This window comes from Dasypus novemcinctus, chromosome X (assembly GCF_030445035.2).
Source record: "Dasypus novemcinctus isolate mDasNov1 chromosome X, mDasNov1.1.hap2, whole genome shotgun sequence".
Classification (NCBI taxonomy): domain Eukaryota; kingdom Metazoa; phylum Chordata; class Mammalia; order Cingulata; family Dasypodidae; genus Dasypus; species Dasypus novemcinctus.
Window position 1 is genome coordinate 126,771,965 of NC_080704.1, and position 288,358 is coordinate 127,060,322.

Consider the following 288,358-nt stretch of genomic DNA (forward strand, 5'->3'; position numbering starts at 1 on the left):
AGCTCAGTTTCCCCTGATATGCACTGGGGAAAAGGCTAACCCCATCCCTCATAACCCTACATGTTCAAGGGCACAACACTTCCCCACAGGTGACACAAAGAAACCACGTAGAGACGGGAGTAAAGGGAAATGGAAACCTTCCCTAACTGCATATCAGAGGGAGATAAAATCCCTATAGAACAAAGAAACATCTGCTCCTGCAGCATTCCAAGGAACCATAACTCCCTAACCCACTATCTTCTAGTCACTATCAGGGAAAGTTTTCACCTCTAGGGCTGCCCGTTGGTCCCTGCACCTCAGTCAGACTGTCAACCCCCTCCCACCAACTATCATTTCCCTGCCTAGGCAAGTTTTGTATAAATTCAAATCCCCCCTTCCAGGAGTGGGCTGAAGTTTCTTGTCAAACCCCCACCGTGCTGGGGCTGATGTCTGTTCTTCAGACCCCCTCTGTTGGGAGAGCTTCCCAATAAATTCTTTCTCTTCTGTGGTCAATCAGTCTCCATGTCCCAGTGAACGTCATTTTTCTCCAACAGATAGAATAAAATATAAACTCCTCAGCACAACAAACATATGTAGCAGGTATGAATTTTAACAGGCTTCATTCTCCAGTCTATAAAGTGTAAGCTTACTGTTTTATAACACAGATGAATGTCTGTTATGAGGCCACATTCCACAAGAAAGTAGGAAACTCAATTTAGCCAATTTCAACTAAATTCAGTTGCTTATAGGTTTGCTCAACCATTTTAGGTTTAAACACAATCGATTCAGGGTTTCCCTTATCTGCATACTCCCACCCCTTCTTTTCAGGATTATGTAAGACAAGGAGGCTTATATAGATTCATGAGAAGGGGCAAGGTACATGATCCATTGCCATCCTCTGTCATATCCTGGCATCTACTGGGCTATATAATCCTAATCAAGTTCTCAACTGCCATCTCACCTCTAGACTAGCATCTGCTGACTTAGACACCTTTACATCTGGTCTTGGGTCATGTGGTCAATGCCTCTTTCCATCCTGGACTCCTCCTGACATGATTAACAGGCCCTTCTAGGTCTATAGACTCTCAGGAAAACCTTTAACTGCTTCCCACCACAAGTCCTATTTTATTAATAGAATGTTTGCAATGCATTTTTAACCATTTGCTCAGTATCTGTCTTCCCAACCAAGAGAACAGGGGTAAGGGAAAAACCCATGTCTTTTTGATTCACCATAATATCCTCAAAACTTAACACTGTGCCTTGCACAGCATAGGGGCTCAAAAATCGTTGCTGAATGAATAAGAGTTGTTTCAAAACCTGCTCACCCTGACCATTCTTGCTTCATCTATACAGTAATACACACAAAAATACAGACAATTGAAGTACAGATTGCAATGGATGTTTATAATAAAGAACACTAACTTAATCTGAGTATATCAGAGGAGGTATCTCTGAAGAAATAATGTTTAAGTCCTGTGAATGTGACATAATGTGCCAGTTCTCATCCCATCACCCTTCCAAAGAGATGCACAAGTATGTTAATAATAGGAAAACACAGGAACTCTATAGCAGTGATTTCAAAATGTATTTCACAAGTCCTAAGATTCCTTAGAGAGTGTTTTGAGGCAGCTATAGGAAATGAAAGGGGCTTCAGGAGGGCAGGAGTCTAGGTTCCTTTGGTAATCACAATAGTGGCAGGCAGAATAATGGCCCCCCAAAGTTTTCCACATCCTAATCCCCAGAACCTGTAAGTATGTTACTTTACATAACAAAAGGGATTTTAAAAATGTGATTAAGGTTAAGGATATAGAGATGAGGCATTTATCCTTCATTATCTAGATGGGCCCAATCTAATCACATGGGTCCTTAAAAGCAGAGAACCATTCCCAGCTGTGGTCAGAAAGAGATATATGATAACAGAGGGATCAGAGAAGCAATGCTGCTAGTGTAGAAAATGGAGGAAGGGAGCAGGAGGAATATAGGCAGTTTTTATAAGCTAGAAAAGGCAAGCATTCCGCCTGTCAACATCTTAATTTTAGCCCCCTAAGACCCATTTCAGAATTTCAGACTTCTAACTTCCAGACCTCAAAGATAAGAAATTTTAGTTCTTTTAAGCCACTATGTTTGTGATAATTTGTTATGGCAGCCATAGAAAACTAATACTATGCCCCTAATAAACCTCCACTGACCCAATCTCACTGCTCAAATAGAAAAGTTCATTTTAGGTCAGGGTAGCAAGATGATCTACCCTCAATCCCTCAAGCATGCCTCAGTACCTTTCCTCTTTTCCTCTTTCTGTGGCTTCTATCTAGATCATTTCTTCTCTGGTCCTTCTTATTTTCCCAGTATTCTTCTATTTATCCTTCAAGAACAAGCTTAGATGCCACCTTTTCTCTGTCTCTGATACCCCTGCCCTACTCTACTCCAGGCAGAATTAACTACTCCTTTTTTTACTGAACTTACTATAAATCTCACCTAAGTCTTTTTTTAAAAAGTGTCTAGCAAAGTGTTTTGCACACAGTAAACACTTCTTCTGACCACTTTTTCTAAATGAGCCTCTGCCTACTATATTTTCAATCAAACCCTCATGTTTATTAAATAATTAAATAAACACATAAATATCACAACATAAATTCTGTATTTATTGTCTCTCTTCACCATACAGCCAAGTTATACGAGGACAAGATGGTCATGCTTTGCTGGATACCTGTCTGTCATGTTTTGCTGGGTACCTACAACATCTAACGAAGGGTTTGCCATGGTGTGTCATACAATATTTGAGAACTGCTTGAATGGATGTTACTTTAAGTTAATTATTAGTAGTATTTGGGAGAATGGGTTCTATTGGCAAAGGTGACCCTAAGCATGGTTGTTGAGAATTGCAGAAAGAGATCTGCAACAAAGGGGCCCAGAAATTATATCCAGCCACTCTCTCTTGGACAGGTAGTACCCAGCCCACCACTGGTAATGGGAATATTCAGGCCTCCTTTCACTGAAGTGACAGCTCACACCCAAAAGAGTGAAAAAATTGTGTCCTGGTACACAGCTCTGAAAGGTGCCAACTCCAGTGAAACAACCCATCATTGTGTATCAGAGGTGTTTACTTGAGAAAAATTACTATGTTTCTGTGCATCAAAAATGACCAAATGAATTTTGTCCCTATTGATATCAGTGAATTTGTTTTTCCAAACTCATCAGAGAAGATGTTTTTCAATTTCAATGATAAACTCAATATACTGTACAAACACCCAACTGCATATTGGGTGACTTCCATTAAGTATGTTGGTCTGGTAACTAATGAGCTGCCACAAATAAAGTGTTCATATCTACTAACTAGGAAATCATCTTTAAAGCTGTTTCATAATGTTTCAGACATAAGGGGAGGAAGTGTTTTAGATAGACAACTATTCTGAGTTTGTTTGTTTTCCCCCAACTGTGAGACTTAGGGAAATATTTGAGAAGAGAATTTGGGGTAGCAAGAAGGATTTAGATAGATGGAAAGTTTTCTCAAATTCCTGAAATTAGGCAGTCACCACCTTAATCCAGTGGTTAATCTTTTTTTTAAAGATTTATTTATTTATTTCTCCCCCTCCCCATTGTCTATGCTCTGTATCCATTCACTGTGTGTTCTTCTGTGTCCACTTGTATTCTCATCAGGCACACTGGAGATCTGTGTCTTTGTTGTGTAATCTTGCTGCGTCAGCTCTCCATGTGTGTGGCACTATACCTGGGCAGGCTGTCGTTTCATGCGGGGTGGCTCTCCTTGTGCAGGGGCCACTCCTTGCAGAGGAGGCACTCCTTGCAAGGGCGGGCACCCTTATATGGGGGCATCCCTGCGTGGGCCAGCACTTTTTGTGCACAGCAGCACTGCACATGGGTCAGCTCACCACACGAGCCAGGAGGCCCTGGGTATCGAACCCTTGGACCTCCTATACGGTAGGCAGATGCTCTATCTGTTGAGCTACATCCACTTCCTCCAGTGGTTAATCTTAACATCATTAATGATGGCATAATTACTCCTTTCATGCATCATGAGTACCCAAAACCATCTATGATGTAATCTTGTCAAAAATGTTTGCTTTTCATGGCCCACTGGGTGGACTGAGGAAAAGTGTAAACTATAATGTAAACCATTATCCACATGGTACAGCAGTGCTCAAAAATGTATTCACCAAATGCAATGAATGTTCCATGATTGTTGATCTGGGAGGAGTGGGGTAAAGGGGGTGGAGGGCATATGGGGACCTCATATTTTTTAATGTAACATTAAAAATAAATAAACAAGGACCAAAAAAATGTTTGTTTTCAAACTAAGGAAGCCTTTACATCCAGTTTTCAGTTTACAGGAAATAAATGGGATAGAGAAACCAGCATCTCAAAGAAGCCTAGAAAACAACTAGCTTAGTCTCTTGAGCAGTTCAAGTCTTGGAAAACAGGAACAGTTCTAGATTAAAAGACACTTATCAGGGAAGGGGACTTGGCCCAGTGGTTAGGGCGTCCATCTACCACATGGGAGGTCCGAGGTTCAAAACCCAGGCCTCCTTGACCTGTGTGGAGCTGGCCCACATGCAGTGCTGATGCGCGCAAGGAGTGCCGTGCCACGCAGGGGTGTCCCTGAATAGGGGAGCCCCACACGCAAGGAGTGCACCCGGTAAGGAGAGCCACCCAGAGAGAAAGGAAGTTCAGCCTGTCCAAGGATGACACCGCACACAGAGAGCTGACACAACAAGATGACTCAACAAAAAGAAACACAGATTCCCGTGCCGCTGACAACAGAAGCGGACAAGGAAGAACACGCAGCAAATAGACACAGAGAACAGACAACTGGGGTGGGGGGAGGGAGAAATAAAATAAAATAAATAAATCTTTAAGAAAAAAGACACCACGTCATAACAATCAGATTTAACATACGGTTCTGGATGGAATCCTGGCTTGGACAAACTGACAGTAAGGAATAGTTTGGGGATTGTTGAAGGAATATAAATATACATTGGATATTAAATAATATTAGAGAATTGGTCTTTTAGGTGTGCTGATGTTAGATTCTGAAGGAAAAAATATTATTTTTTTACAGATGCATATCAAAATGTTTAGGGTTAGAGTTGCAAAGTGTCTGTAATGTATTTCATCATAAAACAAAATTCTGAAATTATACAGTGTGATTTATTGCCTATTTTACCTGGGCTTAAGGGCAATCAAAATTGTACAAAATGACCAGATGTTTATAATAAGCAAGGGATCATGGCTTAAACTTTGCTATGCAAACAACCCTTAGTATATCCTAAAATGCATTGAATGAAGTAAGGGCAGGATAATGGTTTTGAAGTAGTTTGCAAGAGACATTCCATCATATATATTTCTACATAATAAAAACAGAACATTCTGATTACATAACAATAGTTTAACTAGACCAATAGTGTATTTAATTATACTGAGAATCAATAGAATTTAAGGTGCAGATTATTAAAACTCAGAGTCCATGAACGTCCTTTTAAAGAAAGGCACTTACGAAAACAAGAATTAAGATTAATAGCCAATGCTACTAAAGTACAAAGGTCCAATCAGAAATAAGCCTATAAGACTCTCTAGAGGCTGAATGGGATAATAGCTAAGGTTGTAGACTCTGGCGCTGGCCAGTCTCAGCTTGAATCCTAGTTCTACCACTTAAAAGCTCTGTGCTCAGGACAGGTTGTTAACCATTTGCTACCTTGGTTTCTTCATCTATAAAATAACAAGAGTACTTGCTCTATAGGGTTTTTGTGTGGATTAAGTTAGATATCCATATCAAATGTTTAGGCACAGTGCCTGATAGATAGCACTCAATAAAGGGGAGCTTTTTTTTTCTTACTTCTAATTCAATGGCTTTAATTACCGGTCCATTGATAGGTTTTGAGGAGTCCATTATCCTTGTGAAAATGAATGTAAAATTTTGTGAACTCTCATTTTCTAGAAAGAAGATTCTACATGGTTTATGTCAGATTCTATATAACAGAAGCCTTTGGTTTTCTGAAAATCTTATCAAAATTTTAAAGTCTCTTGAAAATAACTTTCAAGCACCACAGTTTTAATCTGATCCTGTTTCTGCAGTGCTGCTGCTGAAATCTTCTACAAGCAAATCCCTACAGAGTCTGAAAATTTGTCAGAGGGAAGACATGTCTATAATCAAGGATTAATCCTATCAACCATGATTAACACTGCCATACTTCAACCTATCAGTTCTGATGCTGTCATGATTCTGCATGTCACTACACATCCCTAACAGGCTTGCAGGCTCTTTCAAATCTCCTTTTGGGAAAAGCTATAAGAATCTGACACATAGGTCTCACCCATTTTAAAGATGTTAAATTTCTTACCTCAGTTAGAGCTTTTCATCCTTGATGTAATTTTACTTTATATTTACAATCACCTAGTTTCTTATAATTGCATGTGAATACAGGTATAAGAACCTGGTGACTGGATGGTATGTCTTTACAGCACCTGAACAAATCATTTTTAAAAAGTCCATCCCTGGACTTGCAGAGGCTGTGACCTCAGACAAGACAAGTCATTGATGCATTCAATGGGTACTTATTGTATTCCTGTCAAATTATAAAATTACAAATCATTGTAAAATGTGCAGGGCATGCATATTTAAGATACTCTTTCTGCCATCAGGGAGCTTAACATCTAGAAAGGAGAGAGATAAGTAAACAGGGAATTTCAGTACAGTATAATAAAGGAAAATTGCAATAGTGGTAATTGCAGGATAGTGTGGAAATACACAGAAGGGAATGAGAGGCAGCTTTTTAAAAGAGGGAACAATTAAGCCAGAAGTTATCTAGGTGCATATGTGTACAGAGGAGTTTCAGACCAAGGGAGTAGTATGTGCAAAGGCTCAGAGTAAGAAAGAACACAATACATTAATGGAACTGCAAGTAGTTCCGTGGCTGGCCCATGGAGGTCAAGAGAGGAATTGTAAGAACTGTTGCTAAAGATAGGGGAAATCAGATCACAAAGGACCTTGGAGTACATACTAAGGTGTTTAGACTATCCATAGGTCATGAAGAACCATTAAAGATTTATTAACATGAAAGGAATTGGGTTTTAGAAAGATAAAACTGACTGCAATATAGAGACTAGATTGAATGGAGGCAAGACTGAAGATAGGAGACCCATTTGCTGCCTATTGCAATGATGATCTTGGTAAGAGATGATGGCGGTCCAAACTATAATAAACTCTCTTATATTGTAAGGGATGCTGTGATACCACATGAAACCCCTCAGGAACAAGGTACTCATTCCCCTACCTGCCAGGAGTATTAATGGCTCACAGCTGAATCACTCTCCAGAAATTTCCCTGAGCTAAAGGGAACTGCTTTGGTCAATATTAATGCCCCTTCCTTCTCCCTAGGTAGCCTGCATCCAGTGAATACCAGTGCAGGCATTCAAAGTCCTGTTCCCATTATCTCAATTCAAGACATCTCTGAAGGACCACCTAAGCTCCAGAGCTACCTATGAGATGAGCTAAGGCCTTTGTTATGACTGTATCACAGTTCAAATTCTCCTCTGCCTGATCCCGTTTCACTCACTTTTTTACAAGTTTTGTTCCTGAGGGTTCTCCGCAATAATGGGCCATGATGTGGACCATTGACCATGAGGTGCAGAGGTGCCCAAAGATGTACTTACCAAATGCAATGGATGTGTCATGATGATGGGAACGAGTGTTGCTGGGGGGGGGGGAGAGGTGGGTTGGGGGGGTTGAATGGGACCTCATATATATATTTTTAATGTAATATTACTACAAAGTCAATAAAAAAAATTTTAAAAAAATTTCCTGCATGCAAATCTCTCTGTCTGTTTTCCCAGGGAACCAGATCTAAGATGAAACCTCAGTAGTTCTCATCTGTAAAAATGAGAGGGTGGATGGATACTTCCTAAAAATATTTCCTGCATGTTCTACTATTCCATGGCCTTTGTGATACTTGATAATTCTTGCAGCTGGCTCAAAACATCAGAATATAGATATGACAGGCCCTTGATTTTAACAACCCCAGTAGGACTCTTACAGTAATTATAATTGTTTCACATATAGACCACCCACAAATCATGTACCCAGTTGGAGTTGACATTGTCTACTTTTATAGATATAGAATGCCTTATGGTTCCCATGCCAAAGCTTTCTTCTTATAAAAACACTGCTCCTCCCTTTGAATCACTATGAAACAGTGCTGCTATCTTTTGTTGATACCAGAACTAAAATCAGTTAGGTCCAGCACTTTTCTGAATGCCCTGCAAAGCCAAAAGTATGATTAATGTACCAAGTTGGATATTGTTGCTATGTCTCTATCCTCCCTGCTCAAAGTTCCCCAGCAAAATAAAAAGTTTTTAAAAGATTTATTTATTTATTTATTTCTCTCCCCTCCCCCCATCCTGGTTGTCTGTTCTCTGTGTCTATTTGCTGCGTCGTTGTCTTTGTCCGCTTCTGTTGTTGTCAGCGGCACGGGAATCTGTGTCTCTTTTTGTTGAGTCATCTTGTTGTGTCAGCTCTCTGTGTGAGCGGCACCATTCCTGGGCAGGCTGCACTTTCTTTCGCGCTGGGCGGCTCTCCCTACGGGGCGCACTCCTTGCGTGTGGGGCTCCCCTATGCGAGGGACACCCCTGCGTGGCACAGCACTCCTTGCATGCATCAGCATTCCACATGGGCCAGCTCCACACGGGTCAAGGAGGCCCAGGGTTTGAACTGCGGACCTCCCATGTGATAGACGGACACCCTAACCACTGGGCCAAGTCCACTGCTAGCAAAATAAAATTGAAATGCAGAATTATTTTGTGAGCTATTATAGCTGTACCTCAGTGCTCTCCATGGTGATCTATTCCTTGACTCCAAATCTAACCATCTCAGGGTAACAGTTTCATAAACACATTTTTTTTTTTAATTTAGCAGATTTTTATTGTCTTTTTTTTAAAAGAAACATAGACCACACAAAATGTTACATTAAAAAATGTAAGAGGTTCTCATATACCCCACTCTCCACCCCCACACTCCTCACGCATCAACAACCTCTTTCATCAGTGTGGCACATTTATTGCATTTGGTGAATACATTTTGGAGCACTGCTGCATTGTATGGACTATAGTTTTCACTGTAGTTTACATTCTCCCCCAGTCCATTCAGTGGGTTATGGCAGGATATATAATATCCAACACCTGTCCCTGCAATACAGCTACAATGTATAGCTCCTATCTGATTATTGCAATGTACTTCTAAAATCTAGACCTGGAGTTTTTAACCTAGAGATCTGTGAAATTCTAAATGTGTGTGCAACTTTTGTGGAATGTTTCCATAGCTGTTATTGGCATATGTAATCTATGTATCTAGTAGGTCCAAGCACCCTGATATGTTAAGAACCATTGTTCTACACCAATCCCTTTGCTTCATACTTGACTAACTTGAGTTCCAGAAAAGTTAAATGACTTATTTAAGGGCAGCTAACTTATTAATAACTCAACTGGCAATAGACCTCAGGTTGTCTAGTCCAGCGAGCTTAATGCCACAACAGATTTTGAAAGTATTGAAACCAAGGCATCATTCCCAGAACATCATAGCTTTCTTCCTACTAGACCTATACTTTCCCAGTGTCCAAAATATGTTTCCTTATAGAAAACCAAAGCCAACTGCTAGGCTCAATAACTTTTATAATACCTCTTATTTATCTAACATTTTATAGTCTTCACAGAACTTACACACATTTGATTTGAACTGCACAACCCACTCTAGGTAAGAAAAAATAATAGTAGTTAAGAAAATAAGCTATGGGACTGGGCTTCCTGCATTGGAATCTCATTTTTGCTGCTACTAGCTGAGTGATCCTGAGCAAATGACCTAGCTCTTTGTGCCTCAGCTGCTTCATCTGTAAAATGAGATTGATGATTGTACCTACATTATGGATTCATTGTGAAAAATAATGAGTAAATACATAAAAAATCAGGTAGAGCAGGGCCTGCCACATAATATGCACTTAAAAATATTAGCTATTTCCACTATCCCTGTTTTACCATTATCAATGAGCAGATTGAAGAACAGTAATGCTATGTGGTTCCTTAAAGGAACTCTATAAAAAATGGATCTAGGACTCAAATAATGAGATTTTTAATCCCAAGTAAAAAATTTTCAATGTAGAACATCTCAAACACTAAGTACAAATATAGCAACCACAAAGCAATAGGCCTTCAAAAGATTAAAACAGCTATTAATTTATTTATATCCAATAACAAGCTAAACAGCACCATTGGTTATCCAAGTATCAACTTCCAAATCTGTTCTGATAATCACTTTATTATTTCCTGTTCTTTTTTTTAAAGATCTATTTATTTATTTATTTCTCTCCCCCCCCCCACCCCGGTTGTCTGTTCTCTGTCCGTTCGCTGCGTCCTCTTTGTCCGCTTCTGTTGTTGTCAGTGGCACAGGAATCTGTGTTTCCTTTGGTTTGTGTCATCTTGTTGTGTCAGCTCTCTGTGTGTATGGCACCATTCCTGGACAGGCTGCACTTTCTATTGCACTGGGCAGCTCTCCTTATGGAGTGCACCCCTTGCGCGTGGGACTCCCCTACGCGGGGTACACCCCTATGTGACAGGGCACTTCTTGTGTGCATCAGCACTGTGCATGGGCCAGCTCCACATGGGTCAAGGAGGCCCAGGGTTTGAACTGCAGACCTCCCATGTGGTAGATGGACGCCCTAACCACTGGGCCAAGTCCACCACTTATTTCCTGTTCTTAAATGCATAGAAAAGAAAATCAAATCACTTCATTAAATGTGGTATATCTAAATTTCTTTTTAAGCCACATGAGGCATACTTCTCAAAAATGATTTTTGACCTAAGAAGACATGTTGGGCATGGTCAATTATTTAGTACTTTTTAGTGAAAGTAATGCAATATTTAAACCCCTGGCCAATAAGAAGGTATAGGACTTCAGAAATGATTTTCATAAGCTCAGAAAAGCCCTACTCATATTTCTAAATGATCATTAAGCCCTGTATTCATGGTGTGCTCAAAATGAACAAGGCCCAGACAATAGCCAGCCAAGAGCTGGACTGCTCATCAATTGGCTAAAAGGACAAAGGTGGAGGAGGGGCAAGATGGAGTCTGAGTGAGTGCACCTTATAATCTCTCCTGCAAAAAAAGTGGCTGAGTAGGTTCAGAGTCCTGCATAAGTGGGCTGTTTCAGGGGCTTGCAGGGACAGAGGTGTCTGGACATTGATTTGGTGAGACAGTGACAGAAGAGGATCTTGCAAGAGATAGAATTTTGGGTTTCTTACACGGAGGTCAGAAGTTATGGGCAGGACCCTTCCCACTAGGGCTGGCAGTCATGGCAATCCCAGAAAACTGTTGGTGGTGCTGCGGCATTCACAAACCCTGTGTTTACCGGATGCATGATTCCCAGGCCCGTATCCCCTAAACCCCTGTAGCCCACGCTCCACAGACTTACATACCTTGAGTCTGCAATATCCCTGACTACCCATTCCCAAATCCAGCATGTCCAGAGATCTGTCTGAAGTCCATGATTACCCTGCCCTCTGTTAATTTTTTTTTTTTTGAGCTTGGAGGAGCATACCAGGTGGCTTGGGGAGAGCCTGGGAAGAAAGGAGAGGCAAATGTGCTAAGAAAGCCCAAATTACCTAAATGCCCTGGGATAGGAAACTTGGTCTGGGTAAAGGTGGAGTCAGAAAAACAATTAGCCCTCCCGTAGCACACCTAAGGGGGAGGGACTGTAGGATGTGCTATCCAAGCTTCCAAAGCATATTTGGGGTTTCCGGTGAGGAGTAGGTGCTCTCTCGCTGGAAATAAAATGTCGTTGTCTTCTGTGTTGAGTTGGTTCACAAAAGACCCACTTGAATCTCCTACTGGACACCTCATGCAGCTTTCCTGCTGCCCTGGGAGAGAGGGAAGGGAGGAAAGGAGAAATGGGGAACATCAGATCCCTAAGTGTTTTATATAGCTGCAAAGAGGATTCCTAGCCTGAAACTTTGGTGTTTATTTTTGTTGTTGTTGTAGTAATTGCTGCGTTGTCTCCTGGTTTTTATTTCTACTTTGTCCCCCCAAGGCCCTTTTTCTTTTCTTTCTTTCTTTTTCTCTTTTTTTTTCTTCCTTGCTTCCCCCCATTTTTGTCCCCCACCTTTTTTTCTCTTTTTCTTCCTTTCTCTTCCTTTTTATTTTATTCATGCAGGCAGCACTTTACATTAGCTGTGTTTCCTCATCCGTCATTTCCTCTTTTCTGTGTGTATCGATTATGGCCACCAACACTATTCCCATTCCTCTACATCTTTCTATCCTCCATCATCTATTGTTTGTCTTACATTCCGCCTACCTTTGATTGGCCTCCAAATTGTCTGAATTTTTATTTCTAATATCCTTGTTCTGTTTTCTGTCTTTTATTCACTCTTTATATTATTTTCTTTCTTTTGTCTTTCCCTCTCTCATGAAATCATTGGCCTTTTAATTCAAACTATATTACTCCCCATATTCAGTGTACTATCTCATTATAGGTACTCTATTTAATGTTATAACTGTACACAGCTTACACAAGTCTAATATCCATTCTCCTAGATCTCACATGGTTCCTCTGTTAACATTTATTTTCAATACTACTTTATACATTTTCTTTTCTTATTCATTATGCTTTCCCTGGCCCTAGTATTATCCTTCCAATTGAATTTAGCCAGCAAAAAGAAAATAGAATAAGAAGAACAAAGTGACAAAGAAAAGGCATAACACTTGCACAAAAACAACAACTAATTAAATCCCAAGACTAGACAAAGAAGCTAAGGAACTAATTAAATCCGTCAAGATAAAATGATGGCCAGACAGGAACAAAAAACTACAAACCAAATCAATAATCAGGAAAATATCACCCAATACAATGAACAAACTAAAAATCCAAGAAGAGGAACAGAACATCGAACAAGTAATTAAAGCTCTCAAAACATATATTAGTGACCAATTTAATGAAGTAAAGGAAGAGAGTAAGAATATGAAGAAAACACTTGGAGAGAATACAGAAGAAATTGCAATCATAAGAAAAAAGATAACGGATATGATGGTGATGACCAGGACAATTCAAGAAATCAAAAATACACTCTCTGCAAATAACAGCAGATTAGAAGAGGCAGAGGAGAGAATTAGTGATGTGAGGGACATTACATCTGAAATCAAACAGATATAGAACTGACTGAAAAAATATAGAAAAAATAAAGCTGGGACTTAGGGACTTGAATGACAATGAAAAACACAGAAACATACATTATAGGCATCACAGAAGGGGAAGAGAAGGCAAAGGGGACAAAAGGGCTGTTGGAGGAAATAATGGCTGAATATTTCCCAGATCTACTGAGGGAGATGGATGTACATGTCCAGGAACCACAATGCACCCCAAACAGCATAAATCCCAATAGGCCTACCACAAGACATACACTTGTCAAATTATCCAATGCTCAAGAAAAAGAGAAAATACTAAAAGCAGCAAGAGAAAAGAGAACCATCCCATACAAAGGAAGATCCATAAGATTAAGTGTTGATTTCTTATCTGAAACCATGGAGGCAAGAAGGCAGTGGTATAACAGTCAAGGTACTAAAAAAAAAAATTTCCAACCAAGAATACTCTATCCAGCTAAGGTAGCATTCAAAAATGATAGAGAGTTCAAAATATTCACAGATAAACAGAAACAAAGGGAGTATGCCACAAAGTACCCTGCCTTTCAAGAAATACTAAAGGGAGTTCTGCAGGAAGAAAGAGAAAACAAGAAAGACAGAGTTGGAAGAGAGTGTAAGAGCAACTAAAAAGACAAAAAGAGAAGGAAAAAACAAGCAAAATATGACAAACACAAGTTCAAAGAAAATATAGCTAACATAAATAATTCCCTGAAACTAATAACACTGAATGTCAATGTATTAAACTCACCTGTCAAAAAATTCAGACTGGAAGATTGGATAAGGAAATATGACCCATCTATATGCTATCTACAAGAGACACATCTTACACCCTGTGATTCAAGGAGGTTGAAAGTGAATGGCTGAAATACATTCTTACAATCAAACAATAACCAAAAAATGGTAGGAGTTACTATATTAATATCAGAAAATATAAACTTTAAATGAAAAATATTTGGGAGAGACAAAGATGAACACTATATATTAGTAAAAGGGATAAACTCTCAAGAACAATGAACAATCATAAACATTTATGCTCCTAACAAGGGTGCTTCGAAATACCTGAGGCAAGCACCGGAAAAACCAAGTGAAGGAATGGATGCCTCCACAATTATAGTGGAGGGCTTTAAAATACCACTATCAACTTTGGAAAGAACATCTCAAAAGAGAATCAATAAAGAAACTAAAACTTTGCACAATATATTACAGGAGCTGGACCTAATAGGCATATAAAGAACATTACACCCAAATACAGCAGGATATACATTTTTCTCAAGTGCACATGGATCATTCTCCAAGATAGAGCATATGCTAGGCTACAAATAAAGTCTCAAATAATTCAGAAAGATCTCAATCATACAAAATAATTTATGTGACCACAGTGGAGTGAAGTTGGAAATCTGCAAAAGGGAGAGACCCAGATTTCACACCAAGTTATAGAAATTAAACAGCACAGTCTTAGGAAAACAATGGGTCAAGGAGGAAATCTCAAAAGAAGTTAAAAACTGCCTTGAAACTAACGAAAATGATGACAGAAAATATCCAAACTTATGGGATGCAGCAAAAGCAGCACTGAGAGGGAAATTTACAACCATAAATTCACACATCAAAAAAGATAAAAGAGCCAGAATTGAAGACTAAACTGCACACTTGGAGGAATTAGTAAAAAAACAACAACAAAGTAACCCCACAGGAAGAAGGAAGAAAGAAATAACAAAGATAAGAAAACTAAATGAAATAGAAAATAAGAAAGCACTTGAAAAGATAAACCAAACCAAGAGCTGGTTCCTTTGGAAGATCAATAAAATTGACAAACCCTTAGCTAGACTAGCAAAGAAAAAAAGAGAGAAGATGCACATACACACAGTAAGAAATGAGAAAGGAGATATCACCACTGACCCCACAGAAATAAAGATTAACGTAAGAGAATATTTTGAAAAACTATAATCCAACAAGAAGGACAATTTAGAGGAAATGGACAAATTCCTAGAAACACGTAAGCAGCCTACACTGATGAAAGAAGAAATTGATGATCTCAACAAACCCATCACAAGTAAAGAGAGAGAATCGGTCACTAAAAACCTCCCAAGTAAGAAGAGCCCTGATCCAGATGGGTTCATAGATGAAATCTACAAACATTCCACAAACAACTAACGCCAATCTTGCTGAAACTCTTCCAAAAAATTGAAACATAAGGAACATTGCCTAACTCCTTCTATGATGCCAACATTACCCTAGTACCAAAGCCAAACAAAGACACCACAAGAAAGGAAAACTACAGAGCAATCTCTCAAATGTCCCTAGACATGAAAATCCTCACCAAAATACTTGCTAAACATATTCACCAAAACATTAAATGAAATATACACCATGACCAAGTGGGATTCATTCTGGATATGCAAAGATGGTTCAACATAAAATCAATCAATGTAATACACCATATAAACAGAATGAAGGAAAAAAAATCACATGATTACATGTATAGATGCAGAAAACCATTTAACAAAATACAGCACCCTTTCTTGATAAAAACGCTGCAAAAATTTGAATACAAGGAAATTTTCTGAACAAGGTAAAGGGTATATATGAAAAACCCAAAACCAACATCATTTAGAATGGTGAAATCCTAAAATTTTTCCCTCTAAGATCAGGAACAAGACAAGGATGCCCACTATCATATCACCCTTTCTATTTAACATTGCCTTAGAAGTACTTCCTTGAGCAATAAGGCAAGAACCAGATATAAAAGACATGCAAATTGGAAAAGAAGAAGCCAAAATTTCATTATTTGCCTATGACATGATCCTATACATAGAAACTCCTGCGAAGTCTCCAAGAAAGCATCTAGAATTCATAAATGAGTTCAGTAAAGTTGCAGGTTACAAGATCAATGTGGAAAAATCAGTAGCATTTCTTTACACAAATAATGAGCAATTTCAGGAGTAAATCAACAAATATCATTTACAATAGTAAATTAAAAAATCAAATATTTATGAATAAATTTAAACTAAAGATGTAAAATCTTATACATAGAGACCTACACAGCACTGTTCAAGGAAATCAAAGAAGACCTAAATAAAAGAAAGAATATTCCCTCTTCATGGATAGGAAGCCTAAATATTATTAAGATGTCTATCCTACCAAAACTGATGTACAGATTCAATGAAATCCCAATAAAAATCAAACCATCATTCTTTAATGAACTAGAGAAAGTAACTATGAAATTTATTTGCAAAGTAAAGAGCCCTCGAATAGCCAAAGACATATTGAAAAAGAAAAATGAAATTGGAGGAATCATACTACCTGACTTCAAAACATACTACAAAGCTACAGTAGTGAAAACAGCATGGTATTGGCAGAAGGATAGACACAATAAGCAATTGAACCAAATTGAGTGTCCTGATATAGATCCTCATATACACAGTCATATAATGTTTGATAAGGCCACCAAACCCTCTCAACTGGGTGAGAATGGCCTCTTCAAAAAATGGTACCTGGAGAACTGGATATCCATATATAAAAGAATAAAAGGGGATTATGAAATCACACCTTATACAAAAATCAACTCAAGATGGATCAAAGACCAAAATATAAGAGCCAAGAACATAAAACTTTGGAAAGCAATGTAGGGAACCATCTACAGGATCTTGTAATAAGAAATGAGTTCATGAATTTCACACCCAAAGCATGAGCAGGAAAATAATAAATAGATAAAGGAGACCTCCTCAAAATTAAAGCCTTCTGCACCTCAAAGGAGTTTGCCAAGGAAGTGAAAAGAGAGCCTACACAATGGGAGAAAATATTTGGTAACCATATATCTGATAGGAGACTTATATTCTGCATATATAAAGAACTCCTACATCATGAAAATAAAAAGACAAAAAAACCATTTAAAAAATGGGAAAAAGAGTTAAACAGACAAATCTCCAAAGAAGAAATACAAATGGCTAAAAAGCACATGAAAAAAATGCTCCAAATCTCTAACTATTAGGGAAATGCAATTCAAAACCACAATGAGATACCATCTTACTCCCTTAATATTGGCAGCTATGGAAAAAATAGAAGACTACAATTGCTGGATAGCATGTGGAGGGATGGGAACACTCATAGACTGCTGGTGGGAATGCAGAAGTATCCAGCCATTGTGGAGGACAATTTGGTGGTTTCTCAAAAAACTAGCTATAGATCTATCACATGACCCAGCCATTCCACTGCTGGGTGTATACCCTGTAGAACTGAAAACAAGGACACAAACCGATATATGTACATCAATGTTCATAGCAGTATTGTTCACTATTGCCAAAAGTTGGAATCAACCCAAATGCCCATCAACAGATGAATGGATAAATAAAATGTGGTATATACATACAATGAAATACTACTCAGCTTTAAGAATGAATACACTACAAACACACATGATAACATGGATGAATCTTGAGAACCTTATGTTGAGTGAAGAAACCCAGGCATTGAAGGACAAATACTACATGACCTCTATGATATGAATTAGGTAAACCAAGCTGCCTCAGAGAGCTAGAGACTGGATGATAGGCTTAAAGAATTTGGGGTTAGAGGAAAGTTGTGAGCTGACAACTACCTGGGTGAAATCTATGATAAGCTGGAGGTAATTATTTGTACAAGGAAGGGATAAAATGGGGACATAGGGTTACCTTTGGGTGGGGCTTTCTGGGTTTGAGGGGAGCCAGGGATGGGAGGCTGGGCAATATGGCCCAAGAATTTGGGGGGACTGTGGGAGAACATATCAACATAGGAGTTTGTCAGGTATATGCGTGAGAGTATAATGTTGAGAAAACATTTTCAATAATATAGTAAGGAAGATTACCTGTTTAAGATGCTTAAAGGAGAGAATTTGACACAGGACAGGCTTCTAGGGAGTGTGTGAGTGTTCGTTTTGTAATAGTGGTTTATATCATTGGATGGAGTCCCGTACAATGAGAGTCAAGTTATACCAACATCCTGGGGAGGACTATGTTCTCAAATAGAGGGAACTGTATCTCTCGAGAGAAATGGTGGCTCCCAATGCATTAGGGCAGTCAAGCACGTCAAGCCCTCTACATTGTTGCAAGTATTACTGAACATGGCCCTTCAAGCAATGAAGATTGATTGTCACAGTGGGCTCTGAGGGGAGGGGCAAAGAGGTTTTGAATAGGTGGAATCAGTGTAAATGTGGGGCAATGGAAGTGTCCCTCAAGATTATGCAATGATGGATATAGGACATGTTAAATTACACGAAAAATGTATAGGGGCCTATAGGCTAAAATGTAAATCATAATGTAAAACATAAGATAACTAAATATTTAGAACATTGTATAGTCTAAAATATAAACCATAATGTAAACCCAAAGGTAACCTTGCTTGAAAGCTATTGTCTTAAAATCTGTACATCAGTTGAAGTAAATATAGTATGAACATGTAAAAAGATTATTGCTGTTGTAGGGACACAGTGTCTTATGTTGGATATGTGGGAGTACCGTATATTGTATATATGAATTACTGTGCTCTAAAACTTTTGTGATGACAAGCTTAATAATTAGAAAAAGAAAAAGAAAAAGAAAGGACATAGACACTGAGGAAGAGTAGGAAGAGGTTGCCCTGCCAATGTGCATACAGGGCAACACTTACTGCAGTGATGGAAGGCAACATATCAAAAACAAAGCTTTATCATTTTTTAATTTTTTGATACCCCAAATTACTTTTACTTTAATGTTTCTAAATTAGTATATATTCTATATCTTACCTTTAAACCCATCACTATATTCTATTTTACTATTAATGGAACCTGACAATATATTTGGCTTCATTTTTGAAGAAGTTTTGGATCAGAGAGGTTCAACAATGGCAGGGGAGAAACACTGGTGTGAGATGTTATTGACAGGGGACACATGGTTGGGAAGGAGTTCACAGGGCATATATACATGGGACATAAAAATGTATGGATATTTTCGTAGTGATTGCAGTTAAAAATGACAACTGAGGGAGTGTGGAGTTCCTAGCCAGGGGAGCTCTAACAAATTCCCAATGGAACAGCAACAATCCCCCAAGTGCAACGGCAAGACCAAAAACGAAGAATGGTCCAACAATGAGCCCTTGATATTAATGACTATACTTGTGAGCTTGTGTGCCTGAAATAAGAACTAGGCTTAGAGCTACAAGGTGCCTAAGCGTTACCTCCTGAGAGCCTCCGTGTTGCTCAAATGTGGCCAGTCTTGAAGCCAAACTCAGCATGTAAATGCATTGCTTCCCTTCCAGCATGGGACATCACACCCAGGGATGAACCTCCCTGATGCTGAGGGGTTAGTACCAAATACCAGTTGATGATGTAACTAGAAAACGCCCTTGAATAAAAGGGTCAACTCAGACCAGCAGAATATCTCAGCCTACATGTAATATCAGGAGTTAAAAATGCATTTTGACCGTGAATGAAAGGAGGAAATGGAAAGTACAAATGAGTTTATATTGCTATGAGTTTCCCAAAAAGAACTGGGAGGTCATCAGAGGGTTTGCCCTTACACACCCCTCAGCAGAGTCCCAGAGATGGCTAGAGTAGATACAACCCCAGGTATTAGTTCTTCTGAGGGCTACAGAGCCCCACAAGTCCTAATGGTCATGGCAGATGGAGTTCAGTGTCATGTGAGTTGGTCCTACTTTGGAGTTTGTGTTCCTGAGTCTGATGGAGTTGGACTCAGATATGATCTTTGTATACAAGACTCTCCTGTTATTTTTACCAGGCCTGTGGTTGGTACTGGGGTTTAGTGTATACTCAGGAGACCTGAATCTCTGGACTGTCCATGTGATAGCCAGACCCTGAGCCTCAACAGACTTGCAACTCCTACCCTCTGGTTTATTGGACTTGCCCCAGCCAGCTAACAGGGAGGTGAAGAAGTCCAACTGCCACACCAGGGAGCCAAGAGTGCCTACAACTGAAAGCAGAATTGCATCCATCATCCATGTGGACTCTAAGCCCCCACTTGATATAGATATGGAGTGGACATAAACATTCCAGGGTCCACAGGATGGAGGAATAGAGTATGGATTAGAGTGGATTTACTGATATTCTATTTTGGAACTATTGTGATTAGTAATCAAAGAAAATGTAGCATTGATGTGGAGGAAGTGGCCATGGTAGCTGCTGAGGGTAGGGAGTGGGAAGAAGAGATATGATGTGGGTGTGTTTTCAGGACTTGGATTTGTCTTGGGTGGTACTACAAGGACAGATACTGGACATCTTATGTCCTCTCATGGCCCACTGGGTGGACTGGGGAGAGTATAAACTACAATGTGGACCATTGACCATGTGGTGCAGCAGTGCTCAGAGATGTATTCACCAAGTGCAATGTATGTCCCACGATCATGGAGGAGGTTGTTGTTATGGGAGTGAGGTGAGGGGTGTGGGGGGTATATGGGGACCTCATATTTTTTTAATGTAACACTAAAAATAAATAATTACCAAAAAATTACAAAAAAAAGAACAAAGGCAACCTCATTCTCCTCTCTTTCAATTTTGAAGTGCCCCTTCAACTGCACTACCTAGGAACAACGAAATGGAATTGGGCTGAAGGAACCCTTATGTGAGAATCTCAATTACTGCAAAACTCATTATAAATGTCTCTACCCAACTCCTTCTATTCTTTCCAGGCTGTGTTGACTGGACTGTGAGAAAAGTATCCTTTTGGTAAGAGCATCTCTGGGGTTAGTGGGCCATGTTTTTTGGCGATAGATTATGTAGGCAAATTATAACTTACAAAACTAGGAGAAGACTGCAGCCCTTTTCTTGAAGAAAGTCATCCAATTTCTTGCCTTGCAATTTTCCATTTGTAATTTTTTGTTTATTTATTTTAATTTCTAGAAAAATAAAACACACACTCATTAGAAGCCTGCCCCAGGTGAACCCTGTGCCAGATGCCCCCCATCAAATACCTTAAACAGGTAACCCTTCCTTATTATATTTTCTAAATAGTTTTCTCAACATTACAATTTCAACCACATACCTGACAATCTCCCATGTTCACCTGCTCACCCCAAACCCTCCCCCTTATTCCATGGACCATCTGACATATCCTCCCAACCCTAGCACCGCTTTAGCTGGCAAAGCCCCACCCAATAGCATCCTTATGCCCCCATCTTGTCCCTACACTGCACAGCTACTTACCCACACTTTATCATAGATTTTGTCTGTGTAGGCATCAACTCACAGCCTTCTTCTACCCCCTCTTTCCTGTTAGCCTATTGTCCAGTCTCTAGCTCTCTGAGACAGTTATATTTGCTTAATTCAGATCAGAGAGATCATGTAGAATTTGTCCTTCAATGCCTGACTTGCTTCATTCAACTTAAGGTCCTCAAGATTCATCCATGTTATCCAGTGTGTTAGTACTGTATTCCTTATTACAGCTAAGTAGTATTCCATTGTATGTATATACCACATTTTGTTTATCCCTTTAGCGTTTGATGGGCATTTGTGTTGATCCCAACTTTTGGCAATAGTGAATAATGCTGCTGTGAACATTGTTGTGCATAGATCAGTTCATGTCCTTGTTTTCAGTTCTTCTGGGTATATACCCAGCAGTGGAATTACTGGGTTTTATGGCAAATCTATAGCTAGTTTTTTGAGAAACCACCAAACTGTCCTCCAGAATGGCTGGATCCTTCTACATTCACACCAGTAGTGTATGAGGGTTCCCATTCCTCTGCATCCTCTCCAACACTTGTAGTCCTCTGTTTTTTTTTTAATAGCCACCAGTCTAATGGGCATAAGATTGCATCTCATTGCAATTTGGATTTGCATTTCCCTAATAACTAGTGATGTTAAACATCTTTTCATGTGCTTTTCAGCCATTTGTGGTTTGTTTTTTTTTTTGGAGAGGTTTCTGTTCAAATCTCTTCCCTATTTTTTGAATGGGTTGTTTTTATTTTTGAGGTATAGGATTTCTTTACATATGTTGGATAATAGGCTCCTATCAGGGGCCTGAGGACTCTGTATTAGCCAAAGGGGTGCTGATGCAAAATACCAGAAATTGGTTGGTTTTTATAAAGGGTATTTATTTGGGGTCTCTGCTTACAGATATCAGGCGATAAAACATAAGTTACTTCTCTCACCAAAGTCTATTTTCACGTGATGGAGCAAGATGGTGGCCAATGGTTGCAAGGGTTCAGGCTTCCTGGGTTCCTCTGGGCTCAGCTCCTCTGTTTTCTCCATAAAATCAGCTGTAGACTATCAAGCAAACACCCCGGTCTCTCTCACTGGGGCTCCAAGTTAAGACCAGCATCAAACTCCAACATTGAGAACCCTCAACTCTGTCTTTGTCATGATTTTTATCTGCGAGTCCTCACCCACTAAGGGGCAGGTACTCAATGCCCTACTTAATCAAGTAAACCTTTGAATCCAATATAATCTCATATGCCTGGAGAAAAAGACCAGTATACAAACATAAACCAATATTTATTTTTGGAATTCATCAATAATATCAAATTGCTAGAGCCTCCATAAGGCCACCTACTTTTAGTTCCAACAAAATGAAGCCCCATTTTAACTGATAAGAAAAATGGCATTACGTGAATGCAAAACTTTTTTTCATGTTAACTTTCTTGCCCTGTTAAACTATCCTTTCTTCCAGTGCAATGGAAACCTGTGATTTCTGTTAGTTGTTCTCAGTAATGCCTGTGTGCTTTCTTTATTTTTTTGTTTCATATTTTTTCTTTATTTTTAAATATTACATTAAAAAATTATGAGGTCCCCATATACCCCTCACCCCCCTCACCCCACTTCTTCCCCCATAACAACTATCTCCTCCATCATAATGATCATTCATTGCATTTCGTGAATATATCTCTGAGCACCGCTGCACCTCATGGCCAATGGTCCACATCATAGCCCACACTCTCCCACATTCCAACCAGTGGGCCATGGGAGGACATACAATATCTGGTATCTGTTCCTACAGCACCACCCAGGAAAACTCCAAGTCCCAAAATGCCCCCACATCTCATCTCTTCCTCCCACACCCTACACCCCAGCAGCCATCATGGCCTCTTTCTCCACACCAATTCCACATTTCCTTCTATTACTAATCACAATAGTTCATGAATAGAATATCAGTAAGTCCACTCTAATCCATACTCTATTCCTCCATCCTGTGTACCTTAGAATGGTTGTGTCCACTCCACATCTATATCAAGAGGGGGCTTAGATTCCACATGGATGCTGGATGCAATTCTCCTGGTTTCAGTTGTAGGCACACTTGGCTCCCTGGTGTGGTGGTTGACCTTCTTCACCTCCCTGTTAGCTGAATGGGGTGAGTCCAATAAACCAGAGTGTAGGAGTTGCAAGTCTCCTGAGGCTCAGGGCCTAGATATCACATGGTCAGTCCAGCATCAACTACAGCTCTGGTAAAAGTAACAGGAGAGGCTTGTGAACAAAGATCACATCTGAGTCCAGCTCCATCACACAAAAACACAAACTCCAAAGTAGGGCCAACTGAAATGGCACTGAGCTCCATCTGTAATGACCATAGAACCTGTGGGTCTCCGTAGCCCTCAGAAGAACCAATACCTGAGGTTGTATCTACTTTATCTGTCTCGGGGACCCTGCTTAGTTGTGAATAAGGGTAACCCCTCTGATAACCTCCCGGCTCTTTTTGGAGATTCATAGCCACATAAACTCATTTGTCCTTTCCATTTCCCCCATTTATTCAGGTAAAAAGCATTTTTAACTCCTGGTATTATGTGTAGATTGAGATATTCTGCTGGTCCGAGTTGACCCTTTTATTCAAGGTCATTTTCTAGTTACATCATTAGATGGTACTTGGTAGTAATCCCTCAGCACCAGGGAGGCTCATCCCCAGGAGTCATGTCCCATGCTAGGGGGAAGGCAAAGCACTTACATGCTGAGTTTGGCTTCAAGACTGGCTACATTTGAGCAACACGGAGGCTCTCAGGAGGTAACTCTTAGGCACCCTGCAGCTCTAGGCCTTTTTCTTATTTCAGGTGCACAGGCTCACAAGCATAGTCATTAGTATCAAGGGCTCATTGTTGGACCTTCCTTCTTTTTGGTCTTGCCATTGCACTTGGGGGATTGTTGCTGTTCCTTTAGGGACTGTGATAGAGCTCCCCTGTCTAGAAACTCAGCACTCCCTCAGTTGTTGTTTTTAATTGTATCCACTATTAAAATATCCAAACATTTTTATGTACCCTTGCTATATGCCCTGGAGAAATCCATGCCAACCATGTGTCCCCTGTCAATAACATCCCACTCCAGTATTCCTCCCCTGCCATTGTTGAAACTCTCTGTAATCCAAAACTTCTTCTAAAGTGAAGCCCAATATATTGCCAGGTTCCATTATTAGTAAAATGTTCAATAGAGATGAGTTTAAAGGTTAGATATAGAATACATATTAATTTAGTAAAATTAAGGTAAAAATAAATTGGGGTATCAAAATTTTTATAAATGAAAAAGCTTTGTTTTTTTTGTTTTGCCTTCCATCACTACAATAAGTTTTGCCTTGTATGCAAATTGGCAAGGCATCTACTTCCGTCTTTTCTTTTTTTTTTTTTTTAAAGATTTATTTATTTATTTAATTCCTTCCCCCCCCCCCCCCCCCCGTTTGTCTGTTCTTGGTGTCTGTTTGCTGCGTCTTGTTTCTTTGTCCGCTTCTGTTGTCGTCAGCGGCACGGGAAGTGTGGGCGGCGCCATTCCTGGGCAGGCTGCTCTTTCTTTTCGCGCTGGGCGGCTCTCCTCACGGGCGCACTCCTTGCGCGTGGGGCTCCCCCACGCGGGGGACACCCTTGGGTGGCAAGGCACTCCTTGCACGCATCAGCACTGCGCATGGCCAGCTCCACACGGGTCAAGGAGGCCGGGGTTTGAACCGCCGACCTCCCATATGGTAGACGGACGCCCTAACCACTGGACCAAAGTCCGTTTCCCTACTTCCGTCTTTTCCTCGGTGTCTACATCCTATCTTTTTCTTTTTTTTCCCTAAGTATCAAGCTTACTCTTTACAAAAGTTTTAAATCACAGTAATTCATATATATAATATACAGTACTCCCACATATCCAACAGAAAACCCTTTTCCCTTCCACAGCAATTATCTTTTTACATATTCATATTATATTTACTGAAACTGATGTACAGATATTGAAACTACAGTTTTCAAACAAGATAACATTTGTATTTACATTGTGGTTTATATTTTAGACTATACAATTTTCTAAATTTTTAGTTATTTTATGTTTTACATTATGATTTACATTTTAGCCTATCAGCCCCTATAAATTTTTGGTATAATTTAATGTATCTTATATCCATCCTAGAGTAATCTTGTGGAACACTTCTATTGCCCACAAGTTACATTGGTTACATCTATTCAATACCTCTTTCCCTCTCCCCTTAGGGCCCACAGTGACAGTCATTCTTCATTGCTTGAGGGCCATGTTCAGAGATACTTGGCAATAGTGTTGAGGGCTTGACATGCTGAACTGCCCTAATGCCCTGGGAGCCACCGTTACTCTCAAGAGATACAATTCCATCTATTTGAGAACATCAGTCCTCCCCAAGATGTGAGTATACCTTCACTCTCATAATCCAATGATATAACCCACTATGGCAAAATGAGCATTCACATACTCCCTACGAGCCTGTCCTGCATCAGATTATCCCGTTTAAGCATCTTAATCAGGTAACCTTCCTTATTATATTTTTGAAAAAGTTTTCTCAGTATTATACTCTCAAACAAATACCTGACAATATCCTATGTTTGTATGTTACCCACCCTCCCCCTAATTTCTTGGGCAATATTACCCATCCTCCCATCCCTAGCCCCCTCAAGTCCACAAAGCCCCCCACAAAGGTAACCATATTCCCCCATTTTATCCTTTCCTTGTAAAAATACTTATCTCCAGCTTATCATAGATTTCACATAGTTGTCAGTTTACATCCTTCCTGTACCCCACAATATCCTTTAAGCCTATCACCCATTCTCTAGCTCTCTGAGGAAGCTTGGTTTACTTATTTCGTATCATTGAGGTGATGTAGTATTTGTCTTTCAATGCCTGGGTTTCTTCACTCAATATAAGGTTCTCAAGATTCATCCATGTTACCATGTGTGTTGTAGTGTATCCGTTCTTAAAGCTGAGTAGATTTTCATTGTATGTATTGACCACATTTTAGTTATCCATTCATCTGTTGTTGGGCATTTGGGTTGATTCCAACTTTGGCAACAGTGAACAATGCTGCTATGAACATTGGTGTGCATATATCTGTTTGTGTCCTTGTTTTCAGTTCTACAGGGTATATACCCAGCAGTGGAATGGCTGGATCATATTGCAAATCTATAGCTAGTTTTTTGAGAAACCGCCAAACTGTCCTCCAGAATGGCTGGATCCTTCTTCATTCCACCAGCAGTGGATGAGGGTTCCCATTTCTCCACATCCTCTCCAGCATTTGTAGCCTTCTGTTTTTTTCATAGCTGCCAATCTTATCGGTGTAAGATGATATCTCATTGTAGTTTTGATCTGCTTTTCCCTGATAGCTAGAGATTTGGAGCATTTTTTCATATGCTTTTTAGCCATTTGTATTTCTTCTTTGGAGAAGTGTCTGTTTAAATCTTTTTCCCATTTTTCAAATGGGTTGATTGTCTTTTCATTTTCAAGATATAGTAGCTCTTTATATATGCAGGTTATAAGTCTCCTAGCAGATATATGGTTACCAAATGTTTTCTTCCATTGTGTAGGCTCTCTTTTCACTTCCTTCACAAAATCCCTTGATGTGCAGAATGCTTTAATTTTGAGGAGGTCCCATTTATTTATTTGTTCTTTTGCTGCTCGTGCTTTTGGTGTGAAGTTCATGAAACATTTCCTATTACAAGTTCTTGTAGATGCTTCCCTACACTGCTTTCCAAAGTCTTTATGGTCTTGGATCTTATATTTAGGTCTTTGATTCATCTTGAGTTGATTTTTATATAAGGTGTGAGATGGTAATCCACTTTCATTCATTTACATATGGATATCCAGTTCTCCAGGCACCGTTTGTTGAATAGGTCATTCTCTGCCAGTTGAGAGGGTTTGGTGGCTTTACCAAACATTATATGGCTATATATATGAGGATCTATATCAGAATTCTCAACTCATTTCCATTGGTTTGTGTGTCTCTCCTTGTGCCAATACCATGCTGTTCTCACTACTGTAGCTTTGTAGTATGTTTTGAAGTCAGGTAGTGTGATTCCTCCAATTTAGTTTTTCTCTTTCAATATGTCTTTGGCTAATTGGGGCCTCGTTCCTTTCCAAATAAATTTCATAGCTAGTTTTTCTAGTTCCTTAAAGAATGCTGTGCTGATTTTTATTGGGATTGCTTTGAATGTGTAGATCGGTTTTGGGAGGATAGACATCTTAATTATATTGAGTTTTCCTATCCATGAACAGGGAATATCCTTTCATTTATTTAGGTCTTCATTGATTTCCTGGAACAGTGTTGTGTAGTTCTCTGTGTATAAGGTTTTTACATCTTTAGTTAAATTTATTCCTAAATATTTGATTTTTTTATTTACTATTGTGAATGGTATTTGTTTCTTGATTTCCTCCTGTGCTTGCTCATTATTGGTGTACAGAAATACTATTCATTTTTGCGCATTGATCTTATAACCTGCAACTTTACTAAACTCATTTATGAGTTCTAGAAGCTTTGTTGTAGACCTCTCAGGTTTTTCTATGTATAGGATCACATCATCTGCAAATAATGAAATTTTGACTTCTTCCTTTCCAATTTGAATGCCTTTTATATCTGGTTCTTGCCTCAGTGCTTGAGGAATTACTTCTAAGGCAATGTTAAATAGAAGAGGTGATAGTGGGAATCCTTGTCTTCTTCCTGATCTTAGAGGGAAAGATTTTAGGATTTCACCATTGTAAATGATGTTGGCAGTAGGTTGTTCATATATACTCTTTATCATGTTCAGAGAATTTCCTTGTATTCCAATCTTTTGCAGTGTTATTATCAAGAAAGTGTTCTGTATTTCATCAAATGCTTTTTCTGCATCTATAGATATAATCATGTGATTTTTTCCCTTCAATCTGTTTATATGGTGTATTACATTGATTGATTGTCTTATGTTGAACCATCCTTGCATACTCCGAATGAATCCCACTTGGTCATGGTGTGTAATTCGTTCAATGTGTTGTTGAATATGGTTAGCAAGTATATTGTTGAGGATTTTTGCATCTAGGTTCATTAGAGAAATTGGTGTGTTATTTTCCTTTCTTGTGGTGTCTTTGTTTGGCTTTGGTACAAGGGTAATGTAGGCATCATAGCATGAGATAGGTAATGTCCCTTCTATTTCGATTTATTGGAAGAGTTTCAGCAAGATTGGCATTAGTTCTATCCAGAATGTTTTGTAGAATTCACCTGTGAAGCCGTCTGGATCAGGGCTCTTCTTAGTTGGGAGGTTTTTAATGACTGATTCTATCTCTTTACTTGTGATTGGTTTGTTGAGATCATCGATTTCTACTTTCATCAATATAGGCTCCTTATGTGTTTCTAGGAATTTGCCCATTTCCTCTGAATTGTCATTTTTGTTGGAATATAGTTTTTCAAAGCATCCTTTTATGACAGTTTTTATTTCTGTCCAGTCACTGGTGCTATCTCCCTTCTTATTTCTTATTTTGTGTATTTGCCTCTTCTCTCTTTTTTTCTTAGTCTAGCTAAGGGTTTGTAAATTTTATTGATCTTCTCAAAGAACCAGCTCTTGGTTTTGTTTAACTTTCCAAGTTCTTTCTTATTTTCTATTTCATTTAGTCCTGCTCTTATCTTTGTTTTTTCTTTCTTTCTTGTTCCTGTTGGGTTACTTTTTTGATTTTTTACTAATTCTTCTAAATGTGCAGTTAGTTCTTCAATTTTTGCTCTTTCTTCTTTTTTGATGCATGAAATTATGGCTCTAAATTTCCCTCTCAGTACTGCTTTTGCTGCATCCTATAAGTTTTAGTATGTTGTGTTATCATTTTCATTAGTTTCAAGGCAGTTATTAATTTCTTTTCAGATCTCCTCTTTGACGCTCTGTTTTTCTAAGAGTGTGCTGTTTAATTTCCGTATCTTGGTGTGAAATCTGGGTCTCTGACCCTTGCAGATTACCAGGTTCACTCTACTGTGATCAGAGATATTATTTTGCATGATATTGATCTTTCTGAATTCATCGAGCCTTTCTTTGTGGCCTAGCATGTGGTCTATCTTGGAGAATGATCCATGTGCCCTTGAGAAAAATGTATATCCTGCTGTATTCTGGTGTAATGATCTGTATATGTCTATTAGATCCAGCTCCTCTAATATACTGTTCAAATTTTTTGTTTCTTTATTGATTGTCTTTTGAGATATTCTGTCCAGAGTTGATAGTGGTGTATTAAAATCTCCCACTATAATTGTAGAGGCATCTATTCTTTCAGTTATTTTTTCCAATGTTTTCCTAATGTATTTGGAGGGGTGATTGTTAGGAGCAAAAATATTTATGATTGTTTGTTCTTCTTGAAAGATTATCCCTTTCACTAATATGTAGTATCCATCTTTGTCTCTCACAATCGTTTTGTATTTAAAGTCTATTTTGTCTGATATTAATATGCTACTCTTGCCTTTTTTTTTTTTGTTATTCTTTGCTTGTAAGATTGTTTTCCAGCCATTCATTTTCAACCTCCTTGAATTCCTGGGTCTAAGATGTGTTTCTTGTAGACAGAATATAGATTGGCCATCTTTTCTTATCCAATCTTCCAGTCTGAATCTTTTGACAGGTGAATTTAATCCATTGACATTCATTGTTATTACTTTCAAGAAATTATTTATGTTAGCCATATTTTGTTTGGACATGTGTTTGTCATATTTTGTATGTTTTTTCCATCTCTTTTTTTCTTTTTTGTTGCTCTTACACTCTCCTCCATCTCTGCCTCTCCTGTTTTTTTCTTTCATCCCACAGAACTCCCTTTAGTATTTCTTGAAGGACAGTTTTCTTGTTGACATACTCTTTTAATTTCTGTTTATCTGTGAATATTTTTAAATCTCCAACATTTTTTAATGCTAGCTTAGTTGGGTAGAGTTCTTGGTTGAAATTTTTTTCTTTTAGTACCTTGACTATATCATACCACTGCCTTCTTGCTTTTATGGTTTCAGATGAGAAATCAGCACTTAATCTTATGGAGCCTCCATTGTATGTGATGGTTCTCTTTTCTCTTGCTGCCTTTAGAATTTTCTCTTTGTCTTGAGCATTGGATAATTTGACAAGTATATATCTTCGGGTGGACCTGTTGGGATTTATGATGTTTCGGGTGTGTTGTGCTTCCTGGACATGTACATCCATCTCTCTCAGTAGATTTGAGAAAGTTTTCAGCCATTATTTCCTCCAACACTCTTTCTGTCCCCTTTCCCTTCTCTTCTCCTTCTGGGATGCCTATAATACATATGTTTGTGCATTTTGCATTGTCATTCAGGTCCCTGAGTCCTAGCTCGATTTTTTCTATCTTTTTATCGATCAGTTCTACTCTCTGTTTGATTTCAGATGTACTGTCTTCCACATCACTAATTCTCTCCTCTGGCTCTTCTAATCTGATGCTATTTGCTGAGAGTGTATTTTTGATTTCTTGAACTGTGGTGTTCATCCCCATCATATCTGTTATCTTTTTTTGTATGTCTGCAATTTCCTCTTCAAGTGTTTTCTTCATATTGTTAAACTCTTCCTTTACTTCATTAAGTTGGTCTCTAATATATGTTTTGACATCTTAATTACTTGTACAATGTTCTGCTCCCCTTCCTGGTTTTTAGTTTGTTCATTGGATTCGGCCATGTTTTCCTGATTATTGGTTTGGATTGTTGTTTTTTGTTGCTGTCTGGTCATCGTTTTATCTTGACAGTTTAATCAGTTCCTTAGCATTTTTTTTTATTCTTGGGGATTAATTAGTTGTTGTTCATGCATAAGTGTTTTGTCTTCTCTTTGTCACTTTGTTCTTCTTAATCTATTTTCTTCTTGCTGGCTATGTTCACTTTGAAGGAAAATATTAGGGCCAGTAAAAGCAAAATGAGTAAGAAAAGAAAATGTATAAAGTAGTATTGGTAATAAATGTTAACAGAGCAACAATGTGAGATCTAGGAGAATGGATATTAGACTCATGTAAGTTGTGTAGAGTTATAACAGTATGTAGAGTCCCTACAATGAGACAGTCAACTGAATACGGGGAGGAATATAGTATCAATTAAAAGGCCAGTGTTTTTGAAAGAGGAAAAGAGAAAAGAAAGATAATATTATTGAGTGGATAAAACATTAAACAGAACAAAGGTATTTTAGAAATAAAAAGTCAAACAATTTGTGGGCCAAAGAAAGGGCAGTGTAATGTAATTGAAACAGTAGGTGATGAAGGATAGAAAGATGTAGGGGAAAGGGGATAGTGTAAGTGGCCAAAATCAATACACATAGAAAAGAGGAAATGGAGGATGAGGAAACACAGCAAGTGTGAAGTGCTCCCTGCAGCACCTATTATATAATGAAAATAAAATAAGAAGTAAAAGAGAGAAATGAAAGAAAAGAACGAAAAAGAGAAGAGAAAGGGAGCAAGAAAAGGGGGGTAACAAGCAAGAAAAAGAGAAAAAAGGACTAAATAAATGAAAAAGGACCTTGGGGGATAAAATGAGAGAAAAGACGAGGAGACAATGCAATATTAACAACCAAGACAGAAAAAAAAAAAAAAAAAGAACCAACGTTTCAAGCTAGGAATCCTCTTTGCAGTTAAATAATATACTTAGGGATCTGATCTTCTCCCTTTCTCCTTTCCTCACTTCTCTCTTTCCCAGGGCAGCAGGAAAGCTGCCTGAGAGATCTGATAGGAGATTCAAGTAGGTCCTTATTGAACCAACTCGACACAGAAGACTATGACTCTTTATTTCCAGTGTTAGACCACCTACACCTCACCAGAAATCCCAAATATGCTACTGGAAGCTTGGATAGCATCTCCTACAGTCCCTCCCCATTAGGTGTGCTAGGAGAGGTCTAATTGATCTTCTGACTCCACCTTCTCCCAGACCAAGTTTCCTATCCCAGAACGTTTAGGTAAATTGGGTTTTCTCAGCAGATTTGCCTCTCCTTTCTTCCCAGACTCTCCCCAGGTCAGCTGGTACACTCCTCCAAATTCAAGGAGAGAGAGTGAGAGAAAAAAAGAAAACAACACAAATGCCAAGGGCTAGGGGATGCGAAGTCTGTGATATTGCAGCCTCAAGGTGTGTGAGTCTCTGTAGCATGGGCCACCAGGGTTTAGACCTGAGAACCATGCATCCGGTTATCATAGGGCCTAGGAGCACTGCAGCACAACAAAGCCTTCAGAGATCTCCGTGGCAGGGCTGCCAGTCCTAGGAGGTGGGGTCCTGCCCACAGTTTCTGACCTCCATGTCAGAAACCAAAAATTTCACCTCTTCCAAGAATCTCTTCTGTCACTGTCTCACCAAATCGACATCCAGACACTTCCTGCCCTGCAAGCCCCTGAAACTGCCTGCTCAGGGTTTGGGAACACCCCAGCACAGAAAAGATCCCAGGGATCACTGTGTCGGGCTGCCAGCCCTAGGGGGAGGGGCTCCACCCACAACTCTGACCTCTGTGTCAGAAACCCAAAATTCCACCTCTTGCAAGAATCTCCTCCATCGCTGTCTCACCAATTCAACACCCAGACACCTCCCACCCTGCAAGCCCCTGAAACAGCCCGCTCAGGGCTTGGGAACTCCCCAGCATAGCAAAGCCTTTAGGAATCGCCGAGGCCAGGCTGCCAGCCCCATGGGGAAGGGTCCCACCCACAACCTCTGACCTCCATGCAAGAAACCCAAAATTCTACCTCTTACAAGAATCTCCTTTGTCACCATCCCACCAAATCAACGTCCTGACACCTCCTGCCCTGCAAACACCCAAAACAGCCCAGTCCAGCAGGACTCCAACCCTACTCAGCTGCTTCTTTGCAGGAGAGATTATGAGATGCACTCACTCAGTGGCCATCTTGCCCCGCCTCCTATGTGCTTTCTTTAATACAGCATTCAATGTGGGGTTATTTGGTAGAAAATAGAGTTCCAACTCTCCTTCTGTTATTTAATTTCAAAGCAACACAGACCAACATGTTTATCATAAAGCTGAAAAAGAGGTTGTACTACTGGTATCCAGAACAGGTGGATGCAGAAGCTAGGGCCAGATCCTAGACATAAAATTGTTCTCAGATCCATGGTTGGGCTCATAGCCTTCCCAAAACTCTACAAACCATCGGTTGTGTTAACCTCACATCCTACTTGCACAGGCAGCTGCAGCCCACACTCCAACACCAGTCCAGTGTCAAAGCAAAAGATTAGGAGGCAGAAGACCTTAGCCCCAGTTCTACTGCAATTTACCTGTGTGACCTTAGGCAAATTACTTTTCTCCAGGACTGTTTTCTCTTCTATATTATGAGAGGGATAGGAAAAAAAGATATTTTTCCAGTTATGTGCTAAAAGAAATAAAGAGTACTGAGCCAGTAATTTAGCATCTAATTTGTCATAATCTTGATTCCACTATCAGCTTTAGACCCCCAGATGCCACATCAACTGTCTGTATCTTGTTTCTCTATACACAAGTCCTTCCCTAGAACTCCAGTTCTCACAACGACTTAATATCTGATGTTCTGATTCCCAGTCTCCATGATGGGAACCTCAGTTTTATGCTGAATATTCCAACTACCTTCCATATACCTTTTCCATACCAGTTGCTTTCTCTCTCAACTTCCATTGACTGCAAGCTAAATAGCAGCTTGGTTGGACATTCTTGGTCCTAGATTTATTTTGTTTGGTCTTTGGTAGGTTGGTTTTAGCTAATAATACTTGTGCAACTGCTCACCTTCCACCAACAGAACTTTATTCAGAACTCCCTCAAAGACTTGCTTCCACATTGATATTCCCCAACTTTGTATATCAGTCTCAATTCATGGCTGCAGTTTTCCCCATCACATCATTACCTATGCTCCCATTTCTATATGTTTTTCATGTTTTCCTAAGCCCTGTTTGGAAACTCACCTTTTGCTTCTGGGGTAGTTTCCCTAAGGCACAAAATACTTCCCTTTTAGGTAGGCCCAGGGGACTGGGTTTGAATTTCCCTTACTAGGTGGGGAATGAGGAAGACCAACAATCATGAGAGTGAATACAGTACTAATTTGAACCCATAAACAGTAATGTAGTGGTATGCACCAGAGTGGAGTACTGGCCGGTGTATATTGTGATTGCTCTGATTGGTTGATGTCCACTCCATGCAGATAGTTAAACACCGTGAATATCATCTATATATAGGTTTATTTTTTCATCTGGAGGCTTCTCGTTTTTCTCCTTGTAGTCTAAGATTTTCCTCTCCTGATCCATGTGAGATAGTGGATGTGTTCACTCATTTATCTTCTTCTCCTTGAACAATTGGATGGTTCCATAAGGCTCTTTAGATTTAGTGCCCCACCATCCCTTTTTAAGGTATGAACATGTCTCTAGGATTTCATGTATGATATTCAGAATTCTAAAGATGTCCCCCCAAGATTCCCATCCCCTTGTTATTCAATCAAACACTAATCTAGGTTCTTCTGTGAAGGGACTTTGAGGATGTAATTAAAGCTACAAATCTTAATATAGGGAGGCTATCCTCAATTATACAGATGGGCCCCATGTAATCACATGAGCCTTTAAAAGCAAAGAAACTTTGCTAATTGAAGTCAGAAGAGGCAGAACAGATGAGGTAAAAGTAAACATCTGGGGTAATCGAAGCTTGAAAAGGACTCAGCCAACCATTGCTGGTTTGAAGGGGGCCACGAGCTTGGCAATGAAGGCAACCTGTAGAAGCTGAGGCTGCCCCACCAGCAGTCAGCAAGCAAAGACCCAAGAATCTCAGTCTTACAGCTCTACAGAACAGAATTCAGTCAACAACCTAAATGATCCCAGAGGGTCCTCCCTTAGAGCCTCAGTACCCAAACTTCTGACATGAAGAACTGTGAGATAATAAACTAGTATTGTCTTAAACAACTAAATTTGTGGAATTTGCTATCAGCAAATAGAAAACTAATAGGCCCAGGAAAATATTACTGAATTACAATATTTTCTCTTTATCTGTCATAATAGTTCAGTATTTAAAGCTTCTAGTAGACTTCTCTCTCAATAAAAGTCTATACCTGAACATCTTTTGTGATTTAAAAAAAATTTTTGGGTCCTGCCTCTCCAGCCCACCCCTCCCATCATTTAATACCTACTTCCTCCATATTGAAGTCAGCCTTATCCAAAAAAAAAAAAAAAACCTCAGCTCTCTCCTATACCCAGATCTAAGCAGGGGACCATCTCCAGGCATGTTCTATTGAAAAAGTCTTATTGCAAAGCTTCATGTACAATATTTCAAGATTGCAATTTTTAAAAATCAGTGGAGTCCCCGGCCATGGTCTAATATTTCATGTTACTATCTCTTACCTATCTATGTTTTTCTCTCTTATCCATCCTCACTCTTAGGTGACTTTGCAAACATCACTCTGCTATATCTCTCCTCTGAGCCCTGCATCCCCCTAAACATAGACTAAGGAGTTATAATTCATCATAGAGTAGCATTCGAAATCTGGTGCAAACTATGCCCATCACAGCTTTTTGTAAAACTTTTGAACTATGCTTTCACAACCACAGGCATATCCACTGTCATTCTCATCTCTTTGTAAGTTAATTTGCATAACATTTACTGTTGTTTTTTAAAATGATAGTCTCTTTTGAGAGACCCTTGGGAAGAAATTGAGGCAAGAAAGTTAGGAGCAGCCCATTTTCATGTGTTGTCATATTTAGGTTCAATTTTCATCTCATTTATCTTCTTATTTTCTTGGTAAAGAATCTAAATTCTTTATATATGCAATCCTGCTTAAGGTAGGATTGAATAGATAGGAATTGTAGGTTGATTGGACACACACTTGTCAATTAGCATTTCAAACAGGTATCGAAAAGGCTGAGAAAGATTTATTTTCCTTTTACATTTAGTAGTGTCAATCAAAAGGCTTCAGAGACTGTAGGAAGCCATTTTTCCTTGGAAAGCTAGAGAGAAAGATACAAGAATGAATTGGATTGGGATTTGGGGGTGAATTTTTTATTGTAAACTATACTGTTTCCAGTGCAGGTGCTATAAATTTCTACAACAACCAGTATAGGGGATTCTAAAATATTTTCCATTTCTCTTATAGACATGCATTAAAAAACCCTTACCTCATAAACGTACAACATCCTTAGATATAGACACAGATGGATTAAGAGGTCTACTTCCAAGAAACCAGATAATACTGATAATGTCGATATTTTCATCATTTTGGCTATATAGTGTTAACTAGAGGAAAAACATAGGAACTATGGAGGACTTGCTGACAGCTTAATCCCCATGCCAAAAGCTTGCATTGGCCTACAAGTCGTGAAATAACCTTGGAAAATTCAGCCTGAACCTCTCTCACATACTTAGCATACTTAGTTGCAGCCTCAACATCAAAAAATAATCTTACAGCTGAGTAGTATTCCATTGTATGTATATACCACATTTTGTTTATCCATTCATCTATTGGGCATTTGGGTTGATTCCAACTATTGGTACTAGTGAATAATGCCGCTATGAACATTGGTGTGCATATATCAGTTTGTGTCCTTGTTTTCAAAATGTACTCATCAAATGCAATGAATGTACCACACTAATGAAAGATGTTGTTGACGTGGGAGGAGTGGGGGATGTGGGGAGCGGGGTATATGGGAACCTCTTATATTTTTTATTGTAACATTTTGTTTGATTTATGTATCTTTAAAAAAAGATAATAATAAAAAAATAAAACCTTTAAAAATAATAATAATAACCTTGGCCTTGCTGAGGCTCCTTAAACATTTTCTTGTCCTCCAACTCAAGGTATCTCCTAGCCTCACTAATCCCCTATTTCTTTTGATATTCCTATTCTTGGAACATATCATGTCATACTGACACTCCTGGACCTCAAAGTACCCTCAAGACACACAAGTGGTACCTTCTTTTTAGACAGCAGGCATGAAAAATTGTTTCAGTCCCTCAATACCATATGACCACTTGTGTATCATTTTATTCATAAGGAGAAGTGAGAAATCAACATGAGTTGACTATTTATGATTTTGTATATAAATAGTAAACAAACTGTATCACATACTTAGGCCCATTAGACATCTGAAGGCAGCCAAACAATATCAGTCAAGCCCTCAAATAGTCATCACTGTTTGCCTGTAGCAACTCCCTGACTTTCAATCTTTGTGCATGGTAGCAATGAAACCAACTCTGTAAGTGCTTAAATTTGCAACTCTTGACCATTTAAAGTGACCCTGAAAAGTCATAGATATCTTCACTTCATATATGTCTGGCTTTGTGCCAGATTTTATCAAAATACACCCAGATCCAGGAAGATACCTGAGACAGGATAAAGGGATAGAATTAGAGGCCGGGTGGCCCTTAGAATGCAGCTTGAGGAAAACAAGTCAAATGCCTACTCACAAAGAAGCCCCTTTCTTGCTTCCATTAATTTAAACTCTTCTGGTGTGTTTGGCTGCAAGTCCCAACTCTATCACAATAATAGAGACAGGAAGCAGAGTAGGGGAGACAGGAAAAAGAGAAGGGAGAGACAGAGTCCAGAAGTATTTGTGTGTGACGATCAGATTTTTCCAAAAGATAGTTTAAAAACGGGGCATCATTATCCCAAAGGCTGCAGCACAGGATTAGAAGCAAGAAAGTTTTCACACAAATACGAACCATAACAACAAATTGGAATGTGACTTCAGGTAAGTCAGTGATATTTTCACTGTGCCACAAGCTTCCTAGTTCCTATCTTCCACTGAGCTTGCCTGCCTATCCCCAGCAACCTCTCACGCTTGTAACACATCTTGTTCAGAAGGTCTTATTTGAGAAACTTTCACCTTGGTCGTGGGTGATGCCTGAAATATTATCACAAAAGAATAGCTTCAGACTGAAATGCACTGCTGACTACATCCTATTGCTAGGACTCACACTGCTCCATGGCTTGATGGATATTAAAGAAATGACAGTCACTCCAGCAGTTCTGCTTAATAGACTATTCCCTCTAATCTCTGTCTTATTAATTCAGAAAAATAAGGTTGCCCAATGTTTCACAGAATCTAAGATGGAGAAAGGGCTAAGGTTTTAAAAATTGCAGGGAAGACAAATATAAGGAAAATTGCTAAAAGGTAAAAAATAATACCCAAATATTTGTTTACCAACTTGGCTGTTTTCAAGACACCAAACTTACTCGAGGAACAAAATAAAAACCCAGAAAACCTAGTAATGCTTTATGCTGGTAAAAGTGATGCCAGTACTACCTTAAAAAATCAAATAGCAACTAATTTTTCCTCTGCTCTTTATCTCCATGCCATATATGGGAATGGCTATAAAGCAAAATTTTATCTGCTTGTTTTCTAACCTGTTCAGATGCCTTCACAGTCTTTCCTTCATTCCCCAGAGGCTGATGGAACACCCCAATACCCGCACATGTTTTAAATCCTGGGACCAATTCCCTACTAAAAGATTGTTTTTCCAATCATGCAAATCACCTGAAGCACTTTTTAAAAATTCAGAGTTCCATGTTAGATTTGATATCAGATTCTGATATAGAATGTTTAACAAATATCCCAGATAATTATTTTAATTAGACAAGTTGGGAAACCCTTCTAAATACTTGCTGCTCAAAATGTGAAGTAACCTAGGAATTTGTTAGAAATGCAGGTCCTTGTCCAACCCTGTGGAACGAGAATCTGTCTTTTCAAAGATCCCTAATGATCCTTTGCACATAAGCATTTAAGAAGCATTATTTTAAGTGATTGACTCATTTGACATCCTAACTGTACCTATTATTGTCCCTTTATCATAAAATAGCTTAAGAGATAATCCTTCCAATTCACTTATTCATTCAACAATATTTGGGCATCTACTAGGCACCCAAGCAGTGTGCTAGGCACAAGGATTTGTATTTTGTATAGGAGAATATCTTAAACTAGGAATCCCTCTTTAATAATGGGATATTAGGCACTATGACAAGGTAATGAGGAGGAAGTTTTAAGGGAAAAGTGGGGTGACAGTGTGTTCAAATCATAACATGTAACTGGCCACCTATCTTATCCTTGCACAACCCTGATTTAAACTATGCAATGCCATCTCTGATCACACTAAATTCTACCCCTACCATCGCAGCTCACCCACTGCTCCAGTTCTCCAAGAGTTCAGAGGAGGCTGGTTCTGAGCACAGGTGGATGTAAAGAGTTAATGAAGGGAAACGGACTTTGGCCCAGTGGTTAGGGCGTCCGTCTACCATATGGGAGGTCCGCGGTTCAAACCCCGGGCCTCCTCGACCTGTGTGGAGCTGGCCAAGCGCAGTGCTGATGCGCGCAAGGAGTGCCGTGCCACGCAAGGGTGTCCCCCGCGTGGGGGAGCCCCCACGCGCAAGGAGTGCGCCCGTGAGGAAAGCCGCCCAGCGTGAAAAGAAAATGCAGCCTGCCCAGGAATGGCGCCGCCCACACTTCCTGTGCCGCTGACGACAACAGAAGCGGACAAAGAAACAAAAGCAGACAAAGAAACAAGACGCAACAAATAGACACCAAGAACAGACAACCAGGGGAGGGGGGAAATTAAATAAATAAATAAATCTTTAAAAAAAAAAAAAAAAAAAAAAAAAGAGTTAATGAAGATCCTCACATGTGCTCAAAGTACTCCCTTGGAGAAACAAACAATCCTCCTGCAGCCTGTGTTCCAGCAGAGCAAGTAAACTACGTGATAGTAAGCAGGGAACTCCTCTGGATAGGGAAGGGGTGTTCAACCCCTAAAAGAGAACCAGAATTGAGGCCACACAGCTGTGGCATCATGACTTTGCTCCACCTGGTGTCTATAAATAAATCGGATATTGGTTACTGGCTATTTTGAGACAGGTACAGCTCAAAGTTGCAGAAGTAATTTTTTTCCCTTTTTACATCACAGAAGACTAGGGATCTGAAAATCCAACTCACTGGAGGGGGTATCAGGACAAATATGCAAGCGGTCCTACCGAGGAAATAATTCCTGTTAAAATAGGCGACAAAGAACTTAATACAAATACACTGATGGAAAATCACAGTCAAATATCAGATATTGCTATGTGATATCAAGTGGCATAACAAGAAAAAATATAAAGACTTTATTTATCCTGGATTTAAATATTTGTAGCCAAATTGGTATCTTATAGTTGATAAAAACCAAGTTATCCTGTGAGGTTCCATGAATAAATTATGAGAAGTCTGTGTGCGGGGTGGTACATCAAATTTATTTTAATACAGAATGGTATAGAATCAAGTCCTTAGAAGTCCTCCAATTTAAGTTATATTAAGGCTTAGAGAGGCTACTATAGAAAAATCTCCCTATTTATTTCACCTTTTTTACATGTACACAAAATTTCAGAGTGTGGTTTTATTACATGGATATGTTTTATCATAGATTAAATCAATCATCTGAATGTTGGTGGCTATAATCCTTTTCATTTCATCTCATATTCTCGTGAATATATTGTAATAGAAACCTGAAAACCTAATGGTTACCAAATGGATTCATGCTGTTCTACCTTTCACTGCCATTTACATCTGTTGTTCAGGAAATTTCCATTTTAAATGCAATATTTAAGAAATAAGCACTGTGAGATGTTTGCCATGACTTTGTATGTTTGAGTATGCAGTGCTAACAATCTGGAGGCTTTCTCATTCTTCCAGGATATGAGGGATACAAATCATGTGTGCTGCCATCAGTTGGTCAGGCTGGCTAGGTTATGGCCTAATGATCCAAGCAGAAAGGATACCATTACATTGCGCTCCAGGTTGAAGAATGGCAAATGTAGCAAATTGAGAAAGGGCAACTTCTTGCCAGCCTCTGGTCCTAGCCACGCTAATTCCTGGGAAGCCAGTTGTCATTCTACCCTACAGCTGGGAAATTATAAGAGGCTATCTAATCCAGACAGGTTTGGTCTGTATCTGGAAGATAATTTATCTCTGTAAAAATATGTCTGCCCTGTGTTATCCTGACTGTTCCCTGGACAATGACTTCTGTTCCCACTTTGACTTCTATGTTCTTAATCTTCAATCATTCAGAATCATTTATAACCACGACATTTACTTTCCAAGTCCTAGTTTCAAACCCCACAGCATCAAATAACACTTTGCGAAATTCAGGGGGACAGCTAACTATTGGGGAAGACAACTAAAGAGTACATCAGTGTATGTCTGCACATGTTACACACTCATACACGAACACAGTTAAGCTTTTAAAAATAAATAAATCTCTATGGAAAACAATTTTAAATTTTTCTAATTATTACCTACAGCAAGATTTTTAAAATTTTCTTAATTAGAGAAGTTGTAGGTTTACAGGAAAAAAAGATTTAAAATTACGGCATTCCCATCTAACCCCCCAATTATTAACACTTTGTCTTACTGTGGAACCTTTGTTAAAATTTATGAAAGAATAATAAAATTGTACTATTAGCTATAGGCCATTGTTACAATACACTATTGGGTGTATTTTTCCCATATTCCACCTTATTATTAACATATTGCATTAGTGTAATACATTTGTTATAATTCATGAAAATACATTTACATACTTGTACTATTAACTATAGTCCATTGTTTTCAATAGTGTTCACCATAATACACAGTTCTATGTTATATCTTTTAACTTGTATCCTAGTAACATATATATGACCTAAAATTTCCCCTGTTTTTTAAAGATTTATTTTCTTTATTTCTCTCCCCTTGCCTTCGTTGTCTGCTCTCTGTGTCCATTTGCTGTGTGTTCTGTGGCAGTTGCTTTCATTATTTGGCGGCAGTGGGAAACTGCGTCTCTTTTTTGTCACATCATCTTGGCTGCATCAGCTTGCCGTGTGTGTGGCACCATTCCTGGGCAGGCTGCACTTTTCTCGTGCTGGGCAGCTCTCCTTATGGGCTAATTATACTCACAATATTGTCCTTTAGCAAGAATTAACACTAATTAATATTCGCTAGCTCTTGATTAAGCAACAGCCACTGTTGTTTTAGTCTAATAATTTTTGTACATATTCATATCATGCCTAAGTAAACAATGACTTTCTAAATCACCCTAAATATTTCTTTAGAGTCAGAAATTCACAGAGAGAGAGAGCAAACACACTCCTGAAAACAGTTCTAGGATTTTAGACTTTGGACCAGGTTATTAAAAATGCTTTTGCAAATAGTTTTCATTCAATCTTTGATACCTCATTAGCAGGTCAAACGTGTAATTGCCAGTTTACACCTCTTCTTAACAAAATCCTATTTTCCTTTCCAAGTTTTCAGTCTCTAAATTCTCCTTCCTTGTTAGCAGGAACAAAAACAAGGAGGATGGGGGTGAAGATTATGGCTATACCCTACACATGTTCACAGCATGCTTTCCTTGACTTTCAGTTGACATTAGCACAGAATTTGTTTCCTTAGAAACTTCTACAACAGATTTCAAGCCTCTTCCAAATCCATTTAATTTTTTAAGGGGCCATGTCCTTTTTCCTCTGAATGATTTAAAAAATATTTAAACAGTGTATAATGTGGCTTTTAAACAGCAGGAAAACTATAATTGGCTTTTCCAGAGATACATTTAGAGATGTTTACAATAACAAGACATACATTAAAAGATGTATTTATGTGTGTATATAAGCATACACAAAATGTACACATATGGAAAAAATCATAACCTAACCATTCTTCATGATTCTTATATTAGACTCAAGATGGAAATTATCTCATAAATAGAGAAATACTATAAAATGCTTATTTGCATGGGGTCACAAGTAGGGCTGCGGTAAAACCATTCCTAGCAGTCAAATCCACAGGTATTTACTTGATATCTACACAGTATGTGAATCTATTGTCTGACTTCTCTACAAAAACCCTTTCCTAAAATTTCTCTCCTTCCATGATTTTTTTATAACACAACACTGTCCTCCTTTCCCTATTTCTTGGAGTACATATTTATATGTGTGTATGTGTATCTCCTTCCACCGTTTGTGCTGTCTTTTTAAACCCAATCAAGACCAAATCTTAGACCAATGTTTTTCTTTATACTCTCTACCTCAATGACAGCAGCTTAATGTCATGGTTTCAACCATCAATATATTGCATGTAATTCCCTAACTTTTACATCCAGTCCTGACCTTTCCCTAGAGCTTTAATCCCACATATCCAGCTGAAAATCTCAGCCAGCACTTCCTTCAGTCACCTCTTACTCAATATAGCTAAAATCCAATTCATATCTTTTCCCATAAATTAGCACATCTTCTGTCCTCCACACTTGTCTATCAGCATCATCATCAATCCCCTAGGCTCAAAACATAGGAACATTGTTTTACTGAATTCTTCTCTTCTACTCTCACAAGCTATCAGTTATGAAGTACTCAGAAATTATTCATTCATTCAACAAATATTTATTACATGCCTAATATTTGCAAGTGACTGTTAGATAACAGAAAAGTATTTTGGTTGTTTCTAGATGTTTATCATTTTACAAACAATGTCAAAATCTTCAGTTTCCAACAATGTAGTAGAATAAGAACCACAGAAAAGTCCTTGCTGTAAAATAATTAGGAATAAGAGATTTTAAAAATCAGCCTTTTAAATGCTTAACTAAAAGTAACGGAAATTTCCAGAGATGGAAAATTAAAATGGACCTAAAAACCAGAGCAGTAAGTATATGACCTGATATTATAGCAGGCTTGGGGTATCTGTTGGTTTCCTTTAACTAGGTTCTTCAATTTTAATATTCACACATGTACAGAAGACAAGGTCACGATCCATATAAAGTAAGAATTTGGAAATGAGTCCTTAGGATAAACCTTGAACCCTTAAAAGACTACACTATCTTTAAAAGTGTAGACAAGAAAAAAAAACTGTATATAGGCACAGAAAGACTGACAATAGTAATACATGAAGAAAAATAAGAATTTTTATTAACATAAGAATAGATGGGTCCTTCCTCAGCCTGATAAAAAAAAATGTCAACCAAAAACAGACGGTAAACATCACACTTAATGGGAAAACGTTACAAGCATTAATTTTAAAGTTAGAAACAAGACATGCATGGCTTCTATCTATGCTTCTGTTCAGTATTGTACAGGAAGAGCCTACTAGTGCGGGAAGACAAGAAAATGAAAGTGCCAAAAGTTTTGGAGAAGAAGTAGTAAAAGTATTTATATTTACATATAATATGGCTGTCAAAATAAAAAATACCATAGAAACTACATTTAAACTATTACAGTTAATGAGCATTCATGACAGGATGATTATAAAGTTGGTATGGAAAGGCAATATAACTAGAATAGCTAAAGAAATGTTTCAAAAGAAGAACAATGTTGAAGGCTTCATATACCTGGTTTTAGAACTTACAATGTTTTTTCAGTAATCAAGAAATAATTACTTTTAAAAAGTAAAGAAATACAAATTAATGGAAAAGAATCAAGATTACAAAAAGAGCACTGTACTGAGGAAACTGAAACAAAATGATGAATTTGGACCCTTATCTTACACCATGCACAAAAGTTAACTCACAGTATATCACAAACCTAAATATAAATCCTAAAACTATAAAATTATTTTTTTAAAAGCATGACATTGGGTTAGGCATTGATTTCTTAGATACAACACCAAGTGATAAAAGAAAATAATGCATGCAAAAACATGGATGAAACTTAAAGACATCATTTTGAATGGAAAAAGAATTTGAAACAAGTAGAATAAGCAAAATCATAAAGTCAGAGTCTAGAATATAGGTTCCCAAAGAATGGGGTGGGAATAGCGAATGAGAAGCTAAGTCTTAAAATGTAGAGTTCTCTGGAAATGGTGTTTATGTGTGATGAATCTGGACTCAGATGGGCTCTCCCTTCATGAGACTCTCATACTAATCTGCTGGAGGTGCAGTTAACGTTGGGGTTTAAGATATAGTTAGGGGATTTGAATCTCTGGACTGATAATGTGATAGCCAGGTCCTGAGCCTCAACAGACTCCAGCACCTACAATCTGATTTATTGGACTTACCACACTCAGCTAAGATGGAGTTGAAGAAGGACAATCACCACACCATGGAGCCTAGAGTGATTACAACTGAAAATGGGAGGATGGCAACCAGCATCCATGTGGAATCTGAGCCTCCTCTTGACATAGAGGTGCAATGGACACAACCAATCCAATGTCCACATAGAAGAGGTGGCATTGGATTGGGGAAAGTGGACATGGTGGACGATGGGTATGGGGAAGGGCAGGAAGAGATGAGAGGTGGGGGCGTATTTGGGACGTGGAGCTGCCCTGGATGGCGCCTCAGGGGTGATCACCGGACATCGTGGATCCTCACAGGGCCCACTGGATGGAATGGAGGAGAGTATGGGCCATGATTTGGACCATTGTCTATGAGGTGCAGAGGTGCCCAAAGATGTACTTACCAAACCCAATGGATGTGTCATGATGATGGGAACGAGTGTTGTTGGGGGGGGAGAGGGGGGTGGGGGGGTGGGGTTGAATGGGACCTCACATATATATTTTTAATGTAATATTATTACAAAGTCAATAAAAATAAAAATAAAAAAATAAAAAATAAAAAAAATGTAGAGTTCTTATTTGTTATGATGGAAATGTTTTGTTAATGGATGGGTATGATGGTAGCACAACATTGTGAACATAACTAACAACACTGAAATATATATCTGAATATGATTAAAAGGGGAAATGTTAGATTGTATATACAATAACAGTATCGGGTTTTTTTAATCCATAGAAGTATACTACACAGTGAGCCCTAAGTTAAACCATGGACTTTAATTGGTAGTACAATTATAAAAATGTGTTATCACAAATTGTAGCAAATGTTCTACACCAAAGGAAGTGGTACAGTGGCATATGGGAATCCTGTATTTGATGCATGATTGTTCTGTAAACCCACAACTTCTCTAATAAAGAAAAAAATAACAGTAAAAAAGAAAATAATAGATAAATTGGACTTCATTAAAAATAATAATTTAGGGTTTCAAAAGATACCATCAAGAAAATGTCACTGTACATACAAGAAATCAGATCTTACAGTGATGAAAGACATAAAGCCAAAACTTTTTAATTTAAGTTTTTAATTTTTTAATTATTTCAATTTTTAAAAATTTTTGTGTTTTACTTGTTATTTTTAAAACTATTATTTTTATTTCATTTTATTATTAATTTTATTTGGTTACTTTGTTGGCTTCATTTTTGAAGAAGTTTTGGATCACAGAAGGGTTACAACTGTGGAAGGGGAGGATCGTTGGCGTGGGGTGTCAGTGATGGGGAATACATAGGAGGAGGTTCACCTGAGGCATACCTATAAGGCATATGAATGTGTTCAAGTGCTTATGAGGCATTGTCACAGTGGGTGGAGATCCATACAATAACCAACAAAAATATCAAATTCCCAACCTGGGGAGTTCTACCATATTCTCTAATGGTACCCCAAGAATCTCCTGAGTACAAGTGCAGAGACTAGTGAGGGAGGATGGACCATTGATGGACTCTTGATATTGATGACTGTACTTATGAAACTTTTCTTTTGAAGTTGAAACTTAGCCTAGTATTATAGGTTGCCTAAGAGTTACCTTCTGAGAGCCTCCTTGTTGCTCAAATATGGCCTCTCTCTAAGCCAAACTCAACATATAAATGAATTACTTTTCCTTCAGCATGGGGCATGACACCCAGTGATGAGCCTTCCTGGAATCAAGTCTGTTAGTCAGTCAAAGGGATGCTGATGTAAAATATCAGAAATCTGTTGTCTTTTATAAAGGATATTTATCTGGTACAGAAGCTTACAGTTACAAGGCCATAAAGCCTAAGCTCCTTCCTCACCAATGTTGTTGCCATATGTTGGAGCAAGATGACTGCTGGTCTCTGTGAGGGTTCAGCCTTCCTCTTCCTTCTAAGGCTCTGTTACCCCAACTCCTTCCGATATCATCTATAGGTTGGCATAAGGCTTTGTCTCTTTCCCCAGGGCTCAATTCTTTCTGGGCTCAGCTGCTCTGGTCTCTCCACAAGGTGAGCTGTAGACTATCAGGCTCTCTCTCCTCCCAAGGCCTCTGTTGTCTCTTTCCTCTGTGTTCTTCTCCTGTATGTTTACTTCTCAGTGCTCCAGCATCAAAACTCCACTCTCTCCTCTGCCCTGTCATTTTCCCTGTGAGTCCCCACCCACCAAGAGACTGGGGACTCAACATCCTACTGACATGGCCCAACCAAAGCCCTAATTATAATTTAATCAAGTAAACATGAATCCTCTGAAGCTAATATAATCTAATACACACAGAGGAACACACCAGTTCACAAACATAATCAAGTATCTATTTTTAGATTTCATGGACAATACCAAACTGCTCCACCAAGCGATTATTATCAAACACAAACAAGCAATGAAACTGGGAAAAGATCTTGACCAAAAGGGGGAAAGGGTAAAGACAAATAAGTCTATATGCCTAAGAGACTTCAAAGTGAGTCAGGAGGTCATTCCAAAGGTTATGTTTATGCACATCTCAGCAGGATCTCATTGATTGCTACAGTAAATATTGCCTCAAATATTGGGGCTCTGGAGATACTCAGACACAATAGGCAGGGCAGATAGCTCAGGAATTTGGTGCCCTAGCAGTTGGCTCTACCTTGGAATTTATGCTCCCCAGTGTGACAGAGTTGGACTCAGTTGTGGATTTCTTACATGGCTCTTTTGCTCTTTCTATTTGGCTCTGTAGCGGTACTAGTGTTGATAGGTTTATGTCCAAGAGAATTAAATCATTGGGTTTTCCATGTGCCAGTTGGACCCTGAATCTCAACAGAGTTGCGACACATACTCTCCAGTTCATTCCACTCACCTAGGGCAATGGACAAGGAAATGAAGATGGGCAACGACCATCCCAAGGAGCAGAGAGTATAGTAGTCATCACTGTCCCTGAATCCTCAGGATTGAGGAATGAATGATGGACAGAACAGACTTATATTATTCTACTATAGAATTATTGTGATTCTAGCAATAGAAGAACTTTTATCATTGATGTGGAGGCAGTGGTCACTGAAGGTTCTGAGGGGAGGGAGAAAGAAAGGTGTAATAAGGGGGCATTTTTGGGACATTGGAATTGTCCTGAATGATGTTGCAATGACAGATACAAGCCATTATATATCTTGTCAAAAGTTACAAAATTGTGTGGGAGAGAGATTAAACTATAATGTAAACTATAATCCACACTTAGTGGCAGTGCTCCAATATGTGTTCATCAATTGTAACAAATATTCCACACTAAGGAAGGATGCTGTTAATGTGGGAAAGGGTGGGAGGAGTAGGGAGTTGGGCATATGGAAATACCCTACATTTTTTCTGTAACATTTAAGTAACTTAAGTATCTTTTTAGAAAAATTTAAAAAGCATATTTTTTTTTTAAAAAAAGTGGTTTTGTCAACAAACTGGGAAAAATATTTGCAAGCCATTGCGGCGGCTTGCTCGGTCAGTAGAGGTGGGGTCTGGCTGCAGACGAGGGGTCGGTCCAGCTTTGGATGAGGGGTCGGTCCCGCTTGGGACGAGGGGTCGGTCCCGCTTGGGACGAGGGGTCGGTCCCACTTGGGACGAGGGGTCGGTCCGGCAGCAGACGAGGGGTCGGTCTCACAGGGGTTGCGCGGTTCGGCTGACGGGGTCGCCCAGCAAAGCCGGTGACGAAGGGGTCGCCCGGAGAAGCAGGCGACGAACTGGGGACAAGGGAGGCCAGGCCCTTGTCGGGGGCTCTCAGGACTGGAGGGCGCACGGCAGAAAAACTACCGCGGAGACAAGGTAAACACGCAAGTCCACTTTATTGAGGGAGAGGCAACAGTTTTATAGGGGCTGGGGAAGGCTGATTGGTCAAAGCCACGCCCTGTTCTGATTGGTTGCGGGCGAAAGGTCAGTGGGCGGTACTGGACGGGGGGAGGGTGGTGGTTAGGGATTGGCTGTCGCTGTTGCTGGGGGAAGGGGCAGGGTTTAGGGATTGGTGGCTGCTGTTGCTGGGGTGGAGGGCAGACTTGAGTTTCCCGCCCACGCCTGGCTGTTGCTGCTGTCGGGGGAGGGGAAAAGGGCAGACTGGATTTTTCCTCCCACGCCTGGCTGTTGCTGCTGTCGGGGGGAGGGAAAAGGGCAGACTGGAATTTTCCACCCTGCGCCTGCGCAGGGAGAAAGAAGAAGAAGGGTGCCGCCCCACAGGCATCGTGTGGCGCCATCCGGGAGGAGGGGCGGAAGCATGGCTGCGGAGAAGGGGAGACCCGAGGGCACTCTGCGCCCATGCCGAGCTTCCTTCAGGGGTGGCGGTGGGCCCGACCAACCACCCTATTATGGGGGCAGTGGAATTAGGTCTACCGCGGCCGCTCCCCCGCCGGGCCAGCAAACCACACTTCAGCCCGAGGGGTGACCGCAAGCCATGTATCTGGTAAAAGATTTGTGTACAGAATATAAACACCTCTTATCCCTCAAGAATAAGAAGACAAATAATCCAACTAAATATGAGTGAAGGTTTTGAATAGACATTTCTCCAGAGATGATATACAAATGGCCAATAAACACATGAACAGATTCTCAACTTCATTAGTCACTATGGAAATGCAAGTCAAAATCACCATGAGACACCAAATCACACCCACCATATAACTAATATAAAAAAGCCAGACAATAACAAGTGTGGACAAGGATGTGCAGAAATTGGAACCTCCATACACTGTTGGTGTTGAATGTAAAATGGCACAGCCACTTGGGAAAATAGTTGAGCAGTTCCTCAGAAAGTTAGGTAAAGAGTTGCCATATGACCCAATCATTCATTCCACTTCTATGTATGTCCATGCTGTTCCTAGCAGAATTATTCATAATAGCCAAAATTAGAAACAATCGAAATGTCCATATAAAGAATGAAGTACTGATCCATGCTAGAGCATGCATGTGTCTTGAAAATATAATGCTAAGTGAAAAAGCCAGTCGTGAAAGACCACATATATTGTATGATTTCATTTCCATGAAATTTGCCAAATAGGCAAATACATGGAGACAGAAAGGAGATGAGTGGTTGCCTAGGGCTGGTAGGGAGGGCACCAAGGTAAACAAGTGACTGCTAATGGCACAAGGTTTATTTTAAGGGTGATGGAAATGTTCTAAAATTAGATCGTGGTGGTGGTTGCACAACTCTCTAAATATAGTAAAAACCATTTAGTTATTCACTTAAAATGGGTGCATTTTATGGTATATAAATTATATCTCCATAAAACTCTTTAATAAGAAAAAGAAATAGTTTCATTCAAACATAATCAACTGATTTTTGACAATGGCACAAAGGTAATTATATAGATAAAGTATTGTCTTTTCAACAAAGAGTGTACAGAATTTAGATATTCCTATGACAAAAAAATGAATCTCAATCCATACCTCACAGTATATACTAAAATTAACTCAAAATGGATCACAGACCTAAGTCTAAATAAAAAAACTATAAAACTTCTAGGAGAAACCATAAGAGAAAATCTTTGTGACCTTGTGTTGGGCAAAAGAGATCTTAGATCTCTCTTTTTTTTTTTTTTTGGCTTTAATAAAGGATATTTATTTGGGGTAAAAGCTTACAGTTACAAGACCCTAAAAAGTCCAACTCAAGGTAACATAAGAGGTACTTCTCACCCAAGTCAGTTGCCATGTGTTGAAACAAGATGGGGGCAGTCTCTGCCTGGTCTCTCAGGACTTAGCTGTTCAGCTGCTCTGTTCTCTTAGGCTGCAACTATCAGGCAAATGACTCATCTCTCCCAGGGCCACAGGATCAAAGTTCTGTCCTCTTCCATATCTATGGAGCACTTTCTCTTTTCTCATGTATTAGATCTCTTTTAATACCAAGAACATAATGCATAAAAGAAAAAAAAATTAACTTCATAAAAATTTAAATCTTTTGTTCAGTAAACAACACTGGTAAAAGAATAAGAGAAGCTTCAGACTGGGAGAAAATATTAACAAATAACATGATTACACAGGATTTGTGTCCAGAATACACAAAGAACTCTCAACGCTCAACCATAAGGAAAGTAATAGCTTAAGTTTAAAAACATGGGCAAAGTATTTTAACAGAGAATATACAAATGGCAAATACGAACAGGCATACCTAGCTTAATTGCACTTTACTTTATTGAACTTTGCAAATACTGCTCTTTTTTCAAATTGAAGGTTTGTGGCAACCTTGTGTCGAGCAAGTCCACCAGCGTCATTTTTCCTTTATCATGTTCTCACCACATGTCTCTGTGCCACATTTTAATTAAGGTATGTACATTGTTTTTTAGACATAATGTTATTACCCATTTAATAGGCTACAGTATAGTGTAAACAAACTTATGTGCCCTGGGAAAGCAAAAAACTTGTGTGGCTTACTTTATTGTGATATTCGTTATTGTGGTGGTCTGGAACTGAACGCTCAATATCTCTGAGGTATGTGTGTATGTGAAAAGATGCTCAACATCATTGGTTAATAATGGAAAATGCAAATGAAAAGCACAATGAATTATCTCTACATATCTATTAGAATGGTTGACACACAAAACAAAACAAAAGAAAATAGAAAACATGGCAATACCAAGTGCCAGAAAGGATGTGGAACCACTAGAATTCTCATACATTATTGGTGGGAATGTGAAATGGTACAGTCACTCTGTTAAACAGTTTTGTAGTTTCTTAGAAAGCTAAACACATTTATTCAGACACCTAGATATTTATCCAAATAAATGAAAATTTCATGTCACAGAAAATATTGTTTAGAGCAGCCTTATTCATAATCACAAGGAAACCCACAGAAATAACCCAAATGTCCTTCAACTGGTGAATGAATAAATTAACTGTAGTACATCTATATAATGGAATAAAAAGTCATGAAGTATGGATAAATATTCGTAACAGCCAGCATGGATAAATATCAGATGTGTTGTGCTAAGTGAAAGAAGCCAGACTCAAGAGGTTATATATTATATCATTCCAGTTATATGACATTCTGCACAGGCAAAACTACAGGGACAAAGAACAGATCAGTGTTTTCCAGAAGATGGAAGTGGAGGAAGGGCAGGATGAGAGAATATTGGAGAGTGATGGAACTCTTTTATACACTGGTTATGGTGATGGTTCCACAACTGTATGCCTTTCTGTAAATTCATGGAATTCTATACTCTCAAAGAAGTGAATATTATTCTATATAAACTTAAAAATAAATAGACACTTAAGGAAAAGACTCACCAAGATTGCTGGATATGAGTTACAAAGCTACCAAAATAAAAATAATTAATTGCAAAAATTAGAAAACATAAGTGTTTAGAAAGATACTACTGTTTGCAACAGTAATAGAAGGTACCTAGAAATAAATTTAATGAAATATGTGCCAGATCTTTGTGGAGGGAATTATAGAACTTCATTGACATTAAATAACCCTTTCATAAGTGAAGAACTATAAAGTGACCTTGGATAGCGAAACTCACTATCACAATGATGTTAACTTTCCCTAAATAATCTATAAATTCAATACAAGTACAGTATCTGAATCTCAAAATGATTTTTCATGGAGCTTAGCAAGCTGATCTTAAAATTGAAATAAAAAAGCAGAAGACTAAAAATAGAGAAAACTTTCATGGAAAATATGTGGGGATATGCAACCTACTACATATTCAACTTATTTTTTTTAAAGCTTTAATAATGAAGACACTGTGATATTGGCATATGTATCGATCAATGAACCAAAGGAATAGAATAGGAAGCACAGAAACATACTCTCATTCTATAGAAACTTGATATACAGCAGCAATAGTATTACAAATAAATGGAAAATAATGGACTCGTTAATAAATAATTCTGGGACTTTTGGTTTGCTGTATGAAAAAATAAAAAAAAATAGATCCCCATTTCATACTATTCATAAAAATAAATTCCCACTGGATTTAAGTCTTTGATGTTAAAAGAAAAATTAATAACTTGACAAAGAAAATTTTAGAGAAAGTTGTCTTAAACATTTCTCAAAAAGTAAATATCGTAAATGAAACAACTGTAAATGCAACCACAGTAAAAGGAAATAAAGTTCCATGAAATATAAGTCAACAAAAATAAAGTGAAAGGACAAGGTACAGAGTGGGAAAAGTTATTTTGCATCTTATATCCCCATCCAAACACTAGGCACTGAAACTGCACTGTCCAATATGGTAGCCACTAGCCACATGTGACTAGGGGGCACTTGAAATGTCACAATAAAGGTGTGTTCTAAATGTAAAATACTCACTGAACCTTGAAGACAGTATGAAAAAATGTATAATATCTCTTTATAATATTTATATGGATTAAATGTTGAAATTTTGAATATATTGGGTTAAATTATATTATTAAAATTAACTTCATCTGTTTCTTTTTACTTTTTAAAAAGTCTACTAGAAAATTCACATGGACATTATTGCAATTCTTCATAGACACTTAAGAAAAAAACTCACCAAAATTGCTGGATATGAGTTACAGCAACTCTAATGTATATCCCAACAGCCCATCATACACACTGCAATGTCTAGTTTCCAAAAACATCAATTTGTGTGCATTATCTCCCTGTTTAGACAACTTCAAAGGCATCCTGCAGGGTATTACCTACAGGACAAAATCTAAACTCCTTGGCTGATATCCAAGTGCCTCCAAAATGTTCCTATCTACTTTGTCAACTATATAATGCCAGCTACATGTAACACCCTACATAAAATCACAAAATCTCTCCTATGGTTGAAATAGTATATGGATTATTCCCTAAACTCACAGGACACATTTCTGCATTCTCATCTTTGCTCACTACTTTAAATAACCCTCTGCCCTCATGTCTAAGTCCAGTTTCTACTATAAAACCTGGCCCAAGTTCCAGTCCTCTCCCCAAAAACATATCATTCTGGAAAAAATCAAATCATAAGTCGCCCTCACTGATCATGGCTTCCTCTGAACCCTTCTAGCATAATCTATGTCACTCCCTTTGTGCTCAATCACCCCTTATTGTATCATTTAATTTTATGTACCTATGGCTGATCAGCCTAGCTAGATTATATCATTATTTTCTCCAGTTGAATTTTGTCCTGATCCAGAAAGGATTAAAGGTAATTCAATGAGATTGGAAATTCTCCAAGGCCATGAATCACATTTCCTTATCACCAAGAATAGTACCCTCCAAATGACTTAAATGACAAGCTCTATGTGAGCAAGGGCCATGATTATTTTATTCACAACTGTATACCCAGTACCCATAAATTTTTGTAACACTTAGTAGGTACTCAATGACCATTGGTTGTTGAATAAAGAACGAATGAATGGACCTTATAATTTTTGTATAATGATGAATGCTGCTTCCAGGTACCACATACTATTTGACACTTGAAAGATGAATAAAGAAGAAGACAAACTCCACAGAAGTTCCACAGCTCCATAATTTAGCATTTCAGTTGTGTACTATCATCATAAGCCTACTATATGCCTCTGATTTCAAAGCAAAATCTTTAACTAATTTTATAGTGTGATTAATATGTTTACATCTGTACTGAGCATGTTGCATGCATGATTTAACCTTCATGATGGTTAATTTAATACGTCAGCTTGACTAGGTTATGGTCTCCAGTTGTTTGGTCAAGAAGCGCTGGCCTTTTTGCTGGTATGAGGATGTTTTATAGATGGATTTGCATCTATAGTGAGTTAATGGCTTCTACTGCTGATTGCATCTACAACAGAAAAGATTGCTTTCAGGAATGGGGTCTCCTCATTCAGTCAGTTGGAGGTCTTAAAGACAGAACTGAGGATTTCAGAAGCTAGAAAGAAGAATTTCTGCCTCTACTTCAGTCACCCAGCTTCTCTTAGGAAATTGAACCCCAACTTCATTTAAATTTCCAATTTATGGCCTGCCCTGTAGAATTCAGACTAGCCAATCCCCCGGTTTGTGAGGCTAATTCACATATATATATATATATATATATATATGTGTGTGTGTGTGTGTGTGTGTGTATATATATATATATATATATATATATATATATATATATATATCTCCTGTCAGTTTGCTCCTCTGGAGAACCCTAATACAGACAGGTAGTATGTTTACTCCAAATTATGGATGAGAAAACTGAAGTACAGAAACGTAATTAATTTGTCCTACATGCCACAGTTAGTAAATGGGCAAGCTGGGATTGGAAACATGCCAGTCTAACATCAAAGTTTATCCTCTTAACTACACTCTGACCACATGTAAAACTGCTTTGGAAATATAATGATGGATTAAACATGTTAATTTGAATAATTAAGTATCAATCAAGTGGATGAATTCAACTACTTTTCTTCAAACTCATTTGTATTTGTAGTAGGAAAACAAACATTGATTACATCATGTGTTGTTATGGTAATATTGTTACCTTTTTCTAAACTGCATTCTCACTCCAACTTTGTCTATGGATGTCCTGCCTATGTTTCTAGGCCCAGCTCATATATGAAGCCTCCTCTCTGAAGCTTTCCTGTGTCCACTTCTCCACCAGCTGCTAACTCCCTTGTTCCTATAGGGAAGGATATGGGGAGGCATGGATGCTTGGATAGAAGTAAATGTGTGCACTGAGATGGAGTTCAAAGAGAGGCTCGGAAGTTTGCACTGAAATTTTGCACCTCACTTTCTTAATTTAAGTTGATATCAAAACTTTAAACTATGCTAATAAATACCTAGGAAACCTACATCGAGCCTCAGATTGGTGAGAACAGTGAGTTGCAATGATTTAGCAGCAGTAGTTGGGAAGGAATATTGGTATTCATTTAGGGATGAAAGAGTGGAAATCAAAGGAGGATAAAAGACTAACAAATAGACAACTGCGCATACGTAGTAAAGAAGGGAGTTAATTCCCAATAAAGAGCCTTCCCTTGCCCACTGGCAAATTGTAGTCAACTATTGATCATATGCACATGGAAGACAGTTATAAAACAGGAAAGGGGAGGTTAGTGAGAGGTTTAAAGTTTGGTTACATTAAATTTTTAAAACTTCACTAGTTGAAAGGCACTAAATCAGTGTTTCCTAAAGTATGATTCAGAAACACCTGCATCAAAAACATCTGGCAAGCTTATTTAAGATGCAGATTCCTATGAATCAGAATCTCTATGGGAAGGTCCTAAATACCAAGTTTTGAGCAAATCACCACCAAATTAACTCCCCCTCTACTTTTGATACTTGAAAGTTCTAGTTTGCATCACACTAATGCTAGAGGCTATGAAAGAAATTGCAAGATGCACAAACCATGAGAATTCTTAACCAGGAAATGACTGAGGCTCGGGGAAAACCCAACCAATCCGGTAGAGAGATTCAAGTAAACTCAGTTATCAAGAATCACCACATTCTCAAATTGTTTCTTTTCTGGCTTCAGTATTTACTGTTAACTATTTCAAACCAAAAGAAAAAAGAAAAAAAAAGAACAAATGTCTTAGTCAATGACATTCTGCCTTTGCTTATACTGCAGAAACAGCTGATTGTTATTTCTTATTTTCCCAGAGACAAACAATTATTTTCTTTTCTTTTATTTTTTTGGAAGCACAAAAGCATTTATTTATTTATTTTGGTCTTTTTTCCTTTATTTTTAAAGGAGCTTTAGATTACATAAATGTGACATAAAAAATATAGGGGATTCCCATATACCCATCCCCCCACACACGTTCCCTCATTAACAACATCTTTTATTATGTGGTAGCTCCCATTTATTTATTTTTCCTTTTGTTGCTCATGCTTTGGTTATAAGGTTTCAGAGACTTCCTCCTACCACAAGATCTTGAAATTGTTTCCCTACAGTTTATTTCTCAGAGTTTTATGGATCTAGCTTTTATATTTGGGTCCTTGATCCATTTTCAGTTAATTTTTGTATAAGGTGTGAGATAGGGGTCCTTTTTCTTAACTATGGAATAAATATCCAGTTCTCCCAATACCATTTGTTTAAAAGGCTCTTCTCATCAAGCTGGGTGGACTTGACAGCCTTGTCAAAAGTCACTTGACTGTAGATGTGAGGGCTTATTTCTGAGTTGTCGATTCAGTTCCATTGGTCAATCTGACTGTCTTTATGCCAGTACCATGCTGTTTTATTTTATTTTTCCACTGTAGCTAAGTAATATGCTTTAAAGTCAGGAAGTGAGAGTACTCCAACTTTTTTCTTCTTTTTAAAGATATTTTTGGCTATTTAGGGCCCTTTACTCTTCCAGGTAAATGTTATAATTGTTTTTTCCAATTCTACAAAGAAGGATATTGAAATTTTTATCGGAATTGCGTTGAATCTACAAATCAATTTGGGTAGAACAGACATCTTAGTGATATGTGTGGTCTTCTATTCCATGAATGCAGAATGCCATTCCATTTTTTTAGGTCTTCTTTTATTTCTTTTAGTAATGTTTTGTAGTTTTCTGAAAACAGCCCCTTTACATCCTTAGTTATGTTTATTCATAAACATTTTATTCTTGTCGCTATTGTAAATGGAATTTATTTCTTGATTTCCTCCTCAGATTGTTCATTACTAGTGTATAGAAACAGTACTGACTTTTGCACAGTAATCTTGTATCCTGCCACTTTGCTGAAGTTGTTTATTAGCTCTAGTAGCCTCATTGTAGGTTTTTTGCAACTTTCTTGATAAAGAGTCATAGCATCTGCAAATATCGAAAGTTTTACATCTTCCTTTATAATTTGAATGCCTTTTTAAAAAGATTTCCTCCATATAATAACTTTACTTACAGAGCAGCATATTTTTTTCATTTTAATTTTTATTTATTTATTTATTTATTTCCCCTTCCTCCCCACAACCCCCACTGTCTGCTTTCTGTGTCAAATTGCTGTGTGTTCTTCTGTATCCACTTGCATTTTCAGCAGCACTGGGAATCTGTGTCTCTTTTGGTTGTGTCATCGTGCTTCGTCAGCTCTCCGTGTGTGTGATGCCACTCCTGGGCAGGCTGTGCTTTTTTTCGTGTGGGGTGGCCCCTTGCAGGGTGCACTCCTTGCGCATGGGGCTCCCATACACAGGGGACAACCCTACATGGGGGACACTACTGTGTGGCATGGTACTCTTTGTGCGTATCAGCGCTGCGCATGGGCCAGCTCACTACACGACTCAGGAAGCCCTAGGTTTGAACCCTGGACCTCCCATATGGTAAGTGGATGCTCTATCAGTTGAGTCAAATCCACTTCCCTAGAGTAGCTTTATTTTTTTTAATTTAATTTAATATATTTATTTGTTTGTCTTTATTTTTTTAATACTCCATTCAAAATAAATGAGGTCCCCATATATCCCCACCCCCCTCACCCCACTCCTCCCCCCATAACAACAATCTCCTCCATCATCCTGTGACATTCATTGCATTTGGTGAATACATCTCTGAGCACCGATGCACCTCATGGTCAATGGTCCACATCATAGCCCACACTCTCCCACATTCCACCCACTGGACCATGGGAGGACATACAGTGTCCAGTAACTGTTCCTGCAGCACCACCCAGGACAACTCCAAGTCCTGAAAACACCCCCACATCTCATCTCTTCCTCCCACTCCCTATCCCCAGCAGCCACCATGGCTACTTTCTCCACACCAATGCCACATTTTCTTCGATTACTAATCACAATCGTTCATGAATAGATTATCAGTAAGTCCACTCTAATCCATACTCTATTCCTCCATCCTGTGGACCTTGGGATGGTTGTGTCCACTCCACATCTACATCAAGAGGGGCTTAGATTCCACATGAATGCTGGATGCAATTCTCCTGCTTTCAGTTGTAGGCACTCTTGGCTTCTGGTGTGGTGGTTGAACCTTCTTCACCTCCATGTTAGCTGAGTGGGATAAGTCTAATAAAACAGAGTATAGAAGTTGCAAGTCTGTTGAGGCTCAGGGCCTGGCTATCACATGGTCAGTCCAGAGTTTCAGTTCCCCTGGGTATACACTAAACTCCAGCACCAACTACAGAGCCACTGAAAGTCACAGGAGAGGCTTGTGGACAAAGATCACATCTGAGTCCAGATCCATCACACAAAAACACAAACTCCAAAGTAGGGCCAACTGACATGGCACTGAATTCCGTCTGCCATGACCATAGAACCTGTGGGTCTCTATAGCCCTCAGCAGAACCAATATCTGGGATTGTATCTACTTTATCTGTCTCTGGGACTCTGCTGAGATATGCATAAGGGTGACCACTCTGATAACCTCCCGGCTCTTTTGGAGACTCATAGCCATATAAACTCATTTGTCCTTTCCATTTCCCCCCTTTATTCAGGTCAAAAAGCATTTTTAACTCCTGGTCTTATATGTAGATTGAGATATTCAATGAAATTACCAAGCTCAGGCTCTTCTGTGGACTTTGTTGATTTATTCCAGTAGTCTCACCGTCTGCACCCATAGGTTTACATGCAAATTATCTCCCCAACTATGGTTCATCATTTGCTATCAAGTAGGTGTCTTATACTACTGATGTCTCCTAGAGCCTGTTTAATGGAAACTAGAAGACACTCCAAATCTGTATGTACATGCAAAGTGAGGCAAAGAAAATATGTGATTATCTGAGTTAATTCAGTATAAAATATAGATTTCCTTCACAGAGCTACACATGTAGTTTATTGAAGCATATTTTTAGATGTCTGATGCAGCTTTTTTTAATCCCCCCCGCCTTGCAGCATGCTTGCTGTTTGCTCTCTGTGTCCATTCACTGTTCATTCTTTTGTGTTTCTGTATTTTTATTTTTTATTATTCTTTAGTTTATCCCCCCACACACACTTGTGGCTTGTTTGTTGTCTGTTCTCTGTGTTCATTTGCTGTGCTCTCTTCTGTGTTTTTTTTTTTACTTATCTTCCATTTTGTTGCATCCCTTTGCTGATTTGGCTCTTTGTGGCGCTTATGAGCGGGGCAGCACTCCACAGTGCTTTTGCAGGCCAGGGGGCACTCCACGGTGCTTGGAGGCCGGGCCACCCTCTGTGATGTGCAGGTGAGCCTACCTTCACATGGAGGCCCTGGGACACAAATCCAGGGCCTCCCATATGGTAGATGGGAACCTAACTGATTGGGCCACAGCCACTTCCCCCGATGCAGCTTTTAAAGAGAAATGCTATACAGAGGGATAGTACTATAGGATTCTTTCCAAGTAGAGACAGTCTCTGCCATGCAGACAGTTAATTTCCATGTTGGTATACCACTCACTACCATAATAACAACCGCAGAAACCAGTGTGAAGGTCTCTGCCAAATGTATCCAGCCAGCCAGCCAGCCAGCCAACAAATATTTGTTCTACCATGTCCCAAGGTGTGTTCTCTATTCTAGTGCTGTGATACTGCAATAAGTAAAATAAATAAAGTGTTTGCCCTCATGGAGCATATAGTCTAGTGGGGGAAACTGACAATAAACTTGAAGATAAATAAGATAATTCCATATAGAGATAGAGATAAATACCAAAAGGAAAACAAAACAAGGTAATAAAACAGTGATTGGGAAGTGGCTGGGGCTCAATCAGTTGGGCTCCCATCTACCATATGGGAGGCCCTGGGTTCATGTCCAAGGGCCTTCTTGTGAAGGCAGGCTTGCCCACATGCCTTGGCGTGCCACCTGGCCCACAAGTGCCATGGAGCTCCACCTGGCCCACAAGCACCGCAGAGCACCACTCGGTCCACAGACTCCACAAAGAGCCAACTCAGCAAGGTGACAAAACAAAGAAAGGGAGACAAGCAGAAAAAACACAGAAGAACACACAGCAAATGGACACAGAGAGCAGACAGCACGCAAAAAGCCACAAAGGGGGGGAGGGGGATAAAAAGCAAAACAAAACAAAACAAAAAAAACAGAATGATTGAGGGATGGGGAAACTATATTGGATAGTTGAGGAAGTCTTATCTGAGGATGTAACACTTGAACTGAAACCTGAATTACAAAAAAAGAGCCAACAATAGGAAGACTTGGAGATCTAAGGAGAGGAAACAACAAATGCAAAGATCATAAGGCAAGAAATAGCTTAGTAGAGCTGAGGAATAACAAGTTCAATATGGCTGGAAGAGAAAAGAGTGGGACAGAGAGACACAGGCTGGAAATAAGGTCAGTTAAGTAAGCAGGGCCAAATTGTGCAGGGTTTTGTAGGCTATGAAGAGGCATATAGAGTTTATGCTAAGTGAAGTGTGGGGGCAAGGAGCTTGTTTAGACTGATGTAATAACACCTGAAAGTAAATTGTCCTTATTACTATAGCAAGAGTACTATGTATCAAGAGATTATCATGTGCTGAGATGCTTTAGAAAATATCTCATTTAGGATTGCATCCAGCATCCATGTGGAATCTAAGGAGGGGACACAACCATTCCAAGGTCCACAGGATGGAGAAATAGAGTACAGATTAGAGTGGACTTACTGATATTCTATTCATGAACTATTGTGATTAGTAATAGAAGAAAATGTGGCATTAGTGTGGAGAAAGTGGCCATGGTGGCTGCTGGGGGTAGGGAATGGAAGGAAGAGATGAGATGTGGGGGCATTTTCGGGACTTGGAGTTGTCCTGGGTGGTGCTGCAGGGACAGTTACTGGACACTGAATGTCCTCCCATGGCCCATTGGGTGGACTGTGGGAGAGTGTGGGCCGTTGACCATGAGGTGCAGCGGTGCTCAGAGATGTATTCACCAAGTGCAATGAATGTCTCAGGATGATGGAGGAGGTTGTTGTTATGGGGGAAGGAGTGGGGTGGGGGGGTGGGGGTTATATGGGGACCTCATATTTTTTTTATTGACTTTGTAATAATATTACATTAAAAATATATATATGAGGTCCTATTCAACCCCACCCCCCCACCCCACCTCTCCCCCCCCCCAGCAACACTCGTTCCCATCATCATGACACATCCAGTGGACATGGTGACCTCATATTTTTTAATGTAATATTAAAAAATAAAGACAAAAATTTTTTTTAAAAATTTTAAAAAGCCTTTCAATAATCCTGTAAAGTGTGACTGTTTCCAAATAAGCAAACAGAGGCTTACAGTTTGTCCAAGGTCACACCGACAATTAAGAGTGATGCCAGGATTTAAATCCATGTCTGTCTGACTCCAAAGTCAAAGGCTATTAATCAGTACACAAAGTAAGATTTATTGTTAAATGAAAGTATACCCAAGTAGGAGTAACCTGCAAGCTACTATTTATGGAGAGCTTACGACAACCCAGACCCTGGACTCAATGCTTTATATAAAGAGTTTCAATTAATTCTCACTATTACCCTCTGAGATAGGTATTATCATATTGTGCCATTTTTCACAAGTGCAAAGTGTGGCTGAGAGAGTCTAAGGAATTTACCCATGGTCAAAGATTTTGGAAATTCAAACCCAGGTCTATCTGATTCAAAAGCCATACCCATTGTACTTCTCCCAAATACCAAACATCACTTGTCTTTAAGATTATTTTAATTCAAATGTTAGCCTAGGTTTAAGACTTGTTACTACCCTGCTCTTTTATGTCCAGTCAGTGAGAGCTCTAAAGAGACAGCAAAAGCTCTATAATAAGAATTTTGCAAGCTGGACCTGAGCCCTTTGCAGATAGAGGACACTGCACATATGTCTGAACACAGGAAGCTCCAAGATTTTTTGTATGTCTGTGCCTGAGAAACAAAGACTCTTCTGTCTTAGCTATGAATAAGAAAGAAACTATTGGATAGGTCTGTAAGGTCTGCAATTTTATATGCTAAGATCCAAGTATCTGGTCCTAATGTGCCCTAAACAACATGTGGCATCCACTGCCTCCCACAATGCCTGGGACTACTCACTGTCCCCTTCTTTTTGGGAAGGGGAGGGAAAGGAAGAATCTTTCCCACGGCATTTTATAAGTTGGAGGTTTCAGTATTAAACATTGTAAAAGACCAGACTATAGAATATTATTCAGTCATAAAAAGGAATGATGGGTGGTAGATGAAGTGTCTGGTTGATAGTATAAATATAAGAATATTGTTTTTTTACAAAGTCTTATGAATATGGTGATACATGGAAAAACAACAAATAACATAACTTACAGATAATAGTTAACAGTAATATTGTAATATTTTTTGCAGCAATGGCAAAGAAGATATTATATCAATTCTAAGGGACAAATTAGGGGGATACAAGAAAATATGGGACTTTTCCTTTTGGAGCAATGAAAACATTCTAAACTTGACTGGAGTGATGAAAATGAAAGCCACTGAGTGTGCCCTCTGAATGGATTATACAAAGCGTAAGACTGAATAACACAGTGAATCCTGTCATGGAAGATGGACTGTGGTTAACAGAATACGAGAATGTTCTCTCATGACTGTAACCAATATATAATACTAATACAGGGTGTTAATAATTGGGCAGGTTGGAGGAAAATGTAAGTAATGAGCTATAGTTAGTAGTAATATAGTAATATTTTAACAATGCTCTTTCATAGTTTGTAACAAATATTTCACAACAAAGCAAGATGTTGTTGTGGGGTGAAGTATGGGAACCCTGTATGATGATATACATGTTTGTCTTGTAAGTTCACAACTTTTACTATACAATTATTATTCATGTATGTTCATGTATGAATAATATGCTTCAATTAAATATTTTAAAGAAAAATAAAGGAATGACATACTGATGCATATTACAACATGGATGAATCTTGAAAACATTATGCTAAATGAAAGAAATCAGACATAAAGGTTCACATATTGTAAGATTCCATTTTTATGAAATGTCTAGAATAGGCAGATACAGAGAGACAGAAAGTAGATTAGTGGTTGCCTAGGGCTGGGAAGTTTGAGGGGAACGGGGATCAATTGCTAATGGGTTTGGATTGGGGATTTTGGGGGGGATAATAAAAATATTCTGGAACTAGATAGTGGTGATGGTTGTGTGACCTTGTAAATATACAAAAAATCACTGAATTCATTACACTTTAAAGGGGTAAATTTGAAGGTGTGTGTATTATATCTTAATAAAGATGTTTAACTTTGGGAAAATAAGGAAAACAAAAAATATATGTAATATCCATGCAGTTACCAGAAGCTGAAGACAAAAGCATTTAGAACCCAGGCCCCATGGAAGGATGCACCCTGGTGATAATTTTTCTTTTGATCTCTTTCATTAGCATCCTAATAAATAATCTTCTTACAACTCCCTAAGGATGCAGGCAATGGAGAGGCTCAAGGCTCAGATAAGAAGAAAGAGATTTATTATCTTGAATCTGTTAGTAGACTCTGAAACTGACCATCCATTCACTAGCATTAGAATTACAAGAAATTAATAGAAAGAATATGACTGACTGAAGTTTTTGGAACCCCTACAATCTTATGCACAAGATCTAAAGAAACACCAGGTCCAACTCATACAATGATGATGATGATGATGATGATGATGATGATGTTGATGATGTCAACAATTGTATTGGAGATTATAATTATAATAACTGCAAAAATTGGAGTGCTTGCTATATGCTAGGCACTATGCTAATTTCTTTATGTATAGTATTTGACTTACTCCTCCCAACGATCCTGGGAGACAGATACTACTATTTCTCCCATTTTATAGGTGGGAAAATTTTGACACAGAGAAATGAAGTAACTTAACCTATGTCAAACAAGGGGTAAATGGTGGGATCTGAATAGAAACCCAGGCAGCCTGCATCCTGAGCTCATGTTCTTACCACTATACAATATATTACACAGTATAGCAGTAATAAGAATAATCATAATAATATTACCTAAAATTTGATAAATACCTCCTCCATACCAGGTATTTTGCCTATGAGGTAGGATGCTATTATGAATCCCCAATTTGTAGGTGAGGAATCAGATGCAAAGAAAGGCTCGGTAACATGCCCAGTGCCTTGGTGACCAATCTTCCCAGAAAATTACACAAGTTGGAACAAAATCCATAAACCCTGCCACCTCTATTTCTGGCACTTTGGTTCTAACCTCACACTTGAGGGGAGATTTGGCACCCACCTAACCCATGAAAGCTAATCACATCCACAGTTCAACTGACTACCCTGTAAAATCAACCTTAAGGCAATTGACTGGTGTCCCCTATCCCCTCTTTGCACTCCTGTGGCTGCTCTCTGTGCCTTCCTGATCCTTCTGGCCTGTCTGTGGAAGAGAGTGATTTTCTTCCCAAAACATAAATCATGTAGCAGTAAATACACTGACCAGCTTTTGATGTATACAAAAGCAGCTCTGGCTTCTCTCTTTTCATGTATTTTGCACAACAGAGAACCACTAGGGCAGGTAGATCCCTGCTGCCTAGAAGCTGCGACAGGAGTTTTACAGGACTTCTCATTAAAAAAGAGGGTAGATTTTTCAGGGTCTTTGGTCTGAAATATATCCATTTCATCAGTTGGAAAGGCTTCCTAAAATGAGGCATTAAAGTGCTGATTGAATTTTATTGACCTAAGTAATTAAAAAATAAAAGTGAATCTGATAATAGATTTTTAAATGATCTACCCTTCACACACAATAAATTCCTTTGATTTTTTCCCACTCATATATAAATTCAGGTCCATATAACCTACTTAAGAACAAATACATTTTTTAATAATAATGGTGCAATGTCTCTTGTCAGATGTAACCTGAAATATGTTCGAACACCAGGATATAGAAAATGACAGAGTCAGGATTCTTAGGACAGTGAGGAAAAAGGCAGACAGTGGTCTGAGGCAAAGTATGGCAAGCTGAGGGTTAAACCCCTAAGGTTGCCAAAAGTCAAACAAATGTAAGTCAAGGTACTAGGACCTAGAAAATGAAATCAGAGGATACAACTGTCTTTATAGTCTAGATTATAAGAAATCTGATATGGAAAAATAGCAAAATAAGTAATCAGGTTACTAATATGAGCCTGATCCTGGGATAGAGTTTCTTTGCCATAGAGGTTCTTCAGAGAGAGAAAGAGAGAGACTACAGGAAATGGACTCAATGTTTGGGTAGAACTGGATTTGAAAGAATCAAAAAAGTGGCAGCAGCTGGCAATGGAAAGAGTGAGGAAATCAATAGCTATAGCAGAGTCCTAAAAAATGTCAAAAAGTCCTTTATTAAGGCAGTGTTGTTCTCAATTATGAATATGCATGGGCTGAGCTGGTGGGCAGCAGTTCGCTTGAACAGCTCTTTCAACAGGGACCCAATGTCATTCTGTAGTAATTGAGCCAGGGATGGCACACAGGAATGCTGCTGTCAACAGCACCTGCTCTGGACTCTTCTCTTGTCACTACATATTTCAGATGGTGGCCTTCAAAAGGCCAGACTGCATTGAACACATCCTATACAATGTGGAATTCTTTCTTTCTAAAGTCTCCAATTGAAGGGAAATGTAACTTTTGTGCCCCTTTAAAGAAATCTTGTATTATTAAGGGAATGGAGAGTAGCACACTTGGCAACACACTTGTGGCCTTGGAAAATTCTTTCATGAGTCATGAGGAGCCCAGTGGGTGTGAGTTAATGCCCTGTTAATCAATTGATTCTGAATGCTGCATTTTGTATTGTAATCTTGCCATATCACATTTTTGTAATAGCTCCTGTAAGAAATGCATCAAAAACTGGTTCTTCATTATATATCCTGCCATAACCCACTGAATGGGCTGGGAGAGAGTGTAAACTACTATGTAAACTATAATCCATACTGTGTAGCAGTGCTCCAAAATGTATTCATCAAATGCAATGAATGTGCCACAATGATGAAAGAGGTTGCTGATGTGGGAGAAGTGGGGGTGGAGAGTGGGGGTATATGGGGACCTCATATTTTTCAATGTAACATGTTGTGTGATCTATGTATCTTTTTATAAAAAGATAATAAGAATTTAAAAAACCTGGTCCTTGACTCATGAGAGTACAAAGAGGATGCCTTGCATCAAATAAATCTATACTTGATGCCTATCATTTGCCAGGTATTATGCTAGATTCTGGATATGCAAATAATAATTGCAGATATTTGTTAAGTCCTTATGAGATGCCAGAAAATATTATAAGCACTGCACATATGTAAATTCATTTCTACATCACAGCAGTCCTATAACAAAGGTAGAATCATCCCCATTTTACAGAGAAGGAAATTAAGGAAAAGAGGTCAATTAACTTTCCTAAGGTATCATAACTAGTAAGAGATAGAGCCAGAATTTAGGCCCAGATAGTTTGGTTCCAGAGTCGGTGCATTTAAGAACTCTGCTATATTACCTCATATGTTGACACTGACTTTAAGAATTTCACAGTCAGTTGACAGTAAGTATCAAAAAATCTCATATGAGGGACACCCAAGGAATGACAGAGATCAGGAAAGTGTCCAAGAAGCAGTAGAACCTGAGATGAGTCACCGATGATTAATAAAAATTAGACAAATAGAGAGAAGGCAAAGTGTTTTAGATGGAGGAGAGGGGACATTCTGAAAGGCATGGTGATAAGAAATATCTTATAAGTAGTTTGTCATTACTAAAATATGTATGAGTTGAGGAGTGGTAGACGATAGGGCTGGAGAGAAAGACAGGGCCCAGATTATGGGGAGGGTTTTGTATGTAATCTTGTAGACAAAGGAGAGCCACAGATATGTTTTGTTGTTGTTTGTTTTTTAAACAAATCAATTTTATTGATACATATTAATAAAGCTTAAAGTTCATCCAAAGTGTACAATCAATGGTATTCTGTGTAATCACATAAGTGTGCATTCATCACTTCAGTCATTATTAGAGCATTTTCATTATTTCAGTAATAAAAAACTAAGCAAATGAACAAGAAAATTCCTCACCTCTCAGTCTCTCTGTTTCCCCTGCTGCTATTTCTGGCTGTTCTTGCACAATTATTTATTTGTTTATTCAGCAGTTTAACTGAGATATATTCACATACCAAATGATCTATCCAATGTGTAAAATCAAAGGCTTTTAGTATTATCCCAATGTTGTACATTCATCATCTCAAAAATTTTAGAACAAATTCATTACTCCAAAAAGAAAGACTCCACACCACTTAGCATTCCTTCTCTTGCCCTACATAACCACTAATCTAATTTCATCTTTATAAATTGATATATCTTTGCATTTAAAATAAATGGAACCATACAATGCATAGTGCTCTATCTCTGGTATCCTTCACTTAGTATAAAGGGATTTTTTTTCCTGATACTAACATTTTGTAGTATTAACCTAAATTTGTTCAACTTCAAAGAAAAATGGTCTTATGTATTCAGTTTTACACATTTTCATATTTCATATAATATATTTAGTTCATAATAGTGCAATCATACAGTATTTGTCCTGTGTCTGGCTTGCTTCACTTAACATAATGTCCTCCAGGTTCATCCATGTTGTCATATGCTTTATGACTTCATTTCTTCTTAAAGTTACATAATATTCCATCATGTGTATACACCACAATTTGTTTACCCATCCATCAGTTGATGGACACCGGTGTTGTTTTCAACTCTTGGCTATCGTGAATAATGTTGATATGAACATCAGTGTGCAGATGTCTGTTCATGTCACTGCTCTCATGTCTTCTGAATAGATTCCTAGCAATGGTATTACTGGGTCCCATGGCATGTTTGTATTCAGCTTCCTTAAGAATTGCCAGTCCTGCACAGTGACTGTACCATTCTACATTCCCAGCAACAGTGAATAAGCATTCCTATCTCTCCACATCCTCCCCAACATTTACAGTTTCCTACATTTTAATAGCAGCCAGTCTAATAGGTGTGAAATGATCTCTCTTTGTAGTTTTGATTTGCACTTCCCTAATCACTAGTGATGTTGAACTTTTTAAAAATGTGTTTCTTCACATTTGTATTTCTTCTTTGGACAATTGTCTTTGCAAGTCTTGGCCCATTTTTTAATCAGATACTTTGTCTTTTTATTGTTGAGTCTTATGATCTCCTTATGTATCATGGATATTAAACCTTTCTCAGAGATGTGATAGCCAAATATTTTCTCCCATTGAGTCAGCTGCCTTTTTACCCTTCTGACAAAGTCCTTTGAGGAGCAAAAGTGTTGAATCTTCAGGAGGTTCCATTTATCTATTTTTTTTCCTTTTATTGCTCATGTGTTGGGTATAAGGTTTAAGAAACTACCTCCTACCACAAGATCTTGAAGATTTTTTCCTACATTTTCTTCTAAAAGTTTTATGGTTGTTTTTATATTTAGGTCCTTGATCCATTTTGAATTATTTGTTGTATAAGGTGTGAGATAAGGGTCTTCTTTATTTATTTTGGATATGTTTATCCAGTTCTCAAAGCACCATTTGTTGAGTAGACTGTTCTGGCCCAGCTGGGTGGGTTTAACAGCCTTGTGAAAAATCACTTGATTATAGATGTGAGGGTCTTTTTCTGAGTTCTCAATTTGGTTCCATTTATCAATCTATCTGTCCCTATGCCTATACCATGTTGTTTTTACTACTGTATCTAAGTAATATGCTTTAAAGTCAGGAAATGGGAGACTTCCAACTTCATTCTTCTTTTTAAAGACATTTTTTCACTATTTGGGGCAACTTACCCTTCTAAATAAATTGATTATTGGCTGTTCATTTCTGCAGAAAAGACTGTTGGGATTTTTATTGGGATTGCGTTGAATCTGTAAATCTGTTTGGGAAGAATTGACATCTTAATGATATTTACTTTTCCAATCCATGAACATGGAATGTCCTTCCATTACTTAAGTCTTTTCACAATGTTTTATAGTTTTCTGAATACAGGTTCTTTATGTCCTTGGTTAAATTTATTCCTAAATATTTGATTTTTTATTGCTATTATAAATGACATTCTTCTTCTGATTTCCTCCTCAGATTGTGCATCAGGATTATAGAATTGCTACTGATTTTTCGATATTATTCTTGTATCATGCCACTTTGCTGGACTCAGGTAGATTTGTTGTAGATTTTCAGTATTTCCTAGTAGAGGATCATGTCATCAGCGAGTAGTGAAAGTTTTATTTCTTCCTTTCTTATTTTGGTGCCGTTTATTTTTTGTCTAGCCTAATTGCTCTATATAGTACTTATAGCACAGAATTGAACAGCAATGGTGACAGTGGGCATCCTTGTCTTGTTCCTGATCTAAGTGTAAAACCTTTCAATTTTCACCAATGAATATAATGCTATTTGTAGGTTTTTCATATATGCAGTTTACCATATTGAGAAAGCTTCTTCCTATTGTTGTCTTTTTATCAAGAAAAAGTGCTGTATTTTGTCAAATGCATTTCTACATCAATAGGAAGGATCATAGCATTTTCTTCTTCAATTTAAAAATGTGGTTTATTACAATAATTGATTTTCTTGTTATTGACCACCCTTGCATACCTGGGATAAAACCCACTTGATCGTGGTGTACAATTCTTTTAATGTGCTTTTGGATTCAGTTTGCAAGTATTTTGTTGAGAATTTTTGCACCTATATTCATTAGAGATATTGGTCTATAATTTTCTGTTTTTGTTGAAGCTATATCTGTTTTTGATATTAGGATGATATTGGCTTCATTGAATGAGTTTGATAGCATTCTCTCCTTTTCAATAATTTGGAAGAGCTTGAGCAAGATTGGTATTAGGTCATTTTGATTGATTGGTAGAATATAGAATTCCCCTGAGAAGTCACCTGTCTTGGTTTTTTTCATCTTTGAGGTTTTTGATGACTGTTTCAATCTCTTCACTTGTGATTGTTTGAGGTCTTCTATTTCTTCTATGGTCAGTGTGGATGGTTTGTATGTTTATAGGAATTTGTCCATCTCCTCTACATTGTTTAGTGTTTTGGCATATAATTGTTCATAGTATCCTCTTATGATCTATCTTATTTCTGCTGGGTCAGTGGTAATACCTTCCCTCCTCAGTTCTGATTACATTTATTTATGTATTCTCTCTTTTTTTCTTTGTCAGTCTAGTTAAGGGTTTGTCAATTTCGCTAATCTCAAAAAAACAAATTTTGGTTTTATTAATTCAACTTTTTTTTTGTTCTTGATTTCATTTATTTCTGCTTTGACCTTTACTGTTTCTATTCTTTGGCTTGATTTGGGATTAACTTGCTTTTTTTTCCTAGTTCTTCCAGGTATGTAGCTAGGTCTTCAGTTTTTTAAATCTTCTTTTTTAATGTTACCATTGAGGACTATAAATTTCCCTCTCCACACTGCCTTTGCAGTGTTCCATAGGTTTTGATATGTTGGGTTCTCATTTTCTCTCATCTCCAGATATTTGCTGAATTCTTTTGCAGTTTCTTTGTTGACCCACAGATTATTCAATAGTGTGTTTTCTAATCTCCATATATTTATGAATTTTCCTTTTCCATAAATTATTGATTTTCACCTTTATTCTGTTATTATCAGAGAAAATGTTTCATATAATTTCAATCTTTTAAAATTTATTTAGACTTGTCTTGTGACCAAATACATGGTCTATCCTGGAGAAGTATCCATGAACACTTATAAAGAATGTATGTCCTGTTTGGGGGTGTAATGTTCTATAGATGTCTGTTAGGTCTACTTCATTTATCATATTATTCAACTCTCTGTTCCTTTATTTATCCTCTGTCCAGATGTTCAGTACAGTATTGAGAGTGGTGTATTGAAGTTTCTAATGATGATTGTAGAGGTATCTGTTTTTCCTCTCAGCTTTGCCAGTGTGTGTCTCATGTATCTTGGAGCACTGAAATTAGGTGCATAAATACTTACTACAGTTATTTCTTCTTGCTGAATTGCCCCTTTTAATAATATATAATGACCTTCGTTATCCTTTATAACAGTTTTGCATTTAAAATCTATTTTGTCTGATTTTAGTATCTCAAGTCCAACTGTTTTGGCTTGTTTTGTTTTTTTTATTACTATTTATGTAGAATATCTTTTTTGCCCAAGCTTTCATTGTTAACTTGGTTGTGTCCTTACATCTGAGGTGAGTCTCTTGTAGACAAAATATAGACAGCTCATATTTTTTGAACCATTCCATCAGTCTATGTCTTTTGATTAGGGAGTTCAACCCATTATATTCAATGTTATCACTGAAGACATTACTTACTTCATCCATTTTGACCTTTGACTTTCTATTGTCATATCATACTATTGTCTACCTTTTTACTTTCTAATTTACCCTTTTAATAATCTTCATTTCCACAAACTTCTCCACATCTCTTGCCCTTGTTTTTTTTCTTTCAACTTGCAGTACTCCCTATGGTATGTCTTGTAATTCTGGTTTTTTGGTAACATATTCTAAGAGCTTTTGTTTTTCAATGAAGAATTTAAATTCTCTCTCATTTTTGAAGGACAGCTTTGCTGGGTACAGAATTCTCGGTTGGAAGTTTTTCTCTTTCACTACCTTAAAGAAATTATACCATTTTCTTCTCTCCTCCACGTTTTTTGATGAGAGGTCAGCATTTATTTATATTGAAGTTCCCTTGTATGTGATGCTTTGCTTGTCTCTTTCTGCTTTCAGAATCTTCTCTTATTTCTGATACTTGTCATTCAGAATAGTAGGTGTTTCAGGGTTGGTCTATTCAGAATTTATTCTGTTTGTGGTGCATTGTTGTTCTTGGATATTGATATTTATGTCTTTCATAAGGATTGGGAAGTTTTCAATCAATATTTCTTCAAATATCCTTTCTGCCACTTTTCCAACTTCTTCTCCTTCTGGGACACCAATGATGCATGTTTTAGCATTTTGTGCTGTTATTCAATTCCCTGAGACCTGTTCCATTTTTTCCATTGTCTTCTCTTTCTGTTCTCCTGTCTTTTCCAGTACGGATGTTATGTCTTCAAAATCACTAAATGTGTCTTCAAGTAATTCAAAGTTTCTCTTGTGTGCTTCCAAAATATAAATATAGATTTTTTTCATTTATTGACATATATCACTCATACATAAACATACATAAACAATAAGTGTATAGTAATTATTGTGAACTTACAAAGCAAATGTACTTAATGCTATACAGGGCTCTAATAGCTCACCCTACCACAAATACCTTGCATTGCTGTGAAACATTTTTAAATAATGATTCAAGAACATGCTCAAAATATCACTACTAAATAAAGTATCTTACATTTGGTGTATATTTCTCCCAACCCAGCAACTACTATTATTATTATTATTATATCATTGATACTATAATATATATAAACAATGAGTATATATTAAAAGTTTTGAATGTACAAATCAAACATGCATATCATCATACAGGGGTCCCATACATCACCCCACCACCAAACCTTACATTGTTAAGAGACATTTATTACAAATTATGAAAGAATATCACCAAAATCTTACTACTAAATATAGTCCTTATCTTATATTTGGTGTATTTTCCCCCCAACCTACCCTATTATTATTTTTAAATATATGTTTATGAGAGAAATTGTAAACTTACAAGACAATTATACACATGTGCAAAATTCCCGTACATCACCCCTCTATCAACACATTATACCATGGTAGAATATTTGTTACAGATTATGAGATAATATCAGATGATTACCAGGTTCATAGCATATATTTGGCACAATTTTTTGATACTCCTTCATTATCAACACAGTACATCTTTGGCATAGATGCATATTACATTACTGTTAACCACAGTCCATAGGTCACTTCAGTTGTATTTTTCCCATGTTTCTTCACATTCCAACCACCCTGCAATCATGATGTACATCTGCTCTAGCTGAGAAAGGACACTCTTGCATCTGTACAATCAATCACAATTCTCATCCACCTCTTGGTTTACTATGTTATTCTGTCCAGAGTTTATTCTCAGCTTTCTGTCATTTGGCATTTACCTCCCAAGACTGCTCTTTTCAGCCACATTCCCATTTAGAAACCAGCTGTTATTCAATATAATGTGTTGCCATGAACTCTATACATTTCCACACTTTCACAGTAAAGTTAATTAAAACGTCTATATACATTAAACATCAGTAGCCCATCTCAGTTATCCTCTTATCTCATTAAAGAATTTACCACATACTGCCAGGTCTTGAAGATATTTTCCTACATTTTCTTCTAGAAGCTTTATGGTTCTTGCTTTTATATTTAGGTTTTTGTTCCATTTTGAGCTAATTTTTGTATAATGTGTGAGATAAGGGTCCTCTTTCCTTCTTTTGTCTATGGATATCCAATTATTCCAGCACCATTTGTTGAATGGACTATTCTGCCTGAGCTGGGTGGGTTTGACAGGCTTGTCAAAAATTGCTTGACCCTAAATGTGAGAGTCAGTTTTTGACTCAGTTTGGTTCCAATCATCTATGTGTATGTCTTTATGCCACTACCATGCTGTTTTTACCACTGTCGCTAGGTAACTTGATTTAAAGTCTGGACATGTGAGTCCTCCAACTTCACTTCTCCTTTATAAGATGTTTCTGGCTATTCAGGAAGCCTTACCCTTCCAAATAAATTTGATAATCATGCTTACCATTCATATAAAAATGCTGGTGGAATTTTTATCAGGATTGCATTGACTCTGCATATCAATTTGAGTAGAATTGTCATCTTAATGATATTTAGTCTTCCAATCTGTGAGCATGGAATGTTCTTTCAATTATTTAGGTCTTTTTTAATTTCTTTTAACAGTGAGTTGTAGTTTTCTGAGTACAAATGCTTTTCTTTGTTGGTTAAATTTATTCCTAAGTATTTGGGCTTTATCTGTTGTATTTTATTTTCAACTCTCTTTTGACAATTTTAGTTACTTTTACTGATAGGATCTTTATTTCTAGACTCTCTTCCAAGCCTCTTTCTCCTGTATTTTCTTTTCAGGCTGTAGCACACCCTTTAGTATTTCCTGCAAAGTCAGTCTATTGTTTACAAACTCTCTCAGTTTCTGTTTTTCTGTGACTATTCTAAAGTTGCCCTCATTTTTGAAAGACTATCTTGCCAGATATAAAATTCTTGGTTGGAAATTTTTCTCTCACAGTATCTTAAACATGTCATTCCACTTATTGTCTTCTTGCCTCCATGATTTCTGATGAGAAGCTGGCACTTCATTTTATTAGGTATCCCTTGTATGTTATGCATTGCTTTTCTCTTGCTGCTCTCAAATTTTTCTCTTTGTCTTTGGCATTTGACATTCTGATCAGTATGTGTCTCAGAGTTCGTCTCTTTGGATTGATTCAGAAAGGAGTATGTTTTCTCCTTGGGCATGGATACCCATGTCCTTCAATAGGGTGTGGGAAGTTTTTGACCATTATTTCTTTAAATATTCTTTCTGCTCCTTATTTCTTCTCTACTCCTTCTGGAAAACCCATGACACATAGTGTTCCATGTCTCTTGCTGTCATTTACTTCCCTAAGACCTCTTTCCATTTTTTCCATTCTTTTCCCCATCTTCTTTTGTATGTTCACTTTCAGAAGCCATTTCTTCAGGCTCACCAATCTTTTCTTCTGCTTCTTCAAATTTGTTATTATATGATTCCAGTGCGTTTTAAATTTCATTTATTGCACCTTTCATTCCCATAAGATCTGCTCTACATATGTTTTCAAATTCTTCTTTGTGCTCATCCAATTTATTCTTAATACTCTTAATCTCTTTAGCCATGTCATTGAAATTATTAAGAAGATTTGTTTGAACATCTGTGATTAGCTGCGTCTTGTTTCTTTGTCCGCTTCTGTTGTCGTCAGCGGCACGGGAAGTGTGGGCAGCGCCATTCCTGGGCAGGCTGCACTTTCTTTCGCGCTGGGCGGCTTCTCCTTACGGGGCGCACTCCTTGCGCATGGGGCTCCCCTACGCAGGGGACACCCTTGTGTGGCACGGCACTCCTTGCGCGCATCAGCACTGTGTATGGCCAGCTCCACACGGGTCAAGGAGGCCCGGGGTTTGAACCGCGGACCTCCCATATGGTAGACGGACGCCCTAACCACTGGGCCAAAGTCTGTTTCCCAGGAATTTAAAGAAGCAAGAAACATAAACTCAATTAGCATCTCAGAAATTAGGGAGCTGTCAGAAACACCAAAATTGTACTGTTCCCCTTGATATGTGTCAACTTTCAATAGTTTTTTAAGAAGTGTTCAATGTCATAATTTCTAAACAGAATCAGGAATAAATAGTCTGTTCTTCATTTTCAGAACCTACCCAATTGAAATTCTAAATGCAAACCCTCCTTATAAATCAGCATTCTGGAATCCCAAGATAATTTCAGGGGAAAAAAAAGCATGCAGATTCAATGCATAAATAGAATTCATGCATTCCCAGAAACTTGAAAAGAGAAATTGTTTAAAATGGATGTGAGACAATAACGATGCAACATGTGGCTATCTGGATTGTTTTTACATCCTGACTGCATGTGGTTTTGAGATGCAGGAGTTAAGGAATTAAGACACCATTTCAGGAGAGTTAAACTTCATTCAGAAATGATCTTGGAATCAAAAGGAAAACAATGAAAGTGAAAAAAATAGACTGTGATGAGTTGTTAATCACTTGTCAAAAAAAAAAACATTCTCCAGACCCCTTTTATAAAACAAATACTTATCCCTCCACACTCTCTAACTCAATTTCACATCCAAATATCTCCACATTATGCTTGACTATATAGTCTCCTGCCTGTAATGAATCTATGTATCACCAAGAACTTAAGATGTACCCCAATGAAGCAACTAGAGATATATGAGATTTAATATTGCCATGGATAATCATGAGTAATATGGAGAATATGTATTTTGGGAAATCAACAGAAGGAAGGTCCTATAGGAGCTGGTGAGATCACTATGATTTTCAAAGACAGAGATGTGACACAAACCACAAGTAAATTTGGGAATGAGAGAAGGATTCGTTATGGAGAGTAAACAGCAAGAACTTCACAGGCTGCAGGGTATCTAGCTGACTGAAAGAGGAACTAGCAAAAGGAGAGGACACAAAATATCTTTGGATGAGTATGGTTGGGGCCAGATCACAGATGGCTTTAAATACCAGGTAATTGCATTTGATCCAACTTTTCTTGACATTGTGGTAGAATTTCTTTCACACATTTTATAAGTCTATGAAATACTTACTGGAAAAATACTTTTCCAGTAAATACTCATATGGAGGGGGTACCAAACACAAAGAGGTTGCTAGATTATTCTGGAGCTCACACCACCTCACCTCATCTGACAGAATGAACTTAGGTTGTTCAGTGTTTTTAAATTTACATTCATCAGGAGCTGATTATATAAGCATTCCTGGTTCTCTGTGAATCCTAAATGCCAGCTCAATTCCTAACACTGTATTAGCCACACTGTTTTCCCTAGGCAGGGAGAAGAGTGGAACATTGTCTTAAGTCTGAAGGGGATCAGACCATGATGAAAATGATAGAGGCAGGTGAGGAGAGCAATCTAGAGAATGGCTGTTTCTCTTCAGACAGGTGCATTGATCCTATGGCACAACATCATGTCCAGAGAAAATTGTAGCATTTGTCATTTGTCAGAGCTTCATTCTAGAATGGAAGTGATGTTATATGTCTCTGACCTAATTTGGGCTGCAGTAACCTCTATGGTCCCAAGGCAAGCTGCATCCAGTAGGGAGTGTAGAATGGCACAGCAATACACAGAGGACCTCTGGTCTCTGAGAAGCACTCATTAACCCTGCTACCCAGAACCATTCTTATGCACCTTCACACTCCTTAGACTCCACAGCATTGTTGCCTGCCTAGACCTTCAGTTTCTACACTTAATTTCTCTATACTTGTGGTACCCACCACACCTCACCCATTTGGCTAATACCCAAGCCTAATCCAGTGTTGTCATTATTGCCAACCTTCACCTTATAATCCAAGATTTTGTCTGCAAGGGATTGAAGAGACCAGTTACTCAAACCTCTTCCAGTAAGTCTAGAGATAAATTCTGTTCACGAATAGTATTTTATGGGAAGAGGGCCAAGGCGGGTTTTCTTCTACTGTACCACAGCATGTGATTTTTTCCAAGCCCAATCTTAAAGGGGAAGGCTTAAAAGTTGAGCTCTGCAGTTATCTAGCTAATTATGATGTTTATTTTTATATACAATAAGTCAAATCAAATCCTGCCTACTAAAACAGCTCCATTCATTAAGAACTTAATATTAGTCTGTTAGATAAAAACATACATCCTCTAGAAATGGCAAGTCCTAAATTGATGTGAATATGATAAAAAGTATGTCAGGGCAGATAGCTCAGGAGTTTGGTGCCTTACCAGTTGGCTTTACCTTGGAATTGATGCTCCCCGGTGTGACAGAGTTGATCTCAGTTGTGGTTTCCCTACATGTGCCTCTTCTGCCGCCTCTATTTGGACCTATAGTTAGTACTAGAATCGATCGGTGTATGTCAAGGAGATTTAATCTTTGGGCCATCCATGTGCCAATTGAGCACTGAATCTCAACAGTCACAGCACCTACTCTCCAGATCACTGGACTCACCCAGGACAGCTAACAAGGAGATGATGATGAACAACGACCATCCCAAGGAGCAGAGAGTGTCTACAACTGCAAGTAAGGTATTCCCATCAATCTGTGCCATGGGATCTAAGCTCCCTCTCAATTAGAGTTGTAGTGAGCCTCACCATCCCAGAATCCTCAGGATTGGGTAATGAACAATGGACTAGATTAGACTTACTGTGATTCTACTATACATTTATTGTGATTCTAACAACAGAAGAATTTTTATCATTGATGGGGAGGCAGGGGCCAACAAGGGTTCTGAGGGGAGGGAAAGGGAAAACAAGTGTAATATGGGGACATTTTCAGGACACTGGAAGAGTCCTGAATGATATTGCAATGACAGATACAGGTCATTATATATCTTGTCATAATTTACAGAATTGTGCAGGATGGAGTATAAAATATAATGTAAACTACAGTCCACACTTAGTGTTAATGCTCCAATATATTTTCATCAACTATAACAAATGTACCACACTAATGAAGGGAAGGTGTTAATGTAGGAATATGTGGTAGGGATAGGGCATGGGGCATATGGAGTCCCCTATATTTTTATGTAATATTTAGGTAATCTAAGTATCTTTTTTTTTAAGTTTGGATGTTTTATTGATGTTGCTGTTTTTTTGTGTTTTTTGTCTTTATTTTATTAATGTTACATTAAAAAAATATATGAGGTACGAATATAGACCCCACACACTCACTCCACTCCTCCCACAACAAAAACCTCTTTCATCATCATGGCACATTCATTGCATTTGGTGAATACATTTTGGAGCACTGCTGCACCACATGGATAGTGGCTTACATTGTAATTTACACTTTCCCCCAGTCCACCCAGTGGGCCAGGACAGGACATACAATACAGTGTCCAGCAACTGTCCCTGCATTACCACCCAGGACAATCCCAAGTCCTGAAAATGCCCCCACATCATGTCTCTTCTTCCCTCTTCCTTCCCTCAGCAGCTACCATAGCCACTTTCTCCACATTAATGCTACATTATCTTCCATTACTAATCAAAATAGTTCCAAAATAGAATATCAGTAAGTTCACTCTAATCCATACTCTATTCCTCCATCCTGTGGACCCTGGGATGGTTATGTCCACTCCACCTCTATATCAAGAAGGGGCTTAGATTCTACATGGATGATGGATGCAATTCTGCTTGCAATTGTAGGCACTCTTGGCTCCCTGGTGTGGTGGTTGACCTTCTTCACATCCCTGCTAGCTGGCTGGAGTAAGTCCAATAAACCAGAGGGTAGGAGTTGCAAGTCTGCTGAGGCTCAGGGTCTGGCTTTCAGATGGACAGTGCAGAGATTCAGGCACCCTGAGCATACACCAAACCCCAGTAAAAGTAACAGGAGAGGTATGTGAACAAAGATCACATCTGAGTTTAACTCCATCACACTCAGGAAAACAAACTCCAAAGTAGGGACAACTGACATGGCAGTGAATTCCATCTGCCATGATCATAGAAACTGTGGGTCTCTGTACCCTCAAAAGAACCAATACCTGGGCTTGTATATACTTTGGCTGCATCTGGGACCCTGCTGAGGCACTCATAAGAGCGACCCCTCTGATGACTTCCTGACTCTTTTTCAGAGACTCATAGCCACAAAAACTCATTTGTCCTTCCCATTTCCTCCTTTTATTCAAGGTCAAAAAGCATTTTTGACACCAGATACTGCATGTGGGCTGAGATATTCTGCTGGGCTGAGTTAACCCTTTTATTCAAGGTCATTTTCTAGTTACATCATCAGCTGTATTTGGTAGTAATACCTCGGTACCAGGGAGGCTCATCCCTGGGAGTTATGTCCCACACTGGAGAGAAGGTAATGCATTTGCATGCTGAATTTGGCTACAAGAATTGCCACATTTGAGCAACATGGAGGCTCTCAGGGGATAATTCTTAGACACACTGCACCTCTAGGACTAGTTCTTGTTTCAGGTACTCAGGCTCACAAGCATAGTCATTAGTATCAAGGGCTCATTGTTGGATCATCCTTCTTTATTGATCTTAGCCATTGCACTTCGGGGATTGTTGCTGTTCCATTGGGGAATGTGATAGAGCTCCCATGGTAGGAACTCAGCACTCCCTCAGTTGTCGTTTTTAACTGTAACCACTACAAAAATATCCAAACATTTTTATATACCCTGAACACATGCCATGGAGAACTCACTTCCAATCATGTGTCCCTTATTAATAATATCCCACAATAATATTCCTCCCCTGCCATAGTTGCACCTCTCTGTAACACAAAACATCTTCAAAAGTGAAATCTAATATATTGCCAGGTTTCATTAATAGTAAAATGGAACATAGTGATGTTTAAAGTTTAGATATAGAATACATACTAATTTAGAAAAATTAAAGTAAAAATAAATTAGGGTATCAAAAATTAAAAAATTAAAAAGCTTCATTTTTGACGTTTTGCCTTACATCACTACTATAAATATTGCCCTGTATGTACAGTGCCAAGACAATTTCTTCCATTTCTTCCTCAGTGTCTACATCCTTTCTTTTTCTTTTTTTTCTAATTATTAAGTTTGTCTTCACAAAAGTATTAGATCACAGTAATTCATCTATACAAATATGGTACTCCAACATATCCAGCATCAAACACTTTGTCCCTTCCACAACAATGGTCTTTTTACACGTTCATATTATCTTTGCTGCAACTGATGAACAGATATTGAGACAACAGTTTTCAAACATAATTACCCTTGGGTTTACATTATGGTTTACATTTTAGCCCATAGACTTTTATACATTTTTGGCATAATTTAATGTGTCCTGTATCCATCTTTGCATAATCTTGTGGAACACTTCCATTGCCCCACGGTTACACTGATTCCATCTATTCAATCCCTCTTTCTCCCTCCCCTCAGGGCCCACAGTGACAATTGATCTTCATTACTTGAAGGACCATATTCAGAGATACTTGCAACAATGTTGAGGGCTTGACATGCTCGACTTTTCTAACCCATTGGGAGCCACGAATGCTCTCAAGAGATATAATTCCCTCTCTTTGAGAACATCAATCTTCCCCAGAATGTGGGTATACCGTCACTCTCATTTTATGGGTCTCCATACAATGATATAACTAACTATGACAAAATGAGCACTCACAAACTCCCTAGAAGCCTGCTCTGTGTCAAATTCTCCCCTTTAAATATCTTAAACATGTAACCTTCCTTATTATATTTTCAAAAAACCTTTCTCAACATTCTCCTTTCAACCACATACCTGACAATCTCCTATGTTCAAATGTTCTCCCCAACACCCCCCCTATTTCTTGGGCCATCTTACCCATCTTCCCATCCGTAGTCCCCCTCCAGCCTGCAAAGCCCCACCTAAAGGTATCCCTATGGCCCCATCATATCCCTTCCACGTACAAATACTCACCTCCAGCTTATCATAGATTTCACCCAGGTAGGTGTCAGCTCACAACTTTCTTCTACCCCCCAAATTCCTTTAAGTCTATCATCTGGTCCATAGCTCTCTGAGACAGCTTGGTTTATTTATTTCATATCAGTGAGTTCATGTAGTATTTGTCCCTCAATACCTAGGTTGATTCACTCAACATAAATTTCTCAAGATTCACCCATGTTATCACATGTGTTTGTACTGTATTCATTCTTATAGCTGAGTAGTATTCCACTGTATGTATGTCACACATTTTATTTATCCATTCATCTGGTGTTGGGCATTTGGGTTGATTTCAACTTTTAGCAATAATTAATAATGCTGCTATGAACATTGGTGTGCATATATTGGTTTGTGTCCAAGTTTTGAGTTCTACCCAAAAGTTGAATTGCTGGGTCATATGCAAATCTATGGCTAGTTTTTTTGAGAATCCTCCAAACTGTCTTCCAGAATGGCTGGATCCTTCTGCATTCCCACCAGCAGTGGGTGAGTGTTCCCATTCCTCCACATCCTCTCCAGCACCTGCAGTCTTCTGTTTTTTTTTCATAACTGCCAATGTTATGGGAGTAAGATGATATCCCATTGTAGTTTTAACTTTCATTTCCCTAACAGCTAGTGATTTTCAGCATTTTTTTATGTGCTTTTTATCCAATTGTATTTCTTCTTTGGAGAAGTGCCTGTTCAGATCTTTTTCCCATTTTTTAAATGAGTTGTTTCTCTTTTTATTTTCAAGATATAAGAGTACTTCATATAGGCAGGATCTAAGTCTCCTATCAGATATATGGTTACCAAATATTGTCTGCCATTGTGTAGGTTCTCTTTTCACTTTCTTGACAGACTCCTTTCAGGTGCAGAGGGCTTTAATTTTGAGGAAGTCCCATTTATCTATTTGTTATGTTCCTGCTCGTGCTTTTGGTGTGAAGTTCATGAAGCTGTTTCCTATTACAAGGAGCTGTAGATGCTTCCCTACATTGTTTTTCCAAAGTCTTTATGGTCTTGGCTCTTATATTTAGGTCTTTGATCAATCTTGACCTAATTTTTTGTATAAGTGTGAGTTGGTAATCTTCTTTCATTCTGTTAAGTATGGATATCCAGTTCTCCAAACACCATTTGCTGAAGAGGCCATTCTCTCCCAGTTGAGTGGGTTTGGTGGCCTTGTTGAATATTATGTGACTGTATGTATGAGGATCAATATCAGAACTCTCAGTTCAGTTCCATTTGGGCTGTGTGTCTCTCCTTGTGCCAATACCATGCTGTTTTCACTACTGCAGCTTTGTAGTATGTTTCCTGGTTTTTTTCTTCATTTTCTTTTAAATGTTACATTCAAAAAATATGAAGTCCCCATAAACCACCCACCCCATGCACCCCAACCCTCCCACATCAACAACCTCTTCCATAATTGTGGCACATCAACTGCACCTGGCAAATACATTCTGGAACACCACTGCACCACAAGGACAGTGGTCAACATTGTAGTTCACACTCTCCCCCAGTCCACCCAGTGGTCCATGACAGGACACACAACATCCAGCATCCGTCCCTGCAGCACCACCTAGGACAACTCCAAATCCTGAAAATACCCCCACACCATATCTGTTCATCTGTCTCCCTACCATCAACAGCCACTGTGGCCAACCTCTCCAAATCACTATCACAAATTCTTCCCTTACTAATCACAATAGTTCCCCAGCAGAACACCAGTAAGTCCACTCTAATCTATACTCTATTGCTCCATCCTGTGGACCCTGGGATGGTTAAGTCCACTCCACCTCTACATCAAGAGGGGGCTTAGATTCCACATGGATGATGGATGCAATTTTCCTGCTTGCAGCTGTAGGCACTCTTGGCTCCCTGGTGTGGTGGTTGACCCTCTCCACCACCCTGTAAGACTGCCAAGTCCAAGAAAACAGAGGGTAGGAGCTGCAAGTCTGCTGAGGCCCAGGGCCTGGCCTTCACTTGACAGTTCAGAGTTTCAGGTCTCCTGAGTATACACATACCTAACTGCCAACCTCAGGTCTGGTAATAGTAATAGTAGAGGTATGTGTAGAAAGTTTGTAGATGAGTCCAACTCCATCACACTTGGGAACACAAACTCCAAAGTAGGGCCAACTCACATGGCACTGAACTCAGAGCCATGTGCCATGACCATAGAACCTGTGGGTATCTGTAGCCTTCAGGAGAACCAGTACCTGGGTTTCCATCTACCTTGGCTGTCCCTGCTACCCTGCTGAGGTGTGCATGAGCATCACCCCTATGATGATCTCCCAACTCTTTTTTGGAGACTCTTAGCCATATAAACTCACTTGCCCTTTCCATTTCTCCTTTTTATCCAAAGTCAAAGAGTAGTTTTTAACACCTGATATTACATGGAGGCTGAGATACTCTGCCTGTCTGAGTTGACCTCTTTATTCAAGGTCTTTTTCTAGTTACATCATCAGCTCATGCTTGGTAGTAATCCCTCAGCACCAGGGAGGCTCATCCCCAGGAGTCATGTCCCATGCTGGGGGAAAGGCAATGCATTTATATGCAGAGTTTGGCTTAGAGAGTGTCCACATTTGAGCAACATGGAGGCTCTCAGGAGGTAACACTTAGGAACCCCACAGCTCTAGGCCTAGTTTATATTTCAGGCACACAGGCTCATAATTGGGGCCATCAGTATCAAGGGTTCATCGTTGGACCATCCATCTTTGTTGGTCTTTGCCATTACACTTTAGAGATTGTTGCTTTTCCATTGGGGAATGTGATAGAGCTCCCTTGGTCAGGGACTCAGCACTCTCATCTGTTGTTTCCAACTGAAACCACTCCAGCTTATCATAGATTTCACCCAAGTAGGTGTCAGCTCACAACTTTCCTCTATCCCCAATTTCCTTTAAGTTTATCATCCAAACTCTAGCTCTCTGAGACAGCTTGGTTTACTTATGTCATATCAGAGAGGTCATGTACTGTTTGTCTTTCAATGCCTGGGTTGATTCACTCAATATAACGTTCTCAAGATTCATCCATGTCATCACATGTGTTAGTACTATATTTGTTCTTATAGCTGAGTAGTATTCCATTGTATGTATATACCACATTTTATTTATCCATTCATCTATTGTTGGGCTTTTGGGTTGATTCCAACTTTTGGCAATAGCGAATAATGCTGCTATGAACATTGATATGTATATATCGGTCTGTGTCCTTATTTTCAGTTCTTCTGGGTATATACCCAGCCCCTCCAGGTCTCCCACCAAATCTCTCCCACTCACAGACAGTCCAAAACTGGGGGGGGGGGGGGGGGTAGGGCAATTATGGACTTCAGGGAGCGCTGGATTCAGGAATGGGAAGTCCAGGATATTGCAGTCTCAAGGTATGTGGGTCTGTGGAGCATGGGTTACAGGGGCTTAGGGGACACGGACCCAGGAACCACACATCCAGGAAACATGGGGCTTGGAAATGCTGCTGCATAACCAACAGTTTTCAGGGAATGCCATGGCTGCCAGCCCTAGGGGGAAGGGTCCCACCCACAACTTCTGACCTCCGTGTCAGAAACCCAAATTTCTACCTCTAGCAAGCACCACTTCTGTCACTGTCTCTCCAAATCCACCACCAGACACCTCCTGCCCTGCAAGCCCCTGAAACAGCCTGCTCCAGCAGGACTCCCCTAAGTACTTTTTTAAAAATCAAAAAATATATAGAAAAAAGTAAATGGGGAAAAATTAAATGTGATGTCTTTGGTAGTTCTTAAAAAGGCAGACAATGCTGAGGTTTCCCAAGGCAAAATGGACTATTTAACATACAAAGTGGATGTGATCATCATAGCTAAAATGGAACCGACGTACTGGCTATGCTTGGAATCTTTTGCCCAGAGTGGATGCGCTAAAGAAGACTGAGGGGCCACTGAGTGAAGGAGCATTTAGGAAAGAAAGTGGCATCCCTCCCTAGAGGAGAAAATTAGTCATACACTTCCAACTCTTGGCCAGCATTTTTGGGACTTGGAGTTGTCCTAAATGATATTGCAGGGACAGATGCTGGACATTATATATCCTGCCAGAACCCACTGGATGTACTGGAGGAGAGTGTAAACTACAATGTAGACTATAATCCATGCGGTGCAGCAGTACTCCAAAATGAATTCACCAAATGCAATGAATGTGCCACAATGATAAAAGAGGTTGTTGATGTGGGAGGAGTGGGGTAGGGTGTGGGGTATGTGCAAACCTCATATATTTTTAATGTAATATTTTTTGTCATCTATGTATTTTTAAAAATAAGGCAATTAAATTTTTAAAATTTTAAAAAATAAAGTTAACATAGCAATGAGAACTCGTGGGGAAGCATTATGTTTGGAGAACTTTTATGAGGTAGGGCTGCCTTTGCACTCCATTTTATTACAGCTTATAATATCAATATTTTGAAAACAATCCACTGTATTTACTCTCCTTTAATACACACAGGGTCTTCCTCTCCTCCTTTCTCCCAGATGGTTTGACTATGTTTGCTTGCCAACACCTAAAAGAGGCTGCCTTAATCACTTTAACAGTAGATGGTGTAGAAGTAGGTAATAGGGAGTTAATGCTTTAATTCTGCAGTGTTTCTATTTGTGATGATGGAAAAATTTTGGTAATGGATCAGGCAATGGTGGCACAAGATTGTGAAAGTAATTAATAGGACTGAGTTACATATTTGAATGTAGTTAAAAGGGAAAATTTTATGGTGTATATATGTTATTAGAATACAAATCTTAAGAAAATCTGTGGGACTGTAGAACACACACAGTGAACCCTAAGGCAATACATGGACTATAAGTAATAGTAAAATCACTAATGCATGTTGTCAATAATAGGGGGTATATGGGAACCCTGTATTTTATGCATGATTTTTCCGAATACTCACATTATTTTATTTAATAAAAATAAAATTAATTTGAATTTAAAATTATGAAGTTGGAAAAAACAATACTGGCATTGGAGAACAAACAACATAGGTACCTTCACTTAATCTTTCTTTTCCATCAATAAATAAATTATTCATTCTCAAAGACATAATAGTGGAATAAAAGGCACAACAGCCACTTTTACAAAAAGTAATAAGGTACAACACATTCTGCTATGAGTCAATGCAGGAAAAAAGATTTCCTTGTAACAGATCTCAGTACTGTCATTGTTTGACATTTCCCTTAGTGTTTGCTTTTTTACTCTAATGCTAGAGCTTAACCCCATTTTTTTTTTACTTAAAAAGTCCTTTATCATTCTTCAGAAAATAGCAGTTGAACAATATGAGATGTCACCATCAGGCTACTCTTGACTCAAGAATCAATGAAAATTTAAGATGGAATATATATATTTGAATTTTTACCATCATAGTAATATTTTGGGCACAGTGATAGTACAAAATAAAATATTAGAAATAATTTCATCTATTTCAGTCATTGTAATAAATATAAATAACCTAAGTACTCCATTTAAAAGGCAAAAATTTTCAGATTGGTGACATAACAAAAACAGATTGATGTTGGAGAATGGAAAGCTGAGGGTAAATCTATGCAAAATTCTTAAGGTTTTTTTGTAAATCTTTGGAATTGAATAAAAATGATGAAAGCACATCAGAGTGTTTGTAACTAGCAATGTTACTTTAAGGATATAACTTGTTGAAAGGGAAAGTCTAAGGCATGTATATTATTAGGTGGAAAGCTGAAAAAATAACATGGGACTGTATAAAATAGTGAAACCTCATGTGAAATATGAATACGGGTAATATTGCATGTATATAACTTCTTTTTTTACAAAATATAAATACAAATAAACCAGAGTCACAGAAAGGAATAGCAACTATGTACAGCAGGGGAAGCATAGAGAGATTGAAAGGTGATGAGTTTTAATTTGTTTGTCTTTTTTTTGTTTTTTATGATTATTATTGGAATACGGAAAATGCTCTAATAATGATTAAAGTGATGAATGCACAACTATATGATTAGAGCAAATACCACTGATTGTATGCTTTGGATGAATTTATGCTTTATTAATATGTATCAATAAAATTGATTTGGGAAGTGGACGTAGCTTAACTGATAGAGTGTCTGCCTACCATATGGAAAGTCCAGGGTTTGATACCCAGGGTAAGTGTGCATGCTAAGCTGGCCCACGTGCAGTACTGCTGCACGCAAGGAGTGCCATGCTTGTGCCACCCAGGGGTCCCCCTGTGTATGGTCGCCCAACAAGGAGAGACGGCCCACGTGAAAAAAAGGCAGCCTGCCCAGGAGAGGTGCCACACACACTGAAAGCTGATTCAGCAAGATGATGCAAAAAAAAAAAAAGACGAAGTTTCCCAGTGCTGCCTGACAATGCGCGCGGATGCAGAACACACAGCAAATGGACACAAGAAAGCAGACAACGGGGCGGTGGGGAGGAGAGAGGAGAGAAGTAAGTTTTTTAAAATTTTAAAAAATAAATAAATAAAATTGATTTGTTAAAAAATTAAAGGAAGGGCAAAGATTTACCAGTTACACTCAATTATCAGAAAGCATAAATCAAGATCTTGATATTTAACAAAGAATTAAGTCTCATAAAAAAAGATATATGGCTGACCTCCCACAAAGTGCAAAATTATTCTCTAAACATCCTGACACCTGGGAATGTCAAGAACACTAGAGATGATGGCTGTCTTTTCAATTTTGAGGCTTTTACTAAATGTTCAACTTTTGATTTCTGAAACCATCCATTTATGTCTACCAGGACTTCTCTTTATCACTATCTATTATGGTTTTTTCCATTTCCAAAAATAGTTTTCCCTGTCAATTCTATCTTATTTCATATGACCCTGTTTCAGAACTTAACATTATCCTCGTCAACCTCATCTACAAGAAATCCAGTTGCTGTAACTTTGTGTTTCCTTAAAGTGCAATCTACCAGTGTGTCATACAGTAGAACTACAGCATTCAGCACTCTGGACTCTTGTAACCACTGGATGGAACGTGGGAGAGTATGGGCTATGATGTGGACCATTGACCATGAGGTGCAGCGATTCCCAGAGATGTACTTACCAAATGCAATGGATGTGTTATGATGATGGAAGAGAGTGTTGCTGTGGGGGCGGTGGGGTTGAATGGGACCTCATATTTTTGAATGTAATATTTTTAAAAAATGAATAAAAAAATTTAAAAAAACCACTTTGGCAGTTAGAGCACATTGTTGGCTGATTTTCAACTTGTAATCAGCTAAAACTGATATTTTCCTTATGAACAGCTATTGAGCCAGGTTCCTCTATATTTTGTATTTGACAAATTGATTTTTTTAAAACAATTTCAGATCTGTTTCATCCTTCTTGAATAATTGATCAAGATCAATGCCCACTATTGGAAAATTAGAATATGCAGCAAGATATGAAAGAATAAAAATTAAATATAATTATCTGTTAATTCCAAACATATGAAGATAATCACCATTTACATTTTGGTAAGTACTTTTTCAATCTCTTTTTTGATATGTACATATGTTGGCTGTTAGGTATTTATGTGCATGTTTGTGCACACATGCAAAATGTAATAACATACCATTATAATCTATCCATTTTCTAAATTTCATTTTGTAAATGTTATAAAATATAAAATGTTATAAAATACATATTTTTCATCTCTATTTTCATTTTAAGTAGCTTCAAAATATTCCATTTTTAGATATACTATTGTTACAGTTACAATGGCTATGTAACACACAACCAGAAAATGTAGTGACTTAAAACATGTATTTTACTAACAAAAGTGCAGTTTCACCAGAGTTCAATAGCTTGTTTCTGCTGTACTTGGCACCAGCAGCAGTGACTCAAAGGTGGAAAACTGGAGTCATCAGAGATTTTATTCACTCACATGACTGTTAGGTGCTGGCTTTCAGCAGGAACCTTAGCTGGGACAGTCTGCTATAATACCTCCACATAACCTTTCCATGTGGCCTGGGTTTCCTCACAACACTGTGGCTAGGTTTCAAGGGAGAAAAACCTAAAAAGAAGGGGAATAGAAGTCACATTGTCCTTCATGACATAGTTTTGGAAGTAAGACAAGATCACTTCCACCACATTCTAATCGTTGAGAGTGTCACAAAGTCCTGCCTAGGTTCAGGGAAGGGAAAACAGACTCAAACTCTTAATAAGGAAGCAACAAGTTTAGGAAAGAACATGTGGGACTGGAAATATTGTTATGGTTATTTTTGGAAAATAAAGTAGGCCATAATCAAAAAGTATATAACTTACTTAATACTGTTGAACATTTAGTTGTTTAAAATTTTCACTCTTCTGAGAAATGCTGAAATAACAATTCTCTTATATTCATTTCTGAGTATTCACACAATTATTTCACTTGGATACAATCAGAGAATGGCAAATGCTGCACCAAAGTTAATGAACATCTTTTTAAAAAGATTTTTGTTTTATTTATTTATTGCTCTCCTCACCCCTTTCTGTTTGCACTAGCTGTCTGCTCTCTGTATCTGTATTTTTGTGTGCTCCTCTTCTTTTTAGGAGGCACCAGGAACTGAACCCAGTTGATTGAACCACCTCTGCTACCTGCTTGTTATGTCTCTCCAGTGCAGCATCTCGTTGCATCACCTTGTTGCATCAGCTCGCTGTGCCTGCCTGTCGTGTCAGCTCTCTGTCTTGCTTGTCTTCTTTATGAGGCACTGGGAACCAAACCTGGGACCTCCCATGCAGCAGGGAGGTCTCCAATTGCTTGATCTAAATCCACTTCCCCCAATGCACATTTTAAAAGCTTTTGATAGATATTGGCAAATTGGACTTCAGAAACATGATGACCATTTAGACCCCAACAGTAGGTCTAGAATGGAAAAGCCCATTTCCCAGGGGCAGCTTAAACACTGGTTATTCTCAGACTTCTTAATATTAGCCAGTGCTATCTTATTGTTACCTAAATTTGAACTTCTTAACTTACTAGTACATTTGAACATTTTAATACATCTATTGGGAATTTGTATTTCTTCTTTATAAACTGCATTTTTTTTCTTTTTTTTTTTAAGATTTATTTATTTATTTAATTTCCACCCCTCCCCTGGTTGTCTGTTCTTGGTGTCTATTTGCTGCATCCTGTTTCTTTGTCCGCTTCTGTTGTCGTCAGTGGCACGGGAAGTGTAGGCGGCGCCATTCCTGGGCAGGCTGCTCTTTCTTTTCACACTGGGCGGCTTTCCTCACGGGCGCACTCCTTGCGCGTGGGGCTCCCCCATGCGGGGGACACCCTTGCGTGGCATGGCACTCCTTGTGCGCATCAGCGCTGCTCATGGCCAGCTCCACAAGGGTCAAGGAGGCCCGGGGTTTGAACCACGGACCTCCCATGTGGTAGACGGACGCCCTAACCACTGGGCCAAAGTCCGTTTCCCATAAACTGCATTTTTCTTGACCTTTGGTCACTCTTCTAATCTATCTCCTTGAAATTTTTTAGAGAGATATATGTATTAAAGACAATAAGCTTAGTCATATATATTGCACAGTTATTTTGCATTTGTTGTATGGCTTTCATAATTTATGTTAAGGTTCTATGTTTTCAATGTATTCATCAAATGCAATGAATGTGCCACACTGATGAAAGAGGTTATTGATGTGGGAGGAGTGGGGGTGGGGTGGAGAATGGAGTATATGGGAACCTCTTATATATTTTCAATGTAATATTTTGTGTGCTCTATATATCTTTTTTAAAAAGATAAAAGATTTTTTAACATTTTTTAAAAAAAACATTCTGGGAAGTGGATGTGGCTCAAGAGACTGGGTCTCCCTCTAAAATATGGGAGGATCTGTGTTGATCTCCGGGGCCTCCTGGTAAAGGTGTACCAATGCAGCAAGCCTGGCTCAATCTACACAGCAAGATGATGTTGTAACAAAAGAAAGATACAGGGGAGAGTGAAGACGAGACACAACAGAAAACAGGAACTGAAGTGGTGAAAGTGACAGGGAATCGCTCTCCTACATAGGAAGTCCTCAGAATCGAATCCCAGTGAAGCCTAGATGAGAAAACGAGAAGAGAAGACAAAAAAAAAGGACAGAAGGTCACATAGCAAATGGACACAGACAGCAAAACAGCAGGGAGAGGGGAAGAACATTCTTTCTTTAATAATGGTTTCTTTGGGGTCTTCTCAAAATTGCCATATTATATAAAAATTCCCCTATATTCTCTTTTAATATTTTTAAGATTCAATTTTCATATAAAATCTTTAATAAATCAGAACTATTTTAGGAAATGACATTTATTTTTAAAAAATAAATCTATTTTAAGAGAACCAGCAAGATTGCAGTGGAGTAAGGAGCCCCTAGAGTAAGCACCTGTTACAGGGAAGTCAGCAAATACCCAGAGCTCTCTGGAGCTAGCTGAAGCACCTGTTTGGGGAGCTCCACGAGAGCAGAAGAGCATCCTGAAATGTCCTTGAAGGAGTGGAAGGAGGAGACTGCTCATCTGCAGAGAAGACTGGTAAGTAGGGCGCTCCATGACCTGGAGGCCAGTGCCCATCCTCCACTGGAGGCACAAGCCACCTCAGGAGCTGTTCTGCAGCTAAAATTGAAAGCTCCACTTCTCCAAAATGAGGGAGGAAGAGACGTCTGGACACCATTTTGAGCTACTGATGAGTAAATTCAGCGGGCTACAGTATAATCTTGAGAACAGCTAAAGTTTGAGCCTGTCCAAGTCAGAAAAAGCTGGGAGCTGACACCTTAACTCTGCACCTGGCATGAGGGGAAGTGGCGGACTGAAATCACAGTGCAGGTGGGGACCAGCTTCTTTCCATCCAGATCATATTGAAGCTCTAGCCTAGGCCCCAGTGCCACCTCCAGCAGGGAGGAAGCTGGGGGACCTGCACCAGCCTCTCTGGGAAATTACCAGCCAAGCCGTGGAGGCTGTTGATTATCCTACTCTGGCAGCACAAGCCACCCCAGGAGCTATTCTATAGCTGGAATTGGAAGCCCCATTTCCAAGAAACATGGGAGAAGGAGACTATTGGCTGCTGATTTCAGCTACTGATTGGTAGCCTTGGCTGACTAAGATATAACCCCGGGAACAGCTGAGGTGTAAACCAGCCTAAGTCAGAAAGAAACCAGTAGCTGCCATTTTGACTCCATCCCCAGCATGAGGGGAAGCCGAGCTGACTGAAACTCTCAGTGCCAGCAGGAACCAGTTTTTTCATGCAGATCAGACTGTAGCTCTAGCTTAGGCATCAGTCCTGCCTCTGGCAGAGAGGAGGCTGAGGAGCCCTGCACCAAACTATACAGGTAACTGCAGGTAACTTTGGCTGGCATAGACTGAAAATCAGAAGTCTACCAGGGCAATTGCAGTCATCTTGAACCTGCACTGCATAGATTGCTGCCCACACCTGCAGCTCCATCCCTACCCCAGGCAGGGGAGAAAGGGATGGGAAGCTTCATCAGGTTCTCTGGGCAACTAGAGTCTAGGCCTGCACATGAATTATTACACACAGCTGTGACTCTGTCCCTACCCCTGGCAAAGGAGAAAGTTGGAAGAAGCTTCACTGGTCCCTGGCACAATGAGAGCAGCTTGAACCTCCACAGTTTACAGCACCAACTATATGCCTGGCTCCTACTGCACAACCAGCAAGGGAGAAAGGGCAGGAAGCCCTAAACTAAAGAGAAAACTGCACCCAGAATAAATACTCTAGCAAGCCAGATGCGAGGACACCAACAAAAAATTACAATCCACACCAAGAAACAGGAAGCTATGGCCCAGTTAAAGGAAGAAGATAAGCTTCCAGATGACATAAAGGAGTTGAGACAACTAATCATAGGTGTTCAAACAAATCTCCTAAATAAATTTAATGGGATGGCTAAAGAGAGTAAGGATATTAAGAAGACATTGGATGAGCACAAAGAATTTGAAAGCATACATAGAAAAATAGCAGATCTTATGAGAATGAAAGGTGAAATCAATGAAATTAAAAAAAAACATTGGAATCATATAATAGCAGATTTGAAGATGCAGAAGAAATGATTGGTGAGTTTGAAGAAAGGGCCTTTGAAAGTGAACATACAAAAGAACAGATGAAGAAAAGAATGGAAAAAATTGAACAAGGTCTCAGGGAACTAAATGACAGCAAGAGGCATGCAAACATACATGCCATGGGTGTCCCAGAAGGAGAAGAGAAAGGAAAAGGGGCAGAAGGAATACTTGAAGAAATACTGGTAGAAAATTTCCCAACCCTATTGAAGGACATAGATATCTTTGTCCAAAAAGCACAACATACTCCCATCTGAAAAACTCCAAATAGACCAAATCCAAGACACATACTCATCAGAATTTCAAATGCCAAAGACAAAGAGAGAATTCTGAGAGCAGCAAGAGAAAAGCAATGCATAACATATAGGGGATATCCAATAATATTAAGTGCTGATTTCTCACCAGAAACCATGGACGCAAGAAGTCAGTGGTCTGATATATTTAAGATACTATGAGAGAAAAATTTCCAGTCAAGAATCTTATATACAACAAGACAGCCTTTCAAAAATGAGGGCAAAATTAGAATAGTCACAGATAAACAGAAACTGAGAGAATTTCTAAGCAAGAGACCAGATTTTCAGGATATACTAAAAACTGGGCTAGAGCCTGAAAAGAAAAGACAGGAGAGAGGGACCTGGAAAAGAGTTTAGAAATGAAGGTTATATCAATAAAAGTAAATAAAAGTGTGAAAAGAGTGGTGAAAATAAAATAAGACAGATAAAGTGCAAATAGTCAGGAACAAACTTAACCAATCATGTAAAGCACTTGTCTTTAGAAAACTGCATCTCAACATTAACACAAATCAAAAAAATCCTAAATAACTGGAAGATCATTCCATGCTCATGGATTGGAAGACTAAATATCATTAAGATGTCAATTCTACTCAAATTGATATACAGATTAATGCAATCCTGATAAAAATTCCACCAGCATTAAAGAAAAATTGAAAACGACGATCATTAAATTTATTTGAAAGGGAAAGGAGTTCTGAATAGCAGGAAACATCATGAAAAGGAAAAGTGAACCCTAATCTCCAGACTTTAAATCATAATACCTACCTATAGTGGTAAAAAGTGCATGGTACTGGCATAAAGACAGACATAATAGACCAATGGAACCAAATTTATGGTTCAGAAACATACCCTCATAGGTATGGTCAAGTGATCTTTGATTTGGCAAATTCACACAGCTCAGGCAGAACAATCCATCCAACAAATGGTGCTGAAAGAATTGGATATCCATACCTGAGAGAAGGAAAGAGGACTCCTATCTCACACCTTAACCAAAAATTAACTCAAAATGGATCAAAAACCTAAAAATAAAAGCAAGACTCATAAAACTTCTAGAAGAAATTATTGGAAAATATCTTCAAGACCTGGTGGTAGGTGATGGATTCTTAAAGGAGGTAAGAGGAGGACTGAGTGGATTACTGATGTTTAATGTATGTAGAAGTTTTAATTAGCTTTACTGTATAAGTGTGCAAATGTATAGAGTGGATGGTAACACACTGTGAGTAACAGCTGATTTATAAATGGGGATGTGACTGAAAATGATAGTCTAGTTATGTAAATGCCAGTTGACAGAATGGTAGAGAAAAACATAGAAACTGGAGAGCACAGTAACCCAAGAGTGGATGAGAATTGTGGTTGATGGTACACATGCAAGAGTGTCCCTTGTGAGCTAGAGCAAATGTACATCACTACTGCACGGTTTTGGGAATGTGGAGAAGCATGGGAAAAATACAGCCAGAGTGACCTATGGACTGTGGTTAGTATTAATAATATCATATTCTTGCATCTATGCAAAAGATGTACTGTGTTGACACTGAGGCAGTATAGAAAATATGAGCCAAACGTACACTGTGGACGTGGTAACAGTCAGATGATATTATTTTATCTGTAGCAAATGACATATTACATTGTGATATGTTAATACAAGTGCATGATTGTTTTATATGTTTACAACTTCTCTCATAAAAAAATATATTTAAAAAAAATAATAGAGTGGGTTGGAAGAAAAACACACCAAATGTAACATAAGGAATATGATTAGTATTAAGATTTTGACAATATTCTTCAATAATTTGTAATAAACATCTCATGACAATGCAAGGTGTTGGTGGGAGTTGATGTATGGGATCCTTGTATGATGTTATGCATGTTTGCTTTGTGAGTTCACAACTTTTATTATACACTTAATTGTTTATGTATGTTCATATATAAATGATATAAAAATAATAATAGGACTGGTTGGGGGAAAATACTTTGTTTAGTAGTATTATTTTGACAATGCTCTTTTTTTGTCTATTTATTTTTTTAATGCTACATTAAAAAAATATGAGGTCCCCATATACCCCCACCCCCCTCAACCCACTCCTCCCCCCATAACAACAACCTCCTCCATCATCATGAGACATTAATCATTAGTTAAAAAATTTTAACAACAATGCAAGTTTTTGGTGGTAGGGTGAGTTATGAGAGTCCTGTATGATGTTATATATGTTTGTTTTGTAGGTTCACAACTATTATTATACACTTATTGGTTTTTTTTTAAGTTTTACTTTTTTTTATTTATTTCTCTCCCCTTCCCCCCACCCCCACTGTCTGCTCTCTGTGTCCCTTTGCTGTATGTGGTTCTTCTGTGTCCGTTTGTATTCTTGTCAGTGGCTCTGGGGATCTCTGTCTCTTTTTGTTGTGTCAGCTTGCTGTGTCAGTTCTCCATGTGTGCAGCACCACTCCTAGGCAGACTTCATTTTTCACACTGGGTAGCTCTCCTTAAGGGGTGTACTCCTTGTGTGTGGGGCTCCCCTATGCAGAGAACACTCCTGCGTGGCAGGGCACTACTTGTTTGCATCAGCACTGCACGTGGGCCAGCTCACCACAAGGGTCAGGAGGCCCTGGGTTTGAACCCTGGACCTCTCATGTGTTAGGCAGTCACTCTATTCATTGAGCCAAATCCACTTCCTACACTTACTGTTTATGTGTGTTTGTGTATGAGTGTTATACTTCAATAAATTTTTAAAAATTAAATAAATCTATTTGCTTGTAAACTATTTTAAAATCCATTATTCTCCCATTATTTGATATGTCATCTTATTATATACCTAATACATAAATATGCAAGTTCTTAAATTTTATTTTTATACATTTCCATTTATTGGTATATTCAATTATCTTCTATAAAACTATTATTCTTCCTATTTATCAATGCTTTGTTATCATACTATTGTAGTTATTGCTGCTTTATGGACAATGATATTTAAACTTTGTTTCTCAAAGTCATGTGAAAATATGCTGGAAGTTCTAGTTTATGTACTTACAAAAATGAGTATATGCTCAGCATGACATTATTTTCATTTAATTTCCTACTATTTACACAGCTCTGGGGCCCATATAGGGCTTCATCTTGACACCTCATGAATTTAATTACTGAGTATTACATAATTTAAACTGCTATTGTGAATGAGCTTTTTTTTCAATATATTTTTGTTCATTGGTAATATATTGTAAAACTGTTGATTTTTATAATTTCTTTATTTTTTTTATCCAAATACTTTACTGGACTCTCTTTTAAATTCTAATTATTTTCCTTTTGATTCCTTTGGGTGCTCTATATAGACAATCAAATAATCTGCATTGAATATAATGTTGCTGCCTCTTTCCAGTAGTTAAATGAGGTATATCATGTAACAATGTTTAAAACACAGACACATATACACATATATATCCTGGATTGAATATCTAAAACAATTATATGAATAATGTAGATAATACAACTTCTTTTTTATTTTATTATTTAAGTGATTGAACCAATGGGAATGCACTTACAGTTTCATCTACAATATAACATTACCTTTATATGTGAGATAAAAATCATTTACTGTGTTCAGTTTCCTTCTATTCTTCATAAGTTCTTCTTCTGTTCCCAATTTATTAACCATAAATCTTTTTTAAAATTTGTTATTGAAATATAATTCATATGTCATAAAATATGTCCTTTTAAAGTGTGCAATGCAGTGATTTTTGGTATTTTCAAAAAGTTGTGCAACTATTACCACTGTCTAATTTCAAATTGTTGTCCCAAAAAGAATCCATTCACAGTCATGCCTCATTCCTCCCTACCCCCAGTCCTGGAAATTACTAATCTACCTTCTGTCTCTACAGATTTGCCAATTCTTGATATTTCATATAAGTAGAATCAAACAGTATGTGTGCCTCTTTCACTTAGGATGTTTTCAAAGTTCATCCATGTTTTAGCATGCATCAGTACTTCATTCCTTTTTAATGCTGAATAATATTCCATTTTTGTTTTGTTTATCTAATCACCAGTTGGATGAAATTTGGCCTGTTACTACTTTTTGGCTTTTATAAATAATCCTACTCTGAACATTCATGGAGAAGTTTTTATCTACACATACATTTTCAGTTCTCTTGGGTATATACATAAATGCCTTTGTTATTTTATAAAATTCTTTTTCTGTATCAGTCAAGATAATCCAAAAGATATACCATCATTTTCATTCTTTGACTTCCAATATTGAAACAACTTTCCATTCCTGAAATAACCTTACTTGACTGTGGAAAAAAATTTTCATCTCTGTACTGTTTGCAAGAGACACATGTAGAACATATGGCCCTAAAAAGGAAAAAAATAAAGCATTACATGACATGCCTTTGTCAAGACCTATGGAATTGTACAGCAGCTCAGAGTATATAAAAAACACAATATAAACTATAGCTCTTGATTAGTAGCAATCCCTCAATATTTGTTCATCACTGTAACAAATGTACCACACTAATCTAAACTGTCAAAAATAGGGGAAACTATGAGTGTGGGTGGAGAGGTGGTTATATGAGAATTCCTTATACTACCAGCATAAGTTTTCTGTAAACACAAATGTAAAATGTCTCTAAAAATAATAAGGAAGGAAAATCTCCAAGAAGTTCCCTTGAGGATACTTCACAATGTCTCTAATTCAAGTTCTTGTAAGTGGAGAACACTTTTGAGATTTGCTGATGAACAAAAATACATATACAAGGCAAATTCTATACAAAAGTAAGAAGTTGTAGCTATATTAATACCAGGCAAAACATATTAAGACTTTAAAACTATATGACAAAATCATTCACAGAGAGAGCAGATGAATTCTCAAGAGTTCTTTGCTCAGGAAATTTTCTCAGGGTAAACACGTCCCATGGCCCTGCTTACTTATCTGAGTTCTGACTTTTAATTTTTTCTTCTAATAAATAGTTTTTTGCCAGTCATTTATACATGTAAGAGAAATTTTGCAACATATTTCATTACAAGATTTTAGATATTTTCAACAAGAAAGTTGATCCAAGTATCTAGCCTACTATAATACTGGAATCAGAAGTCTATATTGAGTTTTTCATACAGTTAAATTTATTTTGAAGGACCAGGTTTGGTCCAAAATCATGTCTTCAGTATTTTTTCTTTGTTCATATTAGAATATTCTTTAAAGAAATGACAAGGATAAGTAATAGTTATTTCTTTAAAAGTTCTCAATGTATGTTGATCCACCCATGTTTAAATAAAATGTCATGGGTCTCAGAAATCCAAAGGTCTAGAAATCACTGCCTTGACTCTTCTGAGGAACTAGATCAGAATGACTTTCTAGCAGGATTGGTAAATGGCAATGTAAAGTTTGTTCAGACAGCTGAATCCATTTCCCAATAGCATTTTAACAACTTTTTCTTTTAATGCCGAGGCCAGTATAGGATAATTAAATCCATATTGTTTCGATACAATAAATCACTACTAATTAAACTGGCTCTGCAAAAGGACAGACCAAACTTTTCTATCTTTTGTATGTTTTTAAATGAAATTTACAGTACTTTTCTGAACTGGAAAGATTTTATAGATATTAAGGAAGTTTGCTAATTCTAAGACAAAAATGTAAGGTTTTATTAATGTTCTCAGTGTTATTCTTTATTAACAAAATTAGGCAAATGCACAAACAACAGCAAAATGAGTCAAAATGGGCTTTACCCCTTCATACTCAATACATGTCAAATGCCAAGTAATGTATAACAGAATTATGTTGCTGAATACTTTATGTTGCTGAATAGTTTAGTTCAATCAAAAAAGAAAAGAACATAAGATGATTATGAACGAAATTGAATTAATGTCAAAGATGATGGGATTTAACTCAGACTAATGAAAACTTGGTTGATTTGGGTCAAGAATTGCTATGATGAAACAAAATTAACTTATGTTGCCACAATTGAAAAACAAGTCATTTAACTGGAGACTGATGATGAATAAATTCCAGGAAGAAATTATTGAACTAAGTATTTAAAACGAAGATATTTATTTGTGAGAAATTTAAAGCAATTAGCTCAGATTGTATATTCGGGCATGTATTTCTTTTTCTCTTTTATTGGATTTTTTTTGAGCTAGAAATCATTACTAGGGTTTCAGTGTGTGTGTGTGTGTGTGTGTTTCCTACATTTGTCATAAAATTGACTTTTTATTCTTGCCCTGGAACTATTATTATGGTAGTAAAAATAAATCAACTTTCTAGTTTCTTGAGTTAAAAGGTAGGCCATTTGATACAGCTCATATTGTTCAACCATTATTGTTGAAAGAAGAATGTTAAAGACTTTTTGTAAGTAGAATAAAAGTTGGGTCAGACTTCAGCTACTAGAGATAGAGAAACAAACACTAACAAAAAAAGTAAGCATCATTGCAGCAATGAGCTCTCTAGGAAGGAATCCTTTGTATTAGCTATGGCTCATAGCAAAATAAGTTAGACACTATTGCTTTGTTTCTTACCCTTTTAAAGCTTGAATAATTTTTTTTCCCAAAGTTGGATTTAGTGGCTTTCATGCAATACAAATAAAAATCCCAACATATTCTTTTTGTGAAAATTGACAAGCTGATTCTAAAATTTACAGAAAATTGTAAAGGGCCAAAAACAGCCAAGACACGACTTGAAGTAAAAAACAAACAAACAAAAACAGGTTGAGAAAATTTCCCTATCAGATATCATGACTTATCATAAAGCAATAGTAATCAAGACATGGGTAAACAGGATGTAGCGTAAGGCATATAGTTTAATAAAACCAACTAAAAAGCCAGAAACAGACCTCTGCATATGTGGATACTGGATACATTGCAAAGTTTATATTGTATATTAATGAGTGAATGGATGGACTTTTCAAAACTAGTTATACGAAAAAAAGCGTATTCCATATGGAAAAGTAGCCTGATCCCTTTCTCAAATGGTACACAAAATTAAGTTCCAGGTAGATAAAAAATATAAATGTGAGAAGGAAAATCTTGCAGTTTTTATTACAAGGTAAAAGAGACTATCTTCATGGCATTAGGACAAGGATGAGCTTCTTAAATAAGACGAAAATTAAAAGCCATAATGGAAAAATCTGGTAAATATGACTATATTAAAATCAAGAACTTCTCCTCATTAAAAGACACCATTAAGAGAATGAAAACACAAACCATCATGTGAAAGAGGATATTTGCAAGACATATAATACTTCTTTTAGTTTCCTTGGCAGCTCAAGCAAATACCATGAAATCAGTCAGCTTAAATGATGGGAATTTATTTGCTTACAGTTTTGAGTTTAGGAAAAAATCCAATCAAGGCACCAAGGTGATGCTATCTCTCCAAAGATGATGGCATTCTGGAGCTGGCTGCTGGTGATCCTTGGTCCTTAGCTTGTCCTATGGCAAGGCACATGGCAGCATCACCTGGTCTTTCACTTCTCTTCTGGGCTCCATTGATGTTCAACTTCTGGCTGTTCCCTCTTGCTTTCTCTCTGTGTCTGAATTTCATTCTGTTTATAAAGCACTCTAGTAATAGGATTAAGACCCATCCTGATTGTGCTAAGCCCACTTTTACTGAAGTAACCTTATCAAAAATTTCCAGGCCGAATGAGTTCACACACATAAGAACGAAGTAAGTTTTAAAACGGGTTTATCTAGGGTGCATACAACTTCAAACCACCACACTCCATCCTCTGGACCTCAAAAATTCATTTTGTTTCTATAAGCAGAATACGCTCATTCCATCACAATATCCCCAAAGCATTAAGTCCTTTCAAAAACCATGCTTATCAGGTCTCACCAAAGAATTTATGGGTATGTTCTGTCCTGGGGCATAAATATCCTGTCTGTGGACCTGTGAAACCTAGAAAATAAGTTACTTGCATCCAATATATAATGGAGGTACAGGCATAGGACAAATGTTTCATTTCCAGAAGGGATAAATTGGAAGGAAGAGAGGGGTCACAAGTCCCAAACAATTCTAAAATCCAGAAGTGCAAACTCCATTAGATTTCAGGGACAGAGAGTGATCGATGGATCAATGTTTTGTTCTGCAGGCTTGATGGAGTGGCAACCCCTTTCCCTCCACTGAGGTGAAAGCTCCACCCTCTTCAAACATTGGAATGGCAGCCAGGCTCTCTGCAAATTCTGGGGCATTGTCCCCACCCACTTTGAGCACTGGTGTGGTAGCCAGATTCTCCGCAATCCACAGGGCACAGACACTGACCTCTATGAGCAATGTGGTGGCAGTCAGGCTTTCCTTGAGTGGTAAGGCATAGGCCCCAAACTCTCTGAACACTGTGTGCAAGCAGCCTTCCTGAACAATGGGGCAGAAGACCTGCCCTCTCCAAGTGCTGCAGCAGACTTGCCCTTTCCACAAACATGTAGATATTAAGGAGATATCTTCAGTGCAGACCGTGACGTCCATGATTCTACCTTGAAATCATTCTTCCTTCAGTTTGTTCCTTCTCTGTCCCTTTATCTCAAACCAGCAGTGTTTCTATTCATACAAATTACGCAAATAACTCATCAGCTTTTCATGTAGTTCACAAGGGTCCACATCATCATGCAATAGGATTTTCCATAAATCCTTCCTTGATAACTGCACCTCCAATCCTGACATGCACAGAAATTGTTGACTGATCCATGTTTAAACCCCTCACATGAAGTACTATTTTCTGAGGACTAACTTTCTGGAACCTTAGAATTTTCCAAACCATCAATTTCTGGTTTCTTTATGCCCAGAAGTTTAGTTCTAAGCTTATCCCTTTCCTCTCACATTTTAATATAAGCTTCAAGGAGAAACCAGGCTGGAATTTCCACACACAGTTTAAAATCTCCTCAGCTAAATATTCAAGTTCATTGCTTATAAATTCTGCCTCCCGTCCAACATCAGAACTCAATTTTGCTGAGTTCTCTGCCACTGTAAAAGAAAGATCTCCTTTCCTCCAGTTTCCAACATAGTCATCATTTTCTTACAAGGTCACATCAAAAGAAACTTTAACATCCATATTTCTATGATTCTCTTCAAAGCCACATAGAAGTTTTCTATCTAGCACCAAGCAATTCTTACAGCCTCTGTTACCCAATTCCACCATATTTTTTTGTATTTGCCATAGCAGAACCCCACCCTTCTGGTACCCAAATCTATTTCCTAGACTGCTGGAGGAAATATCACGCAATGGCTTAAACAATGTGAATTTATTTGCTTATGGTTTCAAGCCAAAGAAATAGTCCAAATCAAAGGCATCATCAAGGTCATGCTTTCTCCATGAATACTGTTGCATTTTGGGACTGGCTGTTGGTGGCCTTTGGTCCTTAAGTTATCATATTATAAGGTATATGGAAACATCTGGTCTCTCCCTTCTCTTTGAGGTTCTGTTGATGTTCATCTTCTGGCAGTTCCTTCTTTATGAATTTCATTCTACTTATAAAGGACTCTAGTAATAGGTTTAAGATCTATCCTGATTTGGCTGGGCCAGACCTTAACTAAAGTAACCTCATCTAAAGTTCCTACTTACAATAAGGACACACCCACAGGAATGGGATAAATTTAAGAATATGTTTATCTGGGGTACATACAACTTCAAACCACCACAACATTACATATGTATGCATACACATATTCCTAAATATAAATATGAAAAACCACCAACCTGGTATTAAAATGAACAAACAACTGGAATAGGATTTTAGAAAAAAAGGGGAAACTATAATGACAACCTCATTAGTAATCAGGGTAATGCAAATTAAACACTTATACATCCACCAGATGGACAAAACAATTAACTAACAAAATACCAAGTGAAAATGTGAAACCTCTTATATACCTTAGAAAACAGATACTTTAGAAAGAGATTGGCATTATCTAGTGAAATTAAACATGGGAATATTCTTTAACCCAGAAATTCTACTCCTAAGAACCCAAAAGAAACTCTCACAGATGTATAGTAAGAGACAAGAGAAATAATGTTTATAATTGCATTTGTTAGTATTATAAAAACAGCCAGAAAATATAAATATCCATAAATATGTGTTGACTAAATGAATTGAGGTATATTCTTACACAGCAATAAAAGTTAACTATAGCAATTTGCATTAACATGGAAGAAAATTACCAGCATGTTTTTGAGTCAAAAAGTAAGTCAAAGAAGAGTATATTTAGTATGGTTCAACTTATATAAAGTTTTAAAACAGTCAAAACAAAACTATATATATATATATATTTAGGGATACATACCTTGTTACTATGTTAATAAAGGAATGATTATCACAAAATTCAGAATAGTGATTTCCTCTGGGGCAGAGAGAAGAGAAAGAGAAGCTATTGAAGATGGGTACACCAGGAGGATTTTAAGGTACTAGTAATATTTTATTTCTTTATATGGGGTCATTTTTTTATTCTTTAACTATACTTATATATTTTATTGTTTTATTATACACATACATATATGATATTCCAAAGTAAGAACATAATTAATGAACCTGAACTATTTTATTTCTATGTGGATTAATCTTACCCAACAACAAAAATGAACTCACTATACATTGGCCTTGTTTTTCAACGTTTGCAAAGCCTAGTGAAGACTTGACCACATATCAGCACCAGTCAGCTGTTTAGTAACTCCTTTTATTAAAAATCGTAATGTCAATCCATGCTTATGAAAAGGATGCTGTATATTTCACAACCTGACTCTTCCAAGGAGGGACCTGGACAACTTTACCATGATTTAATCCACCTTCCTTTGGAGGTAGGAATGCAGGCTGGATAAGAATGGAGAAGAGTGGCAGTTAGTTCCTTGTCAGGGTGCTATCTATGCCCAGATCCCTAAACTTATCCATAAAGCCTTGAGTTGTCTTACAAAGATTTAAAAAACACCAAAAGTGTTGCCTATATACAACTCCCTAGCAGAACCCCTTACTAGTGCATTCAAAAAACTCACCTTTTTCCCTTACTTCTTTTTTTCCCTGGTAACAACAAACCTTGGCTTCCTCACTTGGCTTCCTGTTCATCTGTCTGTTCCAGTATATGATTCAAAGCATTTCAATATACTGCATGCTCCAGTAAAAAAAAAAAAAAAAAAGGACTTTATTTCTGCCTATGTTTCTGCTTTGGCTACTAATCTCACTTCTTCCTTTTTCTGCCTTGAAATATCCACCCTTGGTCATTTTGATCAGCATCTGATAGTATGAAATAGAGTTGGCCTTGCTTCCTTCCAGAATCATGCTGGCCCAACTCCTATTCCTAAGTCAAGGACTTCTACCATTACATCCACTTTATACCCATCCACAGCTATAAGCTGTAAGCAGTCCCTTGTTCCCAGCTATACTACAAGCAGAAACTACAATAATGCCCCACAACCAACACCAATTTGACCCCTATAGAGATTGGCTTGATTGCTATAACCTTAACATGACCACCATGAATCTGATTTCTCAGGGGTTCATGGTGCCTCTCTTAGTTTCTCAAATTTGCTATAACAAATCCCACAAACTGGTTGGTTTAAACAACATACATTCATTGACTCCCAGATTTGGAGGCTAGAAGTTCACAAAATCAAGTTATCAGTAGGATATGCTGCTCGGAAGTCTATGACATTCTGGTGGTAGCTTACCAACATTCCGTACCATAACTCAACATTTACTTCCATCACATGGCATTCTATACCTTTCTCTGAGAATGAAAATAAATACTTCGAATGAATAAAAAATTTTAAAAACTGTATGGGGGAGCTGGTAGGGAAGGCAAGATGTCTCAATCCTAGAGAAACTGGGGAAGCAAAACAGGAACCCAATTACAGGGAATACAGTATAAGGGAGGGCTTTGTCATAAGCAGTATTTCAAGTACAAAGTCAGACATGGGTTAGCAACTAGGGTGGTGATGACAAGTGTGCAAGCTGCTGATCTAAGACTCCTGAAATACATAATAATGTATTTGGTTCCAAAACCTAGGGAAGAGCTGAACATTTAGAAGGTAATTGTAACCCAGCTGGTAACCAGGAGCAGGGATCCAAGGAGGTCACTAGAAAATATTAGCATATGTTAAACCTCTTCCATGATTATTGAAACAAAAGACCCTAGGCTCAGGAAAATAAGCTTATTCCATACTGCATAGTGTTACTGTCATGTCAAATTCTTTTAAAAAGCAAGCAAGGAATAAATTGTGAAGTAATTAACTGACTACATACTCATTCTACTTCTAGCTTTCTCAAGAATTTGGGGACAAGGAGCACTACAACACTGATACTTCTGCCCTTCATGACACAGCAGCTTCTCTTCGTATTGTGAACGCTCCCAAGGCAGTTTGAGCAAACCAATCATTACCTCCATAGAGTGTCTATCCTTAGCCTAAAAAACTAAAGCCATCCCAGAAATAATTTCAATTTTTCTGTAGATGTTTCCTATAGTAGACTAGGTTAATAACAATTTTGTGGGAGATTCAAGATGGTGGAGTAGGGAACAGCAGGCTGTACTTCTCCACCAGAAGCTATGGGAAGGCAGGCAGGCTTGCTGAGAATAGGGAAAGCTGCAGGACTGTGGGGCAATTGGAGAGGGCAACTGGAGAGGGGGGCAGCAGGCAGAAGGGTGATCTAGCCAGGGACAGAGTGCAATCAGGCTGGGTTAGGGTGCCCAGACAGGCCCTGGAAGAGCAGCTGGTGGCAGAATGATCTGACAGGAGAGGAGGGAAGTAGCCAGATACCAGAGAATTGAGAGGAAGGAGGTATTTCTTTTTTTCTCCCTTTCCTCATCTGGGTACCCAGAGAGAGGGGTCATGGGGTAATTGATTGGCAGATATTGGCAGCTGATGAGGAAGAAACCAATCCATCACTGATGGCCAAAGAGGGAGTCCCAGTTGTAGGTGTAAGTTTTTATTTTTTATTATTTTTTTCTTTCTGTCTTTTCCCCTCCCACCTTAACAAGTTAACCATGGAGAGGTGAGCTTGAGGGTGATTGATTGGGGGCATGGGTGGGCAACAAAGAGGAGACTAATGGGAAACATGTGACCTGAGAGAGAGGACCTTTTTTAATTATTCCTTTTTGTTTTTATTCTCTTATCCTCTTCCTTTGGTTTTCTTTCTTCTTTTTCCTACTTTGTCTTCATTTCCTCTTACTTTTCTTGTTTTTCTTAATTTTTCCTTTTTCTTTTTTTAATATTTTTAATGTTTCTCTTTTTCTTTCTAGTTTTATTTGTATATGCATTTTATACCTCTTTCTCTTTTTCCCTTTTTTGTGCTTTTACTTGTTCAGTTAATTATGGGCAGTTCTAAAGATTCAGAATAAGTGGAGTCAAATGTCAAAGAAGAACCTTAGCACAAAGCCAAACAAAAATAAAACTCTGTGAAATAGACAGAAACTATCCAGGAAAATAAACCCATCAGGATAAATGGATGCCCAGACATCAGCAAAAAAATCACAAGCCACACTAAAAAACTGGAAGATATAACCTAATAAAATGAAAAAAAAAACCCTAAAAAACAGGAAAATATATAGAATGTGGAAAAAATAATCAAAGATATCCAAACAAATCTTCTAAATCAATTCAATGAGATGGAGGAGATAAAAAATAATGTTTATGTATGCCATATGCTGTTTTTATTTCTTTTTATCTTTTTAGTTATTCTTACATTCTCCTCCAACTTTCTCTCTCTCTCCTGTTTTTCTCCTTTCAACCTACAGAACTCCCTTTAGTGTTTCTTGAAGGGTAGGTTTCTTATTGACAAACTCTCTTAATTTCTGTTTATCTGTGAATATTTTGAACTCTCCCTCATTTTCAAATGCCACGTTGCTGGATAGAGAATTCTTGGTGGGGAGATTTTTTTTTAGCTCCTTGACTATGTCATACCACTGCCTTCTTGCTGTCATGGTTTCAGATGAGAAATCGGGACTTAATCTTATCAAGCATCCCTGTGTTTGTGATGGATCTCTTTTCTCTTGCTGCTTTCAATATTCTCCCTTTGTCTTGAGCATTGTACAATTTGACAAGTAAATGCCTTAGGGTTGGCCTGTTAGGATTTATACAGTTTGAAGTATGCTGTACTTCCAAGACAGGTATGTCCATGTCCCTCAATAGAGTTGGGAAATTTTCAGCCATTACTTCCACAAGTACTCCTTTCTGTCCCCTTTCCCTACTTTTCTCCCTCTGGGTGCCTATAATGCTTATATTTGTACATTTTGTGTTGTCATTCAACTCCCTAAGTCCCTGATGGATTTTTCTTTTTATCTATTTGTTCTGCTCTCTGACTGATTTCAGCTGTACTGTCTTCCACATAACTGATTCTTTCCTCTTCCTGTTCAAATCTGTCACGTGGTTCCAGTGTATTTTTTATTTTTTGGATTGTGCCATTCATCACCATCATGTCCGTTATTTTTTTATGAATGTTTACAATTTCTTCAGTATGTTATCCCAGTGTTTTCTTAATATCCTTAATCTCTTCCTTCACTTCATTAAGTTTATTCATGATATCTGTTTGGACATCTCTGGTTAGTTGTTCCATGTTCTGCAGCTCCTCCTGTTTTTTAGTTTGTTCATTAGACTGGGCCATGCCTTCCTATTTCTTAATATGGTTTGTAATTTTTGTTGGTATCTAGTCATCTGTTTATATTGATGGGTTACTTGGTTGGTTAACTTCTCTTTCTACTCTAGGGTTTTATTTTGTATTTGTGTGTGTGTGGTAAGATTTCACTTTGACACTTCATTCCTCTTATTCTATTTCCTGGCTGTTCTCTATTGTCCCTTGAAAAAAAATTAGGGCCAGAGAAAAGAAGATAGATAAGAAGAGAAAAGAATAATAGTAATAATAATGATAAGGTAGAAGAGACCCATAAAGACTTAGGAATATATATAATTAACATGAGTTAAAAAAATCATAAGAAGTAAAGAGGAATAAGTATAAAAATGGAATAGAAAAAATAAAACAGGGAACAAAATAGAGAAAAATATATTGATTGAATTAAAAGGCCTGAATGGTGAGAAGAGAGGAAACAAAAAGAAAAAAGAAAAAAGAAATAACAATGGGGAAAAAGGAAGAAAACATTAGAGAAAAATAAAAACAAAAAAACTGAGGAGGAGGTTTGAAAGAGTAAAAGCAGAAACAGAAGATAGAAAAATGAAGGAAGGAAAATAAATAAAAATGCTAAAAGGAAAAAAGGGAACAAAGAAAAGAGAAATAAAACAAGCAAGAAACAAACCAGCAGCAACTGAAGAAAAAAAAAACAATCAAAGACAAACAGATTTCCCATCTTTGGCCCCTAAAGAACTTTGCAGGCTTCCAGTGTTCATCAATCATTTGACCTGCAGCCTGCCTTCTGCAGGTGATGTACCAGGTTTTAGCAAGTAAAAGAAGGGGAAAAAAGAAGCTTAAAAAAAAATAATAAATCCAAAAAAACCTAAGACAAAAAGAATGTCTATATGTTCCCTGTCATAAGGTATCAACTTGATATCTGATAAACTGGTGGATCATTCTCTGGATCACTTCTCTAAGGAGACCTTGAAATCATACCAGGGACCTCACATATGCAAGGCAAGAATTCTTCCACTGAGCTAAATTTTCTCCTTATGTTAAATAGGCTTCAGAAAGTTATCTGCCCTCTTTCCCTCAGATGTTTCAGACTTTCACAGTTTGCTAGAGTCCTTCTGATTGGGTGCCTGTCCCTGCCCCCTCTCTAATCTAGTTCTGTTCTCTCCCCAGTCAGCTGGGTATGACAGCCTGCCTGAGCAGATCCCCCTCCCTTCTCATCATCAGGTTGGGGTCCCTTTTGAGATTCATGGCAGTCTCAGCTGGCCAAACTTACCACAAAGAAACCACCCTCCATGCTCTGTCAGACCACTCTTCCTCCCAGGGATTGCTTCCTCCCACTCATTGCAACAGCAATCCAGGGGATCTACCAAGGCTACTTGTCTTGATGGTGGGATATATGTGCCATTTCCAACCACAAGTGCAGGCACCTCACAGTTTTCCTTTGGCTTCTTTCTTTGCAGTACCTTCCTAGATGGCTCAGAGCACTTTCCTGTTCTATATATATCCAAAGCAGCTCCTTTAGATAGGTCCCTTCCTTCTCTCTGATTTTTTTGTGAGAGTCAGACTCCACCTACCTAATTAAGCCTATCTTAAGCCTTTAAACTTGCCCAGCTTAATATATCAAAATCATGTCATGGACTAATGAGTTGCAGATTTTCTCCCAGGAGTTAAGAGAGCAGAAAGACCCAAATGCAATTTTTGTCCATGCTATTAACAGACCAGCCAACAGATGGCAGTCACTGTACCTTTCCACAAAGGTGTATCTCTCCATTTTCCTTTGCTTTGGTCTGGCCATAGCCAAGATTCAGAGCAGGCTCCACTGGCCACATTCACTGAACCCTCCCCCCCAACTTTCCCTCCCTTTTTCCTTGTAACAACTTGCAAGGAGGAAAATGAGCCACATGTTTTATCCCTGCTTAATATCTAGTGGGTGAGGGAGGGGAGAATTTCCCAGCCACTACAGGGGCTTGGTAATTCACATTTTTTGTTTCAGCTTCTTCCTCTCTCTTTCCCTCACCCTTTTGGGTGCTGCGAAGCACTGCCCTGGTCTGCTGGCCCCCAAATCAGATTGCTCAGGCAACTTGTGTCTCTTTCTCCATTGTTTTTGTGAGAGAGCTAAGCCTTGTCTGACTAATATGATGCCATCTTCCCACAATCCCCTCAGTGTCCTTTTATCTTCTCTCCTATTCATTATTTTTTTCCTTGGGTTTAGTTTGGGATGAGTTTGCTGGGTTATTTTAGTTTTTTTAAATAAATTCTCCAGGTGAGAAGTTAGGTCTTCAATTTTAACTCTTCTTTGTTTAAGTAAGCACTGAGGTCTATAACTGTTCTTATCAGCACTGCCTTTGCTGTGTCCCATAGGTTTAGATATGTTGTGTTTTCATTTTCATTGCTCTCAAGATATTAGCTGATTATCTTGCAATTTCTTCTTTGACCCACTGCTTATTTAAGAATGTATTGTTTTATCTCCATATATTTGTGAATTTTCACTTTTTCTGTCCATTTTTATCCGGCTTCATTCTGGATGATCAGAGAAATCGATCTGTATAATTTCAATCATTTTACATTTATTGATATTTAGATCTCCCTTGTGACCAAACATATGGCCTATTTTGGAAAAGGATCAATCAGTGCTTGAAAAGAATGGAGATCCTGCTGTTTTGGGGTGTAATACTCTATAAATGTCTGTTATATCTAGTTCATTTATCATATTTTTCAAACTGTTTCCTTATTTATAATCTGTCCAGATATTCCATGCAATGCTGAGTGGTGTATTGAAGTCTCAAACTATTATTGTAGAGCAGACTATTTATCCCTTCCATTTTGCCAGTGTGTGCCTCATGTACCTTGAAGCACTCAGGTTAGGTGCATAAATATTTATTATGGTTCTTTCTTCTTCATGAATTTCTACTTCCTCATGTCTTGTAGCAGTTTTCCATTTAAAATCTACTTTATCCAACAATAGTATTGCTACCACAGATCTTTTCTGATGACAATTTATGTGGAATATATCCAAACATTTTTAGGTACCCTATATACATGCCCTGGAGAACTCCCTTCCAAACACGTGTTCCCCATCAATAACACCCGACATCAGCATTCCTCCCCTGACATAGTTGAAACTCTCTTTGGTCCAAAACTTCTTAAAAAATGAAGCCTAATATATTGCCAAATTCAATTAATAGGAAAATGAAATAGTAGTGGTAAATTTAAGGATTACAAATAGAATACATACAAATTTAGAAAAGCTAAAATAATGTAAAAATAAATTGGGAAATTAAAAAACAAAATATCATAAAGCTTTGTTTTTGAAGTCTTGCCTTTCATCACTGTAATAGGTGTTTCCCTGTATGTACAGTAGCAAGGCAATTTCTTTCATTTTTTCTTCGGTGTCTACATCCTTTCTTCTTTTTTTCTTTGCTAATTTTTAATTTTGTCTTCAAAAAACGTTTAGAGCACAGAAAAATCACATATACAATACAGGGAATTCCCATACATCCAACATCCAACCTTTTTCCCCTTCCTCAGCAAAGATGTTTTTACATGTTCATGTTATATTTGCTGCAGCTGATGTAGAGATATTGAAAGATAGCTATCAAACATGGTACCAATTTGGTTTACATTATGGTTTATATTTTAGACTGTACAATTTTCTAAATTTTTGTTACCTTATATTTTACAATACGGTTTATATTTTTAGCCTACAGACTTGTATACATTTTTGATGATTTAACATGTCCTATATACATCATTGAGTGATCTTGTGGAACATTTCCTTTACTGTGAATGCCCCGGCCAGCGGGGCAGTAAACGGGGGCTCGTGGTTGCGTGGATGGGAATGGTGAGACAGGAGACGTGAGGAATGACAGCGAGACAGGGTGAGGATCAAGCTGCAAATTTTATTGAGGGGAACAAAGCATATATACTCTTGGGAAGGGGAGGGGTAATAGGCGGAGGTGGAAGTTAGGGATTGGTTATGGTTGCTACTGACGTGTAGGGTGGGTTTCAGTTTCCCCGCCTTGCACCTGCGCACTGCCTTATCAGTCTGGGCAGTGGCGGGAAGACGGAGAACAAAGGCCTGAAAGGGAAGAAGAATAAGGAAGTGACAGGGCAGATTTGGATTCTGCCATGTTGTGGAACCTGGCATATTGTGAGGAGCTAATTATAGTTTGCTCAAATGAGAGGGTTGGCTCTTCTCTGGCAGCCGTGCTACTGACTCTTGCTGAGGTCGGCATACATTCTTTTTATCACTCCCAACATCTCCTCCCTTTTTCTTATATTAGCACAGTACCTTCTGCGTGGCTAACTGAGGGAAACAGAGGCCTCATTTTCTCAATGTGAAGAGGGGGCTTTACCGACTGTGCTACAAGGGCGAATAGAAAAAAGGGGGGGCCGTGCCTGTCTTAGGTCGGAACTGCACCCGGTGAGCCATTTTAGCTCACTCACACACGTGACCAGTCTTACCCGTCATTGGGAAGCATGGCAGCGAAATGCCATGTCCCTGTCTTAGGTTGACTGTTAGGTCAGTTCAGTTGCCCGTCATTGGCTAACCAGCCCAGCTCCCTGAGCGGCCAGTGATGCTGTCGATGCATCCCGCCTACCTGTGCAGGCTGAATGCGGTCGAAGCACCCTGCTTAGTGGCCTTTGCGAACAGAGTGGACCCCTATATCGATGAGGCATGCTTCTCAGAGAACAGCTAGTTTGTGCTTACCTCTAACCGTCTCTTGCAGTGTTGTACCTTGCACTCAGCAGCTTATAGGCGGGGGGAGTTGATGTCATAGAGGGGGGCAATTTGGATGGTCCATAGATATACCTTGATCAGCAAGGTGGAGCCGATGATAATGCACTTGAATGGGCTTGCCGAGAGTGGAGTCAACCTGGTCCTTAACTAACTGAATAATTCTTTTTATGGCCCAAGGTCCAAAAGACAATATGAGGAGTATAGTTATTAGTGGGCCCAATATGGGAAGAATATAAGGGAGGATTCCATTAAACCCCCAGGAGAAGTTTCCTTGGGCTTCTCTTTATTATGCTTTGCTAGTCCATTTCTGAGCTGAGCCATGTTATTTCTAATAAGGTCGGAATGGTTAGCATAAAAGCAGCATTCCTCTCCTAATGCTGCATAAATCCCTCCCTCCTTAAGGAAGAGGAGCCCTCTGCAGTTTTGGAGGACAACCTCAGATAATGAATTTAGGGACTTTTCTAGATGGGAAATGGAGATTTCGATGCGGGCTATATCTTCATCGATGGCTCGCCTGATAGAGGAGAAAGAAGTTTGTTGTGTAGTTAGGGCTGCTACTCCAGTACCAGCTCCAGCGAGACCTAAAAGTGAAGCGATTGTGATGGCAGTGATGATTTCTCTTTTTTGTACATAGGCTGGTAGGAGGTGGCGCTGCCAGGAGTTAAAGAAGTGGTTATCATTATAAAAATAAATGCGGGGGAGTATAATAGCAATCATGCAGGTTTCACGGGTGGTGTTGAGGGCTTGGACGCTAAGACATGGGGTCAGGCCAGTGGAGGAACAGCCATTTTGTATTATTATGGGGTATTAAGAATGTTGCACTTGAAGCCTTTTACCTTTATTTCGAGCAATGCCAGACTTGTTGGCATAAAAGCAGCACTGTTCCTGCAGAGCTAGACATATTCCTCCACGTTCTGCTGTAAGCAGCTTTGACCCTCTTCTATTCTGTAACACTACCTCAGCTAGAGAGTCTATTTGATCTTGAATATCTTGTATAGTGCTTGGCAAAGCCTGGATATTATCAATTAATTTGCTTAGATAATTTTGTATATTGGGTAAGAGAGAGTCCTAACCCCGCAGTACCAGTGGCTAGGGCTCCAGAAATGCCTAAGGTAACAAAAAGTGGGATAAGTTGCACAGCTCTTCTAGAGTGGCCGGCAATGTAGTCCATGCTGGGGATAGGTACAGGTTCAGTTCCATTAATAACACTAACATCGGGGAGGAGGATGACTGGGAGGGCAGTATCCCTTCCCGCAATTCTCATATTTTAACATTTTGCTCAACAATACCAGATTTATATAGTAGCAACATTCTTCCTGGAGAAAAGGCAGGTTCCCCCTTATTCAGCTGTAAGTCAAGGGCCTTGTGGTTTTGTAAAGCTACTTGGGCGAGGGATGTTAGTTGCTGCTGCATAGAGTTAAGAGACTGCGCACTGGATTCTAGGCTAATTTGTTGTTGTTGTTTAAAGTATTGCAAGCTGATGAGGCCATGACCAAGAGCACCATGTGCTGTGGCAGCTGCAGCAACTGAACCTGTGAGGCTAATTTTTTACCAATATAGGGAGGAAGGCAGCTCTTCTTGACACAGATGGGGATAGTAAAAATTTTTTAGTTTGCCTTCTCCATAGTATGTTAGTTGTGGGGTAATGGCTACTAGGATGCAAGACCTCATTTTTATAGAATAGTACATTTTTGGGTTATAGTAACTTTCCAACCACAAACACATAAGGATTTCTTACACATGCCTGAAGATGAATTTGATTTAAATGCAGATATTGACTGTTTTTACTATTATTCCCAATCCGTTCTATACTAGGAGCTATTCCTAGAAAAACTTTCCACAGATACTTCTGCTTGTGTATAGATGTGATATTACACCATGGAGAAGGGATTCATTTTCCCTTCTGTTTCCAAACACTATTATTTTTAGTAAAAATTATTTTTTGTTGTCCTTTACTATTTAGACCGTGCCAAATAAATCTGTCATTATATTCAATGGGACTCCCCATAGGGGCACTTTCCCACACTATTCCATAGGAATCATAAAAAATGACAGATTTTCTTCCTATATGGCATTCTTGCCATCCTTCTTTATCCCTTCTGTCTTTTTGCAGACAATCATAAGTAGGATTTTTAGTCATGATTAAATCATAAGAGGGAAATAAAGTCACAATAAACTGAGTATTATTATTTTTGAAGATAGCTATGGCCTGATTTTTAACATACATACAGGAAGGATGATTACTAATGCATAAGCATTGATGATCAAATGGTAATATGAGATTATTGATTCTTTTTCTTAATAGGGTTTAATTGGTAATTGATTATCAATTGGTATAGGGAATATATGGGTTTTATTCAGATATATATGAAAGAATGGACTTTTCCAGGTTAACACTCTAAGTAATGGGGGGTTAGGTACATAGGCCTAATAAGTGTAATTACTGGCAGCTTCCTTATTACTTACGATCACCATCATCAGAAGTTGTAGAAGTCTCCATCTCTTCATTCTGGAGTTTAATCCTTTTCGCAGATAACTAAATTTGTTCTCCATTTTCTGAAATGATAAGAGCATAGCCTCACCCCCTTACTATAATCCTGCCTTTTTTCCACACATTGCTTAAAATATCTTTCCAGAATATTGGTTGATCTTCATTTCCTGTGTCTACTGTAGATGTTTGACATTTTCTAAGTGACCTTCCACAGGTGTTAATGAATTATAAACATTAAGAAAATGTAAATAAAGCTTTTGCTAATTAATCTTTTGGTGTTATAATGCCATCATCTCCCCCTTTTTGTTTTAAAATCATAGTTTTTAGGGTATGATGGCTGCATTCAACTATGGCTTGACCTGTAGGATTATAAGGAATGCTGGTAACATGTTCAATACCATATTTTAAACAAAGATTCAAAGGATTTACTAATGTAAGAAGGTCCATTATCAGTTTTAATTTTCAGAGGGCATCTCCTTACAGCAAAAGCAGACCAGAGGTGTGAGTGAACATGATGAAACCGTTCCCCACTTTGAGCAGTAGCCCAAATGAAATGAGAATAAGTGTCAATATAAACGTGAACAGATTGTAGTTTACTAAGGGATGGTATGTGAGTAACATCCATTTGCCATAATTGATTAGGAGTCAGGCCTCTGGGATTAGTCCCAGCCTGAAAAGACACTGTAGTTAAGGGTCCACAGGTGGGACAGGTACAGATAATTCCTTGTGCCTGTAGTCTTATTAACTTTTGATATTTATTTCACAGGCCTTTAGCATTAATATGAGTTAAAGCATGGCAATTGCGAGGACTTTGTAAACACCTTACTAATAAATCAGCTCAAGCATTACTTGATGTCATAGGACTAGGCAAAGAGGCATGAGAGATATATGAATAATGTAAATAGATTTTAACCTAATGAGATGTTGCAAATCAGCGCAAAGTTGAGATAACTCATCAGTAGCAAAGATATGAGCTGTTTCAATATGCTTGACAGTAAGGCATACATATTCAGAATCAGAGACAATATTCAAGGGCTCTTAAAACATTTGTAAAACTTTAATGATGGCTCAAAGCTCTGTGCATTGAGCAGATGAATAAGGAGTTGGCTAAACCTGTTCTTTTTGAAAAGTAACGTATGCTGCTTTTCCATTACTATTACTATCAGTAAATACTGTACAGGATGGTTGGGCTATGCACACAGCCTTGAAAAGCACTGCAAAAGTTTATTGTTGGGTTTTTTACAGATAAAGGAATGCAGCTGGCTTGATTTGTTTAAGAAGACACTAAAGAGAGTCTTAGGAAGTTTTAAAAGAAAGTGATAGCCATATAGCTGGACTTTAACTTTTTGCAACAAACTAGCAGTGTTTGGGATTGCTGCATAGTATGTTGTTACTTTAATCTATGATAAGAGGTTGTTTTTGTGACACATACTCTTTTATAATAATTAAAACCATAATCAACCACATTGTACTTTTCTTTAATATTATGCTGAAATATTGGTAACTTTATACACTTTTAAGCATTCATAGAAACCTTTTATCCATACGACTTTAATTAATAGAGGGTTTAAGGGAAGAAAAAGTTGTTAATTTTATAACACTGTAAAACACCTTTATTTAGCTTATAACATATCAAATGAACTTAATTATTACTTTAATTTTTCTTTCAAGGTAAAAGAACAAATCTCATAATTAGTTTGGAATAAAAGGCTACTGTTCAGGATTAGGTTTTGAGAAAGCAGTTTTGAACATTATGTTCCTTTAAGAGATAAAGCTTTCCTTCTTGGAATACCTAGGAAATGATAAGCACAAGAAACACAAGACAGACTTTCTTTGTATACTGACTGAGGATAAGAACTTTACCAAAACAGATTAATGGTGAGAGGCTTTGAGAAAGAACAAAAATTTTTAACTTTGCATCAGCATACTACCCGACACCAAAGCCTGTAAAATTTTATAGATAGACCCATTAAATTTTATTTAACTTTAACTGTAAAAATTCCTTTTCCACCAACCTTCTGCAGTTTCAGCATTCACTCAGGTTCCGTCCTATACTCTACTCTTTCCAATAATTAATCATTTTATTTCAGGACAAAATCATTTTCTGTTTCTTTGATAATAAAAACAAATTCCATATAGCCTACATACAAAGTTATTAAGCAAACTTCTTATAATACTGAGAACACTAAACAAGCTTGTTAAAATAATGAACTTTTCTTTAAATACTTAGTAGCATGCAATATTAGAAATGGTTTTTAGAAGCAAGTTGGCAGGGGAGGCTGGTTGCTGTCAATCTTTCCTGTTATAAAATTACCTTTTATTATTATTATTATCAATTCAGTTTTATATATATTTAAGAATGACCTTTTGGAATTAGCCATTTAATACCTTAATGTAAACAATGCTTTATTAAACCTTTTATTTATAACCATATAGACTATTGAAGACAACTTTTATCTTTACAGAACACATTCCCTTACTTAAAATTATCACAATATCTTTTACAACTTGCCACATGCAAATTAAGTTTCAAGAGTTTATGAAAAATTAGCCATTCTACTTTAGGACAAAATACCCCTTTTTGCAAAACTTATTACATTTCAGTTAGCATTTTCACAAACTTTTAACCAAATGTTCATTTAAGTTTTGCATCCTTCATATTATCCTGTGAAGAAAGATAAGTTATTTATTTCAATCTAGGCAAGAACCATTTTTTATGAAAAGGCATAGTAATTTTGTTAATTAAGACTCACAATTTTTATTATTGTAGATATCTTATTAACATTTAAACTTATGTATTAATATAATAAACTTAAGTATTAATATAAGTGCTTATTTAATTTTTGGCCATTTGAATAGAGCTCTTTTTAAAATTTCTAGTAATTTATATTTACCATCCGGAGGTATCACAATATACATTGACATTGAATGAACAGACAGACAAACACAAAACAATTATAACACATTAACAGAAACATACAGTTTATTTACAATCGACTCATAATTCTTTACTTTCTTGGTATAGCTGCTTTTAAATCTTCTGTTATATAGCACATCTTAGATTGTACCTTTCAAGATTTCTTCTGGAATTCATGTTGCCTGTAATATGCAAGCTTGTGCTTGGAAACATTTTTATTAGTTATCAGCAATCAGTTAAAATAACTTGAGCAGCAGTTAGGCAGACCATTAGCACACATTTTTGGATAATTACTGTAAGACTATACTGAGACTTGAAGTTCTGGAGATAATTATTGATTTAAAACTGAAAATTCCTTTTAGACCTTGACAAAAATTTTGTACTCATTTTATTATCTTGGTTAAATTAAGCCCAATCAGAATTAGCATGGAAATAAAACAAAACACAAATGTTGCCACCTTTTTGTCTCATACCAGTGGATTAACTATTATTAGCCTTCACTAGCCCAGAGCTACATTGTCATGTAGATAGTAGGGAACCAAAAGAGTTGTGAAAGGGGTGGGCGTTTGCTGGAACAGAGTTGATTGCCTTATAAGCTTGTTTGGATTTTGGGGCTTGTGGCTGGCCTTGTAGATAGGTGGGGCCAATTTCAGAACAAAGCCTGAAGTAACTAGGCAAGTTCTCCTACTTTCTGTAAGGTCTAACTGCTGCCTGATAAGCTGCATTTGCATTTACAAAGGCAATTTGCTTTACAAAGTCTGTTTCTGTGTTGGTATCGCCAAACAGTCTTTCTGCAGCCTTGCACAATCTGCCTAATACATTGGATATACGAGCAGGGGATCTCGGCTGGAAGAGGTTACATAAGGGGGGGGGTTTAAGTGGGGGAAGTGAGAGCGGCTCAGGATCACAACTTACATCTTCATTGGGAGTTTCTGGGTTATTTTCACAGACCTCATCCTCAGGGTGGGGGGCAGAAGGTGTGGAGGGTTTATCATCAAGGGAAATTAAGCTGAGGGGTGAGTTTGAATGTAAGTGATGGGGTTGCGAGTGATGCTCAGACTTTTTACTGCAACCCGAAGGGGGTTGAGAACCTAATTTTAAAGCAGTCTCCCCTTCTGTAACTAAATTCTTTATATCAGGAGGTTGGGGGTGATTCCTAGTACATCTTGTACTAGCCGCCAGTAGCTAAAGGCGGTGACGGGGGACCCTTCTTTTTTACCACAATTCCTCGCGCCTTGAGTGCTTTCTTTATTTGATTAAGATATAGATCGTGTTGAGATTGTTCCTGTCCCATGATAAGAAAAGCTTTAGTTTTAGAAAAGTAAGGAGAATAAAGAGACTAAAAGAAATTTTACCTTAAGTAGGTCTTCCCAGGACTCCCTCCTGGACAGGATCCTTCCCGGATGCCTGGACTTCTGCGCCGCTAGTTTCGCCTCTGCATTGGCCGTAGTGAAGAGAGCTCTCTATCTTGGTGGGTGCGGCGGTTCCCTCTCACACGCAAGCCAATTGCCCCACGTTGGGCGCCAGCTGTGAATGCCCCGGCCAGCGGGGCAGTAAACGGGGGCTCGTGGTTGCGTGGATGGGAATGGTGAGACAGGAGACGCGAGGAATGACAGTGAGACAGGGTGAGGATCAAGCTGCAAATTTTATTGAGGGGAACAAAGCATATATACTCTTGGGAAGGGGAGGGGTAATAGGCGGAGGTGGAAGTTAGGGATTGGTTATGGTTGCTACTGGGTTTCAGTTTCCCCGCCTTGCGCCTGCGCACTGCCTTATCAGTCTGGGCAGTGGCGGGAAGATAGAGAACAAAGGCCTGAAAGGGAAGAAGAATAAGGAAGTGACAGGGCAGATTTGGATTCTGCCATGTTGTGGAACCTGGCATATTGTGAGGAGCTAATTATAGTTTGCTCAAATGAGAGGGTTGGCTCTTCTCTGGCAGCCGTGCTACTGACTCTCACTGAGGTCGGCATACATTCTTTTTATCGCTCCCAACACTTTACCCCAGTTATCCTGCTTCCATCTGTTCTATGCCTCTCTCCCCCTCCCCTCAGGGCCAACAATGACAATAAATCTTCACTGCTTTAAGGACCAGATTCACAGATACTTGCAACAATGCTGAGAACTTGACATACTAGAATGTCCTCCCCCATTGGGAGCCATCAATTCTCTCGAGAGATTCAATTCCCTCTATTTCAGAACATCAGGCCTCCGCAGGATGTGGGTACACCTTCCCACTCGATGTAGGGGTCTCCACCAAATGATATAACGCACTATGACAAGATAAGAAGTCAGATACTCCCTAAAAGCCTGTCCATGTGCCATATGCCCCCCCACTTAAGCTACTTGAATCAGCAATCTTTCCTTGTAATATTTTCTAAAACGTTTTCTCAACATTATAGTTTCAACCACACACCCAACAATATCCCATTTTCAACCATTCCCCCCAGCCCTACCCCCAATTTCTTGGGCCATCAGACCCATTCTCCCAACCCTAGCCCCCTCAAGGCTGCAAAGCCCCATGCAAAGGTATCTCTAACACGCATCTTATCCCTTCCCTGTACAAATACTCACCTCCACGTCATCATAGATTTCACTAATCTAGGCATCAGCTCACAACGTTTCTATCCCCACCCCAATTTCCTGTAAACTTATCATCCAGTCTCTAGCTCTCTGAGACAGCTTGGTTTCATTATTTCATATCAAAGAGGTCATGTAGTATTTGTCCTTCAATGGCTGGCTTACTTTACTCAACATAAGGTCTTCAAGATTCATCCATGTTATCCCATATATCCCATGTGTTTGTACTATATTCCTTCTTATAGATTAATAGTATTCCATTGTATGTATATGCCACATTTTGTTTATCCTTTAATCTGTTGATGGGCATTTGGGTTGATTTCAACTTTTGGCAATAGTGAATAATGTCGCTATGAACTTTGGTGTGCATATATTGGTTTGTGTCCTTTTTTTTCAGTTCTTCTCAGTATCTACCCAGGAGTGGAACTGCTGGAAAATCTATAGCTAGTTTTTTGAGGAACCACCAAAAAGTCCCCCAGAATGGCTGGATTGTTCTGCATTCCCACCAGCAGTGGATGAGGATTCCCATTCCAACATATCCTTTCCAACACTTGTAGCCTTATGTTGTTTTTGTTTTTGTTTTTTGATAGCCACTCGTCTTGGAGGAGTAAGATGGTATCTCATTGTAGTTTTGATTTGCATTTCCCTAAAAGGTAATGATTTTGAACATCTTTTCATGTGCTTTTAAACCTTTTGTGTTTCTTCTTTGGAGAAGTGTCTGTTCAAGTCTCTTGCCCATTTTTGAAATGAGTTGTTTTTGGTTTTTTTTTGTCTTTTTATTTTCGAGATATGGGAGTTCTTCATATATATTCAGGATATTTTTCTCCTGTCAGATATATGGTTACCTAATATATTGTTACCTAATATTTTCTCCCATTGGGTAGGCTGTCTTTTCCCTTTCTAGACAAACTCCACTGAGGTACGGAAGGATTTAATTTTGAGGCGATCCCACTTATCAATTTGTTCTGTTGCTGCTCGTGCTTTGGGTGTGAAATTCATGAAACCATCTCCTATTACAAAGTCCTGTAGATGTTTCCCTACATTGCTTTCCAAGGTCTTTATGGTCTTGGCTCTTATATTTAGGTATTTGAGCCAAATTGAGTGGATTTTTGTATAAAATGTGAGATGGTAATCCTCTTTCATTCTTTGGCATATGGATATCCAAGTCTCCAGGCACCATTTGTTGAAGAGGTCATTCTCTTCCAGTTGAGTGGGCTTGGTGTCCTTATCAAATGTTAGATAACCTCATATATGAGGATCTATATCAGGACTCTCAATTCAGTTCCATTGGTCAGTGTGTCTATCCTTGTGCCAATACCATGCTGTTTTCAGTACTGTGGCTTTGTAGCATGTTTTGAAGTCAGGTAATGTGATTCCTCCCACTTCATTTTCCTTTTTCAGTATGTCCCTGGCTATTCAGGGCCTCTGTCCTTTCCAAGTAAATTTCATAGTTAGTTTTTCTAGTTCATTAAAAAATGCTGTGTTGAATTTTACTGGGATTGCATTGAATCTGTAGATCAGTTTTGGTAGGATAGACTTCTTAATGATATTTAGTCTTCCTATCCATGTACAAGGAATATTCTTCCATTCAGTTAAGTCTTCTTTGGTTTCCTTGAACAGTGTTCTGTAGTTTCCTGTGTATAAGTCTTTTACATCTTTAGTTAAATTTATTCCTAGGTATTTTACTTTTTTGTTTACTCTTGTAAATGGTATTTGTTTCTTGATTTCCTCTGAGATTGCTCATTCTTCGTGTACAGAAAGGCTACTGATTTTTGCGCTTTGGTCTTATAACCTGTGACGTTATAGAACTTATTTATAAGTTCTAGAATGTTTTTTGTAGACTTCTCCGGGCGTTATATGTACAGGAACATGTCGTCTGCAAAGTGAAATTTTGACTTCTTCCTTTCCAATTTGGATGCTTTTTATATCTAGTTCTTGCCTCAGTGCTTGAGCAGATACTTCTAACACAATGTTAAATAGGAGGGGTGATAGTGGGGATCCTTGTCTTTTCCCTGAACTTAGAGGGAAAGATTTTAGGATTTCAACATTGCAAATGAAGTTAGCTGTGGGTTTTTCATATACACCCTTTATCATGTTCAGAAAGTTTCCTTCTATTCCTGTCTTTTGCAGTGTTTTTATCAAGAAAGTATGCTGTATTTTGTCAAATGCTTTTTCTGCATCTATAGACATGATCATGAGATTTTTTCCCTTTGTTCTGTATATGTGGTGTAGTACATTAATTGCTTTTCATATGTTGAACCGTCCTTGCATATGGGACTGAATCCCCCTTGAACATGGTGAATAATTTGTTTAATATGTTCTTGAATACAATTAGCAAGTATTTTGTTGAGGATTTTTGCATCTAGATTCATTAGAGAGATTGTTCTATAATTTTCCTTTACTGTGGTGTCTTTGTTTGGCTTTGCTATTAGGGTAATTTTGGCATCATAGAATGAGTTAGGCAATGTTCCAGCTATTTGGATTTTTTGGAAGAGTTTATGCAAGATGGTGTTAATTCTTTCTGGAGTGTTCCATAGAATTCACCTGTGAAGCCTTCTGGCCCAGGGCTTTTCTTAGTTGGGAGGTTTCTAATGACTGATTCTATCTCTTTACTTATGATTGGTTAGTTGAATTGTCAATTTCTTCTTCCATCAATGTAGGCTGCTGATGTGTTTTTAGGAATTTGTCCATGTCCCCTAAATCGTCCTTCTTGTTGGCACATACTTTGATACTCTTCATTTCTGTTGGGTCAGTGGTGATATCCCCTTCCTTATTTCTTATTCTGCATGCTTGCATCTCTATCTTTTTTTTCTTTGTTAGTCTAGCTAAGGGTTTGTCAATTTTTTTGATCTTCTCAAAGAACCAACTATTTGTTCTGTTTATTTTTTCTAGTGCTTTCTTATTTTCTATTTCGTTGAGTTCTACTCTGATCTTTGTTCTATCTTTCTTTCTTATTCCTTGGGAATTAGATTGTTGTTTTCTTACTAATGCCTCTAAGTGTACATTTAGGTAATCAATTTTAGCTCTTTCTTCCCTTTTGATGTATGAATTTATGGTTATGAATTTCCCTTTCAGTACTACTTTTGCTGCATCCCATGAGTTTTGATATGTTGTGTTATCAGCAATTTTCAGCCATTATTTCATCCAAAACCCCTTCTGTCCCCCTTTCCTTTCTTTTCTTCTGATATGCCTATAATGCATATGTTTACATGTTATAGTGTTGTCATTCAGGTCCCCAAGTCCCTGCTGGATTTTTTCTATCTTTTTATCAAAGAATTCTACTATGTTTCATTTCAGATGTACTGTATTCCACATCACTAATTCTTTCCTCTGCCTCTTCAAATCTGCTATTTGCTGAGAGTATATTTTTGATTTCTTGGATTGCACTGTTCATCACCATCATATCCATTATCTTTTTGCATATGTTTACAATGTCTTCTGTATGTTCTCCAAGTGTTTTTTAATATCCTTAATCGCTTCCTACACTTCATTAAATTAGTCTATAATATTTTTTAGGGGAGGTTTGATTAATTGTTCAATGTTCTGCTCCTCTTCCTGGTTTTTAGTTTGTTCATTGGATTGGGCCATGTTTTCCTGATTATTGGTATGGTCTGTAATTTTGTGTTGCTGTCTGACCATGATTTCATCTTGATTGGTTTATTCAGTTGCTTAGCTTGTCTGTCAATTCTTTGCATTTATTTAAGCATTGTTTTTGTGTGCCTGCTAAGTTTTCTCTTTGACACTTTGTTCTTCTTATTCTATTTCCTTTTTGTTGTCTAAGTTCACTTGCAGGATAATATTAGGGCCAGGGAGAGCAAAAGTGGTAAGAAAAGTAAAAGTATAATAGTAATGTTGATAGTAAATGTTAGCAGATGAACCATGTGAGGTCTATGAGAATGGAAATTTAATTCATGTAAGCTGTGTAGAGTTATAACATTTAAAAAGCGTAGTACCTATAATGAGATGGTAGATTGAGTATGGGGAAGAATATAGTATGAATTAAAAGGACAGTGTGGTCAGGAAGGAGGGAAAGAGAAGAAAATGGACAATAACATGAAGATTGAATAAAAGATAGGAAACATAATAGAAGTGTTAGAAATAAAAAGTAAGAAAAATTGGGGTCTATACAAAGAGAGGTTGAATGTAGGAGAAACAATAGATAATGGAGAACAGAAAGATGTAAAGGAAAGTGGATAGTGTTGGTAGCCAATATCAGTACACACAGAAAAGAGGAAATCAATGATGAGGAAGCACAGCAAATAAGAAAGACTGCCTGCAGCACCTAGTAAGAAAAAAAGGAAAAAAGAAGGGAAAAAGAGGGGGGGAGAAAGAGAAAAAACGAGCAAAAAAATAAAGAGGCCATGGGGATATAACAAGGAAGGAAAAACAAGAAAGCAAACAAACAAAAGATCAGACAGGGCCTCAAGCAAGGAATCCTCCTTGCAATTGAATAAACTGCTTAGGAGTCTGACCTTCCTCACTTCCCTCTCTCCCAGGACAGCAGGGAGGCTGTGGGAAAGCTTTACTAAGAGATTCAAATAGGTCCCTAGTGACCCAACTCATCACAGAAAATAATGAATCTTAATTTCTTGAGAGAGAGCACCCACACCTCTCCAGGAACCCTAAATATGCTATTGGAGGGAAACGGACTTTGGCCCAGTGGTTAGGGCGTCCGTCTACCATATGGGAGGTCCGCGGTTCAAACCCCGGGCCTCCTTGACCCGTGTGGAGCTGGCCATGCGCAGTGCTGATGCGCGCAAGGAGTGCCGAGCCACGCAAGGGTGTCCCCCGCGTGGGGGAGCCCCACGCGCAAGGAGTGCGCCCGTGAGGAAAGCTGCCCAGCGTGAAAAGAAAGTGCAGCCTGCCCAGGAATGGTGCCGCCCACACTTCCCGTGCCGCTGACGACAACAGAAGCAGACAAAGAAACAAGACGCAGCAAATAGACACCAAGAACAGACAACCAGGGGAGGGGTGGAAATTAAATAAATAAATAAATCTTAAAAAAAAAAAATATGCTATTGGAAGCCTACAAAGCATGTCCTACTGTCCCTCTCCCTTGTGTGTACTACGGTGACTAGTTAATTTTCTGACTTCACCTTCTCCCAGACGAAGTTTTCCTTTCCCAGGGTGTTTAGGTAAATCAGGTTCTCTCAGAAGATTTATCTCTCCTCACTTCCTGGCCTCTCCTCCAAGCTCAAAAAAAGGAGGGATCAGAAAATTGAACCTGCACTCCTCAGACCTCTCTGCACCCCTCACCAAAACCCTCCCACTTCTGGAGTTTGTCCAAGACCAAAGGGCTAAGAGAATCCTGGAGTTCGGGGAGTGCTGGGTTTGGGGAACCTGGGCCTGGGAGAATGCTGGCTCAGGGTATGCGGGTTTGGGGAATGTGGTTTACGGGGAGTGCGGCATTTGAGCAATGTGAGGTTCAGGGTACATGAGTTCGGGGGGCGCGTGTTTGGGCAATGCCGCTGTGCAACCAGCGGTGTTCAGGAAACATTGCTTCTCTCAGTCCTAGGGGAAGGACTTTGCCCTCCCACAGCTTCAAAACCCGCTATTTTACCTTGAGCGAGCACTACCTTTGTCACAGTCTCTCCAGATCGAAGTCCAGACACCTCCTGCTTTGTAGGTTCCCAAAATTATCCTCTCAGTCTTGATTCTGTCTCCACTCAGCTGGTTATTTGCAGGAGAGATGAAGAAGTTCATTCACTCAGACACCATTATCTTACCCCACCTCCTTCATTGGACTTTTCCCAGGCAGTAGTTAACAAAATATTAAACTTCTGACCTGGGGAAGCCCTGCTACTATCTCAAATAAAATGGTGAAAATTTCTGGTATATATACACCATCCTAATAAAAGGAAACAGGCCTCAATCTTAATGCATATACTTATGAATCATTCCTATAAAAATGAAACTTGGCCTAATTGTAATTAATGCCTAGGTGTTACCTCTTGAAAACCTCCTTGGTTCTCAAATATTACCTTTCCCTAAGCCAAACTCAGCAAATAAACAAACCATCTTCCCCTCTTTGTGGAATATGACTCTTGGGGGATTATAACCAAGTGCTAAGCAGTGATGCATTTGGAAAAAGATCTTGACCAAAAGGGGGAAACTTTAAATTAAAAAAAAAGAGCACTCTAGGGCCTTCTGGACACAAAAGACAAGGCACACAGCCTCATGAAATAAAAACCCCTTCAGTGGACACTATTTGGAAATATATGATAATCTATTTCCCCAACATAACATAGTTATAATCATTTATAATTCCCCTACTCATGATTACGCCCTTTATTTGAACCTATAAATTTCAATATACCTGTTAAATATATCTCTCAGTATATATACAGTATAAATTTTCATACTGTTCATATGCTGGTTGAGCCCTGAATCTCAAGAGAGTTGTGGCCAACTCCTACTTTCCAGTTCTTTGGTCTTGCCCTTGACAACCAAGAAAACAATGATGATAGATAAGTCCCATCTCAAAAAACAAGGAGTATATATAACTGCAAGGAAAATAATTCATTTCATCTGCCCATAATATCTAAGACCCCTCTCAGCCTGAGAGTTAGAGCAGACATGATCCCAAATCCCTCAAGACTGAGGAATGTACAAACATAAGGTAAGAGTGTAACCATGGACCAAAGTAAATTTGTTGTTATTGTAGTTATTGTATTGTATTAATGGAAGAACTTGTAAAACTGATATCAAGGTATGGTTTCCAGGGATTCAGAAGGGAGGGGGAGGGATGAATAGGTGGAACATAGGGCATTTTTAGGGCAGTGAATTTTTCTGCATGATACTGCAATAACAGACACATGAACACTATAAAATTGTCAAATCCTATAAAACTATATGGCACGAAGTTTAAACTATAATTTGTAAACTATAGACTTTGTTTAGTAGCAATGCTTCAATATTGGTTCATCAATTGTAACATATGTGCTCCACTGATGTAAGATGTTAATAATAGGGAAACTATGTGTGTTTGTGTGTTGGTGATGGTTATATAGGAATTCCCTATAAGTTAAATATGATTTTTCTGTATATGTCAATCTAAATCCTCCCTAAATTCAAAGTCTATTATTTAAAAAGAACAATTTTGGTTTATATTTACTGTATATCAAGAATCTGTAATCTTTTCCTTATAAGAAACTACTTTTGATTTTTTTCTTTTTTGGCATTTTTTATTTTCTTTTTTTAAAAGATACATAGATCACACAAAATGTACATTAAAAAGTATAAGAGGTTCCCATATACCCCACTCTCCACAACCCCAATGCTCCCACATCGACAACTTCTTTCATTAGTGTGGCACATTCAGTGCATTTGATGAGTACATTTTGGAGCATTGCTATACATCATGGATTATTCTTTATGTTGTAGTTTACACTCTCTCCCCGTCCATTCAGTGGGTTAAGGAAGGATATATAATGGCCTGCATCTGTCCCCACAATGTCATTCAGGACAACTCCAAGTCCCAAAAACACCCTATTATCACACTTCTTTTCTCCTCTCCCTTCCTTCAGCAGCTCCTGTGGCTACTGTCATCACATCAGTGATACAATTTCTTCCATTGTTAGAGTCACAATAATTCTGTGGTAGAATACCAGTAAGTCCACTCTAATCCATATTTTATTCCTCCATCCTGAGAACCCTGGGATGGTGATGTTCTCTCCACCTCTAAGTTGAGAGGAAGCTTAGATCCCACGTGGTTGATGTATGTGATTCTCCTGCTTGCAGCTGTAGACTCTCTCAGTTCCCTGGTTTGGTGGTTGACCATCCTCACCTCCCTGTTTGATTTTAAGGAAAAGTTGTCTTCCCTAATATGAACCCAGGATATGTGTATAACGGAGAACAATCCAGGAAATATGCATCACTAGGAGAGCAAATAAGGCTCCAAGGTCAACTGACAGGTCAAGATCAACTTTATTTCTACTAAATAATTATACAAATACTTTAAAAATTTTAAGTTTATTTGTAATAAGTATCTTTGTATATTCATAAGCTATCTCTGGAAAGGGACACAAAAAGACTGTAATAGAGGTTGCTTCTGAGAATAGAACCAAGGTAGCTGGGACAGGAGTTCAAAGAATTTCTTTTCACTGGATACCCATTTGTACCTTTTGAAATTTGCATTATATGCATGTAATAATTTTTAAAATAAATGAAATTTAATTACAAGAGATAAAGCAAGCATCCTCCCTATAACTTGGCTCCACTTCACAGTCAAGCTCATCCTTACTTGGGCAACTCCCACAGTATGCTAGTTCAAAGAGACCCACTAGCATTTTGCATGTGGGTGGATATTTTAAAACAATGGCCTGCTGCCAAGCAGAGGTCCATATGTGAATGTTACAGAACCAGTACTGGCTATGGTGTCACTGGAGAAGAAGACGAAACAGCTGCTGCTCATAGGAAAACACATATGGATCAGACTTGATCCTTCCAACTAATGTCAATGCCAATGTTCCACTAGTGTGTTCATCTTGGTTAATTTGATTTAAGGGAAGAGGACTTGGCCCAGTGGGTAGTGCATCCATCTACCACATAGGAGGTCCGCAGTTCTAAACCCCGGGCCTCCTTTAACCGTGTGGAGCTGGCCCACGCGCAGTGGTGATGCACGCAAGCAGTGCTGTGCCACACAGGGGTGTCCCCCATGTAGGGAAGCCCCACATGCAAGGAGTGCACCCTGTAAGCAGAGCTGCCCAGCGCGAAAGAAAGTGCAGCCTGTCCAGGAATGGCACCACACACACGGAGAGCTGACACAGCAAGATGATGCAACAAAAAGAAACACAGATTCCCATGCTGCTGACAACAACAGAAGAGGACAAAGAAGAACACGCAGCAAATGGACAGAGAGAACAGACAGCTGGGGTGGGGGTTGGAGGGGAGAGAAATAAATAAAATAAATCTTCAAAAAAAACCCAAAAAATCTGATTTAATTAACTGAAAAGAGCATTTGCCAGACATTGGCCTAAATTAGTGAAAACATTAGTTATTTGAAATGGTTGCTAAAGAGGAAATTGTAAATGCTCCAATAATCAATGACAAAACCTTAAAATTTTGGAGGGCTGGGGTCATGCCTCACTTGTTCACCTCATTCCCCAAGGCTTAGCACAGTGGTTAGCAGTGAGCAGGCATTTAATGAATAACTGCTGAAAGAATATATGGATGGATGATAAGTGAAAAACATACTCCACAATTGTCAGAGAAGTTAATTGTCTAGAGTCACACAGCTAGATATTAGCAGATCTCAGACTAGAACTAGGTCTCCTAACTCCTCATCCATTGAACTGTGGATACACTAACAGCAACAATAAGAGGACCCAAAATATTAGCTGAAAAACAGTTTGTGGTCAAGAATCTCATATGTTTTACCTAAAAAATGGATTTTGAGGTGCAACTGAGGAAAAAGTGCATCCAAACATACAGGTTCATATTTTAATCGTTACATAAATATTAGAGAAAAAGCTATGATGATCTCCCCTAAATATACTGTATATTAAAGTACTAAGTTTAACATTAACAGCAACTATAAACTTAGTTGGTTGTAAACTGATAGGAAATAGTAAATATGTTTTTGAAAGTATTGCTTTATATAGGGAGCAACAAACAAATGATTAAAAGAGAAGCTCAAGACAGAAAATACATAGATCCTTACATTATCAGAATTACCCCCCAGAGAATGTAGAATGGTACAGCCACTGTGGGGGAATGTTTGGCAGTTCCTAAGGAAGTTGAATATAGAATTCCCATGGGACCCAGCAATAGCATTGCTAGGTATATGCCCAGAAGAACTGAGAGCAGTGACATGAACAAACATCTGGCCACCAATGTTCATAGTGGTGTTATTCATAATTGCCAAAAATTGGAAACAACACAGGTGTCCATCGACTGGTGAATGGGTAAACAAATTGTGTATACAAACGATGGAATATTATGCAGTGGTAAGAAAAAATGAAGCTGTGAGGCATATGAAAACATGAAGCAAGTCAGACACAAAAAGACAAATACCGTATGATTACGCTATGATGAACAAGTATATTATGTGAAATATGAATACGGGTAAAATTGCATATATAAGACCATTTTTCTTTGAAGCTGAACAAATGTAGGTTAATACTACCAAATGTTAATATCAAGCAAGAAAAGATCATGCTTGGTGAAGGAGACGAGATATAGAAACTACATAGTATATAATTCCATTTATATGAAATGTACACATAAGTCAATTTATAAAGATGAAATTAGATTAGTGGTTATGTACTGCTGGGAGAGGAATGCTAATGGGTCTTTCTCTTTGGAGCAATGAAATTGTTCTAAAATTTTTAAGGTGATGAATGTACAACATTGTGATTATACTATAAGCTATTGATTATACACTTTGGACAGATCATATGGTATATGAATACAGCTCATTAAAACTGCTTAGTAAACAAATAAATACTTGTGCAATAATAGCCAGAAAGAGCAGCTATGTACAGCAGGGGAGACAGAGAAATTGAGAGGTGAGGAATTTTCTTGTTTCTGTGTTTTTTTGTTTTGTACTATTATTATTAAAATAATGACAATGTTCTAGTAATGATTAAAGTGATAAATGTACAACAATGTGATTATACCAAATACCATTGATTGTACACTTTGGATGAATTGTATGCTTTATTAATGTGTATCAAAATTGATTTTTTTAAAAAAAATTACCAGCTAGAGAACAGGCCTTGGATGAAGGAAGAATAATCACCATAATTGTGCACTCCTTCTAGTAGCATTGCCCAGTCTCCACTAACTTCTCCCCTGCCCCAGACAACCAGATCCAAACATCCCTAATACTCGATGCTCTCCTCCTCTCTCTAAACTCTTTCCAAACTATAAAGCCTATTCTTAGCTGACTGCTGTAGAAAAGATCTGGCAAAGTCATCATTCTTTTTCTGTGCTAAACTAATGCTAAATTTTTTTAAAAAACATTATTTTAGAATTTCAGGCTTTAGGTTTACTCACCAAAAAATCAAATCACCCAAAGCCAATTCTCTGAAATTCATATCACCAAGTTTTCACTTCTCCAAAGACTATTTGTTCCAATCCAATCTCAGAGCTGCCCTTCTGCCTACCCCCATGAAGAGTGTGTGTTTCTATGTGTGGTGAGGGTGTGTAGGTGAGTGCAAAAGTCACTGACAGCAAGTCTTGTCTGCTCCACCTCTTAAGGCAGAATGTCACACTTCAGCTTTTGCCATGGGTCAGTCTACTCTGCCAAACTTCATCATAAATCAACTTCAGCTGCAACAAAAGCAAATCTAGTAAACCTGAAATTTCAGAAAAAGTGTCCAAGACTATTAAATACATTCTTGTGTAGATATTCTTAGTAGTCACCAGTTCCTGCTCTCCTTTCTTTACAAAACACTATACTTCCCATCCACTCTGACATTGGGTAGGCACCCTAATGAAATGTAAAGGGAAATTGCATGCATCACTTTCAGTCTCAAACAGTCAAAAGTTCTTTGGAATTCTTCAATGTCTTCCCCTGATCTGGCAACCATGGAAGCCATGTGTTCCACATAACGTAGCTACAAGGTGGTGATGTCTCCGTCAGCTTGAGTCTATCTTCCATCATCCTGGGACATTGTATATCTCTGTAGAGAAAAGCTTTCTCAAATACCCAAACCTTCACTGATATATACCATGAGTGAGAAATGAACTTTTGTTGTATTATGACACCGAGATTTTGAGTTTAACTTGGTAACACAGCATAACCTACCCTCTCCTGACTAAAACACATTCCATACAGCAAAAATAAACATTAAAAAAATCTATGAAGTAGATAATTGAAACAAGTTTTTGGTTAGTCAATAATTAAATAATTTCAGAAGAAGGAGGTACATGCTGCTATTTTGAAGGGGCATAATATTCCTATCCCTCCCAACCTACTCCACAACCCCACCTCACATTGTTGGCAATGAGATGGCTAAAGTGAAGTATAACAAAATTTCAAAAAAAAACAAAACAAAAACAAAAACACCCACAGTCAGTCAGTTGGTAACCCAGCTAATTAATCATTCAGCAAGATTGTTTTCAGTGAAAACTTCAGGGACTTGACTTTCATTTACTTGGTTGGCTTCTAGAATGTCAGATTTGTGATATAGGCTAGTGAAAGACATGCATTTTTGTAGGGAAACTACCTTAATTCATACCACAAAGGAAACCCCTACTCCATCCATACAGATTCAAACCTGCTTCAATTGCCCTGAATTTCTTCTTCCCTGAATATATCATCTGGCCTTTTATTTGAATGCTTACAGTTTGGTATCTCCTCAAGATACCCCTGAAGACTCGTTTGGTAAGAGGTTACGAAAAGACAAGCTTGTCTTCTGGGAGTAAATATGCTAGTAAATTGAAGCTGAATTTAAAAGCTGGGGCTCATAATGCTATGCTGTCCTCATCACCATTCATGGCCAGAATTTTCACATCATCCCAAAGAGAAACCCTATACCCATTAGGCAATAACTTTCATTGCTCTCCCCTCCTCTCACCCCTGGTAGCGTGTACTCTACTTTCTGTCTCTTTGAATTTCCTTGTTTTAGCTATTTCATACAAGTGGAATCATACAGTATCTGTCCCTTTATATCTATCTGGCTTATTTCACTCAACATGATGTCTTCAAGGTTCTTCCATGTAGTGACATATATCAGAAATTCATTTCTTTTTAAGGAGAAGTAATATTCCATTGTGTGTATGTACCACATTTTTTAGTCATCCATCTGTTGGTGGACACTTGATTTGTTTCTATCTTTTGGCAATTGTGAATAAAACCAGTCTGAACATTGGTGTACAAATATTTGTTTGAGTCCCTGCTTTCAATTATTTTGGGGTAGATACCTAGAAGTGGGATTACTAGGTCATCTGGTAACTCTATACTTAACTTTCCAAGGAACCACCAAATTATTTTACATAGCAGCTATACCATTTTACATCCCTACCAACAAAGTGTGAGGGTTCCCATTTTTCTGAATTCTCGCCAGCACTTATTATTTTCCATTATTTTTAAATAAAAGCTCTTCTAGTGGGTGTGAGGTTATATCTCATTGTGATTTTTATTTACATTTCTCTAAGTGCTAATGATGTTGAACATCTTTTTATGAGCTTATTGGCCATAACATCACTGAACACTGTGTTTAAGAGTAGTTGAAATGGTAAAGTTTATTTTGCATATATGTTCCCATAAATAAAAACAACACAAAGAGGAAGTTAAGAGACAATTACAATTAAATGCAATATATAATCCTGGATGGTATCCAATAGGAAATGAAAAGACCCTAAAGGATATTATTGGAACATATGAAAAAATTAGAATTTAGACTGTCAGCTTTATATCAATATTAATTTCTTAAACTTGCTAACTATACCTAAGGTGGCTACATAAGTGAATATCCTTGCTCTCAGGAAACGTGCAAATATTAAATGTTCAAAGAGCATGATGTATACAACCTACTCTCAAATGTTAGAAAATAGATAGACATTAGATATGTGTGTATATAAATAGATAAGAGAAAGAGAGAGGGAGAGAATGTTATGGAAAATATGGCAAAATGTTAAAAGTTAGTGGATTTGGTTATCTGGGCAGGGTATGTTAGAACTTTCTGTGCTAGTTTTGTCTTATTTATGCAACTGTTTTGTAAATTTAAAATTATTTCACACTATATATTTTTTTAAAAAAACAAAACTAACAAACAAAAAAGCTGAGGATCTTAATCCTCTATCCTTTCCAAACAATTTTAGGCTAATCACCCCATCTATTTCTTGGTAAATGCCTTCTGGGGTACTATGAATCAAAGATAATGATTCAAATTCACTGATGATCAGCACTTACAATTAGTGACATGATGACACTCTGTTACCCAGTAGAAAGACCATTGCACGGTATTTTCCCTTACTGATCACTACTTTTCTTCTCTATCCTTAAAAATGAAGGTTTCTTGAATCACCTAGAGGCAAGATTGTATGGCTCTAACAAATCATAAAATATGTTTTTCTTAGTTGCCCCTAAACATTAAATAAATCTCTGTTAACAAAATGCAAACCCCCTCCCAGCACACACGCACAAACGAAATATAATGGACATATACTATCTAGACGACATAGTACCTTGCTCTGGGGTCTCCGAAATACCACATTGGCGAAGTCTTTGAGTCTAAAAAGTCTAGTGTTCAAGTTCTCAGATGGCTCCTGCCCAATCCGTGTGTTTGAAGAAAAATGTTGCTGGATCATATTGATGAACCTCCAGTAGGTCCAGCTCTCTAACCATGACCCCAGGAACCAGTTTGTGGACATTTATAATAGCTGTTCTCCTAGGCTTCTAACAATGCAAAACTATAAACCTATACCCATCTATTCATTCAACAGGTACTTATTAAGTGCCTAGTAAGTGCTAGACACCAGTGCTAAGGATATAAGACATAGTTAGACACAGCTATTATGAAATAATACTGGAATGTTATGACCCTTCCTTACCTTATTCAGTTAAGCTCAACTCATAAAATGGATTTACATATACCATTTCTTTACAACAAGTAAGATAGTCTCTAAGGTTATATCCTATAGTACATAGAGTGCTTTAGTTTGCCTCACCCAAGAGAACCAACTCTAAATGACTTCCTCTTAATAAAGTGGACAAGTCCTACATTCACCATCTTCACAGCCACCTTTGGTCCTGTGATACTGGTAATCTTGCCATAAATGAGGTTTGGCAAATAAGGAGCTACTATGAGATTAGAGGAACCCAGACACCTGAGCAACAGGGAAGGTAGGGTATGAATTTTGGGAGTATGATTTAGTGGAGGCAAATACTCTGGTATATAAGGCCTTGCATAATCAGGTCCCTGCCAATCTCTCCAGGCTCATATTACCTTATTCTCCTTTCACTCATGATATGCCAGCTACGTTCCTTCATACTCAGAACTTCCACGTGTGTCTTGCCACTGCAGGAATATTTTTACACCTACCCCTTTATTCACCTGGCTAACTTCTGTTTATCATACAGGTCTCAAGGAAGCCTTCTACAACCCAGCCACCTTCTCTTATCACACATTAGGTACCTGTATCTTATAGTCTTATAATATCATACATTTCTTTTTTAGCACCTAACATATTTGTATTCTCCTTCATGCCACATAAAATGCCTGGCAAACTGTAAGCATTCAAATATCTGTTGAAAGAATTAGTAGACAGAGGGACAGATGGATGGATGGATGGATGATCTAATCACTGACTGAGTTGTCCAGGGTCCATCCCAAACTATGAGGAACAGTTGGAGATGAATAGAAACTTCTAGGTAACAAGATCCAAGAATGCTAAATAAACCATATGTTGTGTCTGTGTTGGGGGGGAGGGGTGGCTGAAGAGGGCTAAAGGCCTGCGGTTCAGAATGTATTTGCAGTTATAGCCCTCATACCTAAAATGTAGTCTCTATGAAACCATAAAGACAATGGAATCTGAGAAATAACCATGCCCAGTGTTAAATATTCCTTTGAGGGAAGGGGAGTTATGGCTCAGGTAGAGATTTTGTTCCTAAAGGAGTTCCTGTCAGGGTTTGTTTCCATTCAAGTTCCCCTAGCTATATCCATCAATGATTCACAGAATGGTTGCTTATCATTGGTTTTGCCTGTTTGTTGCTTGTCCCTATTCCTGTTCTCCAATAAAATGTGTGATACAATATAAAAGTTCTCTTCATTTTACATGTAAGGAAGCTTAGGAGGCAGGAAGTATAGCGGTAGGAGTGGAAATTGTTTACTCTTGGGAGTCTAATTGAATTTCAGATAAATAATTTGCATAATTTAGTGATTTACATATAGATTGGACCAAGATGTTCCAGGGGTCTCCTCTTTACTTCTACTCTCTTCCATCTCAACTCAATCCAACCCAAGGTCTGTGCCAAACACAGAACCCCTCTCAATGAGCCCTCAAGTCCTGCTCTTGGAAACAAGGTTTAACAATGCCCCTTTTGCTATATTCATGGGATATAGTTTTAATCTCAAATATTTACTACTTCTAACAGGCAGATTATGAAATAGGTTTAGTGTTCGCTTATCTTAGGCAAGCACTATTAGTGGTGTTTTTGATTGGGTTGCCTCTGAGCAATAAATAAGTCACTTGCAAAGCTATTCTAAAAAGTGCTACAAGCTAAACAGTGGCAACTCCTCTCTCAGTCAATCTTTTGGTTATAGCAAACCTTCAGTTGTTAAAGTGAAAGTTATATTTTCTATTATAATCTCCAGCATACTTGTGCAATTAGAAGCCTGGCCCTGGGGTACCATCAAGGCCTTCTGATACTCTGGGAACATTTATGAGGTGCATGAGAGGATTACATCTTCAAGAGGAAGTTCAAGTAATCACTAGTAAGTTCCCAACAATACTGGGGATCCAGGACGCATGGATCAAGCCTGGGATCAGGAACTGGGAAGAAAGAGAACCTGTAAAGATGGGAGAAAGGCCCTTGATGAATTTCAAAAACCTACCAAATGAGGTCAATTCCAGGACTATAAGGGTTGGGTGAAGGCTAAATCATACTGTGGAGTGAAATATATGCACAGTTAGACCAAGTGCTAGAGCAGGGAGATCAAAAAGGGGCTTAAATCTATGTCAGGGCATCTCTATGCCCATAAAGAGAAAAGAATTTGGGTCAACAGCCAGCTATGTTAAAAAAAAAACTGCAGAGGGGCAGATGCAGGACATTATATATCCTGCCATAACCCACTGGGTTGACTGGGGGAGAGAGTAAACTACAATGTAAACTATAATCCATGCTGTTTAGCAGTGTTCCAAAATGTATTCATCAAATGCAATGAATGTGCCGCACTGATGAAAGAGGTTGTTGATGTGAGAGGAGTGGGAGGGGATGAGGAGTGGGGTATACGGGAACCTCTCATATATTGTTTTTAAGATTTATTTTTATTTATTTATCCCCACCTTGCCACTTGCTTGCTGTCTGCTCTCTGTGTCCATTCGCTGTGCATTCTTCTGCGTCTGCTTGTCTCCCTTTGTTGCATCATCTCACTGCACCAGCTCTCCACAGGCATGAGCCCTCAGCTCTCCATGGGCACAGGCCAGCCTGCCTTCACAAGGAGGCCCTGGGACATGAACCCAGGGCCTCCCATATGGTAGAAAGGAGCCCAATTGGTTGAGCCACATCCTCTTCCTTTATATTTTTTAATGTAACATTTTGTGTGATCCATGTATCTTCTTAAAAACAGATAATAAAAGGTTCAAAAAACCTGCAGAGTCAGGAAAAATTCAAGATGATGATGCTACTTGATAATAATAAAAATATCTGGGTAATATTATCTCAGATAATCCTAAGGGATCATTGTTTCTCTACTCAGTTACCATTCAAGAATTTTAGGTCTCAAAGAGCAGGAAAAATAATAGGCTTTTTAAATTCGGGCAATGAGAATAGGATAGGTAGTTCTGTGAATTGAGTCAGGAAACATTTGTTCTAATTATGATTCTGTCACTTACTAGCTTTGTGACATTATACAAATTCCTCACTTTTGTAGACCTAATTCCCTTATCTATAAAATGGAGCCAATAGTTATAGACAGGAAATAACAAAGATATTTGGCTTAAAAGAATTCCAAATTTGCAACTTAAAATGGTGATAATCTCAACATATGCTGATTGTGTCACTTCATAAAAAATACTAATGATTCTTTCTTTAAAACAAGACAATAGCCACTCAGCATTTGCTGTTCTTTTCCTGGAAGCCTGCCCTTCTGTTTGTCTGGCAAACTTATCTTGAGCAAACTTTTCTATGATACAAAAAGGAAAAAAATCATGCATTTGGGTTACTAGACAGGTTTTACCTCTTATCCAATTTGGCATTTTCTCATAAAGGGCCATCTGCCAGATGTGACCATTGATGGGGCAGTACACTGCGTTTTGGTCATAGACTTGGGGGATCTGGATTCAAGTCCCTGTTCATAAATAGAATGCTGAATTACCTTGACTAAGTCACTTGACAACTGCTTTTCAGTTTCATCTGTAACATAATGATGATAATAATAGCAGCTATCATTTTCTGAACTCGCAGTATAGATGAAGCACTATTTCCAGTGATTTAGGTATACATGACCACCAGTCCTCACAACAGCCCTCATTAGAAAGCATTATTATTGTCATTCTGCAGAAGTGGAAACTAAGCCCACAAATGTTCACATTTTTCCACATCATTCTGACTCCAAAATACATGCTTCTTTTCCCACCTAACCCCTTTATTTAACATTGTCTCCCATTAGGAAAGTAGGCAAGAGAAACTCTAAGATCCCTTCCATGTCAGACATTACAGTATTTTTATAACCCCAAGAGTTTTGTGGCTAGGCTTACCTGATAAGTAACACAATCGTCCCAAATTCTACCCCTATATTTTACCATGATTTTCTTTTTTTTATTTGTTTAAACATACTTAGATTACATAAATGTTACATAAAAAATACAGGGTATTCCCGTATGCTCCCAACCCCACACCTCCCACATTTCCCTACATTAACAATATCCTTCATTAGTTTGGTACATTCATTACAATGGAGGAAAAGGTTTTGGAGCATTGCCACTAAGCATGGATTATAGTTTACATTGTAGTTTACACTCTCTCCCACACAATTCCATAGGTTATGTCAAGATACGTAATGGCCTTTTCTACCTGTCATTGCAATGTTCAATCATCCTGAGGTCATTGCTTTCAGGATGATTCCAAATTCCTGAAAATTCCCCCATATTACACCTGTTTTTCCTTCTCCCTGCCCTCAGAACCTCCCGTGACCACTGTCTCCACATCAATGATATAATTTGCTTAATAGGTAGAACCACAATAATATATAGTAGAAGACCAGTAAATCTACTTTAGAAAATAGGTCATTCACCAATTCTGAGGATTCTGGGATGGTGATGCCCACTCCACCTCTAACTGAGAGGGGACTTCAATCCCATACCCTGATGGTGGGACTCTGTTGCTTGAAATTGTAGACACTTTTGGTTCTTTGGTATAGTGGTTGCCCATCATCTCCTCCTTGTTAGTTTTCTTAATTCTTCTTTTGAAAAGATTACTCACATTTTCATTGCAGATTTTAAGCAAATAATTTTTACCAAAATGAGCTTCAAATATATTTTCATCCTTTAAAAACCTTAACCCTTTTATGAATCAAGAGATAAGAGAAACACTTGTTCCTGAACAGATGCCCAGCTTGAGAGTAATTTTCAAACCCATGGAACTAAGGTTACCATCATTGCAAATACTTTTTTCCTATTGAAAACTCCTACAGTATGGGGCTGCCTGAGTGGAGGGTTGCTGGGATAAAAGAAGTCCTCCTTACCCCACTCATCTAACATGGAAGTGAAGAAGGTCAACCACCACACCAGGGAGCCAAGAGTGCCTACAACTGAAAGCAGGAGAATTGCATCCAACATCCATCTGGAATCTAAGCCCCCTCTGGATATAGATGTGGAATGGACACAACCATTCTAAGGTCCCCAGGATGGAGGAATAGAGTATGGATTAGAGTGGACTTACTGATATTCTATTCATGAACTATTGTGGTTAGTAATCAAAGAAAATGTGGCATTGGTGTGGAGAAAGTGGCCATGGTGGCTGCTGGGGGTAGGGAGTGGGAGGAAGAGATGAGATGTGGGGGCGTTTTCGGGACTTGGAGTTGTCCTGGGTGGTGTTGCAGGGACAGTTACTGGACATTGTGTGTCCTTCCATGGCCCACTGGGTAGAATGTGGGAGAGTGTGGGCTATGATGTGGACCATTGACCATGAGGTGCAGCGGTGCTCAGAGATGTATTCACCAAATGCAATGAATGTCTCATGATGGTGGAGGAGATTGTTGTTATGGGGGGAGGAGTGGGGTGAGGGCGGTGGGGAGTGTATGGGGACCTCATATTTTTTTAATGTAATATTAAAAAATAAATAAAGACCAAAAAAGAAAAAAGAAAATAAAAAAGAAGTCCTCAACCAATATATACTGTTCTATGAAATTCTTCCATTAAAGAATTATTCCTTTGGTCTTTGAAGAGCTGACAAGTCTTTTAAGAGGTCCCTATTAAAATGGTAAAGAATATGAAAGGATAAACCTTAAGCCTGAAGGCAGGGGGAGCAAAATTAGCTCCTTTCCAAACAAGAATATAAGCCCACCAAAGGGGTGGAAGTGGAAGCATAAATTCCTGATGGAGATAAGAAGAATTCCTCTAGGGAAGAGACAAATGGGAAGTGGGAAGTTATCAAAAATTAGCTTGGTACATTTGTTACAAATGATGAACACACATTGAAGCATTGCTATTAATAATGGGTTAACTTTACATTATGGTTTACACTTTGCACCATACTATTTTATAGGTTTTGACAAAATGTATAATGGCCTGTATCTGCCATTGCAGTGTCATTGAGTATATGGGAATACCCTATATTTTTGATATAACATTTATGTAATCAAAGCTTCTTTAAAAATAAAATTTTAAAATTTGAAAAATCAACTTGATTGACTTCTGGCTTTGCTGAGGGTTAATTCTATATATGGTGAGAAGCCTGGTAAAAGAGAAAGTGTAAGTGTAAAGCAACATTTAAAATGGGGAAAAGGGGTGTCAAAATTAGAGTCTTGTTAACTTTCCTACCTAGAAAAATGATGAAAAAAAAAGAAAAGAAAATCATTAATTTACCAAGATTTTGAGTATGCAGGGCAATCTGTCTCCTTGGCAGTGAGGAATACCATGTCAGACAAACCTAATTTCCTTCTGTGACAGAGTGGGGAAAGTAACCAATATAATATACATTTGGTGAGCCTTTATATTCTGCCACCATTGTGACAGAAATGAGGTTCTGAAACAGCTCATGAAAAGTGGGACCCCAGTACTGAGCCAGACACCAAGGCAGGGGCTGTGAGTCTGTGGTAACATAAGGGCTACCACAAAAGGCATTTGCCACTCAAATTCAGGTCTTGAGATAATTCTTACACAGCCTTTGAAGGTCAGGCATAGGAATTTTGCTTCAACCCTGAGGTTTCACTGATGATAAGTATAGGAAAGATCCTGATGTTTGCCACCTGTAACTGAACTGCCTGTCAAACAAGGAATGAGGTAAAATAGACATATTCTAAGACAGAGACAAAGTGTAAAAACAAAGTTATTTAGGGAGTGGACGTGGTCAAGCAGGTGGGTGCCCACCTCCCACATGGGAAGTCCCAGTTTTGATTCCCAGTGCTTCCTAAAGAAGATGAGGAAGCCACCTCCGAGGGGGGATAAAAATAATAACCAACAAAAAACAACTAAGTTACTTATAAGTAAAAAAGTACATAATCTAAGTAATAAGTAAATGAAAGTGAAGTGAGTTCAGAAATACCCATTACAGCAAATCCAAAACCATGAAATATTTTATCTGTTAATGATATTTGCATTGACTTACAACCCACTTCTCAAAACACAAGTTTCTTTTCAAACCCTAGCTCTACCATGCACTGTCAGTCAAAAACAGATCCATTCCCTTCCTTGTAACCCTTTTTTATTTTTTTATTTTTTATTTTTTAAAGATTTATTTATTTATTTAATTTACCCCCTCCCCTGGTTGTCTGTTCTTGGTGTCTATTTGTTGCGTCTTGTTTCTTTGTCTGCTTTTGTTTCTTTCTTTTTTTTTTTTAATAGACCAGAAATTATGTTTTTTTATTCATCAGAACTTCTTAACCATCTACAAAGTCGTGTTGAATAAAATATGAGTCCTTTAACATTTTCTACCCTATGAAGAGACAATCATTCATCCAAAGACACAATTTGATTACAGGCTGTCCTAGAGTGGGTGGCAGTGAAGATCCTTAAAGTATAATGAGGGTTAAACTAAACATAATTGTATTATTATTATTATTTTTTTTATTGACTTTGTAATAATATTACATCAAAAATATATATGTGAGGTCCCATTCAACCCCGCTCCCCCACCCCCCCTCTCCCCCCCCAACAACACTCGTTCCCATCATCATGACACATCCATTGGATTTGGTAAGTACATCTTTGGGCACCTCTGCACCTCATAGTCAATGGTCCACATCATGGCCCATACTCTCCTCCATTCCATCCAGTGGGCCCTGTGAGGATTTACAATGTCCGGTGATTGCCTCTGAAGCACCATCCAGGGCAGCTCCATGTCCCAAAGACGCCTCCACCTCTCATCTCTTCCTGCCTTTCCCCATACCCATCGTCCACCATGTCCACTTTTCTCAATCCAATACCACCTCTTCTATGTGGACATTGGATTGGTTGTGTCCATTGCACCTCTATGTCAAGAGGAGGCTCAAATTCCACATGGATGCTGGATGCAATCCTCCCATTTTCAGTTGTAATCACTCTAGGCTCCATGGTGTGGTGATTGTCCTTCTTCAACTCCATCTTAGCTGAGTGTGGTAAGTCCAATAAATCAGATTGTAGGTGCTGGAGTCTGTTGAGGTTCAGGACCTGGCTATCACATTGTCAGTCCAGAGATTCAAATCCCCTAAATATATCTTAAATCCCAACCTTAACTGCACCTCCAGCACATTAGCATGAAAGTCTTATGAAGGGAGATCCCATCTGAGTCCAGATTCATCACACATAAACACCATTTCCAAAGAGGGGCCATCTGCCCTGGTAGTTAACCCCATCGGCCATGGCCATAACTCTCATGGGTCTCTTTAGCCTTCAAAGGAACCAATATCTGGGGGTTGTATCTGCTTTTTCTGTCTCTCTGACTCTGCTCAGTTGTGCATGAGGGCAATCCTTCTGCCAGCCTCCAGACTCTTTTTTAGAAACTCGTAGCCATATAAACTCATTTCTCCTTTCCATTTACCCCTTACTTTAGGTCAAACAGCATTTTAAAGTCATGTTATTTTATGTAGACATGGATATTCTGCTGATCCGCATTGAACCTTCCGTATAAGGTCCTTTTCCAGTTGCATCATCAGTTGGTAGTTGATAGTGGTCCCTCGTTGCCAGGGAGGCTCATCCCCGGGTGTCATGTCCCACGCTGGGGGGAAGGCATTGCATTTACATGCTGAGTTTGGCTTCGAGACTGGCCACATTTGAGTAACATGAAGGCTGACAGGAGGAAATTCCCAGGCACAATGTTGCTCTAGGCCTTGTTCTTATTTTAGGTTTATCAGCTCACAAGCATAGTCATTAGCATCAGGGGCTCACTGTTGAACCCTCACTCCCTCCAGGTCCCCGCCGCTGTACCTGGGAGACTGTCGCTGCTCCCCTAGGGACCGCGGCAGAGCACCACTGGCCAGGAACCCAGTACCCCCCCCTGCTGTGGTTTTTAATTGTTGCCATTATGAGTATATCCAATCATTACCATGCCCCCTGGACATATGTTCTGTACAGCTCCCTGTCAGCCATATATCACCTGTCATTGGTATCCCATACCAGTATCCCTCCATTGCCATTGTTGAAACACTCTGTGGTCCAGAACTCCCCGAAATTTGAAGCCCAATATAATGTCATGGTCCCTTACTAGGGAATGGTATATAGCGATGGGTTTAAAGGATGGATAAAGAACTTGGATAAAGTTAGATAAAGAACTTAGATAAAGAATGTTGACTTGAAAAAATTCCACATCCTATCCTTTCCCCCCCCCCCTAATTATTCAGCATTTCTTCACAGGAGTCCTAGACCACAGCAATGCATATATATAATATACAGCACTCCCATACATCCACCACAAAACCTTTTTCCTTCCACAGCGATACTCTTACACCCTTTTCACATCATATTTACTTAAGGTGATGTACAGAGTCTGAGATATTAGCTTTCTAACAAGGTAATATCTGTGCTTACATTATGGTGCATACTTTAGGATACACAGTTCTTTACATTTTTAGTTATCCTATGTTTTACATTATGGTTTACATTATCAGTCTGTCATCTCCTATATGTTATGGTGTAATATTACATGTTTTATATCCATCCTTGTGTACTCTTTTGTTTGTCCGCTTCTGTTGTAGTCAGCGGCACAGGAAGTGTGGGCGGCGCCATTCCTGGGCAGGCTGCACTTTCTTTTCACGCTGGGCGGCTTTCCTCACGGGCGCACTCCTTGCGCGTGGGGGTTCCCCCACGCGGGGGACACCCTTGCGTGGCACGGCACTCCTTGCGCGCATCAGCACTGCGCATGGCCAGCTCCACACGTGTAACCCTTTTTTAATAATTATTTTCCTCTTATTATTGTTTTATCTTTTTTTAAAGATACATAGATCACACAAAATGTTACATTAAAAAATATGAGGTTCCCATATACCCTACTCCCCACACCCCTCGCTCCTCCCACACTGACAACTTTTTTCATTAGTGTGGTCCATTCATTGCGTTTGATGAGTACACTTTGGAGCATTGCTACACAGAATGGATTATACTTTCTGTAGTACTTTACACTCTCTCCCAGGTCATTCAGTGGATTATGGCAATATAATTCAGGACAAATCCAAGTCCCAGAAATTCCCCAATATTACACCTTTTTTTCCCTCTCCCTGCCCCCAGCCACTCCCATAGCCACTATCTCCACATCAATGACTTTAATTTTTAACATTTTAAAAACAATTTATTGAAGTATATCACTCATGCATGAAATTCCATAAACACATGTATAGTAAAAATTGTGAATTTACATAACAAATATGCACAACATCATACAGGGCTCCCATACATCACCTCACCACAGATATCTTGCATTGTTGTGAAATATTTGTAACAAATTATGAAAGAGCATTATCAAAGTATAAATAATAAATATAGTTCATATCATACATTTGGTGTATTTTCTCCCAGTCCACCCTATAATTTTTCCTCTTTGTTTTTAATTGTCTTTTTTCAAAAGACTCATAGATTGCAAAAAATGTTACATTAAAAAATATGAGGTTCCCATATACCTCGCACCCCAATCACCCCACTCCTCCCACAGCAACAACCTCTTTCATCATTGTGGCACATTCATTATATTTGGTGGATACATTTTGGAGCATTGCTGTATTGCATGGATTATAGTTTACATTGTAGTTTACACCCTCCCCCAGTACATTCAGTGGGTTATGACAGGATATGTAATATCTAGCATCTGTCCCTGCAATACCATTTAGGACAACTACAAGTCACAAAAAGGCCCACAAAGCACATCTTTTCTTCCCTCTCCCTGCCCTCAGCAACTCCCAATGGCCACTCTCTCCACAACAATGATACAATTTCTTGCATTGCTAGAGTCACAATAGTTCTATAGTAGAATACCAGTAAGTTAACTCTAATCCATACTTTATTCTTCCATTCTGTGGACCCTGGGATGTAGATATCCACGCTACCTCTAAATGGAGAGGGGGCTTATATCCCACATGGTTGATGGATTTGATTCTCCTGCTTGCAGTTGTAGGCACTCTCAGTTCCCTAGTGTGGTGGTTGACCATCTTTACCTCCCTGTTAGCTGACCTGGGTAAGTCCAATGAACCAGAGAATAGGATTTGCAACTCTACTGAGGCTCAGGGCCCAGTTGGCACATGGCCAGTTCAGAGATTCAAGTCTCCTGAGTATACACCAACCCCAGTGCCAACCACAGGTTCAGTAAAAGTGACATAACAGGCTTGTGTAGAAAGGTCATATCTGAGTCCAACTCCATCACTCTCAGGAGCACAAATTCCAAAGTGGAACCCACTGGCAAGGCACTGAACTACAGAGTCATTTGCCATGACTGTAGTATGTGTGTCTCTGTAACCTTCAGGAGCACCAGTACCTGGAGTTGTATCTACTTTGGCTGTCTCTGGTATCCTCCTGAGATGTGCATAAGTGCAACCCTTCTGATGACTTCCCAAATTTTTTTAAGTCTCTTAGCCATATAAACTCATTTGTTTTTACCATTTCCCCCTTTTATTCGAGGTCTTTTTCTAGTTACATCACTAGCTAGTGATTGGTAGTATTCCCTTGGCACTAGGAAGTCTCATCCGTAGGAGTCATGTCCCACACTGGGGGAAAAATAATGCATTTACATGCTGAGTTTGACTTAGAGAGTGGCCACATTTAAGCAACATAGTGGCTGTCAGGAGGTAACTCTTAGCCACCCTGCAGCTCTAGGCCTAGTTCAAATTTCAGAAACACAGGCTCATAAGCATAGTCACCAGTATCAAGGGCTCATCATTGGAGCATCCTTCTTCACTGGTCTTTGCCCTTGCACTTGGGGCATTGTTGCTGTTCCATTGAGGAATTTAACAAAGCTCCCCTGCCTAGGAATTCAGCACTCCCTCAGTTGTCAGTTGTAACTCTAACTACTATGGAAATACCCAACAAATATCCGAACATTTTTATATACCCTATGTATTTTGCCCTGGAGAATCCCCTCCCAGCCATGTGTCCCCCATCAATACCACCTCCTATAATTTTTTATCCATAAACCATACAATGTATCCTGAAGTATAAAATCAGTGGTATTTGGTAAAATCACCAAGTTGTGTATTCATCACTTCAATCAATATTACAGCATTTTCATTACTCCAAAAAAATGAAAACCAACAAAAAACAAACCACTATCATAGCCATATGTTGGTGTTATGAATTGCAAATCCTATTACGTGCTTTCATCACTTCTATTCATTTCCAAACATTCACAATCAACTTTTAATTCTGCACAGATTAAACCTCATTTTCCGTTCTCTATCCATATTTTTTTCTCTGGTGTCTTATATTCTAGCAAGTAACTCCATGAGTTTGCTTGTTATATTTACTTCATAATAGCAGAATCATACAATATTTGTCCTTTAGTGTCTGGCTTGCTTCACTCAACATAAGGTCCCACAGATTCATCCATGTTGTCATATGCTTTGTGCTTTCATTTCTTCTTACAGCTCAATAATATTCTATTGTGTGTATACACCATGTTTTGTTTATCCTTTCGTCAGTTGATGGACACCTGGGTTGTTTCCATCTTTTGGCAATTGTGAATAATGTCTTTAGGAACATCAGTGTGCAGATCTCTGTTTGTGTCACTGCTTTCACTTCTTCTGGGTATATACCTAGTAGCAGTATTGTTGGGTCACATGGTAGATGTACCTAAACTCCCTAGGAAGCATCAAACATACTTCACAGGGTAGTCCCATTCTACATTCCCACCAGCAGTGAATAAACATTTCTGTCTCTCCAACACTTGCAGTTTTCTATCTTGTTAACAGTGACCATTCTTGTAGGTGTCAAATGATATATCGTCATAGCTTTGATTTGCATTTCCCTAATAGCTAGTGATTTTCAATATTTATTCATGTGGGTTTTTTGGCCATTTCTATTTCTTCCAAAAAAAATGTCTATTCGGGTCTTTTGCCCATTTTTTTAACTGGGTCATTTTTATTTGTATTATTTAGTTGTAGAATCTCCTTATATATCATGGATATTTGACACATGTTGGATATATTATTTCCAAATATTTTCTCCCATTGAGTAGACTGCCCTTTTTTTCCCTTTAACAAAGTCCTTTGAGTGTTTAATTTTGAGGAAGTCCTATTTATCTATTTTTTCTTTTGTTGCTCTGCTTTGGGTCTAAGTTTTAAGAGACCCCCACTTATTACAAGGTCATATAGATGTTTCCTTATATTCTTTTATAGTTTTATGTTTAGGTCTTTGATTCATTTTCAGTCAATTCTTGTATAGGGAGTGAGATAGGGGTCCTCTTTCATTCTTTTGGTTACGGATATACAGTTCTCCCAGCACTATTTGTTAAAGAGATTGTTCTGTCCCAGAAACCTGGACTTGATAGGCTTATCAAAGATCAGTTGAGAGGTGGGGCAAGATGGCATAAGAGTAAGAGCACTCATATCATCCCTCCTGCAAAAAAATGACTGAGTGGGGACAAAATCCTGCCTCAGTGATCTGTCTTGGGAACCCAGAAAGCAGGAGCCTGCTAGACATTGATCTGATGAGAGTGCAAAAAGAATAGTGATAACCCAAGGTAAACCATGGGCTTCTGCCCATCCCCCAAGGCAAGAAGCCACAGCTTTCCCCAAAACTTGCAGGTCACACAGCCAGAGGAGAAAAACATCGAGAGTGGTTGGGTTCTGGTGAAGGGTGGAGAGAAGTCTTACGAGTGCGGTTTCAATTGTCTGGACAATCCCCCACTTTTGAGCTCTGAGGAGCATACAAGCTGGCATGAGGAGAAACCAGGGAGAGGGGAGAGGAGAATCTGTGGAGGCAGTCTGATTTACTAAACCTCTGTGGGTTAGGTCTGGGAGAAGGTGGAACCAGGCAATTAACTAATCCTTTGCAACACAACTAAGGGAGGGAGATAGTAGAAAGCACTTGGTAGGCTTCCAAGAGCATATTTAGGGATCCCGGGAAGGTGTGGGTGCTCTCTCTCAAAGAGATGGAGAATCATTATTTTCTGTGGTGATTTGGTTCACCAGAGTCCCATTTGAATTTTGGAGGGGAGCTCTTATACAGGTTCCTGCTGCCCTAGGAGAGAGGGAAGTTAGAAAGGGAGAAAGGGGGATAGGCAGATTCCTAATCAGTTTATTCAACTACAAAGTGTTTATCCTGCCCCTAGAAGGGGACTTTTTTCGAGGAGCAGGTTAACCCTGAAGGTACATTTGGCTCAGTGGAGGAGTTTCAGCCTTGAATGTGCAAGGTCTCCGGTTCAGTTCCCAGGTCCTCTTAGAGTAGTGACCCACTGAAATATTAGCTGATACTTTGAGACAGGGAAAACATAGATAATATCCTTGTATTAGATTCTCTTGAGGCTTTTATTTTCCCTAAATAAGAGCTTAAGAGGGAAGTCTGGTTTTTATATTGTTTGGTTGACTCCTTGCTTGAGGGTTGTTGTTTATTTTTCTTATTGTCTTGTATTTCCTTCCTCTTTATTCCCCCACCTTTTTTTTCTTTCTTTCTTTTTTTCTTTGTTCAATTAGGTTTCTGCTGGCTTGTTTAGTGTTTGCTGTGGATCCTCATTCTCAACCTCCTCTTTTCTGTGTGTACTGATTTTGGCTATCCATACTATCTCTTTTCCTTCCTACATCTTTCTACATTCTACCTTCTGTTGTTGCTCTTATATTCCATCTCTTTGTTTAGCCCCCAATTTTTCTGGCTTTTTATTTCTAACACTTCTATTCTGTTTTCTATCTTTTATTAACTCTTTATCTTATTGTTCTTTCTTTTCTCCTTCCTTCTCTCCTGATCATGCTATTCTTTTAATTCGTACTATATCTTCTCCACATTCTGTTTCCCATTTCATTGTAGGTACACCACTTTCTTATTTCTATAACTATACACTGCCAACATGAGTTTAACATTTATTCTACTAGGTCTTATACAGTTCTTCTGCTAACATTTACTAACACTTTTACTGATACTGGATTTCATTTAGGTTCTTTGACTATGCTGGAGAAATGAATTTCAAGAGTATGTCAGGCGAGTTAGGCCAGTAATTTATTCAGGTAGGGAGGGAAGAGAAATAGGAGAAAATAAAAGAGTAGGGGTCCCAGGTAGAGAGAAAGGGGCTGAAAAGTGATAAAGAGGGCTGATTTACAGGCTCTAATTCCCCATTATGGATTATAAATGCCCAGGTTTTACTTGTGTGGTGTCCAAGTTAGGGAGAAGCAGCTGGAGCCTGAATCCAGAGGCAAGAGAGCACGAGAGAATGAACTCAGGCCTGGTATTCCTTTTTCAAACTGCTAATTATCCCACCCCTTTGCTAATGGCAGGGGAGTAGTTCCAGCTGTTCACCACTTTGATTTCTTACTTCCCCCATCAGTCTTCCAGGAGGGCCCAAAGATAGAGTCCATAGGGAATTTCTGGGCTTCTCTTGACTTCCAGAGAAAATCTTCTGAGTGGCAGAATCTTGGGGGAGGGTCTTCCAGAAGCAATCTTGGGGTTGCTAATGTCCACATGGACTTCTTGCTAGTTTCCAGATTCATCTATTGATTCCCTATCTTACTAGCCTGCTGCATTATTATTATAATCTTTCTTTTCTTCTTTTGCTTTCCCTGACCATAATCTTTTTTCTTCAAGGTAACTTACACAACAACAGGTAATAGAATAAGAACAAAGTGTGCACTAATGAGAAAACAGCACTTAAAAAACCATGAGACTAGAGGGAGAAGCTAATCAACTGAAAGAACCTACCAAGATAAAATGATAAACAGACAGCAGCAAAAAAGTACAAACCAAACCAATAATCAGGGAGACATGGCCCAGTCCAATGAACAAATTGAAAACCAGGAAGAGGAGCAAAACATCAAACAAGTAATCAAAGCTCTCCAATCAAATATCACAGACCAATTTAATGAGTGAAGGAAGAGATTAAGGATATTAAAAAAACAACTGGAGGGCATACTGAGGAAATTGAATACATACCCAAAAATATAATGGATATGATGGTGATGAATGGCATCTTTCAAGAAACCAAAAATGCACTCTCAGCAAATAAAAGCAGATTTAAAGAAGCAGAGGAAAGAATTAGTGATGTGGAAGACAGTCCATCTGAAATCAAATGGATTGTAGAATTGCTAGAAAAAAAATAGAAAAAATCTGCACGGATGTGGGGATTTGAATGACAACGCAAAATCACAAACATATACATTATAGACTTCCCAGAAGGAGAAGAGAAGGGAAAAGGGACAGAAGGGGTTTTGGAAGAAACAATGGCTGAAAACTTCCCAAACCTATTGAAGGAGTTGGGTGTAAAGGTCCAGGAAGCTCAGTGAACCCCAAAGAGTATAAATCTCAACAGACCCACTCCAAGACAAACACTTGTCAAATTAGCCAATGCTCAAGACAAAGAAAAAATACTGAAGGCAACAAGGGAAAAGAGAACCATCACATACAAGGAAATCTCACTAAGGTTAAGTGCTGATATTCCATATGAAACCATGGAGGAAAGAAGGAAGGGGTATGATACAGCCAAGAATACTTTATCTAGCAAAGCTGGTATTCAAAAATATTTTTATGGTGAGATCAAAATATTTACAGATAAACAGAAATTAAAAGAGTGTGCCAATAAGAAACCTAATCTTCAAAAAATAGTAAAGGAAATTCTGCAGGAGGAAAAATTAAAAACAGGAGAGACAGAGTTGGAGGAGAGTGTAAGAACAACCAAAAACACAAAAAGAGAAATACAAACAACATGTGACATACACAAATCCAAAGAAAATATGGCTAATGTAAGTAATTCCTTGAGAGTAATAACACTGAATGTTAATGGATTGAACTGACCTGTCAAGAGATACAGATTGGGAGAATGGATAAGGAAATAAGAACCATCTTTATGCTGTCTACAAGAAACCCACCTTAGACCCAGGGATTCTAGGGGGTTGAAAGTGAATGACTGGAAAACAATCTCACAAGCAAACAATAACCAAAAAAGGGCAGGAAAAGCTATACTAATATCAGATAAAATAGACATAAAATGCAAAACTATTTTGAGAGACAAAGATGGGCACTACATATTAGGAAAAGGGATAAACTTTCAAGAAGAAAGAACAATCATAACATTTATGCACCTAATCAGGACACCTCAAAATACATGAGACACTGGGAAAACTAGGTGGAGGAATAGATTCCTCTACAATTATAGTGGGGGAATTATTACACCATTATCACCATTAGACAGAACATCTCAACAGAGAATCAATAATGAAGCAAAGACTTTGATTAATATAATAGAGGATCTGGACCTAATACATATATACAGAACACTATACCCAAATACAGCATGACACACATTCTACTCAAGCACACATAGATCATTCTCCAAGATAGGTTACATGCTAGGCAACAAAGAAAGTCTCAATGAATTTAGAAAGAATGAAATTACACTAAATAATTTCTCTGACCACAGTGGAATGAAGCTGGAAATCTGCAAAGGCCACAGACCAGGATATGGAAGTTAAGCAACACACTGTTAGTCAAACTGTGGGTCAAGGAGGAAATCTCAAAAGAAGTCAGTAACTACCTAGAAACTAAGGAAAATGACAACACAACATATTAAAACTTATGGGATGCAGCAAAAGCTGTACTAAGAGGGAAATTCGTAGGCATAAAATTCATACATCAAAAAAGAAGAAAGAGCTAAAACTGAAGACCTAACTAGACACTTGAAGGAATTAGTAAAAAACAAAAAACTAACCCAAAAGGAAGAAGAAAGAAATAACAAAGATCAGAGCAGAATGAAATAAAATAGAAAATAAGAAAGCACTAGAAAAATAAACAAAACAAAGAGATAATTCTTTGAGAAGAGCAATAAAATTTACAAACCCTTAACTAAACTAACAACAACAACAAAAAAAAATAGAGAAGATGCAAACTAATAAAATAAGAAAAGAGAAAGGGGATATCACCACCGACCCCACAAAAATAAAACTACCATAAGAGGATACTTTGAAAAACTATATGAGAACAAGAAGGGGAATTTAGAGGAAATGGACGAATTCCTAGGAACACACAAGCAGCCTACATTGATGAAAGAAGAAACTGATGATCTCAACAAACCAATCACAAGTAAAGAGATAGAAACAATCATTAAAAACCTCCCAACTAAGAAGAGCACAACACCAGATGGAGTCACAGGTGAATTCTACCAAACATTCAGCTGTAAGAATGAATACAATCTTGCTTAAACAATTCAAAAAAATTGAAAAAGAAGGAACATTGCCTAACTCATTCTATGATGCCAACATTACCCCAATACCAAAACCTAACAAAGGAAACATAAGAAAGGAAAATTAGAGAACAATCTCTTTAATGAATCTAGATGCTAAAATTCTCAACAAAATACTTGCTAATTGTATTCAACAACACATCAAATGAATTATACACCATGAGCAAGTTTGTTTCATTACTAGTATGCAAGGATGGTTCAACATAAGAAAATCAATCAATATAATACACCACATAAGCAGATCTAAAAAAAAAACACATGATCATAACTATAGATGCAGGAAAAGCATTTGACAAAATACAGCACCTTCTCCTGTTAAAACCACTGCAAAAGATAGGAATAGAAGGAAACTTTCTGAACAAGATCAAGGGTATATATGAAAAACCCACACCTAATATCATTTATAGTGGTGAAATCCAAAAATCCTTCTCTCTAAGATCAGGAATAAGAAAAGAATGCTCAATATCACTGCTTCTATTTAACATTGTGCTAGAAGTACTTGCTTGAGCACTGAGGAAAGAAACAGATATAAAAGGCATCCAAATTGGAAAGGAAGAAGTCAAAATTTTATTATTTGCAGACATGATCCTGTACATAGAAAGCCCTGAGAAATATATCAGAAAGCTTCTAGAACTTATAAATGAGTTCTGTAAAGTTGAAAGTTATAAGATCAATGTGCAAACACCAATAGCATTTCTGTATAACAATAATGAGCAATCTGAGAAGGAAATCAAGAAACAAATACCATTTACAATAGTAAATAAAAACCTCAAATAACTAGGAATAAATTTAACTAAAGAGGTAAAAGACTTACACACAGAAAACTACACAACACTGCTAAAGAAAGTCAGAGAAGACTTAAATAAATGGAAGTATATTCCCTGTTCATGTATAGGAAGATTAAATATCATTAAGATCTCTATCCTTCCTAAACTGATCTACCGATTTAATGCAATCCCAATAAAAATCAGCACAGCACTTTTTAATGAACTGAAAAAACTAACTACAAAATTTATTTGGAAGGAAAAGAGGGTCCAAATAGCCAAAGACATATTGAAAAAGAAAAATGCAATTGGTTGTATCGCACTACCTGAATTTAAAACATATTACAAAGCTATAGTGACGTATTTTGAAGACAAAATGAAAAATTTTTTTTTAAAGTTTGTAGACATTGAGGAAGTAAAGGGAAATTGCTGTGCCATAAAGAACTTGGAAGACAATGTAGGAAAGCATCTACAGGACCTTGCAAAAGGAAAAGGCTTCATGAATTTCATACATAAAGCACGAGCAATGAAAGAAAAAAATAGATAAATTAGACCTTCTCAAAAGTAAACCGTTTTATACCTCAAAGGACTTTATTGAGAAAGTGAAAAGACAGTCAACTAAGTGGGAGAAAATATTTGGTAACCACATATCTGAATGGAGCCCAATATCCAACATATGTAAAGAAAGCTTATCTCTTGAAAATAAAAAGTCAAACAACCCATTCAAAAATAGGCAAGAGATTTGAACAGACGCTTCTCCAAAGAAATAAAAATGACTAAAAAGCACATGTAAAGATGCTCAACATGACTAGTTATTAGGGAATGCAAATCAAAACTGCAATGAGATACCATCTTATACCCATTAGACTGGCAGCTATTAAAAAAACAGAGGACTACAAGTGTTGGAGAGGATGTGGAGGAATGGGAACACTCATCTACTGCTGGTGGGAATGTAGAAGGATCCAGCTATTGTGGAGGACACTTTGGTGGTTCCTAAAATATTGGCTATAGATTTGTCATGTGACCCAGCAATTCCACTGCTGGGTACATACCCAGAAGAACTGAAAACAAGGAAACAAGCTGATATATGCACATGAATGTTCATAGTGGCATTATTCACTATTGCCAAAAATTGGAATCAACCCAAATGCCCATCAACAGATGAATGGATAAACAAAATATGGTATATACACACATTGGAATGCTACTCAGCTGTAAGAAGGAATACAGTACTAGCACATGGGATAATATGGATGAATCTTGAGGACCTTATGTTGAGTGAAGCAAGCCAGTTATTGAAGGACAAATGCTAAATGACTTCTCTGATCTGAATTAAGCAATTCAAGCTGTGACAGAGAGCTAGAGACTGGATGATAGGCTTACAGGAAAGAGGGGTGAGCTGATGACTACATGGGCAAAATCTATGATAAATTGGAGGTAAGTAGTTGTGTGGTGAAAGGACAAGATGGAGGCATAGGAATACTATTGGGTGCGGGTTTGCAGGCTTGAGGAGGGTTAGGACTGGGAGGATGTGTCAGATGGTCCATGGAGTAGGGGAGATTGTTTGGGGTGTGTGGGTGAACTAGCAGGACATTGTCAGTTACATGGTTGAAACTCTAATGTTGAGAAAACTCTTTAGAATATATAATAAGAAGGGGTTACTTTTTTAAGGTGTTTGACAGAGGACATCTGGCACAGGGTTCACCTGTAGCAAGCTTCTAGGGATTGTGTGAGTGCTCATCTTGTCATTTTGTGTTATATCAGTGGGTGGAGAGACATACAATGAGTGGGGAAATGTTGTACCCCCATCCTGGGGCAGGCTGATGTTTTCAAACAGAGGAGAGGGTGTCCCTTGAGAGCATTCGTGGCTCCCAATGGAGGAGGACAGACTAGAGTGTCAAGCATTGTTGTAAGTGTCTATGAATCTGTTTCTTCAAGCAGTGAAGCTTCTTTGTCACTGTAGGCCCTGAGGGGAGGGTAAGACAGGAAGAGACTAGATGGAAGTGGGGGTGACTGTGGGGCAATGGAAGTGTTCCACAAGATTGTGCAACGATTGATAGAAGCCATGTTAAATTTTACCAAAAATTTATACAAGTATATAGTTTAAAATATAAACCATAATGTTAACCATAACGTAACCAAAAATTTAGAACAATGTAGAGTCTAAAATACAAACCATAATGTACACCATAAAGGAACCATGGTTGGTAGCTAGGTTTCAATATTTGTATATCAGCTGTAGCAAATATAACATCCACATGTATAAAGATCATTGCTGGGGAAGTGGGAAAAGGGTTTAATGTTGGGTATATGGGAGTCCTCTATTTTGTATATGTAACTTTACTGTGATCTAAAACTTTTGAGAAAACAAAAATTTTAAAAAAAGAATGTAGACACTGAGGAAGGAATAGAGGAGATGGCCTTGTCACTGTACATGCAGGGCAACTCCTAGTGCTGTGATGAAAGGCAAAATGTCAAAAACAACATTTTATGATATTTTTCATTTTAATACCCAATTAATTTTTCACTTTATTTTAGTCTTTCCAAATTATTATGTATTCTATTTTGAATTTTTCTCTCTCTTTTTTAAAAATGTTACATTCAAAAAATATGAGAAAATACTATTTCATTTTCCTACTACTTGAATTTGGCAATATATTAGGCTTCATTTTTGAAGAAGTTTTGGGTCACAGAGGGGTTCGATTATGGCAGGGGAGGAGCCCTGGTGTGGTGTGTCTTTGATAGGAGATACATGGATGGGAGGGAGTTCTCCTGGGCATGCACATAAGGTATATAGATATATTTGGATGTTCACTGTGTATTGTCATAGTGGATAGTGTTACCCATGGCAACCAGGGGAGTGTGGAGCTCCATCTGGGGAGGTCTGTCACATTCTCCAATGGAATAGCAACAATCTCCCAAGTGCAAGGACAAAGACCAGTGAAGAAGAACGGTCTAAATTTGGGCCCTTGATGCTGATGACAATGCTTATGATTCTGTCTGCTTGAAATTTCTACTAGGCCTTAGAGCTGCAGGGTGCCTTAGAGTTACCTCCTGAGAGCCTCCATGTTGCTCAAATGTGGCTGTTCTCTAAGCTAAACTCAACATGTAAATGCATTACCTTCCCGCCATGGAACATGACTCCCAGGGATGAGCCTCCCAGGTGCCAAGGGATTACTATAATAACCAGCTGGTGATGCAACTAGAAAAAGACCTTGAATGAAAAGGGAACATGGTAAAGACAAATGAGTTTATATGGCTAAGAGACTTCAAAATGTTTGGGAGGTCATCAGAGCAGTCAGGCTTACGCACATCTCAGCAGGACCACAGAAACAACCAAAGTAGGTACAACCCCAGGTACTGGTTCTCCTGAGGGTGATGGAGACACACAGGTTCTATGGTCATGACATATGGCTCTGGAGTTCAGTGCCTTGCCAGTGAGCCCTACTTTGGAATTTGTTCTCCTGAATGTGATGGGGTTGGACTCAGATGTGACCTCTCTACACATGCCTTTTCTGTCAGTTTTACTGAACCTGTGGTTGGTCCTGGGGTTGGTGTATGCTCAGGAGACGTCAATATCTGGACTGACCATGTGCCAACTGTGCCCTGCATCTCAGCAGAGGTGCAACACCTACTCTCCAGTTCATTGGACTTACCCAGGTCAGATGATGGGGAGGTGAGAATGGTCAAACACCACATCAGAGAACCGGGAGTGTCTACAACTGCAAGCCAGAGAATGGCATCCATTAGCCACATGAGATCTAAGCCCCCTCTCTATTTAGAAGTGGAATGGACATTGCCATCCCAGGGTCCACAGGATGGAGGAATATAATATGGATTTGAGTGGACTTGCTGGTATTCTACTAAAGAACTGCTGTGACTCTTGCAATGGAAATAATTGTATCACTGATGTGAATACAGTGGCCACAGGAGTTGCTGGTGGCAGGGAGAGGGAGGAAGAGGTGTGATATTGGTCAGTTTGGGAACATGGAGTTGCTCTGAATGAGATTGCATGGACAGATGCCGAACATTATATATCCTGCCATAACCCATTGGATGGACTGGGGGAGAGTGTGTACTACAATGTGAACTATAGTCCATTCAGTGTGGGAGTGCTCCAGGGTGTATTCACCAAATGCAATGAATGTGCCTTACTGAGAAATAGAATGCTGATGTGGGAGGAGTGGGGGTGGTGGTTAGGGAGTGGGGTATATGGGAACCTCTTATGTTTTCTAATGTAACATCTTGTGTGATTTATTTATCTTTTTAAATAATAATAATAATAAATGTAAATTTTTAAAAAAAGAAAAGAATGTTGAATGGTGATGAAATGAGGGCAGATTTTTTTGTTGAACATGGCATTCAAAGCCAGCATCCCTGTCACAGTCATATTGGTTTATTTTACATTTGATATGCTTGTGGCCTGACTCAGGAAGATTACCATTTATATTAATTTATGTAAATGTTCAACTTTGCTTCTTGAAAAATATATACAGTTTATGTAATATTCAAAATACAAATATGAAATGCTTTAAATGAGAGATAAAGCCTGAATATCAGGATGCTTGCATTATTTCCTTATAGAAAATAATTTTTTGGGAAAATGAGGGTAATCTGAAATTCCAATATAAATCTGGGGTGTGATTTACTGAAAACATACAGAAAGCTATGTCCAGGGGTCTTGAGAAACAAGTTCTCTTTAGGTGAGCTGTCTGATGTCTCACTCACCTCCCTGGAATGACACCTTCAGTTACTTTTTTTTTTTTTTTGAGTTAGGCCAGTAATTTATTCAGGTAGGGAGGGAAGATAAATGGGAGAAAATAACAGAAAATAACAGAGCAGGGGTCCCAGGTAGTGAGAAAGGGGATGAAAAGGAATGAAGAGGGCTAATTTACAAGCTACAATTTCCTATTATTGATTACAAGTCCCTGGGGTTACTTGCGTGGCCACACGGAAAGGAAAAATGGCAACAGTGGTGCACAGAGGGCAGGACAGGTCCACAGGCAAAAAAGCAGGGTGAGAGAGCACTCAAGCTTCGCGGTTTGGTTTTAAATTGCTAATTTTTCCACCCGCTTGCTAATGGAAGGGGAGGGGGCTCCAGGTGTTTGCTGCTTGGATTGATTACCCCACCCATCAATTCCTTAGTGAGGATCCAATGATAAAAGTTTTTAGGGCACATCCGGGTTTTTCCTTGTTCCCAGGAAGAAGTCTTTCTTCTAGGTAGCAGGATCCTGGAGGTGGGGTCCTCCAGCAGTCATCTTGGGGGTTTCTGGTGTCCACGTGGATTCCCTTGCCAGGTTCCAGATCTAATAATTCCTTATCTTATTAGCCTGCTTCATTCCCCCTCAGAGAGTTCTACACCTTTAATCTTAAAGGGGTGCTGAAGGAAGATGATCTTTCTTCTGTAACTACTTCCTCCTGGTTAGGGGCTTACAGATCCTGCCTAAGAAGGTGCAGAATTCCATTGCTACTTTATCTCGACTGGAAGAAGATGGATCTGGCATCCTGTATGAGGCTGGATGAAGTCCACATATGGCCTTCACAATTACTTTTTTAAAGCATTCTGCAGTGAGGGTTCCATATGTTCAGCTAAACCCCTCTTTTTTTTTTTTCTTTTTTCTTTTGGCTTTATTTTTTGTAATATTACATTAAAAAAATATGAGGTCCCCATATACCCCCCACCCCCCTCACCCCACTCCTCCCCCCATAGCAACAATCTCCTCCATCATCATGAGACATTCATTGCATTTGGTGAATACATCTCTGAGCACCGCTGCACCTCATGGTCAATGGCCCAAATCATAACCCGCACTCTGCCACGTTCCATCCAGTGGGCCATGGGAGGGCATACAATGTCCGGTAACTGTCCCTGCAGCATCACCCAGGACAACTCCAAGTCCCGAAAATGCCTCCACATATCATCTCTTCCTCCCATTCCCCACACCCAGCAGCCACCATGGCCACTTTCTCCACACCAATGCCACATTTTCTTCGATCACTAATCACAATAGTTCATGAATAGAATATCAGTAAGTCCAATCTAATCCATATTCTATTCCTCCATCCTGTGGACCTTGGAATGGTTGTGTCCACTCCACATCTATATCAAGAGGGGGCTTAGATTCCACATGGTTGCTGGATGCAATCCTCCTGCTTTCAGTTGTAGGCACTCTTGGCTCCATGCTGTGGTGGTTGACCTTCTTCAACTCCATGTTAGCTGTGTGGGGTAAATTCTGTTTAAGATGCTTAAAGGGGATAATCTGATACAGGACAGGCTCCTAGGGAATATGTGAATGCTCATTTTGCCACAGTGGGTTATATCATTGGATAGAGACCTATATAATGAGAGTGAAGGTATACCCACATCCTGGGGAGGACTGATGCCATCAAATAGAAGGAACTGTATCTCTCAAGAGAAATGGTGGCTCCCAGTGCATTAGGGCAGTTGAGCATGTCAAGCCCTCAAAACTGTTGCAAGTATCTCTGAACATGGCCCTTCAAGCAATGAAGATTGACTGTCACTGTGGGCCCTAAGGAGAGGGGGAAAGAGGTATTGAATAGATGGAACCAATGTAACTATGTGAGCAATAGAAGTGTTTCACAAGAGTATGCAAGGATGGATATAAGACATGTAAAATTACACCAAAAATATATAGAGACTGAGAGGCTAAAATGTAAATCACAATGTAAAACATAAGATAACTAAAATTTTAGAAAATTGTAGAGTCTAAAATATAAACCCTTCTTTTTTTTTTTTTTTTTGGTTTTTATAAAGGGTATTTATTTGGGGTAGAGGCTTACAGTTACCAGACCATAAATCATAAGTTACTTCCCTCACCAAAGTCTTGTCACATGAAATGGTTGCCAACATCTGCCAGGGCTCAGGCTTCTGCGTTCCTCCATTCCTGGAGTTCATTTCTCTCTGGACTCAGCTCCTCTGTTTTCAAGATTCCAATAACATCTTCACATGAAAATAGAGGTCATGGAACTGATGCAATCTAGTTGATTTACATGTGAATTTCCTTTATCTTTTTAAGGGTTAATGTTTTATTTTGATATGTTTCTAGTATCACAGAAAAGTTACAAGATTAGAACAAGGAAGTAAATGTTTATATTTTCTTTATGTATATCCATATACATTATTTCTGAATCATTTTAGAGTTAACCTGAGTTGTGCTTTTCTCTTTGCTAAATAATTCATTGTGAATTTCTTTTTTCCCCCTTTTTTATTGATTTTGTAAAAATATTACATTAAAAAAAAGTATGAGGTCCCATTCAACCCCACCACCCCCACCCCACCACTCCCCCCCCCAGCAACCCTCACTCCCATCATCATGACACATCCAATGCATTTGGCAAGCTCATCTCTGGGCATGTCTGCACCTCATGGTCAATGGTCCACATCATAGCCCATACTCTCCCCCATTCCATCCAGTGGGCCCTGGGAGGATTTACAATGTCCGGTGATTGCCCCTGAAGCACCATCCAGGGCAATTCCAAGTCCCAAAAGCGCCTCCACATCTCATCTCTTCCTGCCATTCCCCATACCCATCAGCCACCATGTCCACTTTTCCCACTCCAATGCCACCTTTTCTCTGTGGACCTTGGATTGGTTGTGTCCATTGCACCTCTATGTCAAGAGGAGGCTCAGATTCCCCATGGATACTGGATGCAATCCTCCTGCTTTCAGTTGTAGGCTCTCTAGGCTCCATGGTGTGGTGGTTGTCCTTCTTCAACTCCATCTTAGCTGAGTGAGGTGAGTCCAATAAATCAGATTGTAGGAGCTGGAGTCAGTTGAGGCTCAGGGCCTGGCTATCATATTGTCAGTCCAGAGATTCAAATCCCCTAAATATATCTTAAACCCCAACACCAACTACAATTCCAGTAAAGTAGCATGGAAGTCTTATGAAAAGAGATCCCATCTGAGTCCAGTTTCATCACGCAGAAACACCAGCTCCAAAGAAGGGCCACCTGACATGGTGAACCCCATCTGCCATGACCATAGAACCCGTGGGTCTCTTCAGCCCTTAAAGGAACTAATACCTGGGGATTGTATCTACTTTATTTGTCTCATTAGACTCTGTTCAGTTGTGCATAAGGGCAATCCTTCTGACAGCCTCCAGACTCTTTTTTAGAGACTCGTAGCCATATAAACTCATTTCTCCTTTCCATTTCCCCCTTACATTAGGTCAAACAGCATTTTAAAGTCATGTTATTATATGTTAGACAGGGATATTCTGCTGATCCGCATTGAACCTTCAATTCAAGGTCATTTTCCAGTTGCATCATTAGTTGGTAGTTGATAGTGATCCCTCGGTGCCAGGTAGGCTCATCCCCAGGTGTCATGTCCCACGCTGGGGGGAAGGCATTGCATTTACATGCTGAGTTTGGCTTCGAGACTGGCCACATTTGAGTAACATGAAGGCTGTCAGGAGGAAACTCCCAGGCACAGTGCTGCTCTAGGCCTTGTTCTTATTTCAGGCATATAGGCTCACAAGCATAGTCATTAGTATCAGGGGCTCACTGTTGGACCCTCATTCCTTCCTGGTCCTTGCCGCTGCACCTGGGGGACTGCCGCAATATCCCAGAATCCACAGCATTGGGGAATGAGAGATGGACTAAAGTAGATTTACTAGTATTCTACTATAGACTTACTGATATTCTAGCAAGGAAAGAAATAATATAACTGATGTGGAGGCAGTGGAAAATAGAGGTTCTGAGGGAAGAGAGAGGAAAAAATATATAATATGGGGGCATTTTCAGGATTGGGGAATTGTCCTGAATGGTATTGCAATGATAGATACAGACAATTATATATCTTGCCCTAACTTACAAAATTGTGTGGGAGAGATTGTAAACTATGATCCATGTTTAGAGGCAATGCTCCAACTCGTGTTCATCAATTGTAACAAATATACCACACTAGTGAAGGATGTTGTTAATGTGGGAGAGACAGGGAGTGGGGAATATGGGCATCCTTTTTATTTTTTATGTAATGCTTATGTAATCTAAGCAACTTTTTAAAAAAGTATATCAGAAAAGTTAAAGTTAAAAAATAATATGAAAGTCACCAAATAAATATTGTCAAACTCTTTCAGATAAAATAAAAGATCAGTTGACCATAAAGGTGAGGGAACTCTCAACTCAGTTCCATTGATCGGTGTGTCTATCTTTATGCCAATACTATGCTGTTTTGACCACTGTAGCTTTATAATTCACTTCAAGGTTAGTAAGTGTGGGTCCTCCATCTTCACTCTTTTTTTCCAGCAAGTTATTGCTATTCAGGACCCCTTTCTCCCTCCAAATAAATTTGGATGTTGATTTTTTAAAATTTCTGTAGAGTAGGCTGTTGGAATTTTGATTGGTATTGCATTGAATCTATAAATTAATTTGGGTATAATTGAATCTTCATGATGTTTAGTCTTCTAATCCATGAACGCAGAATGTTCTTCCACTTGTTTAGGTCTTCTTTGATTTCCTTTAGGAATGTTTTGTAGTTTTCTGAATACAGATCCTTTACATTCCTGGTTAAATTAATTCCTAGATATGTGAACATTTTTGTTGCTATTGTAAATGGAATTTTTTTTCTTGATTTCCTCCTCAGATTACTCATTACTAGGGTAAAGAAATGCTACTAATTTTTAATTTTTCTGTATTGACCTTGTGTCCTTTCAGTTTGCTGAACTCATTTATTTCCTCAAGTAGCTTTGTTGTAGATATTTCAGGATTTTCTAAATACAAGATCTGTCATCTGCTAATAGTGAGGGCATCCTCTTTCCCAATTTGGATGCCTTTTATTACTTTTTCTTGCTTAATTGCACCAGCTAGAACTTCCAGCACAATGTCGAATAACAGTGGTAACAGTGAGCATCCTTGTCTTGTTCCTGATTTGAGGGAAAGGTTTCAACCTCTCCCCATTAAGTATGATGTTGGTTGGGTGATTTTCATATATGCCCATTGTAGCAGTTTGATATAATTGATGAATTCCAAAAAGAAATATTGGATGATAACATCTTATATAACTAATATTACAATACTAGTTATAAAATCAAATGTAGATAGTATAGTATTAAAACCAGGAAATTGATGTTGGTCCAATAAACAGAAATTATTCAGATTAAAAAAAAAAAGAAATATTGGATTGTGCTTGTAATCTAATCTGTACCTGGGCATGATTGAGTTATGATTAGCGCCACCAATGGGTGAGGACTCACAGATAAAAGGCATGGCAAAGAACAGAGTTGAGGGTTTCTGATGTGGAGTTTTGATGTTGGAGTTTGATGCTGAAGACTTAATCTGGAGCCATGGGATCGGCACACAGAGGAAAGAGAAACCAGCCCCATTAGGGAAGGAACCTTGATCCCAGGGAAAAGCAAGCCCCAGGAACATAAGATCCCAAGAAGCATGAACCCTCACAGACATCGCAGCCATGTTGCTCCAAGTAGACTTTGGTGAGGGAAGTAACTTACGCTTTGGATCTGGTATCTGTAAACTCCTACCCCAAATAAATACCGTTTGTAAAAACCAACCAATTTCTGGTATTTTGCATCAGCACCCCTTTGACTGACTAATACAGAATTTGGTACCGAGGAGTGTGGAAGTGCTTTTGCAATTACCGAAATGCTGGAATGGTTTTATAAATAAGTAAGGGATATTTTTTGAGGAATTGTGAGATGCTTGATGGAAAAGGCCTAGAACACTTTGAAGAGACTGTTGATAGCAATATTAATGTTAAAGAGATTTTTTATGATGCCTTACAAGTAAATGATGAAACTGTTATTGGAAACTGGAGGAAAGGTGATCCATGTTTTAAAGTTGCATAGAACTTAGAAAGGTGTTTTATGGAAGGCAGAATTTGAAAATGGTGAGCCTGGGCATTTGACTGAAGAAATTTCCAAGGTAAATTCAGAGAATGCAGCTTGGCTTCTGCTTACAGCTTATAGCAAAGTACTAGATGAAAGAAAGATGCTGAGGATGGAACTGTCAGGCATGAAGAAAACAGAAAGTGACTCTGGAAATTCCAAGCCTCTGGAGATCAAGCTCCCAGATGAAAGTGACCCATTGGAGGACTTAACTACACTTGAAGCCAGTAAATCAAGATTGAAGATGCAGTTATACAGGAAAGACTTGTGGAAAGTCTTACTGGCAGATGGCTTAGACCCTTGACTCATGCATGATAAGCCAACAAGGTTTTTGAGAGAGTTGTATAAACAAAACCACTGCCAGCCTGTAATAAAAAGAACATGGAAAGAATAGATTGAAAGAGAACAGCTTTAAGAGGAAAACCATGGAAGCTGAGATCTGGAATTAAGACTTCATCTTGGGCCAAGAGAGGAACGCCACCCATGTGTACAGAGAGTGTGAGTTTGCCCAAGCAGTTGAAGAGGGTGGATGTTCCTGTCCAATGTTCTGGGAGAGTTTTGCTGCCCCAGGGTGCAGAGAGGGTGGGACACATTCCCCAAGGATTGGTGTGGTTAAGGTCAGCACCCCACAGGTCTAAGTGGGGTGGACCTGTCCCCCAAAGATTAGGGAAGGCAAGGTGGTCAACTCATTTCTCTGAGATAGTTAAGCCCTGTCTGCCAAAGGAGAGGGGGAATGTTGCCATCACATCACTGTACTAGGAGGGTTAAGACTCTAACCCAAAGATTGGGTAACTTGTGGCTATCACCCCAAAACTCTTGGAGGATGAGATCTGGAGCTTGGTCGACACTCAGGTGCTTGATGAGAGTGGAACCAAGAAAATGGCCATTGGGCAAGACTGTGGAAATTGTGGGTTCCCATATCACCCCAAAGAGAGGAAAACATCACCTTAAAAATGACTCTTAGACTGAAACCAAATGGAGGATTCCCTGCAGGTTTACTGAACTGTAGAGGACCCATAACTCCTATTTCCCTTCCAATTTATCCTTATTGTAATGAAAATGTTCATCCTATGTCTATCCATTTGTATTGGAAGCAGATGAATTGTTTTTTAAGTTTCAGAGGTCTATAGCAGACAGGGCTTTGCCCCAAGACAACCTGTATTTCTTTAAATTGATTATGATGATTTAGTACTTGCATTGTAACTGATTTAAGGCTTTTTTGAATATTGTAATGACTTTTTGGAATTCAGAGGGTGGAGCGTAACAGTTTGATATAATTGATGAATTACTAGAAGAAGTATTGGATTATGTTGTAATCTGATCTGCCCTTGGGCATAACTGAGTTATGATTAGGGTTTTGAGTCTGCACCCTTTGGTGGGGACTTGTAGGGACTCACAGATTAAAGGCATGGTGAAGAACAGAGTTGGGGACTTTTAATGTTGGAATTTGATTTTGGAGCTTGATGCTGAACACTTAAACCAGATACCTTGGAAGGTAGCATGTACAGGAAAGAGAAGCCAGCCCCAGGAAGGAAGGAACCTTGAGGCCAGAGTAAAGCAAGTCCTGGGAACATAGGAACCCAGGAAGCCGGAACCCTCATGGACGTCGGCATCCATCTTGTTCCAAATAGATTTTGGTGAGGGAAGTAACTTATGCTTTATGTCCTGGCATCTGTAAGCTCCTACCCCAAATAAATACCCTTTATAAAAACCAACCAATTTCTGATATTTTGCATCAGCACCCATTTGGCTGACTAATACACCAATTTATGCTGAGGAGATTTCCTGCTATACATCTCTTTTAAAGTGTTTTTGTTTTTCCAAGAAAGGATGCTGGATTTTGTCAAATGCATTTTCTGCATCAGTGGAGACCATCATGTGATTTATTCCATTCGATTTGTTAATGTGGTATATTACACAATTGATTTTCTTATGCTGAAGCACCTTGCATACCAGGAATAAAAGCCACTTGATCATGATGTATAATTGTTTTTATATACTGTTGGACTGGATTTGCAAGTATATGTTTGAGAATTTCTGCATCTGTATTAATTAGATAGATTGGTGTGTTATTTTCTTTTCTTATAGTACCTTTATCTGACTTTGGCATTGGGGTGATACTGGCTTCATAAAATGTGCTGGGTATTTTTCCCTCCTACCCAGTTTTTTGGAAGAATTTAAACATGATTGATATTAATTCTTCTTGAAATGTTTGGTAGAATTCACCTATGAATTCCTCTGGTCATGGATTATTCTTTTTTGGAATATTTTTAATGACTGATTCGATCTCCTTGCTTGCAATTTACTTGTTGATTTCCTGTATTTCTTGTAGAGTCAATTTTGGTTGTTCATTTTTAGGAATTTGCCTTTTGACAGGTTTTATAAGATCAGTTATATACAATGCTTCACCATTTTCCCTTCAACATATGTAAAGGTTGTTAATTTTTTGGGGGTAAATATAATCCTTTCAGTTACAGCCAGTGTTTTGACCAAACTTGGCCCCATGATATTTGCTTTTATTGTGAGTCTCCTCCCATATCCCTTTTAAAACTGCATTGAGAGGGCTAGGGTAGCAAGAGCACTTGCAGAGTCAGGCCAAACTGTGTTCATAGTATAGTCACTTGTTATCTGTACAGTGTTGGACAAGTCACTCCACCTTTCTGAGTTTCAGCTTCCAAAACTGTAAAATGAGAATAAGATATTCTGTGATGATCTTGTGAAGATTGGCAGAAAGTATGTTCACTGACATGGGGAGCCCACAGTAATTGCCAATTTTTATTTTTTATGAGAATCTTCCACTCAGATATCTTTGCAAATATTTGTATTTATTTTAGTCCAACCTAGAGAGATTTCCTTCAGTTAAAATGCAGCCTTTAAAGTGGAGCTATTTTCCTCCTGTTTGCAATTACTTTATTTTCCTCCCAAGCCCATTTCAAACTGCTCTGTCTCTCTCAGCATCAGACTAACATGAAAAAGGATTCCCTCAGTTAATCCTCCATTTTAACTCACTCTTTTCAGAAGTTACTCCCTCAAAATTAAGATCTACATAGTCAGATAAGTGGTATGTTCACTCTAACTCCATGGAATATTTCTCTCACAAGCCTCTTCAGAACTAACATGTCTCTCCAAAGCCTGTAGCAGAGTACCCCTTTCTCCTCACAGAGTCTACTATGCCTTTTGCAAAGGCAATGCATTCTAAACAAGCACACTTTATAGGACCAATTTTATTTTGTATCAACAAACCGAATGACATAGATACATAACAAATATGATTCCAATATTTACGATTTAAAAATCATGCAAGGTTGTTTTGCTGTTGTTCATTTAAATTGGAGTGAATGCTTACTCGTTTTAGCAATTCTTGTTGGCAGAAAGTATGCAAGAAAAACAAAAGCACTTAAGAACAAATTAACAAGTTAAAGATCAAAAACAACTTACATCCACATTTAAGGACAAGCACATTTATCAGTTGAAGTTCTACATATATTGCTGTTGCTCCAGATAATTGTTAAAGAAAGAGGTTTTTCCTTGGGGAAAACAATTTGAGACCAGGAGAAAATGAAACTGAATTTCCAGCATGTAGCATAACATCAGGTAGACCTCAATTCATATCACACCTAGGCTATTTGCTACCTGGGTAAGTTGCAAACAATATGTGTTCAATAAATATTAACTTCCTTCATTCCACCTTCGTAGTAAAGACTGAAATTCAGTCAAAATGTTAGTGTTCTAATAGCAAATTCCTTAACCTTTATAAACTGTTAAGCTTAGTAGAGTTATGAATGCAGCCTTCTATTGTGATTTGGAGCTGTATGTACCTCAGAAAAACATGTTCTTAAACTTAATCAATTCTTGTGGTTGTGAACCCATTTAAGTAGGACCTTTTGACAAGGTTACTTTAGTTAAGATGTGACCCACCTCAGGCAGAATGGGTCTTGATCATATTATTGGAGTCCTTCATAAGCAGAATGAAATTCAAACAGATAGAGAGAAAGTCATAGGAAACAAGACCTGAAGGTCAGCAGAACCCAGAAATGAAGGGAGAGGCCAGAATAAGATGCCATGTGCCTTTCCATGTGACAGACCAATCAAGGAATACAGATTGCTATCCACCAGCCGCAGAGTACCAGTCTTCAGGAAGAAATCATTGTCTTGATGACACCTTGATTTGGACTTTCTCTTAGACTCAAAAGTATGAGCTAATAAATTCCCATTGGTTAAGTCAAGCCATTTCATGGTATTTGCTTGAACAGTCAAGAAAACTAAAACACTTTCATTAAAGAATTTGCTGATCTTTCATCATAATGCAGATAATGGTGTTTAAGTTTTAGTTATAACAAATAATTAGGGAAACGGACTTTGGCCCAGTGGTTAGGGCGTTCGTCTACCACATGGGAGGTCCGCGGTTCAAGCCCCGGGCCTCCTTGACCCGTGTGGAGCTGGCCCATGCGCAGTGCTGATGTGCGCAAAGGAGTGCCCTGCCACGCAGGGGTGTCCCCCGCGTAGGGGAGCCCCACGCGCAAGGAGTGCACCCATAAGGAGAGCCGCCCAGCGCGAAGGAGGGAGCAGCCTGCCGAGGAATGGCGCCGCCCACACTTCCTGTGCCGCTGACGAGAAGCGGACAAAGAAATAAGACGCAGCAAAAAGACACAGAAAACAGACAACCGGGGGAGGGGAGGGGAATTAAATAAATAAAAATAAATCTTTAAAAAAAAAAACAAATAATTATATCTTCAACATTCTCTTCAAAAAGTTGGACAGATATGTTTAAGTACATGGTTAACCAATGCTTGCTTTTCAATAGCAAGTTATCATACCATGCCACTGAGTGTAATGGTGTATGTATTTATAGACTTAACAGACATAGAGAGAGGATGCTGGCTATTTTTTCAGTCTTTCCAGTAATTTATCCTTCATAGATGAGCAAAGTTGTCAAGATGATGGAAGGTTCAATAAGGATTCTGTATAAGCATAGTTCACCTAGTGAATATCAGAAACAGGAAATGGCAATGTAAGTTTCTAAGAGAAAGCTAAAAATCAGAATCAAAATCAGTTTTGCAGAACAAATCAGAAAGTGGTGGTGTGGGAAGAATCTCACTGAAGAGCCATGTACAGAACTCAGCACAGAATCTTAACTGTTCCTTGTCATTGGTACCCTTCAATAAGTTGGGAACCTATCCTGGCTTATTTGGATTCTAACCATGAACTTCTGTCTCTTCCAATTAATGAAGTGTGTCTGGAATTACCAGTCATGGACTTTGACTTCAAGAGACAACAGAGTGGCACGTGGTGATTTACTTTAACTCTGAGAAAAGGCTCCAGGAGCACTCACTAATTTTACAAAATATCAAAGAGGGGCAGTGTTCTTGGTTGAGGCAGTTCACCAAAGTGAGAGCCTCTTGACATCAGGAATAGTATTGTTTTCCAATTTTACATCCTCAAAGCATCCAGCTTTGTACATATCATATCAAAACTATAGGAATGATTATTAATAAACTGTTGCTTAATTGCATTTCATTCCTAGGTGTTCTTTATTGTACTTAGGCTGAAAAATGGGGTAGGGTGGCATAAGGCAAACTCCAAAGTGTGGGTGCCCTTGGGATGAACTTTATGAAGGTACTGGTTCAAGGATCTTAGAGTCAATATTGTGAACTTCCGAAATGAATAATCAAAATTGATAAATATAACCATCCTTGCTTAGGTTGGAAAATCTTTGTAGTGTTGTGTCTCAGACTTTAACTTGAACCATAATCATAATATTCTTTCAAATATGCATATTTTCTGACTCTACCTCTAGGGGTTCTACTTCATTAGGTCTTGCTCAGAGCTTAAGAATATCCATTTCTTTTCATTTTTACTTTATTTAATTTTTCTAAATTAGTATGTACTCTACATCTAACCTTTAAACCCATCACTATAGTACATTTTATTATTATCAGTATCTGACAATGTATTAGGCTTCATTTTTGAAGAAGTTTTGGACCACAGAAAGATTAAACTATGGCACGGGAGGAACTGGTGTGGGGTGTTATTGATGGGGCACATGGTTGGGAGGGAGTTCTCCAGGGCATGTATACAGGGTACATAAAAATGTTTGGATATTTTCATAGTGGTTACAGTTAAAAATGACAACTGAAGGAATGCTGAGTTCCTAGCAAGGGGAGCTCTAGCACATTCCCCAATGGAACAGCAACAATCCCCCAAGTGCAATGGCAAAGACCAATAAAGAAGGATGATCCAACAATGAGCACTTGATACTGATGACTATGCTTATGAGCCTGTGTGCCTGAAATATGAACTAAGCCTAGAGCTGCAGGGTGCCTAAGATTTACCTCCTGAGAGCCTCCATGTTGCTCAAATGTGGCCACTCTAAGCCAAACTAACATGTAAATGCATTACCTCCACCCCCCGCAGCATGGGGCATGACTCCCAGGGATAAGCCTCCCTGGCACTGAGGGATTACTACCAACCACCAGCTGATGATGTAACTAGAAAAAGACCTTGAATAAAAGGGCCAACTCAGACCAGCAGAATATCTCAGCCTTCATGTAATGTCACATGATAAAAATTGCTTTTTGACCTTGAATAAAATGGAGAAATGGAAAGGACAAATGAGTTTATATGGCTATGAGTCTCCAAGAAAGAGTTGGGAGGTCATCAGAGGGGTCATACTTATGCATGCCTCAGCAGGGACCCAGAGACAGCCAAAGGAGATACAACCCCAGGTACTGGTTCTCCTGAGGGCTACAGAGACCCACAGGTTCTATGGTCAAGGCAGTTGGCTCTGGGGTTCAGTGCCATGTCAGTTAGCCCTCTTTGGAGTTTGTGTTCCTGAGTGTGATGCAGTTGGACTCCGATGTGACCTTTCTACATCTTCTGTCACTTTTACTGGAGCTGTGGTTGGTGTATACTCAGGAGACCTGAATCTCTAGACAGTCCATGTGACAGCCAGGCCCTGAGCCTCAGCAGACTTGCAACTCCTACCCTCCGGTTTATTGGACTTACTCCAGCCAATGAACAGGGTGGTGAAGAAGGTCAACCACCATACCAGGGAGTCAAGAGCGCCTGCAACTGCAAGCAGGAAAATTGCATCCATCATCCATGTGGAATCTAAGCCCCCTCTTGAAATAGAGGTGGAGTGGACATAACCATCTCAGGGTCCACAAGATGGAGGAATAGAGTATGGATTAACGTGGACTTACTGATATTCTACTATGGAACTATTGTGATTAGTAATGGAAGAAATTGTAGCATTGATGTGCAGAAAGTGGCCACAGGAGCTGCTGAGGGTAGGGAAAGGGAAGAAGAGATATGATGTGGGGGCATTTTCATGACATGGAGTTGTCCTGGGTGATAATGCAGTGACAGATGCTGGAAGTTGTATGTGTTGCCATGGTCCACTGGGTGGGCTGGGGGAGAGTGTAAACAACAACGTAAGCCACTATCCATGTGGTGCAGCAGTGCTCCAAAATGTATTCACCAAATGCAATGAATATCCCACGATGATGAAAGAGGTTGATGTGAGAAGAGTGGGATGCATGGGGTGGGGGTATATGGGGACCCCATATTTTTTTAATGTAACATTTAAAAAATAAAGAAAAAAATTTTAATGAAAAAATCAATAGATAAAATAAAAATTGTATTTGATAGTGCAGCAAATATTTTCAAATGGCATCATTAAAGAAAATTGATTGAATTTTGTAATAAGAATTGTTCAAGAAGAAAGTCACAGAATGTGAATACATGGTGATTTTCTTATTATAATAATAGAATAAAAGGAATAAAAAGAAGACAGTTTAACAGAACAGAACACACCATATTAAAGCAAATGAATTTCTTTCACCCTTCCTTCCTCCTTGATATATTTGCAACAGGAGAAAAAGCATATTTATGGTTGCTCAGACTCTGTTCCCTAGCCTACTTGGGAAGCTGCTGGCTCTTTGAAATTAACAGATTGCTCTGAACTGAAGGAAGGAAAAGATACAAACACAGCCGAGGCATTTTCAAAATGCAAGAGAAAATGGTCAAACAGCACCTCAAACAGAAATGGCTAGGGGTAAAAAGTACAAAGGACACATTTACTGAAATCTGAAGACTCGATGCAGTCTGCCATTAGATGGTACTGTGATTGGATGAAGGTGGTGATGAGATAGAGTGTTGAAGGGGAAAACTGACAAGCCAGCCAGCTAAAGGGCCTCTTAGAGGAAACTTTAGCAAATACATCTTAATCCAGAGCTGGCTCTTCAACGTTGCATGTCTAGGAAACCAATCTCTTATGTACTTGCAAGTGGGTCAGACTCAGGGATACTGGCTTGTGCCACCAAATTCACAAGAAACTGCACTAGAAATCTGAACGTACTAGTATTCATATACATATGGAGGGCATTCCTTTATAGAAACTAAAGTGTTTGCATATGTGTGCTCTCTAAACATCTTTCTGGTATTCAGGCACCATGGAGTCAGATTCATCATCAGAAGAATGCAAGGTGCACATGGACATCCACGTGGACTCAGAGCAAAGAGCACAATGACATATCATCCACAGTGAGTTCTAACTTAAAATTTTTACGAAATACCTCCCTGTTGCATGGAATGTATATGCCCCCCCCCCCCCACCAAATCTGTCTTGAGTTCCTCTGAGACCACTCCAGGTTTCTATGCTGATCAACATCTTTCTATTGGTCTTTTCTTTCCCTTGGTCAATACTACTTGATTAAACTAGAGTCAAGTCTTTAATCCCAACTTCTAGCCTATCCACAATATTCTGTCTCTATTAATGTAATGTGCTTATGATATTTGTCAATATTTCAGTGATCTCAGTCTTCCTTACTTTTGCCTCAATATGTGGACTTCAACCCAATTTGAAAAATCAGATTTCCAATTGTTTTTTGTTGTTGTTGAGCCTCTGAGCCTATATATAGGGATTTGACATAGCTCAGACCTGAAAGTAAATGTTCTTGCTCTCTTGGCATATACCTTACTTTCTGTTTGAATCATAAACTCCCTAATCCAGAGAGAGAGGAGAAAAAAGTGGGAGAAAGAAAAATGGCACCCATGGTCACAGCTACAGGTGAAAGAAAACACCAATGGTACCTAATGAACTTGATTTCCAATAATTCTTCACTGCTCGCCATGCTTGTAGTTACTCTTCCAGTTACTCCAGATTCTTCTGCAAAGTACATCTACTAAGGCCTGTCCCATTAGATCTTCTTTGCTCATTCTGATGTTTTCTTTCCCCACGCTGTCAGAGTAATGGTTTTTTCAGGTCTCTGTGGTGGCTACTCAGGTTGCATCCCAACAATGCTCATGGAAATGTATTTAAGTTGTGTGTCATGTGGTTAAAGGATTCCTAGTGAAAGGTTCATGGTCATGTTATGTTTTATTATTATTTGTTTTCCCTGCTTAGAATGTAAAAAAAACCAAATCATTCTTTCTAAAATGCTCTCTCTCCAAGAACTCAGTGGAATTTTACACAGTCAAGATCTGCTCTGCCGGAAATCAAAGTCTTTCCTTCACAGTAAGGGGTGATTATTGCCCAACCACAAAGAGAAGCCTCACAAAGACTGGTGTAATAGAGGGTTGGCCAGGGTCAAGGAACCCTTTAATTTGTACCTACTGCTTATATGAAAGGCAAAAAATAACTCAAAAGCTCCTTCTTCATCCACGATCAATTCAATACATCAACCATTGACTGAACACCAGTAGATACTGTGAGGGATAAAATGATGGATAAGAAAAGTTCCCTGGCCTCAAAGAACCTAAAACCTAGAGAGGAAGATATGGACATGAAGATGTTAGGAGGGCAAGTCAGTGTTTGAAGAGTAGCATAACATATTGGAAGAATACAGATCAGAAAGCAATTATAGTGATTAAAAATCATTTTATGATAGTGTGTGCCAGGCCAACATGCTGGCACCATTTTTTCTTCAGAGCAATGTTTACATTAACTCTGATCCAATAAAATTTTCTAGCTCAACTGCCTCTTTGGTGGAAACAACAAGGTACTTTGACATTATGAACAGAGAAGGCAGGAACTCAAGGTAGGAGAGTGGGGTACTAGGAAGAAAAGGATGTGGAAGGCATTTGATTAATCAAAATAGGGCTAGTCACCCCTCATTTTTCTTATCCAAAAGAAACTGCTTAGAAAATTTAATAGAGTTGGAATGGATCTGAGAAGTCATCTCACTCAGCCATCATGTAACAATTGCATTCCCTCTGCAATATCCTTGTGAAACAGATGAAACCAAGGGAGATAAAGCTTTATGGGAGAAGACAGGATTTAAATTGGTCCACAAAACACTGAATTTTGATGTTTGGAAACAAAAAGTAAGGATGAGGCAGTAACACAATCCTAAAGGTTCTAAGAAAGTATAGGGCCTTTGGGGAGGATAAATGTTACAGGCTGGATTATAAAAGAATATAAGGGGAAGAGTAGAAAATGAGCATGGAAAGCTAGATGGGAATCAGAGAGGGAAGACTTTTAAATGCCAGGCCAAGGAATATGGGCTTGATTCAATAATAGTTAGCCATTGAAGATTTCAGAGCTAAAACCACAAAACACTTGGAAGAAATCATGGGAAAAATCTTCAGGACCTTGTATGTGGCAATGAATTCTTAGATATGACACCAAAAACATGAGCAATGAAAGAAACAATCCACATTTCATCAAAAGATTAATGGATAAACAAAATGTGGTGTGTATATACAATGGAATATTATTGAGATGTAAATATAATGAAGGTTTGATATATGCTACAACATGGATAAGTTTTGAAAACATTATACTGATTGAAATAAACTGGACATATATTGTATAATTCCAATTACATGAAATATGAATGGGTAAATTCATAGAGCAAGAAAGTACATTAGAAATTACAAGGGACAAGAAATGGGGGGAAAGGAAAAGGGAAAGGGAAAGGCAAAGTTACTTTTTAATGGGTGCAAAGTTTATGTTTTGAGTAATAAAAAATTTTAGTAATGGATGGAGGTGATGGTAGCAAAATATTGTAAATGTAATGTCCCTGAATTGTATGATTAAAATTGGCAAAAACGGTCAAAAAATAATTTTATTAATTAAATTTTTGTTAGAAAAATTATAGGTTTACAGAAATATTATGCATAAAATTTTAAAACACACATTTCACATGCACCAAACTATTACTAAGTTCTTGCACTAGCATGGTATATTTGTTATTAGTACAATTATAAAAATGCTCTATCATGAATTATAACAATAGTTCATGGGATACAATAGGGTTCATTGTGCTGTATAGTCCTACTTTTTTCCTTTTTATTTTTATTCTAGTAACATACATATGGCCTAAAATTCCTCCTTTAATCTCATTCACATATATAATTCAGAACATTCACAATGTTGTGCTATCATAACTACCATCCATAACCAAAAGTTACAATCAACCCAATAAAGATTCTGTGCAATTTAAGCACTAATTCCCCATTCCCTACCCCTAACACAGACCCTGATGATCTATATTATATATTCTGATACTGTGAGTTTGTTTATTCTAATTGTTTCATATCAGAGACCATACAATAATTGTTGTTTTGCATTTAATTTATTTCACTCAACATGATGTCTTCAATGTTCATCCATGTTGTAGCATGAAAGAGAATTTCATTCATTTTTAGTGTTGAATAATATTTTTGTGTTTTTTAAAATATACTTATTTATTTTTAAAGATACTTAGATTATATGAATGTTATGTAAAAAAATATAAGAGATTCCCATATGCCCCACTCCCTACCCCTTCCATAATTTCCCATCCCACATCAACAACATCCCTCATTAGTGTGGTACATTTGTTAAAATTGATGAACACATTTTGGATCATTGTCACTAAGCATGGATTCTAGTTTATATTGTAGTTTTCACTCTCTTTGGCACATTTTTGTAAGTTATGACAAGATATACAATGGCCTGTATCTGTCATTGCAATGCCATTCAGAACAATTCCCAAGTCCCAAAAATGTCCCCAAATTATACCCATTCTTCCCTCTCCCTCCCCTCAGAACCTCCAGTGGCCACTGTCTCCACAACAATGGTAAAAGTTCTTCCATCACTAGAATCTCAATAAGTCTATAGTAGAATACCAGTAAGTGTACTCTAGTCCATCATTCATTCCCCAGTCCTGAGGATTCTAGGATTGTGATGCCCATTCCACCTCCAATTGAGAGGAGGCTTATATCCCATGGAGTGGATGGATGGGACTATCTTGCTTGCAGTTGCAGACTCTCTGTTCCTTGAGATGGTCATTGTCCATCATCATCTTCTTGTTAGTTGTCAGGGGTGAGTTCAATGAACTGGAGAGTAGGTGTTGCAAGTCTGTCAAGATTCAGGATCCAACTGGCACATGAAAAGCCAAAATATTTAAGGCTCTTGGACGTACACCTATCAAATCTAGTACTAACTATAGGTTCCAATAGAAGGGGCAGAAGAGCCATGTGTAGGGAAATTATACCTGAATCCAACTCTGTCACACTGTGGAGCATAAATTCCAAGTAGGGCCCACAGGCAGGGCACCAAACTACTGAGTTGCCTGTCCCGCCTATAGTGTCCAGATGTATACAGAGCCCTCAGGAACCCCACTATTTGAGGCAATATTTACTTTGGCAGTCAATGAGATCCTGCTGAGATGTGCATAAGCTTAACTTCTGGAATGACTTCCTAACTCACTTTGAAATCTCTTAGCCATATAAACTCATTTGTCTTTACCTTTTCCCTCTTTTTGCCAAGGTCTTTTTACAGTTGCTTTGCTAGTTGGTGCTTGGTACTAACCCCTTGGTGCCAGGGAGGCTCATCCATGAGAGTCAGGTCCCATGTAAGGGGGAAGATAATGCATTTATATGCTGAATTTGACTTAGAGAGAGGCCACATTTGAGCAACAAGGAGGCTCTCAGGCAACCTATAATACTAGGCTAAGTTTCAATTTCAAAAGTAAAGGTTCATAAGTGCATTCATTAATATCAAGGGCCTGTCAATGGTCCATTCTCCTTCACTCCCTGTACTTGGGGGATTCTTACTGTCCCATTAGAGAATGTGACAGAGATCCCCAGGATGGGAATTCAATATTCTTAAGGTTATTGTGTGTATCTCCACCCACTCTGACAATGCCCCATGAATACTTGAATACATTCATATGCCTTACAGGTATGTCCCAGGTGAACCTTCTCCCATGAATCCCCATCACTGACACCCCACACCAATGATCCTTCACTGTCACAGTTGTAACCCTTCTGTGATCCAAAACTTCTTCAAAAATAAAGCTAACAAAATAAACAAATACAATTAATAAGAAAATGAAATAATAAAAAGGTTTTTAAAATAACAAATAAAATTCAAAAATTTTAAAAACAAATTTGAAATAATAAAAAATTTAAAATTAAAAAAAAATTTTGTCATTAAGTCCATCACTGTAAGATCTGTTGTTTTGTGTGTACAGTGACATTTTCTTCTGTTATTCCCCCAGTGTCTTTTTTTTTCACTTTGTCTTCAAAGAAGCTTTAGTTTACAGAAAAGTCACATACAGAATATAGCAGATTCCCATATACCCAACATCTTCCCCCTATTCCCCCTTTCTCTATTAATAACATTTTGCATGTGGATAGTACATTTGTTACAATTGACGTACAAATATTGAAACATTGCTACTAACCATGGTCAATGATTTACATTATGGCTTACATTTTGGCCCATACACTCTTATAAGTTTTGATGAAATTTAGCATGGCCTCTATCCATTACTGCAAGATCATGCAGATCAATTTCATTACCCCAAAAATGCCCTATGTTCCAACTATTATATTTCTTCCTACCCCTCCCTCGGGACCCATGGCAACCACCAAGCTTCACTCCTTGAAGAACAAGATTCATAGTTACTTGCAACAACATTAAGGGCTTGACATATTGGCCTGTCCTACCCTGTTAGGTACTGCCTATGCTCTCAAGAGACACCCACACCTCTATTTGAGAAGGTAGCAGGACTCCCCAGGATGGAAGTACAACACCTTCCCACTCATTATATGGGTCTCCACCCACTGACACAACACATTATGACAAGAGGAACATACACACACATACACTCCCTAGAAGCCTACCCCAGGTGTGCCCTCTCTTGAATGACCCTCACATCCAACACCTTAAACCAGTAACCCACCACTGCCATATTGCGAAAAGAATCCCAACATTGTATATTTAATCACATACCCACAAATCCCCAGAGCTCATCTGCTCACTGCCCCAACCCTTCCACCATTTCCATAGACAGGTGCAACCCACCGTCCATACCCTAAACATCTCACAAACCAGCACTGTTCAAACCAATAGTATCACTACATCACTATCGTGCCCTTCCACTGCACAGCTACACACTTCCACATTATCACATATTTTGCCATATCGTCATTGGCTCGCAACCATCTTCTCCTTTCTCTCTCCTGTAAACCTGTCTTCTGGACTCTAGATCCGTGATTCTTCATGATTTGCTTAATTCGGATCAGTGAGGTCATGCAATATTTGTCCTTCAGTGTCTGGTTTGCTTCACTCAACATAAGGTCTTCAAGATTCATCCATGTTATACCATGTGTTAATACTGCATTCCTTCTTACAGCTGAGTAATATTCCGTTGTATGTATGAACCACAATTTGTTTATCCATTCATCCATTGATAGACATTTGGGTAGTTTCCAACTTTTGGCAATAGTGAATAATGCTGCTATGAACGTTGGTGTGCACATTTCTGACCATGTCCCTGCTTTCAGTTCTTCTGGATATATACCCAGCGGTGGGAATGCTTGATCATATGGCAATTCCTTAGTTAACATCCTAAGGAACTGCCAAATTGTTCTCCACAATGGCTGCACCATTCTATATTCCCACCAGCATTTGATAAGTGTTCCTATTCCTCCACATACTCAACTACAGTTGTAGTCCTCTGTTTTTTTATAGCCACCAGTCTAATGGGTGTAAGATGATATTTCATTGTAGTTTTGATTTGCCTTTCCCTACCACCTAGTGATGTTAAGCATCTTTTCATGTGCCTTTTAGCCATTTGTATTTCTTATTTGTAGAAGTGTCCGTTCAAATCACTTGCCCATTTTTAAAATGGGTTGTCTTTTTATTTTCAAGGTATAAGATTTCTTTATATATCTGATAGGGTGATATAGGCCCTTATCATCCTATCAAACATATATCAAATATTTTCTCCCATTGAGTAGGCTGCTTTTTCACTTTTTTGACAAACTCCTTCGAGGTGCAGTTTTAATTTTGAGAAGGTCTCATTTATCTATTTTTTCTGTCACTGTTCGTGCTTTGGGTGTGAAGTTCATGAAACCATTTCCTATTACAAGGTCCTGTAGATGCTTCCCTACATTATCTTCCAAGGTCTTATGGTCTTGGCTCTTATATTTAGATCTTTGGTCCATCTTGAGTTAATTTTTGTATAAGGCATGAAATGGTGCTCCTCTCTCATTCTTTTGGATATGGATATCCACTTCTCTAAGCACCATTTGTTGAAGAGACCATTCTCTCCCAGTTGAATGGGTTTGGTAAACTTGTTGAATATCAGTTGACTCTATATGTGAGGATCTGTAGCCTAATTGGACACAAGGGAACTACCAGATTAGTTCCAAACAGAAGCTAGTCCCTGATCTGGGGAAAAAATAATGAATTGCAATTGCTGGCAAAATATTTCTTAAGAATGTGCCAAGAGATCTTTGAGTATGTTCCAAAGACCATGTTGTGTGAAGGGAACTGAGATTGGAAACCATATGGTTTAGTCAGATCTTAGGGAATAGCAACATAGATTATGAATAATGCCATTCATTCAATACTTTTCTCCCGTATGAACAGTAAGTCTCCTGGTTTATTAAAAGGGCCCCTCAGTTCTATGCCATTCAGAACTCTTCCCATAGAGCCAAAGCTTTTTCCTTTCTCTGTATTTATGCCTTAGCAATGTTCCAAGACATAAATTTATGGGATTTTAGGTGCTGGTTGAGAAATTTCCGAGTAAAGGAATAAGGTTTGTATGATGTATAATCATGGACACACTGCATCTTAGGGCACACAGGCCATAAGGGTCCAAAGTTGAGGAAAGAATTTACATCCCAGTCTAGGTTACAAATACACAATGAGAACTTCCTGTCAGCTTTCCTTGATAATGTGAGTATAAATATGAAAGAAAGCAAGTGTCATCTGCTGGACTCCTAGGCCTTGCCCACCCTCAAGCCAGGCTAGTGAAGAAGTGGTAAATCTAGGCAAAAAAAAAAGTTTCCCAAAACACTAATAGGAGGGAGAAAAGACCACCAAACTTGAGAGTTTAAAGACTTGGGTTTAACAGTGAACTCTACTCTACATACATAACATTAAGCAACTTACTTCACTCTGAATCTCAGTACCTCATCCAAAAGGAGGGACATTATTTTTTTTCCTATGTATTTTATAGTTAAGTGTGGTATAAAACAGTAGTTTACAAACTCTCTCAAACAAACTCCCTCAAACAAAATCCTAGTTGAGACCTTGATACCAAAAAGCAGACAAACGTGGAGATGATTTGCAGCTGGTTTATAAATGGGATTGTGACTGGAAAGGGTACTCTAGGAATGTAAATGTAAATTGAAAGAAAGCTAGAGAATAATCTAGGGATTGAATAACACAGTGAACCCAGAGGTGTCTGAGAATTGTGATTGATGGTACAGATGCAAGTGTCCTGTGGGCTACAGTAGATGTATGTCAGTATTGCAGGGTGGTGGGAATGTGGAGAAGCATGGGGAAAATACAATTGGTGTGACCTATGAACTGTGGTTAACAGAAATACTATAACATTCATGCATCTATGCCAAAGCTGTACTGTGCTGATAATTGGGAAGTATGGAAAAAGTCTGCCAAATGTACACTATGAACCATGGTTGGTCATAATAAACTTTTGATATTATCTCATTATCTGTAACAACTGTTCCACCACAGTGTGGTGGGTTGGTGAAAGGGTGTTGTATGGGAATTCTACACATGTGCTTGATTGTTTTGTAAGAGTTCATAACCTCTGTAATAATAATATATATTTAAAAATAGGGAAGAAGATGTGGCTCAAGTGATTGAGCACTTGCTTCCCACACGGGAGGTCCTGGGTTGCATTCCAAGTGTCTCCTAAAAACAAAAAAGCTAACAACAAGCAGAAAAATGAAACAAACAACTCAGGGGAACCAATATGGCTCAATGGTTGCATGCTGGCTTCCCATATAAGAAGCTCCCTGTTCAATCTCTGGCCCCCACACCTCAAAAATAAATAAGGTGGGTTGGAAAAAAATACACCAAATGTTAAGATATTGACTATAGTTAGTAATATTTTGATGATGCTCTTGCATAGTTTGTAACAAATATTCCATAGCAATGCAAGGTGTTGGTAGAGGGGTGATGTATGGGACCCCTGTATGAAGTTATAAGTGTTTGTTTTGTAAATTCACAACTTTTACTATACAGTTATTGTTTATGTATGTTCATATATTAATGATATATTTCAATGAAATTTTTTAAATGCGAAAAAAAGTGTGCTGCTTTGGTAAAAGTGGTCCTGGAGGGCTTAGGTACATATCAGCTGGGCTTCCGCTGCCCATCCTGTGGAAAAGGTTTTGAGAAGCTATTGACCCATCAGAAAGAACTCCAAAGAGATGAGGCAGGAAATGAAAGTTTTAGCTTCAGTTTACCAAAGCTAACTGAAAATCCATCATTAAAGCCACAGCTCATCATATTAAGGATTTGACACTTGAAGAAACCCTACCCCACTCTTCACTTCAAAGGGTAATATTCACAACTCAATAATATTTCACATCTCAGTGTGAATAAAGGATTTTGAAAAAAACGTTTTTTCCAAAAAGATTGTTTATCACTTTATTTATTATAAGCCTATGCACTTTTGTTGGAAAACAAACAACAGGAAACAAATAAAATAGAAGGCAACTCTCCTCCCCCACCACCACCACTGCAGTTCCCATCTACCCCTACTACCAGATAAATTGCTGATGTCTTTTGGTAAAATCCTTCCAAATTTTTGTGAGTACATATACAAACATGACTGTGAATATGTATGTTTGTGTGTATATGCGTGTGTGTGTGTATACATGCTTTTTAAATGAAAATATGAACATGCTCTGATAGTCTATCTGGCTCCCATCACTTAGTGATATACCTCAAAAGTCTATTAACAGTTGTATAGATGTATTTCCTTTTTAATAGCTGGTTAACTTCTAGTTGCAACATATGTATTTAATCTAATCTAATCTCTTATTGATAGACCTGTGTTTCTACCTTTTGTGCTACTGCAAACACTACTGCAATACAGATCATTTTAATATGAATCTTGCTTGAGGATAGAGGAAGAGAATATGAGGGCCCTGGCTCTAGCCAATGAAAAGGAAAACATCACTACCAGAGTCACAAAGGGCAGGGAGGCTGGGCAACAGAATTCAGCCTTGACTTCCTTCTATAAACTACAGACACTAAATGACTGCTTTTTCCCAAAAATAAAAAGATTGAAGCCATTTCTATTAGCACACTGCTTAGAAAGCCAGCAGTGATTTACCACTTTATTTAAAAGTTTTTTGATTGCATGGAGTCCATCTCAGCATTTCTTTTTTTTCTTCTTCTTTTTATTTATTTCTCTCCCCTTCCCCCTCCGCCCTCCCAAGTTCTCTGCTTTCTGTGTCCATTCGCTGTTTGTTCTTTTATGTTTGCTTACATTCTCCTCAACGACACTGGGAATCTATGTCTCTTTTTGTTGCGTCTTCTTGCTGCATCAGCTCTGCATGCGTGCGGACCCACTCCTTGGGCAGGTTGCAATTTTTTCATGCAGGGCGGGTCTCCTTATGGGGCACACTCCTTGCACGTGGGGCTCCCCTACATGAGGGACACCCCTATATGGCAGGGCACTTCTTGTGCACATCAGCACTGCATATGGGCCAGCTTCACCACATGGGTCAGGAGGCCCTGGGTTTGAACCTTAGACCTCCCATGTGGTAGGCGGATGCTCTATCCATTGAGCCAAATCCACTTCCCTCGGCATTTCTTTTTTTTTTTTTTTAGAATTCATTAAGAACACATTTTATTTTAATTATAAAAGTAAAAGTATTCTCAGAACCATGAGACACAGGATGCTGTCCCAAGAAATTTTCATTTTAAATGACAAGATATAGTTTCTCTTCAGCAGTGAGTTACCAAGCAAAGGAATATTCTCATTTCATTCTTATTTTCTCACAACCTACCACAAAAGGACACTTGATCAATGATTATAGATTGGAATATAGACACAGTTTTACACATGAGGTTAAAAGTAGAGATTATTTGGAAGACATCCTTGAGTTAAGATGATACCAACCAACAGTGCTGGATTCACATTTATCTCCTTTCCCATTGAACATGTCAAGACAATACACAACGAGAATATGATTTGAAAAATCTCTGGAATCCAGGAAAATGAATCCCTATTTGCCAAACTCCAAAAGATACTGAAGCAGATAGTAGGATCAGGAATGTGGGGGAAGAGTTTTGACCCACTCCACTGATTCAATTTCCTTGCCAAGCAGATATATATGATCATGCACCCACTGTGACATAATTTCTTTCTGAGACCAACACAATTCCAACTTTCCATCACATCACATTATTGCTTCACTTTCCAGTCATCACTGGACTAAAACTCCAAGAATATAATGCCATTGGGTGCAAATGTAGACAGATGATGGTGGCATGATTTCTGTGATAGTTGTTTCAGTAATGGCTCCCAATTTGTTCAGATGGCCCTGTAACCATTCTCTCCTCTCAAATTATGACTCTAGTCTTTTGCATGTGTCTTAGTACACAATAGTAAATGTGACACTGCTTATTTTACTATAAAAATATAATATGCCTAGGATATTATTTTATGTAATTTGTTTTTTGTTTATATGTTAATTGTAGAAAAATAAAATGCTAATGAAAGTGAAATTCAAATATCATAAAATCTTATCACCAATTACCAATACGTCTCTTTTTTTTATTGACTTTGTAATAATATTACATTAAAAAAATATATATATATATATGAGGTCCCATTCAACCCCACCACCCCCACCCCACCTCTCCGCCCCCCAGCAACACTCATTCCCATCATCATGACACATCCATTGCATTTGGTAAGTACATCTCTGGGCACCTCTGCACCTCATGGTCAATGGTCCACATCATGGCCCATACTCTCCCCATTCCATCCAGTGGGCCCTGTGAGGTTTTACAATGTCCGGTGATTGCCCCTGAAGCACCATCCAGGGCAGCTCCATGTCCCAAAGACGCCTCCACCTCTCATCTCTTCCTGCCTTTCCCCATACCCATCAGCCACCATGTCCACTTTTCCCAATCCAATGCCACCTTTTCTATGTGGACATTGGATTGGTTGTGTCCATTGCACCTCTATGTCAAGAGGAGACTCAGATTCCACATGGATGCTGGATGCAATCCTCCCACTTTCAGTTGTAATCACTCTAGGCTCCATGGTGTGGTGGTTGTCCTTCTTCAACTCCATCTTAGCTGAGTGTGGTGAGTCCAATGAATCAGATTGTAGGTGCTGGAGTCTGTTGAGACTCAGGACCTGGCTATCACATTGTCAGTCCAGAGATTCAAATCCTTTAAATATATCTTAAACCCCAACACTAACTGCACCTCCAGCACATTAGCATGAAAGTCTTATGAAGAGAGATCCCATCTGAGTCCAGATTCATCACACATAAACACCATTTCCAAAGAGGGGCCATCTGACCTGGTAGTTAACCCCATCGGCCATGACCATAACTCCCATGGGTCTCTTTAGCCCTCAAAGGAACCAATACCTGGGGATTGTATCTGCTTTATCTGTCTCTCAGACTCTGCTCAGTTGTGCCTAAGGGCAATCCTTCTGACAGCCTCCAGACTCTTTTTTAGAGACTCGTAGCCATATAAACTCATTTCTCCTTTCCATTTCCCCCTTACATTAGGTCAAACAGCATTTTAAAGTCATGTTATTTTATGTAGACAGGGATATTCTTCTGATCCGCATTAAACCTTCCATATAAGGTCATTTTCTAGTTGCATCATCAGTTGGTAGTTGATAGTGGTCCCTCGGTGCCAGGGAGGCTCATCCCTGGGTGTCATGTCCCACGCTGGGGGGAAGGCATTGCATTTACATGCTGAGTTTGGCTTCGAGACTGGCCACATTTGAGTAACATGAAGGCTGACAGGAGGAAATTCCCAGGTACAATGCTGCTCTAGGCCTTGTTCTTATTTTAGACTTATCAGCTCACAAGCATAGTCATTAGTGTCAGAGGCTCACTGTTGAACCCTCACTCCCTCCCGGTCCCCGCCGCTGCACCTGGGAGACTGTCACTGCTCCCCTAGGGACCACGACAGACCTCGGCATTTCTTGATCATCAAAGACAACTAAATGGCCTGCTTAGTATAATTATTCTTCAATCCTCAAGTCCATCAGTCAACCCACATATAACAGAACTAAACTTCTCAATGACATTACTTTCTGACTCCTCTGGCCTCCTACTCATCAATAAAATGTGATGCATATCTGGCATTGAAATTTGCTCAAGGTGAAAGAGTAAAACAGCCATAAACAACACCTTAATTAGTTACTGATTATATTAACTATGCATATCCATTACAGAGCCTCCAAGTTTATGGGTTTCACTCCATTTACTTTTCAAAGCCCCTCCTGCTGAATATGAAATTTAGCACAAGCCAAGACTTCTGAGTGACTGATGTAAATACCGATTGGAAGCAAACTAAAGAAATGCAGATCCTATGTCAGAATTTTGGATTGAGTGGAAAATCTACTTTATGTCATTCCCAGAGAATGATCTGGCTGAATACTTCTGGAATGCTTACCAAAAAATATTACTATCCATTTTTAAAATACATTTCTACAAAATACTTTTCATTCTGTGCACTTATGTGCTTCAGCTTTGCAGCAATGGTGGTTTCACTGACCAGTCAATAAGCATTTAAGGGCTGTTTAGTTCCTTGGCTGCTAAAACAAATACCAAGAAATGGGTTGGCTTAAACAAAAGGAATTTATTGACTCACAGTTTTGAGGCTAGGAGAAGTTGAAAATCAAGGTGTCACAAGGCAATGCTTTCTCTCAAAAGATTGTGGCATTCTGAGGCTGGCAGCTGGCAATATCTGGTTCCTGGCTTTTCTGTCACATGCCAATGCATAACATAGCCTCTACTGTCTTCTTTGGGTTGACTTCTGGCTTCTTCCAGTGGCTTTCTCTTTCTCTGAATTTCATTCTGCTTATAAAGGACTCCAGGAATAAGATTAAGACCCATCCTAATTCAGTTGGAGCACACCTTAACTGAAGTAACTTCATCGAAAGGTCCTATTTGCAAGGGTTCACACCCACAGGAAGGGATTAAGCTAAATAACATGTTTTTCTTGGAATATATAGCCCCAAGCCATCTTAAGGGCGAACTATGTACAAGACAGCTCCTAGGTACTGGGCATTTGCAGAGATGAATAAAATAGGATCCATACTCTCTGGAATAATAGATCTCAGTAAGTGCTTAAGTAATATGTGTACATAACATTAACATAACGTTGAAGAAGCTATAGAGTTCATGTGTTTTAGGAAGGAAAAATGGGTGCAAGAAATATTAGTTTATAATTAGATCAAGGAAGATTTCCATGGAAGAGAAGGCATTTGAAGTGACCTTTGAAGAATGAGCAGGATTTAAACTGGGGTGGGGGATGTCTCAAACTGAAATACATTCAGAAACCCAGCAGAGAATAAATGAGTGTAGATAGGCTAGATGTAAGTAAATTGCAAGCAGTGAGACATGTGGAGAATGGGGGTATGCCTCATTTAAAAGCAACTCATGAACACTGTGCAGATCAAACAAAATATACCTACAGTCAAACTCTGATCTTCAAGATGCTAGAGAAAAGAATGAAGCATTTTATGAAGAGACTATTACAACACCAAAGACACAGAGATTGAAAAGAGTAGATTATGTAAATAATGAAACCAACTTGTCTAGAGCACACTGGAAAGGGGGGAAGGGAAAAGAGAAGAGATAAAGGTTGGGAGGAGAGAAATGAGAAGACAAATAACATGCCAAGAATGCCACTTATATTGTCCCATTTAATCTTTTTTTCCTCTTCTCTATTTTCTTTTAAATGTTGCCCATTCAGAATATATGAGGTCCCCATATACCCCCCACCCTACCCACCCCACCCCTCCTGTATCAACAACCTCTTCCATCATCACGGCACATCCACTGCACCCGGCTAATACATTCTGGAGCACCCCTGCACGACATGGACAGTGGTCCACATAGTAGTCCACACTCTCCCCCAGTCCATGAGTGTGCCACAGCAGGACACACAGCATTCAGCATCAGTTCCTGCAGCACCACCCAGGACAACTCCAAATTCTGAAAATGCCCCCACACCATATCTCTTCTTCCATCTCCCTACCATCAGCAGCCACCGTGGCCACCCTCTCCACATCACTATTACAATTTCTTCCCTTACTAATCATAATAGTTCCCCAGTAGATCACCAGTAAGTCCACTCTAATCCATACTCTATTCCTCCATCCTATGGACCCTGGGATGGTTATGTCCAGTCCCCCTCTACATCAAGAGGGACCTTAGATTCTACATGGATGATGGATGCAATTCTCCTGCTTGCACTCTTGACTCCCTGGCATGGTGGTTGACCCTCTTCACTCCCTGTCAGCTGGCCAGGGTAAGTCCAACAAACCAGAGGGTAGGAGCCACAAGTCTGCTGAGGCCCAGGGCCTGGCCAACACATGGACAGTCCAGAGATTCAGGCCTCCTAGGTATACACTGCTGTCGCCCCTTGGGCTGAAGTGTGGTTTGCTGACCTGGCGGGGGGCGGCGGCCGCGGTAGGCCTATTCCAAACCGCTGCCCCTGTAATAGGGTGGTTGGTCGGGCCCACTGCCACCCCTGAAGGAAGCTCAGCATGGGCGCAGAGTGCCCTCGGGTCTCCCCTTCTCGGCAGCCATGCTTCCGTGGCCGCCCCTCCTCCCAGATAGCACCACACGATGCCTTCTTTCTCCCTGCGCAGGCGCAGGGCGGAAAAATCCAGTCTGCCCTTTTCCCTCCCCCTGACAGCAGCAACAGCCAGGCGTGGGCGGGAAACTCCAGTCTGCCCTCTACCCCAGCAACAGCAGCCACCAATCACTAAACCCTGCCACTTCCCCCAGCAACAGCAACAGCCAATCCCTAATCACCACCCCTCCCCCGTCCAGTACCGCCCACTGACCTTTCTCCGGCAACCAATCAGAACAGGGCATGGCTTCAACCAATCAGCCTTCCCCAGCCCCTATAAAACTGTTGCCTCTCCCTCAATAAAGTGGACTTGCGTGTTTACCTTGTCTCCGCGGTAGTTCTTCTGCCGTGCGCCCTCCAGTCCTGAGAGCCCCCGACAAGGGCCTGGCCTCCCTTGTCCCCAGTTCGTCGCCTGCTTCTCCAGGCGACCCCCTCGTCGCCGGCTTCGCCGGGAGACCCCGTCAGCCGAACCGCGCAACCCCTGTTAGACCGACCCCTCGTCTGCTGCCGGACCGACCCCTCGTCCCAAGCGGGACTGACCCCTCGTCCTGAGCTGGACCGACCCCTCGTCCGCAGCCAGACCCCACCTCTACCGACCGAGCAAGCCGCCGCAATACACCAATCCAAATGCCAACCACAGGTCCAGTAAAAATAACAGAAGAGGTATGTGTAGAAAGGTCATATCTGAATCCCAACTCCATTCACACTCAGGAACACAAACTCCAAAGTAGGGCCAACTGACATGGCCCTGAACTCCAGAGCCATTTGCCATGACCATTTAATCTTTGCAACTGCCTTTTTAAAGTGAGTATTGTCATTCCCATTTTTAAAAAATTAATAGAGATACAAATAGGTAGGTTATTTGCCCAAAGCCACACATGTAAGAATGGAAAAAGTGAGAACCAAATCAAACTTGCTGATTTCTAAAACTTCTTTCCATTATGTCACACTAGTTGGACTGAGCTAAGGTAAATGTAGTGCACTGGGGCCAGATTGTCTTGAATGACAAATGAATGAGTTAATTTTTTAAAAAATGGTTGTATCAAATCAGATAAAATATTAAAACACGTTCCATGAGTTATGAATACAGACCTTATAAATATTCCATATGAAAGAAAGTTTGGTCTTTATGGTGCTTCTCTCCCCCCTCACCCTTCACATGTATTTCATTCCATTTCTCCAACTCTAAATAGACCAAACAGTTCCGTGGTATCAAACTGCTTGGGTTTGACTCCTGGATCGGCCAGTACTAGAAGCATGACCTTGAGCAAGTTATTCAACCTCTCTGTGCCTCAATTTCCTCATCTATAAAATGGGGATACTAATAGAATCAACCCCATAGCATTGTTGTACAATGCTTAGCCTGGTATAAGTGCTCAGTAAATGTTATTAATGATTACTGTTGGTTAATCACTAACTTACAATTTGGTTAATGCTATCCCAAGCAGTCTCTTCCTATTTGTGTACATCCATTGTCTTTATCTCATATTCTACTTCCCTGCTTTCTTCTATCCTTTGAGCTCAGGAAACATTATTTTCCCCTGTTCCTGCACTTCCTTTTATGTACATCAAAAATCAATCCTGCTTACAACTAATGAAAACAAGAGGAGTGTTAGTGAGTCCAAAATCTAAAGAAAGCCACCAGTTTAGATATGAAGTTAGAGAAAGAACTGGACTGGCACTCTGGCAAAGATTGCTAGTTACTTCCCAATAACCATTCTATTCTTCCTTAGTAAAGAGAACCTTGAGTTTTAGCTGAGCACATTCAACATGAAAAAGGCTAGATTTCCTAGCCTCCCTTTCAGCTATATAATAAGGTGCATCTAAGTTCTGGATCGTGAAATAAAAGCAAAACTGTTACATGAAACTTCTGGGCATTCTCTTTAAGAGAGAGAGGAGCACCTTTCCCTTTTTCCCCTTCATTCTCCTACCAGAAAATGGATCCCATAGCTGGAGCTCTAATAGCCAACTTAGATTCTGGGAATGGGAACCCCAAGATAATTCTAAAGTGCACTAAAGTTTAACAACCACTGGTTTATATCTAATGTGAGCTTTGCCTTTAGTAGAAGTACAAACATAGTAAACCTGTTCAATTCACAGTATGAAAAGTTTATCAGATAAAATTATCAGCACAAGGTGGAAGTAAAACAGCATCAGAATACTGGCTCATCAAGGTGTTTGTTTTCTTTACTTATCATCTGTAAGTATCCGTCTTCCCTACCAGAATTTAACCTTCGTATTACTTAATAAAAACTCACATAATATTTAATATGGGCCAGAGACTCATTTAATCTTCATAACAACCCTATTATGAAGATATTAATATTATTCACATTTCAAAGATACAGAAACTGGGGCACAGAAGGGTTGATTTGTCTACTATCAGACAGTTGTTAAGGAGCAGTGCCAGTATTCAAATCCAGGGAGTTTGATTTCAAATTTGTGTTCTTAACCAACACTCTATGCAGCTGCTTTGTAAAACTGAGATCATGCGTTGTTCACCACTTGTATCAAAAATACCTGGCATGACGTCCAACAAATACTAAAAGCTCAATTTTTGAATTAGTGAATGTGAGAAAAGAAAAAAAGTTGGGAAATTGGATGACACTGCATTCCTTTTCATGTAGTTTACCATCTGGGTACCAGGCCATATTCTTCCAGATATAATAAGGGATATGAGAACCTACAATACTATGGCTCTAGATATCACAGATAAGGCTCTGAGAACTTTCCCCACAGGGGGTGCCTGGCTTTGCCAAGAATAGGTATTGGAAAAATAAGGCAAAATTTCCCTGGTAAAACACTATGCACTTTTACTGTGATAAGTCACTAACTGAAGAGTGCTCAGATATACTGCACTATTTATGAGTAGAGTTATATTATCTATTGTGGGACAATAGGGAGACCAGACTGTGTCCCAAAAGACTAATTTTAGGAGGTAAAGTTATAGTTTACAAGGGCCATTTCTATCTAGACCTCAACAATAAATGTTACACTTCCAACTTGATCTCCGAAGCAATTTTAAGAGGTGCAAGCAGACTCTGCCAGGATAAACAGTGAAACCCAAAACCTAAGGACATTCCCACTTCCTTCCATCTCTTCTGCTGAGTCAAACAGAAAGATTTCTTCCAGAGTCAGCACAGTGACAGCTACAGATTGTGAATAATAACAATTTCAGATCCCCAGTGTTGGGAAAGGGAAATAAATGAAGGTCTATCATCTCAAATGGCTAAACTGACTTTCCAGAAGCCAGGAACCATCAATTCCTGGTTTTAAAAGGAAGAAATAAGTGCTCCAAGAAGGGAGAAGAGAGAGTTAACTTTTTCAAAAAGGAAAAAGAAACCATGTTTTCCTACAGGGTTCAGACAAAGTTAAAAATTTTCAATAACTTTGTTATTTGTTAAAACACATTTGCAATATTTACATAAGGCCCAAGTGTACCTTTAAACCTCTTATTCACTCCAGGTTCTCTTAGTGGTCCAAGTGACTTCAGCCTTAAGGCTGAAAGCACCCTTTCCCTTTCCAAGGGATTAATCATTTCACCCTAATGAATCATTTTCCTTGGATTTGCAGATAAGAAAGCTCTTTCTTCCATACTCCCATAAATTTTAGCCATTTTGTTCACTCTCAGTCAAGAAGGGTTTGCAAGACCCTTAAAATTTACATGCCTCCTGAAATTTCATGTATGAAGTATGAGCACAAATACAGTCACTGATTATACCCATATGTCAAATCCTTAAGGGTATAAGAATCAAAATTCAACAAATTGCCTTACCTCCATTATCTTCACAGTTACTAAAATAAATGTGCTGCAGTACCAGAAACAGTAAAGAAGCAGAACTCAGGAGAACTTTTCTGGGGTTGAAAATGGTCTAAACGCTATCTGAGGTCTTAGCAGTAAACAACTACAGGATCTCAAAAGGAGCAAAAAACTGAACAGGTGAAACACAACATTATCTCCCACACACATAAGGGGCTTTAGCAAATGTTCCCATGTTGTCAAAATTTGAGCATGCTTGCTTTTACTAAGGAGAATGCTGTCTAACATTCTGGAACAGTTTGGACTTCAAAAATTCCTATCGCTTAAAGTATATGGAAATTTGTCAGACCATGAGTCTTGACTTGCAATTTGCAAAATATGGTCACCACATTGATAGAGATTTTGAGCTATGCAGATGAATAGCTGTTACACAAGCTCTGAAGAAAGATGAGAGCAGAAGAAAAACATGCCACAAATTTACCACTCAGGAGCTAATAAAATGCTGAAGAGATTGGAGGATTTTCCCATGGTTGCAGATATACAAACCTTGTTCTCCTCAGTGAAAATTTTCCACGTAGCATCTCTGTGTAAACCAACATTCACTGAGTCGTTCTACTTCAGGTTTTATGTCCATAAATATCTGTCTTTTGCCACACTCCTAATTCTGCTTTTGCATGGCTCTGGAACAACCTTTATCAAGAAGGGAATGGATAAAAGCCATTATAAATTTTGTCAAAACCTATAAAATTATGTGGGGCAAAATGTAAACTATAATGTAAATTATAGTCCATGGTTAGTAGCAATGCTTCAAGATGTGTTCATAAATTATAATAAATGTAGCACACTAATGACAGATATTGTTAATGTAGGAAAGTGTGGGTAGGGGAGGGAGTGAGGTATATGGGAATCCCCCTATATATTTTTTAATTATTCAGCAGTTTTATTGGGATATATTCACATACCATAAAATCTATCCAAATTATATAATCAATGGCTTTTAGTATAATCACAATGTTGTGCATTCATCACCAAAAAATTTGTTAGAACCATCTCATTATTCCAAAAAGAAAAACTCCACACCCCTTAGGAGGCCTTCCCCAACCCAACACAACCACTAATCTAATTTCATCTTTATAATTTGATTTATATTTACGTTTTATGGAAATGGAATGATACAACATATTAACAATATATTTAGTCATAGTAGTGCAATCATACAGTATTTGTCCTTTTGTGTCTGGCTTGCTTCACTCAACTACATCCTTCAGGGTTTTTTGTTTGTTTGCTTGTTTTAAGATTTATTTTATTTATTTCTCTCCCCTTCCCCCGCCCCCATTTTCTGCTCTCTTGTGTCCATTTACTGTGTATTCTCCTGTGTCCGCTTGCATTCTCGGTGGCACCTGAAATCTGTGTCTCTTTTTGTTGCATCATCTTGCTGCATCAGCTCTCCATGTGTGCAGCGCCACTCCTGGGCCAACTGTGCTTTTTTCGAGCTGGGTGGCTCTCCTTAAGGGGCAGACTCCTTGCACGTGGGGCTCCCCTACTTGGGGAACACCCTGCGTGGCATCGCACTCCTTGTGCTCGGCAGCACTGTGCATGAGCTAGCTTACCACATGGGCCAGGAGGCCTTGGGTTCGAATCCTGGACCACCTATATGGTAGGTGGACACTATCAGTTGAGCCACATCCACTTCCCTGTCCTCCACGTTTTCAATGTAACATTTATGTAACCGAAAACTTCTTTAAAAATAAAAAAAAATGTGAAAAGAAGGGAATACCTCAATATTAAAAAGGTGAATAAAATCATTTGGAAATGTGCCATGTGGATACGAGACATTGCTTAACAGCTTTTTCATTTAAAACATCTGTATAACAAACAAGGTTTCATGAGGACAGGTGAAATACAATTTCATGTCAATGACTTTTTCAGAGATTGAAAACAACCAACAAAATGTTAGATATGTAGTAAGGTGGCTGTGTACTAAAATAAACATTAAACAAGCTTCATCAATAATACAAGAGGTGAGAGAACAAGAAGGGAAAAATAGAGTGGAAACAGAAGAGTCAAGAACAAAAGCAAAAGTCATAGCAGAAAGAACATTCTGTGAACTTAAATAATAAATGGAAATCAAAATTTTAGAGGATTGCTGATCTATACTCAGACACCCCATTCTACTTTGAAATATAAATAATTGAGTGGAGATATGAAGAAAATAATCCCTGCAGTTAGAGCCTTTAATAAAAGTAATTGAGCAATATTGAGCAATAATTTAGCAATAAGACAATGCATATTCTTAATTCAGTTTTCTTTCAGAGCTCACCAAGGAAAATATTTCCTCCCCACCCATAGGGCCAAGCCTAGCTTCCTGTTCCTGGGGTTATGTCCCATGAAAGTAACTACACTATGTTCTTAAACACATGGCATTCAAGATATGCCTTAGACTTTTCTGGTAAGAACTGTGAGAAAGCTTAAAGAGATAACATATTAGCAACTCCTGTCATGCTTTGAAACATGCTCTCTTTTTCCATTGAAACTTGTTTACTAACTCTGAAGTATCCATTACACCAGTCTCTGGATGCTGTAGGACTAATGAAGTTACTTCCATGGGTGACAAGTTTGAATAAATTACTCAGGTTCAAAGCAACCAAGATATCCTTTATATGCATCTCACACTTCAGTTAAGTGCTTCAGCTCACTGATAGAAAGTTCAGCTCACTGGAACCTGAGGTTCTCCACGTCCTTTGATTCCTGAGTTAAGAAGATCACACTCCACTCCACAGACCAAACAGTGGCCATGGGTATCTTACCTAATAATTACAAATGCAGTTCCAGAGTCTCCCATTTGTGATACCATTAGAGCTATTTTGTTTGTTAATGATCAGCTATAGACTAATAACATATTCAAGAGGTTTGTGCACCTGTAACTCTGTGACCCATGGTGATAAGATGGGCCCATCACACATTCTCTATCTTTTGTTTTTACAGTTACATAGATCAGTGAAAAATGAGCATATATCATATTTTTTAATATAACATTTTAAAAAATTTTTTTAAAAAGCAGGAGAATTGCATCGTCATCCATGTGGAATCTAAACTCCTTCCTGATGTAGAGGGGAACTGGACATAACCTTCCCAGGGTCCACAGTATGGAGGAATAGAGTATGGATTAAAGTGGACTTACTGGTGTTCTGCTGGGGAACTACTGTGATTAGTAAGGGAAGAAATTGTAATATTGATGTGGAGAAAGTGGCCACAGTAGCTGCTGATGGTAGGGAGAGGGAAGAAGAGATATGATGTAGGGGAATTTTCAGGATTTCGAGTTGTCCTGGGTGGTGCTGCAGGGACAAATGCTGGACATTGTGTGTCCTGCCATGGCCCACTTGGTGGAATGGGGGAAAGTGTAGACTACAATGTAAACCACGATCCATGTGGTGCAGCAGTGCTCCAAAATGTATTCACCAGCTGCAGTGAATGTGCCATGATGATAGAAGAGGTTGTTGATGTAGGAGGAATGAGGTAGGAGGGTGAAGGGTATATGGGGACCTCCTTTTTTAAATGTAACCTTTAAAAGAAATTAAAGAAAAAATGAGCATATGAGGTGATGAATTCTAAGTAGTGCTCCATAACCAATAACTGTCATTTCAGGGACACAACAAAGTGAAGTGTTTCATTATCACTCTCAAGCCTTCTAAGTAGTTCTGCGATCCCTTCACCCAGCATCTTAGGCTGGCTTCATTAGCCTGATTTAGTGGAATAGGCATGTACTTTAGAGTTAGATGGGTCCAGGTTCAAATCTCAATTCTGTTACTCCTTACCTATGTGATTTGGTCAAGTTACTTTGTCCCTTTGAGACTCAATTTTATCATCATTAAAATGAGGATGATGAAGATAATAATAGCCACATTGCAGGGTTTTATAAGTAATATATGGATGTAATGTATGTAAAGGCCATTGCATTATCCCTAGTATTCTAGAAAAATTCTACAAAAGAGGGGCTTGGGGGAGCATTCTGATTGGAAGGGGCATGTGAAAGATGTTGAATGGAAGTTGAGATTGCATAGTAATTTGCTGTTTTTGCGTTGACGCATTTTATTTAGCATAGATTAGGATATTATGGATATTATAACCCCCAATACTCCCAAGAAATCCCTTCACATTGCCACTGATAGAGTTGATAATTGTAATTCTCTTCAAAAATCACACCAATGTGATCTGAATCTCTGGCATTCAGTATCTTTCAAGAGAGGATCACTTTAGGAACTAACCTCTGGCACAATCTCCTTTAATCCTGGCATTTCCATCATTTTAGAAACATAATACAGAAGGATTTTCTTACTTAGTCATATCCACCTGGGACCAACTCATTTAGGCACATTCAGAAATAAATCAATCTCATTACAGTAAAGTAAGAGAGTGGAGTTTACACAGTTACATATACATGAAACATGTTCAAGTCAATAAATTCAAGCTCTTTTTTTCTGTAAATGATAAACAGAATTAGCCACTCTCTTCAGTCTTCTGCATAAAACATAAGGGAGTTAAATTGACCCAAACACAAAATGTTGCTAAACAATTAACAGCAGAAAAAAAAATCTTATGAACCTATTGCTTACATAAGCATGTGTCTAGGAAACTTGGCAGGAAGCAGCATGGTCCACCATACCAAAGACCCAATCCTGCCATTCCACAAGTTTCTAATGTCCTTAGTTGTTACCAACTGGCAGAATGTAGAAGGCAATCCTTGGCATTCAGAGAATACTTCCATTTCACTTTACACTTTGATCCAAGTTTTTTAATCCTATATCTTGCGCAGTAGATGTCTACTAAACAGTGCAGTACAATGGTTATGCACATGGGGTTTGGGGTCCAACAAGCTGAGAATCAAGTTCTTATTCTGCCACATACCATCTGGGTGACCATGAACACATGTATGCATGGATTTCCTATTCTGAAATGAGAACAGCTGCTTCAAAGGGATGTTTTCTTTTAGCACAGGACCTAACATAGAATAATCACACAATAAATAATAAAGCTACTATTTATCAAGTGCCTATGTGCCAGGCACTATTATAAGTGCATTATATGCAAAACATATTTGATATGCTGGTAAGGATTACTTAGTCTTAATAACAATAAAGTAATAGCTAACAATTTTTATATGCTTAGTGTCTACACACATGTATTGACTTTTTTAATCCTCACCACAACCCTATAAGAGGGGGTACTATTTTTATCCACACTTTAAAGATGGTGAAATTGAGACTCAGAAAGTTGTGTACACTGGCCCAAGGTCATGTAGAATAGCATGCATTAAAGCCAGGTAGTTTAGAGCCCATGAGAGTTTTGCACACCTGCTCTGTGACAAGCTTCTTTTCTGCCCTGATTACACTCTAGCCCCTTCACCACTGCAGTGTGGAGTAACATAAAACCATAATGCAGCCCAGTTTCTCATAACAGACGCCATTTATTGGGCTCATATTGTGTGCCAGACACTGTGCTGGGGTGTTTTACATATGTTATATTGAATCCTCACATCAGTAATATGGAGGTTACTATTATATTTATTTATAACTAATAATAATGGGGCTCATCAAAGTCACACAGCTAGGTTTCATGATCTCTGCAAACTCATGTTTCTCTGACTCCAAGCCATATATTTTTTATAATCTTTATGCTAAATGTTGCTCCCAAACCCCAGCCTTATAGTGGATGATCGTTTACTAGAAAAGACAAGACAATATTCTTATTCCTGTCTTAATATAGTTTCTGCAGAAGAAATTTCTAGCTACCGAAAAACGTTGTGGCATCTTGTTTTTGTCCTAAAAGTTCCTTTTTAACTGCTTTCTTTTAACTAGGAGCGGCATTCAGCCATCAAGGTTCATTGAATTTCACCCAAGAATCTTGAAAGGTTTTTTACAGACATGAGAATCAAGGTAAATCTTTAGCCACCAATCAAGTGTCACAGAGGGCACCATTTCTCCTTTTCATACTGATAAATTATGACCTTATAAACCTGCCCCAAGACTGTATTGACCGAAATTTACCCTGTTCCCAGGAGAGACAGAGCATGGACTCCAGATCATAAGAGGTTTGAGTATGGTATGTATGTGTGTGGCAGAGGGTCTCTGTGTTTCTGAGATGTATAAGTCTCTTGAAATATGAAAAGAAGCTGTAACAAAGTGTCTTTTGACAATAATTAACACAACTGGCTAAAAATATTTCAGAACAGCTGGATAGGTTCGATTCTTAAGAAGTATTAGGTTTTAGGGGTATTGAAACCAAATAATGTGTTTCTAAATTCAACACAGAAAGTAACTACACATTTTAACTCTTAATAAATCTAGTTCATCTAACAGATTCTTTCGTCTCCAGGGTCTAGTAGACCAATGCCCAAAAATGCAAATTAATCATTTTCTTCCCAGTTGTCATCACTCCCAGTACTAAACTGAGTGCAAGATCTGCCCTCAGGAACTCTGAGTTCTAATGTAGGTCCTGCTGATGATTCACCAAATGGTCACAGGGAGTAGTGTAAGCTCCTTGCTCCAGATTTGCCTATGACAACACAGTTGAGATAGGTGGGTGAAACCTGCTTGTTTTCCATACTGAAGTGGAGAAAGCAGAGAATGACTAGTAAAAATGGGCCAAATGTGCAGTTCAAAGTGGGCCTTCAGCTTATATGCAACAAAAAGGGCTCCAATCCTTACTCTTATGGGAATCTCTCACTGGTGATACTGAATAAATGATTAAGAGACTGGGTTTGATCAATCAAGAACATCGGTCTTGGGCAAGCAAGTTGAAAAGGGAAAATGGATGTTATTTTCCTTCTTTTGATGAGAGTGAACTTACCAAAGAATAGAAGAAAGATGCCTCAGTTTTGTAGGTGATACAGTCTACTATTCTATAAGCATCTATAGACAGAATAAGGACTCTGAACAGAGGCTGTGATTCCACAAAGCCCATACTAACTCATGTTTCTCATCAAAATCCCTGCTCAATAACTCAAAATTTGTTGAATGAATGAATAAATAAAAGATTATCATACTTAGGAAGGGATCCAACAGAGAAAGGAGAGTATTTATATATGTATCTTTTAAAACACTTTGATTACATAAATGTTACATAAAATATAAAGGGGATTCCCATATGCCTTGCTACTTACACCTCCCACATTTTCCCACATTTACAACATCCTTCTTTAGTGTGGTATATTTGGTACAATCGATGAACACATTTTTGAGCATTGCCACTAACATGGATTTTAGCTTACATTATAGTTTACACTCTAGGCTCTAGAAACTCAAAGATGCTCCTAAATTGGGGAGAACAGAATAGTTATAGAGGTTCAAGACAGATACTGAGGAAGAAATGGAAGAGATTGCTTTGCAACTGTACATGTGGCCACTCTCTAAGCAAAATTGAGCATGTGAATGCATTATCTTCCACCCAGTGTGGGACATGACTCCTGAGGATGAGCCTCCCTGGTGCCGGGGGATTACTACCAAGCACCAGCTGGTTATATATCCTGCAATAACCCACTGAAAGGACAAGGGGAGAGTGTAAACTACAATGTAAACTATAATCCATGCAGTGCAGCAGTGTTCCAAAATGTATTTATCAAATGTGATGAATGTGCCACAATGAGGAAAAAAGAAAAAGACCTTGAATAAAAGGGGGGAATGGTAAAAACAAATGAGTTTATATGGCTAAGAAACTTCAAAATTAATCAGGAGGTCATGAGATGGATTGCACTTACGCACATCTCAGCAGGACCTCAGATACAGTCAAAGTAGATACAACCCCATGTAGTTGTGCTCCTAAGGGCTATAGAGACATCCAGGCCCTATGGTCATGACAGATGGCTCTGGAGTTCAGTGCCTTGCCAGTGTGCCCGATTTTGGAATTTGTGCTCCTGAGTGTGATGAAGTGGGACTCAGATGTGACCTCTCTATACGTGCCTCTTCTGTCACTTTTACTGAACCTGTGGTTGGTGCTGGGATTGGTGTATGGCCAGGAGATTTGAATCTCTGAACTGTCTTTTTGCTAGCTGGGCCCTGAGCCTCAGGAGGGTTGCAACACCTACTCTCTGGTTCATTGGGCTTACCCATGTCAGCTTACAGGGAGGTGAGGATGGTCAACCACAACACCAGGGAACTGAGAGAGTCTACAGCTGCAAATAGAATTCCATCCATCCGCCATGTGGGATCTAAGCCCCCTCTCAATTTAGAAGTGGAGTGGACATTGCTTTTCCTGGGTCTTCAGAATGGAGCAATAAAATATGGATTAGAGTTGTCTTACTGGTATTCTACTATAGAAATATTGTGACTCTAGCAATGGAAGAAAATATATCATTAATGTGGAGTCAGCAGCCACAGGAGTTGCTGAAGGCAGGGAGAGGGAAAAAGAAGTGTGATATTGAGGCATTTTCGGGACTTAGAGTTATCCTCAATGATAACGCAGGGACAGATGCAGGACACTATATATCCTGCCAAAACCCACTGAATGAACTAGGAGAGAGAGTAAACTACAAAATAAATTATAATCCATGCTGTATAGGAATGCTCCAAATTGTACTCATCAAATGCAATGACTGTACCATATTAATGAAAGAAGTTGTCGATGTGGGAGGAGTGGGGGGGAGTGAGGTATATGGCAACCTCTTATCAACCTCTTTTTTCCCTAAAGATTTATTTATTTATTTATTTATTTCCCCTCCCCCCCCAGTTGCCTGTTCTCTGTGTCCATTTGCTGCATGCTCTTTGTCCACTTCTGTTGTTGTCAGTGGCACAGGAATATGTGTCTCTTTTTGTTGCGTCATCTTGCTGTGTCAGCTCTCCGTGTGTGCAGCACCATTCCTGGGCAGGGTGCACTTTCTTTCACACTGGGCAGCTCTCCTTATGGGGCACACTCCTTGCGCGTGGGGCTCCCCTATGCAGGGGACACCCCTGCGTGGCATGGCACTCCTTGCGCACATCAGCACTGCACATGGGCCAGCTCCACACGGGTCAAGGAAGCCTGGGGTTTGAACCTTGGACCTCCCATGTGGTAAGCAGATATCCTAACCATTGGGCCAAGTCCGCTTTCCACCAACCTCTTTTTAATGTAATATTTTTTGTGATCTATATATCTTTTTATAAAAAGATAATAAGAAAGAGAGAAACAAAAAAAAAAAACAAAGCACTTGCTTTAGAATCAAGAGGTGTAGGTTTGCATCTTGGCTTTGGCAACTTACTTAGTAGTTGTGTGAGTCTCAACCCCTTGGAGATTGTTTCTTGATCAGTATAAATGGGGATAATACATGAGCCATCTACTTCATATTTCTGTTGCTTATTCAATCATTCACTTCACTAATAATTTTTGGATGCCAACTATGTTCCAGATACTGTGCTTGGAACTAGGGCAGAAACAGAGAGGACTAAGAGAAGCACTGAGATTTCCTTATTACAGCCTTTAAAACACATGTATAAATAGAAATCCTACCATGTTGGTGATATTTAATCTTCTCTGATAAAATATCCCCAATAAGCACAATTTTTAGCAGGTGCTATGCTAGGTTCTTTAGGTAAATTGCAACAAATCTTAAAAGTAGACATGATCATATTGAGATAGCTGGGAGGTTGAGTAACTTGCTGAAAAATCACCCAGCTTGTAAGTGACAGAGCTGGGATTTCAACCCAGAACTGTTTGACTCTAAATCCGTGCTTTTCCACTCAACCATGTTGCCCATGTGATGTGACTATTTATCAAGCATACAAGTGACTAACAAATGCACTAGTTTCCCAATCCAGCTTTTGAAAAGGAAACAAATCTTTGTTAATCCAGCCCTGGCACATTGCAATCTGTCTGAATCACCCCTAAAAATGATGGTCAAAAGTGAAATGACTAAAATAGTACTGGGCAAAAAAGGCACATCAACCTAATCATGGCCTGATAACACATGCAGCATTTATTGATGTGCATGGTCTCTGGAACTCATTGTCAAGCCAATTATGGATCAAAGGGACAAATGTGCTTCTATTTCTTCATCAGGGATTATCATGATCATTTAGTATCACTGGTGATGGAGAAGTCTGGTCATAATGTAGTATAAATAGCTGTTTATGGATCGTGTGTGTTGATTCAGGTCAATGGAAAAAGAAACCTTAAAATTCTTCCTCATACAAATCACAGTTGCTCCCATAAGCTCCAAGTTTTAAGTATTAACTCTTCACTGATTCATATTCAGACAGCAGTAATATTTCCATTGCAATAACTATGGAACTAAAGAAACTAGACACTATATAAATGATTAAGAGTCTGTGTTCCTTGACTCTTAATTAATCATAGAAGGTCAGGACTGAAAGGAAACTTGGAGAGAATTTAATCCAACTCCCTTACTTTACAGATGAGAAAACAGGAGCTCAGTGAAGAGAGGTGAAATCCTCAAGGTCACCGTTATTGCTTACTACACACTGATAAAGAAAAAGAATCAAAGGGGAAGGAGCAGGGTAATGGAGATGAACTAAATTTCTCATTCTTCTCAGTCAAAAATTAATAAACATGAACAGAGATGAATACAAGTTATCTGTGTTATAGATGTAACAAGAAAAAGTAAAAATAAAAGCAATCCTGATATGACCACAGAGTAGCTATGGACTTTGAGTCACCTACCTAGGCCTCGATTTCTCATCTAAAAAATGGGGGTATTGTTATTGTTCCTGCTCATTTCCTAAGGTCATTATGAGGAAAAAAACAAGATAGTGGATGTAGGAAATATGAGATAACAGTAGTAGCACTCAGCCACAAACAGTGATGGGGTCTGGCAATTTTTTCTAGCTCATTGATATAGTAGGGCTCTGTAACAGGGCCCCCAAAATTCACCCTGGGTTCCTTCCCCAGAATGTAACCTACCCTTTCTAGCATCTGGCTAGAAAGATTTAAATCTTTGAGATACAAGCACAATTAGAAAACTCATAACTAATTGCTTCTTTTTCTTCTTTCTTTCTTTCTCTCTGAATCTCTGTCTGTCTGTCTCCCTCCTCTATGTGAGATCTTCTACCTCTGTTACTGGATTTTTTCTTTGGTACTTAAGATGCCTTATTCTGTAATGACTGCTTATAAAAAGAAAAAAAGCGCCCTCCTTTTGTGAAAGAGGCAATGGTATCAATCAATGTAGGACAAATATCCTTCACTTTAAAATGTTTTAACACTGAATTGGCAGAGCATCAGAAGTTGGTTGGAACTAGGAATAGTCATCTCAGAAATATGCTGTGGCACTGAGAGAAACAGTAGAAAAACATCATATGTCCTCTTCTATCCAGTATTCATTATTCATGAGTCTGAAATGAGTCTTCTGCCACTCTAATCTCTGGAAATATGTGTGTGTGTGTGTATATATATATATATATGTACACAAACACTCACAAACATAAGCACACAGGCATGCACCCTTCCTGACTTGATAAAAACAACAGCAATATTTTCTAGTCCTCTGAGAGGCATTTTACATTAATGGATTGTGTAATCCCACTAAGCAGAAAATCAGAGTGACATTTTTTAGAGAAATGCACATTTGTTCCAATTTTTCTATATAAATCATCCAAATCCCTTACAGTCTTGATATGGTTCACTTAAAGATCATTATTCATGTTACTGAGTGGGCTAGAGAGTGATTATGCCTAAGCACAGTATTCTTCTGGGTGTTGGAAAAGACAGGAGTTAGCTGCATAGTACTGGATGTACTGAAATTAACTCATACTTGCAAAATTCCATCAGCACCATATAAGGGAAGATATTTATCCTGCAACTGAAGTTGGGCCGGAGGTAGCACAGAGGGATGGGGTCATTAAGAGATTTATAATTGAAAATGTTCATATCAGCAAACAAAGTAAAGGTCCCACAGGATGCTGCTAACAATTAGCCATACAGCAATTAGTCACTGTGTTTAAAATAAATCTTTACTGAAAACTTAGAAGAGTTTATTTTTTAAAGCCTGACAATTTCTCCTAACTTATTTATTTTATTTGGTATATGTGTCATTATAACTAAGATCAAATGAGCATCATTTTAAAAGAAACTGAAGAGATAGTTGTCTGTACATGGAAGAAGAAATAATTATTTTAAGAAGTGAAGAAAAATCCAATTAAAAGCTTCTTGTGCTTTTTAATACTCCCCAAAGAGGTATCTAAGATCTTAATTAGTTTTCCTTCTTATCTTTGGTAAAACAGACCCACGGAGTTCTCTGTTTCAGTTCCACAAGGCATTTGAAAAATATGTGTTTGCCCACATGGATGATGTGTAAGCTTATTTCTATCTTTTTTGAGACTTATTGCCAACAATGTTGTACATTTGTACATTTTAATTAATAATTATAGAAAATGGGGGGGGGATGCTGTTAGGAAAATTGGTTCCATTAAATAAGGAAGGAATATTCTTCCAATATTTCTGTAGGCAGAGGTCTAATATGATGAGCATGATTTACAAAATGAATTTCAAGCCATTTTAATTGAAATTATTCTCTAAACTAGGATGATACACTCTTTCATTCAGAATTTGATTCTATTCCATTGTGTTCTTAAAAACATGATCAGAAGTTAGTTGAAATTTATTTTAAAATATCCGGTGCATATAAAGGATCTGTTTTTTGAAGAGTGCCCTAAATAAAGGTATTTGCAGATACACTGTGTAGGTTTCTCACTTTTAATTAATCAACTCCAATCTTTTGATATTTTGGTGAATTCATTCTTTGCAAAACTTAAATAAGTATGGAATTGCTAGTGATAAGTCTTTGTCACTGGTCTTTCTACATTTAAGAGTATTAACTGAAGTTGAAATATACATTTGAAAGCATGGGTTATTGCATTGCTCTAAAATGACTTCACCTTACATTTGACAGAGCTCTTATTTGTATCTGAAGCTACCACAATCCTAAAGGAGGTAAATTTAAAAAGGGAACCTCCAGTTCCATAAACAAATCAGGCTTGCTATAGGAAGAATATAGTTGTTGGGATGTTCGTGGTGAAGTGACTTCTTTTTTCATGCATGGAGCTTCTCTATTGTTGTTACTGTTTTATTTTTTCATATTTTAAAATTATCTAAAAGAGGAAAAGGAGAGAACAGTTTTCTAAAGCTCCCCCCTTACATCCTGTATGAACATACTTAGCTCTCAGTAATGTATGTGTTCCTTTGCTCAACAGTAGCCTTTAAACTAGCCCCAAGATAGCAGGGCCCAGCTACTTTTCTGTGGCCTGGTTCTAACCCAACCCTGCCAAGAGACAATCTGAACATTAATCACTGCCTCACTTTAAATTGGTGTGGAATGTAACACAGGAAGCAATACATGAATGTGCTTCCCACAGAATTCAGAATTATGATTTCATATAACATAACTATATGGCAGGCCAATTTCAAAAATTTCAGCCCTGCTTCACAGGCAATCTTCATCCAATTTAAATGGAACACCACACACACAGCTGCATTAAGACAGGTGCATAGCTTCAAACAGTATCATTTGAATAATCTTTATACACTCTGAACATAGCCATTATTTTAAAATACAGAGGAAAAATTATTTTTCAGCATATTAATTATTATTTGGTGTGATAGAAATAATAATTAAAAGGGTGAAAGGATAAAATATACTGAAAGTAGTAGACAAAGGAGAGCTGGGATGGTGATACTATTATTGGTTAAAATAGACTTTAAGTTAAAAACAGTTATGAAAGACAAAGATGGTTATTGCATACCGATAAAGGGGACAATTCAACAGGAAGATGTAACAATTATAAATAAATATGCACCTCAGAGCAGAGCCCCAAAATATATGAGGCATGTACTAACAAATTTAAAGGAAGAAAATGACAGTTCTACATGAATATTAGGAGACCACTCTCAATAATGGATGGAATATCTACTCAGAGTAAAAAGGAAGAACAAAACTTGAATAACACACTAATCCAGCTAGACTTAATAGACGTATATAGAATACCACAACCAAGAAAAACAGAATACAAATTCTCTTGAATGCACGAGGATCATTCTCCAGGATAGACTTGCTGGGTCACAAAACAATTCTCATATTAAATATATTGAAATCATACAATGTATATTCTCTAACCACAACAAGATGAAGCTAGAAAGGGAAACTTCACAGATATCTGGAAATTAAATGTACTCTTAAATTACCAATGAATTAAAAAGGAAATCAGAAGAAAAATTGGGAAATTTCTTGAGGTGAATAAAAATGAAAATGCAACCTATCAAAACTTTTGAGATGCAGCAAAGGCAATTTTAAGAGGAAATTTTATGGCTCTAAATGCTTACATTAAAAAAGAAAGGATGGTGGGAAAATGGCATTGGATTAGGCAGGCAGGGCTCAACTCTCAGAAAAACAAAGGAGAAAGAACCAAAAGTTGTCCAAGTGACATGTTTTGAGTGTCAGCAGTCCAGGACAGTGCTTCACAACTCCCAGGAGAGTAAGAAACAGAGAATTGAAGTACCCAAAACAACAAACATGAATTACTAAACCCCTGCAGTGGTCAAGAAGGACTCCCTTTCACACAACCAAGATATTAAGCCTGGCTCACTACAGCTGACTGAAAGGGGAACAGACATCTTCTTCCCTTTCAGCTGTTAAAAGGGAAAAGGGAGGGGAAATCAAGGGGCTTTTCTTCAGTGAATTCAGTCAGCAGAACACACTTTAATAATGAACTCTGGATAGACCAAAACAAAGGAAAACAGATTACTTCTCCATGGAAAGGTGGACTGACAAGCACCATCTGCTGGCACATCTGGAAAGTACAAGGACAAATTCTGATTTGGGGCATCTGTTCACCAACTCCTGTAAGAAAATATGCCCTATTAGTGAGTCCCTAAGATGATTTTGATAACTTAAGCTGGGCAATTTTAAAGACATAGAATAAGTTTAACCAAATCTCAAAGAAGAGCTGTAAAAGAAAAAAAAAAACTAATAGGCAAGAGAGAGAAATTGGCCAGAGTGAAATCAAAAGCATATCCAGATAATTAGATATCAGAAAAAATTACAAGCCATACAAGAAAACAGGAAGAGATGGCCCAGCCAAATGAACAAACCAAATATCCCAAAGAGATAAAGAATTTAAAAATATTAATCAGTAATAATAACACATGTCTCATAAAAGAGTTCAAAGAATTGAAAAGAAATACAAGTAAAGAGATTAAGGATATTAAGAAGACAGAGGGTGACCATAAAGAACAATTTGAAAGCCTGCAAAGAAAAAGTAACAAACCTTGTGGGAATGAAAGGCATAATGGATGAGATTAAAAATACATTAGGAGAACCATAAAGATGGAATTGGTTTAAGTGGGCATTCACCAACTCTCACACACACACCAAAAAAAATGGCTAAGAAGGGGAAAGATCCTGCCTGAGTCAATGCATTAAACTCAACTGTCAAAAGATTCAAACTGGAAGATTGGATAAGAAAATATGACCCATCTATATGCTGTTTACAAGAAACACCTTGTAGACGGAGGGATTCAAGGAGGTTGAAAATGAATGGTTGGAAAACAATCTTACAAACAAACAATAACAAAAAAAAAAGGCAAGAATAGCTATATTAATATCAGACAAAATAGATTTAAATGCAAAGCAATTGTGAGAGACAAAGATGGATATTACATATTAGTGAAAGGGAAAATCTTTCAAGAAGAATGAATAATCATAAATATTTATGCTCCTAACAAGGGCGCCTTCAAATACGTGAGGCAAACACAGGAAAACCTAAGTGAAAACACAGATGCCTCTACAATTAAAGTGGGAGACTTTATTGCACCACTATAAACTTTGGACAGAACATCTCAAAAAAGAATCAATAAAGAAACAAAAACTTTGAATGGTATTTTAGAGGAGCTGGACCTAATAGACATATACAGATCATTACACCCAAATACAGCAGGATACACATTTTTCTCAAGTGCACATGGATCATTCCTCAAGAGAGACCATATGCTAGGCAACAAAGTAAGCTCAATGAATTCAGAAAGACCAAAATCATACAAAATAATTTCTCTGACCACAGTGGAGTGAAGCTGGAAATCTATAAGGACCAGAGGCCCAGATTTCACACCAAGATATGGAAATTAAACAACACACTCTTAGAAAAACAATGGGTCAAAGAAGAAATCTCAAAAGAAATTAATAACTACCTTGAAACTAATGAAAATGATAACACAACATACCAAAACTTACGGGATGCAACAAAAGCAGTACTGAGGGGGAAATTTATAGCCATAACTTCATACATCAAAAAAGATGAAAGGGCAAAAATTGAAGAACTACATGCATATTTGGAGGAATTAGTATAAAAACAACAAAGGAAACCCATAGGAAGAAGGAAGGAAGGAAGGAAGGAAGGAAGGAAGGAAGGAAGGAAGGAAGGAAGGAAGGAAGGAAGGAAGGAAGGAAAGAAAAGAGCAGAACTAAATAAAATAGAAAATAAGAAAGCACTTGAACAAATAAATAAAACCAAGAGCTGGTTCTTTGAGAAGATCAATAAAATAGACAAACCCTTAGGTATACTAACAAAGAAAAAAAGAGAGAAGATGAAAATACACAAAATAAGAAATGAGAAAGGAGATATAACCACTGATCACACAGAAATAAAGACTATCATAAGAGGACATTTTGAAAAACTATATTCCAAAAAACATGAAAATTAAGAGGAAATGGACAAATTCCTAGAAACACATAAGAAACCTATATCGATGAAAGAAGAAATTGATGATCTCAACAAACCAATCACAAGTAAAGAGATAGAATCAGTCATTAAAAACCTCCCAACTAAGATGAGCCTGGGCCAGACGACTTCACAGGTGAATTCTGTAAAACAGTCCAGAAAGAACTAACGTCAACCCTGCTTAAATTCTTCAAAAAAATTGAAACAGAAGGAACATTGCCTAACACATTCTGTGATGCCAACATTACCCTAGTACCAAAGCCAAACAAAGACACCACAAGAAAGGAAAATTATTGATCAATTTCTCTGCTGAACCTAGATGCAAAAATCCTCAACAAAATACTTGCTAACCACATTCAACAACACAGTAAATGAATTATACACCATGACCAAGTAGGATTCATTCCGGGTATGCAAATATGTTTCAACATAAGGAAATCAATCAATGTAATACACCGTATAAACAGATTGAAGGAAAAAAATCACATGATTATATCTATGGATGCAGAAAAAGCATTTGACGCTCTTTCTTGATTAAAAAAATGCAAAAGATCAGAATACAAGGAAATTTTCTGAACATGATGAAGAGTATATATGACATACCCACAGCCAACATCATTTACAATGGTGAAATCCCAAAATCTTTCCCATTATCACCTCTTCGATTTAACATTGTCTTAGAAGTACTTCCTTGAGCACTGAGGCAAGAACCAGATATAAAAGGTATTAAAATTGGAAAGGAAGAAATCAAAATTTCATTATTTGCAGATGACATGATCCTATACATAGAATACCATAAGAAGTCTACAACAAAGCTTCTAGAACTCATAAATGAGTTTAGTAGTTTCAGGTTATAAGATCAATGCTCAAAAATCCATAGCATCTGTATACCAATAATGAGCAAGTTCAGGAGGAAATCAAGAAACAAATACCATTTACAATAGTAAATTAAAACATCAAATACCCAGGAATAAATTTAACTAAAGATGTAAAAAAAACTTATCCACAGAGAACTACACAACACTGTTCAAGGAAATAAAAGAAGAACTAAATAAATGGAAGAATAATCTCTATTCATGGATAGGAAGACTAAATATTATCAAGATGTCTAGCCTACCAAAAGTGATCTACACATTCATTGCAATCTCAATAAAAATAACACAGCATTCTTCAAGGAACTAGAAAAATTAGCCATGAAATTTATTTGGAAAGGAAAGAGGCCCCGAATAGCCAAAGACATATTGAAAAAGAAAAATGAAATTGGAGGAATCACACTGACTTCAAAATATCCTACAAAGCTACTATAGTGAAAACAGCATGGTATTGGCACAAGGAGAAACACACAGACCAAAGGAACTGAATTGAGAGTTCTGATATAGATCCTCATATATAGAGTCATATAATATTCGATAAAGCCACCAAACCCTCTCAACTGGGAGAGAATGGCCTATTCAACAAATGGGGCCTAGAGAACAGGATATCCATATGTAAAAGAATGAAAGAGAATTACCAACTCACACGTTATACAGAAATCAAGTCAAGATGGATCAAAGACTTAAATATAAGAACCAAGACCATAAAGACTTTGGAAGCAGTGTAGGGAAGCATCTACAGGAACTTGTAAGAGGAAATGGCTTCATAAACTTCACACCAAAAGCATGAGCAGCAAAAGAACAAATAGATAAATGGGACTTCCTCAAAATTAAAGCATTTTGAACCTCAAAGGAGTTTGACAAGAAACTCAAAAGAGAGCCTACACAATGGGAGAAAATATTTGGTAACCATATATCTGATAGGAGACTGATAACCTGCATATATAAAGAACTCCTATATCTTGAAAATAAAAACAAAAAAAACATTTTAAAAATGGGAAAAAAATTTAAACAGACACTTCTTCAAAGAAGAAATACAAATGGCTAAAAAGCACATGAAAAAAATGCTCCAAATCTCTAGCTATTAGAGAAATGAAAATCAAAACTACAATGAGATACCATCTTACTTCCATAAGATTGGCAGCTATGAAAAAAACAGAAGATTACAAATGATGGAGAGGATGTAGAGGAATGGGAACACACTGCTGGTGGGAATGCAGAGGGATCCAGCCATTCTGGAGGACAGTTTGGTGGTTTCTCAAAAACCTAGCTATAGATTTGCCATATGACCCAGCAATTCCACTGCTGAGCATATACCCAGTAGAACTGAAAACAAGGACACAAACAGATATATGCACACCAATGTTCATAGCAGCATTGTTCACTATTGCCAAAAGTTGGACTCAATCCAAATGCCCATCAACAGATGAATGGATAAATAAAATGTGGCATATACATACAATGGAATACTACTCAGCTTTAAGAATGAATACACTACAAACACACGTGATAACATGGATGAATATTGAGAACCTTATGTTGAGTGAAACAACCCAGGCATTGAAGGACAAATAAAACATGACCTTAACAATATGAAATAAGAAAACCAAGCTGGCTCAGAGAGCTAGAGATTGGATGGTATGCTTAAAGGAAATTGGGGGTCAAGGAAGGATGTAAGCTGACACCTACATGGGTGAAATCTGTGATATGCTGGAGGTAAGTATTTGTACAAGGAAGGGATAAAATGGGTACATAGGGTTACATTTGGGTGGGGCTTTGCAGGCTTGAGGGGGCTAGGGATGAAAGGATGGGTGATATTGCCTAAGAAATTGGGGAAAGCGTGGGGGAACATATAAACATAGGAAATTATCAGGTATTTGGTTGAGAGTATAATGCTGAGAAAACCTTTTAAAAATATAATAAGGAAGGTTACCTGTTTAAGATGCTTAAAGGGGATAATTTGAAGCAGGACAGGCTTCTAGGGAGTGTGTGAGTGCTCACTTTGCCATAATAGGTTATATCATTGGATAGAGACCCATATAATGAGAATGAAGGTATACCGCCATCCTGGGGATGACTGATGTTCTCAAAGAGAGGGAATTGTATCTCTCAAGAGAAATGATGGCTCCCAGTGCATTAGGGCAGTTGAGCATGTCAAGCCCTCAACACTATTGCAAGTATCTCTGAACATGGCCCTTCAAGCAATGAAGATTGACTGTCACTGTGGGCCCTAAGGGGAAGGGGAAAGAGGTATTGAATAGAAGGAACCAATGTAACTGTGTGGGCAATAGAGTATGCAAGGATGGATATAAGACATGTAAAATACACCAAAACTATATAGGGGCTGATAGGCTAAAATGTAAATCATAATGTAAAACATAAGATAACTAAAAATTTAGAAAACTGTACAGTCTAAAATATAAGCCACAATGTAAACACAAATGTTACCTTGTTTGAAAGCTATTGTCTCAATATCTATACATTCAGTTTCAGTAAATATAGTATGAATATGTAAAAAGATTATTGCTGTGGAAGGAAAAAGGTTTTATGTTGGATATGTGGGAGTACTGTATATTGTATATATGAATTACTGTGTTCTAAAACTTTTGTGAAGATAAGCTTAATAATTAGAAAAAATAAAAGAAAAAGATAGGACATAGACACTGAGGAAAAGACAGAAGTTGCCTTGCCAATTTGCAAACAGGGCAACACTTATTGCAGTGATGGAAGGCAAAACATCAAAAACAAAGCTTTCACATTTTTTATTTTTTTGATACCCCAATTTATTTACCTTACCTTTTCTAAATTAATATATATTCTATATCTAACCTTTAAACTCATCACTATATTCCATTTCACTATTAATGGAACCTGGCAATATATTGGGCTTCACTTTTCAAAAAGTTTTAGATCACAGAGAGGTTCAACAATGGCAGGGGAGGAATACTGGTGTGGGATGTTATGGACAGGGGACACATGGTTGGCAGGGAGTTCTACGGGGCATATATCCAGGGTACATAAAAATGTTTGGATATTTTCATAGTGGATACAATTAAAAACAACAACTGAGGGAGTACTGAGTTCCTAGCCAGGGGAGCTTTATCACTGTCCCCCAAGTGCAATGACAAAGACCAAAAAAAGAAGGAAGGTCCAACAATGAGCCCTTGATACTAATGACAATGATTGTGAGCCTGGGCACCTGAAATAAGAACAAGGCCTAGAGCAGCAGGGTGCCTAAGAGTTACTAACAGTTACCTCCTGAGAGCCTCCATGTTGCTCAAATGTGGCCAGTCTCCAAAGCCAAACTCAGCATGTAAATGCATTGCCTTCCCCCCAGCATGGGACATGACTCCCCGGGATGAGCCTCCCTGGCACCAAGGGATTACTACCAAGTACCAGCGGATATTGTAACTAGAAAATGACTTTGAATAAAATGGTCACCTCAGACCAGCAGAATATCTCAATCTTCATATAATACCAGGAGTTAAAAATGCTTTTTGACCTGAATCAAAGGGAGAAATGGAAAGGACAAATGAGTTTATACGGCTATGAGTCTCCAAAAAGAACCAGGAGGTTTTCAGAGGGGTTCCCCTTATGCACACCTCAGGAGAGTCCCAGAGACAGATAAAGTAGATACAACCTCAGGTATTGGTTCTTCTGAGGGCTACAGAGACCCACAGATTCTATGGTCATGGCAGATGGAGTACAGTGCCATCTCAGTTGGCCCTACTTTGGACTTTGTGTTTCTGTGTGATGGAGTAGGACTCAGATGTGATCTTTGTTCAAAAGCCTCTCCTGTTACTTTTTCTGGATTTGTAGTTAGTACTGGGGTATAATGTATACCCAGGGGACCTGAATCTCTGGACTGACCATGTGATAGCCAGGCCCTGAACCTCAACAGACTTGCAACTTCTACACTCTGGTTTATTGGACTTACCCCACTCAGCTAACATGGAGGTGAAGAAGGTCAACCACCACACCAGGGAGCCAAGAGTGCCTACAACTGAAAGCAGGAGAATTGCATCCAGCATCCATGTGGAATCTAAACCCCCTCTTGATATAGATGTGGAGTGGACACAACCATTCTAAGGTCTACAGGATGGAGGAATATTGTATGAATTAGAGTGGTCTTACTGATATTCTATTTATGAACTATTGTGGTTATTGTGGTTAGTAATCGAAGAAAATGTGGCATTGGTGTGAGGAAAGTGGCCATGGTGGCTGCTGGGTGTAGGGATGAGATGTGATGTGGGGACCTTTTTTGGACTTGGAGTTGTCCTGGGTGGTGCTGTGGGGACAGTTACTGGACATTGTATGTTCTCCCATGGCCCACTGGATAGACTGTGGGAGAGTGTGGACTATGTTGTGGACCATTGACCATGAGGTGCAGTGGTGCTCAAAGACATATTCACCACGTGCAATGAATGTCTCATGATGATGGAGGAGGTTGTCATCGGGGGACAAGTGGGGTGAGTGGGGTGGGGGGTATTTGGTGACCGCATATTTTTTTAATGTAACATTAACAAAAAATAAAATTTAAAAAGCCCTAATCATAATTTAATCATGCCCAGGTAGAGACCAGATTACAAACATAATCCAATATCTACTTTTGGAATTCATAACCATATTTGAACTGCTACACTCCACTGTCTGAATTCCAAAAAGACATTACAATATTGAAAAAAAACCTCAAATCTGTAACAGTGCAAGTACTAAATCATATCACAATCAATTCAAAGAAATACAGTTTGTCTTGGGTTAAAGTCCTGTCTGCTATAGACCACTGAAACTTACAAATCATTTTATCTGTTTCCACTACACAAAAGGACAGACCAAGGAGAAACATTTTCATTACAATAGGGAAAAACTGGGATGTAAACATGAGTCCTGGGTTCTCTACAGTTCTGTAAACTTGTAGGGCATGCTCTGTTGGGATGATTGCCATACCTTACCCAATCTTTGGGTTAGAGTCTTAACCCCCCTGGTACAGTGATGTGAAGACAACATTCCCCATAACCTTTGGCATACAGGCTCAACCCTCTCAGAGCAAACAGTTGACCACCTGGTCTTCCCTAACCTTTGGTGGATAGGCTCACCCTCTCAAAACTGTGGGGTGCTGACCTTAACCACCCTAATCCTTGGGGAATGTACTCCACCCTCTTTGTACTGTGGAGTGGCAAAACTCTCCCAGAGCATTGAGTGGGAACATCCACCTTCTTCAACCACTAGGGCAAACTCACCCTCTCTGTACACATGGTTGGGGCTCCTCTCTTGTCCCAGGGTGATGTCCTAATTCCAGATCTCAGTTTCCATGGTTTTCTTCTTCGGTGTGGGGACTCAATGCCCTAATGCTGTGACCCAATTAAAAGCCGTAATCATAACCTAATCATACCCAGGTACAGATCAGATTACAAACATAGTCAAATATCTATTTTTGGAATTCATAACCATATCAAACTGCTACAAGAACAGATAGACAAAAAGACGGAAAAACTCCAGCAGGGACTAAGGGATCTCAATGACAACACAAAATGCTTGAACTATGCATTATAGTCATCTCAGATGGAGAAGAGAAGGGAAATGGGACAGAAGGAGTGTTGGAGGAAATAATAGCTGAAAACTACCCAACCATATTCAGGGAGATGGATGTACATGTTCAGGAATTGCAGCACACTCCAAATAGTATAAATCCTAATAGGCCTACTCCAGAGCATAGATTTTTCAAATTGTCTAATGCTCAAGACAAAGAAAGACTACTGGAAGCAGCAAGAGAAAAGGAATGATCACATGGAAGGGAAGTTCAATAAGATTAAGCGCTGATCTCTCATCTGAAACCATGGAGACAGTGGTATGACATAGTTAAGCTGCTAAAAGAAAAAAAACTTCCAGCCAAGAATTCTCTATGCAGCAAGACTGGCATTCAAAAATGATGGAGAATTCAAAATATTCACAGATAAAAATAAATTAAGAGAGAATGCCAAGAAGAAACCTGCCCATCAAGAAATACTAAAGGGGGAAGCAGACTTGGCCCAGTGGATAGGGCATCCATCTACCACATGGGAGGTCCGTGGTTCAAACCCCGGGCCTCCTTGACTCATGTGGAGCTGGCCCATGCGCAGTGCTGATGCATGCAAGGAGTGCTGTGCCATGCAGGGGTGTTTCCCGCGTAGGGGAGCCCCACACACAAGGAGTACACCCCATAAGGAGAGCTGCCCAGTGCAAAAGAAAGTTCAGTCTGCCCAAGAATGGCACCGCATGCACAGAAAGCTGATGCAGCAAGATGACGCAACAAAAAGAGACAGATTCCCATGCCGCTGACAACAACAGAAGAACACACAGGAAATGGACACAGAGAACAGACAACTGGGCTGGGGGGGGTGGGTAGGGGAGAGAAATAAATTTTAAAAATAAAATAAATAAAATAAATAAATACTAAAGGGGGTTCTGCAGGTTTAAAGTAAAAACAGGACAAAATGAGTTGGAGGAGAGTGTAAGAAAAAATAAATAAAAGAGAAATAAAAGCAACATAGGACTGACATAAACCCAAAGAAAATATGGCTAATGTAAGTAATTTCTTGACAATAATAACACTGAATTTTAATGGATTAAACTCACCAATGAAGAGACACAAATTAGCAGAATGGATAAGGAAATATGACTCATCTATATGCTTTCTACAGGAAAGCCACCATAGGATTGTGGGAACATGGCCAACAGGCTAAGCAGGTAAGGCTAAACTGTCACTAAAACAATAAAGAAAAAGCTAGATGCTACCATGGGGATCTGCTCTGGGGCACAGCAAAACAGGACACTGCTTACCAATTCCCAGAAGTGTCAGTGTCAGAGAAAGAAGAAGCCAAAACAAGTAATTGTGAGTTATTAAAACTCCTGGCTGCTGGGAAGGGCTCCCTTTCCCTAGATAGTAAGTAAGAGTAAAACTCCTGGCAAATTGGATCTGAGAGTAGAGCAAATGTCTACCTTCATGGGAAGGTGCTCTGAGTCATCTAGGAGGGTACTGGAGAGATGGGTAAGCCAGGAATAATCATAGGTGGCTTACCTCAATGGTGGGCACACACACCCACCCCTCAGTGTGGACTGACCAGGTGAAGTCCCTGGTCCTCTGCCCCAAATGGGAGTGTGACAACAGATTCCCTGCAAGGAAGAGGGGTCTAGGAGGGTAGGGAGTGATTTCTTTGCAGTAAGTTTAGCCAGCTGGTCCCCCTTGAATATTGGAAAGACCACAACTTGACAGGGAGAGGGAAGGGGGATCGCCTCAGGCAGGCAGTCACACCAAGTCACCTAGCTAAACAGAGCAATTACATCAGAGAAGAGGCTGAGACAGGCAGCCATCAGCATTCCTCCATCTTACCGCCCAAGGGAAAAGGGGCAGATAGGCTCCTGAAACGCTATTTAACCCAGAGAGGCAGAATAGTTCAGTGAAAGAATTTTTGCTTAGCATATATGGGATCCTGGTTCAATTAATGGCTCTACTTTGAGAAAAAGTTATCAGGTTATCAGACATTCAGGTGAAACTTTATGATAGGAAACAATTTCTTTGTATTAGCTTTTTTGTATTAGCTTTTGGATCTCTTATATTTTCAAAGAAAAACAAAAGGGTTCCTCTTGTTTTATTTCCCTTATTTTACTCACTAAAACCCAGTTCGAAACCTGTAGAAGGCAGGCGGGAGGGTGAGTGATTGAGGAACACCAGCAGCCTGAAAAGATCCTTTGGGGGAGGCAGATGTGGTTCAACAGATAGAGCATCCACCTACCATATAGGAGGTCCAAGGGTTCGATACCCAGTTCCTACTGGCTTGTGTGGTGAACTGGCCCATGTACAGTTGTGCTGTGCATAAGGAGTGCTGGCAGCAGGGATGTCCCTGCATAAGGGTGCCCCCCACACAAGGAGTGGTCCCTGTGCAAGAAGAGCTGCCCTGCATGAAACTGCAGCCTGCCCAGTAGTGGTGCCACACACAAAGAGAACTGACACAGAAAGATGACTCAACAAAAAAAGACACAGATTCCCAGTGCCACCTGATGATAATACAAGTGGACACAGAAGAACACACAGCAAATGGACACAGAGAGCAGACAGTGGGGGGGGGGTGGAGAGAAATAAATAAATAAATCTTAAAAATATGTATTCTTAGGCTTGTGAGCCTATATGCCTGAAATAAGAACAAGGCCTAGAGCAGCACTGTGCCTAGGAGTTTCCTCCTGACAGCCTCTGTGTTACTCAAATGTGGCCAGTCTCGAAGCCAAACTCAGCATGTAAATGCAATGCCTTCCCCCCAGTATGGGACATGACACCCGGGAATGAGCCTCCCTGGCACCGAGGGATCACTACCAAGTACCAACTGATGATGCAACTAGAAAATGACCTTGAATTAAAGGTTCAACATGGACCGGCAGAATATCCCTGTCTCCATATAATAACAGGAGTTAAAAATGCTGTTTGACCTAAATTAAGGGGGAAATGGAAAGGACAAATGAGTTTATATGGCTATGAGTCTCTAAAAAAGAGTATGGAGGATGTCAGAAGGATTGCCCTTATGCACACATGAGCAGAGTCTCAGAGACAGATAAAGTAGATACAACCCCAGGTATTGGTTCTTTTGAGGGCTAAAGAGACCCACATGTTCTAGGGTCAGGGCAGATGGGCAACTGCCATGTCAGTTGGCCTTTCTTTGGAGCTGGTGTTTCTGCGTGATGGAGCTGGACACACATGGGATCTCTTTTCTCAAGGCTTTCATGCTACTTTACTGGAAGGGTAGTTGGTGCTGGGGTTTAAGATATATCTAGGGGATTTGAATCTCTGGACTGACAATATGATAGCCAGGCCCTGAGCCTCAACAGACTTCAACTCCTACACTCTGATTTATTGGACTTACCCCACTCAGCTAACATGGAGTTGAAGAATGTCAACCACCACGCCATGGAGCCTAGAGCGCCTACAACTGAAAGCAGGAGGATTGCATCCAGTATCCATGTGGAATATGAGCCTTCTCTTGACATAGAGTTGCAACAGACACAACCAATCCAAGGTCCACAGAGAAAAGGTGGCATTGGTGTGGGAAAAGTGGCCATGGTGGCTGATGGGTATGGGGAATGGGAGGAAGAGATGAGATGTGGAGGTGTTTGTGGGACTTGGAGTTGTCCTGGGTGGTGCTTCAGGGACAATTACTGGACATTATAAATCCTTCCAGGGCCCACTGGATGGAACGTGGGAGAGTATGGGCTATGATGTGGACCATTGACCATGAGGTGCAGAGATGCTCAGAGATGTACTTACCAAATGCAATGGATGTGTCATGATGATGAGAGTGAGTGTTGCTGGGTGGGGGAGTGGTGGGGTGGGGGTGGTGGGGTTGAATGGGGCCTCATATTTTTTGAATAATATTTTTACAAAATGAATAAAATTAATATATATATATATATATATATATTCTTAGGAGTCTAGGAGAGAAGACTGTTCTTCCATGTTGATGTTTTTTTCTTTTGTCTCCTTTTTGTCTTATTTCTTGCTTATTTTATATCCCCTTCCTTTGTTCCTCTGCTTCTTTATTTTTCCTTTGGTTATTGATTTACTCTACTATGCTATTTTTAGTCCATCTTTGTATCTTTTATTTTCTGTTGTTGTTATTTCATTCCACCTCTTTTATTTTAGTCTCCAATTTTTCTTGTTGGCATTCCTCCATTTTTCCTTTTTTCTGTTTACAGTATCTTTTTTACTCTTTTCTTTCTCTCTTTTCTCTTTTCTTGTCCACTGTTCTTGCAATTCCAGCCTTTTAATTCATTCTATATATTTTTTCTCTATTCTGTTTCTTCTTCATTGTTTCTTTCCACTTTCCTAATCTTATTACACTCTGATTCTTATTTGTTGTGGCTTGTTGTGAACTAACTGCACAGATGGAAAAAATAGAAAAAGACCAACAAGCTAATCCCAAAGGATGTAGAAAGAAGGAAATAACAAAGATTACAGCAGAACTAAATGAAATAGAAAATAAGAAACACTAGAAAAAATAAAACCAAAAGCTGGTTCTTCAAGAAAATCAACAAAATTGACAAACCTTTAGCTAGACTAACAAAGAAAAACAGAGAAAATGAACATACACAAAAAAAGAAAAGAGGAAAAGGGATATCATCACTAGCCCCATAAAATAAAGACTATCCTAAGAGGATACTGTGAAAAATTATATGCCAAAAAGAAGGATAATTCAGAAGAAATGGACAAGTGAAAAGAAACTCACAAGCAACCTACTTTGACAAAAAAAAAACCCTGATGAACTCAACAGACCAATTACAAGTAAAGAGATAGAATCAGTCATCAAAAACCTCTCAACTACTTATGGCAGTGATGAAAGGCAAAATGTCAAAAACGAAGCTTCTTCATTTTGTCATTTTTTGATACACTAATATTTTTTCTTTATCTAATTTTTCTAAATTAGTATGTATTATATATCTAACCTTTAAATCCTTCGCTATATTACATTTTGCTATTAATGGAACTTGGCAATATAGTAGGCTTCATTTTTGAAGAAATTTTGGACCACAGAGACGTTTAACTATGGCAGGGGAGGAACATAGGTGTGGGGTGTTATTGATGGGGGCAAAGGGTTGGGAGGGAGTTCTCAAGGGCATGTATACAGGGTACATAAAAATGTTTGGATATTTTCATAGTGGTTACAGGTAAAAATGGCAACTGAGGGAATGCTGAGTTCCTAGCCAGGGGGAGCATTAGCACATTCCCCAATGGAACAGCAACAATCCCCCAAATGCAATGGCAATGACCAATAAAGAAGGATGATCCAACAATGAGCCCTCGATATCGATGAATATGCTTATGAACCTGTATGCCTAAAACATGAACTAGGCCTAGAGCTGCATGGTGCCTAAGAGTTACCTCCTGAGAACTTCCATGTTGCTCCAGTGTGGCCACTCTCTAAGCCAAACTCAGCATGTAAGTGCATTACCTTTCCCCCAGTGTGGGACTTGATTCCCAGGGATAAGCCTGCCTGGTACTGAGGGATTACAACCAAACACCAGCTGATGATGTAATTAGAAAAAGACCTTGAATAAAAAGGTCAACTCAAACCAGCAGAATATCTCCGCCTACATGTAATATCAGCTGTTAAAAACTGCTGTTTGACGTTGAATAAATTGGGGAAATGGAAAGGACAAATGAGTTTATATGGCTATGAGTCTCCAAAAAAGAGTCCAGAGGTCATCAGAGGGGTCTCACTTATGCATGCCTCAGCAGGGTCCCAAAGACAGCCAAAGCAGATAGAAGACCAGGTACTAGTTCTTCTGAGGGCTACAGAGACCCAAAGGTTCTATGGTCATGGCAGATGGCTCTGGAGTTCAGTGCTATGTCAGTTGGCCCTCTTTGGAGTTTGTGTTCCTGGATGTGATGGTGTTGTACTCAGATGTGACCTTTCTACACTTGCCTCTTCTGTCACTTTTAGTGGACCTGTGGTTGGTGCTAGGCTTGATATATACTCAGGAGAACTGAATCTATGGACTGTCTATGTGACAGCCAGACCTGAGCCTCAGCAATCTTGCAACTCCTACCCTCTGGTTTATTGGACATGCCCCAGCCAGTGAACATGGAGGTATAGGTCAACCACCACACCAAGGAGCCAAGAGTACCTACAACTGCAAGTAGGAGAATTGCATCCTTCACCCATGTGCATTCTAAGCCTCCTCTTGATATAGAGGTGGAGTGGACATAACCACCCCAGGGTCCACAGGATGGAGGAATAGAGTATGGATTAGAGTGGGCTTACTGATATTCCACTATGGAACTATTGTGATTAGTAATGGAAGAAATTGTAGCATTAATGTGGAGGAAGTGGCCACGGTACCTGCTGAGGGTAGGGAGAGCGAAGAAGAGATATAATGTGGGGTCATTTTCAGGACTCATTGTTTTCCTGGGTGGTGCTGCATGGACAGATGTTAGACATTGTATGTCCTTCCTTGGCCCACTGTGTGGACTAGGGGAGACTGTAAAGTACAATGTGGTGCAGCAGTGCTCCAAAATGTATTCACCAAATGCAATGAATGTGCCATGATAATGAAAGAGGGTGTTGATGTGGGAAGAGTGGGGTGAGGGGTGGGGGGTATATGGGGACCTCTTATATTTTATGAATGTAACATTGAAAAAAAATAAAGAGAGAGAAAAAAACACATGAAAAGGTACTCATCATCACTAGGTATTAGGGAAATATAAATCAAAACTACAATGAGATACCATCTTACTCCAATTAGACTAGTGGCCATTAGAAAAACAGAGAGCTTTAAGTGTCAGAAAGGATATGGAAGAATGGAAACCCTAATCCATTGTTGGTGGGAATGTAGAATGGTCCAGCCATTTTGGAGGACAGTTTGGCAGTTCCTAAAAAACTAACTGCCATATGATACAGCCATTCCACTGCTGAGTATATACCCTGAAGCAAGGGCACCAATGTATGCCAATGTACACCAATGTTCATAGTGGCATTATTCACTGTCACCAAAAGTTAGAATCAACCCAAATGCCCATCAACAGATGAATGTATAATCAAAATGTGGTACATACATACCATGGAATGTTATTCAGCTGCAAGAAGGAATACAGTGCTAACACATGGGATACCATGAATGAATCTTTAAGACCTTATGTTGAGTGAAGCAAGCCAGGCATTGAATGACAAATACTACATGTCCTCACTGATAGGAAATAAGCAAATCAAACAGATTCAGAGAGCTATTGTCTGGAAGATAGGTTTATAGGAAATAGAAAGGGAGAAGGTGGTGAGTCAATGCCTATAAGTATGTAATCTATGATAAGGTGGAAGTGTGTAGCTGGACCTTGAAGGGATATGACAGGAGTGTAGTGATACTATTGGGAGAGTGGTGCAGATTTGACAGGTGGGTTGATTGGGAAGGATCAGAAAGTCATTGGAACCAGGGGGAGGGTTGGGAGAGGGACTAGGTGAACACTGGGGACTGGCAGGTATGTGGTTAAATGTACAAATTTGGGAATGCTTTTATGGCAATATGACAAGGAAGTGTGATAGGGTGCTGAAAGGGGGGGTGGCATTTGGGACAGGCTGCACCTGGAGCTTCTAGGGAATGTGCAAGTGATGATTTTCTCATAACATGTTATATCAGTGGGTGGAGACCCACATAATGAGTGGAAAGGATATAGACTCCCACCCTGGGGAGGACTGATATGTTTAAAAAGAGAGGAGTAGGAGTCTCTTGAGAGCATTGATGGTTCCTAATAGGGGAGGACAAAGCAGTGTGTCAAGACTTCAGTGTTGTTGTAAGTAATTATTAATCTTGTCATACAAGGAGTGAAGCCGGGGAATTGCCAAGGGCCCTGAGGGGAGAGGGAGGGAGGAATAGAATAGATGGAACAGGTCGGTATGTAGTGGGCAATGGAAGTGCGCTACATGACCTTGCAATGATGGACACAGGCCATGTTAAATATCTTCAAAATTTATAAAAGTGTACAGTCTTGAAAGGCAAAATGTCAAAAAAATATTTTTAATATTTTTCATTATTTTTTATTTTTTATTTTTTTATTGAATTGTCTTTTTTCAATGATACATAGAACACAAAAAATGTTACATTAAAAAATATAAGAAGTACCCCCATATCGCACACCCCACCCCATCCTCACTCCTCCCACATCAATAACCTCTTTCATCATTGTGGCACATTCATTGCATTTGGTGAACACATTTTGGAGCACTGCTGCCCTGCATGGATTATAGTTTACATTGTAGTTTACACTCTCCCCCAGTCCATTGAGTGGGTTATGGCAGGATATATAATGTCCAGCATCTGTCCCTGCAATATCATCTAGGACAACTCCAAGTCCCAAAAATGCCCCCACAGCTCATTTCTTCTACCCTCTCCCTACCCTTAGCAACTACGGTAGCCACTTTTTCCAGATTGATGCTACAGTTTCTTCCATTGCTCATCACAATAGTTCTATAGTAGAACACCAGTAAGTTCACTCTAATCCATAATTTATTCCTCCATCCTGTGGACCATGGGTTGCTGATATCCACTCCACGTCTATATCAAGAGGGGGTTTAGATACCACGTGGTTGATGAATGCGATTCTCCTGCTTGAAGTTGTAGGCACTCTCAGTTCCCTGGTTTGGTGGTTGACCACTTCACCTCCCTGTTAGCTGACCTGTGCAAGTCCAGCAAACTGGAGAGCAGGAGCTGCAACTCTGCTGAGGCTCAGGGCCCAGCTGGCACATGGCCAGTCTAGAGATTGAAGTCTCATTATTTTTTAATATACCAATCTTTTAATTTTGTTTTTAGTTTTTTTTAAATTTCTTTGTATTGTGCTTCATATATTTAAATGTATCATTATCATTTCATTTCCCTATTAATTGTATTTGGCTGCTTTATTGGCTTCATTTTTGAATAAGCTTTGGATCACATAAGGGTAAAAACTGGGGCAGGGGAGGTTCATTGATGTGAGGTGTCCATGATGGGGGATACATGGAAGGAAGTTCACCTGGACATACACATAAGGTGTATAAATGTGTGCATATGTTCATGGGGCATTGTCCCAGTTGGTAGAAACTCACACAATAACTGAGAATACTGAATTCCCATCCTGGATAGCTCTGCCACATTCTCTAATGGAGAACCAACAGTGCCCCAAGTGTAGGAGCAATGACTGTCAAGGAAGGATGGTCCAAGATGGGCCCTTGATATTGATGACTGCGGCAGCTTGCTCGGTCGGTAGAGGTAGGGTCTGGCTGCGGATGAGGGGTCGGTCCAGCTCTGGACGAGGGGTCGGTCCCGCTTGGGATGAGGGGTCGGTCCGGCAGCAGACGAGGGGTCGGTCTAACAGGGGTTGCGCGGTTCGGCTGACGGGGTCGCCCGGCGAAGCCGGCGATGAGGGGGTCGCCCGGAGAAGCAGGCGACGAACTGGGGACAAGGGAGGCCAGGCCCTTGTCGGGGGCTCTCAGGACTGGAGGGCGCAAGGCAGAAGAACTACCGCAGAGACAAGGTAAACACGCAAGTCCACTTTACTGAGGGAGAGGCAACAGTTTTATAGGGGCTGGGGAAGGCTGATTGGTCGAAGCCACGCCCTGTTCTGATTGGTTGCCGGCAAAAGGTCAGTGGGCGGTACTGGACGGGGGAGGGGTGGTGGTTAGGGATTGGTTGTCGCTGTTGCTGGGGGAAGGGGCAGGGTTTAGGGATTGGTGGCTGCTGTTGCTGGGGTGGAGGGCAGACTGGATTTTTCCGCCCATGCCTGGCTGTTGCTGCTGTCGGGGGAGGGGAAAAGGGCAGACTGGAATTTTCCGCCCTGCGCCTGCGCAGGGAGAAAGAAGAAGAAGGGTGCCGCCCCACAGGCATCGTGTGGCGCCATCCGGGAGGAGGGGTGGCCGCGGAAGCATGGCTGCCGAGAAGGGGAGACCCGCGGGCACTCTGTGCCCATGCCGAGCTCCCTTCAGGGGTGGCAGTGAGTCCGACCAGCCACCCTATTATGGGGGCAGCGGCTTGGCCTGCTGCGGCTGCTCCCCTGTCAGGCCAGCAAACCACACTTCAGCCCGAGGGGTGACCGCAGATGACTATGCTTGTGAGCCTTTGCTCTTAAAATTTAAACTTAGCTTAGTGTTATAGGATGCCTAAGAACTGCTTCCTGAGAGGCTCTTTGTTGCACAAATGTGACCTCTCCCTAAGACAAACTTAGCATATAAATGCATTACCTTCCCCCCAACATGGACATGACTTCTGGGGCTGAGACTCCCTGGCAATGAGGAATTACTACCAAGCACCAACTAGCAATGCAACTCAAAAAAGACTTTGAATAAAAGGGGGGAAATGTAAAGACAAAAGAGTTTGTATGACTAAGAGACTTCAAAGTGAGTCGAAAGGTCATCCCAGAGGTAACGCTTATGCAAATCAAAGCAGTATCTCATAGAATGCCAAAGTGGATACTACCCTAAATAGTGGGGCTCCTAAGGGCTCTGGTGGCACCCAGGACCTATGGTCAGGGAAGATAGCTCTGGAGTTTGGTGCCTTGCCAGTGACCCTACTTTGCAGTTTGTGTTCCTGAAAGTGACAAAGTTGGACTCAGTTATGACTTCCCTACACATGACTCATCTCTCCCTTTTATGTAAACCTATACTCAGTGCTGAAGTTTGTAGGTATATGTCCAAGAGACTGGACTCTTTGGGCTGTCCTTGTGCTAGCTGGTCCCTGAGCATCAGCAGAGATGCAACACCAACTCTCTTGTTCATGGGGCTCACCCAGGAGAACTAACAAGGAGGTGAGAATGGACACCATACCAAGGAAACAATAGAGTCCACAACTGTAAGTAAGAAAGTCCCATTCATCAGCAACATTGGATTAAAGATCCCTATCAATTAGAGTTGGAGTGGGCATCACTATCCGAGAATCCTCAGAATTGAGGAATGAAATATGGACTAGAGTGGACTTACTAGTATTCTACTATAGACTTATTGTGATTCTAACAATGGAAGAAATTACAACATTGATGTGGAGGCCACTGGAGGCTCTGGGGACAGGGAGACAGGAAAACAGGTATAATATGGTGGCTCTTTCAGATTGTGAGACTCATCCTGAATGACACCGCAACAACAGATATAAGCTATTTTATACCTTCCTGTAATATGCAGAATTGTGTGGGAGAGTGTAAACTACCATGTCAGTTATGATCCATGCTCAATGGCAATGCCCCAGGATGCATTAATCAATTACAATGAATGTGCCACACTAATGAAAGATGTTGTTTATGTGGGAGGGTATGGGAGGTGTGAGGAGTGGGGTATATGGGAATCACCATATTTTCTGTGTAACATTTATGTAATCTAAGTATATTTAAAATATATATATAATTAAAAAACAATTGTGAATTTTTTAGTTGATCATGAAGTTTTGTTAATAAACGGTGGTAATGTTTTCACAACATTGTGATTGTAATTGACAGCACTGAATTATATATGTGAATGTGGATAAAAAGTGAAATTTTAAGTTGTATATATGTTGCTTGAATAAAAAACTTATAAGAAACATAGAGCAGCACAACACAAAAAATGGAAACCATTTTAAACAATGTATTTTAAGTAATGACATAATTACTAAAATGTTCTTTCATTAATTGTAACAAATGTACCAAAATAATGTACATTATTAATAATAGGGTTGAATATATGAACTTTGTATTTTATGCATGAATTTTCTGTAAATGTACAACTTCTCTAATAAAAAATTTAACCCTTCACCTCCCAAAAAAAGAAACCCACCATAAATCCAAGGATTCAAGGAGGCTGAAAGTAAAAGGCTGGAAAACAATTTTACAAGCAACAACAAACAAAAAAGGGTGGGATATCCATACTAATAGCATACAAGATAGACTTTAAATGCAAAAGTATTTTAAGAGACAAAGATGGACACACTATTAGTAAAAGGGATAATCTTTCAAGAAGAAAGAACAATCATAAATATATAGGGCAAACACTGGAAAAACTAAGTGGAGAAATAGATGCTTCTAGAAATATAATGGGGGAATTTAGTACACCATCATCACCATTAGATGAAATATCTTAAAGAGAATCAAAAAAGGAAAAAAGGCTTTTAATACTACCTTAGAGGACATGCACCTAATAGATATATACAGAACACTGCACCCAAATACAGCAGGATATACTTTCTACTTGAGTGCACATGAATCATTCTCCAAAATAGAACACATACTAGACCACAGAACAACACCCAGGGAATTCAGAAAGATTGAAATTACACAAAATAATTTCTCTGAAAACAATGAAATGAGGCTGGAAATCAGTAAGGGCAGAAAAACAGATTAGGCACAATGACATGGAACTTAAACAAAACATTCTTAAACAAACAGTGGGTAAAGGAGGATATTACAAAAGAAATCAGTGACTACATTGAAAAGAATGAAAATGACAACACAACATATCAAAACCTAAGGGATGAACCAAAACTGTACTTACAGAGAAATTCATAGCCATAAATGTATATATCAAAAAAGAAGAAAGAGCTCAAATCAAAGACTTAACTGCACTCCTAGAGAATTAGAAAAAGAACAACAAACTAACCCCAAAGGAAGTAGAATGAAGGAAATAACACAGATTAGAGCAAGAAGTAAATGAAATAGAAAATTAAAAAACACAAGAAAAATAAAACCAAAAGCTGGTTCTTTGAGAAAATTTTTTAAAAAAATGATAAACCCTAAAAAAAGAAAAGAAAAGAGAAGATGTAAATACACAAAATAAGAAATGAGGAAGGGAATATCACCACTGACCTACAGAAATAAAGAGTACTTTATAGGAAGATACTATGAAAAATTACATTCCAAGAATAATAATTTAGAAGAAATGGACAAATTCCTGGAAACACTCAAGCAGCATACATTGACAAAAGAAAAAATTGATGATCACAACAGACCAATAACAAGTAGTGAGATTAACTACTCATCAAAAACCTCCCAAATAAGAAGAGTGCATGGCCAGATGGCATCACAAGTTTATTCTACCAAATATTCTGGAAAGAACTAAAACAATCCTGTTTAAACTCTTCCAAAAAATAGGAGTAGACGGAACACTGCCTAACTCATTCTTTGATGCCAACATTACCTTAATACCAAAGCCAAACAAAGATGCCACAAGAAAGAAAAATTTTAGGCCAATTTCTCTAGGAACAAAGATGCTAAAATCCTCAACAAAATATTTGCTAATCATATTCAACAACACATCAAACAAATTAGACACCACAACAAAGTGGGTTTCATCCCTGGTATGGAAGGATGATTCAGCATAAGAAAATCACTCAATGTAATACACCACATTAAAAAAAATTAAAAGAAAAAACCACATGATCATCTCCGTAGATGCAGAAAAAGCATTCAACAAAACACAGTACACTTTCCTGATTTAAAAAAACACTTCAAAAGATAGGGATACAAGGAAATTTTCTCAAGATATAGAGGGTTTATATGAAAATCCCACAGTTAAGATCATATCCAATGGAGAAATCCAAAAAGCTTTCCCTATGAGAACTGGAACAAGGCAAAGATGCACACAGTCACTGCTCTTTTAATATTGTGTTAGAAGTACTTGCTTGAGCACTTAGGCAAGAAAAAGGTATGAAAAGCATTCAAATTGGAAAGGAAGAAATCAAAATTTCACTATTTGAAGATGACATGATCCTATACATAGAAAGCCCTGAGAAATTTACAACAAAGCTTCTTGCCCTTATAAATGAGTTCACTAAAGTCATAAGTTATAAGATCAATGCAGAAAAATCAGTAGCATTTCTGTACACAAATAATGAGCAATTTGAGGAGGAAATCAAGAAAAAATCCCATTTATGACAACAAATAAAGAATCAAATACCTAGGAATAAATTTAACTAAAGATGTAAACAACATATGCACAGAAAACTATACAACACTCTTAAAGGAAATCAAATAAGACATAATAAATAGAAGAATATTCCCTGTTCATGGATGGGAAGACTAAACATCATTAAAATGTCTATCCTTCCCAAACTGATCTACAGATTTAACACAATCCCAATAAAAATCAAAAGAGCATTTTTTTTACCAAATCAAAAAAACTAATTACAAAATTTATTTGGAAGGGCAAGAGGCCCTGATAATCTTTCCATGAACTATTGTGATTAGTAATCAAAGAAAATGTGGTATTGGTGTGGAGAAAGTGGCCATGGTGGCTGCTGGGGGTAGGGAATGAGAGGAAGAGATGAGATGTGGAGGCATTTTCAGGACTTGGAGTTGTCTTGGGTGATGCTGTAGGGACAGTTTCTGGACATTGTATGTCCTCCCATGGCCCACTGGGTGGAACATGGTAGAGTGTGGGCTATGATGTGGACCATTGACTGTGAGGTGAAGCGGTGCTCAAAGATGTATTCACCAAATGCAATGAATGTCTCATGATGATGGAGGCGATTGTTGTTATGGGGGGAGGAGTGGGGTGAGGGGTTGGGAGGTGTATGGGGACCTCATATTTTTTTAATGTAATATTAAGAAAATAGAGACAAAAATAAAAAGTAAAAAAATAAGAAAGAAATATTGAAAAGGAACGATGATACTGGATGAATCACACTACCTGACTTTAAAACATGCTACAAAGCTACAGTAGTCAAAACTGCATGGCATTGGCACAAGGATAGACATACTGACCAATGGAACAGAATTAAGAGTTCTGGTATAGATCCTCACATATACAGTCATCCTATATTCAACAAGGCCACCAAGTCCATTCAACTGGGAGAGAATGGTCTCTTCAACAAATGGTGTTTGGAGAACTAAATACCCATATCCAAAAGAATGACAGAGGAACACTATCTCACACCTTATACAAAAATAAAGTCAAGATGGATCAAAGATCTAAAGACCACAAATACCTTGGAAGATAATGTAGGGAAGCATCTGCAGGACCTTGTAATAGGAAATGGTTTCATGAATTCCACATCCAATCCACAATCAGTGAAAGAAAAAATAGATAAATGGTATCTCCCCAAAATTGAAACCTTTTGTACCTCAGATGAGGTTATCAATAAAGTGAAAGAATGTCTACCCAATGGGAGAAAATATTTGGTAAACATATATCTGATAGGAGCCTAATATCCAGCATATATAAAGAAATCCTATAGCTCAAAAATAAAAAGACAAACAACCCATACAAAAACTGGGCAAGTGATTTCAACAGACACATCTCCAAAGAAGAAATACAAATGACAAAGAGAACATGAAAAGATGCTTAACATCAGTAACTATTAGGGAAATGCAAATCAAAACTACAATGAGATGTCATCTTACACCCATTAGATTTGCAGCCATTAAAAAAACAAGACTACAAATATAAAAGAGGATGTGAAGGAATGGGGACCCTCATCCACTGGTGGGGGGATGTAAAATGTTGCAGTCATTGTGGAGGACAGTTTCGGTTCCTCAGAAAACTAACTGTAGATTCGCCATATGATCCAGTAATTCCACTGCTGAGTATATACTCAGAAGAATTGAAATCAAGGACAGGAACAGATATATGCACACCAATGTTCATAGCAGCATTATTCACTATTGCCAAAAGTTGGAATCAACCCATAAGCCCATTAATATATGAATGGATAAACAAAATGTGGTATATACATACAATGGAATATTACTCCGCTGTAAGAAGGAATACAGTACTAACATATGGGTTAACATGGATGAATCTTGAATCTTGAGAACCTTATGTGGAGTGAAGCATGCCAGGCATTGAAGGACAAATATTACATGACCTCACTGATATGAATTAAGTAAATCAAGCAGACTCAGAGAGGTAAAGTCTCAAGGATTGTTTTACAGGAAATAGAAATGGAGAAGAAAATTGTGAGCCAACGCCCATACCAGCGAAATCTATGATAAGGTGGAAGAGCATAGATGTGCAGTGAAGGGATATTACAGGGATATAGTGATACTATTGGGTTGGACAATGCATGTTTGACAAGGAGGTGGGGTGAGGAGCATGTGTTGGCAGTCCATGGATCTCAAGAGAGGGTTGGGGGAGGGAACAGGTGAACACTGGTGATTGGTGGGTAAGTGATTGAAACTTCAATGCTGGGAAAGCTCTTTGGCTATATGACAAGGAAGGGTTACTAGCTTAGGGTGTTGGATGGGGGTCATTTGGAAAAGGGCACACCAGGGGCTGTTTCCTAGAGAATGTGTGAGTGAACATTTGGTCACAGTGGGTTGTATCAGTGGGTGGAGACCCACATAATGAGCTGGAAGGAGTTGGATCCCATCCTAGGGAGGCCTGATATGTTCTCAAACAGAGGGATGGGTGTCTCTTGAGGGCATGGGAGGTTCCTATTAGTTGAGAAAAGACCAGTGTGTCAAACCCTTAGTGTTGTTACTAGTAACTATGGATTTTGTCCTTCTAAGAGTGAAGCCTGGTGGTTAATGTGGGCCCCAAGGAGGGGGGTGGGAGGAATAAAATAGATGGAAGAGGGGATATTTCAGAAGCAATGGAAGTATTCTGCACGATCTTTCAATGAAGGGTACAGGTCAAGTTAAATTTTATCAAAAATTTATAAAAGTGTATGGTCTAAAATGTAAACCATAATGTAAACCATTGACCATGGTTAGTAGCTATTTTTCAATATTTGTACATCAGTTATAACAAATGTACCATCTGCATATAAAAAGGTTATTAATATAGGAAGAGGGAAAATGGGAAGAATGCTGTGTATATAGGAGTCCCTTATATTCTGTATGTGATTTGACTGTGAACTAAAACTTCTTTGAAGATAAAATGAAAAAAAGGAAGACACTGGGGAAGATATGGAAAAAAAGTCACTGTACAAACAGAAAAACAGTGACGAAAGGCAAAATGTCAAAAAAATTTAATATTTTTCATTATTGTTTAATCAATGTAAGTTTTTTTCATTTTTAAAATTTATTTCTCTTCCCTTCCCCCAGCCCCAGTTGTCTGCTCTCTGTGTCTATTCGATGCATGTTCTCTGTGACCGCTTCCATCCTTATCAGCGGCACCAGGAATCTCTTTTGTTGTGTCACCTTGTTGTGTCAGGTCTCCGTGTGTGTGGCACAATTCTTGGGCAGGCTGCACTTTTCTTTTGCACTGGGAAGCTCTCCTTATGGGGCCCACTCCTTGTGCATGGGACTTCCCTACACGGGGGACACCCTGGCATGGTGTGGCACTCCTTGCACGCATCAGCACTGTGCACGGGCCAACTCCACACAGGTCAAGTAGGCACAGGGTTTGAACCACAGACCTCCCATGTGGTAGACAGATGCCCTATCCAATGTGTCCACTTCCCTCATTATTTTTTTAATATCCCAATTTTTAAATTTTATTTTTGTTTCAGTTTTTCTAATTATTATGTATATTATTTCTTATGCTTAAACCTATTATTATTATTTCATTTACCTATTAATTGTATTTGGCAATGTTCTTGACTTTACTTTTGAAGAAGTTTTGGATCACAGAGGTCTTACAACTGTGACGGGAGGTTCGTTGGTGTGGGGTGTCAGTGACAGGGAATATATTGGAGGAAGCTCACCTCGGCATACTTATAAGGTATATAAATATGTTCAGATGTGCATGGGGCATTGTCACAGTGGGTAGAAATTCACACAAGAACTGAAAGAATATTGAATTCCCATATTGGGGATTTCTGCCACATTCTCTAAAGGAACACAACAATCCCCCAAGTACAGGGGCAATGACTAGTGAAGAAGAATGGTCCATTGTTGGGCCCTTGATATTGATGTTTATGGTTATGAGTCTTTGCTCCTGAAATTACAACTTAGACTACTGTTGCATGGTCCCTAAGAGTTATCTTCTGAAAGCCTCCATGTTGCTCAAATGTGCCCTCTCTCTAAGCCAAACTCAGAATATAAATGCATTACCTTCCCCCCTCCATGGAACATGACTCCTAGGGATGAGCCTCCCTGGCACCAAGGGATTACTACCAAGTACCACCTAGCAATGCACCTGGAAAAAGACCTTGAATAAAAGAAGGGAAAGGTAAAGTTAAATGAGTTTATATGGCTAGGAGACTTCAAAGTGAGTCAGGAGGTCAACCCAGAGGTGATGCTTATGCATATCTCAGCAGGATCTCAGACTGCAAAAGAAGATACTACCCCAAATAGTGGGGCTCCTGAGAGCTCTGGAAGCATCCAGGTCCTACAGTTATGGAAGACAGCTATGGAGTTTGGTGCCTTCCCAGTGGGCCCTACTTTGGAGTTTGTGCTCCTGAATGTGACAGAGTTGGACTCAGATGTGACTTCTCTACACATACCTCTTCTGTCCCTTCTATTTCAGCTTATAGTTGGTGCTGGATTTGGTAGGTGTATGTCCAAGAAAACTGAGTCTTTGGGCTGTCTATGAGCCAGTTGAGCCCTGAGCTTCAGCAGAGTTGCATTCTCTGCTCTACAGTTCATTGGACTCACCCAGGTCAACTAACAAGGAGGTGAGGAAGGACAACCACCATGCCAGAGAACTGAGAGAGTCTGCAACTGCAAGTCGGAGAGTCCTATCCATTAGCTGTGTGGGTTCGGGAGCCCCTCTCAATTGGAGATGCAGCAAGCATCACCATTCCAGAGTCCTCAACATTGGTGAATGTAGAATAGACTGGATGGACTTACTGGTATTTTACTATAGACTGATTGTGATTCTAGCAATGGAAGAAATAATATCATTGATGTGAAGACAGTGGACACTGGAGTTGCTAAATCCAGGGAGAGGGAAAAGTCTTTTCAGGACCTGGAATTGCCCTGAATGACATTGCAATGACAGAAACATGCCATTACACATCCTGTCATAACCTACAGATTTGAGTGAGAGAGTGTGTAGACTACAATGTAAACTATAATCTATGCTTAGTGGCAGTGCTCCAAAATGTGTTCATAAATTTTAGTGAATGTACCATACTAATGAAAGAAGTTGTTAATGTGGGGAAAAGTAGGGGGTGTGGGGAGTGGGGCATATGGGAATCCCTGATAGTTTTTTATGTAAGATTTTAAGTAACCTAAGTATCTTTTTAAAAAATAAAAAATATTTTAAAAATATATTAGAGGCACTTAAGAACAGATCTGAATTGCTTAAAGACAGAATTAGTTATTTCAAGGAAAGAACATCTGAACTGGAAAAGACAGGAGAAAAGAAAGAGAAGAAGAAAGGGGAAAAATGGAATAGGGTCTCAAGGAATTGATTGACAATGTGAAACACACATACATATGAATTATCAGTGTCCCAGTGGCAGAAAAGAATGGATAAGGGGGATAAAGAATATTTGAGGAAGTAATGAATGAAAACTTCCCTACCCTTAATATAGCAGTTTAATATTATTGATTAATTCCAAAAAGAAATATTGGATTATGTTTGTAAACTGGTCTTTTCCTCTGGGCATATGAGATTATATTGGATACAGAGGTTTACTTGATTGACTAATCAGTAGGGTGTTGAGCACCTGCCCCTTAATGGGTGGAGACTCACAGATAAAAGGCATGGCAAAGGACAGAGTTGAGGGGTCTTGATGTTGGAGTTTTGATGTTGGGGTTTGGTGCTAAAGCTGGGGCCTCAGGGAAGGAGCAACAGAACCATTCACCTGATAGTCTAAGCTGACCTTGTGGAGGAAACAGAGGAGTTGAGCTCAGAGGAAACCAGGAAGACTGAACCCTCACAGACATTGGCAGCCATCTTGCTCCAACACATGAAAATAGACTTTGATGAGGGAAGTAATTTATGCTTTATGGCCTGGTATCTGTAAGCTCCCACCCCCAAAAAATACCCTTTATAAAAATCAACAAATTTCTGGTATCTTGCATCGGCACCTCTTTGGCTGACTAATACACTTAAGAAAGACATAAACATCAATATCCAACAAGGACAATGCACCCCAAACAGAATATATCTGAATAGACTTACCCTACTATTCAGAATGACAAATATCAGAGATTAAGAGAAGATTCTGAAAGCAGCAAGAGAAAAGCAAAACATCACATACAAGGGACCCTCAATAAAATTAAATGATGACCTCTCATCAGAAACCTTGGAGGCAAGAAGGAAGTGGTATGATGTATTGAAGGTACTGAAAGAGAAAAACTGCCAACCACAAACTGTGTAACTGCCAAAGCTGTCCTTCAAAAACAAGGGTGATTTCAAAGTCTTCCCAGACAAACAAAACAGGGTAGAATATATTACCAAAAGACCAGAATTACAAAAGATACTAAAGGGAGTGCTGAAGATTGAAGGCAGAAAAAATGGGGGTGAGAGACTTGGAGAAGAGTGTAGAAATGGAGAATATTAGGAAGACCAATTTAAACAACAAAAAGACAGACAATAGTACTATATGACAACAGAAAACCAAAGGACCAAATGGATGAAGTACGTAATGTATTCACAGTAACAACATTGAATGTTAATAGGTTGAACTCCCCAATCAAAAGACATAGACTGATAGAATGGATAAAAAATATGAGTCATCTATATGTTGTCTACAAGAGGCTCATTTCAGATGTAAGGACACAAACAGGTTAAAAGCTAAAGGTTACAAAGAGATATTTCATGCAAATAGTAACCAAACAAGAGTTAGATTAGTGATACTAATATCAGACAAAATAGATTTTAAATGCAAAACTGTTATAAGGGATAAATAAAGATCATGATATATTAATAAATGGGCAATTCAGCAAGAAAAAATAACTATACTGAATGTTCCCCACCTAAATGCAGTGCCCATAGATATATGAGGCACAAACTGGCAAGGCAAAGGGAGAAATGGATGTCTCTACAATAGTAGTAGGAGACTGCGATAAACTAATCTCAGTACTGGATAGACTATCTGGACAGAGGATAAGCAAAGAAACAGAGAGTTTCAATAATATGATAAATGAACTAGACCTAACAGACATCTATAGAGCATTGCACCCAAAAATAGCTGGATATACATTTGTTTCAAATGTTCATTGATCCTTCTCCAAGACAGACCATATGTTGAGTCATAAGACAAGTCTCAAATTTAAAAAGATTGAAATTATACACAATACTTTCTCTAATCATAACAGAATGATGCTGGAAATAAATAATGGATGGAAATGAGAAAATTCATAAACATATAAAGATTTAAAAACACATGCTTAAATAATTAGTGGGTCAAAGAAGAAGTTGCAAGAGAATTCAGCAAATATTTTGAGACAAATGAAAATGAGAACACTACATCTAAAAACCTATGGGACACAGTGCTGAGAGGGAAATTTATATCTCTCAATGCTTACATTAAAAAAGAAGAAAGAGCAAAATTGAAGATCTATATGCACACCTGGAGGAACTAGAAAAAGGACAGCAAACTAATCACAAACCAAGTTGAAGGAAAGAAATAAAAAAGATCTGAGCAAATAAAATTGAGAACAAAAAAAAACAGTAGAGACTTTTTTTAAAAGCAAAAAGCTGGTTCTTTGAGAACATTGACAAAATAAAAAAAAACCTTAGCTAGAGAGACAAAGAAAAAAAGAAAGAGGACATGAATAAATAAAATCAGAAGTGAGAGGGGAGACATTACCATGGATCCTGCAGAAATAAGAGAGACCATAAGAAGATGCTATGAATAACAATGCCAAAAAAACTAGACAATTTAGATGAGATGGACAAATTCCTAGAAACACACGAACCACCTACACAGACCCTAGAAGAAACAGAAGATCTCAACAAGCCAGTCACATGTGAAAAGATTGAAACCGTCATCAAAAACCTCCCACAAATGAAAATCCTGGGACCAGATGGTTTAAAAGGTAAATTCTACCAATCATTCAAAGATGACTTAATATCAATTTTGGTCAAGCTCTTCCAAAAAAAACTGAGCACGAAAGAACACTACCAAACTTTTCTATGGCACCAACATAACCTTAACATCAAAAACAGATAAAGCTACTATGAAAAATGAAAATTGCAGATCAATACCTCTAATGAATATAGATGCAAAAATCCTCATTAAAATACTTGCAATCTGAATCCAAAAGCACATTAAAAGAACAGTACACCAAGATCAAGTGGGTTTCATCCCAGGTATGAAAGGGTAGTTCAACACAAAAAATATCAATTAGTGTAATAAACACTTTGATAAATTGAAGAAGAAAAATCATATGATATTCTCAACTGATGCAGAAAAGGCATTTGACAAATACAGCACCATTTTTTTTTATAAAAACACTCCAAGAGATAGGAACAGAAGGAAGCTTTCTCAATATGGTCATTTGCATATATGAAAAACTAACATGTCTTGATTACAACTAGCATTGTACTCGAAGGTGAAAAACTGAAAGCTTTCTTGCTAAGATTAGGAACGAGACAAGGATGCCCACTGTCATCATTATTATTCAATATTGTGTTAAAGATCCTAGCTAGAGTAATTAGGCTAGATAAAGTCACCCAAAGATGAAAGGAAGAAGTAAAACTTCTCTCTGTTTGCTGATGATATGATCCTATATCTAGAATATCCTGAAAAATCCACAAAATATATACAAGAATAGAGAAGTTCAGCAAAGTGACAGGATACGAGATTAATTTGTGAAAATCAGTAACATTTCTATACACTACTGATGTGCACTCTGAAGAGGATATCAGGAAAAACATCCATTTTAACAGTCACTAAAAATTCAAATATTTACAAGTAACCTTAACCAAGGACACAAAATACCTGTATTCAGAAAACTGCAAAACATTGGTAAAAGAAACAAAAGAAGACTTAAATAAATGGAAGGGAATTCTGTGTTCATGGACTGGGAGACAAAATATCATTAAGATGTCAATTCTATCAAAACTGATTCACAGTTTCAATGCAGCCCCCCCCCCCCAAAAAAAGCCCAACAGCCTCTTTTGCAGAAAAGGAAAAGCCAATAATCAAATTTATTTGTAAGGGTAAAAGTCCCCAAATAGTCAAAAATGTCTTTAAAAAGAAGAATGAAGTTGGAGGACTCTCACATCCTGAGTTTAAAGCATATTACTTAGCTGCAGTAGTAAAAACAGCATGGTACTGGCATAAAGACAGACAGATTGACCAATGGAATGAATTGAGAACTCAGAAGAAGATCCTCACATCTTCACTCAACTGATTTTTAAGGAAGCTGTCAGACCCTCTCAGCTGACCCAGAACAGTCTATTCAACAAATGGTGCTTGGAGAACTGGATAACCGCATTCAAAAGAAAGAGGGGAACTTTTGCACACCTTATACAAAAATTAACTCAAAATGGATCAAGGACCTAAATAAAAACAGCTACCATAAAACTCCTAGGAAAAAAATGTAAGAAAACATCTTCCAGATTCTTTGGTAGGTGGTAGTTTCTCAAACCTTACACCCAAAGCACTAGCAACAAAAGAAAATACAAATGGTGAAGAAACACATTTAAAAATGTTCAGCATCACTAGTGATTAGGAAAATGCAAATCAAAACTACAGTGAGATATCATTTCACATCTAGTAGACAGGCCACTATTAATAAGTTGGAAAACTGTAAATGTTGAAGAGGATGTGGAGAGATAGAAATGCTTCTCCATTGTTGGTGGGAATGTAGAATGGTACAGCCACTATGGAGAACTGTTTGGCAATTCCTAAGGAAGTTGAATATAGAATTACCAGGGGATCCAGCAATATCATTACTAGGTATATACCCAGAAGAACTGAGAGCAGAGACACAAACACACATCTGCAGACCAATGGTCATAGTGATGTTATTCGTGATTGCCAAAGTTTTGATAAAACCAGGTGTCCATCAAATGAAGAATGGATAAACAAATTATGCTTTATACACATGATGAAAAATTATGTAGCAATAAGAAGCAATGAAATTGTGAAGCATATGAAAACATGGATGAACCTGGAGGGCACTGTGATGAGTGAATCAAGCCAGATACAAAAGGACAAGTACTATATGACTGTGCTATAATGAACCAAATATATTATGTGAAATATAATTATGTGAAATATGAATATGGGTAAAACTGCATATATACGACTGTTTTCTTTGGAGCCAAAAAAAATGTACGTTAATACTACATTTTATATTATACAAAATATATAATATTTATATTATACAAAATGTACGTTAATACTACATTTTATATTATACAAAATACTACTTTTATATTATACAAAAAGAATATTATACTAAGTGAAAAAACTAGCAAAAAAAAAGAGACTTCAAATCACAGACCTAACCACAGCACTGGAAATATAGAAAAAGAAGAGCAAACTAATCCCAAAGCAAATAGAAGGAAGGAAATAACAAAGATTAAAGCACTGATAAATGAAAGAGAAAAAATAACACATGCTTAGTGGCAAAGCTACAAAACGTGTTCATCAATTGCAATGAATATACCACACTAATGAAGGAAATGGCTAAAGTGGGAAAATGTGGGAGGTGTGGAGAGCGGGGCATATGGGAATCCCCTATGTTATTTATGTAATATTTATGTAACCTAAGTATCTTTAAAAAAGAAAATAGGTGAAATATGGTGGAATTTTGGGACCCTGGAATTGTCTTGAATGATGTTGCAGTGACAGGCCATGTATATCTTCTCATGACTTACAAAAATGGGGGAGTGGGGGAGAACCAGCAAGATGGTGGTGGAGTAAGGAGCTCCTAAAGTCAGCTCCTGCTACAGGGCAGTTAGCAAACACCCAGAGCTCTCTGAAGCTAGCTGAAGCAGCTGTTTGGGGACTACAGGATGCCAGAAAAGAGCATCCTGCAACATACTTGAAGGAAAGGAAGGAGACTGCCCATCTGCAGAGAAGACTCATAAGTAGAATGCTCCACAACCTTCAGGCCAGAGCCCATCCTCCACTGGCAGCACAAGCTGCCTTGGGAGCAGTTCTGCAGCTGGAACTGGAAGCTCCACTTCCCAAAAATGGGGGAGGAAGAGACGGTTGAGCACCAATTTCAGCTACGAATGAGTAAAATCAGTGGGCTAAAGTATAATCCTGAGAACAGCTGAAGTTTGAGCCCGTCCAAAACAGAAAGATGCCGAGAGCCGCTATCTTAACTCTGTGCCTGACATGAGGGGAAGCGGGGCGGACTGAAAATCACAGAGCTGGTGGGCTTCTTTCCATCCAGATCAGATTGCAGCTCTAGCTGAAGCCCCTACTCCACAACTAGAAAGGAGGAGGCTGGGGTGACATGCACCTGCCTCTCCAGGAAATTGCTGGCCAAGCCATGGAGGCTGATGATTATCCTACTCTGATGGCATAAGCTGCCCCAGGAGTTATTCTGTGGCTGGAATTGGAAGCTCCATTTCCCAAAAACAGGGGAGGAGGAGATGGTTGGCTGCCAATTTTGGCTACTGATTGGTACACTTGGTTGGCTAAGATATGACCCTGGGAACAGCTGGAGTGTGAATCACCCCAAGTCAGAAAGAGGCTGGTGGCTGCCATTTTGACTGCACCCCCAGCCTGAGGGGAAGCCAGGACCAAAAATCACAATGATGGTAGGAACTGGTTTATTTCACCCAGATTGGTCTTCAGCCCTAGCCTAGGCTTTGAAATAAAAGGATAGAGAGAAAGAGATGAGAGAGAAGATAAAGGTGGGACCAGGAGACTCACAGGTTCTGGAACTGAGAGCCTCAACCCTAGTTTCCACCTCATATTTCTTGGAAACTACCAAGCAGCTGTTTGCTATCAGAAATGCAACATCATCTACAATAATAGGGAACAACTGCAACATCTACAATAAGGAACAGATCATACAAAGTTCAAATACAATCTAAACTCTTTTGCCCACATTTCTCCCTTTTTCTTTTTGCACATAGGGGGTCACACAAAAACGAGATCTATTCCAATAAGTGTTCTGCTAGATAAAATGCTTTTCTAATGCTTTGAAACATCTAGCTCATGGCTAGGAAGTCCTGAACTAGCAGCCGATACCAGAATCTTGATTAAAAATAACAAGTGAAAAGTGCTGACCCATAAGGCATTGGTCCACTGATTAACAAAGCTTCCTGCATGATATTTTCACTTTTAGGTTTCAACGATACTCATTAAATTTTTCTCAATACATTCAGTCCCAGGATTGTTCAAACTTAAGAGATTTTTATATATATTCAACAGGGTACATTTGTATACCACTTACAGTTCATCAAATCACTTAAGCGCACAATATGTTACATTATTAAAGTTTTGATTAGTATTCAAGCATTTTATACATGATCCATAACTACAGTAGATTATACAACAATAAACAATAAGACTTCCAACTAGCAGACATTTCATGAATAGACTTTCATTTCTCATGGGCTTAATATTCCCAAACAGCAAGGCTATATTGGCCAGTGCTTGATCAAAAAATATCTCATTTTAGACCTTGAATAAAAGGGTCAACTCAGACCAGAAGAATATCTCAATCTATGTATAATACCAGGAGTTAAAAATGCTTTTTGACCTGAACCAAAGGGGGAAATGGAAAGGACAAATGAGTTTATATGGCTATGAGTCTCCAAAAAGAGCTAGGAGGTTATCTAAGGGGTTGCCCTTATGCACACCTGAGCAGAGTCCTAGAGACAGATAAAGTAGATACAACCCCAGGTATTGGTTCTTTTGAGGGCTAAAGAGACCCACAGGTTCAGGTTCTATGGTCATGACAGAGGGAGTTCAGTGCCATCTCAGTTGGCCCTACTTTCTCGTGTTTTTGTGTGATGGATCTGGACTCAGATGTGATCTTTGTTCACAAGCCTCTCCTATTACTTTTACCAGAACTGTAGTTGGTGCTGGGGTTTAATATATACCAAGGGGACCTGAATCACTGGACTGACCATGTGATACCCAGGCCCTGAGCCTCAACAGCCTTTAGCTCCTACACTCTGGTGTATTGGACTTACCCCACTCAGCTAACATGGAGGTGAAGGTCAACCACCACACCAGGGAGCCAAGAGTGCCTACAACTGAAAGCAGGAGGATTGCATCAAGCATCCATGTGGAATCTAAGGCCCCTCTTGATATAGATGTGGAGTGGACACAACCATTCCAAGGTACACAGGATGGAGGAATAGAGTGTGGATTAGAGTAGACTTACTGATATTCTATTTGTGAACTATTGTGCTTAGTAGTAATCGAAGAAAATGTGGCATTGGTGTGGAGAAAGTGGCCATGGTGGCTGCGGGGGTAGGGAATGGGAGGAAGAGATGAGATGTGGGGGCATTTTTGGGACTTGGAGTTGTCCTGGGTGGTGCTGCAGAGACAGTTACTGGACATTGTATGACCTCCCATGGCCCACTGGGTGGAATGTGGGTGAGTGTGGGCTATGATATGAACCACTGACCATGAGATGCAGCGGTGCTCAGAGATGTATTCACCAAATGCAATGAATGTCTCATGATGATGGAGGAGATTGTTGTTATGGGGGGAGTAGTGTGGTGAGGGGGGTGGGGGGTATATGGGGACCTCATATTTTTTTAATGTAATATTAAAAAAATAAAGACAGAAAAAAAATCTCATTTTCCCCAGTTTGTATAGTGCTCTTAGCATCTTCACTGGAGCTGGGTCCACATCCAATCCAAAGGCTAAGTCAATATCACCTCCTCCCTTTTTTATATTTTTTAAAGCAACCTGCTGAAGGTCCTCCTACTCCCATGAAGGACATTTACTAATTAACACATCTCAGTGAGGAATAAAAGATTTTTAGTATTCCAAAGATATTACAAACTCCAATAACATGAGAAAACATTGCACTTTATCTATTACAGCAGATGGAATAGTTTTGTTTTATCCAACCGAACAACATTTAATAATTTGATAGAGTATTAGGGACCTTACACCATGTCACAATTGTTTGCCTATTCCAGCCCTTAAAATACCATTGTCTTTAATGTTTCTTAGTAGAGTCACTGCCACAGGTTTCTTCTATGCAGCCAGATTCATTGCCATCAAGCTAGAGCAGAAAGCCTTAAAGAACTGCAAGAGTCCATTGTTGACATTTTCACACAGCTTTTGCACTTTTTGTATTCTTTCAGGCTTTTTTTACTTTTACAAAACACGTTATCTCACTGAATGCTACCACAATACTTTTATAACTTGCTATATGCATTCTAGTTCTGTCCCGCATATCACCATTTCTGATTTCATAAAATTAACCATTTTATTTTAGGACAAAATACACCTTTTTAAATTTCAGTTAGCAATCCCACAAACTTTTTACCTTTTTCAATATCCACTTAACTTTTACATCTTTCATTTTATCTATGAAGAAAAATATACTATTTCAATTTAAGCAGGAACTATTTTTTGTGAAGAGACTTATAATAATTCTATTATTCAAGACTTACAATTTTTATTATAGGTATCTCATTAACATTTCAAACTTAGTTAATAATATAAGTGCTTATTTAATTTTTTGACAATTTGAATAGAGCTCTTTCATTTTTTCCTACCTATTAAGTTTGTCTTCACAAAATTTCTGGATCACAATAATTCACATATACAATACACAGTAATCCCACATATCCAACATCAAACACTTTGTCCCTTCCCCAGGAATGATCTTTTTACATGTTCATATTATACTTGCTAAACCTGATATGCAGATATTGAAACAATAGCTTTCAAACATGGTTCCATTTGGGTTTACATTATGGTTGATATTTAGAGTATACAATTTTCTGAATTTTTAGTTATCTTATGATTCACATTATGATTTACATTTTAGCCTATACACTTTTATACATTTTTGGTGTAATTTAACATGTGTTATATCCATCATTGTGTCATCTTGTGGAACACTTCCATTGACCCACAGTTACACTGATTCCATCTATTCAATAACTCTTTCCCCCTCCCCTCAGGATCCACAATGACAATCTTCATTACTTGAAGGGCCCTATTCAAAGATACTTGGAACAATGTTGAGGACTTGACACACTCAACTGCCCTAAACCATTGGGAACCACCAATTCTCTTGAGAGATACAATTCCCTCTGTTTGAGAACACCAGTCCTCCCCAGGGTGTGGGTATACCTTTATACTCATTGTATGGGTCTCCATCCAATGATATAACCCACTACGACAAAATGAGCACTCACACACTCCCTAGAAGCTTGCCCTATGTCAGATGCTCCCCCTTAAGCATCTTAAACAGGTAACCTTCCTTATTATATTTTCTAAAGAGTTTTCTCTATGTTTTAACTTCAACCACATACCTGACAATCTCCTAAGTTCAAATGTTCCCCCCACCCTCCCACAATTTCTTGGGCCATCTGACCTTTCCTCCCATCCTTAGCCTCCCTCAAGTCCACAAAGCCACACCCAAAGGTATCTCTATACCGACATTTTATCCCTTCCCTGTACAAATGCTAATCTCCAGCTTATCATAGATTACACCCCATGTCGGTGTGAGGTCCCAAGCTTCCTCAACCCCCAAAATTGCTTTAAGCCTATCATTCAGTCTTTAGCTCTCTGAGACAGCTTGGTTTATTTATTTCATATCAGAGAGGTCATGTAGTATTTGTCCTTTAATGCCTGGTATGCTTCACTCACCATAAGGTTCTCAAGATTCATCCATGTTACCAAATGTGTTCATAATGTATTCCTTCTTTTAGCTGAATAGTATTCCATTGTATGTATATACCACATTTTATTTATCCATTCATCTGTTGATGGGCATTTGGGTTGATTCCAACTTTTGGCAAGAGTGAATAGTACTGCTATGAACATTGGTGTGCATATATCTGTTTGTGTCCTTGTTTTCAGTTCTACTGGGTATATACTCAGCAGTGAAATTGCTGGGTCATACAGCAAATCTATAGCTAGTGTTTTCAGAAACCGCCAACTGCCCTCCAGAATCGCTGGATCCTTCTGCATTCCCACCAGGAGTGGATGAGTGTTCCCATTCCTCCACAACCTCTCTAGCACTTGTAGTGTTCTGTTTTTTCATAACTGCCAGTGTTATGGGAGTAAGATGTTATCTCATTGTTGTTTTGATTTGCACTTCCCTAATAGCTAGTGATGTCAGGCATTTTTGCATGTGCTTTTAGCCATTTGTACATCTTCTTTGGAGAGTGTCTGTTCAAATCTATTGCCCATTTTTTAAATGGGTTCTTTTTCTTTTTTTATTTGAGATATAGGAGTTTGTTATATATGTAGGATATAAGTCTCCTGTCAGATATATGGTTACCAAATATTTTCTCCCATTGCATAGGCTCTCATTTCACTTTCTTGACAAACTCCTTTCAGGTGCAGAAGACTTTAATTTTGAGGAAGTTCCATTTATGTATTTGTTCTTTTACTGCTCATACTTTTGGTGTGAAGTTCATGAAGCCGATTTTTATTACAAGGTACTGTAGATGCTTCCCGACAGTGCTTTCCAAGGTCTTTATGGTCTTGGCTCTTATATTTAGGTCTTTCATCCATATTGAGTTCATTTTTGTATAAGGTGTGAGTCAGTAATCCTCTTTCATTCTTTTACCCATGGATAGCCAGTTCTCCAGGCACCATTTGTTGAAGAGGACATTCTCTCCCTGTTAAGAGTGTTTGGTGGCCTTGTCGAATACCATATGGCTGTACACATAAAGATCTACATCAGAAATCTCAATTCAATTCTATTTGTCAGTGTGTCTATCCTTTTGCCAATGCCATGCCGTTTTCACTACTGTAGATTTGTAATGTGTTTTGAAGTCAGGTACTGTAATTCCTCCAATTTCATTTTTTTTTCAATATGTCTTTGGCTACTCAGGGTGTCTTTCCTTTCCAAATAAATTCATAGTTAGTTTCTCTAATTCACTAAAGAAAGCTGTGTTGATTTTTATTGGGATTGCATTGAATCTGTAGATCAGTTTAGGTAGTAGGATAGACATCTTAATAATTTTAGTTTTCCTATCCATGAATAGGGAATATTCTTCCATTTATTAAGTTCTTCATTGATTTCCTTGAAAAGTGTTGTGTAGTTTTCTATGTATAAGTCTTTTATATCTTTAGTGAAATTTATTAGTAGGTATTGGATTTTTTTATTTACTATTGTGAATATTTGTTTCTTGATTCCCTCCTCAGATTGCTGATTGTTGGTGTACAGATATGCTACTGAATTTTGTGCATTGATCTCGTAACCTGCGAATTTACTGAACTCATTTATAAGTTCTAGAAACTTTGTGGTAGACTTTTCAGGGTTTTCTATGTATAGGATCATATCATCTGCAAATAGTGAAATTTTGACTTCTTCCTTTCCAATTTGGATGCATTTTATGTCTGGTTCTTGCTTCAGTGCTTGAGCAACTACTTCTAAGACTATGTTAAATAGGAGGGTTGATAGTAGCCCTCCTTGTCTTGTTCCTGATCTTAGAGGGAAAGATTTTAGGATTTCACCATTGTAAATAATGTTTACTGTGGGTTTTTCATAATACTCTTTATCATGTTCAGAAAGATTCCTTCTATTCCTATCTTTTGCAGTGTTTTTATCAAGAAATTGTGCTGTTTTTTGGTCAAATGCTTTTTCTGCATCTATAGATATGATCCTGTGATTTTTTTCCTTCAATCTGTTTATATGGTGTATTACATTAATTGATTTTCTTATGTGGAATCATCCATGCATACCAGGAATGAATCCCACTTGTTTATGGTGTATACTTCATTTAACGTGTTGTTGGATATGATTAGCAAGTATTTTGTTGAGGATTTTTGCATCTAGGTTTATTAAAGAGATCCGTGTGTAATTTTCCTTTCTTGTGGTGTCTTTGTTTGCTTTTGGTACTAAAGTAATGTTGGCATCATAGAATGAGTTAGGCAATGTTCCCTCTGTTTCAATTTTTTGGAAGAGTTTAAGCAAGATTGGTGTTAGATCTTTGAGGAAAGTTTGGTAGAATTCAGTTGTGAAGCCATTTGCTCCAGGACTCTTCTTAGTTGGGAGGCTTTCAATGACTGATTCTATCTTTTTACTTGTGATTGGTTTTTTGAGATTGTCTATTTCTTCTTTTGTCAATGTAGGCTGCTTACATGTTTCTAGGACTTTATCTATTTCCTCTAAATTTTCCTTTTCTTTGGCATCAGTTTTTCAAAGTATTCTCTTATGATAGTCTTTATTTCTGTAGGGTTGTGGTGATATCTCCTTTCTCCTTTCTTATTTTTTGTATTTGCATCTTCTCTCTTTTTGTATTTGATAGTCTAGTTAAGAGTTTGTCAATTTTATGCATCTTCTCAAGGAACCAGCTCTTGTTTTTTTTTTATTATTTTTTCAAGTGCCTTCTTATTTTCTGTTTCATTTAGTTCTGTTCTGATCTTTGTTATTTCTTTCTTTCTTCTTCCTTTGGGTATAGTTTGTTGTTTTTTCTTTATTAATTCCTCCAAGTGAGCACTTCAGTTTTCAATTTTAGCTAAATTTCCCTCTCAGTACTGCTTTTGATGCATCCCATGAGTTTTGATATGTTGTGTTTTGATATGTTGTGTTATCATTTTCAGTAATTTCAAGGTTGTTATTAATTTATTTTGAGATTTCCTCCTTGACCCACTCTTTTTCTAAGAGTGTGTTGTTTAACTTCCATGTTTTGTTGCCAAATCTGGGTCTCTGGTCCTTGCAGATTTCCAGCTTCATTCAACTGTGGTCAGAGAAATTATTCTGTATGATTTCAATCATTCTGAATTCAATGATACTTTTTTCTGGGGCCTAGCATGTGGTCTATCTTGGAGAATGATTCATGTGTACTTGAGAAAAATGTATATCCTGCTGTATTGGGGTGTACTGTTCTGTACATGTCTATTAGGTCCAGCTCCTTTAATATATTGTCCTAAAGCTTTGTTTCTTTAAAGATTTTCTTTTGAGATGTTCTGTCCAAAGTTGATACTGGTGTATCAAAAGTACCCCAATGTAATTCTAGAGCCATCTATTCATTCACTTAGTATTTCCAATGTTTGCCTCACGTATTTAGAGGCAAACTTGATAGGAGCATAAATGTTTGTGATTGTTCTTTCTTCTTGAAAGATTATCCTTTCCCTAATATGTAGTATCCATCTTTGTCTCTCACAACCATTTTGCATTTAAAGTCTATTTTGTCTGATATTAATATAGCTACTCCTGCATTTTTTTGGTTATTGTTTGCTTGTGAGAGTGTTTTCCAGCCATTCACTTTTAACCTTCTTGAATCCCTGGGTCTAAGACGTGTTTCTTGTAGACAGCATATAGATGGGTCATATTTCCTTATCCAATCTTCAAGTTTGAGTCTCTTGACAGGGGAGTTTAATCCATTGATATTCAGTGTCATTACTTTCAAGGAATTACTTATAATAGGCATATTTTCTTTGGATTTGTGTTTGTCATATTTTGATTTTTTCACTGTTTTTGTCTTTTTAGTTGCCCTTACAATCTCCTCTAAATCTGTCTCTCTTGTTTTTTCTTTCTTCCTGCACAACTCCTTTTAGTATTTCTTGAAGGGCAGGATTCTTGTTGGCATACTCTTTTAGTTTCTGTTTATCTGTGAATATTTTGAACTCTCCCTCATTTTTGAATGCTAACTTTGCTGAATAGAGTATTTTTGGTTGGAAATTTTTTTCTTACAGTACCTTGACTATGTCATATCACTTCCTTCTTGCCTTCATGGTTTCAGATAAGAAATCAGCACTTAATCTTATGGATCCTCCTTTGTATGTGATGGTTCCCTTTTCTCTTGCTGTTTTTGAATTTTCTCTTTGTCTTTAGCATTGGATAATTTGACAAGTATATGTCTTGGGGTAGGCCTTTTGGGATTTATGCAATTTGGGGTGCATTGTGCTTCGTGGATATGTACATTCATCTCCCTCAATAAGTTTGGGAAATTTTTAGGCATTATTTCCTTCAACATCCCTTTTGTCCCCTTTCTCTTCTCTTCTCCTTCTGAGATGCCTATAATGAGTATGTTTATGCATTTTATGCATTTTGCACTTTCATTCATCCCTAAGTCCCTGCTGGATTTTTTCTATCTATTTGTCAATCAGGTCTACTATCTCTTTGATTTCAGATGTATTTTCTTCCACATCACTAATTCTTTCCTCTGCCTGTTTGATTCTGCTGTTATTTGCTGAGAGTGTATTTTTGATTTCTTGAATTGCGCTGCTCATCACTATCATGTCTGTTATCTTTTTGCATATGATTGCAATTTCTTCTGTATTCTCTCCAATTGTTTTCTTCATATTTTTAATCTCTTCCTTCACTTCATGAAATTTGTCCCTAAAATATGTTTTCAGAGCTTTAATTACTTGTTCAATATTCTGCTCCTTTTCCTGGTTTTTAGCTTGTTCATTGGATTGGACCATGTTTTCCTGATTATTGGTTTGGTTTATAGTTTTTTGTTGCTGTCTGGTCATCATTTTATCTTGATGGGTTTAATCATTTGCTTAGTTTCTTTGTCTAGTTTATGGTTTAATTAGTTGTTGTTTTTGTGTGTGTGTTAAGTCTTCTCCTTGTCACTTTGTCCTTCTTTCCTTGTTGTTGGCTAAGTTCACTTTCTGAAAAATATTAGGGCCAGAAAAAACATAAGGAGTAAGAAAATAAAATAAATATTAATAGTATTGATAGTAAATATTAACAGAGGAACCATGTGAGATCTAGGAGAATGGATATTATACTCATGTAAGCTCTGTAGAGTAGTAACAGTAAGAAAAGTAAAGCATCTAATGAGACTGTAAACTGCATATGGGGAGGAATATAGTGTGAATTAAAAGGCAATTGTGTTCAGGAGAGAGGGAAAGAGAAAAGAAAGGGCAATATTATAAAGAGTGGATAGAAGACAGAAAACACAACAAAAATATTGGAAATAAAAACTCAGAAAAATTGGGGGCCAAAAAAAGAGAGTTATCATGTAAGAGAAACAATAAATGATGGAGGGTAGAAAGATAGAGGAGAGGGGATAGTGTTGGTGGCCAAAATCAATACACACAGAAAAGAGGATATAGAGGAAGAGAAAATACAGCAAATGTAAAGTGCTCCCTGCAGCACCTAATATTTAAAAAAGGAGATAAAGAAAGACAGAAAGAAAGAAAAAAGGGGGGCAAAAGAGGGTATGCAAGCAAGAAAAAGAAAAAAAAGAAAGAAAATAGGATCTTGGGGGGATAAAGAGGAAGGTAAAACAAGAAGACAAACTAACAAAATACCAGACAAAGTTTCAAGCAAGGAATCTTCTTTGCAGTAAAATAAAACACTTAGGAATCTGATGTTCCCCCTTTCTCCCTTCCTCACTTCCCTCTCTCCCAGGGCAGCAGGAAAACTGCCTGAGAGATCAAGTAGGAAATTCTAGTGATTCCTTGTTCAACCAGCTCAGTATAGAAAACAATGACTGTTAATTTCCAGAGAGAGAGAACCCACACCTCACCAGGAACCCCAAGTATGCTATTGGAAGCTTGGAAAGCACCTTCTACAGTCCCTCTCCCTTAGGTGTGTTACAGGAGGGCTAGTTGATATTCTGACTCCACCTTCTCCCAGACCAAGTTTCCTATACCAGGGTGCTTACTAAATTGGGCTTTCTCAGCAGTTTCGCCCCTCCTTTCTTTCCAGGCTTTCCCCAAGACAGCTGGTATGCTCCTCCAAGCACACACAAAAAAAGGGTGGGGGACCAGAAAATTGAAACTTCACTCATTTGGCCCCTTGGCACCTCCCACCAAATCCCTCCCACTCGTGGAGTCAGTCCAAACCAGAGGGCTAGGGTGATCCCAGACCTCTGTGAGCACTCGATTGGGGAAACGGAAGTCCAGGATATTGCAGACTCAGGGTATGTAGGTCGGTGGAACATGGGCTACGGGGGCTTAGGGGACACGGACCTGGGGACCACGCATCTGGGGATCATGGGACTTGGGGATGCTCCCACACAACTGACAGTTTTCAGGGAACACTGTGGCTGCCAGCCCTAGGGGGAAGGGTCCCTCCTCCCCACAACTTCCGACCTCTGTGCTAGTAACCTGCAATTCTACCTTTAGCAAGCACTACTTCTTTCACAATCTCTCCAAATCAATGTTAATACATTTCCTGCCTTGCAAGCTCCCAAAACTGCCCACTCCAGCAAGATTCCAACCATACTCAGTCACTTCTTTGCAGGAGAGATTGTGACGTGCACTAACTCAAATGGCATCTTGCCCCGCCTCTCAGAACCTTTTACTTCTCAGATTATATCACCATCTGGAGGTATCAAAATATACCCTGCCAATTCTTTCTTTCTCTTTCTTTTTTCCTTCCTTTCTCATTCTCTTTTCCTTCCTTTCTCATTCTCTTTGTTTCTTTCCATCTTTTTTCTTTGTTCTTCCTTTTTCTTTCTATCTCTCTTTCTCTTTCTATCTCTTTTTTCTTTATTTGAACAATCACACACACCAAAGCAATTATAACACATCACACACACTGACATTGAACAAACAAATACCAAAGTAGTTCCAAATCTATTAATCTAGAATTTCTTCATTGCTTCCTTTTATAATTCAACATTTCTTTTCCAGTTTCTGTACTCTCAATTTCCTTCTAAATCTCTTTCTGTCCCCATGCCATAAATGCTTTATGCTTGAACAAGTTCTGTAGTTTAGGATAATTTCTTGTAAAGCCATTCCTGTCTTTGGAATGAGACCCAGCCATGGAGTTTCCAGCATCTGTCTCTCCGTCAGCAATACCAGAGCTTCTGGGTTCCACAGGAACTTTTGTTGTCTCTTGGTGTTCATGGTATGGCTTTATCTGATGAGCTGGTACTCACACAGGATGTTCTCCATCTCCTGGGGAAATACAAACAAACCATAGAGGACTTTGAAGACTTTCCAAACCACTCGGGGCTCTGAGTCATCACAACCACTTTTGTTTCACTTGAAGAGATCCTTCCCTTTGGTCCTCTCTTTGGGCACCAGTTGCTGAGATCAGCTCAGCAATGGGTTGGATCAAAGGGAATGTGATGCAAAACTTTACAAAATAAAATGATAGAAAAACATGAGAGAGGAGATAAAAGTGGGGACCAGGGGACTCAGAGTTTCTGGAACTGAGAGCCTCAACTCTCGTTTCCACCTTGTATTTATTGGAAACTGCCAAGCAGTTGTTTGCTACCAGAACAGCAAAATCATCTACAATAATAGGGAATAAGTGTGATATCTACAATAAGGAACAGATCACACAAAGTTGAAATACAATCTAAACTCTTTTTCCCATAGGGCAGTAGGAATATTTTAAGAAATAATGGTAGAAAATTTCCCAACCCTATTGAAGGACATAGATATCTATGTCCAAAAAGCAGACATACTCCCATCCAAAAAAAATGAATAGAACAACTCTGAGACACATGCTCATCAGAATATCAAATGCCAAAGTCAAAGAGAGAATTCTTAGAACACAAAGAGAAAAGCGATGAATAACATGTAAGTGATACCCAATAAGATTAAGTGCTGAATTCTCACCAGAAACCATGGAGGCAAGAAGACAGTGGTCTGATATGTTTAACATACTATAAGAGAAAGAACTTCCAGCCAATAATCTTATATGCTGAAAGAATTGGATATTCAAAAATGAGGGCAAGATTAGAATATTCACAGTTAAACAGAAACTGAGAGAATTTCTAAGCAAGAGACCAGAATTTCAGGAAATACTAAAGGGTATGCTAGAGCCTGAAAATAAAAGACAGGAGAGAGGATTGGAAGAGAGCCTAGAAATGAAGATTATACAATAAAAGTAACTAAAAGTATCAAAAGAGTGGTGAAGATAAAATATGACAGACAAAACTCAAATAGCAAGGAATAAACTTAAACCATAATATAAAGCACTTGTATTCAGAAAACTGCAACTCAGTGTTAAAAGAAATGAAAAAAGGTCTAAAAGTAACAGAAGAGGCATATGTAGAAATGTTGTTTCTGAGTCCAACTCCATCACACTCAGTAACACAAATTCCAAAGTCGGGCCAACTGGCATGGCCCTGAACTCCAGAGCCATCTGCTATGACCACAGAACCTGTGGGTCTCCATAGCCCTCAGAACAACCAGTACCTGGGTTTCTATCTACCTTGGCTGTCTCTGGTACCCTGCTGAGGCGTGTGTAAGCATTATCCCTCTGATGACCACCCGACTCTTTTCTGGAGACTCATAGTCATATAAACTAATTTGTCCTTTCCATTTCCCCCTTTTATTGAAGGTCAAAAAGCAGTTTTTAATACCTGATATTACATGTAGGCTGAGATATTCTGCTGGTCTGAGTTGGTTCTTGGGTTGGAGACCTGAATCTCTGGACTGTCCATGTGGGAGCCAGGACCTGAGCCTCAGCAGACTTGCAATCCCTACCCTCTGGTTTATTGGACTTACCCTGACCAGCTAACAGGGAGGTGAAGAAGATCAACCACCACACCATGGAGCCAAGAGTGCCTACATTTTCAAGCAGGAGAATTGCATCCATCATCCATGTGGAATAGAAGACCTCTCTTGATGTAGAGGGGGACTGGACTTAACCATCCCAGTGTCCACAGGATGGAGGAATAGAGTATGGATTAGAGTGGATTTATTGGTGTTCTGAAGGGGAAATATTGTGATTAGTAAGGAAAGAAATTGTAATATTGATATGGAGAAATTGGCCATGGTAGCTGCTGAGGGTAGGTAGAGGGAAGAAGAGAAATGATGTGGGTGCATTTTCAGGATTTGGAGTTGTCCTGGGTGATGCTGCAGGGACAGATGCTGGACATTGTGTGTCCTGCCATGGTCCACTGGGTGGAATGGGGGAGAGTGGAGACTACAACGTAGTCCATTGTTCATGTGGTGCAGCCGTGCTCCAAAGTGTATTCACCAGGTGCAGTGAATGTGCCATGATGATGAAAGACATTATTGATGTGGGAGGAGTGAGGTGGGGGGGGTTGGGGGTATATGGGGACCTTATATTTTTTTAATGTAACGTTTAAAAGAAAATAAAGAAGAAAAAATGCACTCAAAAAAAAAAAAAAAAGAAAGAGAACCAGTATCTCACACTTTATACAAAAATTAATCAAATTTAGGTTGTTTTTCACTTCCTTGGTGGTGTCCTAAATTTAGGACCTAAATTTAGGTTGTTTTTCACTTCCTTGATGGTGTCCTTTGATGCACAAAAAATTTCAATTTTTTTCTTTATTTTTGCAAATATTTATGTTACTGAAATGTTATATTAAAAATATGGGGCATTTTGGAGGTAATGGAATGTACTACATGATCTTGCAATGATGAGTACAGGCCAAGTTAAATGTCATCAAAATTTATAGTAGTGCATGGTCCTGTAGTCCATGTTGTGTAGCTGTGCTCCAGAGTGTATTCATCTAGTACAGTGAATGTGCCACATTGATGAGGGGGATTGTTGATGTAGGAGGAGTGTGGGGGGTGGGGAGAGGGGTATATGGGAAGTTCTTATATTTTTTAATGTAACATTCTGTGATATCTATGTATCTTTTTAAAAAAGGCAACATTTTTTAAAATTTTTTAAGTTAAAAAAAAAGGTCTAAATAACTGGAAGAACATTCCATGCTCATGGTTTGGAAGACTAAATATCTTTAAGATGTCAATTCTACTCAAACTGGTATACAGATTCAAACCAATCCCAATAAAAATTCCACCAGCATTAAAAAAATATATTGAAAATACAATCACCATATTTATTTGGAAAGGTAAGGGGTACAGACTAGACATAAACATCATAAAAAGGAAAAGCGAACCCTCATCACCAGACTTTAAATCATATTACCTAACTATAGTAGTAAAAACAGTATAGTACTGGCATAAAGACAGACACATAGACCAAATTCATGGTTCAGAAAGAGATACTCACATGTATGGTCAAGTGATTTTTGACTAGCCTATTGAACCCACACAGCTCAAGCAGAACAATCCATTCAACAAATGGGGCTGAAAGAATTGGATACCAAAGAAGTAAAGAGGACCCCCATCTCACACCTTATCCAAAACTTAACTCAGAATGAATCAAAAACCTAAAAATAAAAGCAAGAACAATAAAACTTCCAGAAGAAATTGTAGGAAAATATCTTTGAGACCTGGTGGTAAGATGAGGATTCTTAAAGGAGATGAGAGAAGAACTGAGTGGACTATTGATGTTTAATGTATGTATAAGAATTAATTAGCTTTACTGTTAAAGCATGGAAATGTATAGAGTGGACGGTAACACATAGTGAGTAGCAGCTAGTATATAAGTGGGGATATGGCTGAAAATGATAGTCTAGGTATGTAAATGCCAATTGACAGAATGCTAGAGAATAATCTAGGAACAGTAAACCAAGAGGAGGATGAGAATAGTGGATGATTGTATAGATGCAAGAGTGTCCTTTGTGAGCTAGAGCAAATGTACATCACTACTGCACAGTGTTGGGAATGTGGAGAAGCATTGGAAAAATACAACTGGAGTGGCATATGGACTGTGGTTAGCAGTAATAATGTAATATGCTTGCATCTATGCCATAGATGTGCTGTGTTGATAATGGGCCAGTATGGAGAATGTGTGCCAAATGTACAATATGGACAAGGTAACAATCAGATGATATTATCTTATCTATAGCAAATGTTCCAACACAGTGTGGTGTGTTAATGGAGGGGTGTTGTTTGGGAATTCTGCACATGTCCATGATTGTTTCATAAGTTTACAACTTCTGTCATAAAAAATATATTTAAAAAATAGCAATAGGGTGGGTTGCGGGAAAAACACACCAAATGTAAGATAACAACTAGGATTAGTAGTAAGATTTTGACAATATTCTTTCATAATTTGTAATAAATGTCTCATGACAATGCAAGATGTTGGTGGAGGGTTGATGTATGGGACCCCTATATGATGTTATGCATATTTGCTTTGTAAGTTCACAACTTTTCCTATACACTTGATTGTTTATGTATGTTCATATATTAATGATATAAAGATAATAATAGGACTGGTTGGGGGGAATACATTGTTTAGTAGTAATATTTTGAAAATGATCTTTAATCATTAGTTCAAATGGTTTAACAAAAATGAAAGTTATTGGTGGAAGGTTGAGTTATGAGAGTCCTGTATGATATTATATATGTTTGTTTTATAAGTTCACAACTATTATTATACACTTATTGTTTATGTATGTTTATGATTGGGTGATATACTTCAATAAATTATTTTTTCTCTCTATTTTTTAAATGTTACATTCAAAAAATATAAGAGGTCCCCACATACCCCTCACCCCCCTCACCCCATTCCTCCCAAATCAACAACCTCTTTCATCATCATGGTACATTTGTTGCATTTGGTGAATACATTTTGGAGCACTGCTGCACCACATGGATAATGGTTTACATTGTAGTTTACACTCTCCCCCAGTCCAATCAGTGGGCCATGGCAGGACATACATTGTTCAGCATCTATCCCTGAAGTACCACCGCAGACAACTCCAAGTCCTGAAATGGCCCCTACATCATATCTCTTCCTCCTACTCCCTACCCCCAGCAGCCACCATGGCCACTTACTCCACACCAATGCCACATTTTCTTCAATTACTAATCACAATAGTTCATGAATAGATTATCAGTAATTCCACTCTAATCCATACTCCATTCCTCCATCCTGTGGACGCTGGAATGGCTGTGTCCACTCCACATCTATATCAAGAGGGGGCTTAGATTCCACATGGATGCTGGATGCAATTCTTCTGCTTTCAGTTGTAGGCACTCTTGGCTCCCTGGTGTGGTGGTTGACCTTATTCCTATCTTTTGCAGTGTTTTTATCAAGAATGAGTGCTGTATTTCATCAAATACTTTTTCTGCATCTACAGATATGATCATGTGATTTTTTCCCTTCCATCTGTTTATGTGGTGTATTACATTAATTGATTTTCTTATGTTGAACCATCCTTGCATACCAGGAGTCAAACCCATCTGGTCATGGTGTATAATTTGTTTAATACATTGTTAAATACAATTAGCAAGCATTTTGTTGAGGATTTTCATATCTAGGTTCATTAGAGAGTTTAGTTGTTCAATCTAGGTTCATTAGAGAGTTTAGTTGTTCAATGTTCTGCTCCTCTTCTTGGTTTTAGATTGATCATTGGATTGGATTATGTTTTCCTGATTATTGGTATGGTTTCTAATTTTTTGTTGCTGTCTGGTCATCATTTTATATTGATGGGTTTATTCAGTTGATTAGTTTCTCCATCTAGTCTTTGGGTTCATTTAGGTGTTGTTTTTGTGTGCATGCTAAGTCTTCTCTTTGACACTTTGTTCTTCTTATTCTATTTCCTTGTTGTTGTCTAAGATCCCTTGAAGGAAAATATTAGGGCCAGGGAAAGCAAAATGGGTAAGAAAAGAAAAAGTATAATAGTAGTATTGATAGTAAATGTTAGTGGAAGAACCATGTGAGATCTAGGCAATGGATTTTAAACTCATGTAAGCTGTGAAGAGTTTTAACAGTAAAAAAGAGGAGTACCTACAATTAGATGGTAAACTAAATATGGGGAAGAATATAGTATGAGTTAAAAGGCCAGTGTCTTCAGAAGAGAGTGAATGAGAAAAGAAAGAACAATAACATAAAGAGTAAATAAAAGATAGAAAACAGCATAGAGGTGTTAGAAATAAAAAGTCAGAAAAATTGGAGCTAAACAAAGAGAGGTGGGATATAAGAGAAGCAATAGAGTATGGAGGATAGAAAGATGTAAAGGAAAGGGGATAGTGTTGGTAGGCAAAATCAGTACACACAGAAAAGCGGAAATCAAGGATGAGGAAGCACAGCAAATAAGAAGCACTGCCTGCAGCTTTTAATAGAAAAAAAAAAGAAGGAAAAAAGAGAAAAAAGGCAAGCAAAAAAAGGAGGGGGGCTGCGGGGGTATAAACAGGAACAAAAACAAGAAAATAAACCAACAAAAAAAGACCAGACAAGGCTTCAAGCAACGAATTTTCTTTGCAATTGAATAAACTGCTTAGGAGTCTACCCTTCCCCCTTTCTCCCTTTCTCACTTCCCTCTCTCCCAGGGTAGAAGGAAGGCTGCAGGAGGGCTCCCCTTGGATATTCAAATAGGGCCATGTGAACCAACTCACCACAGAAAACATGACTCTTAGTTTTTTGAGAGAGAGTACCCACACCCTTCCAGGAACCCAAATATGCTATTGGAAGCCTACAAAGCAAATCCTACTGTCCCTATCCCTTAGGTGTGCTATGGGCAGCTAGTTAATTTTCTGTCTCCACCTTCTCCCAGACCAACTTTCCCTATTCCAGGGCATTTAGGTAAATTGGGCTCTCTCAGCAGATTCTCCTCTCCTCTCTTCCTAACCTCTCCCCAGGCCAGCTGGTATACTCCTCCAAGCTTTTATAAAGGGTCCCAGGCCAGCTGGTATGCTCCTCCAAGCTTTTATAAAGGGGGGACCAGAAAATTGAACCTGAACTCCTTGGGCCCCTCTGCACCCTCACCAAAACCCTCCCACTCCTGGAATTTGTCTGAGACTGGAGGGCTAGGGGAATGCCGGAGTTCAGAGAGTGCTGGGTTCAGGAACGCTGGCCTGGGAGAATGCAGGCTCGGGGTACACGGGTTTTGCGAATGTGGGTTATCGAGAATGCAGCATTTGGGGAATGCAAGGTTCAGGGTACACGGGTTTAGGCATCCCACGTTTGCAGATCAAAGGGCTTGGGAATGCAACCTTATGACCAGCGGTGTTCAGGGAATGCTCCGGCTCTCAGCCCTGGGGGAAGGGTTTTGCCTTCCCCCCAGTTTCCAGCTTCAGTGTCAGAAACCTGCAGTTTTACCTTGAGCAAGCACTACTTTTGTGACAGTCTCTTCAGATCTATGTCCAGACACCTCCTGTTTTGTAGGTTCCCAAAACTGCCTGCTCGGGCAGGATTCTGTCCCCACTCAGTCGGTTTTTTGCAGGAGAGATGACGAGGGTGCACTCACTGGGACATCATCTTACAGTGTTCCTATTTAGAATGAGGTAAAGGTTTTGGTTTTGGATGGGGGTGATGGTAGCACAACATTGTGGATTCAATTAACAGTACTGAAATATATATATGTGTATATATATATCTGAATATGATTAAAAGGGGAAATATTAGACTGTATATATGGTATCGGAATAAAAATTAAATGTAAATCCATGAAACTACACTACACGGTGAAACTTAAGTTAAAACATGGACTTTATATAATAGTAAAATGATAAATATAAAAATGTGCTATCATCATTTGTAACAAGTGTCCCACACCAATGCAAGGTTTTGCTTGTTTGGTGGTATATGGGAATCTGGTATTTATGCATGATTGTTCTGTAAACCCACAACTTCTTTAATAAAGGAAAAAGTCTTATGAGGTCAGTACCACAATTACCTTCTTTTTGCAAGTGGTAAAGCTGAGGCTCAAATATACTTTTTTTAAACTTACCCAATATCATAGCAGCTAGTAAGTGATAGAGGTAAAATTTGAACCCACCTTTGTCCAATTCCTGAATGCAATCTGGTGATTCCTAGCCATCTGGGGGTAGAATTTTATAAACAGAAAGAACATAAAGCTTTCTTTGACCCTCACTGCACAACTCCAGGAGACACCACATAGATGAGGGTTGGGTCAAGGCTGAGGTGGCTTCTGTGCAGTTTGGAGAAGTAAGTAGTTCACCTTAGTCTAACCTGGTCTACTTAGCTCCTACTTCTGAGACCTTTGCTATTATGTGCTCATTCAAATAACATTTGAAAGAGATTTTATTAGCAGAAGCAGCAGACAAGCAAGAATAATAATCAATAAAGAAGAGTTTATGGCATAATGGCTAAGAGCATGTCATTAAAGTCAGGAACACTTGGAATCTGATCTCAGCTCTAAGTCTTAAGAGTGTTTGACCTTTATATGGCTACGAGTTTCTAAAAAAGAGTCTGGAGGCTGGCAGAAGGATTGCCCTTATGCACAACTGAGCAGAGTCAGAGAGACAGATAAAGCAGATACAACCCCCAGATATTGGTTCCTTTGAGGGCTAAAGAGACCCATGGGAGTTATGGTCATGGCCGATGGGGTTAACTACCAGGTCAGATGGCCCCTCTTTGGAAATGGTGTTTATGTGTGATGAATCTGGACTCAGATGGGATCTCCTTTCATAAGACTTTCATGCTAATGTGCTGGAGGTGCAGTTAATGTTGGGGTTTAAGATATATTTAGGGGATTTGAATCTCTGGACTGACAATGTGATAGCCAGGTCCTGAGCCTCAACAGACTCCAGCACCTACAATCTGTTTTATTGGACTTACCACACTCAGCTAAGATGGAGTTGAAGAAGGACAACCACCACACCATGGAGCCTAGAGTGATTACAACTGAAAGTGGGAGGATTGCATCCAGCATCCATGTGGAATCTGAGCCTCCTCTTGACATAGAGGTGCAATGGACACAACCAATCCAATGTCCACATAGAAGAGGTGGCATTGGATTGGGAAAAGTGGACATGGTGGCTGATGGGTATGGGGAAAGGCAGGAAGAGATGAGAGGTGGAGGCGTCTTTGGGACATGGAGCTGCCCTGGATGGTGCTTCAGAGGCAATCACCGGACATTGTATATCCTCACAGGGCCCACTGGATGGAATGGGGGAGAGTATGGGCCATGATGTGGACCATTGACTATGAGGTGCAGAGGTGCCCAAAGATGTACTTACCAAATCCAATGGATGTGTCATGATGATGGGAGGGAGTGTTGCTGGGGGGGGGGAGAGGTGGGGTGGGGGGGTGGAGTTGAATGGGACCTCACATATATATTTTTAATGTAATATTATTACAAAGTCAATAAAATAAAAAAATAAAAAATTAAAAAAAATTCAGTAAAGTAGAAAAAAAAAAAGAGTGTTTGACCTTTACCATCTTACATAACCTCTCTGTACCTTAGTTTTCGTCTCTGGAAAATAGAGAATTGAGGGAACAAATAAAATTTATTTACCTAAACCCTGGTGTTAATCAATTGCTCAATAAAATATTTATTATAATTGAAAACATGGAAGTGGAAAGAGCACCAATCCTGGAGTCAAGAGATGTTGGATGAGGTTCCACCTCCATCACTTACAAGACACATGTTCATGAATATGTCACAACTTCTCTGGACCCACATTCCTCAAGGGTTGTTACAGCAACCATGAGATTTGAAAATTGTAGAATGTTGTTTAAACACTTGATTATTCTGTGTTTTTTTCTGTAATTAGATGAGAGAATATAAAGGTAAAGAGTTAATGTGATCTGAGAACCTATATTGGTTCAAGGCACAGGATCTTTTATCTACTGACACTTGGAAAGAGGAACAACCATTCCAAGCTAATTTTACAAAAATCACAAAGGCAGACAATTCAACTTCTCTTTAGCACTAATCATTAACTTTTCTAATCACCCAAATCTAGAAAATTGCTTTTTCTATTTACTTATATGTGGATTATAGGGACACAGATGTTTATACTAGAAGAGATCTTGGAGTTCACTTAGTGCAATTCCATCTTTGTACAAATAAGGAAATTGGGCCCAGAACAGTAAAGATGCTCAAGGCCACACAGTGAGTTAGTGGTAGATCTAGAAGCAAATTCCAGAGTCCCTGACACCCTGTTTAATACTCTTCATTTTATAGGAATCTTCTCTCTTCTACTTTTCCACACTGATTCTAAGCTTCAGTCTAACCTATTTTATAGTATTTTGAAAGAATTTTTCCCTTACAAAATCCCTTAGATGTTTTTCTTAAATAAGATGAAATAAAATATCTCTATTTCCTTATCAGATATAGCAGATGAGCGTGTAAGAGTGGCCTTTTGCAAATCTCTCATAATATTTCAGGTTTGTAGTTGAGACAGAACCAACAGGTTGAGTATATTCAATTATACATTCATTTCTCTGGGACCATTTAAACAGACTACAATAACATTCCTCTTACCTTTAACAAAAATCATATTTGGAAGAAAGAAAACGGAAAGGAACAGGTGGCTTTGTAGGTTAAATTCACTGAAAAACCCTAGCGTGCTCAGAGACAACAAAGCATAGTGGCCAAAGGCTGACTAAATGTAAGGATTCCTGTAGAGAATAATCCTACCAGGAACATTAGGAAGCACCATATAGACAGAAAAACCTTGTCATCTCACTTGACACTTTTTTCCAAAGCCCTGGAAGCACTTAAGTCACAGATGTGGTTTTCCCTAATGGCATCATGCTATGGGCAAATAATGAACTGAGTCTTCTCCAAATGGTCTCTACGAAGATTGCAGTATAATAAACTCAATGGAGAGTGCACTATAAAGCCTGGATGCAAACTCCTATAAAATTCTGGTGGCATTATCTGAAAGGCTTGGTAAAACTGAAGAGGTCAGTGAAGTGTAAGAAGGCTCTACAGCAAGATACTAATAGAAACTCTCAAAGACACTATTTTCTTTCCTACAGATGCAAGACTAGATCAACTGAGAGAATGACACTCTCTATCCACCTAACCAAACTGAATTTTATGAGTGACTCCTGCTGAGACAGCACCTCTTTTAGTAGAACCCAAAGGAAAAAAAATGACCCAAGTCTATGTGATGTTTCCTTGTTGCTCGATCACAGAATTCAATAGGTCTTGTGTCTATCCAAAAACAATGATCTCCTCACCTGATGCAAAATATAATCACATCATTTCAGATACTAATGTTGAATATTATAATAATGCTTATCACAAGGATTATAATATTTATTGTACACTTTACTCTGTGCCAAGTAATCCTGCAAGATCATTTAATCCTCATAGCATTGTATGAGGTAGATGCTATTCTATCTTACTTTTATAGATAATGAAACTGAGGATCAAATTGGTGAAGCGACTTGACTGAAGTTACAGGACTAGGGAGTGGTAAGAATTAGAACAAAAGCTAAAAAATGAAAATGGGACTGTATAACAGCAAACCCTCTTGCAGAAAATGAGAATGGTTAATAGTTCATATACAAGAATGTTTTTCTCTGAAAGAGAACAAATGTATATTAATGCTACAAGATGTTAACGGGGTAATACTTGGGGAAAATGCAATGAAAGCAAACTCGGAACTGTAGGGTATAGTAATATTCCATCAATGGTAAAAAAGGAAGTATGCTAAGTGACAGAAATTAGATGCAAAGTACTGCATATTGTTTCAATTACATTATATGTAATGTAAATACAAATTAATTTATAGAGACAGAAATAGATTAGCCATCATGTATGGCACAGGAAGAATAGGGGGATGGAGAGGTGACTACAAAGGGGTAGGGGGTTTTCCTTTTGCAGTAATGAAAATCCCCTAATATTTCTTACAGTGGTAAATGCACAACTCTGATTCTACCAAATGTCATTTATTGTATACTTTAGATGGATTATATGCTTTATAAATACATTTCAATAAAATTGATTAAAAAAGAATTAGACTCCAGTTAATCTGCCTGCAGAGCCCAACTTCTTAATATATACTTGGTATCTGAGGCTAAAAGCCTGTAGAGGGAGCAGATGTGGCCCAAGCATTTCAGTGCCTGCCTCCCACATGGGAGGTCCTGGGTTCAGTTCCCGATATCTTAAAACACACACACACACACACACACACAACAACAACAAGCAAACAAATGAAAAAAACAAATCAGGGGAGCCAATATAGCTCAGTGGTTGAGCACCAGCTTCCCACATACAAGATCCCAGCGTTCAATCCCCAGCCCAGTATCTAAAAAAAAAATGTTTAAAGACTGTGTAACCCCAAAAGGAAGATAATAACAAACTAAGAAGCAAGTTTTTCTCATGAATTTCTTTCATAAGAAAAACTATCCAAATGTTCTCCTCAGTCATTTCTTTGCCAGAATAAATACCCTCTTTCTTTCATCTCTGGGGAATGGTGTACTTGCTTTCTATTTTTGCACAAATGACCACAAGCTTAACTACTTAAAACAGCATTTATTTATCTCACAGTTCTTAATGTCAGAAATCTAGGCATTCTTAACTAGATCCTCTTCTTAGGGTCTCACAGAGCGAAAACCAAGTTTTTGGACTGGCTGAGCTCTTATCTGGAGGTCCTGGAGAAAACTCAGAATGGAACATTGAGGTTACAAGCAGAATTATGTTCTATGCAGCTATGGGACTGAGGTCCCTGTTTCTTTGCTGGCTCTCAACTAGGGACAGCTGCAGCTTCTAGTAGTAGCTCTCTACTTTCTGCATGTGGGCCCTGCCCACATCCCCTATAACTTTAAAGCAAGCAAGGGCACATCAAATCCTTCTTGTGCTTTGAATCCCTCTGATTTCCTCTTCTACTGCCAGCTGGAGAAAACTCTCTGGTTTTTAAAAGCCCATGTTATTAGATTGATCCCACCTGTATAATCTTCTGATCTTAAAGTCAATGTATTAGTAACCTTAATTACATCTATGAAATCCCTTTTGCAGATATCTCATCATAGTCACAGTCCAGGGATTAAGGTGTGGAAACTTGGAGGGCCATTTTAGAATTTGGCCTTCCACAAAGGGTTTGCTGTAACTATCTAATCATGGTTATGATACTTAAATTTTCCAAAAAACTATTGGGCTGAGGTCATTCCTTTCTTTTGGTTCTATAAGAAGGGATTCTGCCTTTGCAGGAAATATTTCTAACATTTAATTTCAATTTACTTTGGTAAGTTTCATATGTATAGTTTGAGGCCCTTGAGTAGTGAGCAATTAGCCACAGAAATACAACCAAACCCCAGAACTAAAGATCTTATTCTACCAATTCAATATTCAAAGGGTCTAGAAGAGCACGGGAGTGGGGAGGTAGGGTGTGAGGTATATGGGAACCTCTTATATTTTTTAAGGTAACATTTTTTGTGATCTGTGTATCTTTAACAAAATACAATTAAAATAAATAAAAAGATAAAATATAGAAAATTTCAACAATTAAAATTTAATATAGAAAATCTAGCAAAGTTAGTAGAGACAGTGGAGTTAGAAAAAGGTTAGAAAGACATTACGTTTTATATTAATAACAAATGATGACTCTCCCATTGCTTTTACCTTACTTCCCTAGCCAACTCTTTGAAAATACCATGTTTCACAAAAATAGTTCCTTCCTTTTTGGTTTTTTTTTTTTTTTGTACATAGAGTTTTAGAAATTGGGAACACATGGGAAGCAACTGGGAATTGTTCTAAAAATTTTTTAATTCTTCTAAGCAAGAAAATGTTGAATGGTAAGCCATTGACAACATTATTCCAGCCAGTGTTAACATTTGGGCAAAATTTCTAACACATATCTTAATACCACCACCCATCCTCCCTTGAGAATTCATGAACTTTCTGTGCACATAATCCATATATCCATGTTTCCAAGCATGTTTTCCCCTTTATGAAAAGGCAATAGTCCTACCTACCTTACCCATCTTAGGGGTTCAGAATGAGTTGGAACCAACAAAACAATAATAGCCTGAAATTGCTTTGAAAGGTTAAAAATGCTATGTGAGTAAAAGGAGTGATGACGATGATTGCTATTGTTACAGTGCACCAAACCAAGGAGGAACCCACTACACTGAATTCATGTATTTTCAGGAAAAACCACAGGAATTTACTGCTCTGCAATTTATTATTCATCTCAAAACATGGAGATATTGTATGTATAAATAATTCTAAAATAAAACATGACATAAATGGCACAGTTCCCTACTTTCATGTGCAACAATATTACTTTGAGTTTAAAAAGTCACTAAACACACTGTGAATGAATGACACCCAGACAAAAGAGAGATCCTAGATTACCCAATCCAATAGTATAAACTGATCTTCCCATATTCTGCTCCCAGCATCCCTTGTTCCCCATGTCGGACAAGGTGCTCTGCCTGTTTACAGAGATCCTACTTACAGCACTGGCACTAGCTGTTTTGCAAAGGGCTGCCGCAAGACACCAGTATTTCCATAATTTTTCCCAAGGCTTGCTACTTTCAAAGATATTGTCCCTTCTTTAACATTTCTGTTTCAACTTTTTGTAAGGTACACTTTCCTCAGTATTGGCATTTTTGTTAGAAGTAATGCCATAATATATCAAAACTTTAAAGGGTTCTTAAAAATTGAGTCCAATCCCTCCTTTTCTAAATGAAGACACTGAGGTTCAAAGAGGTTAAGGTCATAGAACTCAGTCCCATGATCACACTCATCTATTCAGAAATCATACCTTAGCTTAGCCTAGGATTCTCACTACTCATATGTGTAAAACCCTACAAAATCTGACTGATTTATAAGGCCACAGAAGAAATAAGAATCAGGCTAATGCCCCATAGCAAATGCTGAGTTTACCTTCAGTGTAGCCAGTTTATCCATTTATTTTGTCCAGAAAATATGCCTGTACATTTCAGATCGTTTTAACTTCTTATTTTAAAATATTTTTTGGTCTTACAGAAAAGTTGCAAAAAATCATCCAGAGGGTACACATATACCTTCGCTCAGATTCTCCAAACGTTAACAAACTTACACCTTAGTAAAATTATCAAAACTAGGAAAATACACTGGTTCACTACTATTAACTAAAGTTTAGAACTTATTCAAATTTTATCAGTTTTCTGCATGTTTCCTCTTCTAGGATTTAATCCAGGATGCTATATTGCAATAATTGTCTTCTCCAGCCTATGACAATTCATCAGTTTTTCTTTGTCTTTCATCATCACCTTGACACTTTTGATAAGTACTGGTCAGTTACTTTGTTGAATGTCTCTCAATCATTCCAGATCATTTTAGGAAAGTCCAAATACAATGGTTTAATAAAGTGGAGCCCTCATTTTGCATCTTGGTCACGTTCATACATTTACCATTCACCTCTGCTTAGGGAGAACCTGTTTTCTTTTTCACTGATGACCATTCCCTAGATGAAAGAAGTCAAATTTATCATCACTCGTTTGTTGAAGTGAGACTTGCTATTTATTCTTCAGGTGTCTCTGGAGAATCACCTTGTGATGCATCATGAGTAATGAGAAACACTGTCAGGATATACAATGTGAAGTTTATTAATATGCTAATCATGAATCTGTGTTGTTATCTCGCCTGGTTTAATTATGACAGAGTACTGTGGTGAAGCTGAACAACTGGGCACATTGGTGCAGTCAAAGCCCAAGAAGAGATTTTTCATGTAACTGACACGAAGCAAATCACAGGAGGCCCAGGCAATGCTTACTTCACCCAGTCATATCCCAAAGCACCAGAACCTTCCAAGAGGTGGGGGAGATTTTGCATTATGGGCAAGCAATACACTCTACCCTATCCCATCCTTTGATACATCATGTTTCTCTCATAAAATAAAAGATGTCTGCCTCTGGAAGGCAGCTAGAAAGAGACCTGGAAAACCGACCTTGGGCAAGTCCCTTAATGCCTCTCACCTTGATTTCCTGACATACAGCAGGGAATAACTGAGACAGAGGACAAATGAGAAACAAACGAGAGTAAAGGAAAAGACATTGGAAACCACAGAGCACCTCCAGGGCAGAGGTACATATGGGATAATTTGGTAGCATTATCTGTGGTATCAAAATGCTGCTCCTCTGAAAATGTCCTACCAGCAGCACTCCAAGGTTGACATTTTGATGAGCTTTCCAGCAGTAAGCTCTTGCCCCTATCATGAGTCTACTTGCACTTCCTCCCATAACTCCCTAGCTCTTTGCACTGATCTCCATGAAAGTACTTGTTTTCAGGTCTATCTCCCCCTTGACACTGGAAGATTCTCTGGATCAATGGGCAAAACTGCTATTGGAACATACAATGATCAATAAACACTGCATGAATGAATTAGTGAATGATGAATGACTAAATAATCAGGTAACTCATTTGATCCTCCCAATAACCCTGAAAAGCAAGCAGGACAGGCATCATTTCCAGTCTAAGGAGGGAAATGAGAGTGTTACAGCCTTATCTGAGGGAAGCAGACATGGCTCAACTGATACAACATCTGCCTACCATATGGAGGGTCCAGGGTTTGATCCCCAGGGCCTCCTGACCTGTGTGGTGAGCTGGCCCACGCGCAGTGCTGCCGCATGCAAGAAGTGCCATGCCACGCAGGGGCGCCCCCTGCATAAGGGAACCCCACATGCAAGGAGTGTACCACGCAAGGAGAGCTTCCCTGTGTGAAAAAAGCGCAGACCACCCAGGAGTGGCACCACAAACACAGAGAGCTGATGCAGCAAGATGGCATAACAAAAAAGAGATGCAGTTTCCTGGTGCCACTGACAATGCAAGTGGACGCAGAAGAATACACAGTGAATGGACACAGAGAGCAGACAACAGGGGGGAAGGGGAAATAAATAAATAAAATAAATCTTTTTAAAAATGTTAAAAACAAAAGCCTTATCTGAGGTCACAGGACTAGAATAATTCCCAGTGCTAGGTCCAGGGCAAATAAAGGAAATGACCTGAGTTAAATGCCAAATTTTTCCATGCTTTATGCTAAGTCAGGAGTAGCAAACTCATATCTTTTAGGGGTGTGGCAGGTCATCTAAATTTGCACAATGATATGGTATAAGACAATACAAGTGGTAGAGACAATGGAAGGGAAGTGGACTTTTCTTGTGCAGGACATAAAAAGCAGACCATCAGGTCATGTTCAGCCTGAGAGATCCATTGTTCATGACTCTTGTCAGATATTTCATATATCTCTATTGCAAATTCACACCATGGACTACCAGTGTCATCTTGATCTTTGGAAATAGAATTATTAGCAGCTTTTATTCTAATCAGATTAGAGAACAAATTCCAAAACCTCCAGAAGCAACTCAGAACTTTCATCCTTAAAATTCTGTTTGTCAAGAACCACTCTCAGTACCAATTCTGTAGCAGTCAAAGTTCTCCAGGAAATCAGAACTGACAGGATATGTATGTGTGTTTTTGAGTGTGTGCATGTGTGCAAATATTAAGATATTTATTATAAGAATTGACTCACATGACTGTGGGATTGGCAAGTTTGAATTTCCTAGGGCAGGCCACAAGTTGCAAACTCCAGTGAATTTTTCAATGAATTCACCTAGAAAAGCTGGCTGGCTGAAGTAGAGATAGAAATTCTGCTGAAATCAGTTCTCCTTTTAAGACCTTCAACTTATTGGATGAGACCTCTCTCATTGCTGAAGGAAATCTCCTTTTTTGATTGTAGATATAATCAGCCATAGATGCAATATACTAATGATTTAAATCCAAGAAATACATTCACAGTAACAACAAAGCCAACACAAATGGTGAGGGCAGGATCAGAATGTGATTGATGTTAGGAGAACTGAACCATGTCCCCTTTCCTGGGAGCTTCTCTGAGTGTGGAGGAATAAGGAAAGAACTTTCCGGAAAAGAGCTGTGTGATAGGTGGCAGAACTGATTAGAGGTTGTTGCTGGATAGGGATAATCTGAGCCTCAAGGATCTGAATAGAAGGTTGGCCAATTGCTTTTATTATGTGGATTTTCTTTCTTTTCTATTTCAAAATTGGCATACTTCAGCTCTTGCTCATTTTTAGCTATATTATGGGACCATAATTTTTTACTATCCTGCTCTCCTTCAGCTTCTCCTTTTTCTCTCTTTATATTGTTTAAATATGTCCACATTCTAGGGTAGAGTGTGCAAGATTCAGCCTTTCCCTCTACCAGATAGTTAAGTGGAGGCCAAAATCAAAATAGTTTTATGGAGTTTTATGGAGGCCAAATCAAAGTACATATTTTTGTGGGGGTGAGAACGTGGAAATGAGGTGGTAAAGGGAAATAATGTGAATGGGACTAGAATTTAGACAAGGCTCTAGGTTGGGATTGGGCAAAAGACATTAAAAAAACAAAGCCTTGGGGAAAACATAAGTACTAGGTCACCACAATTCAATTGCAGTGATATTTTATGCTTGAAGAGAAAGTTAAGAGGTCTAATCAATATAAATAAATGTTTATCTGAAGGACGAAGGGAATAAAATGATAATTCCCCAAATTATATGCAGTCATGTTTGTTTCTCAACTAGTTATTTGGGTAGTTTAATCCATATAAGTAAGTGCTTAACTAAAGGAAAAAGAAAGGAATGCTCCTACAAAAATTAATTCTAGTAAAACTGTTTAGCAGCTACTCAAAAAGTTAAACATAGAGCTCCCATATGACATATCAATTCCATTCCTAGGTGTCTATGTGTATACACAAAAATTTATACATGAATGTTCATAGCAGCATCATTCATAATAGCCTAAAAGTGGAAAAAAAACAAAATGTCCATCAACTAACTAATAGATAAAGTGGTAAGTCCAAACAATGGGATATTATTCTGCAACAAAAAAAGAATTAAGTACTGATACAAGCTACAACATGGATGAAGCTTGAAAATATTATGCTATGCTAAGTGAAAAAATCCAGGCACAAAAGGGCTAATATTATCTGATTATATTCACATGAAATATCCAGAATGGGCAAACCTATAGATACAGAAGGTAGTTTAGTGGTTGTTAGGGGTTGGGGATAGGGAAGATGTGTAGTGACTTCTAATGGGTATGCAGTTCATCTTTGAAATTTAGAAGTTCCATTGGCAAGACCCAAAGTCAAGTGAGCAGCAGGTTCAGATTAAAAAATTTAAGGTTCCAGAATATGGAAACTTCAGTGAGGAAATCTTTTAAACTCCCTAATTCATGCCAGGTGTGTGTTTTAATCAACATGACATTATTCATGATTGAAGATAGAAATTTTTTCCTTTCATCAAAAAAAGAATGAATGGGAAAAAGGGGACTACCCCATTGAGGACTCCCACTCATTTCACATTCCTGCAATGGCCATTTTACTTGGTCCCCTGACACAATGATTATTTTTTTTCTTGAGGTAGGGTATTCTTATTAGGAAGCCCAGAGTGTGAAGGCTACATCTTCTACCTTGTACACACCAGAACACATTAGTAAGGATGGACTGGATTTCACTTTTCCTTTCCATCTATAAAGAATTGTTGAACTACACACATTCTACCTGAAAGCTGGTCAAACACATTCTGACTCCAGTGTGTAGTAAAAGGAGACTTCATTGTCATTGAAATCAACCACACAATGAGCTGAAGGTCAAACAGATTCAGAACCATAGAGCTAGAATTTGAGTCAAGAGCTAGGCCTATAAAGAAGAAATGCAGGTCATTGGCTAGGTAAGAACAGAGCCATTAATCCCGGACAGCCTGTCCCTACAGTGTGTTAATGGTTTTCCTTCACATTCCAGCATCACTTTGTCCCCCACAAAGGCACCGAACAGATGGAGTCTCCCAGGACAATGCGTAATTGTTCTGACCCTTTTGTGGCCTTGGGAGTTTCTTTACCCTGATGGCAGTCTTCTTCTATCCCTTTTGAGGATCAATCCTTGTCCTGGTCCCCTAACAGGCTATGCTGTGTCCATGTGACAGATGGGATTCCTTTGTCAAAGAAGTTGGGTTCCCAGATGCTTGAAGAGCAAAATGCCAGCAATGCTGCCATCGTCTGCCCTTTCTGCAGGAGTTGGTCCTCCTGACTGGTCTCTGCCTGTACCAGGCTCTGCTATCCTCTTGGAAACATGTAGCCTAGTGGTCAGGGGCCACTCACATTCTAAATTGCTCTCCAAACAGATGGGGCCTCCTTTGAGACAAGTGTAGAGGTGCTGCTGCCTTCTTAATGACACCCATCCCCTCCCAGGTATACTCATCTTGAATCTGGTCATAGGAAGGGTCTGACCTTCAAGGTGGAAGTACTTCCATCTTCAAGGTAAAAGTACTGTGAGGAATCTCCCTAATTGGGGGGTGGGGAGCAAGAGCAAGCACCTAATGAGAAAGACTCAGAGAGGTTCCAGATCCTTTCTCCATTCACAGAGGCACCTCGGGCCATGGCCTTGACCATTAGCACATGAGTGGCAACTGGAGACTATCTTGATGTGGATCTTCCTAGTCAAATGGTACCCAAAAGGCTCCCTTAAGACCCTGGGCCTTTAGCACCCTCTGGCCTTGCTCCAAAAAATTGGAGAGGCTGTCCAGAGGAGGGAAAATCAGCTGGATCCAAGGGCTGTAGTGCACTGTCATTTAAAGATTATAGCACAGACAGACATTTTTTAGGGAGTTTCCACCCTGGCTGATCACATGAATGCAGGCAGTTCTAGAGGAAAGAAAAGTCTACTAAGAAAGAAATCTACTAAATCAATTTTTAAAACATCCTTTGAGAAGTACCACCACCCCACCCCCTGCCATTCATAGTAGTGGTAAGCTTTGTTTCCTAGAACATTTTTACTGTCATTTGATCCTAAAGACAGCTGTTCGGAAGAAAACCAGATTAATAGGAGGAAAGTAGGGCAAGTCTGGGGAGCCCATAGATGGAAAGAAAAATTAAGCACCCATTTAACCAGGACAAGTAGAATAGGGGCTCAAAGAAAGGAGTCAGCCAAGACACTGGTCTCTAATCAAGGAAAAGCTGAAATGCAAAGGTCATCTTGGAAAGACAAGCTCCCTGTTTAGAGGGTCCATGGGCTAGACCCAAGGTCAGAGGAGCAGCAGGCCTATATTTTTTTTAAAAACTTAAGTCTAGAGAATGTGCAGCAGTCTATGGGGACATATCTAAAACTGTGTAATGTATGCCAAGGGCTTGCTCTAGCTACCTACATATGGTTATTCACCATTATAAAATATAAATTTTTTAGTGTCATAAAAATGATGGTGAGAAAAAAGGAGTTTACCTCAATAAGCCCTCCTAGTTATTTATAGTATCACATAAATGACTTTTTATTAACTTCACAGGGAAATCATTTCTATTTTCTCTTTTGGTGACAGCCTCATAATTAAGAAGTACACGAGTACAGAAGCTGTTCATATTAAGGTCAGTTGGCCTGATTTAAGGACTAGCTGTGGACAGTTATTTAAAGATTAGTGAACAACTAGACATTTCTGAAGGATTCTCCCATCTTGGGGGACCCATAATGGGTCAACTTGACTATTGTTGAAATGGAAGGTGGAAACAGAATACATTCCCAAAAACTTAATAAAAAGGAGGGAAATTGTTTTTAAACTAGCAAGATGTTTCCCTTTTGAAGGGTGATAGCACAGGAAGATGTACCTATGTGTGACTATAGGACACATAACAGAAGATTTCATGTCTTACAGTGTTATGGGCTATGGGTGGAAGGCTCTTCATCGCCTCATAGATAACCTAAGCTATATGTGTCCTGACTTGTGGGTGTGGGACAGTGAGAGGCTGCAGCCCTGCCCTTGGTGACCATGGCAATGACTCCAGTCCTGGGAAACAGTTTATCAATGCAAACTCTATAGTATTTAAATATTCAGGGAAAATGCAAATCAAATGTGCTAAAAGCTTATCTAGAATATATGAAGTCCATGCTAAAAGCTTACCTAGGATGTGGAAGATATATGCTAATTCAAGCCTATTGAGCACTGAAACAAAGAACCATTTGGCCCTTCCTCTGTATAAAAGGAACTCAAAAATCTTGTTCGGGGCTCGGATTTTAGAATGAGAAGCTCAAAGCCCGGCTGGTTATTAATAAATCATTTTTCCTTCCCCAAAATTATTCCTGAGTCCTGGCCTTACTATTCACAAATAATTGAACCTCTCGACTTCTACAACAACAGTACTTATGTGGATGTGGGTAAAGGTGGGATGGAAGGGAGTTTGTCAGGGAACTGATTCCTGTGGGGAAGATTAGTGGAAAAGGAAAGGGGTCAGTCAGAAAGATGGCTTTGTGTGAATGAAAGTGCCAAAGGGCTTACCAGGAAGGCAATCTTCCTCATTAGAGATTCCATTGGCAAAAAACAAGGACTGTGGATCAGCAGGTGTAGATGCTGCTGTGCCATCAGTGAGGACACATACAAATCTTCTAATGATGAATGACATATGCTGAGTACTTGGTCTAACTAACTAAAATGCAGTATCCTACATTAAACAATAGAAATTCTTTCACTCATCACAGAGAGGAGAAAAATGAAAACAGGCTTCCATATGGAGCTCTCCCAGTCACATAATCTTCCTTGTCAATGACTAGTTAGTTGTTTCCCTGATGATTCATGGTTGTCATTTGTTTTATTCACCAGAGGGTCAGTCTTCCTAATCAGCAGGTCGAGAGTATGAAGGTTGCCCAGAGGAAGGTCAGCTGGCCTCACCCAAGGATTACAGAACAGTCTGACATGGAGAAAGAAGTCTCTGACCTTTCATGACCCACAGGGGACAGTCAGAGTGGTTGACGACAGTTGGAGATACTAATCTCCGTGGTGGGTAGGTGGTTCAAAGAATCAGTCAGTGGAATCAACTTGTGTCCATTGAACCAAAGAGCCAAAAATCATCCTGGAAAACTTCAGTTTAGAAGGAAAGAATTTAGCATATCTTTTACATATTTAATGAGGTGGAAAACATGAGCAAGAACCCTGAAGGGCATAGGAATCCCAAGGCCTTCCAGCTACACAGGACTTGAAATTTTCCTCCTTTCTGTATACAGGTGTGTTAGTCACAGGCCACAGCCTCCATCAGGTCTTTTTCTCAGGCAAAGGAGTTTAAAGCAGAAGGGACAGCATGGGAGGGTTAGGGGTGGACATGAATGCCTACTAATGTGTATACGCTCTCTACTTTACAAAGGTGCCTGGCCCAAGATTTCCCTCTCCACTTTCAGGTATCCCTGCTAAGCCTGTCCTGGGAGTTCCTGGCCTCCTGCACTCAAGACAGTCCAGCTCCAGGGTGCCTTTCTTTCTCTGGACACATCTTTCACTTCATTCATGTCATGGCCCAAATCCACTGCACCCTTGATCTTTCTTAAACACCAAGGGCAAAGGGAGCTTACAAACTTTCTTGTGATATTTTGCTACCCTTGGCAGGCCTCAGGCAACTTTCTTGACTCTATTCCCTTGATCAGAGAATACGTACATTCTACTTTGGACACATCAGAGAGCAGTAGTAGAGACAGATGGGATTTTACTGTTTTCTTGTCTCTATAGAGACTCATAGGACCACATACATTCCATTTTGTATGCACCCAGAAACAAGAGCAAGAACAGATAATATTTCACTGTTTCCTTGTCCCCCTTTAGATTCAAGGAGGCCCAAGTTTTTATATAGTATCTACTCTCACAGATCCCCTGTACTTTGTGTTACACCCAGAGGGTAAATGTTTGGTGAAAAACCCCTCAGGACATGGTTGTCCCTCTTGTACTGCTGCTACCCCTGAAGTTGCTCTAGTATAGGCTCTTCTCAGTCTTTGTGGATGACCAAGAACTTACAAAAGTTCATACTTAATTGCTACAGAGTTTCTGTGTGAGGGAAACATTGTGATATTGATAGTGGTGATGGTGATGCAACATTGTGAATGAATTAACACCACTGAACTGTATACTTGAAAGTAACTAAAATGATTAATTTTAGGTTGTAACTATGTTACCAGAAAAGAAATGCATAACACAGAGAGTAAAGCCTAATGAAAACTATGGACGATAGTTATAATTATAATAATATTGCTTCATTACTGTAACAAAGGTACCACACTAATGCAAAGTGTTAATAAAAGTGAGCACTGCATGTCTGTGGCAGGGATATATGCAAACTCTGTACTTTCTGCATGGTTTTTCTGTAAACCTACACCTTCCCTAACAAAAAGAACCTACAAGAGGCCTGGGTCCATGCACCCTCTCACATAACAGAAGAGACAATTATCAGAGACATTGCTGTAATGGGATAGATTCACAGTTCTACAACCTAATGTGCTCTTACATCTGACAATTAACCTAACCCTACCCTCTGACATCCCAGGCCATACAAACATTGTTTCCTACATATACTTAAATTCTCAGCTAGCTAGGTGTGTGCCTTACTGGTATACCTGGTCTTTGTTAGTTTGTCTGCTCAGTATATAGAGGAAACTGACATATTGGAGGCTCGTTGCCTAATGAATGAATATGCAGTCAGTAGTTTCACAAAAGCCACCCATTACTCCCTCCTTTATAATCTACTGAGATGTTTTAATTTCCATGATGCTTTCCTGGATTTCTGTCTACTGCCAAATATCTCCTGGCTGTCCATGCAGCAGCACGAGTGGTGTAGCAAAGTCTACCTCATATAAATGGGTGCAAAAATATTATCATGGTCATTCTCACAGATATATTTAAGGATGTGAGTGGTATATACAGGTGTCAGTCTATGTTCTTGTGTCTGTCATCAGGTAGAGTCAGTGAAGAGGAAGGAAGCGGATGTGGGAGCTCCCTGGCCAACATGTTCATGAGGCAATTTCTTCCTGTTGCCTCACTACCTTCAGACTCCTAAGGGATAGCTGACTCTTCCTATCACAGCTCCTACAAGGGAATCAGCTCTCCCATCAATTTGTATGCCTTTCCAGCTCCTTGAAAACTTTGTCCTCTTAACCTGTTACCACAAACGATTATTACTTTGAAAGCAAAATGGGTGGTGCCTTCCTGATGGATGAGTGCACATTCTTTCAAGTTGCAAAGGCTCCTACTCTCCTTTCCATGCATTCAACCTCAGATTTCTGTCAGATCTGCTTGTAAAAAATAACCAAGTCTGCTTACTCACATGAAAAAGTAAGTGATTGATGGGGTTTAAATTGGGAAATTTCTAAAATAGGAGAAAACAAAGAGAACAGCTACCAAATGTGTCAAATATACTAAGTCATATATCCTAGCTATATCCCAAATGCTGAGAAAATATTTCTTCCCTTAACTGTCTGGATAGACTTGTGCATAAATATTCCTTCTTTGATAATGGTAGGGAGCATCCTTTGAGACATTAGCCCCATTGGCTCCAGAGTCTCCTCAGGCCCCAGGTGTGGTGCTGACTCAGTAGGAACTCAATTGCTGTTATGCTTCCCTAAGTGACCAGTCCAGGAAAAGAGTCATCTCCTCCCCATGACTTCTGTTCAATGAAGGATAGTAGGTATAACTCCCTGGACTTCTGAGGCATGGAAAGCTGACCAATCTGTGTGATGACGACTGGCATGGTGGGACCGGCCTTACAGATGGGGAATACACTCTTACCTTTCTCATATGACCATAGCTACTGTACCACAAAACCATTAGTACCATCAGCCTAGTTCTCCCCATCCTGTTCTCCTGACTGACCCTACTAGATTGTCCCAGCTTCTTGTAACATGCAGACTTCTGGTTTCAAAGATGTGTAACTCTTGATCAGTGTTTGAAAATTCATTTGGTTTCCAATAACATCCATTCCTTCCACACATCTCTCTAGCCAGTTTTGAACTTTTAAAAGCAAGGGTGTGAGTATCTCACTCAAGGAAAATTACAGTAGTGTGCTGGAGCCAGCTTGCACTGACTCAGGAGAAATGATTGGTTCCATCTCTTGCCAATTTAATTTTAAGGATGTCATGTGGTTGCTTAACATCAGCCATGGTGGGAGTATTTACACCACTGCAATTGGCAAATTCTATACTCTCTCCATTTTTCCCCCAGAGCTGGTTGTTATTTAGCACTGAGTGTAAATGAGTGATTGAGCTTAAATATGGGGAATTTCTCAAAGTGAGAGAGACACAAAAAGCCATTTAAGGGAAACGGACTTGGCCCAGTGGTTAGGGCATTCGTCTACCACATAGGAGGTCCACAGTTCAAACCCCGGGCCTCCTTGACCCGTGTGGAGCTGGACCATGCACAGTGCTGATGCGCACAAGGAGTGCTGTGCCACACAGGGGTGTCCCCTGTGTAGGGGAGCCCCATGCACAAGGAGTGCACCCCATAAGGAAAGCCGCCCAGCATAAAAGAAAGTACAACCTGCCCAGGAATGGCACCGCACACACAGAGAGCTGACACAACAAGATGGCGCAACAAAAAGAAACACAGATTCCCGTGCCACTGACAACAATAGAAGCGGACAAAGAAGAACATGCAGCAAATAGACACAGAGAACAAACAACTGGGGCAGGGGAGGGGAGAGAAATAAATACATCTTTTTTAAAAAGCCATTTAAAAGTATGATTGTGTAACAGAATCCCAAGCCTCTCTCTCATCCCTCACTGAAGAGAATTGCCCATCTCTTGAGTAGTCTGATAATAAGCCACTTTCCTTTGTTCCTTTGGCCAATCTTGGGGGCTGGGGATTTCATTTCCTTTGCAATAGGGAGCAAAAACCTCCTATTTGAGACCCTCATCCTTATGGTTTATGCCTTACTTCAGCAATTCATTAAAAAATTCTCTCTACTATTCTTCATGCATAGCCACAGATTTGAGTCTTTCCCTTACCAAAAATGATCAAACAATCCTTTAGAAGTCATGATTCAGTTTCTCTGTTTTTTGCTCTTGATTGTCCACTTGACAGAAAAAGCTCACAGTGCAAACTGATTTGACAGGTCCTATATTTCCCTGGCTTTCTGATTCCCCAGCACTGTACTTATATAGTTTAGGACTCACCCAAGATTGAGTGGTTCAAATAGAACTCATGAGGCTTTCTTGCACCTGCTACCCTGATCTTGCAGTCTAAAGCCATAGCAGATGGGGACTCCCTCACCAATATGTGCAAAAGCTTTCTGTTCGTATCCCCTCTCTGATTTCAAAATCTCATACCCCATTGTCCTTTTTACAAACTGTGAAGATTGCTTTTGACTGACAGACCTTGCATGAACCTGTGCTGGTTCTTTGGGGAAAAAATTCACTTCTTAAATCAAAAGGGTGAGTGAGATTCTTTCACGGCGGTAGAATATGCTAACGCTCCAACACAATTGTTTCCTTATTCTTCTGGTGCCAACCTTAAACTATATTTCCTAGCTTCTTTGAAAATAAGTGTGAGAAATTATGTGTACCACATGCAGACCTGGCCCCTGAATCCTCCCACTTGCTCCTCAATTATCCCTCCCTCCATTCCTTGCTCATTAGGGGGGAGATGATAATGGTTGTTTGGAAGACCTGGCTCCTGAGTGATTGCATGTAGGAGAGCTACGCTCAGAGCCAGAACATTGTGCTTGAGTATTTTATTGATAAGAAGTAAATATGTTTTGTATGAGTCACTTTCATGTTGGGATCTATTTGTTACAGAAGTTTAGCTTACCTTAAGAAATAACAAACCTCACTTTTGTTCAATTTTGCATCAACAGATGTCCAGGTATACTTCCAAGCTTTCTCTCTCTACTCCTGAGGCCTCTGAAAAGATATCACTGTCCTGAATCTGGGATGAAAATTTCTGTTCCTGGAAAAAGTTTTCCCTAATGTTGGTCATTAACCACTTCTGGGTTCTTGGTCATAAGTCCAGCATGTTGAGTGACTAGTCTAGGACTCCATGTAACTGTGACGTCTGCCTTTCTTACAGCCTTAATAACAAATATTCTAAAATTCCACCATTGGACCACAAAGCCCTCTTCCATTCTGGTTTGAACAAAGGAGCAAGACAACTAGAGAAAACTAACTATTTAGTGGGCATTTGTATATGTACAGAATAAGGAAATATTACAGAACATGTTAGGCAGGATAATGGCACTGATGTTAAGAAGAATTCCTTTAGTTTTAAATATATGTACTAGTTCATTTAGGGGAGAAACAGAATGATGTCCATAATTTACTTTAAAATACTTTAGCAAAAAAAATTAGATGAAGCAACTATGGCAAAATATTTACAATTCTTGCATATAAATGAGGAGTATACAGGTGTTCATTGTACTATTCCCTCTACTTGTTAGTACTTTTGAAAAATTTAATATTAAATAAAAGTTATATAAAAAGTTATCATTCTGTATAAACAGATATTCAGTTGAGGGCATCCTTGTCCAACTGAGTCTGAAATAACAATTTAAGGAACCCTGACTCAGCCTCTGTCTCTGGTCGTTTTGTTTTTGTGCCTCATCTAATTATGAGTCGCACAGCTGGTTTTGTGAAGTGGGTGGGAGGACACAGTAATCTAAAGTCTCCCTGCCCTGCCTTCCCCTAATGACTTTTACCTTGCTCTTCCCAAACTCATTCAGGCCAAAGAGTAATGTAGAGGACTCATGGTATCCTGGACACTCAGCATTATTTACCCAGTTGTTTCTAGCTGCCCTAAGGTTATTCTGTCCCTTTAATTCTTAACTGACATAGTTCTTGGTGGGGGTATGTTTGAGGATGAGGATGCCAACCTACCCAGGATGAAACTGTTGCACAGCTCTCAGCATCTGAGATCTAAGTTCTCTGATCATCTGCCAACCCCTGAGCTGAACCTCCCACAGGGGAGCGGGGTGACTCTGCTGGCACTATCTTGAGGGAGAGTGATCAGATGGCTCCTGTTTCTTCTCCTTCCTGGGGCACCTTGGGGATGAGAGTGCAGCAGCTGTTCAAGGTGGGCAAGGTGAATCTGTCTGCACTGTAGCATCTCAGGCCATGTTGAGAAGCAAGTGCATAAAGGACAAAATATGACAGAAGCTAGGCTAGGATCTCAAAGTATTTGTTTTGGGCTCTATGTATAAAGGAAGCCTGCAAGTTATTAAACACACAAATGTAGGCAATTAATTTCCTGTAACAAATGTTGGGAATAATGCCCAGTTTGGAATAGCTGGGAATGTGGCAGCAGGGCACCCAAACACAGGGATGTCCTAGCATGGAACATTTATCTCCTTGCTGTATGGCAGGAAAGGAGAGGCAGAGGCATACTGCTGCATAAAAACTTTGTGGCCACCACCACAGAACAAATCCCAATTCCTAGAGCTGGACCTATGAAATGAATTAGAAGGACTAGTGGGGTGTTTAGAGCACTCAGGGGCAGGAGCAGGAGACCTGGTGGATGCAAGAGCTGATAAAAGCTGGGATACCTTGTCATATTTGGTGCCTTTTCTCTGTCTTAGCCCAACATTAAATCTAATTAGTCTTTGACACCTTCATGTAAGTGACATGATCAGATACTATCCTGCTGGAGGAATTGAGAGGGTTGAAAGGAAGGTGAGGATGCCTTTGGAAGGCTTCTGGATACATGCACATAGGTCATAAATCTCCCCCTCTTTGGGGCCCAGAATAAAATTATTGGGACCACTGATTGAGGAGCAAATGTTTTTCAAGGAAAAGGCAATATCTAGTGGTATGGTGGCAGGCAGTCAGCAAAACTCTGCATAAGGAAGAGGAGGCCACAGCTAGGGATTTGTTCTTCAGGTATCTAAATTCAACGAGTTGGCAAGAAAAGTTGATTCAGACACACATGCTGTTCAAAGCCACACTCAACACAAAATGCACAAGCATATGTATTATAGGTGTCCCAGAAGGAGAAGAGAATGGAAAAGGGGAAGAAAAACTATTTGAGGAAACAAAGACCAAAAATTTCCAAAAACCTTATGAAAAACATGAATATCAATATCCAAGGAACACAATGCATGCCAAACAGAATAAATCTGAATAGAATTACTCAAGACACATAGTATTCAAAATGTTAAATGACAGAGATAAAGAGATAATTCTGAAGGCAGCAAGAAAAAAAAAACAATTCAACCCATGCTAGGAATGCTCAATAAGACAAAGCACTGATTTCTCATCAGATCCATGGAGATGAGAAGGCAGTGGTATGATATAGTAAAGGTAAATAGAAAAACTGCCAAGCAAGAATTCTTCATCTGGCAAAACCATCCTTCAGATTGGAGGGTGACTTTAAAGTCTTTACAGATTAAAAAAACTAAAAGAGTATGTCACTAAGAGAGCAGATTTATACGAAATAGTAAAGGGAATGCTGCAACCTGAAAGGAAAAGACAGGAGAGAGAGGCCTGGAGAAAAGTATAGAAATGAAGATTATTAATAAAGGTAACAACAAGGTTAGAAAAACAGCTAGTAGTAAGACAGGTCAATGAAAAGCCAAAATATATAATGGATGAAGTAAGTAATGCCTTTACAGTAATAATGTTGAATGTTAATGGATTGAACTCCCCTATCAAAAGAAAGAGACTGGCAGAATGGATAAAAAATAATCAGACATCTATATGATGCCTACATGAGGCTTACCATATATGCAAGAACACAAATAGAATGAAAGTAAAAGGTTGTAAAAATACATTCTGTGCAAACAGTAATCAAAAAAGAGCTGGAGTAGGGGTTCTAATGTTGGGCAATATAGACTTTAAATATAAAAGCACCATAATAGATGAAGAAAAGCATTATGTATTAATAAAAGGAGCAATTCACATGAGGCACACACTGGAAAAACTGAAGAAAGAAATAGATGTCTCTACAATAATATTTGGAGACTTCAATACACCACTCTCATCATTGGACAGAACAACTGGACAAATGATCGATAAGGAAACAAAGAATCTAAATAATATGATAAATGAAATAGACATCACAGACATATATAGAACAGCGCATCACAAAACAATAGAAAATACATTCTTCTTAAGTGATCATGGATCTTTCTCCAGGATAGACCATATGTTGGGTCACAAAACAAGTCTCAATGAATTTAAAAAAGATTGAAATTATACATAACACTATATCTGGTCATAATGGAATGAAGCTGGAAATCCACAACAGGTGGAAAAGGGGAAAACTCACAAATATATGGAGCTTAAACAACACACTCTAAAATAATCACTATGTCAAAGAAAAGTCACAAGAGAAATCAGTAAATATCTTGAGATGAGTGAAGATGAGAACACAACATAATAAAACCTATAAGATGCAGTGAAGGAAGTGCTGAGAGGGAAATTTATAGCTCTCAATGCTTACATTAAAAAGAAGAAAGAGTTAAAATTAAAGACCTAACTGAACACCTGCATGAACTAGAAACAAAACTAAACAAAACAATGAATTAAACCCAAAGGAAGCAGAAGGAAAGAAATAACAAAGACTAGAGCACAAATAAATGCAATTGAGTACAAAAAAAACACAATAGAATCAACAAAACCAGAAGCCAGTCCTTCAAAAAGATAAAAAATATCCATAAATCCTTACCTAGAATGACAAAGAAAAATAGAAGATACAAGTTAAATTAGAAATGAGAAAGTGGATATTACTACTGACCCCATAAAAATAGGAGAGATCATAAGAGAACACTATGAACAACTAGACAATGTAGACAAAATAAACAAATTCCTAGAATCACAATACAACCTACACCTACCCTAGAAGAAATAGAAAACTTCAAAAAACCAATCACAAGTAAGTAGCTTGACATAGTCTTCAAAAACCTTTCAAAAATGAAAAACCCAGGACCAGAGACTTACCAGGTGAATTCTACCATTCAATGAAGAATTAATACCAATCTTGCTCAAACTCTTCCAAAAAAAAAAAAAAATAGAACAGGAGGGAACACTATCAAATGCATTCTATGAAACCAGCATCTCCCTAATACCAAAGCCTGATAAAGATAACATGAAAAAGTAAAGTTAGAGATTAATTTCTCTAATGAATATAGATGCAAAAATCCTCAACAAAATATTCCTAATTGAATCCAACAGCACATTAGAAGAATTACACATCAAGATAAAGTGGATTTTATCCCAGGTAAGCAAGGGTGGTTTAACACAAGAAAATCAGTCAATGTAATACATCACATTACTAAATTGAGGAAGAAAAATCACATGATCATCTCAATTGACTCAGAAAAGGCATTTGACAAAATCCAATATATTCAACATGTGAAAACTTTCCAAAAAATAGAAATAGAAGGAGATTTTCTCAACATGATCAAATGCATATATGAAAAATACACGTGACTAACATGCTCAATGGAAAAAATTGAAAGCTTTCCCACTGATATTGGGCACAAGACAAAGATGTCCACTGTCACTACTGTTATTCAGTATTCTGTTAAAATTTCTAGCTAGAGCAATTAGGAAAGATAGTGAAATAAAAAGCCATTCAAATAGAAAATGAATAAGCAAATATTTCACTGTTTTCTGATGACATGATCCTATATCTGGAAAATCCACAACAAAGATATCAAAACTAATAGACAAGATCGCCAAAATGGCAAGATACAAGATTAATATACAAAAATTGGTAGTTTTTCTAAATGCTAATAATTAACAATATGACAAGGAAGTTAGGAAAAGCATCCCATTTATAATAGAGAATAACTGAATCAGATATTTATGCATAAACATAAACAAGGACATAGCAGACTTGTATTAAAAACAACTACAAAACATTAATAAAAGAAAGCAAAAAGACCTAAATAAATGGAAGGACATTCCATGTTCATGGATTGGAAGATTAAATATCATTAAGATGCCAGTTCTATATAAATTGATGTACAGATTCAATGCATTTCCAATAAAATCCCAACATCCTTATTTGCAGAAATGGAAAAGTCAAATATCCAATTTATTTGGAAGACTAAGGGGTCATGAGTAGCCAAAAATATTTTTTAAAAATAGAACAAAGTTGGAGAACTCTCACTTACTAATTTTAAAGCATATTACTTAGCTACAGTGGAAAAATCAGCATGGTACTAGCATAAAGATAGATATGTTGACCAATGGAATAGAATTGAGTGTTCACAAATAGATTCTCAAATTTATGCAAAGTGATTTTTGACAAGGCTGTCAAACCCACCCAGCGGGGCAAAACAGTTAATTCAAAAAATGGCATTGGGAGAACTGGATATCCATATTCAAAAGAAAGAAAGAGGTCATCTATTGCACACCTTATACTAAACTTATGTCAAAATGGCTCAAGAATCTTTGGTCTTTGATCCATCTTGAGTTGACTTTTGTGTAAGGTGTGAGAGGTTAACCCTCTTTCATTCTTTTGCATTTGGATATCCAGTTCTCCAGGCACCATTTGTTGAAGAGGCCATTCTTTCCCAGTTGAGTGGGCTTGGTGGCCTTGTCAAATATCAGATGACTGGATTGTCTATGTGCCCTCTGGGCCCTGAGCCACAGCATAGTTGTAACACCTACTCCTACTCTCTGGTTCGTTGGATTTACCCAGGTGAGCTAACAGGGAGGTGAGGATGGTCAACCAACACACCAGGGAACTAAGAGAGTCTACAACTGAAAAAGGGAGAATTCCATCCACCAGCCATGTGGGGTCTAAGCCCCCTCTCAATTTAAAGGTAGAATAGACATCACCATGTCAGTGTCTTCAGGAGGGAGAAATAAAACATGGATTAGCGTGGACATACAGGTATTCTACTATAGAAATATTGTGACTCTAGCAATGGAAGAAATTATATCATTGATGTGGAGACAGTGACCATGGGAGTTGCTGAAGGCAGGAAGAGGAAAATGAGGTGTGATATTGGGACATTTTTGGGACTTGGAGTTGTCCTCAATGATATTGCAAGGACAGATGCAGGACACTATATATCCTACCATAACCCACTGAATGGACTGGGAGAGAGTGTAAACTACAGCATAAACTAAGGTCCATGCTGTGTGCTGTGTGGCAATGCTCCAAAATGTACTCATCAAATGCAATGAATGTGCCACACTAATGAAGGAAGTTGTCAGAGTGGGAGGGGTGGGGGTGTGGGGAGTGGGGTATGTGGGAACTTCATATTTTTTAATGTAACATTTTGTGTGATACATGTATCTTCAAAAAAAGATAATAATAAAATAAAATTATAAAAAGGGTCAAGGACCTAAATATAAAAGCTACAACCATAGAAATCATAGAAAAAATGTAGGAAAACATCTTCAAGATAATGTGGTAGGCAGTGGTTTCTTAAGCATTACACCTAAAGCACAAGCACTGAAAGAAAAAAAATAGATAAATGGGATTTCTCCAAACTTAAACACTTTTGTATATCAAAGGACTTTGTCAAGAAGGTGAATAGGCAGCCTACTCAAAGGGAGAAAATATTTGGAAATCACGTATCTGATAAGGGTTTGATATCCATGGTACATAAAGAGATAATATAATCCAATGATAAAAAGACAAGCAACCTGATTTTAAAATGGGCAAAAGACTTGAATGCTTGAGTAAACATTTCTACAAAGAGGAAATACAAATGGCCTAAAAGCACATGAAAAAATGTCCTACACCATTAGCTATTAGGGAAATACAGCTCAAAACTGCACTGAGATATCATTTCACAACTTATGAAATGACCATTATTTTATATAAACAGAAAACAAGTGCTGGAGAGGATGTGAAAAAATAGAAACACTCCATCACTCTTGGTGGAATTATAGAATGGTGCAGCCTTGTGGATAACATTTCACAATTCCTCAAGAATCTAAATATAGAACTGCCATATGACCCAGCAATTCTGTTATTAGGAATACATCCAGAAGAACTGAAAGCAAGGATGCAAACTGATATTTGCACAACCATATTCATAACAATATTATTCAGAACTGCTAAAATATGGTAACAATCCAATTGTCCATCATCTGTCGAGTGGAAAACAAAATGTGGAAAATACATGCAATGGAATACTGTTCAGGTGTAAGAAAAAATGAAATTTGAATGCATATGACAACATGGATGAAACTTGAGGGCATATATTGAGTGAAATAAGTTAGACACAAAAGGTAAAATATTGTAGGGTCTCACTAATATGAACTAAGATGATGAGTAATCTCACAGAGGTAAACCACAGAGTATAGGTTACTAGGAGATAGAATGTGGGTTGAGAATGGGAGCCGATGCTTAATATATGTAGAGTTTTTAATAAGGTTTGTAGTAAGTGTGTGGAAATGAATAGAGTTGATGGTAATTATCATAGTGAGTAGAACTAACACCGTTTATTTACAAATGTGATTGTGGTTGAAAGGTGTAGTATGTGGATGCAAAATTTTATTGAAAGGGAGCTAGAGAATAATGGGACTGTATCAATGAATTAGTGGTTAATGAAGATTGTGGTTAATAGTATAAGACTGTTCTTCTTTTTTTT

The 288,358-nt window shown here is 38.6% G+C and overlaps 1 long non-coding RNA gene across 1 annotated transcript; it reads right to left on the reverse strand.

Moving 5' to 3' along the window:
* Nucleotides 1-112,674: 112,674 nt before the first annotated feature.
* LOC131277174 (uncharacterized) lies at nucleotides 112,675-120,674 on the reverse strand. Its single transcript, XR_009184343.1, has 2 exons — nucleotides 120,300-120,674; nucleotides 112,675-118,692 (listed from the first exon to the last, which is right to left on the reverse strand). It is a non-coding gene; the product is annotated as an uncharacterized lncRNA (long non-coding RNA).
* Nucleotides 120,675-288,358: the final 167,684 nt, after the last annotated feature.